This window comes from Hyla sarda, chromosome 3 (assembly GCF_029499605.1).
Source record: "Hyla sarda isolate aHylSar1 chromosome 3, aHylSar1.hap1, whole genome shotgun sequence".
NCBI lineage: Eukaryota > Metazoa > Chordata > Amphibia > Anura > Hylidae > Hyla > Hyla sarda.
This window is the reverse complement of record NC_079191.1, coordinates 187,986,970-188,222,118: the sequence shown is the minus strand read 5'-3', so window position 1 is coordinate 188,222,118 and position 235,149 is coordinate 187,986,970. Positions and strand designations below refer to the sequence as shown.

Below are 235,149 nucleotides of genomic sequence, written 5' to 3'. Positions count from 1 at the left end.
CAACTATTTTCAGTTTCAGATTTCTAGACAACTGCTTAGAAGAACCCATGGTGCTGATTGTTGGGGCAAGGTCAGATGAGTCTGGGCATTTAAAACCTTTGAGATTGACATCACCTGGTCTTCCCAGATGATGAATGAGAACAATCCATAACACTGGCAGGTATCAGCTTTGCAAAGGGGGCACTGCATGCTATAAATTGCCCAAACCTTTGCAGACAATATTTTTTTGTTTTCTGTTATCTTGAAAGTGTAAATGATGGAATATTTACAAAAAGTGGGCAAAATAGGATCCTGGAAACCAGGGCTGGACTGGCCATGGGGCATACTGGGTATTTGCCAGGTGGGCCAGACCATCCAAGGGCCATCCAGTGCAGGGCACATTAAGCTATAAGCGTGTCGAACAGACGGGCCTATAGTTAAATGTGGCACTCAGCTGATTAACAGAGAGTCATCGGCTCTTCGCACTACATCTACCTAATGGGGGCTGCTGCACTACATCCACCTAAAGGCGACTACTGCACTTCATCTACCTAAAGAGGGCTGCCTCTACATCAGTGGTTCTCAACCTTTTTGGCGCCTGTACCTCCAAAGGCTGAAAGTATGTCCGCGCTACCCCTTGCGCGGAATTTACACACAAGGGGTACCCGGACAAAAGGCGTGTGCTTACCTTTATACTAATGCGATACTTAATACCCTTGTGCCATTATTCCCCGCTCCCTCTGATCCCCTTTTGCGATTATTCCCCCCTCCATCTTAATCCCCATGTGCCATTATTATCCAACATGGCAAAAGGGAATCAGAGGGAGGTGGGAATGATAGCAAAAGGGGATTAAGATGGAGGGGGGATAATAGCACAAGGGGATTAAGATGGAGGGGGGGGGGATAATCAATCCCCCCCATATTAATCTCCTTGCGCCATTATTCCCCCCTCCCTCTGATCCCCTTGTGCCATTTTTTCCCCCTCCATCTTAATGCCCTTGTGCCATTATTATCCTATATGGCAAAAGGGGATCAGAGGAAGGGGGGAATGGCACAAGGGGATTAAGATGGAAGGGGGAAATGGCGCACGAGGATCAGAGGGAGGGAGGAATAATGGCACAAGAGATTAAGATGGAGGGGGGAGGGTCACCCCCCTTCATATAATCCCCTTGTGCCAATATTCCCCCCTCCATCTTAATTTCCTTGTGCTATTATTAACTGATATGGCAAGCGTGGATCAGGGGGAGGGGGAAATAATGGCACAAGGGGATTAAGATGGAGATAATCATCACCCCCCATATTGATCCCATTGTGCCATTATCACCCCTCCTTCTGATCCCCTTTTGCCATTAAGCGCTGCAGAATCTGTAGGCACTATATAAATAAATAAAATAATAATAAAATGATCCCTCCCCCCTCCATCTTAATGCCTGGTGCTATTGTTTCTCCCCATCCCCTGTTCCTGATCCCCTTTTCCCTCTCCCCCCTTCATTTTCATGCCTCGTGCTATTATTTCTCCCCCTCTCTCCGATCCCCCTTGGGCTAATTTATATTTACACATACAAAAACCCTCCCTCTGTCCCATGCACTTATTTTTTTTTACTTTACCCAGCCGGTTCGTCCTGTGTGGCCTGTCCGTGTTTGCAGCGGGTCCCATTAGGCGGGCCACACTGACGTGTGACTGCCTTCTGCACTGTGCGGCACCTCTGCGCAACGTCAGGGGAGGTCACACGTCTCCCCGGCAACAACGCAGCTCCCTTACAGTAGCAGCGGCTCCGGCAGCGCTACTGTACAGAGAGCTGTCGCAGCCATTCTCTGCTATGCGCTTACAAATACTGGCCAATGCATGGCTGGCATTTGTCAGCGCATTTGCGTACCCCTGCTCAACCAATGGCATACCCCTAGGGGTACGCGTACCACCGAACCGAATGAAGGCTGCTGCACTACAACTACCTACAGCAGGGTTCCACTACAACTACTTAAAGGGGGCTGCTGGCCTTGGATAGGTTGAGGTGGCCGTTTCTTTTTGCCACCCTTCGGAAATATGGTATTGCTGGTAATTTTCTCACTGCACTGCAGGGTCTCTATTCCTCTCCCACTGCATTTTGAAGCTTCCTCATGCCTCTTCTCTGACTTTCCCTTTTTTTTTTCACCCCCGATCTTTCAACTTTTCATCCCTGATCTTTGCATTGAGCCTCTTTCTGCTATGATCTGGGGGGGATCCAGATATCTCTGGTATTGCCCTTCATGATCGGGAATTTAAGATTTGCTTATTCGCGGACGACGTAGTTCTTTCTCTCCCTAATCTTTAGAGGGCTCTTCATGCTTACGACGTGGTTTCCGGCCAAGGTTAACTTTTCCAAGACGTAAGCCTTTCTGTTAACTCTACCTCCCTATCTATGCTTCTGGGTTCTAACTACTCTTCTAAATGGTCTTCTTCTGCTATTAAATGCCGGGTGTGTCTCTCAGTTCTCGCTATGATTCTCTTTATTCTACAAATTTTCCTCTTTTTCAAGAGCTCCGGGCCCTCCTGGAGAAATGGCTCAATATATTACATTTTTTGGTATTATTATTACAATTGCGGCGGTCAAAATGACAATCCTCCCTAAATTGCTTTCTTTTTTCCGAGACGTTGCCTGCCCGCGTTCCCTTATTTGCCCTCCGCTCTTTCTGATCAGCCATTTTTTGCTTTATTTGGGACGCCAGACGGCATCGTCTTCCGATGTCTGTAATCATGGCGAGTAGGTCCATGGGCGGATTGGGGGTCCCTGATGTGGTTAAAAATTATTGGGCTGCTCATATACATCACTTGGTGGCATGATCTACTTATCATGCCTGCAGTCGATGGATGGAGTTGGAGAAGCTCTGGCTGGCTCTGGTCCATCACGATCGGTGGTTTTATCCCAACCCACGAGTTTTGAACGACTGTGTTGTAGCGGACCTCAGATGAGGGGACTTTTCTCTGATATTTACTCTATCCTTCCTCCTTCTTATGGCCCTGACCCATCGCACCGCTATATGCACTGCTGGAAGCTCTGAGCACTTCCATCTGACTGCCTCAGTGGCGCATAATTTTGGGATCGTGCATCTAAGGCTTCTATTTGTACCACTTATAAGAAGACTCAATTTAAAATGCTGATGGGACGATACCATACCCTGAAGTTATTGAATTAGTTGAACCCTGCCATTAGGCTTCCACACTTTTTGGTCACCTTATTCTGGATTATTGGAAGATGGTGCAACGTTTGCTTATTGGTGTCTTGGCTGTTTCTGTTTCCCTGGATCCCTTACTTATCTACTCCATCTCTCAGTTAGAGCCTTGTCCAAGAAGCCGTTTAACCCCTTAACAACTCAGGACGTAAATGTACATCCTGGTGAGGTGGTACTCAACGCACCAGGATGTACATTTACGATCCTATACATAACCGCGAGCATTGGCGTGATGCTCTGGTCATGTGCGGCAGGTCCTGGCTGCTGATAGCAGCCAGGGACCCTCCAGTAATGGCCGACATCCGCGATTGTGCGGATGTCCGCCATTAACCCCTCAGATGCCGTGATCAATACAGATCATGGCAACTGCTGCAGTGTGGTCACTAAAATAGATGATCGGATCGCCCGCAGCGCTGCTGCGGCGATCCGATCAGCCAGATGGGCAAATGGAGGTCCCCTCTGAGATCGAGCAGACCAGAGAAGAAGACCGATAACACTGATCACTGCTATGCCCTATGCATAGCATTGAACAGTATTAGCAATCGAATGATTGTGATAAATAGTCCCCTATGGGAACTATTAAAATGTAAAAATAAAAGTAATAAAAAAAAAAAGTAAAAAAGATGTGTAAAAAATTAATAAAAATGTAATAAACATTTTTTGGTATCGCCGTGTGCGTAAATATCCGAACTATTAAAATATAATGCTAATGATACCATATGGTGAACGGCATGAACATAAAAAGAAAAAAAAATCTCCAAAAATGGACTGGACAAAATCATTGGCACCCTTTCTTCAGAAAGGTGGGTTTACGTCCGAGATCATGTCTTTCAGCACGACAATGACCCAAAACATACGTCAAAAAGCACCCAAAAATGGATGGCAACAGAACGCTGGAGAGTTCTGAAGTGGCAAGCAAGGAGTCCAGATCTAAATCCCATAGAACACCTGTGGAGATATCTTAAAATTGCTGTTGGGAAAAGGCACCCTTCCAATACGAGAGATCTGGAGCAGTTTGCAAAGGAAGAGTGGTCCAACATTCCGGCTGAGAGGTGTAAGAAGCATATTGATGGTTATAGGAAGCAACTGCTTTTAGTTATTTTTTCCAAAGGGTGTGCAACCAAATATTAAGCTAAAGGTGCCAATAACTTTGTCCAGACCATTTTTGAAGTTTGGTGTGACATTAAGTCAAATTTGCTTTTTTTCCCCACCCTTTTTTAGTTTAGTTCCAATAAACACAAAGGGAATAAACATGTGTATAGCAAAACATGTGTTACTGCAATCCTTTTATGTGAGAAACACTTCATTTTCAGAAGTGCCAACATTTACGGCCATAACTGTATATCATTTGTTTTCATTATGTAGTCTAATTGACATTTGACCCCTCCATTTTGTGGCTCTGCCTTCACCTAGCCACACCCGTGACCAAAATAGGCGGCTTAGTCTAAAATGCCGGGCTTTTATTTGGTCCCAGTCCAGTCTGGACTGTAAGTTTAACATCTGTTGTGGGTAAGATTTTTGAGAGTTTTATGACATGATACTTTGGAGTACCTTAAATGCATTTGCTACTGTGCCACACAAAAGGTTAGTACATAAAATGAGGATGCTGGGACTAGGGGAGGATATATGTAAATAGGTTAGTAACTGGCTCAGTGATAGGAAGCAGAGGAAGGGTATCAATGGAACTTACTTAGGTTGGGTTTAAGTTACTAGTGGGGTACCGAAGGGGCCAGTACTGGGTCAACTTCTTTTCAATATGTTTATTAATGACCTTGTAGAGGGATTACAGATAAAAATTTAAATATTTGCAAATTACACTAAACTGGGTAAGGTGATCACCAGCTGGAGGTTTGGGCAGAGACATGGCAAATGAAGTATAATGTGGATAAATTTAAGGTTATTCACTTGGGCCGTAAAAAAAACAATGTACAATTATGTGCTAAATAATAAAACATTAGGTAAATATTCTAGCAAAAATGACTTGGGGGTAATGGCGGACAGTAAACTCTAGCAAATATGACTTGGGGGTACTGGTGGACAGTAAACAGGCAGCGGATGCCAAGGCTAACAAAGTCATGGGATGTATCAAAAGAGGCATAGAAGCTCATGACAGGAATATAGTATTGTCTCTGTATAAATCACTATTCAGAACATATATTTCGCATTGTGTCTAATTTTGGGCACCTGTATATAAGAAGAACATGACTGAACTGAAGAGGAGGGCAACCAAGGTAATTTATGGTATGGTGACAGATACTGTACATTTGCACGTGTACTTGTGCAAATGTCCCCGATAAGGATAAGGACATATGTCCGAAGGACCCTAGAAAGGAATCCCGGAAAAACTGGAAAAAATAGTCCGGAAAAAAAGATGAATAAATGGGTGGGTGCAGTGTCCCCCAATGAAGGCTACAAGAAAGAGATTTTACGGTGAGTACAAAAAAAAAATCTCCTTTTCTCGGTCGCTCTTCATTGGGGGACATCTAACTGATGGGATGTACCAAAGCAGTCCCCTAGGGTGGGAAAAACAACCACCAGAGAAAAGGAATCTGTCCCGAGACCAAACTCACGTGTCCACAAGGCCTGCGGACGAGCCCCCCAGGCGGAGACACACTAGCACCAGAAATTGAACTCCTGGAAGATCTCCTGTCCAAGGAGATGGAGTAGGACGCCAAGGGAAGGGGCCATCCTCTGTAGAGACCCAAGACACCCGGGTCATATAGAGAGACAAAAAACCACAGGAAAAAAGAAAGATGAAAATCTGCTCTGGAGAGGTCCGGTGCATGACAGCAATGACCTGAACACCCGCAGACCCAAAAAACTCCATCCCAGGGGCCCGCCATGAGCACCCAGAAGGCGAAAATAACCGTACTGGTGTAAAGCAGATAACCTGAACGCCCTCCAATTAGGGATGACATGGACCCAAAAGGAAGAAAGGAGCGGCAAAGACCCTGAAAAGGGGGGCATCTCGGATACCGGAGAGACAGACAAGTAAACTGGAGATGTAGAGTCACCTGGAAGACGAACCCCAGAAGAGTAAGGAAAACAGGAGGTGCGCGAACACTCTCCGGGCGACAAACTTCCATGAAAAAGTGAAGGAGAACAGGAACGGAGGGAGAAACAAATGAGAACCCAGCTGGGATTCTCAGGGTCTGGGCATAGGAAGGATGACTCCAGAAGACTTTAGTGTCAGAGCAGTAGAACTGACAGACAAAAAGGAAGGAAGAATACACCCCTTCCAGGGAGAATGTACAAACTCCTCCAACAGAGGAGAGAGCCAAGGCTGCGTGAGCAGAAGTAGATAACCAAAAAACAGAGAGAGAGCCAGACTGCGATAGTGGAAAGTAAACACACAAGCCAAGACAGTAAAAATCCCTGTGTAATGCTCTCAGCAAAAAAAAAACAGGGGCCCCACCAGATACTCCACCTATATAGTGGGAACAGCGAGATGGCATAATTTTGGCAGCAGAAAAAAAATTCAACAAAATAGTCCCTCCAGAGGAGGGAAAACAAGTGTGGTCGAGATGAAAACTCAAGTACAGACCCATGCCAAGCACCCTGATCCCCATACCCCCTGTGGAAAGGGGAGTGGCAAAACACGCCAGGAGCAGTAGGAGCAGGGAAACGCTGCCCCACAGACACGGGACAAGTACTGGGTGGACGGAGCCCCCAGGTCCCAGCGGCAACCATCGCTGTCTGAAAGAGCCACCTTGTGTCCCAAGAGGAATCGGAATCCTGTACACTGGAGCTGGGCAAAAAATACAAGACATGTTGAGAGCCATTCCAGACAGTACCGAGTAGGTGCCTGAGCCACCCCAGACAGAAACCCCGGAAAAAAACAACACCTGGAGGCATACGGAGGGGCTGTCGCCCCAGCAGGCCCCAAGTAAGAACAGAGGTGCTAAACCGCCGCAGAACTACGGAAACAAAATCACCGGAAGCCCCTAGGCTCACCCCACCGAACAAAAGGAAAGGTGGGCTCTACACCTACATTGCAGTCTTAGCATATGTAGGAACAAAGACGTAGGAACCCCACGCTAGCAGTGGAGTACAAGACTGCAGACACAAAAGAAACCGCAGACATCCAAGGGACCAGCAAGAAGGGAGGTATGCCTCTAGCAGACCAACAGTGCAGCCTAAGAAAGGAGAACAGAGTGATGCTGCTGTTGCTGAGAAAGTACCTGGGACCTGCAGAAAAAAAGCCCACACCCCATCTCCTAATGGTGCCAGACACCAAGGCTGCAGACGCAGACCCCGCCCCCTGGGAGATAGAGGGAGACAGAGGAGCCGTGGAATGCATCCCTGACATCCCGTATAGTGTCCATGGGACAGGCTGGGTCAGTTCTACGTATACCGCGCACAACAGGGGGTACCGGAACTCCAGCCACAAAAACATCAGCTGTGCGACATGTGACAGTCGGCAGAAGAAAACATTTCGACAACTGTCTGGCTTACTGGTATGGCTCCATAGTGGACAGCGAGTTATTCCGTCGGGCATTTAGCACAGGTGTGAGGTATCGGAACTACAGCCGCAGATACAACAGCCCTGAGATGTGTGACAGGCAGTGTAGAAACCCATGCAGACCGCTGTCTGGCTTACGGGTATGGATCCATAGTGGACAGCGAGTCATTCCGTTAGAAATCTAGCACAGTAGTGAGGTACTGGAAGTCCAGTCGCAGATACAACAGCCATGCGATTTGTGACGGGTGATGTGGGAAACCATTCAGACCACTGTCTGGCTGACTGGAATGGGTCCATAGGAGACAACGAGTCATGTCGTCGGCACCCCGCACAGTAGTGAGGCACCAGAACTCCAGCTGCAGATACATCAGCCGTTTGATGAATCACAGGCGGTGTAGGCAACCATGCAGACCACTGTCTGGCTTACTGGTATGGTCCATAGTAGACAACGGGACACTCTGTCGGACACCTCACACAGTAGTAAGGTACCACACTCCAGCCGCAGATACATCAGCCATGTGATGTGTGACAGGCGGTGTAGGAAACCACGCAGACCACTGTCTGGCTTACTGGTATGGGTCCGTAGTAGACAACGAGTCATAGGGTCCGTAGGACACACTGGGTCAGTTCTTCATATACCGCACCTCACAGTGGGTTATCGGAACTCCAGCCACAGATACAACAGCCGAGTGACAGGCAGCAGAGGAAACCATGCAGACCAATGTCTGACTGACTGGTATGGGTCCCTAGTAGACAACGGGGCATTTCTTCGGACACCTCACACCCGCAGTGGGGTTCCGGAGTGCCAGCCGTAGAGGGGTGAGTACATACTTACCTGTAGGCACCATTTTCTTATACTCACCTAAGGCATCTTCAACCAGCTTATGGCCATGCTGCACCATACCAGGCTAAGATAGCAGGGCGAGCAGAGGCAGTGGGGGCCCCAGACCCAGGGTACAACCTCCAGGAGCTGGCCGTTGGTGGGAAGGGGTTAACGGTGCATGCTTTTATGTCCCGTGCCCCTTAGCCGCATATGGGGGAACAGGTAGCGCCATGCTCCTGAACCCCACCTGAAAAAAAGGGAAGCAAAACGGAGTAAGGAATCTGACTAAACAGCCCTTACTAGAAAACAATAAAAAAGACCAGGTCTGGGGATCTCCCAGACCTGTGTCTTGCCTCCTTGCTGACACCAGCTAAAACTGATTACCTCACTGTAGGTGGGTGGGTATATCCTGCCAGGGAGGAGCTGACTTTTTTTCCTGGTGTCAGCGCTTCCTAGTGGCAACAGCATATACCCATCAGTTAGGTGTCCCCCAATGAAGGAAGTTAGGTGTCCCCCCAACGAGAAACCTAATCCGATATTCGCCGGTGGGACCTCCGCCGGCAGGTATCACGGAGATGCCGAACTATGCAGCACATCCAGCAGCTGAGCGCACGTCATAGCCGGGACCTGTGGCTAATGCCAAACATCACCGATTGCGGTGATGTCCAGCAATAACCCTATAGACACCGCCAAAGTGGATGGCGGTGTATAAAAAGTCCTGAAGTTAACTGCCGGTTAGCTCAGGGATACTGATCGGGATCACCGCAGTGAAATCGCGGTGTCCTGATCAGCTGTGAGGACGGCTGGAGGTCCCTTACCGTGCCGTCCAATCGTTGCTCTTTTACTGCAGCCATCCATGACAGGCAGTAGTAAAGGAGCGCTGAAACACGGATCAATGCTATGCTATGGCATAGCAATTATCTCCCCTTCCTTGGAACAACTGCCACCCGCTGATGCTATCCTGAACCCATTGGATTAACCAGAAAATAGTGTACGTCCACCAGACTGCCGCATGGAAGAGGTGAGTGCTCCGTTTTCATTCACTGGTTATTGATGTTTAACATGGACTGATACTATTGAACGTGAGCACCACCCAGCTAATGACAGCACCTGTTGTTGTCATTCAGATAGCAACCTCACCACCATATCATTGGGTAGAAGCACGATAGCTGTGCCAATGCTATTTTCTCCTAGATTTATATACATCCCTATTATATACCTAAGCCGGTAACCATGACTAGGGGGCATCCTCTAAAGGAAAGAAAGTTTCGCCATCATCACAGACAGATTCTTTACTGTAATAGCAGTAAAACTATGGAACTCTCTGTTACATAATGTTGTTATGTCTGTTTCAATAAACAAGTTCAAGGGGGACCTGGATGTTTTTCAGGAAAAATATGGATATTGATATAATATTACAAGTTATGGATCCTAGATTTATGTAGATAGAATGTTGATCCAGGGATGTATTCTGATTGCCATATTTAAGACGGGAAGGAATTTTTTGGGAAATTGGCATCAGCCTCATGGGGGATTTTTGCTTTCCTCTATATTAACACAGTAGCGGTTTTGGTGTAACTTAATGGACTCTTGTCTTTTTTAACCTTACAAACTATGTAACTTCATCCAGTGATTAAAACACTGTGAGCCGAGGGTCACCAGTATTCCCACCGGTACCCTTGTGGTTGTCCAGGTTTATAATATATACATATATAAATATATATATATATATACACACACACACGGAAGAAGAAGCAGCAACACTCTGTATAGTATAGGTGGCATTCGGATGCTGTAGATACAAGGTCTTGGCTTGAGGGCCAGTAGAGATATAGAGCAAAATACGACCATAGCACTCACAGGATGAGGTGAAGGAGTAGCTTTATTCCATCACAGCCGAATGGCCAATAAAGCTACTCCTTCACCTCATCCTGTGAGTGCTATGGTCGTATTTTGCTTCATATATATATATATATATATATATATATATATATATAAGAACCAGAAGGGGATTCCGCATAGATAGGTCACATGTGCGGTGCCAGGTCTCCACCAGCTTGCTATGCTGGTATTAGAACACCCTCTCCCTCCAGGAAACAGCACCCGTCACAAGGTCCAGTTGATTTGCAGGCTAAAAGTCTTTATTGCATACAAGCATTACAGTGCGATGTTTCGCTGAAAAGCCTTTCTCAAGCATGGTATAAATGGGAATACAAATGCCTTAAATAGGTAACACAGATACGTGAAAACACAGGTGTATACTATGACATCATCATTACTAAGCCAGCCTCCTACTTATCATAGGCTGGAAATAAGATCATGTGACACTGAACTGTCAAACAACTATAAACATCTAAATAAAACAGTATAAACAGTGAAAAAAGGAACCAAACAAGTGGAGTGACAGACAGGTGGGGACTCCGTTATCATTTCTTTATAGATCGATGTCCGCTCACTTGCGGGTTTTCATGTAAATGTCCGGGACCCGTATGTCGTGATCTTGTTTGTAAATATTCCTAGTGCGGCTGCGCATCATGTGTTCACATGAGCGCAGCTGCCCGGAGTTCACGTCGTCCTATGACTCACCCTGCGCGTGCGCAACTAACCAGCGCTCCGTGCAGCCGTCCTGAGACAGACAGGGAGATCCTGCTGACATACGGCTAACACCTGTGTCAGAAAAGCCCCTGTTGAGTCTGTCAGGATCTGGAATGGAGACTCCAGGACAAAACCGCATCTTAATGTGAACGTGGACAATGGATATTGTTTCAATCCTCGGAGTCCCCTTTGTCCAGTCTTCTCCAGTTGTTTGGGATAAGTGTCAAAGTGCAATAGCTAAAAAAAGATTAAAAACATAGTTAAAATCAACACCTCACGTCTTTGATGTTATTAATATTAATATCTGAACAGGATACAGTTCCAAAGTACAAAATAATAGAGTAATAGAAAAAAAGCAGAGAATATACACTTAAAAAAGAGAGAAGAAAAAAAAGAGAAAGAAAGCAAGCAAAAGAAAGAGAGAGAGAGAAAGAGAGAGAAAGAGAGTGAGAGAGAGAAAGAAAAGGAAAAAGAAAGAAAAAGAGGAAAAGAAAGAAAAATAAAATTAAAATTAAAATAATAACTAAAAAATAAAAATAAATAAAAATGAAAAATATAAAAATAAAAAATAACTAAAAAATAAATAATACATAAAGTAAAAAAATGAAATATGAAAATAATAATGAAAATAAAATAAAAAAATAAAAGAAGGGGCCGAGAAAAGTACCTAATACAAAAAAGAAAACGAAAGAACTGAATGAGAAAAATGAAAAGCAACAAGAATTAATTTACATATACGGTTTCAGATTGAAATCGATGTTCAAGCCATTTGGTTGTAAAGTGTTCAACTTATGGATCCATCTAAGTTCCTTTTGTCTGAGAATTTTTTTCTCTGTCTACTCCTTGCCTAAGGGGAGTGACATGGTCTATAATCCTGAATCTTAGTTGACTAACATTATGTCCCAACTCTAGGAAATGTTTCGGGATCGGGAATTCCACTTTGCCTGTTCTGATAGACGATTTAGGTCCATTCAATCAAATCAGACACTCGTTTGTGGTTTCCCCCACGTAATACAGTCCACAAGGGCACTGTATTAGGTAGACCACAAACGAGGATCTGCAGGTATACCTTAATCTGGAATTTACGCCCTGTTTGAGGAAGAGAGAAAAAGTCTGCGCAGTGAACACATGATGCGCAGCCGCACTAGGAATATTTACAAACAAGATCACGACATACGGATCCCGGACATTTACATGAAAACCCGCAAGTGAGTGGACATCGATCTATAAAGAAATGATAACGGAGTCCCCACCTGTCTGTCACTCCACTTGTTTGGTTCCTTTTTTCACTGTTTATACTGTTTTATTTAGATGTTTATAGTTGTTTGACAGTTCAGTGTCACGTGATCTTAATTCCAGCCTATGATAAGTAGGAGGCTGGCTTAGTAATGATGATGTCATAGTATACACCTGTGTTTTCACCTATCACGTATCTGTGTTACCTATTTAAGGCATTTGTATTCACATTTATACCATGCTTGAGAAAGGCTTTTCAGCCGAAACGTCGCACTGTAATGCTTGTATGCAATAAAGACTTTTAGCCTGCAAATCAACCGGACCTTGTGACGGGTGCTGTTTCCTGGAGGGAGAAGGTGTTCTTATCCAGCATAGAAAGCTGGTGGAGACCTGGCACCGCACATGTGACCTATCTATGCTGAATCCCCTTCTGGTTCTTGTGATTTGCTCTGATTCTTGCATGGACTTAGTACACCAGTAAGCGGCTATACCATTAAGATGTCTTTACCTACGTTGGGAGGTACTGCGCCTCAAGGCGCTGCTGCTGCTACAAGCACCTTAACATATTCTGAACAGGATGTTACAAGAATTTTTGGTACGGTGCACAGAACAGCCACCTTCCTGAGTGTTCCATCGATTGAATTATTGCAAAAGAAATGGGATGCAGAATCCAGACGCCTAGTGACTCTAGAGCTACATTTGGTGACTATTAGTGAATATTTTCGTGAGCAAAGAATCCCGAGAGAAATGCGCTCTCACCTTAGCCCAAATTTGTTCCCGAATAATGACTCTTTTCACCATAAATTTATCCAGATATCGAATAAATATGCCTTTCGATGTCATGTTACTTAATATGGAATTCCTGCAATTTGAAATTGAAAAAACCCAGACCAAATGTCTCGGAGTGGAGGAACAACTCAAGACTCTCCTTACACCTCAAGATTACCAAGGTTCAAAGGAGAGGCTGGAAGCTAGACTCTTGAAACATCAACAAGAGCTAGAGGAAGCCAAGAGAATCAAATGGTATCGTGACATTGAGGACTACAACAATGGAAAGGTCTACACCTGGCAATCCCAAGTCCACCAACAACAGGACCAGAGAAGAAAGAGACGTCGCCCTAGAGCAGCACAGCCCAACACAGTCCCCCAGAGGTCGGATGGTTTTCTCTCCACTGCCCTGGATAGTGATTCTTTGGATGCATCTGCACAACAGGCTTTTTTTTAGCCAAAGGCCCCCACACAGAAGGAGACGAGGGGGGCGAAAACATCGCAAGAGGGGTGCAGACTCAACAGAAGACTTAACACAAGGCCCCCAGGGGACGAGCGAAGAAAGAACATTAGTGGTAAATATTAGCTCCTTTAAATTGTCTTATATAGAACTGCATGTACTAGAAAAGGGACTCTCATGCTGCCCTACCACTGATATAGACTGGTTGACTTTACAAGTGGACCTAGAAACATTCTTTCGGAGATTACGTCTCAAGAATTTTTTTGCACAACACGAGGTTGTCTAACACTGATGTACCTATGATTAAACAGGCTGACCTCAAACAGGTGAACCTGTTTAATAAAAGTAATTTTCAGCCCTACAGGGATCATAATGGTATTGAGGCCTTTATACAGACTGTCACCACGCAGATAGAACAGTTGAAGGCTACGTATGTAAATGTGGGAAGATGGTGTAATGTTTCTAAATGTGAAATGGATGCTATTAAGGGCTTGGAGAAGAACCGGGCAATTACTATCAAGCCGGCCGACAAGTGGGGGTGCCATCGGTGTGATGGACACCCCCCAATACTTGGCCGAGATTGATAGACAATTGGCCGATGGAATGGTTTACACAAAAATCCCAGTAGATCCTCTACACAACATCCAAGAGATGATTGGGGAGATTCTGTCACAGGCTAGATCAAATGAGATTATAGATGATGACCTATACCGATACTTAATCAAGGAACATCCACGCACACCAGTGTTTTATACACTACCGAAAATCCACAAAAATCTGCAGAGTCCCCCCGGGAGACCAATTGTCTCCGGGAGGGATTCTATATTTTCCCCTATTGCAGTGTATCTCGATAAAGTGTTACGTGACTTTGCTATCAATGCTCAATCCCATGTACAGGATACTACAGGTTTTCTCCACAAGATTAGGTCACTAGAGTATCCTGCGAACACTATACTAGTATCATTTGATTTAGTGAACCTATATACCTCGATCGATCACGATCGAGGTATACAGGCGGTAGCCAAAACTCTGCAAGAGACTGATATGACGGAGGGAGCCTGTTCCTTTGTTCTGGACTTATTGGGAGTCATCCTCAGACAGAATTATTTTCTGTTTGGGGATGACTTCTATGTTCAGAACAGGGGAACGGCCATGGGCTCTAACGTGGCACCTAGCTACGCTAACATCTACATGACCGAGGTGGAAAAGGTACACATCTATCCGTCCCCCCTGTTCAGACATGTGCGGACGTGGCTTCGTTACATCGATGACACGTTCGTGGTCTGGACGGGGTCTGAGACGGAGTTAGATGGGTTCTTTGAGGCCTTAAATAATATCTACCCAAAATTGAGATTCACCATGGTACATTCAGTAAATTCCCTACAATTCCGTGGGAATGGACTAACTACAGATCTATTCACGAAGGAAACAGGCAGGAACAACCTATTGGCCTATGATAGTTTTCATCCTAGGCCAATGATACGTTCCCTACCCTGGAGCCACATGTTGAGGGTGAAGCGTATTGTTTCGCCCTCTGAAAATCTGGAGGGTAGACTTGATGAGATGTGTGACAAATTCCAGAACAGAGGGTATCCACAAAGATTGTTACAACAACATCGGTCTAATTTGGAGGTAAAATCTAGAGAGGAGACATTAAGTGTGAGAGTTAAAACAGAGAATGAGAAAATACCCTTTGTCTCTACATATACCACTTGCAGCACTAAAATAGCCCACATCATCAGACGAAACTGGAGTATAATAGAACGTACCACAGATTTGAAAGATATTACAGTTATGGCTTACCGTAGAGGACGCAACGTTAAAGACATGCTGGTCAAATCAGACATTGGGAGCCAGAAACCGAACCGAAGGGATCCTGATGCATGGCTGAACCCCAGGAGGGGCAATTTTCCTTGCCTGGGGTGCAGCCATTGCAACAGCATAATTAAGGGAGACTTTTTCTCTCATCCTCAAACAGGGCGTAAATTCCAGATTAAGGAGAGGTATACCTGCAGATCATCGTTTGTGGTCTACCTAATACAGTGCCCTTGTGGACTGTATTACGTGGGGGAAACCACAAAGGAGTGTAGGATTCGATTGAATGGACATAAATAGTCTATCAGAACAGGCAAAGTGGAATTCCAGATCCCGAAACATTTCCTAGAGTTGGGACATAATGTTAGTCAACTAAGATTCAGGATTATAGACCATGTCACTCCCCTTAGGCAAGAAGGAGACAGAGAAAAAATTCTCAGACAAAAGGAACTTAGATGGATCCATAAGTTGAACACTTTACAACCACATGGCTTGAACATCGATTTCAATCTGAAACCGTATATGTAAATTTATTCTTTGCAAAAGAAGAGAAAAAACTCAAACAGAGAGCAATTGCTACTGATAAATATGCAAAATTTTATTGTTATATCCAAAATGTTAAAAAGCGTCACACATTTGTGACTAATTTCAATAAGGATAAAATACCATGTGTGTATGTATAAAGCAATACAAAATGAGATGTCTCAGATACAACCGGAAAACACGTAGGTGGATCAGGTACAGTAAAAGTAATAATCACAATGGATGTATATATAGTGAGGTCAGGAAATGATGCAATATGGCTCCTATTCAGTAAGAAGTAACCAGGGGTCCAGAAAGGGCCCCAGTAGTAATAAGAAGCTAACTGCTATATCACATGATTAATATAGAGAATGGGCCCAAAGCATATCAATAATGAATAGTGAAATGAACCTCACTTACCCATAATGGAAGCCTGTAACCACCGTCCCAACGTACGTTTCGTCACCCGACTTTCTCAAGGGACGCTACCCAACTATGTACATGGCTCCCTTTTATACTGTGTTTGTTATGAATATTGCGCGCCGATTTGCGCCGTGCGGCGCATGCGCAGGGTCCCGACCCGGATGGAATCGGCACTCACCGCCGCGTCACAGCCAGTACCCGCAGGTCACGAAAGCATCACTTCCGGACCTGCGCGCACGGTCTATTGACGCCCGGGGAGTCCGTGCCAGGAAAAGGGCCCCGCGCATGCTCACAATCAGAAATCGTCGCCTTGCATTAGAAATTGCACAAAGTCAATAGACAATATGTATATAACCCTATCTGCACCTATCCGGTTGTATCTGAGACATCTCATTTTGTATTTATACATACACACATGCTTTATACATACACACCTGGTATTTTATCCTTATTGAAATTAGTCACAAATGTGTGACGCTTTTTAACATTTTGGATATAACAATAACATTTTGCATATTTATCAGTAGCAATTGCTCTCTGAGTTTTTTCTCTTCTTTTGCATAAAATAGTTTATGGAGCTATACTGATTTACGACTTATAGACCCCTAGCACCTAGTACATATCATGAAAAACAGAGTACAATATATACCTATTTGGTGCAGTTTATTCTTTTTGTGTTTAAGTAAATTTATTCTTGTTGCTTTTCATTTTTCTTTTTCTCATTCAGTTCTTTCATTTTCTTTTTTGTATTAGGCACTTTTCTTGGCCCCTTTTTTTTATTTTATTTTCATTATTATTTTCATATTTAATTTTTTACTTTATGTATTATGAATTTTTTATTTATTTTTCATTTTAATCTTTTTTTTAATATTTTTTCATTTTTATTTATTATTTATTTTAATGTTATTTCTTTTCCTCTCTTTTTCCTTTTCTCTCTCTTTTTCTCTTTCTTTCTTTAGCTTTCTTCTCTCTTTTTCTCTCTCTTTTAGCGTATATTCTCTGCTTTTTTTATATTGCTCTATTATTCTATATTTTGGAACTGTATCCTGTTCAGATATTAATATTAATAACTAGTGTTGCTCGCGAATATTCGCAATTCGAATTTTATTCGCGAATATCGCATATTCGCGAATTCGCGAATATTCGCGAATATAGCGCTATATATTCGTAATTACGAATATTCGTTTTTTTTTTTTGTTTTTTTTTTCACAGTACACATCACAGTGATCATCCCTCTCTGCTTCCAGCTTATGTGGTGTAAGAAGGCTCTAATACTACTGTGTGAGACTGGTGTGCGATTTTTCGCATATGCGAATATTTGCATATGATAGGTTTCGCATATGCGAATTTTAGCTTATGTTAATTTTTGTATATGCAAATTTTCGCATATGTTAATTTTCGCACACGCGAATATTCGCATATGCGAAAATAAAAAGAGAACATTACGAATATGCGAATATTCGCGAATATGACGAATATTCGTCCATATATTCGCGAATATTCGCGAATTCGAATATGGCCTATGCCGCTCAACACTATTAATAACATCAAAGAGGTGAGGTGTTGATTTTAACTATGTTTTTAATTTTTTTTATCTATTGCACTTTGACACTTATCCCAAACAACTGGAGAAGACTAGACCAAGGGGACTCCGAGGATTGAAACAATATCCATTGTCCATGTTCACATTAAGATGCGGTTTTGTCCTGGAGTCTCCATTCCCGATCCTGACAGACTCAACAGGGGCTTTTCTGACACGGGTGTTAGCCGTATGTCAGCAGGATCTCCCAGTCTGTCTCAGGACGGCTGCACGGAGCGCTGGTTAGTTGCGCAGGGCAAGTCATAGGATGACGTGAACTCCGGGCAGCTGCGATCATGTGAACACATGATGCGCAGCCGCACTAGGAATATTTACAAACAAGATTACGACATACGGATCCCGGACATTTACATGAAAACCCGCAAGTGAGTGGACATCGATCTATAAAGAAATGATAACGGAGTCCCCACCTGTCTGTCACTCCACTTGTTTGGTTCCTTTTTTCACTGTTTATACTGTTTTATTTAGATGTTTATAGTTGTTTGACAGTTCAGTGTCACATGATCTTTATTCCAGCCTATGATAAGTAGGAGGCTGGCTTAGTAATGATGATGTCATAGTATACACCTGTGTTTTCACCTATCACGTATCTGTGTTACCTATTTAAGGCATTTGTATTCACATTTATACCATGCTTGAGAAAGGCTTTTCAGCCGAAACGTCGCACTGTAATGCTTGTATGCAATAAAGACTTTTAGCCTGCAAATCAACCCGACCTTGTGACGGGTGCTGTTTCCTGGAGGGAGAGGATAGAGAGATATATATGTGTGTGTATATATATATATATATATATATATATATATATATATATATATATATATATATATATATATATATATATATATACATACATACACACACACACACCCGTATGTACCCAGTATGTGTAATAAGAATTAATGTAGGCTAAATCCTTTCAAAACACATTGTCCCTGTGTTGAATTGAATTTTTTTTTTTTTCTAGCATGGTCCGTTTTCAGTCACCTACAACCCGGCACGCTCAGCAAAACCTTTCTTTCTCAGGTTCCTTCAGGATATTTTCTTCTGTATTATAATCAATATGGCTACCTTTGGAGTAAGGTTCCATACAACACAAAACTTGTATAGGAGTTCTAATTAGAGATGAGCGAACTTACAGTAAATTCGATTCGTCACGGCTCGGGGATTGATGACTTTTCCTGCAGAAATTAGTTCAGCTTTCAGGTGTTCCGATGGGCTGGAAAAGGTGGATACAGTCGTAGGAGACTCTTTCCTAGGAATGTATCCACCTTTTCCAGCCCACCGGAGCACCTGAAGGCTGAACTAATTTACGCAGGATAAGGCATCAACTGCCGAGCCGAGAAGTTCGTGACGAATCGAATTTACTGTAAGTTCGCTCATCTCTAGTTCTAATACAACCATAAACCCTTAGTTATGCACACTACAGCCTCTAGCCATGATTCAGAAGATGCAGATTAGGGTCGCTGGCTATACATGCTGAGGCAGGTGTTAAAAAAAGTTTTGCGTCCTCTTTAGTAAGCTTTGCATTCCTTCTTATTAAAACAGAAAATGTTGGTTTTCAAAGGACAACATTTATTGTAGAACTGACAGTCCAAGCACATTTCAACAGTGAAGGATTTATTTGGTCTGCATAGCAGGCATGCTTGGTTCCCATGCCAAGTGAAAACTTTACGACAAGTCAAGTTCTAAGTTTTTAAACTTTTTAGCAGACCATTCACACAAATTTTTTATTTATTTCCCTTCTCTTCTTAAAACAAATCATTGCAAACAACAAGTGACAGTTACATGTGTACCGGTACAATCATTTTACCTGTTGTAGAATTAGTGAAGGGCCCATAAATGAAATCCTCCCAAAGAAACAAATACACCATTATGCAATGTGGATTTATATTTGATATATGAGATCTTGTTACAATGAGACAATGTATTGACTCACTACATCTATAAAACAATCATCCTATGTATTTAGTAGAATTGTTGCTTATCCATCATATTACATACAGATGTAAGCAGAGATACAATGTATTATGTTGCTCATTCTTTGTGATACTATTTACAGAAGCTAAGTGACCCGGAACAAAAATTAAGGCAGGCCTCAGTGTTCGAGAACAAATGCTATAGGCAATTGATTGAAAGCTCCAGTCCTTCAATGTTACTTGCTTCATCCTAACCAAGGCGTATGCAAATATACAAACAGATGGTACACTAAAATTGCAGAGATATGTGCAGACAAATGTAATAACAGCGCAGCTGGCAACATTGCTAAAGAATTGCAGCTGTGAGCAGTTCACTAACATTTTATTTCCAGTTGCTTCTATAGCTCCAGAGTGCTGTACAGACATTGTGATCAACCACATCCCTCCACAAAGTGATCTCCCCATCTCACACATATACCAGCACCAATTTAAAATGAAGCCAGAACGAATCAGCTCCATGCAGATGTTATCCTTGGATGGCATGAGGCTCCAACCAAAGAGATGAACGAAGATACAACTGAAGTACAAGAAAGATTATTCCTATAAAATGTTTTACATATGCATAAAAAGGTAGCAATTTCCAGTTTTTAGCTTGAATAATGTAAAACAAGATTTTGTTTGTGTAGTTACATGTAAACAATTACCACATATTGGGGTAGATTCTTCAATTCTTGGACAGCATAAACTGGCAATAGACGGTCTAAGAATGCCAGATTTATCACAGTTGGTCAGGCTATTTGATAAATTTGGCTAATCTTCTGACTGTCTAGACCAGGCGTAGGCAGCCTTCGACACTGCAGATGTTTTGAACTACATCTTCCATGATGCTTTGTCAGCATTTTGGCTGTAAGAGCATCATGGGAGATGTAGTCCAAAACATCTGCAGTGTCGAAGGCTGCCTACGCCTGGTCTAGTCTACGTTTACACTACTTATTAGCTGGCTTTATTTGCGCCAGAATTCAAACCTATACCTCCTTTTACCATAGTCTTCTTTTCTTTTTTTAAAGGCCACACTCCTTTGTCAGACACAGGAGTAATAGGGTCTAAAAACTATAAATGTGATACGTAGCATGTGTACCAGTTTTATGGCATAAATGAGCCAGAATTTTCATTAGTAAATCTGCCCCATTGTGTGCATACCTTGCTCATACATTACAGGCTTCTAGGCCTCATTTCATTCATGGTGAACAGCTATCATTACACATATGGAAAAGTAATATAAGCTAACAGTGTAGAGCACTGGTTGCCTTTTATGTATTCAGTATAATTTTCATAACACTAACATGATCTTTTCCTGAGACATACAAGGGACTATAAAAACACTCTCCAACAGTATTTCTAGAAGACTAATAATGAGAGTGGTAGTTGGCTTGGAATTATATATCATAAGTCAAATATCGTACACACTTTAAATTTAAACAAAGCTGTAAAGACAAATGGCTCAGATTCATTAATAGGTCTCAGAAGCCAGTCTAGTTTTGCCTATAGCAACCAGTTACAGCTCAGCTTTTATTTCTCAAATTGCTCTGATAAAAAAAAAGCTGAGCCGTGATTGGTTGCTATTAGGAACACACTCCTTGGGGATAAATCCCCTCAGGAATCAGGGTATGTTCACACTACAGTGTGTGAACGGAATCTCTGCTCGCTGAATTCAGCGAGCGGAGATTCAGACTGGCAGCCGGCGGCGGTAGGACCATGCGGCACTGCGCCATCCCCATTGACGGCTATGCAGTGCTCACGGACTTCCGCGCAAAGAATGAACATGTTCATTCTTAGCGCGGAAAAATTTCAGCGGTGGAATTGTCCGCCGCCGAAATTCCGCAGTGTGAACGGGTCTCGCAGAATTCCATAGTGTGAACATACCCTAATCCTGACTAAAGACCACCTTATAATTATAAAACTTAACCTTTATTTCTATAGTTAAAAAATAGTAGTGACTTTTTGGTATTTATGGTTGCTATTAGAACACCAGACAAGTTTTTTTTCTTAAGACCGGCTGTTAAATCTGGGACATTGGTTTACTGTTCTGGTCCATGCAGACAAGATGGTAACGATCTGGACAAAAAAAAAAGAAAAAAAAAAAAGTAGGAGTCTTTTAAGAGTTCACATATGTGTTAAGTTAGCCATATGTGGATACAGCCATGCCTACATGCCGTGGCCTATGGCTGTATGATTTTGCCAGTAAATACCAGCTAAATAGTATGCCCATTCTTCACCACATGCAGGCGTGATTTCAACTGATTATTGCTGCTGCAATTTCTAAACACATCTAGTATTATGCCATTATGATCCACGCCTGGTTTTAGCTTTAAAAACTGCATTACAAAACCTGAACACAGAAGAACACTCTTTGAATTAGACTCATCTGACTTGTTTCCCCAACAATGGAGAAGCCAAAACAGATGAGCCAATACACGCGTACAGAGAGCTTTAAAGGGGTACTCCGCTGCTCAGTGTTTAGAACAAACTGTTCTGAACGCTGGAGCTGGCAGCTCGTGACGTCATATCCCCGCCCCCTCATTATGTCACACCCCGCCCCCTCAATGCAAGTCTATGGGAGGGGGCGTGACGGCTGTCATTCCCCCTCCCATAGACTTGCATTGAGGGGGTGGGGCGTGACGTTGCGAGGGTGGCGGGGCTATGACGTCACGAGCTGCCGGCGCCGGCTCCAGTGTTCGGAACGGTTTGTTCTTTCCAAACGCTGAGCAGCGGAGTACCCCTTTAAAAAGCTCCATTCACAGTGCCGCTGACTGTGTCATAAAAGACCCCATCAGCATAGCCAACATCGAATACAGCAATATTTTGAGGTTTCAAAAATTAGATTTCTGTGTGGATTTTGGTTTTAGGAACTATACTTGCCATAATATAAGCTCTGTGCAGACAGTGGGCCAAAGACAAAATGTTGTGAGATTTCTCCATGGAAGATGGCAGAACTGTGAATGCAGTTCTGGATTATTATAAAGGCTCTAAGGGTCAGGCCAAGATAAGTGATGCAATGAATTTACGAGTTACTCAAATTCTGATGCGTGAACAACGGTGTTCAAAGATGCACATACCTTTAAGGAAACATGCAATGCCCATATAATGTTTCTCTTTAAAACAAGCAAAGTATGTTTATTTGAAGAATCAACATTGCACATTTTAAAGCAAGATCATCTCTGTACACATCCCCCTATGCTATGCATAGCTGCCCACATAAAAAGAAAGATATGCCTTCAGTAAAAGACACTTTACACTTAACATCAAGATTCTATTCTATTCAAAAATAAAAATATATAAAATCCCATGATTGTTTTGTCCTGTCATTTTTCTAGTGAAATTATAAATATTGCACAAATCTCACATTAACAGTGCTTCTATAAAATGACAGCACTAGATAATGGCCTCCACCATATTTAACATAATTTTTTGTCTTCAAACGTATATTTATCTACAAAAACTTTTTATATTCTTATTTAGAAGTGTGATTTTGTGAGGTGGTAATGTCAATTGATTAGAGGTTCAGCAAAAATCACTAAGCTGGGTGTAGTCAGGGTTCCATCGATGCAGCATTGCTGACAAGATTCCTATAAACTCTGTAGGATAACTGGGGAAGAGGATAAGTATAGAAAAGAAATGAGAGGCAAACAGAGTCAAGTATTCAATTATCTTGTAAAATTACCCATGTTTAAAGTAAAATATCAACCTTACAAACCCAAATGTGCCCTTCATGCCCCAAGAACAAGCTCCCGATTATCTGCAGCAGAACTCCACAAATATATGCTGAGTGATCCATTGCTATGCCTTCATCAGTAGGTACCATGCAAGAAATAAGAAAGACCTTACAGAGGTCTCTCAGATACAGCAGTAAAACTCTTCACACGAGCAAAAGACAGTGGCGTGTACATTTTATCAATGTCAAATGTTGTGACAGCTGTCTCCCCAGAGGACCTGCAAAAGAAGCAATCAAGGACTCAGTAACAGTTTAACGGAAAGGCATTTTAATACTTCAGATTGCATGTGGCCATTTAAATACAGCACATATTCTGCAACTGAAAACTGACAACCAATAAGATGTGCGGGCCTTAGACAAAGGTACATTTCATTAGCCTCTGAAGAAGTTAGCAGCTTCTGACTGTATCCACCGTGCTATGTGGACTATTTACAATGTAGATACCTCAAAACTTTAAAGGGGCAGGGACAGCCATAGAGATACATTGAAGAAGCGTGTTAACCTTGCACAGGGACAGTCTAGTGCAGTACTGGAGATAACTGGGATCAAACACTTATCCCTGTAGTACCACTTTAAATATATTTAAAGCGTACCCGTCAGATCCAACAAAATATATTTTTTTAAATATATCACTCAGTACCTAATCCTGACCACGTACATCTAATTTTTATGTGTCTAGCACCTTTATTAATTTTTTTTATCACACTTAATTTAGCTCACTAGTCTGAATTCCCCTCAAAGGGAGGGGGCGTGGCCTCACTGTGCAGATCTCCGCCCCCTCCCTCAGTATGCTGTCTGCTCACATCTCCCGTAGCATTAGCAAAACTACAACTCCCAGCTTGTCCTCACTGGCAGTAGCGGGACACAAGCTGACAGTGGGAGGATTTTTCCTCCAGCTGTGAGCCCTGCGCTCACAACTGTCAATCAAGGAAGTGGGTCCATGACATAGGTGATGATGCATGGACACAGCAGGACCAGTTGTTTGACTGGCTATTTCAGTATTAAATATGGAAAATTTTCTAATGAAAGCAATTGCAATAGCTATAATTGGCTAAGGCTGCAACTCAGGCTGCAAAAAGATTTTGGACTTCTGCCAGGCTAGCAGGAGTCCAAAGTCTGTGCAAGAGATAGCGGGAAATGTTGTCTGGACAAAAATTTGGTGGTCTGGGCAAAAATTTGTTTTAATGATAGTGCCCATTTAAATATTTTTTTTTCATCAACTTACTTGTAAGTGATATGACAAGAATGATGAATCCAAACCAGCTTGTTGAATTTGTAGCGACCAGATGAGCATAGCTGGAGTCCTAGGTGAAAGCTACGCTCTGTTTCCTGCACTGGGGCTCGACGGAAATAGCGATACTTTTGGAACTCTGCTGATTTCTACATTGAATAGAATATGAAATGTAAGAGCTTAAAAAGGTGCATGCTAAGTTTTTAGAATCCAAACACTTACATCTGAATTACAGCGCTATGTCTGTCAGTTTTTGTGTAAAACTGGGAAAAATGTACTGGTTAGAGATAAGTGAATAAATGGAAGACAAAATTGAGGGAAAAAAAGTTGGATTTGCCTGAATCAAATTTTTTAGTGGTCCATTTTGGGCAGATCAGCGCAGGAATATACACTGTATGCCTTGACTCTCAGCTCACGTTGTACTCAGTCCATTAAAGGGGTATTCCAGGCAAAACCTTTTTTTTATATATCAACTGGCTCCGGAAAGTTAAACATTTGTAAATTACTTCTATGAAAAAATATTAATCCTTCCAATAGTTATTAGCTTCTGGTTTATCAAATCCTGTGCAGAGGAAAAGTGGAGGAGTTGCATATAGGAACCAGATGGCTCTTTTATTTTTAAAGAGGCCTCTGAAAAATGCACCACATTTCCTCTGCATATGTATATGCATAGACTTTGAGCAAACATCTGGCTGTTTTTTTTTTTTTTTTTAACAAAAAATGTGCAGGCAAAAACACCCATAAAATACAACATAAAATGTCAGGTTTCCACAAAACACAGTGGGTTATAGACACCCACTCATGTTATTGGTGGCTTAATGGTTAGCACTGGGGTGCTGGGTTCAAATCCCACCAAGTAAAACATATGAGAAGTCAAGTATCTACTTTACACTTAAATATGTCCTTTGACTCTTCAGCTACACACGAACTTGCTAAAATACTCTTTCCACTGACGTGTATATACATGTTTTGCTACAAATCAATGAACAACAAATGTTACTCACTGTGACAGTGAGAAAGGAGTGGAAAGTTAAGAAACTACAGCACAAGAGGAATTTCCAAAATTTGTCGCAAAACTTCCTAAAAGGTTGACATTTTCACATAATTGTTTTAGTCTTCTTTTTTGATGACATCATTTGAATCTTATAACAATCCTATTTTATAGTCGATAAAAACATATACCTCCTCCTTCTTGTTTGTTATTACTGCAAAAACTTTGGTTTGGTTATCTGTATCCTGTGACAGACGATAATGGCCAAGCAACATTGCATCGGTTCTGTGGAATGAAAAAAAATATATCTAAAGAATATGAAAATTTCTTGCTGATGTACAGGGCTACAAACTTTGAAGATAAGGCAGTATAAACCAACATGGCACTTCATAAAGAAAGCAGTCTCATAGAGAAAACCTTTCTATGAGCCAGGAAAATATTAACGCTCACATTCTGGGGGAACACAAGCCATCTATGTATAATACAGACATACATCTGAATGGCTGCCATTTAAAGGAAAATTCTAGTTCAGAAGTTTTTTGTGCCATTATGTCTGGGCTGCTAGCATCTAAAACAACAAAATGGACTGAACTGCTGGCTCAATGCAAAACACTACCACTCAGCCCATCACTAGCCAAAGCAGTACATCGCTGTAGCCAGCCATTTGCTGATCAGCAGTGTGATGCATTGATCACAGGCAACCAGGAAGAAATCAATAGCAGAGGACTGGAGCAGCAATTATAGGGCACAGAGGGAGCGGCGGCAGGAGACTCCAGTTTGTTGTTTTAGATGCTGGAAGCCTGGTCCTAATTGCGCAAAAAACTTGCTTGCTAAAGGTTTGCTGGGGGCGTTACGAGATAAAAATATACACATATCAACTGCTGATAAAGGGTCGATGGTTCAAGTTACCAGCTTTTCAGCTATTTTGAGCTTATTTCGTGTTGTGGCTCCTACAGAAAAAGTAAAATCAACGTGGTCCCTGAACAAACAACCTCATCCAGTCCGTTATACTGAAATTAATATATCAGATACATTGGTAGTAGAGCTGTTACTTACATAGAACTATGGATCAGCAGACACTGACAGATCCAATTGACTGATATAACTTTAAAGTGTGCCTGTCGTTAACAAAAACTTTTATTTAATGTAGATAATACCATTATTTGTAATATACATTGGTTAAAAGTGTGTATATTTTTGTCCCCACAGCTATTGTCTGTGTGTCTCTGTGAGGAGTCCAAACACAGGAAGTGTGGAAGGGCAAGCGGGGCTCTGCGCGTCTGAGGGCAAGCGGGGCTCTGCGCGTCTGAGGGCAAGCGGGGCTCTGCGCGTCTGAGGGCAAGCGGGGCTCTGCGCGTCTGAGGGCAAGCGGGGCTCTGCGCGTCTGAGGGCAAGCGGGGCTCTGCGCGTCTGAGGGCAAGCGGGGCTCTGCGCGTCTGAGGGCAAGCGGGGCTCTGCGCGTCTGAGGGCAAGCGGGGCTCTGCGCGTCTGAGGGCAAGCAGGGCTCCGTACACTGAGGCTCTATGACACGCTCCTGGCTTACACAGCACAATGATTGACAAACCATGAGCCTGCACAGAGCCCTGCTTGTCCCTTCCACACATTCTGTATTTGGTCTCCTCACAGACACACACAGGCAATAGCTGCATGGACAGAATTTTTTCACCCAAAAATATGTATAACTGTTTTAATTAATTTATATTACAAATCTACATATAACAGTATTATTTACATTATATCAAAAGTTTTTGTTAAAGGGGTTATCCACCATAAGGTGATTTTAGTACTTAACTGGCAGACAGTAATGGACATGCTTAGGAAGGATCTGCGCTTGTCTTGGGGCTAAATGGCTTTGTTGTGAGATTACCAGAACACTGTGGCTAGCTGTTTGTGAACTGGTATTTCCTGTTTGACTTTTCTTTTTTTGACTACAAATCCCACAATTCCATCCTCCTCCCTCCCACACATCAGCCCCCCCCCCCCCCCCCCCCCCACTGAAACATAAATGAGCTGCATTCATTCAAATCAGTGTGGTTTTCAATCAGGGTGCCTACAGCTGTTGCAGATTGATCTCTCCCCCGCCAAGCGATCGCTCCACCCATTGAAGCAGACAGGCTCCCTGTCATCAGCTGACTAGTGAGTCAGGTCTTGGCCGCATTGCAAGCTGGGAAAAATCTGAGACAACAGTCATTTTGTATGCTGGTAAAAATAAATATTGGAGTGAAAATCACAGAAGAATTGTGAGAATTCACACACAGATACTATATTATGAACTACACTAACTTTACAGCCTCTGTAGCATAGTCAAATAAAAAAAAATCCTGGAATACCCCTTAATGGCAGGTAAATTTAAATGTCTGGCATATTTATTTTCTTATATTCCTGGAAATTGAGCTATATTAAATTGCATGAGTTCTAAAAATCTATACATTTGTGTTCCATTGTTTTAATGGGAGAAACAGTAATGTATACAGCACTACTTTTGCCTTCATAAACAAAAGAAATATGCAGCAGAGATTCTAAAACAAATGGGAACAAAGAGTTGTTATAAAATGTGCAATAAAACTTACCGTGAATTATTTGTCCTTAAGCGAGGTACAATTGTTTGGGGCTCCTCTGGGGTGGTAAGCATAATAATGTGGCCATCAGGGAAAAATCTCATATACCTATAGAATATATATTCACAGGTAAATAGATTAAAGGAGGGAGACATTAGGTTAACAACAAATAAAATAAATGAATAATTAAATAAAAATGTCACAGAGAAAAGTACCTGTAATATTCTACTTGATGCCAAGCTCGGTAAAAACCATCCAAAGACTGCTCTCCTTGGCGGATATATGTTGTCTTGCTAATATACACACCTGTAAACAAATATTTCACAAATCAGCAACAGTTTTAAAAATAAATAAAAACTCCAACTAGTTCATCATTTAAATCAGTACTGAAATGATGAGTACTGTGGTGCAGTAAAACTTACTCCCCTATCCAAAAGGACATGCCCCCTCCATGTATCTCTATGGGAGATACCCGAATGCTGTTTCTCTGGCCCTACCAGAGAGATCCATGGAGGTGGCATGTCGGTCACCGAATCGTGCAGGGGTCGGCATGCTCCCTTCTGGTCGGGGTGCAGTGCAGAAGATAGCAGGGGGGGGGGGTCCGACCGCTGGGATCCTTTGGATAGGGCATAAGTTAACCCCTTAGACGCAGCCCATTTTGGCCTTAAGGACACAATTTTATTTTAGCGTTTTTGTTTTTTTCTCCTCGCCTTCAAAAAATCATAACTCTTTTATATTTTCATCCACAGACTAGTATGAGGGCTTGTTTTTTTGCGCGACCAGTTGTCCGTTGTAATGCCATCCCTCACTTTAGCATAAAATGTATGGCACAACCCAAAAAATACTATTTGTGTGGTGAAATTAAAAAGAAAACCGCAATTTTGCTAATTTTGGAAGGTTTCGTTTTCACGCCGTACAATTTACGGTAAAAATGACGTGTGTTCTTTATTCTTTGGGTCAATATGATTAAAATGATACCAATGATAACATACTTTTCTATTACTGTTGCGCTTAAAAAAAATTGCAACTTTTTAACCAAATTAGTACGTTTAAAACCCCCCTTTTTTGAAGATCTATAACTTTTTCATTTTTCCGCATAAGCGGTGGTATGAGGGCTCATTTTTTGCGCCGTGATCTGTACTTTTTATTGATACCATATTTGCTTATATAAAACTTTGAATCCATTTTTTTATTAATTTTTTGGGAATCAAATGTTATAAAAAAAAAAAGCAGCTATTTTGGACTTTTTTTTTTTTTTTTACGTTCACGTACGGTATCATTAACATTTTATTTTAATAGTTCAGATATTTACACATGCGGCGATACAAAATATGTATATAAAATATTTTTTTAACACTTTTTGGGGGTGAAATAGGGAAAATGGGACAATTTATGTTTTATTGGGGGAGGGTTTTTTTCACATTTTATTTTTTTACTTTTATTTTTACACTTTAATAGTCCCCATAGGGGACTATTTATAGCAATCATTCAATTGCTAATACTGTTCAATGCTATGTATAGGACATAGCACTGATCAGTGTTATCGGTCATCTTCTGCTCTGGTGTGCGGGAAGGCAGATCAGAGCAGAAGACGCCGGGAAGGCAGCGGAGCCAGGTGAGGGGACCTCCGTCTGCCGTGCTGGATGATCGGATCACCGCAGCAGCGCTGCGGGCGATCCGATAATCCATTTTAATGACCAGGATGCTGCAGATGCTGTGATATGTATTGATCACGGATTCTGAGGGGTTAAAATTGCTTTAGGTTTTCATTTACTAGCCATAACTACATTTTTTTCAACTACAGAGCCATATGAGGGCTGCTTTTTTACACCATTTACTGTACATTAAAATGTACATGTTATCTTTGTCAGGTCGGTATCATCATAGAGATACCCAATTTGTATAGTTTTCATCATGTTGTACTACTTTTAAAAAAGTTTGAACTTAAAAGAAAAACAAATTACTTTAAATCTCTATATTCTGACCCACTTTTTTTTTAGTGTTCCATTATGGAGCTGTGTAGAGGCTCATTTTTTACACAGCGGTCTGTGCTCATTTTGAACATGTGCAGGATCAACATGTATATACAGTCAGGTCTGTGCTATTTGAAGAAGAAATTCTGAACACTAATGCACACCTATTACCTGTTGCACATTTCTCTATTGGAGCTACTATGTGGTCTTAATACAGAGCAAAGACCTGACATGACTGCAGATAAGCCACACTGTGTAAATATAGTAAATAGATGCGAAACTACATTCTTATTGTAGCTCTGTCCATCAGTATGCTTTACACAGCAGGTCTGCCATTTGTTGGCTGCTTGCATCAACACAAGTCCAGCAAGACATTTTGGAGTGCTGATTTTCCAGAAAAAGGGCCTAGGATTGTTACTAAAAAAGACAACCATCATTGAGAACATTGGGCAGGAATCAATGTATACTTTTATAATATACTGTCTGGTTTTGCCCATAACAACCAATCACAGTTCAGCTTAAAGGAAAATGGTCACCTGTTCACCCACACTAAACACAATACACTGGGTTATAGTCCAGGTGAACAGGAGACCGATGCAGGCTCTCTGAATAATATAGTTACCTGCAGTTCGCGCCCGGTCCCTCTGAAGATTCTCATGTTGCTGCACTGAATTGATCGCTGGAGGTGGGCCCGCCGCCTTGATTTGAGTATTCATGTTCTTTGGTCACATGAGCGCTTGTGCCTACTGAGCACTCACATAACCAGCGACCATGAACACTCAAATCCAGCCGGCGGGCCCACCTCCAGCACACAATTCAACACAGAAAGAAGAGGACCGGGCACCGGACTGCAGGCATGTATATTATTCAGATAGCCCACATCAGTCTCCTGTTCACCAGCACTATAACCCGGTGTATTGTGTTTAGTGTGGGTTAACGGGTGACAGTTTTCCTTTAAAAGCAGTAAGTATTTATTTATCCCCCCCCCCCCCCCCACTAAGCCAGGAAACAGTATTGTATAATACTTTATTTTTCTGGAAAACATGGACTGTCAGAAGTACAAGACAACCACTAATGCTTACTTACTACTGAAATAAATGTAGATACTGGTATAATATCAGTGTGCACGTTTACTGGGGGGGAGGGGGGGGGGAGCTGGACGATAGCTAAATACTGTAGAAGCAGGGGTGTAGCTATCGAGGTAGCAGTCGCACCGGGGCCCTGGTGTCTAAGGGGGCCCCATAGCACATCTTCCCCATAAGACACCAGTATTATATTTGGCATATAGGGGCCCTGTTGCAGATTTTGCATTGGGGCCCAGAAGCTACATGCATAGTAGGCTTGAGCTAACAAGAATGCCACAACATTAAAGGGGTATTCCTGGCAAAAACATGTTATCCCCTATCCAAAGCACAGCTACCACGCCCCCTCCCATAGACATGAATGGAGGGGGCGTAGAGTGACGTCAAGGTTTTCGAAACTGGAGACGCAGCTCCCGCATAGAATACAGGTGCTGCAGGGAGATCGCGCGGGGTCCCAGCGGCGGGCCCCCCGTGATCAGACATCTTATCCCCTATGCTTTGGATAGGGGATAAAATGATTTTGCCCGGAATACCACTTTAACAATATAATATGGTAGATAAAGTTGATCACAAGTGGCTCCATTAAACAAAAGTAAATGAAAACTAATTCAATGTGCACATTTAAAGTTGGCACAACAAATCTAGATTACTAAGCTGAAACCAAACACATACCATCAAACCGGACCCTTGGCCTTTCTAGAAACATCTGCCTCCAAGTAATATATGGTACCAGCTTCACACAGCTTCGACCCCAGACTTTCAAGCATGCCAAACGCCATATCTCTGGATCCCTGCATTATAAAAATAAAATATAGCTGAGTGTTCAGATAGAATAGAAAATAATCATGAAAGGCAATAAAAGTAAAATAATTATAATCACAAGAATATACAATCTGAAACAAGCAAACTTTTGCATTATAAATGAAAGATAAAAAACTTTGTAGGTAATGCTGTATTTTTCTAAAAAAAAAAAATATATATATATATATATATATATATATATATATATATATATATATATATATATATATATATCATAAAAACCAACACCTCTAACCAACAACTACCACCAACAACTCTATATAATCATACTAATCACTCTAAAAATCTATATATTAATCCATTAAAACAATTTGGGCTTAATTATTAATAATAAAAGCCATGACCGATCAACTTTTATAACAGGTCCTAATACATCCAAATGGGTTCCATTGACTCATAATGGACACCGATCAATGGTGGGGACAAAAAATTATTGTTGCTAAAGAAGTTTAAGAATGCATGGGATAGGCATAAGGCTATCCTTCATCTACAGTCATATGCAACAGTTTAGGCATCCCTGACAATTTCCATGATTTTCATTTATAAATAATTGGGTGTTCAGATCAGCAAATTCATTTTGAGCGGTCAAATATCTGAAAGACACAGTAATATTTTAGTAGTGAAAGGAGGTTTACTGGAGAAACAGAAAATGTGCAATCTGTAGACAGGTTAATAAACGTGGGCACCCCAACAGAAACATTACATTAATATTTAGATGAGCCTCATTTAGCAGAAATGATGGCCTCTAAATGCTTCCTATAGCCTGTAAGGAGAGTCTGGATTCTGGATGAAGGGATTTTGGACCTCCTCCTTCCAGCTCCAGTTCAGGTAGATTTAATGGTTGCCAAGCATGGACAGCCCACTTTAAAGGGGTACTCCGGTGGAAAACAAATGTATTCAAATCCACTGGTGTCAAAAAGTTATACAGATTTGTAAATTACTTCTATTTAACAAACCTAATCCTCCCAGTACTTATCAGCTGCTTTATGCTCCAGAGGAAGTTGTGTAGTTTTTTTCCAGTCTGACCAAAGTGCTCTTTGCTGATACATCTGTCCGTGTAAGGAACTGTCCAAAGTAGAAGCAAATCCCCTTAGCAAGTCTGGACAGTTCCTGACACTGACAGCAGAGAGCACTGTGGTCAGACTGGAAAGAACTACAAAACTTTTAACGTAGTATACAGCAGCTGATAAGTACTGGAAGGATTACGATTTTTAATTTACAAATTGTTTAACTTTCTGGCAACAGTTGATTTAAAAAAAAAAAATTTCCACCAGGGTACTCCTTTAAATCACTTCACAGATTTTCAATGATATTCTGGTCTGGGGACTGAGATGGCCATTCCAGAACATTGTACTTGTTCCTCTACATAAATGCCAGAGTAGATTTTGAGCACTGTTTTGGGTTATTGTCTTGTTGAAATATCCAGCCCAACATAATTTCAATTTGTGACTGATTCCTCTACATTATTCTTAAAGGGGTACTCTGGCCCTAATACATCTTATCCCGCCACTGGGGACCCCTGCAATCTGTCATTGCGCACCCACGTTTGTGAGCTCTCCGCAGCGCTGGAGGCTTTGAGTGTGTAGCGTGACGACCACGGGGCCGGAGTATCGTGACTTATAGATCACTCACAGAGGAGTGATCTACTGAAACCCTTAATTTCCCATATATCCCAAAACTTTATTACTTCAAATTTGACACCACAAACAACAGAAAGGGCTAAAAATTATGTGCTAACTTCTCCATGCATGTAACTGTTTATCAGAATATGGATCTACAGACCTCATAGTAGTATAAGTGATGCACCACCGTGGGTATCTGCAGTATACCACAGGCAGGCAGGCAGTAAAGAGAAATCATTATATAACAAACTCTAAATCTCAGCCCCCCTCGACGTGTTTTGCTACTTGCGTAGCTTTGTCAAGAGGACAACTTTGATCGTGGCGTCTAAAGGGTTAATGTCAGGCAGCGGCCCAATCGGCCGTGCCTGGCATCAGCCGTGGGTACTGGCTGCCCATAGCAACCGGGACCCACTGGGTTTAAACCATTCTCCAGGTTTAACCCCTTAAGGGGTTTTTCCGTTTTTGCACTTTTGTTTTTTGCTCCTTGCCTTTAAAAATTCATAACTCTTTCAATTTTGCACCTAAAAATCCATATGATTGCTTATTTTTTGCGCCACCAATTCTACTTCGTAATGACATTAGTCATTTTGCCCAAAAATCTACGGTGAAACGGGAAAAAAAATCATTGTGAGACAAAATTGAAAAAAAAAACCGTTTCTACGTAGTAAATTTTTCGGTAAAAATGACACCTTATCTTTATTTTGTAGGTTCATACGATTAAAATGATACCCTACTAATATAGGTTTGATTTTGTCGTACTTCTGGAAAAAATCATAACTTCATGCATGAAAATTAATATGTTTAAAATAGTCATATTCTGACCCCTATAAAACTTTTTTATTTTTCCGCGTACGGGACAGTATTAGGGCTCATTTTTTGTGCCGTGATCTCAAGTTTTTAACGGTACCATTTTTGCATTGATAGGACTTATTGATCGCTTTTTATTCATTTTTTCATGATATAAAAAGTGACCAAAAATGCACTATTTTGGACTTTGGAATTTTTTTTCGCGCACGCCATTGACCAAGCGGTTTAATTAAAAATATATTTTTATAACTCAGACATTTCCGCACGCGGCGATACCATATATGTAATTTTTATTTACACTTTTTTTTTTTTTTTTTTTATGGGAAAGGGGGGGTGATTCAAACTTTTAATAGGGAAGAGGTTAAATGATCTTTATTCACTTTTTTTTGCAGTGTTATAGCTCCCATAGGGACCTATAACACTGCACACACTGATCTTTTATATTAATCACTGGTTTCTCATAGGAAACCTGTGATCGATGATTCTGCCGCTTGACTGCTCATGCCTGGATCTCAGGCACTGAGCAGTCATTCAGCGATCGGACAGCGAGGAGGCAGGTAGGGACCCTCCGGCTGTCCTGTAAGCTGTTCGGGATGCCGTGATTTCGCCGCAGCTATCCCGAACAGCCCACTGAGCTAACCGGCACTTTTTACTTTCACTTTTAGCCGCGTGGCTCAGCTTTGAGCGCGCGGCTAAAGGGTTAATAGCGCGCAGGACCGCGATCAGTGCCGCGTGCTATTAGCGGCCGGTCCCGGCTTCACTATGACGCTGGGCCCGCCGTGATATGATGCGGGGTCACCGCGGGACCCCGCGTTATATCACGGGAGCGGGACCAAGGACGTACTCATATGTCCTTGGTCTTTAAGAGGTTAAACCCGTTAAACTGGACCAGGGAGTACAGGTATGTCCTGAGTCCTTAAGGATTGGGGATACAGGCGTCCCCAAGAGGTTAAAGCACAACTGTCACAAATTTTCGCTCCCATAAACCAATCCCAGGTTGACAAAGTTGTTAATTACAACTAAGGTATATCTTTTGCTGCTTTCTAGCAGCTTTGATCCAGCTTAAAAATGCTTGATATTATGGTCAGCAACAGTCGGATAGGCGTGGCTATGCCCTGCAGCTGCAACACCTATTATCTGTATATCAGCGCTGGGACCGCTGTGTGATTGACACACAGGTCCCAGCACATAGGCCCCTTATCTGCCATCAGGGAAGCTCTAGTATAGCAGATGAATCTCCGCTAATGCGGTAAAACGGCAGTCATGGTATTTCTGGCATTAATACTTTAGATTAAAAATAAAAAGTATGCCTGCCATTGTAATGACTAATTACACGTTTTCATGCTGACACGTCTGCTTTAACCCCCTCAAGGCCCATTTTCACCTTAAGAAGCCAATTTTATTTTTGCGTTTTTGTTTTTTCCTCCTTGCCTTCTAAAATTCATAATTCTTATATTTCCATTCCCAGACCCATATGAGTGCTTGTTTTTTTGCGTGACCAGCTGTACTTTGTAATGACATCACTCATTTTACCCTAAAATGTATGGTAAACCACCCAAAAAATTTTGTGTAAGGAAATTTAAACCCAAATCATAATTTAGCAAATTTGGGGGGTTTCGTTTTCGCGCTGTACACTTTACGGCAAAAAATACATGTTTTCTTTATTCATTGGGTCAATACGATTAAAATGATACCCATGGTTACATACATTTCTATTACTGTACTGCTTTTAAAAAATCTGAAACTTTTTTTTTTTTTTATTATTTTTTTTTTTTTACAAAATCAGTACGTTTAAAATTGCCCTATTTTGACCACCTCTAACTTTCTTATTTTTCCGTATTCAGGGATGTGTATGGGCTAATTTTTTTGTGCCATGATCGGTAGTTTGTTTTGGTAGCAGATTTGTGTATATGTGACCTTTTGATCCCTTTTTATAAAAATTTTTTTTTTGCAGTTTGATGTGACCAAAAAGCAGAAATTTGTAACTTTAACTTATTTTTTTTTTTACGTTTACGCCGTTCGCCGTAGGGGATCATTAACATAATATTTTTATAGTTCGGACATTTACGCACGCAACGATACCAAATATGTTTATTATTTATCTTTTTTTTACGCTTTTACGTATTATTATGGGGAAAAGGGTGATTTAAAACTTTATTGGGGTAGGGGATTTTTCTAATTTTTTTAAAACTTTTTTTTACATTTATTTTACACTTTTTTAGTCCCCATAGGGGACTATTTATAGCAATCATTAGATTGCTAATATTTTTCAGTGCTATGATTAGGGCATAGCACTGATCAGTATTATCGGTGATCTTCTGCTCTGGTCTGCTGGAAGGAAGATCAGTGCAGAAGACCCCGGGAGACAGACGGAGGCAGGTAAGGGGACCTCCGTCCGCCTTCTTGGCTGATCTGTTCCCCGCGGCAGTGCCGTGGGCGATCAGATCAGCCATTATAAGTGCCGCACTGCCGCAGATGCCGTGATCTGTCTTGATCACGGCACCTGAGGGATTAATGGCAGACATCAGCGCGATCGTTGATGTCCACCATTACCAGTGGGTCCGCAGCTGCTGACAGCCACCGGCAAAGAAGAGAGCGTGGAAATGTACGGCGCTGTGCACTAACAGGTGCTATGCAGCGCTGTACATTTACGGTGCATGTCCTTAAGGGGTTGTCCAAGAATTTAAAAAAAAAAAACAGGCTTTTTTTCTATCAAAGATTTCTCCCTGTCTGTCTCCACTTTGGGTGTGGTTTTACAACTTGGCTCCATTCATTTCAATGGAACTGAGCTGCAGAACCACACCCAACCTGGAGACAGAAAGGGAGAGGTCTTTGAAAGAAAAAAAAGGCCTGTCTTTTTATTATTGGACAACCCCTTTAAGGATCATTCATAAGCCATGTGTTCTAATCCCACAGAAGAGCCATCGTAGCACAAGTTGATGATACAGTTAACACTGACTAATAGAAAGGTGTCAAAACACGTAATGCACTGCAGCTTCCAGCATACCAGACAAAGTAGCCGTCTGCAAAGACATCAACAAAAACATCTAAGCATCAGAACTGTACCATGAAGCAATACAAGAAGGCAGCATGTGTGCTTCTTACCTGGATGTATACACTGTGGGAACAAGGTTAGCTAGTAGAAACAGTTTGATTCTGTGGGCTCTGCTGGGAAATGTTGAGTCCTGGCATTTATGTAGATATTCTGTTGACATGTACCACTGCAAACATTGTTGCAGATCAAGTACATGCCTTCATGGAATGAGTATTTCCTAATGGCAGCAGTCTCTTTCAGCAGGAGAATGCAAAAATTGTTTAGGAATGCTTTGAGGAACATGGCAAAGGGTTCAAGGTGTTGACTTACCCTACACAATATTAGGCAGGAAGTTTTATGGTTACAGTTGATTGATGTGCATTTTTGCCTAGTGCTAACTAGAGCTGGGCGGTATGACCAAATATGTGTATCAGTGTTTTTGTAACTTATGGCAGTTGCACGGTACATAACGGTATTTCTACCCCCACCCTCCCAAATCATGTGACCCTAGCACTAGCACTCTATACTGTACGCTGTTATCCCTATGTCTGGGCTGCAAAAGATAAACAAAATAAACTTTAACGCAACTTCCTACATAGGCGTCACGCTCTTCCTGGGGACGGGAACGTCGGCGAGCTGTCAGCCTATCACCGGCCGCAGCGATGTCCCGCCTCAGCCAGTGATAGGCTGAGCCCACTTTCATGTAAGAAGCCGGTCGGCTTCTTACACGACAGTGCACTCAAACTATCACCGGCCGAGGCGGAACATCGCTGCGGCCGGTGATAGGCTGACGGCTCTCTGATGTTCCCGTCCCCAGGAAGCAGGTCCGGACCGACGGGGGAATGTAGGAAGGTGCGTTAAAGTTTATTTTGTTTATCTTTTGCAGCCTGGGCATAGGGATACAGCGTACAGTATAGAGTTCCAGCGCCGGCGGCCCGCAACAAACAGGAGGACAAGGAGGGCAGTGCTTGCGGGTGACATGTGAGTAATACCCCGATGGGGACAGCACAACGCTGTGCTGCTAATTAATTTGGGGGGCAGAACAGCGCTCGTGGGTCACATATGATTAGTTCCCCTATATGGGGACAGCGCAGCACTGGGTTGATAATTCATTCATTCCCAAGGGGCCCGACCGGTATTGCGGTATGGGAAAAATTGATATCAAGCAGCACAAAAATTTCGGTATATGGTATGAACCGGTATACCGCCCAGTCCTAGTGCTAACCAAAAAAAACAACTATGGCTTACAAGTGAATAATAATTATAAATTATTCTGACAATGGTATCTGTCAAAGTTAAAAAAAAATTACTTTTATTGATACAAATTTTGAAAAGTGGTGAGGAAAGTACACATTGTCCTCAGGGATTGGTTTAAGACTAAACAGAGAGAAAGAAGAAAAGAAAGAAAGGAAATGGTGCAAGCCTTGGTGAAAATCTACTTCTGATTATAGCAAATGCAGGTTTTCTTTCTGACTTTGGACAGTGTAAAATGCGCCAAACTTAAGAGGCACACATCTTTTAAAACATTTGGTATACATCACTATATATTTTCTTAGATTTTGTAGAAAATGCAAGTCATAGTAAATGTGGGCTTTATTTTTTATTGTCAAAGAATGTCTAAAATATTTTGCAACCTTTGCAAGTTGATAACATGTTCTAGAATGGTGTACCTTGCACAAATATAAAAGCCCTTGCAGACCAATGAAAGTTGTTCTAATGATCGGAGATCAAGCTCACTGGAAACCACCCAGCGGAAAATATACATCAGTACCTCCATAGGGAGCTCTAAAACACAAAAAAAGAAGTTATCACTTTCTATGTAAGACTATTTTCTATCCATCAAGCAATCTTAGGCATTAACCAGACCACACTGAACAGTAGACTTAAATGTAAAGAAGAAATTTCCCCTGAAATCAAACAAATGATCCAAAAATATATGCTAGTGTTGTTCTTTTCTCTCAAGTTTTTATAACTTATAAATTTAGTGATTCACTAATTTTAAAGCGGAATTCACATAGTGCAGATCTGTTGAAACATATCTGGGACTGTTTCATACATCTGAAAGGACGTAGCAGACTACTAGTGCTGCAAACACAACCTCATTCAGATAAATGGAACAGATTCTCAGTAGTAAAAATTACTGCACAAATCTGCCACATGTAATTTGACCCGTTTCTACCCATTATTTTAAAGTGTCAACAAGAAATAAGGTATGTTCGAAAATCTAGACAATTTGGACATTTTTCACCAAATTTATGGGACAAATATGCATGGAATACACCCTTTGAGACACAAATCAGGAAATTAAAGGAGATTTTTGTACTTACTGTAAAATCTCTTTCTCATAGCCTTCATTGGGGGACACCTATACTGATGGGGTATATGCTCTTGCCACTAGGAGGCACTAAAACTAGGGAAAAAAGTCAGCTCCTCCCTGGCAGAATATACCCACCCACTGGAAGGGAGGTAATCAGTTTTGTCACAGAAGCCAACAAAGATATATGTCCGAAGGACCCTAGAAAAGAACCCTAGAACTAGAAAAGAGTATCCGGACAAAAAAAATAAAAAAATGAAGAAATGGGTGGGTGCTGTGTCCCCCAATGAAGGCTACGAGAATGAGATTTTACAGAAAGTACAAAAATCTTCTTTTCTCAGTCGCTCTTCATTGTGGGACACCTATACTGATGGGACATAAAGCAGTCCCTTAGGGTGGAAATAATCACCAGAGAAAGGGAATCAGTCCTGAGACCGAACCCACTCAACCATAAGGTCTGGGGACGAGACCCCAGGCCAGAGAAAACCGCGGCCTAGAAACAGAGCTCCCGGAAGATCCCCCGTCCATGGAAGCCAAAAGGAAGGGACAGTCCTTCGCAGAGACTCTAAACCTACGGTCCTCAGAGAGACAAGAAAAAGTTGACTAGGAAACCAGAGGGATCGGAACCATCCCGGAAGGAGGTAGGAATCAACTCTACGGAATAAAGAACCAGGCAAAGGGCTAGCCCAGCTGGGAAACAAAAATGGCACAACAAAAGAACCCCACCTAGAGTCAACCGATAAAAGAGAGCAATGCACGCCTAAGCAGCAGGCGAGCACTGGAGGCGGAGGCCCGAAACTCACCGGAAAAAAAGAGATGGAAACTGGCTCTAGAGAAGCATAGTGCGGAAGATCGAAGATCTGAACATCTGCAGACCCAAAACTCCTATCCAGGAGCCCACCGCGAGCACCTGGGAGGACATAGCTCAACTGGTGTAATCTTGAAGACAAGAACGCCCTACATCTCGAGCGAACATGGATCACAAAAGGAGAAGATTGAAGGGAACAATGGCGGAATGTCCAGAAAAGGGGCATCCTGGAACACCAGAGTGACAGACAGGGGAGCTGGAGATTCCTGAGACGCCTGGAAGACTGACACGGAAGTATAAACATTCAAGAAAGGAGCGGAAGACCCTGAAAAGGAGTATCCCGGAACATTGGAGTGGCCAACATGAGAATTGGAGGTTCCAGAGTCTCCTGAAAGACTTACACTTGAAGGGTAAGAAAACCCAACGTCCACGAAACGCTCCAGGTGACAAACATCCGTGCTGAGACAGAAGAAAACCCGGTACAGAAAGACCACCCCATAAATGGGATCGCGGAGAAGTCTGGTCAGGACCGCTACACATGCCCGAGACCTCAACCGTCACTAAGGTCCAAAGCACCAGGAGGGCCGACCTAGAAAAGAAGGTACTCCACAGGATCCTTGGATAGTGTCCAAGACAAGGAGACCAACCGGTCCTGGGCCCCAGCGGTCCAGAGCACTCCGAAAGCAACAACCTGTCAGGATGGGTGTGGAGGGGGAACAAAAGGGAACCCCGGCTGGGACTCCCAGGCTCTGGGCACAGGAAGGTTAGTCTAGAAGACTGTGGTGTCATTGTAGCGCAACTGACACCGTCAAAGGGAAGGAGGTAAACATCCTACCAGGGAGATTGTACCCAGGGGGGAGGAGAACAATGGCAGTACCCAAACGACAGACGGTGGCTAGACCAGCTGTTGCCAAGCCACACATGATAGCAGAAACCCCTCCAACAGAGGAGAGTGCCAAGGCAGCATGTGCAGCAATAGATAACCAAGAAACAGGAAGAGACCCAGGCTGCAATAGTGGGCAGTAAGCACACAGGCAGAGACAGCGAAAGGTTCTTCTAAATGCTCTCAGCGAAAAACAAGGGCTCAGACAGATATCCCACTTTATAGGTGATTGCTCCATCTCAGTAGTAGAAAGTGACCAGCGAAATAGTCCCCCTAGTGGAGGGGAAAACAAGGGGTGGTCGAGATGAAACTCAGGCCTGACCATGCCAAGCCCCCTGATCCCTGTACCCCTGTGGAAGGGGGATTGTCAAAGTTCCCCAGGCACTGAAGGAGCAGGGACATGCCACCCTGCGGCAATGGACAAAGTACTGGGTGGACATATCCCCCAGGAACTCTGTAAGAACATATCGAGGAGCTAATTTGTGTCCCCAGAGGGATCGGAATCCTGGACACTGGAGCTGGGCAAAGACATGACTACAAACGCAAGGAAGAAGCACACACACAGAGCATCCAACAGCGTTGAGAGGAACACCCCATCGGGGTTAAACCATGGACCAGATGGGCGCCAACGGAGCCAGTCTGGTTGTGTGTAAACCAACCGAGCAAGCGCCTAAGCCACCCTGCACAGGAATCCAAGAAGATACCTGAAGGCATAAAGGGGGGCCCTGAACTGTCTGTGACGCTCCACCAGGCCCCATGCCAGAACAGAGGTGCTCAACTGCCGCAGACCTGTGGAAACAAGACTACAGGAAGGTCCGAGGCACACCCCACCGACAGAAGGGAAGATGGGCTCTACATGCGCCGACACAGACATGGATACCTCACGATAGTAGTGATGAAGCAAGACTGCAGACATAACAGGTTCAATGAACCCACAGAGACACACTTCGTGGTACTTCACATGGAAAGTGAGTGACCAGAATGCTGGCACAGGAGTAGCAGGAAAGGGGGAGGTGATCTGGCGGATCAGAAACCATGCAGACACAGTCTGGCTATATGGCATAGGGGGGCATTGCCACACCGGGTCCCGCATTCAGAACCACACATTGAAAATGGGTTACCAGCCTTCAGCCGTGAGAGCGGCAGGAATGCAGAGAGGGACTTGGTAAAGCAGAAAGCCCTGCGAACCAGTATATGGTGCATTGTATAAAGGCCCATGAAGCAACATGGGATTACCTGCACTTCCGTCCACAGAGTGGGAAGTGTATGGTAGTTGACCCGACGTAGCAGTAAATCAAGCAGACAACCGTCTGGCTGAGCGGATTCCTGAACACACAGGATCACTCCTTCGAACCCTCCCACAGAAAGTGGGGTACTGGTGTGCGGCCGATCCGATGGGCGACCTGGTGGTGCCGGAGACCATGCAGAGGAATGTCTGGCTGACGGGCATCATCCCTGTGCACTTTGCAGGAACCCTCGTCCAGAGTCCACCCAACACAGAAAGGTACCGGGAAAACACTGCCAGCACGTGGCAGCCTAATGGATACAATCCCCGTCACCCTGGGATATCAGGGTAGGCAGGGTGGATTGCATTCCTGTCGTCCTGAAAAGGGTCAATAGGACACATGGGGTCACTTCTTCGGACACCGCACCCTAGCAGTGGGACCGTAACTCCTGAAGGGCGACCTAGAGGTGGGAGAGATCATTAAGATCACTGTCTAGCTTACTGGCACAGGGTCCCATTGTACCTATAGCAACACCCTGCTGGACTCCTCTCATTAGAAGAGGGGTACAGGAACTCCAGCCAAGCACGTGGCAGCCCCATAATGGGAGACTTGTGGTGGCAGAAACCGTGCAGACAACAGTCTGGCTTATCAATAGAGTACTCCCCCAGTCACTGGCCAGTGGTGATAAGGGGACAACAGGCCAGATGAAATAACACTGTGCCCTCTTGTCGCATATGAAGGGACGGGGAGGCCTGGGGCCATGGATAGTATCCCCGGCATCCTGTTAGATCAGAGGAGTCATCGATTGTATCCCCGTCGCCCTGCACAAAATCCATTGTACACGCCGGGCCACTCCTTCGGACACCACTTGTTAGCAGTGGGGAGCCGTACTTCCAGCCGTGGATTCGGCAGACATGTGATGAGTGAATGGTGGCAGAGGAAACCATGCAGACCACTGTCTGTGGTATTGGGTCCAGTCCACGTAGGAACACGTGCTTGAAGACCTTGCACTAGAAGTGGGGGATCCAGCACACTAGCCACATATTCCAAAGACCTATAAAGAACTGTGGGAGAAAATTGATACCACTGAGGTTTCCCAGCACCCTCCAGGAAATAAAGACCACATAGTGGACACTTAATGCCCAAAGACACAAGAGAACGAGACACCTGGGAAAGGCCCTCAGCTAAGGTCAAGGATGCGGATGCATCTGAAGGGGCATCCCACTGGTGTCTCACCCTGGGGAAGGGACTGGAATGCGGCTGTGGGTGTGGCAGACATCTCATGGCAGAAATGCCAAGCACAATATCCCTGAGCTGGCAAAGAGACCTTTGCCTCTTCAAGTAATAAAGCAGGGTGGCGGAAGCAAATAGTATAGCGGCCCCCAAAAATAATATTTAATATATGGTCCCCAGACCGGAAACCCATCAAGATTAAACTGGTAAAAAACAGACATAACAACAGAGGGCTGCAATAACTGTCTGCCACCATAAAGTGAAGCCAAACAAGGGACCAGAAAGTAGGGGCTGCAATCTACTGAATGGCCACAAGAGGGGGGTAAGAACATGGACTGAGAAACAAAAAATTTTTTTTTTTTGTAAATAAAAAGAGCGCAGGAAGCAGTGCGCTGCACAGGAACCAGAGGCCGGAACCTGTCGGACCCCCGGGAGAGAAGGGCCGAGAACTGTGACGGAGCGCCCCCAACCCCTGCAGCATGCCCAGTCACTGGCGAGCAGGAAGCAGCAGAATCATGCGCGCAGTGGGGAGATGCCGGAGCCTATTGGCGGGCCCCGCTGTCCAGGTGCCTGGGAACAAGGTGGGGTAGAGGGGCGGAGCATGAGAGGCGCATAATGGCGCCGATGAAAGGAACGTGAAAGTGCTGGCAGAGAAAAAAAAGGTGGCCAGCAGAGCCGGCTGTCTATATATGTACAGTAGCGCTGTGCGGCAAGAGCTTCAATAAAAAGTGTCAGGGATATCCCCCGACGACAACCCCCAATAATCCTTAGGACTAACCCATGTCAGGGTAAAAGCAGGGGTGGGATAGGTGGGGGTGCATAGTGCTGCTGGTAGCGTGACCGGAGGGCCACGAGGTTGGCCCAGCACAGTCACGTGTAATGGTGGCTGAGGAGCCGGCGTAGGGAAAAGGGAACACAGTATGGAGAGACCCTAGCGGAGTACAGAAGGGGAGGGGGAGGATGTTAGACATACTCACCAACAGACCCCATCTTCTCATACTCACCCAGGTGTCTTCAACCAGCCTATGGCAACGCTGCATCAACTAGGTTAATATAGCGGGGCGAGCAAGGGCAGTGGGGGACCCGGACCCAGGGTACAACCTCCAGGCGCTGGCCGTTGGCGATAAGGAGTTGATGGTCCATACTCTTATGTTCCGTGCCCCTTTGTCGCATATGGGGGAACAGGTAGCGCATTGCTCCTGAACCCTCACCTGAAAAAGGGGAGAAAAAAAAAAAAACTAAAGAGCCCTTACTAGAAAATAATTGCCTCCTACTGACACTAGCTAAAACTGATTACCTTACTTCCAGTGGGCGGGTATGCTGCCAGGGAGGAGACAACTTTTTTTTTCCTAGTGTCTGCGCCTCCTAGTGGCAAGAGCATATACCCAATCAGTATAGGTGTCCCCCAATGAAGAGCAACCGAGAAATATGCAACATGTGAATTACCTTATGTGAATTATTTTTACAGATCATTTACACTGTAGTATACTTTTTTGAATATTTTGAATGTGACTTCTGCCATATGGTCTTTACACTCCAAACACAGTGGCCCCTTTATCCAGTTGGTTGGCGTGTGTGTGTCTGGAGTTAAACTTCCACAACCTACTATTCTGTGCAATAAAATCTTGGCAATGCGACAGCATTTGCTGTATAACAGGTAGTAACACAGCCAAGCCACAGAACGAGAAAGATTTATATATTTAATAATGATTAAAAAAAAACGTGTACACACACCTGAAATATGAGTCTGGCTGACATTGTATTCTGGCTGGCACAATCTAAGTGAGGACTCCTGAAAGGTCAACTGATGCTGGAAGTATGATAATAGGTCAGACATCTTGCTGTCATTGTTGGTGTCATCCATGCTGCAAATAAAAAGAGTACATTTCTTGTGTAATAGCAGCTTATGTGTTGCAGTTACACAAAATGACCCTACTTAAATAGTCAAACAGGATTCAGCCGAAATAAAATTTTACTATGTGTGAATAAAAGGGACACATAATTCACACAATTGTAGCACAAAGTACAAATATAGCTTAATGATCTCTAATGTAATACATAACACTGTTGAAACACTACAGATTTATAGCATCTCAAAACTCTACGAACTATTGCTCAAAATGAGTGTTGCTACAAAGTCTACAGCATTTTCATTTATTTTTTTTACCAAAACCAGAAGTGGATTCAAACCTAATGGGAAATACAATGAAAAGATTTTGTAATGAATTTATCATTGTCTGCACTAGGGGCACACAATTTTTGTGCAAGCCGCCATTTTGAAGAATGTTAAACTTTACACCTTGCTCGCCAAATGGGAAGAGCGCTGTGTAAAGTGGGCGTGGCCTCATACAACTCCCGATTTTTCACAATTTACACTACATAAGTAGCATAAATTGAAGCGTGGATTTCAGAAACATGGCCTGCTTCATTAGGAGACGTACGCCACTTAATAAATCAAGGAAATAGAAAGCAGTGAGCTTTTACATTAAGACCAGCCCTTATACTTTTCCTTATGACTAAATTCACTTCTGGTTTTGGCTTAAAAACCCCATAAAAAATGTCATTGGTTTTCTTGGACTGAAGGCCTATCCTCAGCGTAGGCCATTAATATCTGACTGGTTGAATCTCACCACTCATTCACTGTAGTTGAGAGGCGATAACCCAGCATGGCCACTGCACACTGGACAGAGTCATGCTTTTGGCTCTGTTTACTGTATAATTAGAGGTGCAGCAGCTCTGCCAAACAGGTGATGGATTTGGATTCTGGGTGTCAGCCCCTCACCAAACAAATATTGTTGGCCATCAATAGAGTCACAACAAAGTCCCCTTTAAGGTATAAATATAGTGTTTAAGTCAGGGACTGTATGTAGATACTAGTAGGAAAAAGATACGGATTTGTCTTACTTAATAAAAGAAGGAGTTTGATGTTATGCTTAGTGTGTACATACAAGTTTTTCCCTACTCCATCACCATCTGGGGACAAGTTGTAGTTAATTTTGAACTCAATGTCAGGTACAAGCTGCATAGCTCGGCGGTAAAACTTGATGGCTGCAAAATTAAAGAAAGAAAGAATACAGAATTAGTTTTGGTTAGTATATAGAATTCATTCATACTCCTCTTTTAGCTGGATTGATCATGGCTATAAAGTAATTTTCTCAGATTGGACCACAATATAAAACAAATGTGAAGCAAGACACCTATGATCTGATAACATAACCAGGACCCCCACCAATCACGAGAATAATGGTTCCACAGAGACCCCTGTGTGCACCTGTGGGACTGATTCTTTATTCACAGTATAGAGACTACAGAGTATACTGTAGTACAGTTTGTCATAAAGGATACTGCAAGTTTTACATAGCATGTTGCTGCCATTTAAAGGCAAAAAGTATTCCCTATTTAAGGGACCATTAGGCCAGAAAAAAATATTGGGTTATAAAACCAGTTAACAAAAAATTGGCCCTTTGTTTAAGAAGTGATAAGAAGAAAAGTTATCACCAACAAATGTTAGCAAGATTAACAGGACAAGTGGAAGGTAGTATGACTGCAGTATCAGACTACACAGGGTTTGCTTGCAGTCTGCTACCACTGAGACACCAAGGTCTGCATAGGAGCTGCAGAGAAAGCTTGTTGTAAAGACTTTTAGGAAATCTCAACAATAAAAAAAATCTGGCTGTAAAATGTGAACACAGCCATTTCAGTGATCTATTCAAGTTGTATTTAAGTATACGATAAGAGCAACATACAGAATCATTTTTTTTTATTCGTTTTATTGATATGTGAAAAACCCATCAGTAATAGAAAAATAGGAAAAGGTAGGTAATAAAACAGACATATCAAGAGGTTGCACATCATAAAGTGAATATCACATTGCCAACCAGCATCAATTCACATTGATATAGATAGGTCAGCCAATTAAACAAATAACAAAAGAACATGCACCCATGGGCGCCATGAAAACACAAAAGTAGGTCTACTAGTACATCAGGTCTCATACCTGAACTTCACTCATATAATGGAGGTTGAACAAAAGAAAATAATAATAAAGCACAGTGCCGATGCTGCTGTAAATGTAGAAAAATAGCATATAGTATCTTAAAACATCTGCGGGTCTGTCAAGCCACGGATAGAAGCCATGGAGCATTGGGTAGATGCAGAGGAGCACCAGGGTCCCCACACCTTATCAAATTTAGCTGGGCAGTTCCTACGTCTGTCTATACACCACTTTAGAAAATGGAATAACATAGTTAACCAATTTCTTCCATTTAGAACATGTAGGGTGTCGAGGATCCATCCAATGTAGAGCAATCACCTTTCTGGCCATGAACAAGGACTCCCTGAGAAATGTACGGACATGGTGGGGCCACACCTCCTCATCCAGAATACTGAATAGACAAACAAGGGTGTCAGCCGGGATCGGTGGGGCAACTAGGGAATTTAGCAATTGCACAACTCCCCTAACCCCCCACCCCCCAAAGGATGCCACATAAGAGAAATCCCAAATAAGGTGCCAAAAGTCCGCCCTAGGGGCAGAGCATCTATGGCATGCATCCGAAGACACTCGCCCCATCTGACAAAGACGGAGTGGAGTAATATAACAGTAATGTACAACATACAGTTGGATGAGCTTATTATTGGCAGCTGGAGAAACCAATAGATGGGAGGATTGTATTTCCTCCCAATTCTCAGTAGTCATAGAAGGAATATGAAGCCTCCAGTGCCTTTCAGAAGGGAGAGAAGTTAGCAAAATTCTGGCCTGGATGAGGTGGGTGTATAAGATGGATACCAGGCCCCTGAGAGCGAAGTACCCCAATCAGTGGGTAGGTGGAGATTGGAGAGCCGCTACCTGGGAATTGAGCATTTACAGCATGACTTAACTGGAGAAACTAATAAAACACTTCCCTGGGGACCCCAAATTTAGCTTGAAGCTGTAGAAAGGAGCACATGACATTATCAATAAAGTAACCCCATATCCTCTCCAAAAGTCAGAATCCGGAGAACCCATGAGATGGGAGAGATGGGGATTATGCCAAAGAGGTAGGTCAGAAGGGACATCAGAATATGAGTGAGTAAGCTTGGTGGCCGTCCACACCTAGACAGCTAGTTTATGTAGGGGGAGCAAATCTCCCGCCGTGGGAGCATCTAACAAGGGACGAAGAGAAGGGAGCCATACATATCTAGCCAGCGTGCACTCTGCAGTCGGCATGGGATCAGGGAGCACCCAGTGTCTCAAGTACCTGAGTTGGCCTGCTAAGTAAGAAAGATGGACATCCGGCAGAGCCACCCCTGCCACCAATTAAGGGCGTTGAAGAGTGGACAATTTAACCTTATGTGTCTTTGTGGACCACATATAAAAGGAAGTAAATAGAGAATGCAAGTTATTAAAAAAGGATTTAGGGACAGGTACAGCTGAGTGCTCCAAAATATATAAGCATTTTGGGAGAATAATCAGTTTATTAAGATTAATGCGTCCCGCCACCACCAGGGGAAGAGAGCTCCACAATCTGAACTTATCCTGTATGTAGGGCAATAAGGGCACAACATTAGTGGCGAGATCACACGAGGAGTCCCTATTAATATGAATACCCAGGCAGGGGGTGTGGAAATTTGAAAAAAAAAAAAAAACTTGTCCAAGGGACTAAAACGGAGCAGAATCTATTTGTCCCTCACAACAATCCACTTGTCCTGGTACAAAATACCGTAATTTTAATCCAAATAGTATGTAAATAAGATATTTTATTAATAAAAACTTGATAGGCAGACCAGTGTGTCATCCCATTAGGTGGATAGGTTCCCTGATAAGTAAGTCCACCCCATTAAAGGAATACTTCAGTGCAAAATAACTTACCCTGACCATTGGGAAACCCCTCCCCCATCGATCACTTGTAAGGGGCCCCGGCAGGAATGGGGACTTGTCGGCATAATGCATGCGGCCAACGCGCCCTCCCCCACCCCCCATGTATCCCATAGATACATGGAGGGAGCATTTCAGCAGCCATGTGATGCAGGGACAGAACATTCCCTTCATGCCATCTGCCTGGGCCTCATACAAGAGATGGGGGGGGGGGGGGGGGGGGTTGTCCCAGCGGTCAGACCCTCACGATCTATCACTTATGGGGATAAGTTATTTTGCACTACAATAAGTAGGTAGTCCCCCTTTAGGTAGGTATGTCCCTTTATCAGGTAGGGCCCCCAGCGCCATTATGTTACACCCCCCCCCCCCCCGATGCCCCCTGCACCATTATATCCCCCCCCCCGATGCCCCGTGTGATTATATCCCCCCCCGATGCCCCTTGTCATTATATTACCCCCCTCTGATGCCCCGTGTCATTATATTCCCCCCTCCTGATGCCCCGTGTCATTATATTCCCCCCTCCTGATGCCCCGTGTCATTATATTCCCCCCTCCTGATGCCCCGTGTCATTATATTCCCCCCTCCTGATGCCCCGTGTCATTATATTCCCTCCTCCTGATGCCCCGTGTCATTATATTCCCCCCTCCTGATGCCCCCTGGGTCATTATATTCCCCCCCCCCTCTGATGACCCGTGTCATTATATTACCCCCCCCCTGATCCCCCTTTGTCATTATATCCCCCCCTGATGACCCGAGTCATTATATTCCCCTCCCTGATGCCCCCTGTGTCATTATATCCCCCCCTCTGATGCCCCCTGTGTCATTATATCCCCCCCTCTGATGACCCCTGTGTCATTATATTCCCCTCCCTGATGCCCCTGTGTCATTATATCCCCCCCTCCCTTCTGATGCCCCTCGTGTCATTATATTTCAGCCCAACCCCCCTCTCCTCTCCCACATTATTTACCAAACCTACCCTCCTCTCTGATTCCCTGCTACCTGTCCTCCGGCCCCATGTACGCTCCGGCAGGCTCAGGGGCTTGGCGGTCACTGATGTTGCTGCACCAAATCCTCGGCGCGGACGGAGGGGAGCGCGATGAGTGCCGTCATCGCACGCGCCTACACCGGGATGCTGTCGTCCTGCGCGGATCTCTATAGGCTGCAGCATACAGCTGCAGTCTATAGGAGTTTAGTTATATGTGAATTCTTTAGGTATTTAGCCCTGCTTGCCAGAAGCAGGGCTAAATGCCTGAAGAATTCACCTGCCCGACACCGGGAACTGATTGTCCCAGGCGTCGGGCGATTCAATTCCCACATCCCTGCCAGGTATTTAAATGTAGAGACCACAGGCAGACCGCACAGTACCGAAGCCCGAGGGGAATCCAGAAGGGGCATAAAAGCAGACTTGGACCAATTAATACATAGGCCTGAAAAAAGCAACTAAACCGATCAAGCAATTGTATAGAGTAAGGGAGCATCACCTCAGGGCTAGACATAAATAAGACCATGTCATCAGTGTAAAGACAAATACAGTCCTCCCCATCTCCCAGGGACATACCCGTGTAGAATGTATCTTTTCTGATGAGCAGCGCCCGGGGCTCCACTGCCACCGCAAAAAGAAGCGGAGACAGTGGGCACCTCTGCAGTGTGGCCCGTCCCAGGGCGAAGGACTGCAAACAAATACCAATAACAAGAACCTGAGCCCGAGGCTCCTTAAATAGAATAGATACCCAGCGTCTAAAATTAGTCCCGAATCCAAACCTAGCAAGAACCTCAGAGAGGTACCCCCATTCGACCGAGTCAAAAGCCTTGGCTGCATCAAGTGCCGCAAAGGCCCAGTCTCCATGGTAAGCCACCCCCATCTGGATAGCCACCTGCACTCTTCTAATGTTATCTGAAGTGGATCTGCCGTGCATAAAGCCTGATTGATCTGGGTGTATAATGGATAGGATCACTCTATTCAGGTGATTGGCATGAACTTTAGCTATAAGTTTATAATCTAGGTTCAATAATGAGATTGGGCGATAAGAGCCACAGTCAGTAGGATCCTTTATGGTTTCAAAAGGACTACAACAGTAGCATCGTACAAGGAAGGAGGAAAAGCCCCCTCCCTAAATGCCACCGTATACATATCCAGAAGCACGGGAAGGAGTATTTCAGATTACCGCAGATAAACCGCCAGAGGAATACCATCAGGTCCAGGAGATTTACCTTTGGCCATATCAGAAATAGCATATTGTAGCTCAAGCAAAGTAAGAGGGGAGTCAAGCAGTTCACACTGTTCAACTGAAAGAGTAGCAAAAACTATGGCATCCAGGTAGGTATGCAACTGAGTTGGACTATAATTCACCCTAGACGTATATAGATCAGCATAAAAGGAGGAGAACCAACCAGCAATATCGGAGCAGTCTATCAAAATAGAGCTGTCCAAGGCCGAATCTTGAGAATAGGCGGTGCAGCAGAATGCTGCCGCACCAAGTGAGCTAACAATTTACTAGACTGGTATCCACGTTCAAAGTAAAATTGTTTCATGAAAAACAATTTCCTATTCATTTTCTCGTTTAAATGCATCATATAAAGGCGGCCCATAGAAAGCCACGCATGTTTATTTGTCTCTGAAGGATCTAGAATGCACAGCTCCTCCAACTCTGTACACTTGCCGGCCAGCTTTACCTCCCACCTAGAAGTGTCCCTTTTAATAAAGGAGATTGTAGAACGGAGGCACTGACGTAAGTATGCCTTCAGAGTCTCCCTCTCAGTACTGTCAGTTGGTCCAGTATCCTGTCAGTTTCAACAATAAGGTCTAACCAGACGGGGTGGGTCTTCCACTGCCTAAGGCCTACAAAAGGTGGACACTAGAACAGTCACATCATATGGCTCTAGGCTCATAAGTGACATGTTCCACCTGGGAGTAACATAAAGCATTACAGAAAGCTAGGTCAATGCGCAAGAGGACATTCCTATCAATAGTAAAACAGGAATAGACATGATCCAGAGCAGTGAAGTCAGAAAGAGTCAAGCCACCCCACCTGCTTCAAGAGTGAGGAGAGCGGCGTTAACTGAGGCCCCGAGGCCAAAACCGAGGACTGGGCTCTAGGATTATGTCTATCTAGCAGCGGGTCAGGAACCAGGTTAAAGTCTCCCATACATATTGTGTAAGCAGTAGGGTATCCAGCAGCAAATTTAATCGCTTGGTGCACAATTCTGATGTCTAAGGGAGGGATATACATAAAAAGAAATACATAAAGGAGCATTGTTAACATAGGCATGTATAAAGATATATCGACCATGGGGGTCCTTATGGACAACCCTGGGTCCCCACCTAACAGATCTGTGAACTAGGACCGTCACCCCTCGGGAGAAGGAGGTGTGGAAGGTATGTTGTGACCATTGAACCCAGGGGCGAGACAGCAGGTGGACCCTATGGGGGTTAAGTCTACATATCTGTGAAAAAACTAGCAACTTTTTCCTGGGTGACCTCAGGCCCCACACATTCCATGAAAGTACCTTTAAAGACGCCATACCTCAATACCATCAGATACAAACAATATGGAAACAGCGGCAGCACAAAAATGAGTGAACACTAGCAACAAAAATAAGAAGACAGTTACATATGAGTTAAGTAGCATAATGAGCTTCCAGGTAACAATAAGGAAGGACAAACTAACAAATAATGAATACACAATGAGGAACAGCATACAGAGATACGGTAGGATCTCTGTGATTATGGCTCCATCTAGTGGGGAGAGCCTGCAATGACATGTAGAAGTACAAGGAGAAGGAGGAGGAAAGGGGAATACGGAGGAAATAAAGAGAAAGGAGATCCAGGGGAGACTAACTCGAAGAGGGAGGCCGGAAAGCAGTGGAGTCAGGGGAAGGAATGAAGGAGAATCAGGGAGAAGAATTAGCAGAGAGCAAAAATCAAGGAGCAAAGGTAACAAAGTGAGAGAGTCCAAGTAACTGGGCACATAAGACATCCGCAACATGAATAGAGACTCAGGCCGGAGGGCCAGGAAAGGCACCGGTGCCCTCGGCAATGTCTCAGCAGGTGAAGTAATCCAAGGATAAAGAGGAAGGCACATAGCATCCAGGGCCTGCATGCATATCAGAGTCCGCGGGCACAGACAAAAAGTTCAACAGATGAGGAGAGCAGGGAGCTTCAGTATACACCAGGGAGTCCCATAACAGCTGCCAAATCCAGAATCAATTGACACGGCGCTGGCGTTTGAGCCAGTCATCTACTTCCTGAGGGGTAGAAAGGAACATGGCTCTGTCCCCATCCACTCCCCTCAGTCTGGCAGGGTAAGCCATAGAGTAGGCAATCCCTTTATTGTGAAGGAGGCCTTTGACTGCAGCAAATGTGTCCCTGTGGTGTTGTAAATCAGAGGAGAAATCCGGAAATATGGACACCCGGGTATTATCATGGCGTATCTCAGGTAGTCTCAGTGCAACGCCAAGGACCAAGTCTACAGTTCAGAAGTCTGGCTAGCAGCGGTTGCGGTAGGGCGCCTTCGCTGGGACGCAGTGCGCCCTCTCCACTGCAAAGGCGGGAGAAAAGTCCACATCAGGGAACAAATCCTTTAGCCAACTCTCCACAAACGCGCCTGGGTTTTGCCCCTCTACGCGCTCAGGCATGCCGATGATTCTGAGGTTATTTCGGGGCAGCCTATTCCCTAGATCATCATTCTTTTGTTTTTGCCTGCTCCACTTGGGTGCAAAGGGCAGCAATAGAATCAGGGACGGGACCCAGTGTCCTCGAGTACGGAGACACGCTGCTCAATCTCTGGTCACCCGGTCCCTGAGGTTGCGCATGTCCTGCCGCAGGAGTCCCACGTCCACCCGCACCTCCTTCATCTTGCCCGTGAGGGACAAGCTGCTGGTCTGTATAGTGGTAAGTTGCATTTCCCTATCCTCCCGGAGAGTCAGCTCAGGGGTGTCCGCATCAGACTCCGAGGCCTCCGTCAGCTCAAACTGAGGCCCAAGTGCAGAGTAGGATGGTTGGGCCGCAGCTGCAGGACCGGCGCCATCTTGCGGCTTGGATCTTGCCAAGGGGAATCTCCTTGGCTTTAGAACGGGTCACTGGAGTCTGAGAAGCCAGGATGAGTAATCAGGATAAGGAATCAGCAGGCTCTAAACGGGAGCACTCACTAAGTGCGAACGCTCATACCAAGCGCCAGGCCACGCCTCCATACACAACCATTTTTAGTGGAAGCAGGTTATGCATCATTGCAGATTAAGATTTTGCTACAGATTTATCTTAAAACATACCTGTCAAATCCCACAAAAAGGAAAATATAATATGCAACTTAGTACCTAATTCTCACCTATATTTATTATAAAAAAATACCTCTTTTCATTAGCTCACAGTGTTAGAAATCAGGGAAAGAAGGAGGTCTGTCCAACCCCTGTGGTGGTGGGAGGTGACTGGTGTGTCTGCTTATGCAGCCTTCTCCATGAGTTATCGTTTGTCCATGACTCATGGAAAAGCCTGATGCTGCAAGACTGGTATGGGGACCCCTAGTGGTGAGAATTTCAGGGGCTGTTTTCTTAAACAACCATATTACAAAAGGTCTTTAACTGTCATCAGTAACAACATATAAAACATTTTTGGGTTCTGACAGTGCCCATTTAAGAAAAAATAGTCTCCATAAACAGTTCACCTCACAAACAACAATAATCTACCAACTATTACTGGAGAAAAATTTTATGATGTACCAGTCAATGAGTTACTGACATTTAAAAAAAATTAAAAAAAATAAAACAACAGATCATCTGTGATCGCTAGTTATAAGCTGGAGAAGCATGCAGCATTGCGCTCAACTCCCTGGCCAGCCAGCAGAGATTCAACCTTTTTTTCAGTACAATTCTGCGTAGACTTAAAAGGGGAGATTTATCAAAACCTGTCCAGAGGAATAGTTGCTGAGTTGCCCATAGCAACCAATCAGACTGCTTCTTTCATTTTGCAGAGGCCTTGTCAAAAATGAAAAAAGGAATCTGATTGGTTGCTATGGGCAACTCAGCAACTTTTCTTCTGGACAGGTTTTGATAAATCTCCCCCATAGGGTATGTTCACACAGCGGAATTCCGCACGGACATTTCACTGCACCAGAGTCCCATTGAATTAGAATGGGATTCTACTGCACTGTTCACACGGAAATCCCGATTCCAGCATCTGCAAAAACAATAGACATGTCTATTCGTTTTTAAGATTTTGCTTGGCAATGCATTGCAGTCTATGAGACTGTACATTTCTGAGCAATCCTAGCGCCCGCTGGATTCTTCAAAACTGCGGAATGCTTGCACGTGTTTTCCATGAGAACATTCCGCACAAATTAGGAGTGTGAACATGGCCCTATAGAGAAAAGGTTGTATTTGACTGACAGCCAGGGAGTACGCCACGCGCTTCCCTAGCTTATAACAAAAAATTACAGAAGGTCTCAGGAGTGAGACCCAATGTGATCAAAACCTGACAACTTTTTGGCAACATGTCAAAAGTTTTTTATAATGACAGTAACCATTTAAAGGCAGTATTTGGTATGTGTAAATAGCAGCTTTGCTTTTTGTCAATCGTTGAGTATTCAAAAAAATATATCCTTTTGACGCAAAACAACCGTCAAAAGGTTGATTTCAGAGGCACAACTGGTAATAAAGTTAAAAAAAATCCATCCAAAGGATTTTTAATTTTCCATCAATATTACTGTAATGAAAAAAACACATTTATGAAGCTATTCTGGGGGAACAAAAATAATAGGTACCTTCATAAAGTGCCCCATTTTGTTCTTGTTCTGCAGCTTTAAGAAAAAGTTCTCTTGCCTGTTTGCAAAAAAGGAAATAACATAAAATGTACTTCTGTATACATAGTGCAGATACATCAATTAGTGAAACAGACACAGCTTAGGATCTTTGCACACTGCATCTTGCACTGTTTATTCAAGCTATTTGTCAGGGAATTCCGCAAGGTATAACTATGATGAATGCCACCACAGTACATAAGTGTATTAAAAAAAAAGTATACCTCATGCAAAATGTTTTCACCTGTACAGCAGGCTATGCTATTATTTACAGCAAACTCCAATGCATACCACCCAAATGAAAGCCAAAATGACACTCTTTTGGCCTTTATGGGGTAATAGGTTCTATGAAAACATTTATAGTGCATGCACAAGGCTACTATGACACTTAAATGCACAGTAAATGGACACCGCTAACATAGTGTGAAAAGAGCCTTAGTATATCCGGCAAGGAAAAATACACTACCTTCTCCTCCATTGCCCATTCTTGCTTTGCTTTGGTATCCTGGGCCTTTCCAACAGACCCTCTCGCTGTTCCTTTGTGAGACTGAACCTCTGCATCAAAACTCCCCCCTGGAGTAAGTTCAGACATCCAGCGAGCTCGGAACATCTGTAGCTCTTCCTATACATAAAGTAAAAACAAGATAAGATGGCAAATTTGCTCACTGGCATGCCAACATGGAAAAAGAAGATTTTTTTTGTACTCACTGTAAAATATCTATCTTTCTCATAGCTTTCACTGGGGGACACAGATACTGTTGGGTATATGCTCTTGCCACTAGGAGGCGCTGACACTAGGAAAAAAAAGTCGGCTCCTCCCTGGCAGGATATACCCACACATCTGCAGTGAGTTAATCAGTTTTGCCACAATGCAGTAGGAGAAGCCAACCAAGATATATGTCCGAAGGACCCTAGTAAGGAATCCTGGAAAAAAAAACAGTAACTAGAAAAGAGTATCCGGACAAGACGTGAAGAAATGGGTGGGTGCTGTGTCCCCTAATGAAAGCTACAAGAAAGATTTTACGGTGAGTACAAAAAAATTCTCCTTTTCTCGGTCACTCTTCATTGGGGGACACAGATACCGTCGAGACGTACATAAGCAGTCCCTAGGGTGGGAAAGAATAACCACCAGAGGAAGGGAGTCAGTCCAGAGACTGAACCCACTTGTCAGTAATGCTCACGGACGAGACCCTGGGCCAAGAGGCAAATGAGGCCCGTAAGCTGAGCGTCCGGAAGATCCCACCGCCCATGGAGACGGACAAAGACACCAAAGGAAGGAACCATCCTTTTGTAGAGACTCTGAACCAAAAGGCAACAGAGAGACAAGAAAGGTCGTCTTGGAGGCCCAACAGAGAGCTAGCCCGGATAGTTTAAAAAAATAAAAAAATGTAAAAAAAAAAGGTAACAACTAGAGAAACCCCATCCAGAGAACCAACTGATTCAAGAGAAAATTAGCATATGCAGGTAGACAGAGGCAGTAACCTCAAGTAGAGGGGTACCCAGACCGCCACCCCAAAAACAAAAGAAAACAAAAAACTGCAGACATAGGTGTTACTCCTGTCTGACGGACATTTGCTAACAGGTGTGCCATAACCACAAAACCATGCCCTGAGCAGACCAACCTAACGCCCTTTGAAAGGGTAGCAAAGATAGCTGCCATTTCTGCTGCTATTGAACCTGCAGGAAACACCCACACCCTGCTGTCACAGAAGCAAGATAAGAAGGGTGCAAGTGGAGCAGGAACCATGCAGACACAGCCTGACATACTGGTATAAGGTCCAACGAACCACAGTCACTTTGGGAGCAAGTGGAGCAGGAACCCTGGATATAAAGCCCGACCTACGGGTTTAAGGTCCAACAAACCACAAAGGAAAATTGGGTGCAAATGGAGCAGGAACCATGCAGACAGTCAAACCTACTGGTATAAGGTCCGACTAACCACAAAGGCACTTTGGGTGCAAATGAAGCAGGAACCATGGAGACATAGTCAGACCTACTGGTATGAGGTCAAACGGACCACACAAAAAAAGTGGGTCACCAGACTTCAGCCACAGGAGCGGCAGGTGACCTGGAGGATCATAAAACCAACCAGACAGAGTCTGGCTAAATGGCATAGGAACCATGGGACACACCGGGTCACTGCAGTCAGACTCACACACTGAAAGTGGGTTTCCAGCCTACAGCCTTGAGAGCAGCCATATGCGATGAGGCACCTGGTAGAGTAGGGAACCCTGCTAACCACCATGTGGCGCAATGTATACAGCCCATTGAAAACCTGGGGTCACTCACATGGAACCCCACCTTAGTGGAGGGTTACCTGAACTTCCGTCATGGAACGGGAATGTATGATAGGTGACCCAATGGAGAAGGAAACCACGCAGACAACAGTCTGGCTGACTGGTACGGGATCCATGAACATACAGGGTCACTCCCTCAACAGAAAGTGGGATACCGGAGTGTGGACGACCTAAAGGGCGACCTGGTGGTGCAGCAGACCTGCAGACCACAGTATGGCTGACTGGCATACAGCCTCTGGTACCTGCAGGGACGCTCTCCCTGATGCCGCACACTGGCAGCAAGGTACGGAAAACCCCAGCCATGCACGCTGCAGCCCTGTGATGGGAGACCCGTCAAGACTGTTCAGACAGCCTGGCTAATCAATAGGGTACAGCTCTAGGTGCTGGCCGATGGCAATAAGGGGACATCAGCACAGATAGGTAATCACCGTGCCCCTTTGACGTATGTGGGAGGGCAGGGAGGCCTATGAGCCCTGGATACTATCCGTGCCATCCTGGGATATCGGGGAGAGGCTGAGGAGCCGTGGTTTGTATCCTCGTAGGGTCCACTGGACATGCCAGTCACTTCTGCTAGATACTAGAAGTGGGGCACCGGAACTCAAGCTGCGGATGCAGCAGCCACGTGATGCAACTGGTGGCAGAGGAACCACGCAGACTACTGTCTGACTCACTGGTAATGGGTTAATTGAATAACCTGGGTCACTCCATCGGTCACCTTGCACTAACAGTGGGGTATCGGAACCCCAGCCGCAAGGCACTGGCATGGCAGGGTGGGGTCCCTCAGCCATCACTAAAGTACCAGCTAGGGCACTCCTCGGCGATTTGCCGCTGGGTGAGGTAGTCACAGAATGTATCCCCAGGACCCCATGTGGGAGGTCCGAGTCCTGATTAAGCCCATATGCCGATAAGTAAGGGGAATGGCTCCTGATGTAATCAAAATTAGTCACCCTGCAGGGTGACGGAAGGCAACATAAAATTAACCCCCCAAACCCCATCAAACAACCCCCTGGGTTGGTCGGAGGGCCGAGAGGAGAGGTGACTGCATGGAGATGCAGGTTTAGAAAATTGCCACTAGATGGAGCTCACTGGTATGCCAAAAACCAAGTGCCGGCAATAATAAAAGTCTGGGCCACAGGGGGGCGCTGAGCCTTCGCTAAACTTCAGAGGTAGGGAGTAAAAAAAAAAAAGAATATATATATCTATTTTATTTTTATTTTTTTTTTTACTTATGGGCGCAAAGCAGCGCAGAAGGAAGCCAGAGGACCGTGCAGAAGTTGATAGTCTGAAGGAAGGGCTTCCAGACAGGACCGGCAAGAGCGTGCAAGGTCTGATGACCCCTGCAGGGTGCGACAATGCCGCACAGTTGCCATGTGGAAGGAGGGCAGAGATAAGCGCCGACTTCTCACATTGAAATGTCCGCTGCTCCGGCGAAGTAGCAGGGGAAAATAAAAGAATGTCCCTGGCTGCAAAAGCAGGGGAGGAGAGTGCACCAACTCCCCCCATACAGAGACAACACCCGCCGGCTTACAGTGTAAGCTGCGGTGAAAAGGACAGCAGGGAGGAGGAAGAAATGTCCCCGTCTGCCGAGCGGGGGAGAAGGGGAAGTGCTAAGCCCCGACTCCCCCAGCTCAGAGATAATGGCCGCCGGCTTAAAGCGTAAGCTGCGGCGGCAAGTGTAGCAGGGAAAAAAAAAAAAAGAATGTCCCCAGCTGTCGAAGCAGGGGAGGAGGGCGGAGCGAAGCCCCGACTCCCCCAGCTCAAAGACAGCGGCCGCCGGCTTACAGTGTAAGCTGCGGTGGCGAAAACAGCAGGGAAAAAGAAAGTAATGTCCCCAGCCGCCGGAGTGGGGAAAGAGGGCAGAGCCAAGCCCTGACTCCCCCAGCTTAGAGACAATGACCGCCAGTTTACCTTGTAAGCGGCGGGTGGAAAGAGAAAAAGTAAATCCCCAGCGCTAGTGCCCGCGCTGTAGGAGTGGGGACTGGGGCCGGAGCCATGCTCAGTTTTCCTGCCCGGCCATCATGGCCGCCAGCAAAGTGTAAGCAAGGGAAAGCAGCGCAGGGTGAATTGCAACAACTCCTGCTGCGGAAGGCTTGCGGGCAGCCCACTGCTGAAGCAGTCAGTTTATGCACAGTTGGAAGGAATGTAGGGAGGGTGGGGAGATGAGGGACGGAATACTCACCTACCGGGAAGATATCCCCTCATACTCACCTGATGCAGTGTTCGGACAGCTTAACGCCACACTGCATCATGCCAGGCTGCCATAGCGGGGTGAGAAGGGGCAAGAGGGGACCCGTACCCGAGATACTACCCTGGTGTTGGCGAGAAGGGTTTAACAGTCCATACTCTATGTCCCATGCCGCTTCATCGCAAGTGGGGGATCAGGCAGCACCATGCTCCTGTTTCCCCTACCTACAGAAAATAAAAAAGAGAAAGTCTAAATTCTAGGAAACTAGAAAAAAAGAAAGAAAAATAAGACCAGGTCTGGAGAGCACCAGACCTGTGTCTTGCCTCCTACTGACAGACACTAGCTAAAACTGATTAAAACACCACCTAGTGGCAAGAGCATATACCCAACAGTATCTGTGTCCCCCAATTAAGAGCGACCGAGAAAAATACAAAGTATTTGTAACAGTCAGTAACAGTACAAAGATGCTTCCTAGAAAAAATAAAAAAACACCTCAAAACATTGTGGAATAAAACTTGTTGCGTATTCTATGTCTTTGGTTCGTAAGTAGTTTTTTGTTTTTGTTTTGCTACTATACCTATGTCCATCCAGCCCCATCCTTATCTCTGATAACACCTACAACACTTCATGGCCAAGCAGTCTTTTTTTCCCCACTTTTCCAGCCTCGCATCACAGCCTCATTGGCACCATATTGGGGGTCCACATAAATTATTCATTTGTTTACTGCATATTGACTCTACCATTGTCTTTAGTATACAGGTCAAGCAGTTTTTGAAATGAAAAAATATATATAATGTGTCATGCAGTAAAAAAAAACTAAAAATTTATACTATGGGTTTTGCCATTATACTAAATATGTTTAAAATAAAAATTTTTTATATATTTTGATATTTTTTTTAGGAAGGAGGGGGCGTTTTCATTTAATGATTTTATGGTTAAAGGGGTACTCCGGTGAAAACCTTTTTTCTTTTAAATCAACTGGTGGCAGAAAGTTAAACATAATTGTAAATTACTTCTATTAAAAAATCTTAATCCTTCCTGTACTTATTAACTGCTGAATACTACAGAGGAAATTCTTTTCTTTTTGGAATGCTCTCTGATGACATCACGAGCACACTCTTTATTTATTGTTGTCCTTAGTGGGATTTGAACCCAAGCCCCAGCAAGGCAGCAGTGCTAACCACTGAGCCACCATGCTGCCCTTAGTATACATCTGCTATGCCTGGTTGCTAAAATGGACAGAGATGTCACCAGAGAGCACTGTGCTCGTGATGTCATCAGTGTTCCAAAAAGAAAGGAATTTCCTCTGTAGCATTCAGCAGCTAAGTAGTACTGGAAGGATTAAGATTTTTTAATAGAAGTAATTTTGAAATATGTTTAACTTTCTGCCACCAGTTGATTTAAAAGAAAAAAGGTTTTCACCGGAGTATCCCTTTAATAAACTTTATTGAATATAACTTTGCTTTTTTATATCGCTTCGTTATTTGTATTATGATTGACCTAATAGGCAGAAACTGATGGCACCACTGGTATCAAGTGGTACAGAGTGCCAAAAAGAGGAGCCCCCTCCCTTTGTCAAACAGTCTGGGTGCTGCGAATGCAATGAAGTGGTCAATAAGTAAAGGTGTTATCCAGGGAAATAAATGTATTGCTGCGTTGAAAAAAGACCGGAATCCATTACTTTCAACCTATATGTCTACTGTGTACCTACAGAGAATCAAAACAGTGTGTGTGGGATTACAACTTGGTTAAACTGCAATACCACACACAAACTGAGAACAAGAATGGCACTGTTTCTGGAAGAAATAAGCTTTTAACTCCTTTAGATGGCTGGGGAAAGGATTATCTCCGATTCTGGTGACTGCGACAAGAGCTTGACGGACAGTCAGAATTGGGCGCCCATGGAGATCTTTTAGGCATGGCTTCTTACATGTGAGGCATTCTGTAGTAACTACACCCACAGATTATGTATGTCATTTGCATTAAAGGGAAACTGACAGCCAGTCTATCCACACTAAACACAATAGACAAAATTATGGGGTCCCGCCTCCATTTTGACGATCAACATAATAGTAATGGCAGGTAATAACTGGTCTATCCTTGGAACCAGCCCAGATCTCGTTTTAATGCAGTTCATCCGCACTATAACCCTGTGTATTGGGTTTAGTACGGGTGAACCAGCTGTTAATTTCCTGTTCATGCAAATTACATACATCATCTGTGGTTGTAGTTGCTGCAAAATGCCTGACATGTAAGGAGTGGTGCCTGTCCGTGGGAGCCCAATTGTGACTGACAGTCAGGCTCCGGTCGCAAATACCTGAATTAAAGGAGTTGTCCAGGATTGCACATACATATCTTATTTCTTCCAGAAACAGTGTGTGGTATTGCAGTATTATTTTGTGTGCCCATCATCACCCAATAACTGAGCCATGAAATCTAGGAAATCAACACTCACAGGCAGGGGTAAATAGGTGTTATATAGCTCTGATTTGTTTGGAACAGTGGGCCGTGCAAATTAAAAATTAAATTTTTCATTTTCACTAGCCACTGTTCAAAAAATCTGTCAGACACCTGTGGGGTGTAAATGCTCACTGTACCCCTTATTACATTACGTGAGGGGTGTAGTTTCCAAAATGGGGACATGTGTGTGTGGGGGGGGGGTCCACTGTTCTGGCACCATGGGACTTTGTAAACACACGTGGCCTTAAATTCTGGATACATTCTCTCTCCAAAAGCCCAATGGCGCTCCTTCTCTTTTGAGCATTGTAGTGCGCCCGCAGAGCACTTTACAGCCACATATAGTGTATTTCCATACTCAGAAGAAATGGGGTTACAAAGTTTGGGGGGCTATTTTCCCTTGTGAAAATGTAGGGTAATGCCAGAATTTTAATGAAAAAAAAATTTGTTTTTCATTTTCACATCCAACTTTAACGAAAATTCGTTAAACACCTGTGGGGTGTTGAGGTTCACTATACCCCTTGTCACGTTCCGTGAGGGGTGTAGTTTCCAAAATGGGGTCCAAGAAAGCCCTGTTGTGCATCCGCAGAGCGTTTTACACCCACATAGTGGGCATTTTCGTACTAAGGAGAAATTGCGTTACAAATTCTGGGTTTTTTTTTTTCCCCTTTTACCTCTTGTGAAAATGAAAAGTATGGGGCAACACCTGCATGTTTGTGAAAAAAATATATATATTTTTTTTTAACAATTACCTTTTCATAAGGGGTAAAAGGAAAAAAAAAGCCCCCAAAATTTGTTAGGCAACTTGTTCTCCCAAGTACGGAAATGCCCCATATGTGGCACTATACTGTTGCCTTGAAATACGACAGGGATCCAAAGTGAGGGATTTGCATAGGGACAGACCCGGATGCAAGAATTACACTTGCCTCTGATACCAAAATTACCCTACAGCAGTGTTTCCCAAAAATGGTGCCTCCAGCTGTTGTAAAACTCCCAGCATGCCTGGACAGTCAGTGGCTGTTCGGCAATACTGGAAGTTGCTGTTTTGCAACAGCTGGAGGCTCCATTTTGGAAACATTGCCGTACCAGACGATTTTCATTTTTATTGGGGGGGACTGTGTAGGGGTATATGTAGTGTTATACTTTTTATTTTGTGTAGTGTAGTGTAGTGTTTTTAGGGTACATTAACACGGGCGGGGGTTCACAGCGAGTTTCCCGCTGGGAGTTTGAGCCGCCCGAGTAAATGTACCCAGCTCATCAATATTCCTCCCCTCCCTCCACCTCTCCCTCTTCTCCCTGCTCTGTAATGAAGAGGGAGAGGCGGAGGGAGGGGAGGAATATTGATGAGCTGGGCGGCGCTGCGGACAAAAACGCTGACGTCAGAGTTAGCCCGGCCCGTGCAAGTTAGCACCTAATTAGCATATATATATTGAAAATAGAAGATTACGGCCAAACGGCACGGCGGATCCGGGCACAGTAAGCATCAAACTGATCAGCGTCCCCTGCACTACCAGCCAGTAATGCTGGTTAGTGCGGGGGGAGCAAGCTGACAGTTTTCCTTTAAGTGGTTAAAGGGGTTGTCCAGAGGAATATAATAGGTTTTATTGCCCCCAGACTGCCTTATAAACACTTTAGCCCACCTTATTCTGCTTCCTCATAGCTCCGGTATCAGGGCGCCCCATTCGTGGCTGGTGAGTCTGCTTCCCCCAAACTGCAAAGTGTAGTGTATACAGCCAGGAGAACTGACAGTGAGGCTTGCCAAGCTGCGGCCAGTGATTGACAGAGCATCGTTGTGTTCATTTTGTAACCATTTCCTCTAACTAAGACACCAATTGAAATAAAAAGCCTAAAGAGGGCTGAAAATAAGTTACCTGAAGATTTGTTTCTCCTGGTCTTCCATTTTCATCAGACTTCAGGATTTCAGAACAACAATCCTTATCACCTTCCGCCTGATAAAATACATTTAAATGGAAATAATCATCAAAAATACATGGATAGAAAACTGGCCACATATAATGGATTTTTAATATGTAGTATTTAAAATATATATTTTAAAATGCTCTATTTTCTTATACACACTAAGCTGTAATAGGAAGCTCCACCATTCCAGGACATAGGATGTCTGCCTATTCCCCGATATAAAAGTAACAAAAAGGGTCCCCTTTACAAGAAGGATGGGACTCTTAACACTGAACTAACCCTGTATAGTCTGATTCTTCAGTAATACAGTAGAATCTTCCAATAGCGGACACTCAAGGGAAATAAAAAAAAGTGTTCGCTATTGAGAGATGTCCCTATTGGTAAAAAAAAAGACTAAATTTTTTTTCTAAATGACCGAATACAAAAATTACCCAAAAAAAAAAAAAAAAAAAACATGAAAAAAGCATTATTACAGTAGAACCTCCAAATGCCATTTAATCATCCCTTATTAACCCATGTACCATTTCCTTCCCCCTCTATACCGTGCCACTTTATTCCCCCTGTGCCTTGTGCTATATCAACCACCCCCCCCCCCCCCCACCCTTACCACCTGTGCCACATCATTTCCCCTTGATCCCATCTGAAGATTTGGCACAGGGAGATAAAGGGGGATAATATGGCACAGGTGGGATGAAATGGCACAGGGGGTGGTAGAGGGTGGGTGATGAATTTGCACAAAGGGAAATAAAGGGGGAATGAAATAGCACTGGGAGGGATCAAGGGGAAATGATGTAGCACAGGGGATGTCAAGGGGGGGGGGGAGATGATTTGGCAGAGGGAATAAAGTAGCACGGTGGACGTACAGAAGCAGGAGACCACTGCTTCTGTGCTGGGGATGCTGCAGGTAGGTGCAGAAGAGGCCCGGGCCACCTGGGAGCCTGGGCCCCTTACTGATGTATTGGATGTACCTCCCTGATGGCAGCCCTGTATACAAGGTAGGGCCGGCACTTAAGCCTGGTTGTCCCCTATTGGGTGTGTTTTGTCCCCTATTGGGCGTGTCCACCTCTGCTATTGGGAGTGTCCCCTATTCGGAGGGCGCAAATACATTAAATGGGTACTCAACTGGCTAGTGTTCAGAACATTTAGTTTCGAACGCTGTGCGCGCGCTGCAGGGGGTCGACCACACCCCCTTGTGATGTCACGCCCCCTGACCCCTCAATGCAAGTCTTTGGGAGGGGGTGTAGCGGCCATCACGATGGGGCGTGGCCAACCCCCGCAGTGTGCGCTAAGCGTTCAGAACTAAATGTTCTGAACGCTGGCAAGTGGAGTACCCCTGTAAGTCTTATGGGACTCTGCCAGGTAACTAAAAACTGTCCACTATTGGGAGGTGTCCGCAAAGAGAGATTTCACTGTACTCATTTACATCTGTCAACTACTTCTTGCTTACCTCCCAAATGTAAGGCACACTGTAAGTCTATGTTCACATGGCAGAATTTCCGGATGGAATTCGACAAAGAGATTCTGCTACAATGGGATTCTGCTGTTCTGTTCACATAGAATTTCAAATTCCGATGTCAGCAAAAAGAATAGCCATGTTTATCCTTTCTGCAGACTCAGCACGAAATGCACTGTAGTCTATGCAACGTTGCATTCTCGAGCGATCCTAGCGCCGACATGTTATGCTGGCACACCGCATTTAGGGGCAATGTCATGCGAACACTGCCTAAAAGAGACACCCACACACCCAAAGCAGTGCCGTCAGCAGTGCTCCTTCGGGTAACCTGCAAGATTGCGCTGGTGGGGTATGGTTACTCTATATAACATCAAGACATTTTATCCTATTGTTTTGGATGTAAGACTTACTCTATCCAAGATGCAACTTACAGTGATCACCTATTGTGACAGACTGTCATTTTTTGTCCCTTGGCGGATGGTGGTGATCGAAAATCAAAATTTGAGGGAAGTGTATAAAATATACCTTTTAATTAGATAAATATTCAAATGGATCAAACATATTTGTGAGAAATAGTGAACAGTGCTGATCCACTCAATTACACATACCAATAACTGACTGTTAAATACAGTGCCTGTTAACTATCAAGGTGTGTTAACCACATATCCCAAACAAACCCGACCCGTTTCCATCCCCCTTCTTGCTTCTTGGGGGGGGGGGGGGGGGGGGACTTCCTCAGGGGTTAAAGGAATACACATATGTGTGAGACTGTCTGTCTCCAACACCTGAAAAAACACAGAGCCAGGGGCTGTTGATACTACACAGCCTCTGCTATAAACAGAAATGGCACATTTGTGAGAGCGCCCCACTTTTGTGGGGTAGAAAGAACAGCTGGACTACACACTGCGCACATCCACTTATTTATTTATTTTTTGTCACTGTGTCCACTTTTTGTGTTCGTTTGTTCACAAGGATTTGGTAGGGTGCGGTAGCCCTTCTGGGTGTCCCTCCTGCCGGTCTAGGGGAGGTGTGTGTGGCCATTAGGTTCCTCACCTCCCTGCTATACCCCGTGGCATCCTGTTTCGGCAGGATGCCAAACCGGTTTTACTGGTTCCTTGGTGAAAACCTGGTTAACGCCTAGTTGTTTGCCGGGAACACTTTCGGTCCCTGAGTAGCTTCGGCGAAAGGGGACATCGTACCTGGAACCTCGCAGGTGCCTTTTGGCCCGGAGGCGAAGGGTTTGGTTTGTTGGGGGGCCTCTCTCCTTTCGGAGAAGGGCTTGCGATAGACCGCATCCTTGTGCACGTTTTTTTGTGTGAACACTTGCACATTTTACTTGCACTTGGGTGATTTGAGAGCACATACCTCGGCTTTCAATAAAAAAAAAAGAAAAAAAAAAAAGAAAGAACAGCTGGACAGTCCGAACGGATCCTGTGATCTCTCTGGACAGTTTGCCGTCTCGCTCAAACCTGGTGCGCACCCGCAGTGGTGGGGAGCCGTACAATGTTACCGGCTACTAAGTGCACTCTCTGGTTAGAGAGGGCGTGTTGACCACCGCACGAAGCAGCGGCCGACACGCCCTCTCCATACACTGCTATGGGAGAGCCGGAAATTGCCGAAGGCAGCGCTTCGGCTCTCCCATAGCAGTAAATGGAGGGCGCGTGTCTGACGCCGCCTCGTGCGGTGGTCGACACACGCTCTCTATGCAGAGAGCCTGGGCCCCGTACGGGAGATCGTGGGGGGCCCCAGCGGTCTGAAACTTATCCCCTATCCTTATGATAGGGGATAAAATGTTAAATCCCATAGTTCTCCTTTAAGTATACTGTTAACAGGAGCAGCAGACCCCATTCACTTTTAGGCTAGGTTCACACTACAAAATTTCCACCTGAAATTCTGTTTTGAAATTGCAGGCAGAAATTTTGCTTACTAAAAATGTATAGTATAGTTAATCGGGTTTCCATTCAAAAATTCACACTTTGGAATTTGTGAATGGAAAATCAGCTTTAAAATTTCCACCTGAAGAATGGCGTTGCTCCTTCTTCAGGTGAAAATACGCGCGGAACACATTGCAGTCTAGTGGAGACTGCAGTGTCTGCGCTGTCCTAGCACCAACTGATTCAATCGGTGCTGGCCACACTCGGAATCTCCGGGCGGAAATTTTCTGCCCGGAGATTCCGTAGTCTGAACCTAGCCTTTTTGTCAAACTGTGTCCCCTAGTGACTCAGTTCCGGACGTATCAAATATTTTAAGCAGACTCAAAAACGGGCTGTTGCGCTTTTAAAAGGGGTACTCCGGTGGAAACTTTTTTTAAAAAAATCAACTGGTGCCAGAAAGTTAAACAGATTTGTAAATTACTTCTATTAAAAAAATCTTAATCTTTCCATTACTTATTACTGCTGAATACTACAGAGGAAATGTTTTTCTTTTTGGAACACGGAGCTCTCTGCTAACATCATGACCACAGTGCTCTCTGCTGACATCTCTGTCCATTTTAAGAAATGTCCAGAGTAGAGGAAAATCCCCATAGCAAACATATGCTGCTCTGGACAGTTCCTAAAATGGACAGAGATGTCCTAGAAGGATTAAGATGTTTTAATATAAGTCATTTACAAGTCTGTTTAACTTCCAGGCACCAGTTGATTAACCTCTTAAGGACCCATGACGTATGCATACGTCATGGGTCCCGGTCCTGCGATATAACGCGGGGTCACACGGTGACCCCGCATCATATCGCGGCGGTCCCCGGCGTCATAGTGAAGCCGGGACCCGCCTCTAATAGCGCGCGGCACTGATCGCTGTGCCGCGCGCTATTAACCCTTTAGCCACGCGCTCAAAGCTGAGCCGCGCGGCTAAAAACGAAAGTAAAAGTGCCCGGCTAGCTCAGGGAGCTGTTCGGGATCGCCGCGGTATAATCGCGGCATCCCGAACAGCTGTAGCACAGGAGGAGGTCTTCTTACCTTCTCCTGTGCTGTCCGATCGCCGAATGAATGCTTCAAGCCTGAGATCCAGGCTTGAGCATTCAATCACCGAAAACACTGATTGATCCATTCCTATGGAGATGGATCAATCAGTGTAAAAGATCAGTAAATGCAATGTTATAACCCTCTATAGGAGCTATAATATTGCATAAAAAAAGTGTAAAAAAATCATTAACCCTTTCAATTATCCCTTCCCCTAATAAAAGTTTAAATCACCCGGCATTTCCAAAAATAAAAAAAACATTATGTAAATAATAATAAAAATAAACATATGTGGTATCGCCGCGTGCGGAAATGTCCGATTTATAAAAATATACCGCTTTTTAAACCGCTCGTTCAATGGCGTACGCGCAAAAAAATTCCAAAGTCCAAAATAGCGCATTTTTGATCACTTTTTATACCACAAAAAAGTGAATAAAAAGTGATCAAAAAGTCTCATCAGAACAAAAATGGTACCGCTAAAAAACTTCAGATGACGGCGCAAAAAATGAGTCCTCAAAGCGCCCTGAACACAGAAAAATAAAAAAGTTATAGGGGTCAAAAAATGACCATTTTAAACGTATACATTTTCCTGCATGTATTCATGATTTTTTTCGGAAGTGATACAAATTCAAACCTATACAAGTAGGGTATCATTTTAACCGTATGGACCTACAGAATAAAGATAAGGTATCATTTTTGACAAAAAATGTACTGCGTAAAAATAGAAGCCCCCAAAACTTACAAAATAGTGTTTTTTCATCAATTTTGTCACACATTGATTTTTTTTCCCGTTTCACCGTAGATTTTTGGGTAAAATAACTAATGTCATTACAAAGTAGAATTAGTGACACAAAAATTAAGCCATTATATATAATTTTAGGTGAAAATTTTTAAGAGTTATGATTTTTTAAAGTTAAGGAGGAAAAATTGAAAATGAAAAAACGGAAAAAGCCCGGGTCCTTAAGGGGTTAAAAAAAAAAAAAAAAAAGTTTTCCACCGGAGTACTCTTTTAACCCCTTAAGGACCAAGGGCGTACAGGTACACTTTTGCTCCTTGGTACTTAAGGACCAATGGCGTACCTGGACGCCCGTGGGAATTTCGGTCCCCCCCGCGCGCCGGGCGGGGACCGGACCGGGGTGACTGCTGATATCTATCAGCAGGCACCCCGCGCAAATGCCCAGGAGGGTCACCCCCCCATGTCGGCGATCAGCGCAAATCGCAAGTGTATTCACACTTGCGATTTGCGCGATTCCGGGTCATTCCGGGTCTATGGTGACCCGGAATATAAGGGGGATCGCGGGTGACTAAGACACCCACGATCCCCCTGAAGAGATAGGAGCGAGGTGGTAGAGGTGCCACCCCTCCTATCCCTGCTATTGGTGGTCTAGACGCGACCACCAATAGCAGATCGGGGGCAGGGGGGTTAACTTTCGTTTTCCCCGTTCTGCCCACTCACAATAGGCGGGGCAGAACGGTGAAATGACAGAGGACCGGCGCCGGAGTCCACTTACCGATCTGCGGGTGACTACAAGTCCCAGCATGCCCAGACAGCTGTTTGGGCATGCTGGGAGTTGTAGTTTTGCAACAGCTGGAGGGCTACAGTTTGAGACCACTATATGGTAGTCTCTGAACTATAGCCCTCCATATCTTGCAAAGCTACAACTCCTAGCATGCCCACACAACTGTTTGCTGTCTGGGCATGCTGAGATTTGTAGTTTTGCAGCATCTGGAGGGCCACAGTTTGCAGTGGTCTCTATACTGTAGCTCTCCAGATGTTGCAAAACTGCAAATCCCAGCATGCTGGGAGATGTAGTTGCGATCCCTCCAGCTGTTGCATAACTACATCTCCCAGCATGCCCTTCGGTGATAAGTACATGCTGGGAGTTGTAGTTTTAAACAGCTGGAGGCACACTGGTTGGAAAATATTGAGTTAGATAACGAAACCTAACTGAAGGTTTTCCAACCAGTGTGCCTCCAGCTGTTGCAAAAGTACAACTCCCAGCATGCACGGTCTGTCAATACATGCTGGGAGTTGTAGTTTTGAAACAGCTGGAGGTTTCCCCCCCCCCCCATGTGAACGTACAGGGTACATTCACACGGGCAGGCTTACAGTAAGTTTTCTGCTTCAAGTATGAGCTGCCGCAGCGCAAACTCCTAGCAGGGAACTCACTGTAAACCTCCGCCAGTGTGAATGTACCCTAAAAACACTACACTACACTAACACATAATCCAGGGTAAAACACTACATATACATCCCCTTACACTGTCCCCCCCCCCCCCCCCAATAAAAATTAAAAACATATTTTACAGCAGTGTTTCCAAAACGGAGCCTCCAGTTGTTGCAAAACAACAACTCCCAGCATTTCTGGACAGCCACTGAATGTCCAGGCATGCTGGGAGTTTAGCAACAGCTGGAGGCACCCTGTTTGGGAATCACTGGTGTAGAATAACCCTATGTCCACCCTTATGCAATCCCTAATTTAGTCTTCAAATGCGCATGGCGCTCTCTAACTTCGGAGCCCTGTCGTATTTCAAGGAAACAGTTTAGGGCCACATATGGGGTATCTCCGTACTCTGGAGAAATTACACTACAAATTTTGGGGGGCTTTTTCTCCTTTTACCCCTTATGAAAAGAAAAGTTGGGGTCTACACCAGCCTGTTAGTGTAAAAAAAAAAAAATTTTTTTACACTAACATGCTGGTGTTGCCCTTTACTTTTTATTTTCACAAGAGGTAAAAGGAAAAAAAGACCCCCAAAATTTGTAATTGCAATTTCTCCTGAGTATTGAAATACCCCATAAGTGGGCGTAAAATGCTCTGCGGACGCACAACAAGGCTCAGGAGTGAGAGTGCACTATGTACATTTGAAGCCTAAATTGGTGATTTGCACAGGGGTGGCCGATTTTACAGCGGTTCTGACATAAACGCAAAAAAATAAATACCGACATGTGACCCCATTTTGGAAACTAAACCCCTCACGGAATGTAACAAGGGGTATAGTGAGCCTGAACACCCCACAGGTGTTTGACGAATTTTTGTTAAAGTTGGATGGGAAAATTAAAATAATTATTTTTTTTCACTAAAATGCTGGTGTTACCCAAAATTTTTCATTTTCACAAGGGAAAATAGGAAAAAGGCCCCCCAAAAATTTGTAACCCCATTTCTTCTAAGAAAATACCCCAAATGTGGATGTAAAGTGCTCGGCGGGTGAACTACAATGCTCAGAACAGAAGGAGCGCCATTGGGATTTTGAAGAGAAAATGTGTCCAAAATTGAAGGCCACGTGTGTTTACCAAGCCCCCATAGTGCAAGAACAATGGAACCCCCCCCCCCCACATGTGACCCCATTTTGGAAACTACACCCCTCACGTAATGTAATAAGGGGTACAGTGAGCATTTACACCCCACAGGTGTCTGACAGATTTTTGGAACAGTGGTCCGTGAAAATGAAAAATTTTATTTTTAATTTGCACAGCCCACTGTTCCAAAGATCTGTCAAATGCCAGTGGGGTGTAAATACTCACTGCACCCCTTATTAAATTCTGTGAGGGGTGTAGTTTCCTAAATGGGGTCACATGTGGGGGGGGGGGTCCACTGTTCTGGCACCACAGGGGGCTTTGTAAACGCACATGGCCCCTGACTACCATTCCAAACAAATTCACTCTTCAAAAGCTCAATGGCGCTCCACCTCTTCTGAGCATTGTAGTTCGACCGCAGGGAACTTGATGTCCACACATGGGGTATTTCCATACTCAGAAGAAATGGGGTTACAAATTTTGGGGGGTATTTTCTGCTATTAACCCTTGCAAAAATGTGAAATTTGGGGGGAAACACATTTTAGTGAATTTTTTTTTTTTTTTTTACATATGCAAGAGTCGTGAAACACCTGTGGGGTATTAAGGCTCACTTAATTCCTTGTTACGTTCCTCAAGTGGTCTAGTTTCCAAAATGGTATGCCATGTGTTTTTTTTTTAGCTGTTCTGGCACCATAGGGGCTTCCTAAATGCAACATGGCCCCCAAAAACCATTTCAGAAAAACTTACTCTCCAAAATCCCCTTGTCGCTCCTTTGCTTCTGAGCCCTCTACTGCACCCGCCGAACACTTTACATAGACATATGAGGTATGTGCTTACTCGAGAGAAATTGGGCTACAAACACAAGTATAAATTTTCTCCTTTTACCCCTTTAAAAAATTCGAAAATTGGGTCTTCAAGAACATGCAAGCGTAAAAAATGAAGATTGTGAATTTTCTCCTTCACTTTGCTGCTATTCCTGTGAAACACCTAAAGGGTTAAAACGCTGACAATGTCATTTTGAATACTTTGGGGGGTGCAGTTTTTATAACAGGGTCTTTTGTGGGGTATTTCTAATATGAAGACCCTTAAAATCCACTTCAAACCTGAACTGGTCCCTGAAAAATAGTGAGTTTGAAAATTTTGTGAAAAATTGGAAAATTGCTGCTAAACTTTGAAGCCCTCTGGGGTCTTCCAAAAGTAAAAACACGTCAATTTTATGATGCAAACAAAGTAGACATATTGCATATGGGAATAAAAAAAAAATGTATTTGGAATATTCATTTTCCTTACAAGCAGAGAGCTTCAAAGTTAGAAAAATGCAAAATTTTCTATTTTTTCATCAAATTTTGGAATTTTTCACCAAGAAAGGATGCAAGTTACCACAAAAACTTACCACTATGTTAAAGTAGAATATGTCACGAAAAAACAGTCTCGGAATCAGAATGATAACTAAAAGCATTCCAGAGTTATTAATGTTTAAAGTGACAGTGGTCAGATGGGCAAAAAACGCTCTGGTCCTAAGGTGTAAAATGGCCTGGTCCTTAAGGGGTTAAAGCTGCTGTAAAAACTGCATGGTGTAAGGCTATATTCAGACAGTGGAATGTCCCCACTGAAAATTACCGTATGGACAATCCACCAACAGCGGAGCGCCGGCAGAACATGCCCACGCTAGGAGCGCTCAGAAATGTGCCATCTCATAGATGGCAATGCACTTCCGTGCGTGCGGACTTGGCAAAAAGAACAGACAGGTCATTCAAAACATGACTGTTTCACTGCATAAGTGTGCCTGCCGGTCCGCCAGGAGTGGCGCGTGCTGCTGCGCACATCACAAGTAGAGATGAGTGAACTTACAGTAAATTCGATTTGTCACAAACTTCTCGGCTCGGCAGTTGATGACTTTTCCTGCGTAAATTAGTTCAGCCTTCAGGTGCTCCGGTGGGCTGGAAAAGGTGGATACATTACTAGGAAAGAGTCTCCTAGGACTGTATCCACTCAAGACCAACCAAAATAGCTAAAATTTAACAACTTTTATTATATCCAGTTAAAACCTATATTTACTATAAAATGGATACAGAGTCATCGGTCTACAATACATAAAGACTCAAAACAGGGTAGATTCCCTCCAGGGTCGATCCCCTATTTAACACCCTTGTCAAACCCAAGGGTTTGACAAGGGTGTTAAATAGGGGATCGACCCTGGAGGGAATCTACCCTGTTTTGAGTCTTTATGTATTGTAGACCGATGACTCTGTATCCATTTTATAGTAAATATAGGTTTTAACTGGATATAATAAAAGTTGTTAAATTTTAGCTATTTTGGTTGGTCTTGAGTTAGTAATTAGCTAAATTGGATTCATGTTCCATATATCAGTGATTTGTTGTTAGGACTGTATCCACCTTTTCCAGCCCACCGGAGCACCGGAAAGCTGAACTAATTTATGCAGGAAAAGTCCAACTGCCGAGCCGAGAAGTTCGTGACAAATTAAATTTACTGTAAGTTCGCTCATCTCTAATCACAAGGTTATAACGCACGACTGCAGCAGGTCTCTGGAGTAAGAGTAAATTCAAACGACAGTGGCCCTTTAAGTTTATACCAACTTTTAATTGGAGTACTTAAAAATCCTAGTGCATTTCCAATTGTAGATCTTGGCCCGTGTTCTTTGACCGGTGGCTCTCCAGATCTTGCTTTTAGCACATAATGGGAGTTGTAGTTTTACGACAGCTGGAGAGCTACAGCCAAAGGCTGTCCGAGCATGCTAAGAGTTGTGGTTTTGCAACAGCTGGAGGCACCCTGGTTGGGAAACACTGGTATAGAGACCTCAAGGTAAGAGCAGGGCTGCACTATAAATAGTGTGAACAGTTCTTATAACTTGAATGCTCATGTTCTGCAGACCCTTTACAAGTGCGAGGCCAGTAGTACTCCCCCACCATTCCTTCACAGGTTACCTTAGGCTGAATCAGCGCCACAGCCCCAGCGCCGCGAATGATTGGACAGCTCACATCACGTGACGTTGTGTGTTTGGCATGCCAGCTACACAGAGCGCAACACACCCCTTCACTACACTGACAGCCCATAAAGTCTGATATATCAGGTCCCCCCACACCCCGGGGATTACCATGCTGGGCGGCTGCGGGGGGGTCTTCTCAGCTCAGCACAGTTCTCGGTCGGAGAAACGCAGGACACAGCGGGAGTCTGAGCGGGACCTGCGAGCGGCGGCCATGACTAAGCGTAGACACCCGGGAGCCGAACGTGGCGGCGGCAGCAGCACCGGGAACAAGCACTGTGCACTTCTTACAAGCGAGGAGACACCGGAACCAGCGAGAGGAGAGACTGACGCTGGAGAGCGAAGATCACCGGAACAAAAGAGTCGACGACTAGAGCTGGGACAGAACAGCTGCGGAACCAGAGAGATGACAACAAGGTACAGAGCGGCTTCAGTGCATGGAACTACGTGCGGTGACTGGAGGCGGACGCAGGGGGCGGTGTTGCGCGCTGTTTGTTCTCCTGTCTAACTCCATGGAGGAGAGCGCTGCTGGAGACTAGGAATACTGGCAGGGATGTGGAGCTACCGGAACTAGGGGAAGAGCCTGGAGAGGATGAGGGGCACAAGGAGCTCACATGGGGTAAGTGTATTCCCAGCACTATGCTTACAATCTGTTGAGGGCAGTAAAAATAACAGTCTGTGCTATTTCTATACCACAAGTAAATGCTCCCCCCTAATCTCAGCCCTGACACCAATTTATACTATATGAGTGGTCTCCAAACTGTGAACCTACAATGGCTGTTGTAGTTTTGCAACAGCTGGAGGTCTACTGTCTGGAGACCACCACATTATATGGACCAAATGACTTGTTGCAGTGGGGGCTCCTATTGTAGTAACCCTGGTGAGCTCATTCTTTCACAAATCTTGGTAAAGGCAGACTACAGAGGGGCTGGATTGTTTACCCCTGTGGCAATGGAAAGAAACACCTGAACTCAATGATTAACCTCTTTCTAACCCATGAAAAACTGTTATGTCATGCGCCAGGTGGGAAAGTATGACGCATGCTCAGGAGCAAAGCCCACTCTTTAAATGGCGAATGTTGGCTGCTATCTGCAGCTAACACCCACTGTAAGTGACCAGCATCAAAGGTCAGTCCATGTGCTGGCCAGTTCAGTCAATAGTGACTGCGACATCTAGTCAATTTGTTTGACACGTCCGGCAGGTGTATGGTGGTCAATCGGCACTCCTGCGGTACAATCTCGGGGTAATGAATGGTTGTCATGACGGGCCAAGGTCTTCTCAATGTCTCTGCGAAACCCCGGCCTATCTGGTGTGAATATTTCTAGAACAGTGATGGTGTCAGGACAAGAGTCATCACTGTTCTGGATATTCAAGCACCATGATCACCAATTAAACAAAATACAACCTACTGAAATCATGCAACACCAACCAAGACAACAATAGTGCACACACACAATGGGATTAAAGAAAAAAAAAATCATACTTCATTGAAGAATAAATGATGGCTAAAAAACATGAAATAGGTAGAATAATACAGGCACCAGGACATAAACAAATGAAAAGGCAGGTAAGGGACTGGACACACAATGAAATGTAGCAGAGTACAGCTGGATACTATCTATGACAGGAAAATGTTACCACACAGGTATACAGTAAAGTGCATAGCAAATCATAAAAGCAGCTGCCTGTACCAGAAGGAATGAGAAATATTACAGGGTGCCAGACCTTACCTACCCCAATGATCGTTTCGCTTAACACAATGCTTCCTTAGGGGGCGTGGAACACAATGCTTCCCCCTGAGGAAGCGTTGTGTTAAGTGAAAAGTGCTTTATCAGATGCTGTGATTAATACAGATCACGGCATCTGTGGCAGTGCGGTCACTAAAATGGATAATCGGATCGGCCGCAGCATTGCCACGGCGATCCGATCATCCAGATTTGGTATCGCCAAGTGCGTAAATATCCGAACTATTGAAATATAACATTAATGATACCGTACGGTGAACGACGAGAACGTGTAAAAAAAATATATAAAGTCCAAAATTGCTGCTTTTTTATAACATTTTATTCCAAAAGAATTGATAAAAAAATGTGTTAAAAGTTTTATATACAGTATATGGTGTCTATAAAAAGTACAGATCACAGCACAAAAAATGAGCCCTCATACCGCCGCTTATACGGAAAAATGAAAAAGTTCTAGGTCTTCAAAATAGAGGGATTTTAAAAGTGCTAATTTGGTTAAATAGTAATTTTGTTTTGTTTTGCGCAACAGTAATAGAAAAGTATGTAATCATGGGTATCATTTATTCGTATTGATCCAAAAAATAAAGAACACATGTCACTTTTACCGTAAATTGTACAAAACCTTCCAAAATTAGCAAAATTGCTTAATCCTTAAGGGGTTAAAGGGCTGTTCCAAATAAAAAAAAATATATATTTTTTCACCCTAAATATATCACTTTTATAAAGTTTGGCTGGCTTCACATGTCAGTAGTCCGGCTCAGCCTAAGCTCACCAAAATTGTTTTAGGATTTAGCATTTTATGATTGTGCATGCCGGACAGGGGAACCCAGTCTGGTGCCCATTCGGCGTGTTCCACCTTCAAGATGAATGCCACATGTGAACTGTCCGTATTCTGGGCATATGCTTTATATACAGTAATGTATCTTTATTTAAAAATCATAACTTAACCAATCAAAATAAAAATTATCTACTTGACACTCAAAATGTGTCAAAATATACATGTATTTTTCAGGTGTTTTTAAAGAGTACCTGTCACCAAATAAAACTTTTTAATATAGTGTTCCTTGTGTAATTAGCAGACACTTTCCCATTCCTTTGCTTTTAAAATTATCAACTTAAATATGCTTAAAATGTAATAGAAAAAATGGCCACTAGGTGGCGCTGTTCTGATCCCTGCCCCAATTAATACAGTGAGTTTGGTCTCCTCTCGGCCTGGTAGGAGACCAAACTCAGGAAGTGCTTCTCTGCACTGAGCTTGATTGACAGCTGCAAAGAGCCTCACTGAAACATGCACAGAGCTTGAGATCTTCTATTCATCACAGTGCTGCAGCCATGTGAGGGCGGAAGTGGTCCACTAGAAGCCTTCAGTGATGTCATATGTTTGCCATGGGGATTTTCTCCTATGGACAGAGATGTCAGCAGAGAGCACTGTGGTCATGTAAGCAGAGAGCTCTGTGTTCCAAAAAGAAAACAATTTCCTCTGTAGTATTCGGCAGCTGATAATTACTGGAAGGATTAAGATTTTTTAATAGAAGTAATTTACAAATCTGTTTAACTTTCTGGAGCCAGTTGATAAAAAAAAAAAAGTTTTCCACTGGAGTACCCCTTTAACTTTCGGTTTCCCCATTCTGCCCACCCACAATAGGTGGGGCAGAACAGGGAAACCGACAAGGAGTGGCACCGAAGGTCCACTTACCCATCGGCGGCAGAAGAAGATGGCGATGCGGCTTCCTGGATCCTACGGAAGCTGGTGAGTTGCCTAGCAACATCTGGAGGGCTACAGTTTGAGACCACTATACAGTGGTATAAACTGTAGCCCTCCAGATGTTGCAAAACTACAACTCCCAGCATGCAAGACAGCTGTTTGCTGTTTGGGCATGCTGAGATTTGGAGGGCTGGAGGGCTATAGTTTGGAGATCACTGTGCAGTGGCCCTCTAGATCTTGCAAAACTGCAAATCCCAGCATGTGCTGACAGACCGTGCATGCTGGGAGTTGTACTTTTGCAACAGCTGGAGGCACACTGATTGGAAAACCTTCAGTTAGGTTCTTTTACCTAACTCAGTATTTTCCAACCAGTGTGTCTCCAGCTGCTGCAAAACTACAACTCCCAGCATGTACTGATCACCGAAGGGCATGCTGGGAGATGTAGTTCTGCAACAGCTGGAGGTACGCAACTACAACTCCCAGCATGCCGAGACTGCTGTTTGCAAATCCCAGTATGCCCAAACAGCTGTCTCGGCATGCTGGGAGTTGTAGTTGTGTACCTCCGGCTGTTGCAGAACTACATCTCCCAACATGCTCTTCGGCGATCAGTACATGCTGGGAGTTGTAGTTTTGCAACAGCTGGAGAGACACTGGTTGGAAAATACTGAGTTAGGTAACAGAACCTAACTGAAGGTTTTCCAATCAGTGTGCCTCCAGCTGTTGCAAAAGTACAACTCCCAGCATGCACGGTCTGTCAGTACATGCTGGGAGTTGTAGTTTTTAAACAGCTGAAGGTTTGTTTCCCCCCCCCCCCCCCACTGTGAATGTACAGAGCACATTCACACTGGCGGGTTTACAGTGAGTTTCCTGCTTGAAGTTTGAGCTGTGGCATATTTTTCGCCGCAGAGCGAACTCCTAGCGGGAAACTCGCTGTAAACCTCCGCCAGTGCGAATGTACCCTAAAAACACTACACTAACACATAATAAAGGGTAAAACACTACATATACACCCCCCTTACACTGTCCCCCCAATAAAAATGAAAAAGTATTGTATGGCAGAGTTTCCAAAACGGAGCCTCCAGCTGTGGCAAAACAACTCCCAGCCACTGACTGTCCAGGCATGCTGGGAGTTTAGCAACAGCTGGGGGCATCCTGTTAGGGGTATTCTACACCAGTGATTCCCAATGTCCACCCTTATGCAATCCCTAATTTAGTCCTCAAATGTGCATGGAGCTCTCTCACTTCAGAGCCCTGTCGTATTTCAAGGAAAGAGTTTAGGGCCCCATATGGGGTATTTCCGTACTCGGGAGCAATTGCCCTACAAATTTTGGGGGGCTTTTTCTCCTTTTACCCCTTTAAGAAAAGCAAAAGTTGGGGGCTAAACCAGCCTGTTAGTGTAAAAAAAAAATTACACTAACATGCTGGTGTTGCCCAATACTTATTTTCAGAAGCGGTAAAAGGAAAAAAAGACCCCCAAAATTTGTAACGCAATTTCTCCTGAGTATGGAAATACCCCATATGTGGGCGTAAAATGCTCTGCTGGCACACAACAAGGCTCAGGAGTGAGAGCGCACCATGTACATTTTGAGGCCTAAATTGGTGATTTGCACAGAGGTGGCTGATTTTACAGCGGTTCTGACATAAACACAAAAAAATAAATACCCACATGTGACCCCATTTTGGAAACTACACCCCTCATGTAATGTAATAAGGGGTACAGTGAGCATTTGGGCCCCACAGGTGTCTGACAGGCTCCCACAATATGAGCATGAGGAAAGGTATGATACAGCGCTTTTTAAAGCTCGGACAATTTTTTTCAGGGCAGAAGGGGTGTTAGGAGTAGTTAGGGAATATAATCTGAGTTAGTTGTTTAGGAAATTTGGTTTGATGACTGTTACTCTTTAAATAGAAGCCATGACCCTTTTAGGGTATGCTCACACTGAGGAATCTCCGCTCACGGAATTCCGTTCAGAAGTTCCGTACGGAGAGTCCATTTGGCAACTGCAGAATTCTGGGTCAGTTAAAGACCTATTCACACTAATGTTAAGGTTCACACCGCAGAATTCCCAAGCATAGTTCTGCACATTGAAATACCCTTATGAAGAGGGCCAGTTCTGTCCTGTGCCATAGTAAATGAGAGGCACATGAAGGTACAGCATGGGCCTACACTGCTATACTGCCTTCTGTGTACTCCTATGTAGTGCCAGCCCGATTTACATGTATAGGACGGGGACCTGATAATTCCGAGGAGCCCCTTTTAATCCAGTAAAAAAAAAACGGGCTTTTATGTCGTGATCTCACCTGCATATTTCTGTTCTCCACAGTGTATTATGGATAGGTCACCTTTTTACTATTTAACCACAAAAGAGCTTCCCTTTTCACATTTACAGTAAGGCTTTATTGACTTTGGCCGACATTCACCCCATGCCATTTACTTGACTGTATTGGTTGCTAAGTGATGCAGGACATAATGTGCAATGTTTTCTCGGGAGATTTCTTAGACAAGAAGTCGCTAGCGATGCTTTCTACCTGTGCATACTGCAGTTACTTCATGGCTAATATTTCCTAACATAAGGTAATACTATATTCACACATTGCTTTTATATGCTATAGAGGGTGAATCTAATACGTTTGTGTCCTACTGAAATTGGTGATATCTTGTAGTAATGCAAGCTGTGATGTCTTTGTTTACAGGTTCTACGTTTCAGCTCTTACTCTGGAAAAGTTAAAGGGGTACTCCACCCCTAGACATGTTTTGTATAGGGCAGGGGTTCTCAACCCGTGGTATGCGTACCCCTAGGGGTACGCCACCAGCTGTGCGGGGGTACACAATGTGCTGACAAATACCGGCCATGCATTAGCCAGTACTTGTCAGTGCATTGCAGAGAATGGCAGCGGCAGCTCTCAGTAAAGTATCACGGCTACTTTTATGGTAGCTGCATGGTTGCCGGGGAGACGTGTGACATCCCCTGATGTCACGCGCAAGTGCCGCACAGTGCAGGAGGACATCACCCTTCTGTGCGGCATCGAACGGGACTGTGGGAGCGGTGCCCAAACAAGCCGGGTAATGTAAAAACTAAGTGTATGGGAGGGATGATATATATTAGCCCAGGGGGATCGGTGGGAGGATGGGTGGGGGAAGAGAAATAATGGCACAAGGGCATTAAGATGGAGGGGGAGAGAGGGATAATGGCAAAGGGGATCAGATGGAGGGGGTAATTATGGCACAAGGGGATTAAGATGGAGGGGGGAATAACGGCAAAAGGGGATCAGAGGGAGGGGGAGAGAATAATGGCACAAGGGGATTAAGCAGGGATGTGGAATTCCTATCGCCTGACGCCCAGGACATGCAGTTCTGGGCGCCGGGCAGGTGAATTTTTCCGGCCTTAGCCTGGCTTCTGGCAAGCAGGGCTGGACCTGACAAGCGCGGCAGCGCTTAGCAGTCTGTATGGAGAGGGCTCCGGACTCGTGCCCGCTCCATACTCTGCAGCCCTCGGCTGTTGTCAGTAGCCGGGGGCCGCCGCTAATAACCAGCATGCGGCGATCGCCGTGGCTGGCTGTTAACCCTTTAGATTGCCGCTGTCAAGGCTGACAGCGGTGTCCCAAGGGACATGTGAATGCTCCCTGGTGGGTTGGATCGCCACCTGCAGCGCGATCCACTATAGAGGTAGCCGGAGGACTTACCTCTGTTCCCTGGTGTCTGTGGCTCATTGATAGAGTCTAGTCCAGCCAGGATCTATCAATGGATCACCCCCCTTTTCCTATATAAAACATGTAAACATCATAAAAATAAACATATTTGATATCACTTCGTGTGTAATTGTATGAACTATTAAAATATAACATTATGTATCCCATACAGTAAATGTAAAAAAAATACCAAACCACAGAATTGCACTTTTTATAATATCCCAGAAATAAAGTTAAAAAGTCAGATCAGTACCAAAATGGTACGGACACAAAAAACAGATGAAAAAACATGAGCCCTCATCCAGCCTGGTATGCAAATTATTTATGATTATTATTATTAATTTTTTTTTTTTTTAAAGCTACAGAGGGTCAAAAAAATGGCAATTAAAAAAAATTCTAAAAAGTTCTGAATTTTTTAAAAATTAGTAAAACATGAAGGAAACTATACATATCTGGTATTGCTTTAGTTTGGCCAGCCTAAAGTACCAAAATAACATGTTAGCTCAATTACAAGGTAAATGGCGTAGAAAAGCAAATCATCAAATTTGCTAAATTATCTTTTACTATTTAAATTTTACTTCACTGATTTATTAATTTTTTTTTTAAATATAGAATTGGCCCGGACAAGTGGATTTTGCTCCATTTTAGTCCTGTGGACAAGTAGTTGTTTGTTGAATTTCCACACCCCTGATTAAGTATCACATTAGTATAAAGGTAAGTACACTACTTTTGTCCTCGGGTACCCCTCGCGCACATACTTTTAGCCTTTGGGGGTACAGTAGCCAAAAAAGTTGAGAACCACTGCTATAGGGGGATAAGATGTCTGATGGCGGGGGTCCCGCCGCTGGGAACCCCTGCCATCTCTCCTGCAGCACCCCTGTCATCTGGTGCACGGAGGGAGCTTCGCTCTGTGCCTGATGACTGGCAATGCAGGGGCGGGAGGATTGTGATGTAACGCCCCACCCCCTCAATGCTAGTCTATGGGAGAGGAGTGTAATGGCCGCCACACCCCCTCCCATAGAATTGCATTGAGGGGGCGGGGCGTGATGTCACAAGGGGACAGGGCCATGACGTCACGATCCTACAGGCCCCGGCATTGCCAGTCACCAGATGACAGGGGTGCTGCAGGAGAGATTGCAGGTGATCCCAGTGGCAGGACCCTCGCAATCAGACATCTTATCTCCTATCCTTTTGATAGGGGATAAGATGTCTAGGGGGTGGAGTACCCCTTTTAATCCCTTGTGAGTAAAATTTTATATTGTACTTCCAGGCTTATATTATTCTATTAAACTTTTTTTCTTTTCTTTACAGACAGTGATAATCTAGGACTGGGGTTCATCTTCCTGACTGCTTTCACTGTGAGGCCGCTCAGAAGGTTCAGTGCTTTACAAGTAGCATACTGTGTGTTCCTATTGAGATGTCCCTTCCACCCTGGATCTGTCGCCATGAACCGATATACAACAATCAAACAGCTTGGAGATGGCACATATGGCTCTGTCCTTCTTGCAAGAAGCACCGAGTCAGGGGAGCTGGTTGCCATTAAAAAGTATGTTGACTTTGCTTAAGAGGGGATTTCTGTTTATTCAGATTTCCCTTATTTTAAATTGGTTGTTTAATAGAAGATGTGCAGTGATTTTATTTGAAGCTGCAGATTTCAATGAAAACAAAATGACTAAGTACAGCATAAAATTCTGCGCATTGAATATGTGCAGGATACTGTATGTGGGATTATACCCTGATTCTTCACACGTACAGGATCTGCTGCATATTTTATGCAGCTGATTTTGATACCCATAAACTTCAATGGGTAATACAATCAATCAGCTGCAGAAAATAGGCAGCATATCCTGTACGTGTGACTGTACTGAAGGGGTATCCTCACAATCACAGGTTATCCCCTGTCCAGAGGAAAAGGGTTGTCAAGCAGATCGGTGGGGGTCCCAGCAGGCAGACATCCTACTAATCCACTAGTTATCCTCTGTCCACATTATAAACGATAACTTTTGATGTCGCCTGTTGTCATTTTACCAAGCATAGTCACTAGTAGACTGTTTGCGCCAGTAAAATAAATTAATATGGCTGGGGTATGTTGTGGTAGTCATACTGTTCGGACAATTTTCACACATATACCATAAGTGATAGCTAGTTTTCTAATGTGAATGCCTAATTTTGTAAGGCCATGTTCACACGCCAGAATTTCTGCATGGAATTCCGCATGAAAATTCTGCATGATTTTGTAGCCAATACACTTTAATGGGATTCCGCTGTCCCATTCACACAGCAGAATTTCTGCTGCAGGAATTCCATTGAAGTGAATAAAACTGAAAATCTGTAATATTTGTGAAGTGAAATTGAAAAAAGAAATGCAGTTTAGCAAGTTTGGGGGTTTTCTTTTTTACGCCATTCACCTTGTGGTAAAAGTTACATGTTGGCCTGATTACAGCAATACCAAATTTATTTAGTTTCCATAATGTTTTACTAATTAAAAAAAAAAATTCTTAACTTTTTAGAATGTTTTTTTTTTTTGTTTGTTTTATTGCCATTTTCAGACTACTGAGGGCTCATTTTTTGCGCCATAAACTGCTGTTTGTATTGGTACCATTTTGGTATTTATTTACATTAACACCATTTACCGTATGGGGTATATAATGTTATATTTTAATAGTCCAGACAATTACGAACGCGGCATTACCAAATATAGGGGGTGAAGTGAACTTTTACGATCCGCCCCACTAGCCCACCGGGGATGATTAAAAGACCTTTGGAAGCCGCTGTGACAGCGGCGATTTAAAGGGGTACTCCGGTGTTTAGACATCTTATCCCCTATCCAAAGGATAGAGGATAAGAGGCCTGATCGCGGGAGTCCCGCCGCTGGGGACCCCCATGATCTTGCACCCGGCACCCCGTTTGTAATCAGTCCCTGGAGCGTGTTCACTCCAGGTCTGATTACCGGCGACCACTGGGCCGGCGGCGTGTGACTTCACGCCTCCTCCCCCCCCCCCCCCCCCATGTGACGTCACTCTCCGCCCCTCAATGCAAGCCTATGGGAGGGGCGTGACAGCTATCTCGCCCCCTCCCGTAGGCTTGCATTGAGGGGCGGAGTGTGGTCGCCGGTAATCAGACCCGGAGCAAACACGCTCCGGGGACTGATTACAAACAGGGTGCCGGGTGCAAGATCATGGGGGGTCCCCAGCGGCGGGACTCCCGCTATCAGGCATCTTATCCTCTATCCTTTGGATAGGGGAAAAGATGTCGAAGCACCGGAGTACCCCTTTAAGGGGTTTATAGACAGTCTATTGCTGGCGGCCCCCAGCTACTGAAATCAGCTGGGGGCCACTAGGTATGGAGCTGGCTCAAGTCAGGAGCCTGCTCCATACACCCTGAGGGTGCCGTATTAAAATCAAAGGGGGTTGTTGGTCCGCCTCTGCTTGCCTGGATCAGGGCTAAATGCATGAAAAATACATCAGCATCAGCACTCGTAACTGCATGTCCCAGGCGTTGGGCTGAAGGATTTCCACATTCCTGCTGCCATATTCACATGAATTGAGATAAGTTTCAATACCAAGAAACAGGACAGGTCCAGTATCAGATTTGTTGTTTAGCATATCTATGCAACTTTCATGAGATTTACAGGCAAAAACAAATGTTAAGGGTCTATTTACACCCACAGTACCCTGTGCAAAGTTGATGCCATGTTAAGTCATATATTGTACATTGAAATCTGCAGCATCAAATACGCACAGGATACTGTATGTATGAATAGACTCTGAAAAGATGTGGAGGGAAACAAAAGCTGTATCCCAAGTTAAATAACTCACTATAGCAAGCTACAACATACCCAAAATTATAAAAACTACAGGTCACGGTGCAAAAAATTTACCATTAAACAGCCCGTTTAAACAAAAAAATAAAAAGGTTATAGTGGTCAAAAAATGAAAAGATTTCTAAACGATACAATTTTTTAACATTGGTAAAACAATACCCAATTTGTATAGTTTGCATTAATCGAACTAACCTAAAGTAGCAAGATAACATGCTAGTTTGACCTCACTGTGACTGGTATTAAAAGAAGAAGAGAAAAATCTTTAAAATTATTTCCCTTTTTTTTATTTATTATTTTTTTTTTTCGGAGCATATGTTATGGAAAAATGAACAAAATTTGGTCCACCAAAACATTGAGTTATGGCAAAAATGAAAATTGGCCTTCTCCATTCATGTGCATTTTGGATTTTCAGTGTTCTGCTTTGTCATACAAGCAGGCAATCAAGATTACCCGGCTAAATGCCAGCGAATTGATGGAATCATTGATAATAATGGGGTCCTTTTGGGTTTTTGGCATCTGTTGTTTTGTCTGGGCTTTTTGTCGGAATCTGTGACACAGGCTCCTAAAGGAACCTCCGACACAGACCCCTCCTAACGTAAAAAAAATACACTTGAGTTTGTTTTTTAACACTTTGGGAATAGAAGACTATGTATCTTGTTCCCGTGAGTGATCCTGTTCAAGTGGTACCATTTTAATTTACCGTAGTATTGACTTTCTTAACCTATTCTATAGAAGCACAGTCTTGAATTTGTTCAATTTACCTTACATGAATGGCAGTACCATGCTAGGAGTCTGTATTTTCCATATGACAGCACTTTTATGGCTCCATACAAAGCAGAGCCTTATACAGGCATGCGATGGAACATATTTTTGTGCAGCATTCTAGTTAATATGTTACAGACATGTATGTATGTTGTATTTTAATACTCATTTTATTTTTCATTTTCTGAAATAGAATGAAAAGGAAGTTTTACTCATGGGAGGAGTGCATGAACCTTAGGGAGTTAAAGGTAAGTGTTCAGCCTTGTACTATGCATGTCTATGAAGCCTGAGGACTAAAATATAAATACATTTCTCCATAGTTGATAAAGCTCTTCTTCCAATTTTTGTTCTTGTTGTTTTTCAAAGATGTCATGAAAGTATTGAAAGTAGTTATATTTGAACCTGTGTTAAGCTGGCTATAAACATCAGATTGTTATAAGCAGAACAAGCCAACTATCAAATGTATGGTGGCCTCCCTTCTCTCACCCAGTAAGATTGTCAGGGTAGAGAAGAATTGGTCAGTTTGATTTTAATGAGCCCATTCCATTTGTTCTCAGAGGACACCCCACTTTTCTCTATTGAAAATATGCATGGTCAGTTGTCTAAAACTGACCATACATAGTTGTTCGCCCGACAACTACCTCTCCCAGGCTCCTCCCGTAAGGGAGGAGCCTGGGAGAGGTAGTTGTCGGGCGAACAACTACCTCTCCCCAGAGCATAAGTATGTATTCCTAGTAGGGAGAAGGTTGCTGCTAGCTACATCTGGTGGTGACTTACCGCCATGTGAATAATGTCATCAGACGATAGGGAAGAAAGATTGGGCATGTTACTTCTCAGACACCGGATGTGAAGGAGGGGGGGGGGGGGATGGGGATAAAGTTGAGCAGTCACTTTATACATTAGATGGTTGTCGGCGCCCACTGACACAACCGGTCTGACTGACACATGTTTAATGTGTATTGCCAGCTTTCATTTTAAGAGCAGAGCACTAATGTGTAATGTGTTTTCTAGTCTCTGAGGAAGCTTAACCATGCGAATGTTATTAAACTGAAAGAAGTAATTCGGGAAAATGACACCCTCTACTTTGTATTTGAATACATGAAGGAAAATCTGTACCAGCTGATGAAAGATCGGTATGTGCATGAGAAAATCGCTAAGTTAGTCTTTGTATCTATTTTTTGTAATGAAACTTACCCGACTTACATTCTTAAACGCATGCTTGTTTTACAGCTCGTATTACAGCTGGATCCTAGTCATTTCCCTGATCACAAGAGGTCACTGGATCCTTCTTATGGTTTAGCGCTTCTCTTTTGATCATATATACATCTCCAAAAGGCATAGCTTGACAATCAACCTTTTTGATGACTGGTCTACTTCTTCAGGACTGTTTGTGATCAAGAGATAAGTGCTAAACCATTAGAAGGATCCAGTGACCTCATGTGATCAGGGAAATGACTAGGAACGACATAGTTGCCAACCTTGTCCCACTTCTCTGTTGCTGGCACAAGACACTTTGCACTATTAATAGAATGGTTGAAATACTGCTCACTGAACTGTTTATTTTTAAAGTGGTACGCCTGTGGAAAACAAATGTTTTCAAATTAACTGGTGTCAGAAAGTGAAACAGATTTGTAAATTACTTCTATTTAAGCCTTCCAGTACTTATCAGCTGCTGTATACTGCAGAGAAAGTTGTGTAGTTCGTTCCAGTCTGACCACAGTACTCTCTGCTGACACCTCTGGCCATGTCAGGAACTGACCAGAGCAGAAGAAGTTTGCTATGGGGATTTGCTTCTACTCTGGACAGTTCCTGACACGGAGGTGTCAGCAGAGAGCACTGTGGTCAGACTGGAAAGAACTACACAACTTCCTCTTTAATATACTGCTTGTATTAGAACCTTTTTTAAGGGTATGTTCACACAGTCAGGACCCTGCGCAGATTTGATGTACAGGATTTTTAACTGCAGATTAAAAACTGTGGCAAAAAATCCTGAACATCAAATCTGCGCAGGATCCTGTACGTGTGAACGTACCCTTAAGCAGTATTCCTACATTGCTAGAATTACTTATATAAGGGCATTTCTTATTACTATGCAATGCTTATTGTGCTTGATCTGTGTTTCTAACTCTCCACAGGAACAAAATTTTTCCTGAATCCACCATCCGAAACATTATATACCAGATACTACAAGGGCTTGCTTTCATACACAAATATGGTAAGGACTACAAATGTAAAAGCAGGTTTATTCTTTTTTGATTATTAGTTGAAAATAATTGATAAAGAAGTTATACATCTCAAAAGGCATAGCTTGACAAGAAACCTTTTGATGACTGGTCTACTGTCCGCCAATATCTTCAGGACTGTTTGTGATTGAGATTCGGTGACCTTTTGTGATCAGGGAAATGACTAGCAACAAGAAAGTTGCCAACCTTGTGCCGCTTCTATGATGTCGCTGCCAACACACTTTGCACTATTAATAGAATGATTGAAATACTGCACACTGAAGTTTTTTTTTTTTATTTTTTTTTATTTTTTTTTTTTTTTTAACCCCTTCATGACCCAGGGTTTTTCCATTTTTGCACTTTTGTTTTTTCCTCCTTACCTTTAAAAAACCATAACTCTTTCAATTTTGCACCTAAAAATCCATATAATGGCTTATTTTTTACCCAAAAATCTACAGAGAAATGGGGAAAAAAATTCATTGTGCGACAAAATTGAAGAAAAAACACAATTTTGTAACTTTTGGGGGCTTCCGTTTCTACGCAGTACATTTTTCGGTAAAAATGACACTTTCTCTTTATTCTGTAGGTCCATACGGTTAAAATGATACCCTACTTATATAGGTTTGTTTTTATTGTACTTCTGGAAAAAATCATAACTACATGCAGGAAAATGTATACGTTTAAAATTGTCATCTTCTGACCCCTATAACTTTTTTTATTTTTCTGCATATGGGACGGTATGAGGGCTAATTTTTTGCGTCGTGATCTGAAGTTTTTAGCGGTACCATTTTTGTAATGATGGGACTTTTTGATCGCTTTTTATAAATTTTTTTCATGATATAAAAAGTGACCAAAAATACGCTTTTTTGGACTTTGGAATTTTTTTGCACGTACGCCATTGACCGTACGGTTTAATTAATTATATATTTTTATAATTTGGACATTTACGCACGCGAAGATACCACATATGTTTATTTCTATTTACACAGTTTTTTTTTTTAAATAGGAAAAGGGGGGTGATTCAAACTTTTATTAGGGAAGGGGTTAAATGATCTTTATTCACTTTTTTTTCCCACTTTTTTTTTTGCAGTGTTATAGCTTCCATAGGGACCTATAACACTGCACACAATGATCTTTTACATTGATCACTGGTTTCTCATAGGAAACCAGTGATCAATGATTCTGCCGCTTGACTGCTCATGCCTGGATCTCAGGCACTGAGCAGTCATTCGGCGATCAGACAGCATGGAGGCAGGTAGGGATCCTCCAGCTGTCATGTAAGCTGTTCGGGATGCCGCGATTTTGCCGCGGCAATCCCGAGCAGCTCCCTAAGCTAACCGGCATTAGTTTACTTTCACTTTAGACGCGGCTTTCAACTTTGAACTCCGCGTCTAAAGGGTTAATAGCGCGCGGCACCGCGATCACTGCCGCGCGCTATTAGCCACGGCTCCCGGCCGTTGCTAGGTGCCGGGCCCGACCCGCTATGACGAGGGGCCACGCCGTCGCCCCACGTTATAGAATGGGAGCCGACCCATGACATACATGTATGCCATAGGTCGGGAAGGGGTTAAAGGAGTACTCACGTGGAAAACAAATGGTTTTTAAATCAACTGGTGCAAGAAAGTGAAACAGACTTGTAAATTACTTCTATTTAAAAATCTTTAATCCTTCCACTACTTATCATACCTTGATGTATGCTCCACAGGAAGTTGTGTAGTCCAGTCTGACCACAGTGCTCTCTGCTGACACCTCTGTCCATGTTAGGAACTGTCCAAAGCAGAAGAGGATTTCTTTGTGGATTTGCTTCTACTCTGGACAGTTCCTGACACGAAGGTACTGGAAGGATTAAGATTTTTTAATAGTGATTTACAAACCTGTTAAACTTTCTGACGCCAGTTGATTTGAAAACATGTTTTTTCACTGGTGTACCCCTTTTAAAGGTACTTTGCCCCTAGACATCTTATCCCCAATCCTTTGGATAGGAGAGAAGATGTCTGATCACGGGGGTCCCGCTGCTGGGAACCCCCACAATCTTCCCTGCAGCACCCCTTGTCGTCTGGTGTATGGAGCAAACTTTGCCCCGTGCCTGATGATTGACGATACAGCAGCCGGAGGCTCGTGACATCACGGCCCCACCCTCTTGTGGTTTCACATCCTTCCCCCCTCAATGAAGGTCTATAAGAGGGGGCTTGGCCGTGACATCACAAGCCTCCGGCCCCTGTATCACCAGTCATCAGGCATGGAGCGAAGTTAGCTCCGTGCACCAGATGACAGGGGGGCTGCAGGAGAGATCATTGGGGTTACCAGCTTGGCAAAGCGTTATATAGGGTAAAATCTTTATTTTCGCCATTACCGGGGGACGCTCCTGCCCCCAGGGATGGTGAAGATATGAAGTTATAAACTAGTCACCGGCGCCGCCGTAAGTAGTCACCTGGGCGGGGAGCTCTTCTTACCAACTCCCGTTCTTCGGCCGGGAGCGACGCCCCCTCCGCTTGATTGATGGACCGCATCATCATTCCGCTCACTGAACAGATTGAGCAGAGTGATGACGTGGCCCGTCAATCAAGCGGAGGGGGCGTCGCTATATCTTCATATCTTCACCATCCCTGGGGGCAGGAGCGTCCCCCGGGAATGGTGAAAATAAAGATTTTACACTATATAACGCTTTACCAAGCGTTATATAGGGTAAAATCTGATGATTGGTTCCCTTTTAAAGAAGATCTACAGATTTCAGAAAGATAGATTGATTCTCATATAATAAAAACACCAGCCATCATTTTTGTGTTAGTCCTTTGCACGTTTAACGTATTTCAAATAAATATTTCCTTTTAAAGTGTACTTGTCCCGTAAAAAAGTTTTAATTGGTCAGAGTCTCTGTGCTGATCAGGAAAATGAGCGGTGATAAGCACATGGTACCACGCTTTACTCCGCAGCTCTGGGGGTCTTTCCAACCATTGAAAACTTTTGACATGTCTCTGTGAAATGTCTATAGTTTAAAGGGGTACTCTGCATAAATATTGGAAGGATTAAGATTTTTTTTAAATAGAATAAATTAAAATCTGTTTAACTTTCTGACACCAGTTGATTTAAAAAAAAAAATAATAATAATTTTTAAAATTTAAAAAATTTCACAGAGGTACCCTTTAAGTGACAGATACAAAAAAAAAAAAAACTGATAGTCTGTTACCCCCACTAAACTCAATATACTGGGTGAGGGTATGTTCACACATGCATTGAAAATCCTCAGAAAGAATAGACAGGGCCATTCTTTCTGCGGAGTCCGCACAGAAAGGCATTGCCATCTACGAGACAGCACGTTTCCAAGTAGTTATAGCACTGTCATGTTCTGCTGACGCTTTGCTGAGGGGCAGTGTCCACACGAAAATTTTCTGAGCGGACATTGCCAGTGTGAACATAGCTCTTCATTGGGGGACACATTACTGATGGGTATATGCCCTTGCCACTAGGAGGCGCTGACACTAGGGGAAAAAAAAGTCTGCTCCTCCCTGGCAGGATATACCCGCCCACCTGCAGTGAGGTAAACAGTTTTAGCTAGTGTCAGCAGGAGGTAAGACACAGGTCTGGGAGCTCCCCAGGCCTGGTCTTCTTTTTTTTTTTCCTAGTTTTAGTCTAAAGTTTAGTTTTTTCTTTCCTTTTTGTTGTTTTCTCTAGCGTGGGGCGACTGGAGCATGGTGCTGCCTGATCCCCCACCTGCGAACTAGGGGCGCTGTGCATTGATGGATGGGCGCTGTTCATTGATGGATGGGCCGTTAACCCCTCCCTTCCAATAACCAGCACCTGGCAGTGTACCCTGGGTTTGGGTCCCCCATTTGCCCCTGTTTGCCAGCTGAGCTAACTTAAGGCAGGTGGCCCTAGCTGGTCGAAGTCTAAGCCAGGGTGCTCAGCTGGCGGGAGTTCAGGGGGGATCATGGCGGCACATAGCTCTGCCCCTCTTCTTTCCCTGACTTGCCATGCGAGCCGGAAGGTCAGGCAGCTCCTCCTCTCCAGCTTGCGCGATGCTGGGGGCAGTGTCCAGTGAGGTACGCACCTCACTGCGGCGTCTAACTCTGCCCTCCTTACTCGCTGCGGGGGCCAGCGGAGCTCCGTTGGCAAAGTTCTTTTTGCTCCCGTGGCAGTAGCCCGGCGAGAGCTCATGTTTCCCGTCCCTTTTCTGTCACCTACCTCAAAACTGTGCACGGATTAGCAGGGGCTTCTACAGCACACTGCTATGAGCCGTCGCTGCTCCAGGTGCTTTCTGTCTGCCTACATAAGAGAGGTTCCGCGGGCAGCACTTTGCAGGGCGCCCTGCGTCCCATGCTCTTTTCCAGCCACATTATGGCATAATACTTTTTACACATTTGGTGTGGCTTAGCACCCTCTCATGGCCAATACGTGTATTGGTGTATTGCACTCTGATTTCTATTGCCATATCTATTCTCAGGGTCCTTTCTTAGGGTCTATATTGGGGGCTGCTTTATTTTTGTCACCCTGGAAGGTGACCTACTATACACAAGACATGAACTGCTTTAGGTACTCTGGCATCCCTAATCCTGCATTGTAGCTCACTGTCATAGAGCTTATGCAAACGTGGCGGGTTGTTGCCAGGGAGTCACGTTCCCTTGTAAACTACTGGGGGGGATATATTCAAGCAATCTGTTCTTTGTCATACAATGTGCAAGCTCTTTTGTGATCCCGGCAGACACTCAGGTTTCTTTTCAGATTCCTCATCTGTCAGGTCTGCTGGCCACCCATCCTGGGGGTGTTCTTGGCATGTCATGCTATATGATTCCCTTCTCCACAGGCTACTGCTTCCGCAGCATCCAGCGAAAGGTCTCCATGGGAATGTTCCTGTGTGGGCATGGGTTCGACCCGATATCATTATGCCAGACAGTAGTCTCTCCTGTCACTCATTTCACAGCTGCCGCGTCCACGGCTGGCACTCCGGTACCCCACTGCTGGTGCAAGTTGTCCAAAGTAACATCCCTTGTATACTATGGACCCATACCAGTAAGCCAGGCAGTGCTCTGCATGGTTTCCTCTGCTGCCTGTCTCTCATAACACGGCTGATGTATCTGCAGCTGGAGTTCCGGTACCTCACTACTGTGCGAGGTGTCTGACGGAATGACTCGTCTATTATGGACCCATACCAGTAAGCCAGATAGTCGTCTGCATGGTTTCCACTGCCTGTCACACGGCTTATATATCTGCGTCTGGAGTTCCGGTACCCCACTGCCGTACGCGGTATCCTAGGTACTGACCCAGCGTGTCCGAAGGACCCTATACGGGACGTCACGGATGCATCCCTCGGCTCAGCCTCCCCTATCTCCCAGGGGGGGCGGGGTTTCTATCTATGTCTCCTAGGCCTCCCACCTACGACAAGGGGCATAGTTATCGCCTCAAAAACCTGGAGGTGTTCTTGTTCAGCCAGACTGTAGTCTGCAAGGTTTCCGCTGCCATTGGTCTCTGATCCCAGGGCTTCTGCGGACATAGCCAGGTTTCCCGTACCTCACTGCTGGGTGAGAGATCTGGAGGAGGCTCCCCACAGGTACACGGGATTGATGCCAGTCGGATAGTCCTTCGTCTGTTGGGTCTTCTACACCACCAGGTCGCCCGTTGCATAGGCCGCACTCCAGTACCCTGCTTTCTGTGGGCGATTGAATGGAGTGACCCTGTGCGCTCGGAATCCCATACCATTCGGCCAGATGGTTTTCCGCATGGCTTACTAATACGTCTGGTCAACCTCCATACACTTTCCACACAGTGGGCGGTAATTCAGGTAACCCACTGCCATGTGTAGTTCCGAGCGAGTCACCCCATGTTGCTCCATGGGCCTTATACAATGCACCACATACTGGTTTGCAGGGTTCTCTACTTTACCAGGTCCCTCTCTGCATACTTGCATATCTGTCTGAAGGCTGGTATCTCACTTCACTGTATGTTTCCATTTGCGGGACCCGGCGTGGCTATGGTCCCTATGCCACATAGCCAGGCTGTTTCTGCATGGTCCAAATCCACTGGGTCACCTCCCCTCGTTTCTGCTAATGCCACAGCTGCAGTCCGGTGTCTCTCTTTCCAGGTGACGTTCCGCACAGTTTCTCTGTGGGTTCATGGGACCTTTTTCTATTTGTAAGTCAGACTGTGTCTGCATGTTTCCTGCTCCAGATACATTCTTCATCTCTTGTGTTTTTGCCTGCAGATCTGGTGTGTGGCACCATTCGGAGATGGGGTGTGTGTTTTTTTCTGCAGGTTCCAGCAACTTAGACAGGGGAACAGAGTGCTGTTGCTGACAAAAATTGCAATGTTGGTCTGCTAATGGCATACCTTACTTCCTCCGGTCTGTTGGAGGTCTGCGGTTTCCTTCGTGTCTGCAGCCTTTGTACCAAACTACTACCGTGAGGTACCCATGTCTGTGTCCTTACATATGTCATGGCCACTCTGCACATGTAGAGCCCACCTTCCTTCTGTTCGGTGGGGTGTGCCTCAGGGCTTCCTGTGATTTTTATCTCCACAGGTCTCAGCGGTTGGCATGGGGCCTGATGAGGGGGCCACACAGTCAGTGTAGCCCCTCCCTAGGCCTCCAGGTATCTTTCCGGGTTTCTGTCCAGTGTGGCTCAGGCACCTACTCTGTTGCCTTAGTCATCGTCCGGAATGGTTCTCAAAACATTTGTGTGTGTGTGTGTGTGTGTATGCTTGTTACTTGCATTCATAGTCACGTCTTGTATTTTTTCCCAGCTACAGGGAGCAGGAGGCACGAGGTGATGCCTCCATACCGATATTGGTTGTCGCAGGGGCCCTGGGGGCTACCTCCACCCAGTTCCTGTCCATGGCTGTGGGGCAGCATTTCCCTGCCCCTACAGTGCCTGGTGCACTTTGCCAATCCCCTTTCCACAGGCGCTACAGGGATCAGGGAGCTTGGCATGGTCAGTACCCAAGTTTCATCTTGACCACCTCTTGTTTCTCCTCCACTAGGGGGACTGTTTTGTTGAGCATTTTTCTGCTGCCATGATAGTGTCATCTCTCTGTTCCCACTATATAGGTGGGGTATGAGGCTGGGCCATTGTTTTTTTTTGCTGAGAGCACTCAACAGAGCTTTTTGCTGTCTAGGCTTGTGTGCTTACTGTCCACCATTGCAGCCTGGCTCTCTTTCTGTTTCTTGGTTATCTCCTGCTGCTTACGCAGCCTTGGCTCTCTCCTCTGTTGGAGGAGTTTGTTATCTTGTATGGCTGGGGACAGCTGGTCTAGCCACTCGGTTGTTTGGGTCCTACCATTGCTCTTCTCCTCCCTGGGCGCAATCTCCCTGGAAAGGTGTGTTCTTCATTCCCTTTTGACAGTGTCAGTTTGTGCTGCACTGCCACCATAGTCTTCTGGAGTAACCTTCCTGTGCCCAGCACCTGAGCGTCCCAGCTGGGTTCCCCTTTGTTTCCACTTCCATTAACGTTCTTGCAAGATATTTATTTGGAGTGCTCTGGTCCGCTTGAACCTCTGGGGTCCTAGAACAGTTAGTCTCCTTGGCTTGGACTCAGTCCTAGGATGCTGTAGCGGGCTTTCCTTTTCAGACGGCTCTCCCGGTTCTTTAGGCCTCAGTGATGATTGAGGTCTCGGGCATGTCCAGTGATCTGGCCCAGACTACACCGCATTCCCATTTGGTGGGGCGGTTTTTCTGTACTGGACTTCTTCATGTCTCGACATGGAAGTTTGTCACCTGGTGAGTTTCGCGGACGTCTGTTTTCCTTACTCTTTAGGTGTGAGTCTTCCAGGAGACTCTCTGGATCCTCCAATTTCCACGTCTGCTACTCCGGGGTTCTGGAGGCCTCCTTCTGTTCACTTCTTTTCCGTTTGATTTTGCGGGGTCGTCTTCCAGGTGACTCAGTCACCTCCGGTTTCCATGTCTGTCTCTCAGGTGTCCGAGATGGCCCCTTTTTCAGGGCATTCCGCTCCTTTCTTCCTTCAGGGTCCATGTCCTCCGGAGTTAGAGGGTGTTCCAGTCATCCGAATTACACCAGTCCAGCTCATCGCCTTCCGGGTGCTCACGGGGTCCCCTGGGACAGGGGTTTTTGGGTCTGCAGCTGTCATGCACCAAACCTCTCTATAGCAGATTTCAGTTTTTTTCTTTTTTTTTTCCTGGTCTACACCTCCTGTGCTTGCCTTCTGTTCGGGCTTACTCTGCTCTCCTTGCTGTGTTCCTTGGAGTAATTTCCTATCTGCTTCCGGCATGGTTCTCGCCCATCTGGCTTCCTTGTCGACTTTATCTTTAGTCTCTACAGAGGATGGTCCCTTCTTTTGGCATCCTAGTCCATCTCCTGGGACAGGGGATCTTCCGGGAGTTCAATTTCTGGGCCCAGTTTCTCTGGCCTGGGGGCTTGTCTGCAGGCCTTGTGGACACGTGAGTTCGGTCTCAGGACTGATTCCTTTTCTCTGGTGGTTATTTTTTTTCCCACCCTAGGGGACTGCTTTGGTACGTCCCATCAGTAAGGTGTCCCCCAATGAAGAGTGATTAAGAAAAGTAGATAATATTTTTTTTTTTTTTTTGTACTCGTAGCCTTCATTGGGGGACACCGCACCCACCCTTTCTTCAATTTATTTTCCGGAATTTTTTTTTGGGTTCTTGGGTGGTTCATCCGGCACTCCTTTCTAGGGTTCTTCTGACATCTCTTTGTTGGCTTCTCCTACTGCTTTGTGACAAAACTGATTACCTCACTGCAGGTGGGCAGGTATATCCTGCCAGGGAGGAGCTGACTTTTCCCCCCAACCCCCCCCCCCCCCCTAGTGTCAGCGCCTCCTTGTGGCAAGAGCATATACCCAACAGTATAGGTGTCCCCAATGAAGGCTACGAGAAATTTTACGGTGAGTACAGAAAAATCTCCTAATACTGTGAGTAAAAAGCTTTATGTAGTCCTTGCTATTGCGCTGCTGTGTGCAATGGAGGCAGGGCGCCTGTATGGTGTTTTATTTTTTTTAAAGGTGCTAGAATACTGTAAATACCCTAAAAACTGATATTATTAACGGTCTTAATAATTTTGGTATTTTAGGGTTTTTCCACAGGGACTTAAAGCCAGAAAACCTCCTTTGCATGGGACCAGAGCTTGTGAAAATAGCTGACTTTGGACTAGCTCGGGAAACAAGATCTAGACCACCTTACACAGATTATGTGTCTACTCGATGGTAAAGAGGCATTAAAATCCAAATAAACTATAGTAATGGTAATTTACTGTTTGTGTAATGACTTACTATATCTCAGGGCTGAGAGGGTAATGTTTCTCCTTAGTAATTTAGTATGTCCTGCGGGATAATACAGTGAAACCTTCCAGGAAGACCAGCCTTTTAAGTAGTCCCCCCTCAATTGTAGTCCATGAAAGCTGCTCTTCTAGAAGACTCCCTGCCCCAAACACAACCAAAACTACTTTGTTCAGTGAGCAGCTGAAAGCAAAAGGAGGAGCATCTCCAAGTGTTGGAGAAGAGGACGCAGGTTCTCGGAGACTGGGTGGGTGCAGCCTTAATCATGCTACACAGGAGAGAGAAGTCATCCTAGGGAAGAACTGTGCTGGGGGCTAGGGATCAAATGGGGAAGCTTTGACAGGAATGAGATGGGGAGCCAAACTGTGGACTATGGATGAAATGGAAAGCCATGCTAAGATTGTGTCAGATTGCATGCCATGCCAGGGCCCGGGAATAAGTGAAGTTATACTGAAGATCAGAAATGTTAGAGGGGAGTCATGCTGAGGATCAGGAGTGGAAGCTTGAGCCATGCTGGGGACCAGAAATAACACCATTTTGAGCTTTTTATTATTTGTGTGCTATACGTGTTTGCTGACTCCATTAGACATGTTACCCTGCATGCTGTATACTGTTTTTGTTTTTTTCCTTTTGAGAGGACTCCACAATTAAACATGATTTTTCTAAAAATTTGGGTAGGAGGCCGTAATAAGTCTCACTGTTTTAACCTAGGTTGTTTTTTTTTTTCCCCACAGGTACAGGGCACCAGAGGTTTTACTTAGATCAACAAGCTATAGTTCCCCCATTGACATCTGGGCTGTTGGCTGCATCATGGCTGAAATTTACACTCTAAGGCCTCTTTTTCCAGGCTCCAGTGAAATAGACACCATTTTCAAGATTTGCCAGGTTTTAGGGACCCCAAAGAAGGTACATCTGATACATTATCCTGAGTATTGCAGCACTGTTGCACTATATATCCATATTCTGTCTTTGTGGCATTTTGGTTTTGAATTAAATTCTAGATATCACTTGCTGTATTCCTGTTTACATTTACTAGTTTGTAACTATTACAGTATTTGGAACATTTCATATGAGGTATAGGCACTTTAACCAACATTCGTTAACATGGCACATGTTTGTATATTGATAGAAAGAATCCTGTTGTAAGTGATTATGAATCTCCAAACAGTGATCCTTGTTGCAGTATAGATTAAATGAAGTAATATTTAATAGAACAAATGGTGCATAGCATTGCTCACCAGTCTTTGGTCATCAATTAGATCGTATGGACACTGCTCATAATGTAGTCCATTGCTTCTGCAACAAGCTGTGATGTGGAATGTGCGTGCAGAGGGCTTACTTCCTGGACGCCAGCTCCTCCAAATGTAGCTTCCTGGATTGGGCTGCTTCTGGGTGCAATGTTTCTTCTGCACGCTGTTGTATTTTTATTTTTATTTAATTTTTATATATATAATATAATATATTTTTAAATTTTTTTTTTGTGCAGTTCTCAGCAATTCTAATAATATTTTGCTTTATTTTTCTTGTCTTTCTCCAGAATGATTGGCCTGAAGGTTACCAGCTTGCTAGTGCAATGAATTTTCGCTGGCCACAGTGTGTGCCAATTAATCTAAAAACCTTAGTGCCCAATGCAAGTAGTGATGGAATTCAGATCATGCGAGATATGCTACAGTGGGACCCCAAAAAGAGACCAACAGCAAGCAAGGTATATGCTATGGAAATTAAATAAAGGGGTGTCCTGGGGACTTGGATTTATTTTTTATTTTTTTTTATTTGTAGAAGATAAACATAAAAAATGCTCCCCCTGCCAGGACCAAGAGCAATCAGTACATTGTAATAAGAATGAGTAGAGAACAACAAGGGAACAATAAGCTAAACAATGTTTAGCTTATGTTGTAGTTTTTTTTTTTTTTTTTTTAAACTGTATCTTTTGTGACTTAGGGTGCATTCACACCACGTTTTTGCAATACAGTTCCCGTATCAGGTTTTTGATGAAAAACGGATTCCTCAAAACCTGACTAAACTGTATCAAAACGTGTGTACAAATTTCAACCCGTATACAGTTAAAAACCGTGCACGGTTTGAAAAATTATGTCCGGTTGCATCTGTTTTGTAAGAAAAAAACGTATACGTTTTTAACTTTTCACTCCATTTTTGAATAAAGTTTCACTTGTTTGATTGAAATTCGAAGAAAAAAAAATGTGCAAAGTCAAAAACCGTATGGTGAAAACCGGATGGAACCGTATACACATACGGTTCTGTACGGTTCCCATTGACTCCCATGTTAAAAAAAAAAAAAAAAAAAAAAAAAAACTTACATGGTTGAATACAGTTTTTCACCCGGACCAAAAACCGTGGTAGACTGACAAAACCGTACAGGATGCCAAACTGACACAACCTGATGCATCTTTTGGCATACGGTTTTCAATGGAGAGTCAATGCATAGAGTTTTCAATACGGTTCCGTGCGGTTTTCACATTGAAAATGTATACGGGAACTGTATTGCAAAAACGTGGTGTAAATGCACCCTAACTCCTGCTCCCAACTGACTGACAGATGCAATTGTATCCTTTTTATACAACACTTTGAGAAATAAATGTAGCACAATCTCTCTCTTAGGCTGCTTTCACACTATAAAAATACCTCTGTTCTAAACGTCCGTCATGAAAATCGGCCATTAAACGTCCGTTAGAAAATCCCATTCTAGTCTATGGGATTTTTCTAATAGCCGTTTTAACCCGTTATCGCCTGTTAATAATAACGGCCGTTATTTGGTGATGGGCTATAGTAACAGGAGAAATAGTGCATGCACTATTTCTTCCGTTCATTCGCTCGTCACAAAATAATGGCCGTTATTTACGGGCGATAACTGGTTAAAGCGGTTGTTAGAAAAATCCCATAGACTATAATGGGATTTTTTAATGGCCGATTTTCAAGATTTTTATGACTGACGTTTAGAACGGAGATATTTTTATAGTGTGAAAGCAGCCTTATTCTGAAGGTTTGCTATTTAATCTGTTAATGCTGGACATCCTGCCTCTTTTTTATTTAGGCACAATCAGGTTCTATTATCCTAAGAAACTCTGGACTGCCTTTATTCTCATTGTTATGCTTTCAGAAGGTTGCTTCTAAAGGATGTATTTAGAGATGAGCGAACTTACAGTAAATTCGATTCTTCACGAACTTCTCCTGCATAAATTAGTTCAGCTTTCAGGTGCTCCCGTGGGCTGGAAAAGGTGGATACAGTCCTAGGAGAGAGTCTCCTAGGACTGTGTCCACCTTTTCCAGCCCACGGGAGCATCTGAAAGCTGAACTAATTTATGCAGGAAAAGTCATCAACTGCCGAGCCGAGAAGTTCTTGACGATTCAAATTTACTGTAAGTTCGCTCATCTCTAGATGTATTATTTGACCTAAATACCACTATTTGTTTCAGGCTCTCAGACATCCTTATTTTCATGTGGGTCAAGCTCTTGGTACACCTCAAAGAATTCAAGAGTTAACAAAACCAGTGAAAGACTTTCAAGAAAAGCAACTTCCATTGCACATCAAACCTGTTCCTCCATCTCAGCCACCACCCAAACATCAATCCCGACTTTCATCACGAGCCCTCCAGCAAAGCCAGTCAAATGGGCAACCTTTCAAACTGAGTACATCTATAGCAGATGCTGTGAATAACTCCATTGATGGAGAAGGAGGGCCCATAAAGAACTCTATTCTGCCAGAACTAAGCAGCAGGGCTGCTCCTCTTGTGAGTAGATGCTGCAATGTATACCTGTATTGTATGTTATACCTGTATTGTTATAGTTTTCATTTCTTATTTTCAAACCCCCCCACCCCTTCCCAAACCACTTATACCAGTGCTATGTAGGAGCTATGGATGCCTGGTGTACAATCAGTCAGTTTTGCGCGTGAGTTTTTTTTTGTTTTGTTTTTTAATCTCTCTCCCAATGAATTTCTGACCATCCCCTAAGGTGTTTGTTCCACTCCCGCAACGTGTCCAATCTTGTCCACTCCCGCTAACAGGAATGTAAAGACACTAGGGTGCAATGCTCTACACAAACCCCCAAGTGTATAGCAGTTTACAGACAAGGGTGCAATGCTCCATTCATACCCTCCCCCACATTTATAGGAATGTACAGACACTATAGTATAATGTTCTGCACATACTTCTGTGTACAGGAATGCAGGTGGACATTTACACAGTATAATGATCATAGGAAGTGACTGGAAATGATAATGAAAGTATATGTGAAGCCATTCTATAAATCAGCTGGACTGGTTAGACAGATGGCAACCTTCAGTCACCTGCGACCCATGTATGTGTAAACTGGCTGAGGTGACGACAGGTCCTCCAGGGCAGGTTCCAGAATAGCGGAGCGAACCACCTACAGTCGGCAGGGGTAGGATAGAGCAGCACAAGAGGCTCGGCATTCACATTGCACCAAACATGATGCCAACTGAGCTCAGATGGGACTCTGGAAGGGAGGGTGGAACCTAAGTTATAGAGGCCGGTTCTGCAGTGCGCAGGATTTGCGGCACCTGCAGGTATAGCACCTGACTGCCTGCAACAGCCTCACGATTGCCTGCAAGTTTTGCATTGGGTCCAACGGGTTTCTAATCCCGATGCAGTGCTCTAATCAGTAATACAATATGCCTTAGATAAATCACTTTTAAAAAACTTTCTTGCTATATGCAAATTACTCTCAATGTGTCCACTGGCCATTTCACCTGCAATTAAGGATCTTGTGATGTTGACAACAATGCCTCCATCTAGGCCTGCTGCTTTATCCATTGTGCCCTGCAAAGAGATGGCAATCAAGGCTCAATGGTAGGGATTGCTTGCTGAAGAAATGCCCAGCCAACACCTACTGTAATCTGTATTTAGCAATGGATAAGATATACTGATGACACACATGAATATCTTCACAAATGTCTTTCTAGCCCTTATATAACAGTTTAGGTAGAAAAAAAAATCTATCAAGTAACAGGGCTAGATGGTTAAAACACTCGCCTAGCATAGCTTTCGTACTGTCGAGGTTTGGGGGGGGGGCTTTAAGCTGCATGTGCTTTACGGGTATTAAGTGATCGTGTTGTATGTGTTTATGTTTACAATATCAGAAGTTTGCCTCTAACTTGGAGAATACTACTCTGAACCTGAACACAAAGAACAGAAGACGATGGGGATACATAACAAAAATGGTCAAGAGCTCAGATGAGTGGGATGATTTTCAAGACCTTGATATTGGCTCTTCGAATAGTAGAACGGAAGTAAAGAATGAAAAACCTAGACCAACTGGTGATGGCTCTTCTAGGTAAATTGAGATTTTATTTGCTTCCTCGTTAAAGAGCTACTGTCAAAATGGCCTTTGTCATTGTTCATGGTACAGATCCAACTTGGCAGCTTTTTGTATATACTGACAGCTCATGTGAACATGAGCGATAGATGATGTGAAATGAAGATCCCTGTGGCGCAAAAAAAATTTCAATCTCCAGTCTATAGCCACGCTTACTTTTACAAATTATACTCATTTATGCCTAAATGAAAGGGCACTAAACATAGAAAATACCCCAAAAAATATCCAGGGAATTTTTAATGTTCTACTTTCTTTGATAATGTTTCTCATATTAGATTTAAAATCTTACATGAAGAAAACTGTTGTGTCAAAGAGGACCAATCTCTTTCTTTCTTTTTCTCTTTCTCTCTTTCTCTCTTTCTCTCTTTCTTTCTTTCTCTTCTCTCTCTCTCTCTCTCTCTCTCTCTCTCTCTCTTTTTCTCTCTCTTTTTCTCTCTCTCTCTCTCTCTTTTTTTCTCTCTCTTTTTCTCTCTCTCTCTCTCTCTTTTTTTCTCTCTCTCTCTCTCTTTTTCTTTCTCTTTTTCTCTCTCTCTCTCTCTCTCTCTCTCTTTTTTTCTCTCTCTCTCTCTTTTTCTCTCTCTCTCTCTCTCTCTCTCTCTTTTTCTCTCTCTCTCTCTCTCTCTCTCTCTCTCTCTCTCTCTTTTTCTTTCTCTTTTTCTCTCTCTCTTTTTCTTTCTCTTTCTTTCTCTCTCTCTCTCCCTCTTCTTCTTCTTCCTCTTCCCCCCCCCTAGGGTTTTCTCCTCTAGTTCCTCTCCGGAATCCGGAGCTCGGGACAGGCCCTCTCCTCATAGGTCTCGCTCCTCTTCCCTGGCCCCCCGAAAACGCCCCTGTTCTAAGGGCCGCTCTCCTGGTCGCCATCCTAGGTCTCCAGGTCTGCGTACCGGGTCCGTTTCGTCTTCATCTAAAGCTGCCCCCTCCAGCTCCCACTCTCCTGGGTAGTCAGGTTCTGCCTCTGATCCAGAGGACCCAGCCAGCACGTCCGACACCTTTCATCTAGAGGACCTTGGGACTTCGGACCCAGCTCCAGAAGTTTCCTTTCATCACTCCTGTCGCTCTCTTAAGGTTTTCAGCTCTCATGCTGAATTTTACACCTTACTGGGAACGGCATGGAAGCATCCAGATAAATTTTTTCAAGGAACTAAGAAGGTTCAGGCACAGTTTCCCTTTGCCCAGGACCTCATTGTGAAATGGACATCTCCACTGACTGTGGATCCTCCGGTTTCCCATCTGTCAAAAGCGACTACTCTACCCTTGGTGGATGCAGCATCCTTTAAGGACCCGGCGGACAAGACGATGGAAAATCTGGCCAAATTTGCCTTTGGAACAGCGGCTTCCTGCCTTTGTTTCTGCTTGGTTGTTCCAAAGCCCTTTCTATCTGGGCCAGGGCATTTTGTCCGTGGCCCCTTCTAAAGATTTGCACTTCAACTCTCCAATGCTGGCTTCTATGCAGTCTGCCCGTCGTACAGCTTTTGCCAAAGGTAATCTAATGGCGCTTCGTCGCTCCATGTGACTCAAGGCCTGGGACACCGATTCCGCTTTCAAGAAATCTTTCACTGAGCTTCGTTTTGCTGGATCCCGACTTTTCGGGAAACACCTGGATGAGATTAACTCAGAGGCTACTGGAGGTAAGAGCTCCTTATTACCGCAGAATAAGTCTCTGTACTGATTCCCACAGGAAGTTAACCTCCTTTCGGTCCTTTGGCTTGGGCGACCAGACCAGTGCCCTCAAGGCCTGTCCCTCCTGGAAATCGGATAACTGTTCCGGCCGTTTTGCGGCCAAGTTGGGCACCCGTAAGCTTCCCTCCACCTGAAGGGACGCCCCCATCCGAATGTTCTTCTCGGTGGGAGGTCGTTTGTCCCTTTTCCGGGATGTTTGGTCTGCCCGCGTTCCGGATTTTTGGGTCCGAGATATCGTTTCCAACTGCTATGTGATAGAGTTTGCTTCCTTTCCAAGAGATTGCTTTTTTTGATCCCGCCCTTCTCATTCCCCTTCCTTGGTGGCTGCTTTTCGGGTCGCACTTTGGACCCTTCTCACTCAGGGAGTGATTGTCCCAGTTCCTCCCAATGAGTGTTTTTCCGGTTTCTATTCAAACCTGTTTTTGTCCCCAAGAAAGGGGGTTCTATCCACCCGATCCCGGATCTGAAGCTCCTCAACCGTCGCCTACTCCTATGTCATTTCCGTATGGAGTCTCTCCATTCTGTAGTGGCATCTATGGATCAGAGAGGAGTTTCTTTCCTCGGTGGATATCCGAGACGCCTACCTTCGCATCCCCATTTTTCCAGCACATCAGCACTTTCTCCGCTTCACAGTTTCGGAGAACCATTTTCAGTATGGGCCCTTCCATTTGGCCTGGCCACGGCCCAAAGGGTCTTCATCAAGGTCCTGGCGGCAGTGAACTCCATCCTGCGAGCCCGGGTTGTGTCCGTGATCCCCTACCTGGATGACCTCCTGGTCAAGGCTCCACCCGGGGCCCAGAATCAAGAGAGTCTCGGTCTCACTCTTCAAACCTTGTCCCGTTACAGCTGGGTGGTCAATCAAGTCCAATCTGACTCTCGCCCAGTCAGTGATCTTCCTGGGACTCCAGTTCGACACTGCGACTGAATTTGGCTTCTACCGGACAAGCGCCCTGCTCTGTCATCTGGAGTTCGTATTCTCCAGCGTCCTGTTCCAGTTTCTATTCGGTTCTGCATGGAAGTCCTTGGTCAGGTGGTGGCGGCCATGGAAGCCGTTCACTTTGCCCAGTTTCATTGTCGGCTTCTTCAACTTTCTCCTGTTTCGGTGGGACAAGTCTCCGCTATCCTCTATCGCAGGATCATTCATCCTCCCAGGACTCGCCAGTCCCTTCTGTGGTGGCTTCGGTACCCTCTTTTTCGACAGGGCCGATCCTTTCTGCCCCTCCACTGGCAGGTCATCAGAACTGATGCCAGTCTCAGTGGTATGGGGAGACATTTTTTGTGTTCAGACGGTCCAAGGCCGTTTGTCCTCCCGGGACGCTCTCCTCCCCATCAACATCCTGGAATTTTGGGCAATTTACTTTTTTGACTTCTCCAGGACCGTCTTGTTCATGTCCAATCAGACAACTCCTCTGGTGTGGCATATTTCAATCGCCAGAGCGGCACTTACAGCCCTGCAGCGATGGCCAAGGTCTCCAGGATCCTTCTCCGGGTGGAACTCAGAGTTCCCTCCATCTCGGCGATTCACATCCTGGGAATGGAAATTTGGGAGTTGGACTTCCTCAGTCGCTCCTCCGCTGACCCCGGCAAGTGGTCTCTTCATCCAGAGGTGTTTCCGGAGACCTGCAACCTCTGGGGGACTCCAGAGGGGGACCTCTATGTGACGAAATGAGTAACTTTCTGGTTGTGGCGGGATGCACACAACCTAGCCTTAGATGCCCTAGTGATCTCCTGGTCATACTTCGCCCTTCCCCCCCCCCCCCCACTTCCTCTACTTCCCAGGATCCTTAGAAACCTGAAAGCAGAGGGCATCTGTGCCATTCTCGTGGCCGGACTGGCCCAAGCGAGTGTGGTTCGACTAGTGGTCGACGTGCCACTGCGCCTCCCAATTCGCCCGGTCTGCTCTCTCAGGGTCACCTTTGCCACCCCAATTTACCGTCTCTGCATTTGACGGTGTGGCGGTTTAGACCCAGGTTCTGAGGGCAGGGGGTTCTCTCCCCAAGTGATCCGCACGATGATCAAGGCGTGCAAACCTTCCTCTGCAAAGATTTATCACTGTACTTGGCAGTCCTACTTTCGAAGGTGTGAATCTCATTCCTTCTCTCCAGTTGTGTTCTCCCTCCCACGACTTCTTTCCTTTTTACAGTCTGGGCTGGAACAATGCTTGGCTTTCAGTTCCTTTTAGGGGTCAGGTGTCGGCTCTCTTCATTCTCTTTCAGCGTCCCCTGGCATCCAATCCTCACATCCGGACTTTTCTGCAGGGTGTTGCTCATGCGGCTCTGCCTTGCAGATTCCCTAATCCCCCTTGGGATCTGAATTTGGTTCTCAATGCCTTGCAGGGTACTCTCTTCGAACCTCTCCGGGACGTTTCTCTTTGTATCCTTCCCTGGAAGGTGGCCTTCTTCATTGCGGTCACTTACATTAGGGAGTTTCGGAGCTGACGGTTCTCTCCTGCCATTCTTCCTTCCTGGTTTTACACCAGGACAAAGTTGTTTTCCGTCCGGTCCCGTCCTTTTTGCCTAAGGTGGTCTCCGCCTTTCACCTAAATGAGAATATCGTCCTTTTGTCCAGCTCCATCCCATCCCAGGGAACATTTGCTTTATAGTCTTGCTGTGGTACAGGCCCTTTTGGTTTACCTTTCGGTCACTTCTTCCGTTCGCCAGTGTGACTCTTTCTTTGTGCTCATGGAGGGTCGTCCCAAGGGACTTCCTGCTTATAAGACGACCATTTCATGGTGGATCCATCCTGCCATCTCCAGAAGCTTACCGCTGCAAAGGGAAGACTCCTCCTTTTCACTCGTTCCGTCCGGGCCTCCTGGGCTCTCCGCAACAGGGCTTTGGCCTTGCAAATCTGTAAGGTGGCCACCTGGTCGCTTACACAAGTTTTACAAAATGTTACCAGGTGCATACTCTTGCATCCACTGATGCTGGTTTGGGTCGTAAGGTGTTGCAGGCGGCTGTGGTCCAGCCTTCCACTTGAGGGACTGCTTTGATACGTCCCACGGTCTCTGTGTCCCCCAATGGAGCCTAACGAGAAAAGTAGATTTTTATGCTTACCGTAAAATCTTTCTTGGAGGATCCATAGGGGGACACAGCACCCACCCATTTGTTCTGGTGTCCTTGGTTCGGTTGCCTGTCCAAGGGTTGGTTCGCTTAATTTTTGTCTGTGGTTGCTGTCTTTTCTTTACCTGCCGGTCCTCTCCTACTGCTTTTGGGACTAAACTGATTAGCTCAGTGCCTGTGGGCAGGTGTATCCTGATAGGAGGGGCCGACTTCTTTTGTTGCCTAGTGTCAGCCTCCTAGTGGCAGCAGCATATACCTATGGTCTGTGCCCCCCCCCCCAAATGGTTCCGCTGAGAAAGAGATTTTACGGTAAGCATAAAAATCTACTTTTAAACAAATTCCCTGGAAAAATGAGGGTGCGTGTTATATACCGGTGCATGGTATACCTTGATAAATATGGTAAATGATCTATACAGAAAACATTGCAAGCTCAATTAGAATTTTGTTATTTATGTCTAGATGCATTATTCCTGTGAGTTTAACAATTTTTTTTGTAAGCAATCTTTGACTGATCAGACCCTTAGGGTCTATTCACACAACAGAATTTCCACTTGCGGAATTCCGTGTCAAATTAAAGCCAAAAGACTTCTATGTGATTCCGCACTACCATTCACACTTCTGAATTTCTGCAAGCGGAAATTCAGAAGTGTGAATGGGAGTGCAGAATCCCATAGAAGTCTATGGCTTTAATTTGAGGCAGGATTCCGCAAGCGGAAATTCTGCCGTGTGATTAGACCCTTGGAGGCCTATTGATGCTGGTTAGAAGTATTGTAATATGCATCCACACCCAGACTTTGTAATCATTCCCTTTTTTTGTAATGAACATTGAATTTCTGATCTTCCTTTTTATCACTCGATCTGCTTTTTCTAAAGCAGCTTTGAGAGTATTTTAGATTTGAAGGAAGACAGTGGTACTGCTAGACCTGTGCGCTCCTCGTTCTCTCGCCAAGACACTGCGGCATCCAGGAGAACATCAGCAAAGCAACATTACCTGAAACACGCCAGGTATTTGCCCGGTCAGTACAACTATTACTTCTTTCAGAAAGCAAACACGCATGGATGGTTATTTAACCATAAGGGTCTCCTCACACTGGCGCATTTTCTGCAGCGTGTTTGCTGCCCAAAAAATCTGCAATAGTGGCAGATTTGCCTCTAAACCGTTGACGTCAGTGGTAGCAAAATCTGCTGCAGATTTTTGACAGCAAATGTGCTGCGAAAAATTCAAGGAAATCCGCACGTGTGAACAGACCCCAATACAGTTATGAACACTTTTCTCATAACCTTTTTGGAGAGTCTAGCCTGAATCCTCAAATAACCACAATTAATGTAATTTTCAATCTTTTCTGAGCACTTGTCAGTGTTTGCACCACATTACATCCACCACATTGATAACATTCTTGTCATGATTTTCCTTTTTTTTTTCTTTTTAAGGAATATCTATTAAAAACAGTGCTGGAATTAACCCTCATAAAGATGGAATGAATTCCTTTAACCAATTGCCACATATTGGTATGCCAATGAAACCTGTTTCTGTGCCAGCAGGTAAAACCTACTGTTGTATTAACCTTTACCATACACTGAACTGTACTGTGCCCAGGGTTTTACTTGCTCTTTTTGTTGTGTTACTGTGAAAGGGGATGAACTGTATGCTTTGAACTGTATAATGTCAAGGGGTTGCACAAGATTGTAAACTTGTAGTTACTTGGGGAGAGATTTATCAAAGCCAGTGCAAAGGAGAATTTGCCCATAGCAACCTATCAGCTTGCTTTTTAAATTTTTTGAAAAGGTCTGAAAAATAAAAGAAGCAATCTGGTTGCAATGGGCAACTTGTCAAGTTTTCCTCACCGCAGGTTTTGATAAATCTCCCTCTTTATTCCTGAAACCATGCAACTACACATGTCCTGGGGTATAGCTAGCATTTCAACTCTGCTCGAATAATGGGACTGTGTAAAGTTGCGGTTTTGTTTAGAAAAGACATGAGGGAAGATTTATCAAAACCTGTGCAAAGAAAAAGTTAACTAGTTGCCCATAGCAACCGATCAGATTGCTTTAATTTTTAAAGAGGCCTCTGAAAAATAAAAGCAGTTTGATTTGTATTGGGTGCACATAGTTCCCACATAATTAAAGAAGCTAAGCATATTACACTAGAAGTTGGCATGTTTTTTTTTTTTATTTACTTTAAAGCGTACCTGTCAGATCCCACAAAAAAAGTTACTCCGTACATAATACTGACCATGTATACCTAATTTTTATGCCTCTGTCACCTATATTTCTTATAAAACACCTCTTTTCATGATCTCAGTTATAGAAATCCTCTTGGGAAGGGGGCGTGTCCCTCCTTTGTGGTGATGGCAGTTGATTGGTTCATCTGCTCATGCAGGCTTGTTCATGACTCATGGACAAGCCTGATGCTGCTGCTGGACTTGTTAGTGTCCCAGTAGGTATGAGGGCCCCTAGTGGTGGGATTTTCAGGGGCTGTTTTCTAAAATATTCAAAAAGTTTTCAGCAGCCACATTACAAAAGGTATTTCATTTTCATCAGTAACAACATATAAAAGTTTTTGGATCTGACAGTGCCCATTTAAAATGCTTATTGTTTGGATCCATCTGTGAGCAATGTTTCTATTGTAGAAATCCTTTTTTATTTAAAAAAAAAAAAAATTGCAAGTATGGCAGACACTTTTTTGACAGAAAAGGTGAAACGGCACGGATTTTACATTTTCTGACATTTTCCTGCATTCAGCCTGTAAGAGTCCATGCACTGTATGTTAACTCTTAGGGAGGACTATGGAGTACAGTGCATTATAACTGAAAGGACTTCTAAGTGTTTCAGAGTGAGCTCATTGTATTCACTAGCATTCTGTCACAGCAGAGATAAGTTAGTTTCTTGGTCGCTCTTCATTGGGGGACACCTATACTGATGGGTATATTATCTTGCCACTAGGAGGTGCTGACACTAGGAAAAAAGTCAACTCCTCCCTGGCAGGATATACCCACCCACTGGAAGTGAGGTAGTCAGTTTTAGCTAGTGTCAGTAGGAGGCAAGACACAGGTCTGGCGCTACCTGTTCCCCCCCCCCCCCCCATATTAAAGGGCACGGGGCATAAAAGAATGCACCGTTAACCCCTTCCCGACAACGGCCAGCACCTGCCACATTTCCCCTCACAGGTGCCGGCAGGCATGTTGCTGGACGGGGACTCGGTACATATCTACGTCCGTTGACCCCCCCCCCCCCCCCCAATTACAATAGTAAAGTGGGGTTCTATTCCCTCCCCGGCTGTTCGCTCCCAGTAGGTGGAAAGCAAAATAAAATTAATCTCTACTGCTGGTCTTTAAGACCATTTAGTGGTGGTTGGCATGCCCTCTTGTGGTCTATAATTGTGCCTTCTTTTCCATGCACCCTTGTGACCTCTGGGAACACAAAATTGCAGCCTTAGCCTGTGCAATATCTGTTCTTATCAGTTTAATATCTGATACGTCCCCTATCCGAGTACCATATAGTAAATGGATTTTTCAGTACGTGGGCCGATTTGGAAGCTTACTTCCGTCTCCAAAGCATTGGTATGGTGGTATCTTCGGGTACAGTACACCAAAAGTATCTCCTGGGCTTTCTCTTGAGTCAGTGGAGGTATGCCTCTGGCATTCCTGCTTTTGCCTGGGTTCTTACTCTGTCGGAGACATACGTGACTCGCTGTGGCGGGTCATGCCAGTGATTTCATGATTCCTTGGAAGGTTCCGGGGTTACAGTCAGGGCTGTTTCTCCTCTACCACCGGTTGTCATGACATATTTGCCGTGTACATACATTATTCCCTCCTCCACATACTGCCACATCCGCGGCTTCTGTCCCGGATCCCCACGTCCCGTGCGAGGTCTCCGTGGAAGTGTCCCTGCATGGCCATGGATTGCACCTGCTCTCATTGGGCCAGACAGAAGTCTCACCTGTCGCTCATCTCACAACTGCCGAGGCTGAATTTCGGTGCCCCACTACTAGTGTGCGGTGACCGCTGGAGTGCACTGTTGTCTACATGGACCCATACCAGTAAGCAAGACAGTGGTCTGCACGGTTTTCTCTGCCGCCTGTCATTTCTCCAAGGGCGGAAGTATCTGCAGCTGAAGTTCCGGTTCAACACTGCTAGTGCACGGTGTCCGGTGGAGTGATCTGGCGTGTCTTGCTGGCCGAAGGGGATACAATTCACGGCTACTAAGCCTCCCCTGATCTCCCAGGGTGACAGGGATTCTATTCATGGCTTCACTGCCTTTCCACATGAGTCAAGGGGCCCAGTTATTGCTATCTGACTGTGTCCCCCTTATTACCTGCACCCGGAGGGGCACTCATTACGCCAGACCGTTGTCTGCACAGTTTCTGCTGTGGGCGGCCTCGTGCATAGCTGTGGTGTGAGGACTCTGTCGGAGGGTTCCTGCAGGCACAAGGGTCTGCTGACAGTCAGACAGTCTTAGTCTGCATGGTCTCCTACACCACCGTGTCACCCATAAATTTGACCGCACTCCTGTGCCCCAGTGTCTGTGGGAGGTGTTCCTGTGTGCTCAGGAATCCTCTACCTGTCAGCTGGATGGCTGTCTCCGTAGTTTACTGCTACGCCAGGTCAAATACTGTACACTTCCCACTGTGCGATGGAAGTTCAGGTAACCTTCTGCCTAGGTGTAGTTCCGAGTGGGTCTCCATGTTGCTCTGTGAGCCCTCTGCAATGCACCACATGCTGGTTCGGGGGGTTTCCTAATTTATCAGGTCCCTCTCCACATGCCTTCCGCTCTCATGGCTTAAGGCTGGTAGCCCACTTTTAGTGTGTGGTTCTTGATGCGGGACCTGGTGTGGCCGTGGTCCCTATGCTTCCGTGGTCGCAGTCTGATGACTCCTTCCATGTGAAGTTCCACAATGTGTGCCTATGGGTTCATGGGACCTCTTCTGTGTCTGCATGGTTCTTGCCCCACATGCATCCCTCATCTCTTGTGTCTGCGACAGCAGTCCTGGTGGGTAGCACCATTAGGAGCTAAGGGGGGTGGGGGGAGTGCATCTCCTGCAGGTTCTATGGCTTTTCATGGCTACAGCTGCACTCTCTGTTCCCCTTTTTCTAAGAGTGCCACGTTGGTCTGCTGGGGGCATGGTTGTGACACACCATTGGGTGCCTTCAAATCTGCCGGACTTTGGCATGTCTGCGGTTTCCTTCGCGTGTGCAGTTTGGTTCCCCTCTACTATCATGAGGTAAACATGTCCCGAAGTATGCTAGGTCCTCTGCACAGGTAGAGTCCTCCCTTCTGCTCGGTGTGGTGTTCCTCAGGCCTTCCTGTGGTCTTGTTCTGAAGTCCTGCGACGGTTAAGCGCCTCTGTTCTGGCAGGGGGCCTGTTGAGGTGACAGGTAGTTCAGGCCCCCCTCTGCCTCCCAGGTATTTTCATGTTTCCTGTGCAGAGTGGCTCAGGCATCTGCTCTGTTGCCTTAGACACATCTAGGATGGCTGTTGGCACCTATCTGGTCCAGGGTTTCACCCTGTTGGGGTGTTCCTCTCAACGCTATTGGTTGCTGTGTGTGTGCTTCTTACTCGCATTTGTAGCCATGTCTTGGTTTCCTTGCCCAGCACCGGTTTCCAGGATTCTGATATCCCATATATCTCTGTATGTTGTCGTAGGGTTCCTGGGGGGGTCTACATCCACCCAGTATTTTGTCCCGTTGCAATAGGGCGGCATTTCCCTGCTGTGATGGTGCCTGGCGCACTTGTCAATCCCCCTTCCACAGGGGGTACTGGGATCAAGGAGCTGGCGTGGTTGGTGCCTGGGATTTTTCTCCCGACCACCCCTTCTTTTTCCCCTCCGCTAGGGGGACTATTTTGCTGAGCGTTATCTTCTGCTTATATGGAGCCATCTCTCTCTATTATTTTTTATTTTATTAGTTTTGGTGATCTACTGCTGCTCCTGCTGCCTTGGCATTCTCCTCTGTTGGAGGAGTTTACGCATTCATGTATGGCTCAGCGAATTCCAGTCTAGCCACTGTCTGTTGTTGGATCCTGCCATTGCTCTCCTCATCCCTTGGCATAATCTCCCTGGGATTTACCCTTCCCATGATGGTGTAGGTTGTGCGACACTGACACCACAGTCTTCTAGAGTGACCTCCCTGTGCCCCATACCTGGGAGTCTCTGCTGGGTTCCCTTTTTTGTTTTTTCCCTCTGTTCCCATCCTGTTGGGATGTTGCTTCTGAGTGCTCTGGTGTTCTCTGACTGCTGGGATCTAGCTCTGGTTAGTCTCCTTGGCTTGGACGCTATCCTAGACTGCTGTGGACTGCTTTTTTTATTTATTTATTTTTGGATTGGCCCTCCTGGTTCTTTGGACCTTTCTTATGGTTGAGGTCTTGGGCAGAGGTGGTGATCCTGCCCGGACTTCTCTGTAATTCCATTGTGGGTGGTCTTTCTGTAACGGACTTCTTCTGGTCTCGGCACAGAAGAGCGTGTCGCAGCCATTGGGTTTCCTTTCCCCTGCAGGTGTAAGTCTTCCAGGAGACGTAGAAACCTCCAATTTCCCATGTTGGCCACCCTGGTGTTCTGGGATGCTCCTTTTTAGGGTCTTCATCTCCTTCTTCACAGTTTATACTTCTGTGTACGTCTTCCTTGTGACTCGGGAACCTCCAGTTCCCATGTCTGTCTCCTTCGGCGTCCTTGTACTCCCGGGATGGGGGCGGGGGGGGCGTTTAGGTCATCGGGATTGCACCAGCCGAGCTAATTTAGCCTTCTGGGTGCTCACTGCGAGCCCCTGGGACAGGGGTTTCGGATCATTGCTCTTATGCACCAGACCTCTCTAGAGCCATTTTCCGTCTTTTTTTTTTTTTCCAGTGGTTTTCTGGCCTCCACCTTCAGTGCTCGCCTTCTGCTCATGCGTACGCTGCTCTTCCTGGTGCTTTTTTCCACCATGTTCTCTTAGATCGGTCAACTCTGGACGGGTTCCCTTGTTGTGCCCTTTTTCCATTTTTATTTCCCAGCCGAGCTAGCCCCCTGTCTGGTTCTGTGTTCCTTGGGGTTTATTTCCTACCTCCTTCTGGGATTGTTCTTGCCTGGCTGGCTTCCTATTCTACCTTTTTCTCGTCTCTATGTGGACCGTAGGTTTAGTCTCTGCATAAGACTGTTCCTTTCCTTGGCGTCCTAGTCCATCTCCATTGACGTGGAATCTTCCGGGAGCTCAGTTTCTGGGCTTCGGTTATCTCTGGCCTAGGGTCTTGTCCGCAGGCCTTACGGTCGAGTGGGTTCAGTCTCTGTTTCCCTTTCTCTAGTGGTTGTTATTCCCACCCTAGGGGACTGCTTTGGTACATGCCATAGGTATAGGTGTCCCCCAATGAAGAGCGACCAAGAAAAGATTTTATTTATTTATTTTTTTTAAATATACTCACCGTAAAATCTTTCTCGTAGCCTTCATTTGGGGACACTGCACCCATCCATATCTTCCTTTTTTGTCTGGATGATGTTTTCTGGGTCTCTTTCCGTGATTTTTTTTACAGGGTCCTTTTGGTTTTCTGTCTTTGATGGCTTCTCCTACTGCTTTGTGACAAAACTGACTACCTCACTTCCAGTGGGCGGGTATATCCTGCCAGGGAGGAGCCGTACTTTTTTTTTTCCTAGTGTCAGTGCCTCCTAGTGGAAAGAGCATATGCCCATCAGTATAGGTGTCCCTCAATGAAGGCTACAAGAAAGAGATTTTACGGTGGGTACAAAAAAATATCCTTATTGTTTTACCTATCCAGTCATAACAGCAGTTTTATGGTAGCTAAGCATAATGACAGATTCCCGTTAAGGCCATGTTTATGTGGCCAAAAATGTGTGGAGTGTCTGCGGAAAATAAGGACTGGTATTCTGCACAATTACTTGTTTCACCGGCACAAGCAACAGGTTCAATGTTTTTGCAGATGCTGGAATCAGGATTTCTGAAACATCCATGTGCACAGTGCAGTAGAACTCCATTGAAATTAATGAATCTGCTGCAGCGGAATTTCCGAGCTGAGTATTCCCGTAAAATTCCACCCAGAAACTCTGCCTTGTGAATATAGCCTTACTTTGGCAAAGATAGTTGTGGAACGCATCTGATATTTAATAAAACAGAGAAACTATTGCCCACATGGTCCTTTGATACATAACAGAAGTGCAGTTATCTGTATAGCACTATATCCACACTTTGAATGGTTTGTTGTAATTGATTAGACATTGCATTCTCTTACATATTCTATTTTTTTTTTTTAAAGGACCCACCGGAGGTACTAGTTACATTCCAACTTTTTGGAAACAGGAATTTAATTCTGTTGGGCCAAAGACTCGATTGGCACCTCTTACAGACCCCTCTTCAAGTAAGTTGTTTAACCATTTAACAAGGTTTCTCATCTTTTAAAGGGAATCTGTCAGCAGGGTAGCCAATACTATCATTGTGGTATTTTTTTTTTTTTATTCGTTTTATTGAAAAGTAAATAACTTTAGACCACAGGCCCATTAAAGTGAACACGAAGCATATCTACAGTACATAGAAAAGGGTCATGAGACCATACATCAAAATACAGAATGCAAGCGACAGGATACTCCAGGTTACATCACATGGTATACATCGAAGTCATAAAACACTACCCAACTGAGGTAGGTAAACTGAAAACAAAATAGAAGAAGAAGGCGAACATTCGCCAAAATTAGCAATCGTATACCATCCCGCGAGGAGCAACAATACTATCACTAGTTAGTGGTACCATCAAATAACCCATAATAAATAACCCCGAAAGGCAACCCACGCATCCAAGGAAGAGAAAAAGAATCGACAAACGTACACAGAAAGAGAAACAAAGGTTAGTAGAGACAACAGACAGCAAGCATAGCATCAATGTATCTTACATTGTCCCAGAGGAGGTCACAGAGTACGAGCATTGAGTCAAGGGAGAGGAACACCAACCACCCCACACAGAATAAAATTTACCCGGGCACTTCCTATTTTTGTACACTGTGTGAGAAAGGCAGTGTAGCATTTACCATAGCCTTCCATTGAGTCAGGGTAGGAGAGCCGGGGTCCATCCATTTAAGAGCAATAGCCTTCCTGGCCAAGAACAAAGTTTCCCGCAAAAACGTACGTACGTGATGTGTCCATATCTCTTCATCTAAGATACCAAAAAGGCAGATCAAAGGATCAAGAGATAGGGAAGGTTGAGCCAGAGTAGCTAAAAAAGTGAGCACTGCATGCCAGAAAGCTGCGATATAGGGGCAGGCCCATATCAAATGCCAAAAGTCTGCCCTGGCAGCGCTACAGCGATGACAAGCATCGGAGTCTGAACGACCCATTCTATGGAGCCTTAAAGGAGTGATATAACTATAGTGTATAATGTTCAATTGGATCAATTTATTATTCGCTGCCGGGGACACTAACATGTGGGAGGAAAAAATGTCCTCCCATTCATCCTTAGTCAAATTAGGGATATGGGATTCCCAATGCCGGACCGCCGGTACTGGAGTGCGGGAGTTCTTGGCCTGAATAAGGTGCGTGTACAGGATGGACACCAGCCCCCTGGGACCCTGGGACTTCAGAACCCCAATGAGGGGAAACGCTGATATCAATGGGCTCCCCATTGGGAACTGGGCATTCAGGGCGTGTCGGAGCTGGAGGTATTTAAAAAAACTGTTTCTGGGAAGAGCATGACTGGATTGCAACTGATCAAATGAACAGAGCACATTGTCACGATAAACATGCCCCAAAGTAAGCACCCCCGCGTTCTGCCAGAAGACTGGGTCCAGAGCATCGCTCACTTGAGGAAGTTGAGGATTATGCCATAGAGGGGTATCCTCAGCGATGTCAGTATATCCATATATTCCCTTAACAGCCCGCCATATCTTTATGGCCAACTTATGAAGTTGGAGGTAAGCTCCACCTCCAAGGACAGGGCTATCTAGCAGCATCCTAAGGGTCATTATCGGGACAGACCTAGCTAAGGACTGTTCGGAATCCAGCACCACATCCCCAGAGATCCAGTGCCTGATATACCGAAGTTGACCGGCCAAATAATATAAATAAAAATCAGGGAGTGACATTCCCGCCGCCAACTTGGGGCGTTGTAACGTGGCTAGCCGAATTTTAGGTCTATTGGGCCCCAAATAAATGGTGAAAGAAGGGAGTGAAGAGAATCAAAGAAGTGTCTAGGTACAGGCACTGAGGCATGCTCCAGCGCATAAAGGCACTTAGGTAAGACAATGAGTTTAATAAGATTGATACGGCCAGCAACCGATAATGGGAGCGTGGCCCACACCCGGAACTTCGCTTTAACATAAGGAAGTAGAGTGAGTATGTTGGCGGACAGGTCAAGCAAAGGATCTCTGTGAATGTGAACCCCCAAATACTTAAATGAGGAAACCACCGGGAGGCCATTCATTACCGGGGGCCAATCCCTAGACAGAAGCGGCATCACTGCAGACTTAGTCCAGTTGATGAGTAGACCAGAGAAATACCCAAAACGGTCCATGAGTGCCATGACGTAAGGAAGCATCAATGTAGGGTCAGAGAGGAATAACACCATATCATCGGCATAGAGGCCTATCATTGTGGTATTAGTTAATAGCGTAAGTGACACTGTTCGCTAATCTTTTATGTTTTTTGGTTCACTGCCCTCTAGCTACTGTAACACCTGCTTATAAATAGTCATAAGCATACCCTGCAGAAAAGTAGTTAAAATGAGATTGAAAATCCAGCACTTGAGAAGTATCCTCTCCAGCATGGCGGCGTGTGGATTGTTAATGCAAAATGCAGGATTTCTGCTGTGTCACTGTAGGGGTGAGCTCTCTGAAGCAGGTCTTGTTACAGGAACGACCGGTGTAGCGGTGGACTTAGAGGCTAGTTACCGCCCCCATTGCACCAAAGAACCTCAATTGCGTGTTACTGTTAACACCTTTCTGACCCCTGAACTTAGATTTGTGGCTTACATTTTCTCCTCCTCACCTTCTAAGACTAATAACTTTTTATTTATCCACTGACAAAGTTATACTAGGCCTTATTTTTTGTGAGACAAGTTTAACTCTTCACTGCCACCCTTTATTTTACCATAAAGCCAAAAAATACATATTTGTTTTATTCTATGTCATGGCAGGAATTTAGGACAGATATATTTCTCACAGAGTGCTAGTTGGCCCGGAAGCTGATCCTACAGAAGTGGTGGCAGGAGCCAGCTGTCATACACAGCCGGGCTTCCCCTGCAACTGGCAGGAGTGTAGCTGGACTCCATTATTAGGAGTTAACCCTGTAGATGCAGTGGTCAGTATTAAATTAAAAAGCATGAATGCTAGAAACCCTCATTAAAAATGAAATTGTCCCTTTAAAAAATATAAATACATTTTGGAACTTTTTAATAAAAATTAAAAAACTTGCTTTTTTTGAAATCCTCTAACATCCTAAAAAAGTATATTACAGTATGTTATGAAAAAAAATCTAATAATTTAAACCTCTACACAAAGTGAGACAGGCGTAGTTGTTGTGCCAAAGTATAAAAAAAAAAAAAAAAAAACTATTTACATATGATATTGACATAATGTATAAGGCTTACATGCCATTAAGAGTATGAAATGGAAGGTGTTTTATAAAGTTTGCACAACGTCTATCAGGCATTTATGGCATAAATGTGGATATACCGCAGACATCACAAATGACAATACCCTTTTATACCTGAACAAAAGTTGCTGTTTTCTTTTCTTTTTCTTACCCCCAAATAAAGTTCATAAGGGTTTCAATAGATTATATGTCCAGAATATAGTTTGTAAAAAAAAAAAACATGCCCTCATAGGGCTATGTGAATAGAGAAAAGTCTGTTGGAAAGCTGAAGATGAAGAAACACAAAAACAATTACCATGTTTAGAAGCCAAAACATTTATTGTATCCTTTGGGGAACTGTCAGCCAAACCCAGGCAGGCCTGCCATCAGGAATTTTGGGGCCCCCTACACAGCTAAAGGACAGCCCCCCCCCCCCCCCCCCGCGCGCGCGGTTGCCCGCCCTGACTCCGCCTACTCCGCCCCTCTCAGAGAGGCCTACAACTCATAGGTCCCTCTGGACCACAGGGGCCCAGGCCAGGCCTACCACTATGGAGGACTCTATTACCAGAGTCAGAGAGGCCTTCAACTCATAGGTCCCTCTGGTAATATAGTCCCCCATAGTGGTAGACCTGGCATGGGCCCCTCTCAGGGAGGCACAACCCCCTCCAACCAAACCCCCCCCCCCCCCTGCAGGTCACTTACCCCCCACTGCAGGTCGCAAGCACACTGCCTTTTTCAATTGCCGGGTCCCAGGTGGCAGTGGCGATCTCAGAGTCCCCACAGCAGACAGGCGGCAGCAGAGTGGCTTCCCTCTGCTCCGCCACTGCGCAACTGAAGAGGAATTCGCCGCCGGTATCAATGCGCAGCGGGGCCGTGCGCAAAGTAGTTCCTTCCGCCGGCCCTGGAGGACTGGAGGAGTCTAAAGAAAAAAAGAAAAGAGGGCCGGCGGGCCCCCCTGCAGCTCCGGGCCCCGTACAAGGGTATGGGTTGTACCCCCCTAATTGCGGCCCTGAACCCAGGTGATATGTGCCACCAGAGGTCTCTGGCAATATCCTATCTCTCCCCATCAGAAATGTGCATGCTATGCAGAATACTTGGCAGGAACATCACAGAAAAGATCATTCTTGGTTTAATAAGTAATTTTTCAGAGTTCATGATCTACAAACCTTGAACAGTTTTCTCATGTTGAACTGGCTGCATGCTGAGCTTTATAAAGCTCCAGACATTCATGACTAATAGTTTGTATTATGTTTCATTGGTAGTGCATACTGAATAAGAATGTATAGATCCGTTCCTGTTCTCAGTGTCATTGATTTGCTTTTCCTGTGTAATAGATACAAGCTAGGTCGCAGCTTACAAACTTGTTGTTTGTTTCCAGATCCTAATAAAATGAACACATTCTCCTTTGTTAAGAGACTAATTTTGTGGTAAAAATTATGTATATATTTTACGTCATACAAACACTGATTTTCATAGCTTCTGATTTTCTTAATCTTTTAATTTTAGAGTTTGGATCCATAAAGTCTTATGGACCTTATCTGGGACAGTCTACCATCAACTCTCCATTGAAAAGTTCTCCTACATTGTCTCCCAGGCCACCACCTGCTCTACAGCCAATTCATGCGAGAACAGACTGGATGTCAAAATATGGCGGGCGCAGATAACAAAGCATAGCACTTTATTTGGCATGTATTATGTCAACCTCTATGGCCTACAACTTTGTGTACTATTTTAGGAAATACTCGAGAATAGACAAAAGTACCTGCTCAATGATACGGAGAGCCATATCTTGGTGTAAATACTGACAACCCTCTTATAACCTACTCTTTATTTTAAGCCGTTTCTACTATCTTCTAAGCTCCTCCAGCTTCCAGGCATCACTAGATGATAAATTCAAATGCTTTTTATGTAGAGGTGAGAAGGGTGTGTACCTTTTTACCATGCATGTCTGACTGTTTTCTCCAACATCAGATAATATGGGGCAGTTGGTAACTACTGAAGATGGTAGAAAGCTGCTGATTATAATCTAATTTATACAGCCATAACATTTTAAGATCCTACATGTTTAGAAGAATATTTAGTGTTTAACACTTAAAGGTTTCTTTAAACACACTTCTTGTTTCAGGGCATATATTTTTACTGTTTATGTATTGTTTTTCACAGCAGATACTAAGAGAGAATTTCTAAAACTATGCCAGGTAAAACTTAGTATTTAAGAAATTGCTTCTTTTACCTCTTAAGAAGTTCTTGTCACATTTGCTTTCATTTTACTCATCCACGACTGCTTATGCACTGTCAGTCACCCATTCCAGCAATTTCTATGCAAGACTGTAGCCGAAAGAATACATTTTTCATCACAGGCAGTCAGTTCTGAAGCACGGAGCATCATTTAGGGAATGCAGATATGGTGGCTTTGTTTAGTAGGACTTTGAATGATACTGTAGATGGTTTTTATTCTCTGTAATTCAGACGTATGACAAAGCTGGTAAGTTTACATTAAAGGACAGGAAATTGGTAGCCAGCTGCAAGATATTTACCTATATGTTAAATATATACATCTGTATGTACATGGACAGTCATGGCCGTAAATGTTGGCACCCCTGAAATTTTTCTAGGAAATGAAGTATCTCTAGCATAAAAGGATTGCAGTAATACATGTTTTGCTATACACATGTTTATTCCCTTTTGTATTGTATTGTGTATTGGAACTAAACCAAAAAAGGAGTGGAAAAAAAGCAAATTGGATATAATGTCACACCAAACTCCAAAAATGGGCTGGACAAAATTATTGGCACCCTTTCAAAATTGTGGAAAAATAAGATTGCTTCAAGCATGTGATGCTCCTTTAACCCCTTAAGGACATAGCGTTTTTGCACGTTCGTTTTTTCCTCCTTACATTTTAAAAATCATAACCCTTTCAATTTTGCACCTAAAAATCCATATGATGGCTTATTTTTTTGCGCCACCAATTCTACTTTGTAATGACATCAGTCATTTAACCCAAAAATCTATGACTAAGCGGAAAAACAAATCATTGTGTGACAAAATGGAAGAAAAACGCCATTTTGTAACTTTTTTGGATTTCAGGCTTGGTGCAATCAATCGACGATCGGACGTGCAGGAGGAAGTTAAGGCACCCTCCTGCTGCGTCCTAGCTGATCGGGACATCTCGATTTTACCGCGATGGTCCCGATCAGCCCGACTGAGCAGCCGGGAAGCTTTCACTTTAGACCCGGCGATCAACTTTGTTTGCCGCGTCTAAAGAGTTAATGCCAGACACCTGCCAGAATGACAATGTCCGGCATTAGCCACGGGTCCTGGCTGCTGATAGCAGCCGGGACCGTGCGGCTATGATGCGAGCTCAGCTCCTGAGCTCGCTTCATAACCCTCCCGTGCCGCAGCGCCGTATAAACCCGGCGTTTGCGGCAAGGGGTTAAACTCACCTGGGGCAAGTAACAGGTGAGGGCAATATAAAAATCACACCTGAAAGCAGATAAAAAGGAGAGAAGTTTACTTAGTCTTTGCATTGTGTATCTGTGTGTGCCACACTAAGCATGGACAACAGAAAGAGGGGAAGAGAACTGTCTGAGGACTTGAGAACCAAAATTGTGGAAAAATATCAACAATCTCAAGGTTACAAGTCCATCTCCAGAGATCTAGATTTGCCTTTGTCCACAGTGTGCAACATTATCAAGAAGTTTGCAACCCATGGCACTGTAGCTAATCTCCCTGGATGTGGACAGAAGAGCAAAATGTATGAAAAGGTGTCTATGCAGGATAGTATGGATGGTGGAAAGCAGCCCCAAACAAGTTCCAAAGATATTTAAGCTGTCCTGCAGGCTCAGGGAGCATCAGTGTCAGCGCAAACTATCCGTCAACATTCAAATGAAATGAAACACTACGGCAGGAGACCCAGGAGGTCCCTACTGCTTACACAGACATAAAAAAAGCAAGACTACATTTTGCCAAAATGAACTTGAGTAAGCCAAAATCCTTCTAAGAAAACGTCTTGTGGACAGATGTGACCAAGCTAGAGATTTTTGGTAAAGCACATCATTCTATTGTTTACCGAAAACGGAATGAGGCCTACAAAGAAAAAAAACACAGTACCTACAGTGAAATATGGTGGAGGTTCAATTATGTTTTGGGGTTGTTTTGCTGCCTCTGGCACTGGGTGTCTTGAATGTGTGCATGGTATCATGAAATCTGAGGATTACCAATGGATTTTGGGTCTCACTGTACAGCCCAGTGTCAGAAAGCTGGGTTTGCGTCGGAGATCTTGGGTCTTCCTGCTGGACAATGCCCCCAAACATATGTCAAAAAGCACCCATAAATGCATAGTAACAAAGCGCTGGAGAGTTCTGAAGTGGCCAACAATGAGTCCAGATCTAAATCCCATTGAACACCTGTGCAGAGATCTTAAAATTGTTGTTGGGAAAAGGCGCCTTCCAATAAGAGACCTGGAGCAGTTTGCAAAGGAAGAGTGGTCCAATATTCCGTCTGAGAGGTGTAAGAAGCTGCTTATTGGTTATAGGAAGCGACTGATTTCAGTTATTTTTTCCAAAGGGTGTGCAACCAAATATTAAGTTAAGGGTGCCAATAATTTTGTCCAGCCCATTTTTGGAGTTTGTCCAATTTGCTTTTTTTCCTCCCTTTTTTGGTTTAGTTCCAATACACACAAAGGGAACATACATGTGTATAGCAAAACATGTGTTACTGCAATCCTTTTCTGTGAGGAATACTGCATTTTCTAGAAAGATTTCAGGGGTGCCAACATTTACAGCCATGACCGAGTAACTAATTTCAGATGTGCCATCTAATACAGTAAAGCATTAGCTTTTACTGTGTGGTTTTGTATATTTTTGTAGGATTGAAGACTTTAAACCCTTTTTTGTATGAGCTATATAAATAACTTAATTGGTGAATATTCTTAATTTAAATTTTATGTTTTGTCTGTTTTTTATGTTTTTTTTGCCTTTCCTCCTGGCAGAGCTTTTCTTACTCTACTCCCTGGTGGCTCTGAAAGTGCATCACCCAAATACCCTTAGAAGTGTTTGCTCAGATTTATGCCTGTTTACCCTTTACTTTCTTAATCAGTCCCTTGCTGCCTGCTGGTGATTTGTTGGACATCTTGGAGGGAGAGATCTTCAATGGCATTTAGTTTTGTGGAATTATTCAGGTGTTAAAGGAGATCTGCATTGTAAGTCACTTATGCCCTATCCCCAGTCATCCTGGTTAGGATAAACTGCTCTAGATATATCTGGGAGAAGTTCACAGTAGTACGCTTCACTTCAAGCCAACCCATTGCAGAAGACTGGGTCCATTAGAAGTCTATGGAGCCCAACTCCTGCAATGAGACAGATTGAGATGCTGCCATGCACTTCTCTTGGCTAAATCTGGAGATTGGTGGGGTCTCAGCACTGAGACCTCCCTCCCCCACACACAGATCTAAGCTTTTGATATATCTATGGGACCTGTGAAATGTTTATTTTGTTTTTCAATTACAGTAACGCTTTCTATGTGTTTTTTTTTTGCTGTCCAGAATACAGAGCTATATTACTCTAACAGGAAATTCACTTATAAAATGTACTCCTATCTTAAGAATGCAGCCTGTTTTACAGATGGAATATGCCCATTGAAGTCTATGGAGAGGAATTAAAATGTGTGTATCTGTATTTCATCAGCATTTTCAATCATTTTGCCATCTGTTTTTTGAAATGCAAATACATTTTCTGACTAGAAGACACATCCCGTCACTGTTTACTGTACAATATAAGAATGGAATTCTGATGGTATTTAAAGGGGACCTCTGGTGGGAAACAAATGTTTTCAAATGAGCTGGTGCCTGAAAGTTAAACAGATTCGTAAATTACTTCTATTAAAAAAATCTGAAGACTTCCAGTACTTATTAGCTGCTATATACTACAGAGAAAATTGTGAAGTTCTTTTGTCTGACCACAGTGCTCTCTGCTGACACCTCTGTCCATGTCAGGAACTGTCCAGAGTAGAGGCAAATCCCCATAGAAAACCTTTCCTGCTCTGGACAGTTCCTGACACGGACAGAGGTGTCAGCAGAGAGCACTGTGGTCAGACAGAAAAGAACTACACAATTTTTCTGTATTTTATCTGTAGTATACAGCAGCTGATAAGTACTGGAAGGGTTAAGATTTTCAAATACAAGTCATTTACAAATTTAGATAAGGTTTTAAAATCAACTGGTGCCAAAAAGTTTTTTTTTACACATTTTAAACAATAGGACTCTGCTGCTAGTGGATTTCCACAGTGAAATTATGCCAGCCAAATGTCCGCAGTGTGGATGAGCGCTTAGTCCCCCTAGACCTCTTAGTTCTCCTCCAGATCCCCCCTTTCCCCTTGTTTGGAACCCTTAGTCCAGTGGTGTCCAAACTGTGGCCCTCCAGATGTTGCAAAACTACAATTCCCAGCATGCCCGTTCCATTGGCTGTCCGGGCATGCTGGGAGTTGTAGTTTTGCAACATCTGGAGGGCCACAGTGTGTACACCACTGCCTTAGTCACTCTCAGACCCTCGGTTATCCTCCTTCAGCCACTAAGTCCCCCCCAGATCCCCTTGTCTCCACCACTACACTTTTCTGCCCTCCTCCCCTCCTCTCCACACACACACACACACACACCTCTTTGATGCTTTATTATCTTCTAACCCCCCCCCCCCCCCGTGATTTTCTACACTCCAATTACAGCCCCTCCCTCATTCCATACTGCTCTTTCTCTCCCCCATCCACATTTTCACCCACCTTGTGGGGAGGACAGCTGAAGCAGCTCTGTGGCGGCGGGATGTCCTCCTCCTCCAGCCAGGGTACGGACCGTGACGTTAGGTCCGTGCCTGCGTCGTGTGCTGCGTCCCTGCCTGTTAACTCATCGCTGTTCTAATAAAGAAAACTGTGTCCCTGTAGCAGAATGTGACTCTCCTCCACAGGGACACAGTTTCCTTTATAACACCGGCCCGGAGCGAGGTCCCCTTCAGTGCCGAAGGGGAGGAGAGCGGCGATGTCCACATATGCTTTATTAAAAGAAAAAGTGCAAGGGCAGATGAACGGCCCCTGTAAATATGCCGCTACCGCCTCCTGACATTCGGGGCTCCTTTGCTGACATATGGGGCTCAGGCCCCGGATAATTTGACTTAGTGACGCCCCTGCCGTGGATGGCAGCGTGAGAAAGGTGAGGGAGTGGAGGAGCGGAACAGCTGACAGCTTCCTCTTCACCATGCTGTCAGGCAATTGCTCCGCACGGCAAAACAAGGCGTGCGCACGAATCGCGGGACTTCAGTCCCGGCCTGAAGTTCAGGGCCGGGACTGAAGTCCCGCGATTCATGCGCACGCCTTGTTTTGCGCATTATCGGCAGGTTAGAAGCCGATACCGATAACGGGAAAAAACGTGAATATCGGCCGATAATATCGGCCGTGCCGATAATCGGTCGATCCCTAAAACATACATTTTTAAATGGGTCTGCACAATGTTTTTGTTAAATCAATGTTAAAGGAGTATTCCCATCAGGACCTTTTACCTTCCACTTGCAGGGCAGCCTAGCCTGCACTGCTCCGGATAGGACAGGTCAAGCAAGCGTGGTTTCCAATGAAATCAGTCTGGTGCTTGTGCGCACCCCGAATACTAATCTTAGTTGAGATTAGCATCATGTGTGTGGCTGCAGTGACAGTGATTCTCTTCCCCTGATTTTACAGCATAGAGCCAGTGCGGCAGCATTGGTACCTAGCGTGCTTTGACAGCACCATTATGCTAATAGCGTAGGGCCACTTGGTGATCGCATAGCACGCTATGCTAAAAGCATATCGGGGGCAATAAAGGGATTATATTAGTAACTATATAAGTGTTGACAATGTTGAAGAGCCAGCAGCTCTCGCTGTAGCTGTTGCATTAGTTTATGGAGGTAGTGGATGGACGGGATGGGGAGCTAATGTGCACACGTCATAATGCGTGCTCCAGTCTACCCAGCCAGGAAGAGAAGACAGGGGCACTGCATGATAAATAGATGAAGGAATTTGACCTACACTTCGTAGTAACGTAGGAACATCAATGCCTCCCTTTTTTTATTTTTAACCATTTTATTAGCTATACATTTTTTTTTTTGTGTATTTATATAAAGATTTCAAGCCTTAAAGATATTGTGCCGAAGACTATCCTGTGCCAAAATGTTGTACTATTTTTGCATTGTCACTACACCTTATATATGTGTAGTGGTAGGAGCTAGTAGTCGTAATGCATACTATAAAGTTTTTAGCATACAGTGGTCCCTGAAGTTACAATCTTAATTTGTTCCAGAAAGACCATTCTATGTTGAGTCCATAACTCTATGGAAACCTGGTAATTGGTTCAGAAGCTCTTAAAATGTTGTCCAAAAAAAAAAAGGAAAAAGTGAGGATTAAAAATGACTAATACAGATAAAGTAAATCCTTAAATATAAAAATAAAGCTGCTGGAAGCTGTAAATCACTGTAGAGGCAGGAGCTTTTTCAGGGTCCTGTACAGTACATACAGTGTCCAAAAAAAAAAGTTAAATAGCTGCTACCATAGCTGGTCACCAGGTGAGAGAGCAACTCCAAGCCTGGTACAAGTGAAGAGTAGTAGAGAACATGTAGTACCTCCCTGCACTGTAGAGAGACGCAACCAGACAGCCAGTTAGTGCTTGCACTTGAGTAAGGCTAGGTTTCCACACAAGTTTTTTTCCTAGTGTTTTATTTATTTAAATTTTTTTTATAGAAAAACTGCCATTGCAGTTTTTGAGCTAAAGTCAGAAGTGGATCCAGAAGGACGAAAAAGTAGAAGTTATTTTATATTTCTCATTGCTTTTAAATACACTTCTGTGTTTTGGCTCAAAAACAGCAGTAAGGCTAGGTTCACACTTTTTGAAATTGCCGGCAGAAATTCTGCTTGCTAAAATGTACAAGCTAGTGAATGGGTTCACAAATTCATACTTTGGAATTTGTGAATGTAAAATTTCCGCCTGAAGAATGGTGTTGCTCATTCTTCAGGCAGAAATACTCGCGGAACACATTGCAGTCTATTGGAGACCTCAGTGTCCACGCAGTCTTAGTGCCGACTGTTTCAGTTGGCGCTGGCCGCACCCAGAATCTCTGGGCGGAAATTTTCCGTCTGGAAATTCCGCAGTGTTAACCTAGCCTAACTGTTTAAAAAAAATAAATAAAAAAAAATGCCAGAAAAGTGTGTGGCAACCTAGCCTAATACAGGTGTTTTCACCAGTCAAATTCCAAATCTGATCAGCTCTTCCAGCCATTGATACATTTCGCAGATCTGGTCTGTCTCTAGCATCGTATGTTCAGTATGGTTTCAAGTACAATGGTCCAGAAAAGACCATTGGATGTTGGAAATATTGTAACCTGAAGCCATTCTATGTTGATGGACCACTGTATTACCATTTATGTGCTCTTGTGAAGTTTACAATATCTGGTGACCAATTTATTGTATGTATCATTTTATACAAGTTGTATAATAAAGAATTTTTTATTCTTAAAAAATTGTAATTACCTTTGGAAAGGGCATGCTAGTGTGCGGATTGAATGTCAAAGATATTTTTGCGATAAGGTTGGTGTTGCACATTGCAGTTCTTGAGCCAAAGCCAAAAGTGAGTTTGGCAAGGAGAAGTAGTTCTTTATGTCCCATTCCTTTTTTTATCCACTTATGGCTTTGGCTCAAAAAGCTTAAAGGAATGCCACAAAAATGTATGCGTCTTTACAAAATTGTGTGACCTCCTAGAAATGGTTCTCTCGGAGCAGAAATGCATAGCTTGTCACAAGGATATGCCATCAGTGTTTGGTGGGAGTCAAACATCTGTACCCTCCCAACTGATAGCTAAAACAAAGTTTGAATAGCATTAGGAAAGCCCTGTGCTGCTTGGTCTTCTGTTAGTACCACTCTGCTTTCTTTGGAAGCGAATGATAATCAATTGCCTACAAGACTGTACATAGTGGGGTTGCACAATTAGGATACGTTTGTGAAATTCGCTTTTATCCTGCTATTTGCACAGTGGATTCAGCTGCACTAACAGTTTGTATATTTGATTTCCAGCCATTATGGCTGAAGGTTTAGTGTTTTGTTTAGTTTTTTTAACAGACGTTTCTTAATATATTTTTATGTTTTTCTAACAGATGACTGCCAGCTTTTAACATTGTGTGAACATGGCCTGACACTGTCTTAACCCCTTCAAAATGCATAGTTTTTTCCTTGCCTTCTAATGCCAATAACGCATTAAATTTTTCACCTATAGACCCATATAAAGGCGTGTCTTTTGCAGCACCAATTGTAGTATGTAATGACTCATTTTACCACCAAATCTATGGTAAAACGAAAAAAATATATATAGTTTGGAGTGAAATTAAGAAAAGTACACCATTATGTAACTTTAGGGCGCTTCAATTACTAAGCACTGCAGTTTTCAGTCAAAATGACCTTTTTATGCCCTAGGCCTATACGATGATTATGATACCCAATTTACGTAGGTTTTATTTTTTTACTGTTTAACCCCTTAAGGACCCAGCCATTTTACACCTTAGGACCCGGCCATTTTTTGAACATCTGACCACTGTCAATTTAAACATTAATAACTCTGGAATGCTTTTACTTATCAATCTGATTCCGAGATTGTTTTTTCGTGACATATTCTACTTTAACATAGTGGTAAAATTTTGTGGTAACTTGCATCCTTTCTTGGTGAAAAATCCCAAAATTTTATGAAAAATTAGAAAATTTAGCATTTTTCTAACTTTGAAGCTCTCTGCTTGTAAGGAATATGGATATTCCAAATATTTATTTTATTTTATTCACATATACAATATGTTTGCATCATAAAATTGACGTGTTTTTTACTTTTGGAAGACACCAGAGGGCTTCAAAGTTCAGCAGCAATTTTCCAATTTTTCACAAAATTTTCAAACTCACTATTTTTCAGGGACCAGTTCAGGTTTGAAGTGGATTTGAAGGGTCTTCATATTAGAAATACCCCACAAATGACCCCATTATAAAACCGCACCCCCCAAAGTATTCAAAATGACATTCAGTCAGCGTTTTAACCCTTTAGGTGTTTCCCAGGAATAGCAGCAATGTGAAGGAGAAAATTCACAATCTTAATTTTTTTACACTCGCATTTTCTTGTAGACCCAATTTTTGAATTTTTACAAGGGGTAAAAGGAGAAAATTTATACTTGTATTTGTAGCCCAATTTCTCTCGAGTAAGCACATACCTCATATGTCTATGTAAAATGTTCGGCGGGCACAGTAGAGGGCTCAGAAGCGAAGGAGCGACAACAGGATTTTGGAGAGTACGTTTTTCAGAAATGGTTTTTGGTGGGGCATGTTGCATTTAGGAAGCCCCTATGGTGCCAGAACAGCAAAAAAAAAAAAAAAAAAAAAAAAACACATGCCATACCATTTTGAAAACTAGACCCCTTGAGGAACGTAACAAGGAATTAAGTGAGCCTTAACCCCTTAAGGACTCAGGGTTTTTCCGTTTTTGCACTTTCGTTTTTTCCTCCTTACCTTTTAAAAATCATAACCCTTTCAATTTTCCACCTAAAAATCCATATTATGGCTTATTTTTTGCGTCGCCAATTCTACTTTGCAGTGACATTAGTCATTTTACCCAAAAATGCACAGCGAAACGGAAAAAAAAAATCATTGTGCGACAAAATCGTAAAAAAACGCCATTTTGTAACTTTTGGGGGCTTTCGTTTCTACGCAGTGCATATTTCGGTAAAAATTACACCTTATCATTATTCTGTAGGTCCATACGGTTAAAATGATACCCTACTTATATAGGTTTGATTTTGTCGCACTTCTGGAAAAAATCATAACTACATGCAGGAAAATTTATACGTTTAAAAATGTCATCTTCTGACCCCTATAACTTTTTTATTTTTCCACGTATGCGGTGGTATGAGGACTCATTTTTTGCGCCGTGATCTGAAGTTTTTATCGGTATGATTTTTGTTTTGATCGGACTTTTTGATCACTTTTTATTCATTTTTTAATGATATAAAAAGTGACCAAAATACGCTTTTTTGGACTTTGGAATTTTTTTGCGCATACGCCATTGACCGTACGGCTTAATTAATGATATATTTTTATAGTTCGGACATTTACGCACGCGGCGATACCACATATGTTTATTTTTTATTTTTTTTACACTGTTTTATTTTTTTTATGGGAAAAGGGGGGTGATTCAAACTTTTATTAGGGAAGGGGTTAAATGACCTTTATTAACACTTTTTTTTTTTACATTTTTTTTGCAGTGTTATAGGTCCCATAGGGACCTATAACACTGCACACACTGATCTCTAATGCTGATCACTGGCGTGCATTAACACGCCTGTGATCAGCATTATCGGCGCTTGACTGCTCCTGCCTGGATCTCAGGCACGGAGCAGTCATTCGTCGATCGGACACCGGGGAGGCAGGTAAGAGCCCTCCCGGTGTCCGATCAGCTGTTCGGGACGCCGCGATTTCACCGCGGCGGTCCCGAACAGCCCGACTGAGCAGCCGGGTCACTTTCACTTTCACTTTAGAAGCGGCGGTCAGCTTTGACCGCCGCTTCTAAAGGGTTAATGCCGCACATCGCCGCGATCGGCGATGTGTGGTATTAGCCGCGGGTCCCGGCCGTTGATTAGCGCCGGGACCGACGCGATATGATGCGGGATCGCGGCGCGATCCCGCTTCATATCGCGGGAGCCGGCGCAGGACGTAAATATACGTCCTGCGTTGTTAAGGGGTTAATACCCCACAGGTGTTTCACGACTTTTGCATATGTAAAAAAAAAATAAAAAATTTTCACTAAAATGTGTTTCCCCCCAAATTTCACATTTTTGCAAGGGTTAATAGCAGAAAATACCCCCCAAAATTTGTAACCCCATCTCTTCTGACTATGGAGGTACCCCATAAGTTGACCTGAAGTGCATTACGGGCGAACTACAATGCTCAGAAGAGGAGTCATATTTGGCTTTTTGAGAGCAAATTTTGCTCGGGGGCATGTCTCATTTAGGAAGCCCCTATGGTGCCAGGACAGCAAAATAACCCCCCATGGCATACCATTTTGGAAACTAGACCCCTTGAGGAACTTAACAAGGGGTACAGTGAGCATTTACCCCCCACTGGTGTCTGTCAGATCTTTGGAACAGTGGGCTGTACAAAATTTTTTATTTGCACAGCCCATTGTTCCAAAGATCCGTCAGACACCTGTGGGGTGTAAATTGTCACTGCACCCCTCATTACATTCTGTGAGGGGTGTAGTTTCTGAAATGGGGTCACATGTGGGTTTTTTTTTTTTTTTTGCGTTTGTCAAAACCGCTGTAACAATCAGCCACCCCTGTGCAAATCACCTCAAATGTACATGGTGCACTCTCCCTTCTGGGCCTTGTTGTGCGCCCCCAGAGCACTTTACGCCCACATATGTGGTATCTCCGTAGTCAGGAGAAACTGCATTACAAATTTTGGGGGGCTTTTTTCCCCTTTTACCTCTTGTCAAAATGAAAAGTATAGGGCAGAACCAGCATGTTAGTGTAAACATTTTTTTTTTTTTACACCAACGTGCTGGTGTAGACCCCAACTTCCCCTTTTCATAAGGGGTGAAAGGAGAAAAAGCCCCCCAAAATTTGTTAGGCAATTTCTGCCGAGTACGGCGATACCCCATATGTGACCCTAAACTGTTTCCTTGAAATACGACAGGGCTCCAAAGTGAGAGCGCCATGCGCATTTGAGGCCTGAATAAGGGATTTGCATAGGGGTGGACATAGGGGTATTCTACGCCAGCGATTCCCAAACAGGGTGCCTCCAGCTGTTGCAAAACTCCCAGCATGCTTGGACAGTCAACGGCTGTCCGGCAATACTGGGAGTTGTTGTTTTGCAACAGCTGGAGGCTCCATTTTGGAAACAGTGGCGTACCAGACGCTTTCATTTTTATTGGGGAGGGGAGGGGGGCTGTGTAGGGGTATGTGTATATGTAGTGTTTTTTACTTTGTATTTTATTTTGTGTTAGTGTAGTGTAGTGTTTTTAGGGTACAGTCACACGGGCGGGGGATTACAGCGAGTTTCCCGCTGCGAGTTTGAGCTGCCGTGCAAAATTTGCTGCATCGCAAACTTGCAGCCTGATCCTCACTGTAAGCCCCCTGCCCACAGGGGGGGGGGGGGGGACCTCCAGCTGGTGCAAAACTACAACTCCCAGCATGCACAGTCTATCAGTGCATGCTGGCAGTTATAGTTTTGCAACAGCTGGAGGCACACAGGTTGGGAAACACTGAGTTAGGAAACAGACAATGTTTCCCAACCAGTGTGCCTCCAGTTGTTGCAAAACCACAACTCCCCAGCATGCCCAGGCAGCCGAAGGGCATATTGGGAGTAGTGGTTACGTAACAGCTGGAGGAGAACAGTTTGGGGACCACTGTGTAGTGGTGTCCAAGCTGCAGCCCTCCAGATGTTGCAAAACTACAACTCCCAGTATGCCAAAACTGTACAGGCATGCTGGGAGTTGTAGTTCTGCAACATCTGAAGGGCCAGATGTTACAGAACTACAACTCCCAGCATGCCTGGACAGTAAGGGCATGCTTAGGATGTGTAGTTTTGCAACATCTGGAAGGGCACAGTGGTCTCCAAACTGTGGACCTCCAGATGTTGCAAAACTGCAACTCCCAGCATGCCCAGACGCCAAGGGCTGTCTGGACATGCTGGGAGTTGTAGTTTACAGGGTCCCATTACAGCAATGCATGTCGCTTTACGGCGACGTGCATTGCTGTAAAGGGCCCGACCGCGGCTGAAGATGAACTCACCTGTCGCCGCCGCCGCCATCTACCTCGCCGGGATCCGGGTCTTCAGGGACGAGGTAAGTACCGGGGCCGGTCCCCAGCACTCCCCCGTCCCCCGCCGCGTCCTCCGGTCTTCCTCCCGTCCTCTCCGGACTTCAAGGGGCCGGGCAGGACGGGAGGAAGTAACTGCCCCCCCCGACAGATCGCAGGGAATAGGAGGAGGTGGCAGGCTTGCCACCTTGCTCCTATACATTAGCATGGTCCTTGCTGTCTGTGACAGCCGGGATCATGCAAAATTACCGGGCGGTCGGGTCCCAGAGACCCGATCAGCCCGGTATCGCCCTACATGGCCCCCCTCGGCGTTTGCCCTGGATGCCTGCTGAAGCATTTCAGCAGGCATCCGCTTCCGATCTCTGCCCGGGGCGCGGCAGAGACCGGAGAAACACCAGGACGTACTAGTACGTCCTGGGTCCTTAAAGCCCAGGGTGCCAGGACGTTCTAGTACGTCCTTGGTCCTTAAGGGGTTAAAATTGTCCTCTTCTGACCCCCTCAAATTTTTTTTTTTGCGCCGTGATCTTAATTTTTTGTCTGTACCATTATGTTTTGATGGGACTTTTTGATCACTTTTTTTTCTGTTATATGAAGTAACCAAAAATAGCCAATTCTGGAATGTGGTATTTTTATACGTATAGCATTGACCATGAGGTTAAATGATCATATTTTAATAGTCCGGACATTTACACATGCAACTTTTTTTTAACCTTTTTATTCACTATTTTTAGACCCCATATATTACATGCAATCTTTTGAGTGTATACACTTAATAAGCACAGCATTGATCAGTGTTATCGGCGATCCATTGTTACAGGTTGCTGAGTCTGCCTGCAGGACTGGAGCACTGATCGGAGGGGACAGAGGCAGGTAGGGACTCTCTGCCTATCCTCTCACCTGATCATTTCACTGCTGATATCCTGATCAGCTCCTCTAAGCTATCTGCTGAAGATTTGGGGGATTTTAGCTGCCAAGATCTACTTTGATCCCTGATCAGTGAAGTCCAGCATTAACCATGGGTAACAGCTGTTGAAACCAGTCGAGACCATCCCGCTATGATGCTTCATAGAATGGGAGCGTACATTTACGCCCTGTGTCCCTGAGTGGTTAAAACAAACCTGTCACCAAGGGGGAAAACCCCAAGGATGTTACTCACACTGTAATTAGGATAATGTTCCTGTCACCTATCTGTGTTTAAAGGGGTACTCCGGTGGAAAAATATATATATAAAAAAAATTTTTTTTTTTTTTTTTTTTAAATCAACTGGTGCCATAAAGTTAAACAGACTTCTAAATGACATCTATTAAAAAAAAGTTACCTTTTTGAATTTCTTTTTTGTCTTGTCTACAGTGCTCTCTACTGACACCTCTGTCCGTGTCAAGAACTGTCCAGAGCAGCATATGTTTTGCAATGGGGATTTTCTCCTGCTCTGAACAGTTACTAAAATGGACAGAGGTATCAGCAGAGAGCACTGTGGTCAGACAGAAAGGAAATTCGAAAAGAAAACAACCTCCTGTGGCGCATACAGAAGCTTATAAGAATTTCCTTTTAAGTGGTCTATTTTATAGCAATCTTTTGATTTCTATTACTGATCAGTGCTATGCACTGGTGTAATCTGTGATCTACTTTTAACATCTGCCAAAAGGCTGCCATCTTAACTCATCTGAGTCCACTTATGCTTTAGATGCCATGATCAATATTGATCACGGCATTTTAAAAGGGTTACTCTGCCCCTAGCATCTTATCCCCTATGCATAATGACCGGCGATACAGGGGCCGGAGCATCGTGACGTCATGGCTCCGCTCCTCGTGACGTCTCTGCCCGCTCACTATGCTCCGGACCCTGTATTGCCGGTCATTATGCACAGAGCGAGTTTGGTTTGTGCAGTAATAATAGTGGGACCCCCGCAATCTGACATCTTATCCCCTATCCTTTGGATAAGGGAATAAGATGCTAGGGGCGGAGTACCCCTTTAAGGGTTAATGGCGGGCATCACCGTGATCGCTGATGTCTACCATTAGCGACATGTCCCTGGTCGCTGATAGCAGCCGGTCTATTAAGCGAACACAACTCAGGACATCTAGGCGTGCCAAGTACCAGGCAGCCAGGGCTGATTTACCAGAATGTGTGGTAGAAAAACAGGAGAACTGAACTGTGATTGGTTGTTGTGCCTTAAATGTCTCCAATCTTAACCAACTGTGGTAAAGTGAAAGCTGAGCTGTGATTGGTGCTGGTTTAAAATATTTTCTAGTTGCTCTCTTTTCGGCTATTTTCTCCCTGTAGAGGGATTAAGGCGCCATGGCCCCCAGCAGGAGTGGCATGATCTTGAAGCGTCACTTCCACAAAGACTGGCAGCGATGAGTAGCCACATGGTTTAATCAGGTTGCTAGAAAGATCCGGAGGCGCAAGGCACGTCAAGCCTGGGTCGTAACTCCGATACCCAACGCTGGTCCTGTTAGGCCGTGGCTAATGTCCAACTATCAGGTATCACACACAAGTGCGAATTGGCAGAGACTTCAGCCTTGAGGAACTGAAGGCATCTGGCATCAACAAGAAGGTTGCCCGCACTATTGGCATCTCTGTGGATCATCGTCACCGCAACAAGTCTACAGAATCCCCGCAGACCAATGTGCAAAGGCTTAAGGATTGATTGTCTTCCCACGCAAACCCTCTGCTCCCAAGAAGGGAGATAGCTCTGCTGAAGAGTTGAAGGTTGCAACCCAGCTGAAGGGCACTATCATGCCAGTCCGCAATGTCTACATGAAAGAAAAGCCAAGAGTTATCACAGAGGAAGAGAGGAACTTCAAAGCCTTTGCCAGTCTGCGTATGGCAAGAACGAATGCTCGACTCTTCGGCATCCGTGCCAAGAGAGCCAAGGAGGCTGCAGAACAGGAAGTGGAGAAGAAAAAATAAAACTTCCATTAGAACTGTTAATAAAATGTTCTCTAATTCTTGAAAAAATTAAAAATATAAAATAAAAATGATTTTCTAGTTTTTCCTCTCACGTATTTTGATGAGTCAGGGCATATGTAGTTTGTCAATTTAGCAATAAATAGTGAAACAATATAGTAAGAATCAGTAGGAGTGTGAACACTGTACAGCTAGCTAGGAATCTATGACCGTTTTGTATAACTTTTTGATGTTCGTATGTAATATTTTGCATTTTTTAAAACAAAAAAAAATACTGCTTCTTAGATCCATCCTCATGCACAGTGTCTTACTGCAAGTTGGTTGCCAAGTTTTGCAGGAATTAGCTGGCCTCTAGAAGGCTTTCTATGTCAATGAACACACCTCCTCCCCCTCCCCCCACAAATAACCGTCTAGGAGCTGATACTGGAGGAAGAAGCAGGAGCTGCTGACTTTTCTGCTCTGTAAGTGCATTACTTTTTTATTTATGGAGAGATCCCACTGTAAACTATCCGTCCTACCTCTAATCTGCTACTTATTCACTTTTGTACCGCCTGTTAGTTTGATTGCTATGGAATTGTATGTGTTAAGGGGGAACTGGAGTTGTCCTCTTTTGTTAGTTTGCTCCTAAAGGGGAATTTATGGACATTCGGACTATGTTCATCTCGTTAAACGCGATGTACGCTGGCCACCTTTTTATAGCAAGTAGCCGACGTGTACCCCTAATGTAGGGGGAAATGTGATCTGCAAATAGCTTGAGATCTAATGTTGCAGCTTCAGATGCAGGCAGGTCAGTGAAGAATTGACATGGGAATAGCCCAACAAAAATCTGCAGCTTCAACTTCTTAGGGTGTACTGACGTCTAACAATAGATCTTTTTTGTACACATTGGCCCTGATTTACTAAAATCCGAGTGTTCTTTCTGGAGTGTTTTTAGATTTCACTCCTCTTTCCGGGAGCTGATTTTCTAATGTGTCGCACGTGTCCGTTCATTTTCTGTCGATTGGGGTTTTTCTTGTGTGGCATGGGAAAATGTGTCGCACGTACTCCGGGGTAAAAGTAAAAAACAAAAAAACATGTATATAGAATAGAAATCCTCAATAGCATGTGCCAAACCAAACAAGCAAAATACAAGATTTAATGGGAATTAACCCCTTAAGGACCAGGGGTTTTTCCGTTTTTGCATTTTAGTTTTTTGCTCCTTGCCTTTAAAAAATCATAACTCTTTCAATTTTGCACCTAAAAATCCATATGTGGCTTATTTTTTGCGCCACCAATTCTACTTTGTAATGACGTCAGTCATTTTGCCCAAAAATCTACGGTGAAACGGAAAAAAAAAAACCTTGTGCAACAAAATTGAAAAAAAAACGCTGTTTTGTAACTTTTGGGGGCTTCCGTTTCTACGTAGTACATTTTTCGGTAAAAATGACACCTTATCTTTATTCTGTAGGTCCATACGATTAAAATGATACCCTACTTATATAGGTTTGATTTTGTCGCACTTCTGGAAAAAATCATAACTACATGCAGGAAAATTAATACGTTTAAAATTGTCATTTTCTGACCCCTGTAACTTTATTATTTTTCCGTGTATGGGGCGGTATGAGGACTCATTTTTTGCGCCGTGATCTGAAGTTTTTAACGGTACCATTTTTGCATTGATAGGACTTATTGATCGATTTTTATTCATTTTTAAATGATATAAAAAGTGACCAAAAATGCACTATTTTGGACTTTGGAATTTTTTTGCGCGCACGCCATTGACCGAGCGGTTTAATTAATTATATATTTTTATAACTTGGACATTTCCGCACGCGGTGATTTCATATATGTTTATTTTTATTTACACTGTGTTTTTTTTATTGGAAAAGGGGGGTGATTCAAACTTTTATTAGGGAAGGGGTTAAATGATCTTTATTCACTTTTTTTTTCACTTTTTTTTTGCAGTGTTATAGCTCCCATAGGGACCTATAACACTGCACACACTGATCTTTCACATTGATCACTGGTTTCTCATAAGAAACCAGTGATCGACGATTCTGCCGCATGACTGCTCATGCCTGGATCTCAGCCACTGAGCAGTCATTCGGCGATCGGACAGCGAGGAGGCAGGTAGGGGCCCTCCTGCTGTCCTGTAAGCTGTTCAGGATGCCGCGATTAGCCACGGCTATCCCGAACAGCTCGACTGAGCTAGCCGGCCACTTTCACTTTTAGCCGCGCGGCTCAGCTCTGAGCGCGCGGCTAAAGGGTTAATAGCGCGCTATTAGAGGCGGGTCCCGGTTTCACTATGACGCCAAGCCCGCCGTGATATGACGCGGGGTTACTGTGTAACCCCGCGTTATATCGGGAGAGCAGGACCAAGGACGTACCGGTACGTCCTTGGTCCTTAAGGGGTTAAACAACAAAATAGAATAAAAAATTTTTTATGGACCATCTAATATAGGAGTTTAACCCCCCCCCCCCACAAAAAAAATATATAAACAATTAAAGGCATATTTTGTTTTATAACTGTTTATTTATACATTTTAAAAAGGCATATTTTAAAGTTTAACCCCTTAAGGACCAGGCCATTTTACACCTTAAGAACCAGAGCGTTTTTTGCAAATCTGACCACTGTCACTTTAAACATTAATAACTCTGGAATGCTTTTAGTTATCATTCTGATTCCGAGATTGTTTTTTCGTGACATATTCTACTTTAACTTAGTGGTAAAATTTTATGGTAACTTGCATCCTTTCTTGGCGAAAAATCCCCAAATTTGATGAAAAAAATGAAAATTTTGCATTTTTCTAACTTTGAAGCTCTCTGCTTGTAAGGAAAATGGATATTCAAAATAATTTTTTTTGTTGGGTTCACATATACAATATGTCTACTTTTATGTTTGCATCATAAAATTTATGAGTTTTTACCTTTGGAAGACATCAGAGGGCTTCAAAGTTCAGCAGCAATTTTGAAATTTTTCACAAAACTTTCAAACTCACTATTTTTCAGGGACCAGTTCAGTTTTGAAGTGGATTTGAAGGGTCTTCATATTAGAAATACCCCATAAAAGACCCCATTAGAAAAACTACACCCCCCAAAGTATTCAAGATGACATTCAGTAAGTGTATTAACCCTTTAGGTGTTTCACAGGAATAGCAGCAAAGTGAAGGAGAAAATTCAAAATCTTCGTTTTTTACACTCGCATGTTCTTGTAGACCCAATTTTTTTATTTTTGCAAGGGGTAAAAAGGAGAAAATTTTTACTTGTATTTGAAACCCAATTTCTCTCGAGTAAGCACATACCTCATATGTCTATGTAAAGTGTTCGGCGGGAGCAGTAGAGGGCTCAGAAGGGAAGGAGCAACAAATGGTTTTTGGGGGGCATGTCACCTTTAGGAAGCCCCTGTGGTGCCAGGACAGCAAAAAAAAAAAAAAAACACATGGCATACCATTTTGGAAACTAGACCCCTCAGGGAACGCAACAAGGGGTAAAGTGAACCTTAATACCCCACAGGTGATTCACGACTTTTGCATATGTCAAAAAAATATATATATATTTTTTACCTAAAATGCTTGTTTTCCCAAAAATTTTACATTTTTAAAAAGGGTAATAGCAGAAAATACCCCCCAAAATTTGAAGCCCAATGTCTCCCGATTCAGAAAACACCCCATATGGGGGTGAAAATTGCTCTGCTGGCGCACTACAGGTCTCAGAAGAGAAGGAGTCACATTTGGCTTTTTGAAAGCAAATTTTGCTCTGGGGGCATGCCGCATTTAGGAAGCCCCTATGGTGCCAGGACAGCAAAAAAAAAAAACCACATGGCATACCATTTTGGAAACTAGACCCCTCGGGGAACGTAACAAGGAGTAAAGTGAACCTTAATACCCCACAGGTGTTTCATGACTTTTGTATATGTAAAAAAAATATATATATTTTTTTTACCTAAAATGCTTGTTTTCCCCAAAATGTTACATTTTTAAAAAGGGTAATAGCAGAAAATACCCCCCAAAATTTGTAACACAATTTCTCTCGAGTACGGCGATACCCCATATGTGACCCTAAACTGTTGCCTTGAAATACGACAGGGCTCCAAAGTGAGAGCGCCATGCGCATTTGAGGCCTAAATTAGGGATTGCATAGGGGTGGACATAGGGGTATTCTACGCCAGTGATTCCCAAACAGGGTGCCTCCAGCTGTTGCTAAACTCCCAGCATGCCTGGACAGTCAGTGGCTATCTGGCAATACTGGGAGTAGTTGTTTTGCAACAGCTGGAGGCTCCATTTTGGAAACAGTGGCGTACCAGACATTTTTCATTTTTATTGGAGAGGGGGGCTGTGTAGGGGTATGTGTATATGAAGTGTTTTTTACTTTTTATTTTTTTGTTAGTGTAGTGTTTTTAGGGTACAGTCACACGGGCGGGGGTTCACAGTAGTTTCTCGCTGGCAGTTTGAGCTGCGGCAGAAAATTTACCGCAGCTCAAACTTGCAGCCGGATGCTTACTGTAATCCTCCACCCATGTGAGTGTACCCTGTACGTTCAAATTGGGGGGGGGGGGAACATCCAGCTGTTGCAAAACTACAACTCCCAGCATGTACGGTCTATCAGTGCATGCTGGGAGTTGTAATTTTGCAACCGCTGGAGGCTCCGTTTTGGAAACAGTGGCGTACCAGACGTTTTTCATTTTTATTGGGGAGGGGGGCTGTGTAGGGGTATGTGCATATGTAGTGTTTTTTACTTTTTATTTTGTGTGTTAGTGTAGTGTATTGTAGTGTAGTGTTTTTAGGGTATAGTCACACGGGCGGGGGTTCACAGTAATTTCTCGCTGGCAGTTTGAGCTGCGGCAGAAAATTTGCCGCAGCTCAAACTTGCAGCCGGATACTTACTGTAATCCTCCTCCCATGTGAGTGTACCCTGTACATTCACATTGGGGGGGGGGGGGGGGGGGGACATACAGCTGTTGCAAAACTACAACTCCCAGCATGTACGGTCTATCAGTGCATGCTGGGAGTTGTAGTTTTGCAACAGCTGGAGGCACACTAGTTGTGAAACACTGAGTTTGGTTACAAACTCAGATTTTTGCAACCAGTGCCCCTTCAGCTGTTGCAAAAGCTACAACCCCCAGCATGTACGGACAGTGGAAGGGCATGCTGGGTCTTGTAGTTATGCAACAGCCGGAGGCATACTACTTTGGCTGGGGATGCTGGGGATTGTAGTTATGCAACAGCTGGAGACACACTGGTTTGCTACTTAACTCAATGTGCCTTCAGCTGTTGCAAAACTACAACTCTCAGCAGTCACCGACAGCCAACGGGCATGCTGGGAATTGTAGTTATGCAACCACCAGATGCACCACTACAACTCCCAGCATGCACTTTAGCTGATTGAGCAAGCTGGGAGTTGTAGTCATACAACAGCTGAAGGTACACTTTTCCATAGAAAAATGTGCCTCCAGCTGTTGCAAAACTACAAGTCAAAAACAAAGAGACCCACAATACTAATATTATTTCAAAAAGTATAACAATCTTTATTAGACAATAAAACAGACAATTTAAAAATAATTAAAAGGCAGAGGATGACCTTACGCAGGAGACAACAAGTGCCAGTGGACCTGGTATGGGCAATGTAGGTATTCAGTCAAGAGCATACATAATGTAAGACTGGCACGGCTGCACACTTATAATATCGTAAAAATAGATATAATATCTAACATACATTAGTATAACATAGGGAGCAGCAATGCGATATAACAAACATGAATAGGGACCCAAGATGGGTAATACCTAAAAAGACTACCTGTCATATACCCAAAGGCCAGGAACACCAAGCACCAACACCCCTGTCGGTGCTTGGTGTTCCTGGCCTTTGGGTATATGACAGGTAGTCTCTTTAGGTATTACCCATCTTGGGTCCCTATTCATGTTTGTTATATCGCATTGCTGCTCCCTATGTTATACTAATGTATGTTAGATATTATATCTATTTTTACGATATTATAAGTGTGCAGCCGTGCCAGTCTTACATTATGTATGCTCTTGACTGAATACCTACATTGCCCATACCAGGTCCACTGGCACTTGTTGTCTCCTGCGTAAGGTCATCCTCTGCCTTTTAATTATTTTTAAATTGTCTGTTTTATTGTCTAATAAAGATTGTTATACTTTTTGAAATAATATTAGTATTGTGGGTCTCTTTGTTTTTGACTATATACCGGTACCCCCGGGACCTACATACGGCGCTTATTGTTTGCCGTATTGTTGTTTGGCTAAATTAAAACTACAAGTCCCAGCATGCCCATAAGGGAATGCTGGGAGTTGTGGTGGTCTGCCTCCTGCTGTTGCATAACTACAGCTCCCAGCATGCCCTTTTTCCATGTGTTTCCGTGTTTTGAAAAGTGTAGGTTGTGTGGTGTGAAATTTGGGCACAGAAAGTCGTACGGATGGTGCGACAAAAATTTTGGCGCGTGAACAGGATTTATCCACAACTATGAATCCTAAAGCACATGAACTACCTGCTCAGCCAATCACAGTCTGGTTAATATGCATAGGGACATCACAGTACAAGGTTAATAGGCACAGTGATGTCACAGTACAGGGTTCATAGGCACAGTGATATCACAGTACAGGGTTAATAGGCACAGTGATGTCACACTACAGGGTTAATAGGCTCAGGGATGTCACAGTACAGAGTTAATACGCAGAGTGATGTCACAGTATAGCACTGTGCAAATGGGGGGGGGGGGGGGCATGGCATGGGGTGGTGTACTAAAGCATGACATGGGCCAGGGCATAGTTTTTATACTTTTTAATTGATAACCTTACTTGACAGCCATCCGATAATAATTATCTCCACCGGGGGCCAAGCAGATACAGTGGAGGCCAAAGCGGAGTACCAAAAAAGGCATCAGGAGTGGTGAGAAAGCCAGGGTGACCAGCCAGGGTGACCAGCCAGGGTGGGGTAAGGACATAGTAGATGTGCCTGCGCACAGCACATCTCTCAAAGTGTCAGAGGGGCTGATACCTGCAGTGGAGGGGGCCTTATGAAATTGAGTAATAGAGTGCCTGCCGCTGCTTCACTGAAAAAAAAAAAAAACATCATCCCCAGCTATTAAAGGAAAACTGTTGCCAAGTTCACCCACACTAAACCCAATATCCTGGGTTAGAGTGTGGGGGAACAGGAGTCCATACATAGGTCATTTACTTTTTTTTATGTTCTCTTGTCGCAGAGTTGTCGTCCGCTAAAGTTCCACTGTTTACCCTTCACTTGCGCTCTCAAGGCTGGCAGCCTTGCTTTGGGTCCCAGAGGAAGGGGCCTTAGCCCCCCCACTCCCCCCTGTTCACATATTCATTTTCCCCCATGAGTGCAGCGCATCGCTACACCCAAAAGTCACGAATAGCAAGACTTCAGAAAGAGGTACTTCTGTGTGTAGCGAGGGACTGGCGCATGCGCAGTTACTCTGCACAGAGCGCTCTCCCGATGCGCTGTGCTCAGGGGCAAAATTAATATGCGAACAAGGGGGGTGGTCATCTTTGATACATGAGTTATGGACAAGGCTGCATGAGCAGGTGCACCAATCACCTCCCACCACAAGGGAGGGACACTCCTCCTTTCCCTGAGTGGATTTATAACACTGTGAGCTTATGAAAAGAGAAGTTTTTTAAATATAGTTGATATTGGCATAAAAACAATATGTACACAGTCAGGAGTAGGTATTGAGTAACTTTTTTTTTTTTTGTGGAATCTGGCAGGTATGCTTTAAGAGGTAATTTTGGGATACAGACACATGTAGCATACAGCTGCTAAAAAGTACTTGTAAAAGTAATTCACAAATCTGTTTAACTTTCTGGCACCAGTTTTCCACTGGTGTTCCCCTTTAAGGGGTTAAAGTCCAGTAAGAGGGTTTGTGCTGCTCTATGGCCTCTGCACATCTCAAACAACTATAGGACATTTACATTATTGCAGTCTACTGGTTTTGTAAAAAAAATTGCTGCGTTTTTGCTGTGATTTTACCTTGACTTTGTGCAAATCGCTGCAAATTGCAATAATTTGCCTGTCAATAGTGCATCAGGGGGCAGGCAGGCTCAAGCCTCCCTTTTATGTTAATGTGTGCACATCCCTGAAGAACAGTACTAATGTCAGGTATAAGATTGGCTTCATGTTGGTTTGCAATTCTATAACTGGTCATTCTGTAATGAAGCCTTCATTTCCTATGAATCCTCTCCACTGGCTTTGGGTGTGGTATTTGATCACTGCACTTAGTCACTAAGCTGCTAGTGCCAGATTTTACCCAGGTAAACTGAAACGGAATGGGTTGAGGTCAGGTCACATAATGTGCAGTTTTGGTGAGGTTTTTTTTTTTTTTTATTTTTTTTTTTTTTCAGAGCAAACTTTTTATTGAGGTATTTTATGAAGATTTAAAGGGTAGCTCCCACCATCCATTTTTTTCTGTCCCTGCCTATTGCCCATCTATCCCTAACCACCTCCCTGCCTTTACATTTTTTTTTTTACTATATTAAAGATGGCTTTTTGTCTGCCAGGTAGTGTGCTCACTACCAGGCAGACTTCCCCAGCAGGCACAACGTCCCCTGCTGGGGCCGACACTTCCACCCTTAGTTCACTATACAGGGTGCCTCCAGCAGTTTCACCACTACAACTCCCAGCTTTCCCTGACATATACTGGCTGTCAGGGCATGCTGGCAGTTGTAGTGGTGAAACAACTGGAGGCACCCTGTGCTGAAATCAATAGTTTTGTATGGGCCGCTACCCCGAACCCCGCTACCCCCCCCCCCCCCAGTCATACCCGAGTGCAGAGCAGCAGCAGCGGCGGCATGTAGATGCCGGGAGGCGGGGCCAGCGTGTGAAGCCAGGGAGCCAAGGCTATATGAATTAGGACCGATGCCCGGCCTGTTTTCAACATTAAAATAAACAATTTTTATTGAAATTAGTTTTTATAGATTTATATTAGAGATATGTTGTACATAAGTACTACCACATATCAAAAAAAGGTTTGGTGACAGTGCCCATTTAAAGTCTTTAGGCTATGTTCACACATTGAATTCTTACTGAAATTTTCATACGTTTTTACAGCATTCTAGCTATATTTGATACAAATTTCCAAAATCATGGTAAAAATAAAGTTTTTACTGTGATTTGCACAGTTGTGTTAAACCACTTTTTTGCCATGATGTAGGAAAACTGGAGTAAAATTGCATTGTGTGAGCACAGCCTCAGGGGAGATGTGTGGTTATTATATATTAAATAGCAGCAGTAAACAGACCTGGGAGAGGAGGGGTCTGTGAGTTAGCAGGAAGTCAGCTGACCCAGGACTAACATCCGACGCACATTAAGCACAGTCAGACATGACCAAGTTCTAGTAAGAAGATGGATGCAGCTGGGCATTATATGGGCAAAGAAACCAGAAATGCTTCTACAAGTGGTGCCTCTTGTAAGAGCCATAGGGGAGGTGATAGAGACATGTTATATAGCAATGGATAAAACTTGTTCATGCTTGTTATTGGGTAATACATCAGCAACCTGTCAAAAGGATGCCAAGGCATACCTACAGCAGGCCCATTGAGTTTAATAGGCCAAACACAGTCATCTAGTGAATATGTTCGGTCCATTGCTTGAACATTTCATCTTTAAGAACTGGAAAGCATGATCTCCTGCACTTTTAGGTCTTGCATAATTAATTTATATATTCGAGAAATGGTTAGATTGTAGTCACTTGCTGATAATTTTTGACCCATTAAAACTTAGTGTACCTGTCATTTACAAGAACTTTTTAAATAATGTAAATAATATTATATGTATATTTGTAATATACATTGGTAAAAAAAAAAAAATGTGTATATTTTTGGGTTAAAACATGCTGTTTTGTCCCTGCAGCTATTTCCTGTGTGTTTCTGCGCAGAGACAAAATGCAGGACAAGCAGGGCGCTCTGTGCACGTAGGACAAGCAGGGCGCTCTGAGCACGTAGGACAAGCAGGGCGCTCTGAGCACGTAGGACAAGCAGGGCGCTCTGAGCACGTAGGACAAGCAGGGCGCTCTGTGCACGTAGGACAAGCAGGGCGCTCTGTGCACGTAGGACAAGCAGGGCGCTCTGTGCACGTAGGACAAGCAGGGCGCTCTGTGCACGTAGGACAAGCAGGGCGCTCTGAGCACGTAGGACAAGCAGGGCGCTCTGAGCACGTAGGACAAGCAGGGCGCTCTGAGCACGTAGGACAAGCAGGGCGCTCTGAGCACGTAGGACAAGCAGGGCGCTCTGTGCACGTAGGACAAGCAGGGCTCTTACACATCAGGAAAATTAGGTTGATGCTCCCAATGGGGGACATGTATCAAAGATTTTACCCCTGTTTTGTGTGTATCTTTTTGCGCAAAATTTTGCGCAAGCGCTTTTTTTTCCCATTTTTTTTGCGCACGTTTTGGTAGAGCATGTCGTCCAGATGTGGCCGAATCAGGGTACCTTGGAGTGACATCTATAGTACACATGGATTTATTACCTGCGTTCTTTTCCTTTGCACCAATAATTTTGACGCACGTGCGTCTTTTTCCCCATAAATATAAGCCAACTTTAACTGCACGTAGCGATCCTTTCTATTTCTGAAGGAAAGTTCTACTAAGGAACCACCAGAATGTTATAACTTTCCTATCTCAATTCCTCATTTGGTTTGCTTTATATTGCTTTTTACTCCTTGGTTATTCCAAAGCACTTTTAAAATAATTTGCATATAGAATATTTGTTTACAGTTCAGTTATTCATTAGATCACTTGGATATTGGTATTTTATGATCCAACAATTTAATACATTTACATAGGAAATGTTTGATATCTTACTTATCACTGAACAAGATCCATCACATTAAAATAGCTTTGTAATCCACTTAACACTGTAGATCATTCTCCTTTTATTTTTACAATTTACTGCTTTCCGTTATACTTTTCCCCAGCGCCCGGTAAGATGGTGGCTATCACTGATAGCCAGCCATCTTACCATGTGACCATCTGGGCATGCTGGGAGTTGTAGTTTTGCAACATCTGGAGGGCCACAGTTTGGAGACCACTGTATAATGGTCTCCAATCTGTGCTCTTCCAGATGTTCCAAAATTACAAATCTCAGCATGCGCACTCTGTCGAGGCATGCTGGGAGTTGTAGTTCTATAACATCTGGAAGACCACAGATTGGAGACCATTATACAGTGGTCTACAAACTGTGGACCTCCAGCTGTTGCAAAACTACAACTCCCAGCATGCCCAGACTGCCCAAGCATGCTGGGAGTTGTAGTTCGTCAACATCTGACCCTTCAGATATTGCCGAAATACAACTTCCAGCATGTCTGGCCATGCTGGGAATTATAGTTTTGCAACAGCTGGAGGCACACTAGTTGGGAAACATTGTTGGTTTCCTAACTCTTTTTCCCAACCCGTGTGCCTCCAGCTGTGCCTCCAAACTATAACGCCCAGCATGAACTGACAGACCATGCATGCTGGAAATTGAAGTTGTGCAACAGCTGGAGGCACACTGGTTTGGAAACACTAAGTTAAGTAAAAAACTTTCAAGTGTCTTGCAACCAGTGTGCCTTCAGCTGTTGCATAACTACAACCCTCAGCATGCACGGACTGCCAAAGGGCATGCTGGGAGTTGTAGCAGTATGCCTCCAGCTGTTGCATAACTACAGGTTCCAGCATGTCCTTCTACTGTCACTGCATGCTGAGATTTGAAGTTTTTGCAACAGCTGAAGGCACACTGGTTGTGAAACACTGAGTCTGTTTCCGTGTTTCGCATCTAGCGTGCCTCCAGCTGTTGCTAAACTACAACTCCCAGCATATACGGACAGCCAAAGGGCATACTCGGAGTTGTAGTTTTGCAACAGCTGGATGTTCCCCCCCCCCCCCTTCCTCCAATGTGAATGGACAGGGTACACTCACATGGGCGGAGGTTTACAGGGAGTGCTGCAAGATTGAGATGCAGCAAACTCTCTGTCAACCCCCGCCCGTGTGACTGTACCCTAAAAACACTACACTATACTTAAATAAAATAAGTAAAAAACACTATATATATACATACCGCTACACAGCCCCCCTCCCCTCCCCAATAAATATGAACAACGTCTGGTACGCCACTGTTTCCAAAATGGAGCCTCCAGCTGTTGCAAAACAACAACTCCCAGTATTGCCGAACAGCCATTGACTGTCCAGGCATGTTGGGAGTTTTGCAACAGCTGGAGGCACCCTGTTTGGGAAACACTGGCATAGAATACCCCTATGTTCACCCCTATGCAAAACCCTAATTTAGGCCTCAAATGCGCATGGCGCTCTCACTTTGGAGCCCTGTCATATTTCAAGGCAACATTTTAGGGTCACATATGGGGTATCGCCGTACTCGGGAGAAATTGCCTTACAGATTTTGGGGGGCTTTTTCTCCTTTTACCCATTATGAAAAGGAACAGTTGGAGTCTACACCAGTATGTTAGTGTATAAAAATAAAATTATTTACACTGACATGCAGGTGTTGCCGCATACTCTACATTTTCACAAGAGGTAAATGGGAAAAAAAACAACATTTTTTGGGACACAATTTAGCCAGAGTACGGAGATACCACATATGTGGGCGCAAAGTGCTCTGTGGGCGCACAACAAGGCCCATAAGGTAGAGTGCACCATGTACATTTGAGGTGATTTGCACAGGGGTGTCACAGATGTTAAATGAAGAATAAGGACATTGGTATAATTGATGTGTTATAATTGGGTGCAAAAAGTGGTATTATTGTGAGATTAAAACTCTACATAATGAAGAAAAAAAATTCTAAAACTAATAACGAGGACACACTTACTGTTTAGGTGCAGATACGCTGCAGACAAAGCTCCTACTAAATAGAGCTGCGGTGTAAATTTATGCTCTGAGGAGAATTCTAAATTTAACCGCAATTCAAGAAAGTAGCTGCACAAGAATGATAAATTTAACGCAGCTGCGCCAAATTTAGACAACAGGCAGAGGGGTAAAAAACTTCTATTATACACTGGAAATGATACATGTCCCCCAATAAGTTGTTTCCCTCAATAAGTCTTCTCCAAATGAATTCTAAAAATGTCACTTACCTTCCATTCTGCTCCTGCAATAAGGCTATTCCCTCTTTATCCTCCTCTCTGAGCTCCGTCAACTGCAGCGGCGCAGCTTTTCCTGCAGGCTGTGCACAATAAAATAACTTGGTATGTACAGGCTGCCAGATAGATGATGACATAATGACAGGAGTGGGCATTAGCCCCAGCTCCCTTTTGCTGATACTTATGGGTGTCAGGCACATCTGCCAGTGGCTAGTGAGTGGCTGTGCACATTAGATCCTTAGGTTCAGCCATGTTTCATCGAATGTGTACTTGAAGCTAAAAGCTCAATAAAAAAAAAAATACTTCTGTTCTAAATCTCTACACTATCTCCAAGTAACGTTTTATTCTTATTCAAACAGCTAGAAAGAAAATAAAGATGTCTGGAAAACCCAAACTATACTACTTTAATGGCAGAGGTAAAATGGAGTCCATACGCTGGCTGCTTGCGACAGCTGGGGTTGAGGTTTGTGTATTCAGTTTTTCATGTATTTGTAATATTCAGTACCTTATCAGCTATAGCCAATAAAAATTATTATTCTCACAAATATAATTTCTTCTCTAGTTTGAAGAAGAGTTTTTGGAAACAAGGGAACAATATGAAGCATTGCTGCACGGTATAGTCTTCCTTTGTTGTTGTTTTTTTTTTTTTTTTTAAAAAAGGAGAACTGCGGCGGAAAACTTTTAACATCCCCTATACCCGGGCTACAAAAAAACAAAACAAAAAACACTTTAACTCACCTTCTCACACTCCCCCGTTGTGCCGATATCTGTGTCCCGTTCCTCCGGCACTGCTCGGGTCCCTGCTTCTTAGGTTCGGAACATCATGCTGCAGTCAGCATATCGCCAGCTGCAGCGATGTCCCTCGTTCTGTGATAGGCTTAGCCGCACTCTCATGTAAGGAGCCCGGGTGGCAGGGAGAAGGCAGGGCCCGAGCTTCTTACATGACAGTGCGCTCAGCCTATCACCGGTCAAGGCGGGGCATCGTCGTAGGAACGGGAAGCAGATATCGGCGCAACAGTGGAACGTAGCATAACTTTGTTTTTGCAGCCTGGGCACAAGTTTGCCACCGCATTTCTCCTTTAAGGGTACGTTCACAGGTATGCAGATTTTGATGTGCAGGATTTGATGCGCAGGATTTTCTGCTGCAGATTTCAATGTAAACTAAATGACTGAGCACAGCTTCTAATCTGCAGTTACAAATCCTGCGCATCAAATCTGTGCAGGATCCAGTACATGTGACTGTACCTAAAGGGAATCAGTTACAGTGAAGATGCAGTCCAATCTGCAGGCATCATGTTATAGAGCAGGGGGGAACAGATTCATATAAAGGTATGTGTGAAGTTCCACATTAATGTAAGTCCCTACTCATTCTGGGCTTACTAATCAAGCAGGAGGTCATACTCGGGGGTTAACAGCTCTGTATACATGTACACTTATTTACAGATATCTGTCATCCACTTGACTACTTATATCAACCAGTTCAGCTTCTGTTGCTCTATAACACGATGCCTGCAGATTAAACTGCATTTTCCCTTCAACTTGGCAGTAGGTATCTATTTGTAGCAGTTTTCTGTGGTTTGGTTTGTATTTGAACTAATTAAAATGAATTCAAGACTCTGGATCTGGCAATAATTTATCTGGAATTGCTAAAATTTAGCAAGGGTGGGTTCACACTTCCACTTTTTCTAGTTTGTGACCTTGTGCTAAAATAAGAAAAAAATCCCCTATCAATCTTTACTCAATACCTCATAATAAAAAATGTGAAAACAGGATTAACATTTTTTTCCTAATTTATTAACCACTTAAAGGGAACTAATCATCAGATTTTACCCTATATGTATGGTAAAATCTTTATTCTCACCATCCCTGGGGGACGATCCTGCACCCAGGAATGGTGAAGAAATGAACTTATAAACTATTCCCCACTGGCTCCCCAAGTAGTCCCCTGGGTGGGTAGCTTCTCTTACCAACTCCCGTTACTTCGTCCGGCAGCGACGCCCCCCTCAGCTTGATTGATGGGCCGCGTCATCACTCGGCTCCGTCTGTTCAGTGAGCAGAGCAATGACGCAGCCCGTCAATCAAGCCAAGGGAGTGTCGCTGCCGGCCGAAGTAACGGGAGTAGGTAAGAGGAGCTTCCCGCCCAGGGGACTACTTGCAGGGGACTAGTTTATCTTCACCATCCCTGGGGGCAGGAGCATCAGGCAGGGATGGTGAGGATAAAGATTTTACCCTAACCTCATTTGGCAAGCATTATATAGGGTAAAATCTGATGATTGGTTCCCTTTAAGGAAGCAGGGCGTACAGGTACACCCTCGTCCCCTGAAGCCTTAAGTGTCTTTGAAGTGAGCGCAGTATCCAGACACTCACTGCTTATGCCAGACAGTGGCAATCCTGCCGCTTCCCGTCACAATACTCCGGCCCCGTTATCGGTAGTCATCAGACCCGGAGCGAACATGCTCCAGGGGCTGATGGTAATGGGGTGCTGTGTGAAAGATCCCTGGGGTCTCCAGCGGCGGGACTCCCACAATCAGGCATCTTATCCCCTATCCTTTGGATAGGGGATAAGATGTCTTAGCGCCGGAGTACCCCTTTAAATCGATCAAAAAGTCCTATCAAAACAAAAATGGTACTGATAAAAACTACAGATCACGGCTCAAAAAAATGAGCCCTTATACATCCCTGTGTATGGAAGAATAAAAAAGAAATAAGGGTCAGAAAAGGACAATTATATGCATACCAATTTTGTTAAATAAAGTTTGCTATTTTTTACAATAGAAAAACAATATAAATAGGGTATCTTTTTAATCGCATTTGACGGGATAAAGATAATGGCTTATGTTTACCATAAAGTGCACTACATAAAAACGAAACTCTCCAAAAGTTGCAAAATTGCATTTTTCTTATGCATTTCTGCCCACAGATACTTTTTTGGTTTTGTGGTACATTTTATGTTAAAATTAAAGGTGCCATTTAAAAGTACAAATGGCCGTTCAAAAAGCAAGCCCTCTTATGGGTCTGTAGGTGAACAAAATAAGAGTTATGGATTTTAAAAGTAGAGGAGGAAAAAACTTAAAAAGGAAAATTTCCTGAATTCCTAAGGCCAAAATGGGTTCTTTTAAGGTTTACTGTGGTGGAAAAAAAATGTTTCCCAAATTTACTGGTGCCAGAAAGTTAAACAGATTTGTAAATTACTTCCATTAAAAAATATGAATCCTACAAGTACCTATCAGCTGCTATATACTACAGAGGAAGTTGTATAGTTCTTTTCAGTTTGACCACAGTGCTCTCTGCTGACACCTCTGTCCATGTCAGGAACTGTCTGTAGCAGGAGAGTTTTGCTATGGGGATTTGCTTCTACTCTGGATAGTTCCTGACATGGACAGAGGTGTCAGCAGAGAGCACTGTGGTCAGACAGAAAAGAACTACACAATTTCCTCTGTAGTATACAGTAGCTGATAAGTAATGGAAGGATTAATATTGTTTAGCTACAAAAATGAAGCTGCAATGCAATGGAAGTTCCCAAGAGCACAGTAGCATTCATAATTCTTAAATTAAAGAAGTTTGGAACAACCAGGACCCTTTTTTTTTTTTTTAAAGCTGTCCACCCCACCAAACAAAGTAATCACAGGAGAAGGGCCTTGGGAAGAGAGGTGACCATAAACTCAATGGTCACTATGGCTGAGCTCCAAAGATCCTGTGTGCAGATAGGAGAAACTTCCAGAAGGTGAACCATCACTCCAGCAATCCACCAATCTGACTGTGAGAACCAAGGTAATGAAGGAACCGACGGTTTCTGTCACACCTGACAGAGCTTAAAGGGGTACTCCGCTGCTCAGCCGTCATGCCCCCTCCCATAGACTTGCATTGAGGGGGTGGGGCTATGAGGTCACGAGCTCCTGACGCGGGCTCCAGTGTTAGGAACAGTTTGTTCCTAATGCTAAGCAGTGGAGTACCCCTTTTAAGAGGATCCACAAAAAATCCCCAAATTCAGGTGTAGAAACACTGGAATCGTACCCAAGAAGACTGGATCACTGCCAAAGGTGCTTTCATTAAGTAAAGGGTCTAAATACTTATGTCAATGTAATATTTTCAATTTTCAATAAATTTTATAATGATTTCTAACATTCTGTTTTCACTTTGTCATTACGGGGTATTGAGTACATTATGATGGGGGAAAACCTGCTTTTTTTTTTATTATTTAGCACGAAACTAAAAGTTAGCAAAATGTTAAAAAGAGAAACGGTCTGAAGACTTTTCAAATGCTTTCTACATAAATACTTTGTGTATCAGATTTGTTATATATTTCCTAATCGTCATTTAATCTACACACTTATATTTTCAGATGGAGCCTTGTTGTTCCAACAAGTACCAATGGTGGAAATTGATGGAATGAAACTTGTCCAGACTAAAGCTATTCTCCAATACATTGCTGCAAAGCATAACCTCTATGGGAAGGACCTGACGGAGAGAGCTCTGTAGGATACCTCTCTCTGTCTCTGTCTGTGTCTCTGTCTCTCTGTCTCTCTGTCTCTCTGTCTCTCTGTCTCTCTGTCTCTCTGTCTCTCTGTGTCTCTGTGTCTCTGTGTCTCTCTCCACACGTGGCATCTCATGGAATATTTGCATTATTAGTACAAAACTGGAAAAATTCTGTATAAAATCAGAGGTCTATGGAGATAACGTAAAGGCACACTTCAAAGTGCACCCTTATAAATCTTGTCCAGATGGCAGGTTCAGAATAAGTTGCTACCTAGTATACTTTTTTTTTTTCATAAAGTTTATTTTATTTTTCCAAATATAAATCTTACAACATTTTAATATCATAAATATACAAAACATCCCCCCCCCCCCCCCAACCTTGACTGTATTGACTCCAATTACAGAGTTGAGCAGACTGCTCAATTACAGAGTTGAGCAGACTTTTCAAAAATTCGACTAGGTGGGCTCACCAAATTTTTAGAAAAAGTTTTGTTCAGGGCAAACAGGCAACTGCCTATGAGCTCTAAAGTTACGTATAACACTGCTTGGGTTACCTGGGAATGTATTTAAGTAGTTATAAATGGGCACTGTCAGATTAAAATACTTTTGATATGTTTTTAATGATTAAAATTAGACTTTTTCTAATATGCTTTATTACATTTCTTAATATTTAAGAAAATGGCCCCTGAAAATCCCACCACTAGGGTTACTCATACTTAATGAGACACCAATGAGTCCCCCAGCAGCGTTTGCCCATGGGATGACTCTTCCCTCCCTCCCTCATACCCCCATACCTTCCCCCCATTAATGATAAAAATAATGTAGTGTATGGGCATAGATGTGAGCGGCGCGGACAGAGATGTGAGGAGCTGCGCGCAACTACGACATCAGTTTTTCCCCAGTGCGTTTCGATCATCACTTATAGCATCAGTGATGCTCAAAGCGCACTGGGGGAAAACAGTTGATGTCGGTAGTTGCAAGGCTCCTGGCAGTGCGTGCCGCTTCACACATCTTCCTCTGCCCGAATCTACCCTAACATTAGCATAACTACAACTTCCAGCATTCCCTGACAGTGAGAACATTCTGGGAACTGTAGTTTTGCAAGAGCTGGGGAGCCATAGGTTGCTGTATCCTAATATGTGGCTTCCTAGCATTAGCAAAACTACAATCCCAGCATGTCCTTACTGTTGGGGCATGCTGGAAGTTGTAGTTTTGCTAATGCTAGGGGAGATGTGAGCGGGCAGGGCATGCACAGCGGGTTACAGAACACAAGTATTTTTTGCAAAAATAAAAGGTGTAAGAGAAATAAAATTATATGTACGTGATCAGTATTAGGTACTAAGTAACATAGATTTCCTTTTTTTTTTTGGGGGGGGGGAATCTTACAGGTATGCTTTAAAGGGGTAGTCCAGTGGAAAACTTTTTTTATTTTTTTTATTTAAATCAACTGATGCCAGAAAGTTAAACAGATTTGGAAATTACTTCTATTAAAAAATCTAAATCCTTCCAGTACTTATTAGCTGCTTTATACTACATATACTTCATAGGAAATTCTTTTCTTTTTGGAACACAGAGCTCTCTGCTGACATCATGACCACAGTGCTCTTTGCTGACATCTCTGTCCATTTTAGGAACTGTCCAAAGCAGTATATGTTTACTATGGGGATTTTCTCCTCCTCTGGACAGTTCTAAAAATGGACAGAGATGTCAGCAGAGAGTTCTGTGTTCCAAAAAGAAAATCATTTCTTCTGCAGTATTCAGCAGCTAAGTACTGGAAGGATTGAGATTTTTTAATAGAAGTAATTTACAAGTGTGTTTAACTTTCTGGCACCAGTTAATTAAAAAAATAAAAATAAAAAAAGTTTTCACCTGAAGTACCCCTTTAACCCGTACAGGACCTAGGGCGTATGCATACGTCTTCTGTACCTGGGTCTTAAGGACCCAGGGCGTACAGGTACGCCCGTGGGAATTCCGGTCCCTGCCGCGTGCCGGGCAGGGATCGGACTGGGGTGACTGCTGATATCAATCAGCAGGCACCCCGCGCAAATGCCGAGGGGGGTCATTAGACCACCCCATGTTGGCGATCGGCGCAAATCGCAAGTAAAATCGCACTTGCCATTTGCGCAATTCCGGGTCTTACGGGTCACGTGTGACCCGATGACCCGGAGATACAAGGTGATCGGGGGTGTAGAATACACCCCCTATCACCTACTGTATCTATGGGGAGGTGGCGATTTCGCCACCCCCTCAAGAGAGCTGCTATTGGCTGGACGATCGTCCAGCCAATAGCAGCCGGCAGGGGGGGGTTAAACGGCATCCTCTGCAGCGCTGACCGTTAGCTGGGTTCAGTCAGCGGTCAGAGCTGCAAGAGGAGCCAGGGACCCCCCCTCTGCCCCATCGGATCGCCTCAGGAGACCCGAAGATTCCCTAGATCAGGGACAGAATCAACAGAGGGAAAGGTAGGAAAATACATGTAAATAAAGTTAAAATAAAAAGTTAAAAAAATAACCCCCCCCTCTTGACCCCCCCCCCCTCAAGAGTACGCCTCATCTTTTTTAGCGTGACCCGGGCCCTATTAGGGGTACAGGGCACTGCGATTTGCCCCCCCCCTTTTTTTTTTTGGGCCGCAGCGTTTTTTTTTTTTTTCGCTCTCATAACTGTGTGTGATTACTAATCACACACCGTTATACATAGTTACACCAAGCACTCACTACACACTCCCTCCAGTGTCAGACAGTACTGGAGCGGGGACATCCTGTACCAGACCCCGCTGTACAGTATGGCCATGACACGTAAGCGGTTCGAGGCTATTTGGAAATGCCTTCATTATGCAGATAATGAGGCATGTCCACCCTGAGGTGATCCCGCCCATGACCGGCTTTACAAAGTGAGGCCGGTCATCGATCACTTTGGGGCCAAATTTTTGGAGGCCTACTTTGTGAGAGTACCTCCGGGTACACTCTCAAGTTTAGGGTGTATGAGGGACGAGATTCCCGTATTGAACCCCCAGATTGTTCCCCCACTCTGGGTGTTAGCGGGAAAATCGTTTGGGACCTTATGTACCCATTGCTGGATAAGGGTTACCACGTGTACGTGGACAACTTTTATACCAGCATCCCTCTCTTCACATCCCTTGCCGCCAGATCGACGTCCGCTTGTGGGACCAGAGAGGCCTCCCTCTAAATTTGATCCAGACACCTATTCCCAAGGGTGAGTCCCGTGCCCTTACTTATGAAAACCTGTTGCTGGTCAAGTATAAGGATAAGAGGGATGTCCTTATGCTGACCACTATTCATGGTAACGGCAGCTCACCTGTCCCTGTGTGAGGTACCACAACAACGGTCCTCAAGCCTGATTGTATTCTGGACTACAATCAGTATATGGGGGGAGTTGATCTCTCAGATCAAGTCCTCAAGCCATACATGGCCATGCGGAAAACATGTGTATGGTACAAAAAAGTTGCATTCTACTTGGTGCAGGTTGCCATGTACAACTCTTTTGTACTGTACCGGAACGCTGGCAACACAGGGACATACCTCCAGTTCCAAGAAGAAGTCCTAAAGGTCCTGATCTTTGCTGACCGGGAAAGAGCAGGCCGGACTTCCCAAGGAACTGGAGTAATAGGTGCCAGGATCGTCCCAGGCCAACACTTTCCAGGTGAGGTCCCCCACACTGGAAAGAAGGGAAGATCCCAGAAAAAATACAGAGTGTGTAACAGGAGGGGGATACGGAAGGACACCACCACTCAGTGTGACATTTGCCCCGATCATCCGGGCCTCTGCATTAAGGACTGCTTCAGGGAGTATCACACTTCCATGGGGTATTAAATTTTCCCTCTTCATTAAAATTTTCCATAATTTGACCACAATGTACCAAGTCCAGAGTACATTCCAAATTTTAACCCCATAAAACCACTAAATTGCCCAAAAAAACTATTTCATAAAAAAAATAAAAATAAAACTGATAAGACCTCAGGGGGTATTTTTTCCAAAAATGGGTCATGGGTCACGGAGTCACTATCATCGGGGACTTTTTATGTTGCCTCAAATGCGCAGCGCTCTCTCTCTCTCCACCTGAGCGGGGTGCGCATTTGAGGCAACAGGTTAGGGATGGCCACACACGTCACATTCCCAGAATGATGATTCATAGCATAGGGTTTGGGGTGGGCATATTTTTTTTTAGTTTTGGCTATGCTCTGGGTCATCATTCTGGGAACATATCCTGTTTTATAATTTTATGTCCCACTGTACCCCTTGTTAGTTATTAGTGTACCCCATATAAGGCCCCTTGAGGGGGGGTCCCACTGTTCTGGCTCCATAGGCAGCTGTCTAGAAGCTCCAGGCCCCTGACTGCCCTCCTGTTCCTCCGTGACCAGTGAGCAGAGCCGATCTACGCCCAGATATGAGGTATGTCCTTACTCCAAAGAAATGTATTTACAATTTTTTTTTCTTTTTTGCTGTTCTGGCACTAAATGTGACATGCCCTCCCATTTCAGCAAAATGTGACTCCTTCTCTTCTGAGCATTGTAGTGCGCCAGCAGAGCCCTTGACATCCTTACATGGGGTACTTCCATACTCAGAAGAGATGGGGTTACACATTTTGGGGGACATTTCCTTCTATTACACCTTGTAAAAATGTAAAATTTTTAGAAAAACAGCATTTTTGTAAAAGAAAAAAAAAAATTCATTTACACATCCAAAGTCGTCAAACACCTGTGGGGTGTTAAGGCTCACTGTACCCCTTGTTATGTTCCTTGAGGGGTGTAGTTTCCAAAATAGTATGCAATGTGTTTTTTTTTTCTGTCCTGGCACCATAGGGGCTTCCTAAATGGGACATGCCCCCCCAAAACCATTTCAGCAAAATTTGATTTGCAAAAGCCAAATAGGACTCCTTTTCTTCTGAGCATTGTAGTGCGCCAACAGAGTGCTTGACATCCACATTTGTGGTGTTTCCATACTCAGAAGAGATGGGGTTACAAATTTTGGTGGGCATTTTCTCCTATTACCCCTTGTAAAAATGTTAAATTTGGGGGGAAACTAGCATTTTAGTGAAAAAAATTTTTTAAATAATTTACACATCCAACTTTAACGAAAAGTCGTGAAACACCTGTGGGGTGTTAAGGCTCACTGTACCCCTTGTTACGTTCCTTGAGGGGTGTAGTTTTCAAAATAGTATGCCATGTTGGTTTTTTTTTGCTGTCCTGGCACCATAGGGGCTTCCTAAATGGGACATGCCCCCCCAAAACCATTTCAGCAAAATTTGATTTGCAAAAGCCAAATATGACTCCTTCTCTTCTGAGCATTGTAGTGCGCCCACAGTGCACTTGACCTCCACATATGTGGTGTTTCCATACTCAGAAGAGATGGGGTTACACATTTTGGGGGGCATTTTCTCCTATTAACCCTTTTAAAAATTTAAAATTTGGGGGAAAACTTGAATTTTAGTGGGAAAAATAAGAAAATCATTTACACATCCAACTTTAACGAAAAGTCATGAAACCCCTGTGTGGTGTTAAGGCTCACTGGACCCCTTGTTACGTTCCTTTAGGGGTGTAGTTTCCAAAATAGTATGCCATGTGGTTTTTTTTTTTTGCTGTCCTGACACCATAGGGGCTTCCTAAATGCAACATGCCCCCAAAAAACCATTTCAGAAAAACTCACTCTCCAAAATCCCTCTGTCGCTCCTTCCCTTCTGAGCCCTCTTGACATACACATGAGGTATTTCCTTACTTGAGAGAAATTGGGTTACACATTTTTGAAAGATTTCTCTCCTTTTACCCCTTGTAAAAAAAAAAAAAAAATGGGTCTACAAGAACATGCGAGTGTAAAAAATGAAGATTTTGAATTTTCTCCTTCAATTTGCTGCTATTCCTGTGAAACACCTAAAGGGTTAACAAACCTTTTGAATGTAATTTTGAATACTTTGAGGGGTGCAGTTTTTATAATGGGGTCATTTGTGGGGCATTTCGAATATAAAAGCCCTTCAAATCCACTTCAAAACAGAACTGGTCCCTGAAAAATTTCAATTTTGAAAATTTTGTAAAAAATTGGAAAATTGCTACTATACTTTGAAGCCCTCTGGTGTCTTCCAAAAGTAAAAACATGTCAACTTTATGATGCAATCATAAAGTAGACATGTTGTATATGTGAATCAATATATAATTTATTTGGAATATTCATTTTTCTTATAAGCAGAGAGCTTCAAAGTAAAAAAAAATGCAAAATTTTCAATTTTTTCATAAAATTTTGGAATTTTTCACCAAGAAACGATGCAAGTATCAACAAAATTTTACCACTAACATAGAGTAGAATATGCCACGAAAAAACAATCTCGGAATCAGAATGAAAGGTAAAAGCATCCCAGAGTTATTATTTTTTTTTTTATCTAAAGCCGAGGAACGTGCTTTCGATTCACCCAAAGTGCAAGAAAAAGTGCAAACGTGTTACACTAAAAAAACGTGCACAAAGGATGCGGTCTATCGCAAGCCCCTCTCCGATAGGAGAGAGGCCCCCCAACAAACCTTACCCTTCGCCTCCGGACCAAAAGGTACCTGCGAGGTTCCAGGTTCGATGTCCCTTTTCGCCGAAGCTACTAGGGGACCACAAATGCTCCCGGCATCCCCCTTGGCGTTAGCCAAGGTATCTGCCCGCAGAGCCGATTACGATAGGTACCCTGCCAAAGCAGGAGTACCCGGGGTGTTTGCAGGGAGGTGCGGAACCTAATGGCCACACACACCTCCCCTAGACCGCCAGGAGGGACACCCAGAAGGACTACCGCATCCTGACAAATCCTGTGAACACACAACACGCAAAAAGTGACACAGTGAGACAAAAAAGAAATAAATAAGTGAATGTGTGCAGATATACTGCCCGGACATCCGGCCGGATCTATAAAAATTTCTCTGATCCTAGCCAGAAGGCCGGGAATCAAGAGGTGAGTGCCACAAGGTGAAGAGATTATGGTGCCCGTGCTTCAACTCAGTGAGTCCATCCTCCCAGTGAGTTTCGGCACCTCGGGTCACCACTCCCCGAGGCACAAAAGTACCTCGGCTCTAGACCCTCTCAGCCTCATGGCGAGACCCGGAGGGAACAGGTCACATCGGGGCAGCCGTCGAGCTGATTCCTCAGAACCAGCCCCGGAATGCCCTGGTACACCTGCATCCTCCATGCAGCACCCATTCCCACCAGCATGAAAACTGATAAGAACAGATACTACACTTGATCTTAGCCAAAAGGCCGAGAAGCGATATGAGGTATTTCCTTACTTGAGAGAAATTGGGTTACACATTTTAGGAAGATTTCTCTCCTTTTACCCCTTGTAAAAATAAAAAAATGGGTCTACAAGAACATGCGAGTGTAAAAAATGAAGATTTTGAATTTTCTCCTTCAATTTGCTGCTATTCCTGTGAAACACCTAAAGGGTTAACAAACCTTTTGAATGTAATTTTGAATACTTTGAGGGGTGCAGTTTTTATAATGGGGTCATTTGTGGGGCATTTCGAATATAAAAGCCCTTCAAATCCACTTCAAAACAGAACTGGTCCCTGAAAAATTTCGATTTAGAAAATTTTGTGAAAAATTGGAAAATTGCTACTATACTTTGAAGCCCTCTGGTGTCTTTCAAAAGTAAAAACATGTCAACTTTATGATGCAATCATAAAGTAGACATGTTGTATATGTGAATCAATAGATAATTTATTTGGAATATTCATTTTTCTTATAAGCAGAGAGCTTCAAAGTAAAAAAAATGCAAAATTTTCAATTTTTTCATAAAATTTTGGAATTTTTCACCAAGAAACGATGCAAGTATCAACAAAATTTTACCACTAACATAGAGTAGAATATGTCACGAAAAAACAATCTCGGAATCAGAATGAAAGGTAAAAGCATCCCAGAGTTATTAATGCTTAAAGTGAAAGTGGTCAGATGTTCAAAAAATGGCCGGGTCCTACAGTGAAAATTGGCTGGGTCCTTAAGGAGTTAAGGCTAAGTTATGGTGACATGCGGTAACCAACTGCTTGTTTAAAAACACATTTTGTATGCTTTTTAATATGCTTTTGTATGCCTTGTGGGTGCATAAAGTATCCCTGGTTGTTGGCAGAAGCCTGCCAGTGTTAAAATGCACACTGAGGTATTGGAAGATTCAATGGCTTTTTCCAAGCATTCCGAGAATTATTTATTTTTTAAGCAGCAGCAGGTTTTAAATCTGGCAAGTGAAGATCCATTGGCTTTTCCCAAACTTCCTTTTTGGGAGTAGCAAGAGGTTTGGAGTCTGGCAAATAAAGAAGCAATGGATTATTCCAAGCTTTCCAAAAATTCATCTTTTTGGGAATTTCAACAGGATATGTATCCCAAGATAGTGAAGAAATAGCTTTTGTAGGAAAAGCCAAAAATGTTTCCCTTTTTAGTAATCTTGGGTTGTGTATGCCTGAGTGGTGGTGGCGGGTTAGCAGTGGCCGTAGGGGTGATGCCGCCTGCAGCACTGAACACTCTCTCTGATGCTATACTGGAGGGTATACAAGGCAGAACACCCATGGAAGAGAGAGGGCACAGCACATGCATCAACATGATTGTTTAGGTGGTTGTGTTCTTTTGGTGACGGTTCATGTCAGAATGAAATACCAGATGTAAAAACTTCATCATCATGTACTCCTACGTGAGGATGGTGCTGCTCCTGCCTCTTGCAGGGGATGTCCTGGCAGAAGGAGTACTCCAAGTTTACTGTGGCACGCACTGTGCTTCACACTGACCACTGCATGGAGTGCCCCAACCTCTCCAACACATGATCATGCAAAGCGGGGACAGCTTTTTGGAAAAATAATTGCAACTAGGTATGCCTCACCTGCTCTGGGCACATTCTATTAGTTGCCTGAAGGCTCTGGAGTAAACAATATGGTACAAGAGTGCATGCATCACAAGCAACCTGGCTAGGGGAAAATGAAGGCGCACGACAACAGTGTGACTGGATGAATACTATTGTCTGTATGACATAGATTCCTCAATAAATAAATGACGGGATAGAGGAAGACACATCAGAAATGAGGACAAGAGAGGGACTGTGCTGCCTGTAGACAAGCCCTGGCTGCTAGACATATTAGAGGGATCTGGAGGAGCAGCAGCGGGGGAAAGGTTTTCTTCACATTTTGGGGTGTCTCGACTATCCCAAGCAGCCTTGAGTTGCCGTTCAATGTGCCTACCAAGATATCTAGTACTTATACCCATACCCTGGGCACAGCTTTCTTTATGTTTGCAGAGGCAGCACAGTACCAGGTTTTCTGCATCTTTGTAAGAGAGAAAAGAATTTCCACGTGGCAGAATACTGTACAGTTATACCACCACCTGACTCTGCCCCTCTGCTGGAATGTTTTTTTTATATCGAGTCTACAGATGTAGTAGCCTCACAGTCACCTAAGCTGATCAAACCAGCAGTCCTATGTCTGGTGTGTTTGACAGATGTTCTTGCCCTACCACACTCTTCTTTGCTGATAGTACCACTACCCTCCTATTCTGAAGACACCTGGTTCCTATGTCCTGTCCAACATTACTTTGTCATTATCAAACTCCTCCTCATTGTCCCTACCATTCCTCTCAGCATGAACTTCTGATATCTGATCATGGGATTCTTGCTCTCCCTCAGCATATCCACCATGATGCCTTACAGTTTCACCACCACATTTACCACCCCAGTCCCACTAGTGCTAATCTCAATCACTGCTTCCACCTCCATCACCTCTGCAACACACTCCAAAGGCTGACTGTTCTCACACAACTCCTCCTCATGGCTAATGCTATTCTTCTGCTTACCACTTGGGGAAGGGAGGAGCAAAGATAGAGATGATGGAACAGACAGTCTAGGAAGTACGTTTACCCTGCGCCATGTTACTGCAGACAATGTGAAATCACCTGGCTCAATGTCATATCATCAGACTCTTCCTCCTCTTGATGAACAAGAATGATCAAGCCAGTCTACAATGGCTGTATTATCCTCCAAAACAACACTACCACTGGAAGACATAGACAACTTCTCATTGCTGATACTGCTGCTACTACTACCACCAGGCATCTGGCTGCTACTGCTACCTGTACTGGGCCTGGAAATATGGGTGATGTCCACAGAGTTAGTACTGCCACCAAAATGCTTACTGGCAAAGGACATGGAAGGTGTTCTCTTTCCTCGTCCTCGGCCAACCATTCCTTTTTTAATTTTTTTTTTTTTTCAATTGAAAAATAATTGTAGGTTGTGTTTTGGAGGTTGTTTGTCACTCTATTAGTCAAGTGGTGGACAAACTGCTTGTCAGCTTTCAACGCTTTTAATGTGTACTTATGTTAACTCTATGTTGATTAAATCCCGAAAATACAGGCAACTTGGCCTAAAATGCGTATTAAACATTTACTATAAATGCTTTTAAATGCAGATTTATATTAAACCTTTAAGGACACAGGACTTGCATGTACATCCTGCGCCCGCTTCCTTTCTATGCCGCGTGCTCAGGAGCTGAGCGCGCATCGTAATGGGATGGTCCCGGCTGCTATCAGCTGCTGGGACCCGTGGCTAATGCCGGACATCACCAATCAAGGGGATGCCTGGCATTAACTCTTTAGAAGCCACGAACAAACTTGATTGTGGCATCTAAAATGTAAAAAAAAACTAATCCCAGCTAGTCAGTCGGGCTGATCGCGTGGTAAAATTGTGGGGTCCAGATCCGCTGAAAGGATGTCAGGAGGGCTCTTACCTGCCTCCTCGCTGCCTGATTGGCACTCCACTGCTCCAGGAAACCTTAGCAGCCTGAAGCAATGGAGCACCGATAACGCTGATCAATTCTGTTCTATGGAGCAGCATTGGTCAGTGTATGCTATCTGAAGATTAAAAGTAATTAATTAATTTGAGGACTAATAAATAGTAAAAATAAAATGTTAATAAATGTTAAGTAACCCCTTCCCTAATAAAAGTTTGAATCACCCCCCTTTTCCCATTTAAAAAATAACTTATTTTTGGTTACTTTGTATTCCATAAAAGAAATGTATAAAAAGCGATGAAAATGTCCCATCATGGGTCTATAGGTAGAAGATGTAAAGCATTTGGATTTTTAGAAGGCGAGGAGGAAAAAAAACAAAAGTGCAAAAATGAAAATTCCCTTAAGGGGTTTAACTTATGTAGAAATACTATGTTTCATTAAACCCAGAAAATGCATGTAACTTGGCTATAAATGCTTATTACGCATTTACTCACAATGCTTTTAATGTGCCCTTGTTAAAATACAGGTCAGCCTACTGCTTTGCTTAGCTTGCTTTGTATTGTAATGTGATAGCTTTTATGGGCTGGTTCTGTTGTGACACTGCTAGTATCTGTTGTGCAGCAACTGTACACAGTAATGCAGTGACAGGAGGTCACTGTCTGCCGTCAGTCCACTGCTTGATGCTTTTCTCAGCTTTCTTTCTATTGGATTTGTAAAGGCTTTCTGGGATCAGTAGTTCTTCTGTGCACTGCGCTCTCAGATTACTCTCCAAGATGGCAGCTGTAATGCAGTGCATACGATCTCCTGATTGGCCTGGGATCTGTACGTCACATAATGCAAGCAATAATTGGCTAACCTGGGGTCATGTGATCTTGCTGCTAGTTGCAAAGTATGCTGGGCTACCCTGATGTCATCTCAATGTTCTTAGTACCTCCTCATACATTCAGGTGCCAAAACGCCATGTGTTCCTCATCCCTTGTGCTAATAGTGCAGCTGCCAGGCTGAGATGTGCTGAACCTAGCAACGGTTAAAAAGTTTTGCGAGTCCCTTTTACCGAAAACTTGAGCGAGACAGGGTTCGCCACCCTCGGCTCGCTCATCCCTAATTACAAATATCTGTTTCAGTAGGAATAGGTTACTAATGATCTCTGAATACTTACTCTTTTTAACAATTCCGTAATTATTCTTTCTCTACAAAAAAAAAAACTATAAAAAAAAAACTCAACCCCTTCATAAAGTTACATTCACACCCTTTACCATCTTCATTCTCTCTTATTTATCTGTTTCCTCATTTTACTATTATGAAATATCTCATGAGATTCACATGTATTACTTTGTGACGGCAAATACCAGTACTGTACAGCTTAACATCTTTTATTTTCATGTCCTTAGAATTGATATGTATGTGGAAGGCACCACTGATCTAATGGAGATTATCATATGGTATCCATTCATTGAGCCAGAGCTGAAAGAGGGACACCTCAATAAAATTCAGGAAAAGGCAAAAAACAGATACTTTCCAGTTTATGAAAAGGTAAAATCTGTTTTGCTAGTAGAACCTAAAATAGTCAAATTAATGAGAACAGTAAACAGACTGTAGTATTATGTGCAGCCAAACTTTCTAATAAATTCTGGAGTCTCAGAAACCACTTATCGTTAAAATATTTATTGTAGTTTATTTACGTGTAGATTAGAGTTTTTAACAAAAGTGGATCCCCTTTTAACATCACAAAACAAACCCTAATCACAATGCCCAACAATTTTTTCTATGATCAAATACTAGACAGAACCAGGTAGCTGCCTGATCAGATTCAAATATTCTAGGGTATATGGTATGTTATCAAATTCTCTTAGGTATATTATATATCAAAGCTAATCTTAGGGCACCATAAAATATACTATATATTGTAACAACTTAATCAATGTACGCTTAAAATAAATGAATTTGAATGACAGTTAAATAGACATTTTTAAATTATTAGAGCCGACTAGTGGACCCTAAAATGGGATTTTATCATTGTCTATGCTGGATGCAGACTGAAAATATGTGCACAAACCTTAATTTTGTGCAAAATTATTGTTGGCATCTCTAAAGTTTGACTTGCTTGTAGTAAGGTGGGCATGGAAGACAGAGTTGGATTTCAATTTATGCTACAAGGGTAGTGTAAATTTTGGCTAAAATATATATGCTAGCTTTGATCTAGCATAGATTCTAGAAACACTGCACACAGGCTGCTTCACTGCCTAATTTACCAAGAGGCCTCTTAATCAGGCCTGGTGCAAGGGTTTTTGCCACCCTAGGCGAAAGCTAATTTTGTCGCCCATTGACCCTGCCCATTGGCTCCTCCCTTTCACAAGCGCTACCTTACTACTGGGGTGGCACACTGTAACAAACCTCCTCCTCTTGTAATCCCCTTACTACTTGGGTGGCGGGGTTTAGCTGGATGGGCGGTTGTTTTTGATGTTGGCTACCTTTTATTGCTGCAGACAGGGTGGTGCCCCCATCAAGAGTGCGTTCTAGGTGGTTGCCTATTTTGCCTATAGGCAAAACCGATCCTGCTCTTAATAAATCAGGGAAGCAGAAACCAGTGCACTTCCACATTAAGATCATGTCTGATAGATTCAAATGGGACATCTGAGACAATGTGTAAACATGTTTTTTTGATGCAGAATTTTCTGATTTTGATTTAAAATCCATGTCAAGAATTGACATGCCAATTCTTAAAATAAAATCTGGATGGATTCTTTCTTTTGAAGAATGTCGTACATAATCCTTCCAAATCTGTTTCTAAAATCCCTATTTCTCAAAGAAATTCTGTGTTGAAAAATACAACATTAAAGTCTGCACTTTATGCCAGTTTCAATGGTGAAAACGTTATTAAATATCTCACAATGGATGATAAATTTGTACAGTTATTTAAAGCACTTTTTGACCTGTGGTTTGTACTACCACTATTGAGTGGAATGGAGGCGCCCAAAGATTTTGAGATTGTTTTAAAGGGAATCGGTCAGCTCTGCTTGCTGCTAAGAGTTAAAGAAGTACTCCGGTGGAAAAAAAATGTTTTCCAATCAACTGGTGCCAGAAAGTTAAACATATTTGTAAATTACTTCTATATAAAAATCTTAATCCTTTCAGTACTTATCAGCTGCTGTATGCTCCAGAGGAAATGGTATAGTTCTTTTCTGTCTGACCTCAGTGCTCTCTGCTGCCACCTCTGTCCATGTCAGGAACTATCCAGAGCAGGAGAGGTTTGCTATGTGGATTTGTTCCTGCTCTGGACAGTTTCTGACATGGACAGAGATGACAGCAAAGAGCACTGTGGTCAGACAGAAAAAAACAACTCAACTTCCTCTGGAGCATACAGCAGCTGATAAGTACTGAAGGGATTAAGATTTTTAAATAGAAGTAATTTACAAATCTGAAATTGGAGGTGGGGGGCTCACACTAAATAGGTGATGAATGAGTATCGAGGTGCTGTATGATACACGTTAACCCTGCGTGTCTAGGTATAATATAGAAAAATATATGGAGATACAGACCTCTAGATACTCATATGCTAATGATATGCTAATAATCTATGTGGGATGTACTGATGGGATATATAGTGATTGCTGGTCTGGTGTCGGGATGTGGTGATAGTGTGTTGATAATTGTATAATACTGACTAACCCAGTCAGTATTATCTAACCCAGTCAGTATTATACAATTATCAACACACTATCACCACATCCCGACACCAGACCAGCAATCACTATATATCCCATCAGTACATCCCACATAGATTATTAGCATATCATTAGCATATGAGTATCTAGAGGTCTGTATCTCCATATATTTTTCTAATTTACAAATCTCTTTAACTTTTTGGCACCAGTGGTGAAAAAACAAAACAAAAAAAATGCATAAAATAGCCTATATCAATATACACTATTTTGGGGGAAAACAAAGCAGAAATGCATTTTTCCTGTTTACTATTTGATTTGGATGAACTAAGCCCCAATATTTATATGGCAGATCCTGAGAGATCATGGTGAGAAGTATCTTGTTGGAAATCGTCTTTCCTGGGCTGATGTGCACCTGCTGGAGGCTATCCTAATGGTGGAAGAAAAGTGTGCTGATATACTGACTCATTTTCCTCTCCTCAAGGTAAGTTTTATGTGGGTTACAGATTAAATGTAATATACTGTATTTTCTTATGATCAATGAGCAGGTTATAGTTTGTACCCACCTTACTAAAGTGTTTATCTACATTTAGTATTACTGTATCATTACTAATCATTTAAGACTATGTTTATACCTGCATTGTTTATTTGTTTATATGTGAATGGCTACAGTACAGCCAGCTTTATCGAATGATGAATACCGATGGTGCCCATTATATTAACTATTTATGGAGTACCTGGCATTGCTTGGTCTCCCTACCGAAACCCTGTGGGAGAGAAAAAGTAACAACAATGTTCTTGTCCTTATAACATGTCTTCATCTCCCGTCCCGTATCTCGTCCTCATTCCCTGACCTCATAGTCTATTCCTTGCACTAACTATGCTCTGCACTTGCCTGCTGGACAATGCACCCTTTATGGATTCAAGACACCCTGTGCCAGATGGAGCAAAGGAGCCCCAAAACATAACTAAGCCTTCTCCATGCTTCACAGTAGGTACGGTGTTCTTTTATTTGTATGTTTTTTTTTTTTTTTTTTTTGCGTACATAGAGCTGATGTGAATTGCCAAAAAGGTCATTCTCCTTAAAGCTTTGTGGCTTCTCCAGTTTTCTTTCATATGTCCAAAGGATCTTTTAGGCAAGTCACTTCTCAAAAATGAAGCATACAGAGAAAAGAGCACTGTACCTATTGTGAAGCATAGAGGAGGCTCTGTTATGTTTTGGGGGCAGATTGCTGTATCTGGCACAGGATGCTACAGTGTACAAGGAAATCTCAAGACTATCAAGACATTCTAAAGGGAAATGTGTTGCCCAATTTTAGGAAGCTTGGCCATAGGTCCTCCAAAACGATAGTGACCCGTAACACCGCTTAAAACACTCAGCAATTGAAGTGGCCGTGTATGATCCCTGATCTGAATCCTATTGAACATCTGTGGAAGGCGCTGAAAGATGTAGTCTAGAGAAGGCACCCTCCAAACCTGAGACAGCTGGAGCAGTATCTTATGAGGAGTGGGCCAAGATACCAGTAGACAAGTGCAGAAGTCTCCTTGAGAGTTACAGAAATCGCTTGTTTGCAGTGACTGCCTTTAAAAGGTTGTGCAGCAAAATATTAAGTTCAGGTACCATCATTTCTGTCCAGTACAGTTTCATCATTTTGATTTTCAAAAAGATTCTGTTGAGCCACAATTCATAGGCAATGTCTGATTTTTACCAGTTCATTTTCAATAAATTGTTCTTCATTTTTACTTTTGTCAGTTTCAGGTTTTTCCAGGGAGCATTGTGAGTTTCTCTGCCTTTAATAGAAGGGTACCAGCAATTTTGTCAATTTTAGTATAGATAATGGAGTCTTAGTAATAAAAATAAAAATAAAAATTACGCAATGAAGATAGGGAAATCTACAAGATTAGGCAGAATGAGGCCAAACAAGTTATAAGAACTTCTAAAGGGCAGGCAGAAGACAGCTCAGTCTGTGAAAAAAGATAAGATATATAAATGAAAAAAAGAAATTAAAACAAGGAATAACTAAATAAAAAACAAAGGAAGGAAGGTATGTAGAAGAGAATAAAGGGCTAGCCGACTGACTTAATGAATACTTCTGTTCAGTTTTTACAGATGAAAAAGAAGGAAAAGGACCTCCATTAGGGAGGAAGACTAATGAATCATTTGATGCATGAGTCTTTACAGAGGAAGAGGTTCTACGTTTGCTGTCTATAGTGAAGACAAATAAGTCACAAGGGCCTAATGAGATACACCCAAAATTATTGAAAGAGCTTAGTGGTGAGCTAGCAAAACCGTTTACAAATTTATTTAACCAATCACTGGTAACAGGAGTCGTCCCGGAAGATTGGAAATTAGCAAATGTCGTGCCCATTCACAAGAAAGGCAGTAGGGAGGAATCAAGTAACTGTAAGTCTGACATCAATAGTGGGGAAATTAATGGAAATCCTACTAAAGGATAGGATTGTGGAACATCTAAAATCCCATGGATTACAGCATGGGTTTACTTCAGGGAGATCATGTCAAACAAATGTTATTGATTTTTTTTGACTGGGTGACTAAAATAATAGATGGCGGAGGGGCAGTAGACATCACATATCTAGATTTTAGTAAGGCTTTTGACAATGTCCCACATAGAAGACTTATCAATAAACTACAGTCATTGAGCTTGGACTCCCATATTGTTGAGTGGATTAGACAGTGGCTGAATGACAGACAACACAGGGTTGTAGTCAATGGACTATATTCATGCAAGGTCTTTTTACCAGTGGGGACCTCAGGGATCTGTACTGGGACCAATTTTGTTTAATATCTTCATTGCAAATGGTTTCAATGGTAAGGTGTGTATTTTTGCTGATGACACAAAGATATGTAACAGGGTTGATGTTCCTAGAGGGATCCGCCAAATGGAAAAGAATTTAGGGAAACTAGAAGAATGGTTAGAACTCTGGCAACTGAAATTGAATGTGGATAAGTGCAAGATAATGCACTTGGGGAGTAAAAACCCTCGGGCAGAATATAGAATATTTGACACAGTCCTGACCTCAATATCTGAGGAAAGAGATTTAGGAGTAATTATTTCAGAAGACTTAAAGGTAGGTAGACAATGTAATAGAGCAGCAGGAAATGCTAGCAGAATGCTTGGGTGTATAGGGAGAGGTATAAGCAGTAGAAAGAGAGAAGTGCTCATGCCGCTGTACAGAACACTGGTGAGAGCTCACTTGGAGTATATTGTATAACTGGAGGCTATATCTCCAGAAGGATATAGATACTCTAGAGAGAGTTCAGAGAAGCGATACTAAACTAGTACATGGATTGTAGGATAAAACTTACCAGGAAAGGTTAAAGGGGTTATCCTGGAAAAAACTTTTTTTTATATATCAACTGGCTCCAGAAAGTTAAACAGATTTGTAAATTACTTCTATTAAAAAATCTTAATCCTTTCAGTACTTATGAGCTTCTGAAGTTAAGGTTGTTCTTATCTGTCTAAGTGCTCTATGATGACACGTGTCTCAGGAACTGCCCAGTTTAGAAGCAAATCCCCCATAGCAAACCTCTTCTAAACTGGGCGGTTCCCGAAACGTGTCATCAGAGATTTTTTTTAATAGAAGTAATTTACAAATCTGTTTAACTTTCTGGAGCCAGTTGATATATAAAAAAAAGTTTTTTCCTGGATAACCCCTTTAAAGGACCTTAACATGTATAGCTATGAAGAAATAAGACAGAGGGGATATGATAGAGTTTTAAATACATAAAACGGAATCAACACGGTAAAGGAGGAGGGCATATTTAAAAGAAGAAAAACGACCACAAGAGGACATTGTTTTAAATTAGAGGGGCAAAGGTGAAAAAGTAATATCAATAAGTATTACTTTACTAAGAGAGTAGTGGATGCATGGAATAGCCTTCCTGCAGAAGTGGTCGCTGCAAATACAGTGGAATTTAACCCCTTTTCAGTTTTTGCATTTTCGTTTTTTCTCCTTTTACCTTTTAAAAATCTTAACCCTTAAAATTTTCCACCTAAAAATTCATTTTATGGTTTATTTTTTTGCATCATCAATTCTACTTTGCAGTGACATTAGTCATTTTACCCAAAAATCCACGATGAAACGAAAAAAAATAATAATTGTGTGACAAAATTGACGAAAAAACGCCATTTTGTAACTTGCGAGCTTCTGTTTCTATGCAGTTTTTGGTAAAAATGACACCTTCTCTTTATTCTGTAGGTCCATATGGTTAAAATGATACCCTACTTATATAGGTTTGATTTTGTCGTACTTCTAGAAAAAATCATAACTACATGCAGAAAATGTTATACGTTTAAAAATGTCATCTTCTGACCCCTATAACTTTTGTATTTTTCTGCGGGGATGTATGAGGGCTCACTTATTGCGCCGTGATCTGAAGTTTTTATCGGTACCATTTTGTGTTTTGATCAGACTTTTTGATTGCTTTTTATTCATTTTTTTATGGTATAAAAAAAGTGACCAAAAATACGCTATTTTGGACTTTGGAATTTTTTTTACTTGTACGCCATTGACCGTGCGGTTTAATTAACAATATATTTTTTATAGTTTGGACATTACCACATGTGTTTATATATTTTTTATTTTATTTAATGGGAAAAGGGGGGTGATTCTGACTTTTATTAGGGAAGGGGTTAAATCCCATTTATTAAAGGGGTACTCTGCCCCTAGACATCTTATCCCCTATCCAAAGGATAGGGGATAAGATGTCAGATCGCCGGGGTCCCGCTGCTCGGTACCCCGGGGATCGCTGCTGCAGCACCCCGCTGTCATTACTGCACAGAGCGAGTTCGCTGTGCACGTAATGACGGGCAATACAGGGGCCGGAGCATTGTTACGTCACGGCTCCGCCCCTCGTGACATCACGGCCCACCCCCCTCAATACAAGTCACGAGGGGCGGAGCCATGACATCACGCTGCTCCGTCCCCTGTATCGCCCGTCATTACGCACAGAGCGAACTCGCTCTGTGCAGCAATGATTGCGCAGTGCCACTGCGGCGATCCCGGGGGTCCCCAACAGCGGGACCGCGGCGATCTGCCATCTTATCCCCTTTCCTTTGGATAGGGGATAAAATGTCTAGGGGCGAAGTACCCCTTTAACACTTTATTTTTTTTTTTTTTTAATGTTATAGCCCCGATAGGGACACGCAGGAGGCAGGTAGGGATCCTCCTCGTGTCCTGCAAGTTGTTCGGGACGCCGTGATTTCACTGCGGCAGTCCCGAACAGCCCGAATGAGCTGCTGGGATGGTTTCGGTTTCACTTCAGACACGGCGGTCAAGTTTGACTGCCGCGTCTGAAGGGTTAATTCCGGACATGTCAAAAGTTGTGTTTTTTAATTTAATTAATTATTATTATTATTTTTTTTTTTAAATGTCAGGGACACTTTAAATGTGGTTGAATCTTTATCCAGATTTGTAGCTCAATCTTTGGGCATGGTGTTGATTCTTAAACTGGTTATCCACCATAAGGTGATTTTAGTACGTACCTGGCAGACAGTAATGGACATGCTTAGGAAGGATCTGCTCTTGTCTTGGGGCTAAATGGCTATGTTGTGAGATTACCAGAACACTGTGGCTAGCTTTTTGTGAACTGGTATTTCCTGTTTGACTTTTCTTTTTTTGCCTACAAATCCCATAATTCCATTTTCCTCCCTCCCACACATCAGCCACCCCACCCATTGAGACATAAATGAGCTTCATCCATTCAAAAGACCTTTGGTTTTCAATCAGGGTGCCTACAGCTGTTGCATTAGTTGCAGATTGATCCCTCCACCCATTGAAGCAGACAGGCTCCCTGTCTTCAGCTGACTAGGGAGTCGGGTCTCTGCCGCTTTGCAATCTAGGAAAAATCTGAGACAACAGAAATTTTGTATGCTGTTAAAAATAAATAATGGGGTGAAAATCACATAAGAATTGTGAGAAAACAGTCACACACAGGTACAGACACTATATTATGAACTACACTAACTTTACAGCCCCTGTAGCTTAGTCAAATAAAAAAATTCCTGGAATACCCCTTTAAGTCATGCTTTCGTTTGCTAAAGCCACAACCCCTTTTACTCAAAGCCAGGGCTCTTTCTAAGGTATGATGGATAAGGTATGGTGGCTGTCAAAACTCCTCCCATAGACTTGCATTGAGGGGGCGTGCCATGATATCATGAGGGGGCATGGCCATGACGTCACAATCCCCGCCACCTACTCCAAGCGTTCAGAACAAAATAAAATGTTCCGACCGCTGTAGCTGCGGAGTTCACCTTTAAACAGAGACTTATTTCCAGAGACTGATAATATATAGACCAAATATCTCACAGCTAAAATTTTTTTTACAATGGGGGAGAGTTATCAAAATTTGACCAGCTGCCCATAGCAAACAATCAGATGCTTTTATTTTTCAGATGTCTTTTAATGTCTTCTTGCAAATGAAAGAAGTGATCTGATTGGTTGCTATGGGCAATTGGTCAACTTTTCTCTGAACATGTATCCGATCTAGGCGAGTTAACAGTTAGCATTTCTTTCCTGTCCAGTTTTCTACAGTGTATTGATTCATAAAACCTGTAATAATACAGAAATTAGGCTTTATTTACACATATATGACCCAAAGTTATCAATCTGTCTGAGATAAAACTGTCTAAAATGTCTGGTTTTCCCATAGCAACCAATCACAGCTCAACTTTCATTTTACCAGATCTCGTTAAGATATGAAAGCTGAGCTGTGATTGGTTGCTGTGATCAAATCAGACAGTTTTTGCCTATCGGTTAATATAAGCAGGTTAATAGTTTTAATGTAAAATAGTAGGGTATGGCAGAAGATGGAAGGAAGAGATATCAAGATTATCTTTGTTGCCCATAGCAACCAATCAAGGCTCAACTTTCAACAAAAAACCAAGAGGATAAAGAAAAAAGCAAAATGCTGAAACGGCTTATGCTTTTTTTTTTTTTTTTTTTCCCTTTTAACCTTTAGTTTTTTGTCCATTAACCCTATATTTGAATGCATACCTATTAAATCATCATGTTTTATTATCACTAGTATTTCTTCCTGCTGGGTGAGCCATAGGCACCATCCTTCCTTTCTACGAGTCTATATGAACTTTTCCTGACTGTTACCATAAACTCAGATCACTAACACCATCTTATACATAGAGAAGGAAAATATATATATATATATATTGGACCCTTACTAATGAATTATTGTATTAATGCCCATTCTATTTCAATTTCCTAGGTCTTCAAGACAAGAATAAGTGAAATTCCTACAATCAAGGCTTTTCTGCAGCCTGGGAGCCAGCGAAAACCAGTGCCCGATAAGATATATGTGGAGACAGTGAGGACAGTTCTGCAGCTTTACCGCACCGCGCCATCTACTTAATGTGGGGCAACTTCTGAAATATTCTAATCACCATTGATAAACATTTTCTTATGACTTTACAAGCTTACTCTACAATACATATTGTATGAACTCAGCCTTGAATAGTATTATAAAGTGATAACATTAAACAATCTATTACTGTGGTTTTTCCATACTGATCTATTGTTTTGCAGGCAGTGAGCATGTAACATATATAACTGAAATGGATTGGAGTTGGGGGGATAGATTGCAGTGGGGTGGCAGGGGCATGTAGGGCCTAGGGCAGCACTTCAGTGGGTAAAAAAAAAAAAAAAAAAAAATACTTTCGATGTGGCTCCTGGTGCCATGCTGATGCTGTGGCACTGAGAAAAGAAAATTTACCCCCCATCTTTCCCGCATCCACATGGTTCAAAGCTTCTGCAAAAATCTGCCTGAAGATTTACAGCTTCTCATTATGTGATGGATTGGTGATTTAAGTTTATTACATTTTCTTAGTAGAATTTTTTTTAGGGAACTCTTCTTTCTTAGGACATGTTCACACATCAGATTTTCCGTGTTGATTTCCGCATTGGAATTTGGCACAGAGATTCCACTGCAGCAGTGTCCCGATGAATTCAATGGGATTCTGTTGCACTGTGCACACAGCGGAATTTCCGTGCCAGATGTTTCCAGCATGGAAATTCCAATTTCCGTGTCCGCAGAAAGAATGAACACGTTCATTCAATCTGCAGACTCTGCACTGAATGCATAGACGTCTATGATATGGTGCATTCCTGGGCACGCCTAGTGCCGGCAGACTCCTCAATGTCCGCACAGAGAATCTCAGTGCCATACTAAGTGTTGAATTTTCTTGTACCAGGTCACACTGCTCACCATTTCCTTAAAAGGAAACTGACAGCAGTGTCACCCGCACTTACCTGCGGGCACTGCCTGATGGGAGAGACGCTGATCACAAGGGTGTTTGCATGAGATTACTGATTACTGCTACTGAGATTTAGTAATTTTTTAGTAATTTAGTAAAAATAGTAATATGAAAATTGGGTCCTTTGGTGCATCCCTAGCCCATTCTTAGGGTGCATTTACATCATGTGTTTTTTTTACATACTGTAAAAATGTCAAGTTTTCAATGTCAAGACCGTATGCATCCATATTAAAAAAAATGTATTCATTGACATCCCACTCAGAACCATACACAACTAGATGTATCCAGTTGTGTACGGTTTTGTTCTTGTACTTTTTTTTTTTTCCAGTGCCCAAAACCGTGGTTTACAACGGTTTTGGTACTCGAATATGTGAAGAAAGAAACAGACAAAAAGCGCACTAATGTGCCATGATTCTGCTTGAGCAGTGGTGAAACGATGGAAAAGAAAGGTATTGTGCTCACCTGAGCGTGTTGTGTCCGAGGCACAACACCGTAATCATCTTTGGTCCCAGGTCTCTGGGGACACGTGATCTCGAAAGGGCTGCTGGCACCTCACCGTCCCGGGAACCGGTCCTGGGCGTCTGGTCAGTAGAAGCAGGGAGTGAGAATCGAAGATCCTCGGAAAAACGTGGTGCTCCAAAAGCGCTCCTTTACAAGGTAATAATAACCATGGGTCTGGTGTTCGATAAAGCAATAAGTTCTTTATTCAGGCACAAAGATGCAGGCATAACGCGTTTCGAGGGGTGGAGACCCCCTCTTCGTCAGATCCAATACTGGGCTGGGATTGGCTCCCTCGCTTATTTATCAATAGAAAAACCCGCGAAACATTTGCGGCGGGTGACGTACCGGACAAACCAAGATGATTGCTTGTCGGTGGTCACAGCTGATGGGGTTTCAGCTACGGAACCTGTCAATCTCAGTTTGTGGTCTATCTGATTGATTGTTGCTGCGGGATGCAGTATGTTGGCCGAACTTCACAAAAGTTGCATCCGAGATGATTGCTTGTCGGTGGTCACAGCGCCCACAGCTGATGGGGTTTCAGCTACGGAACCTGTCAATCTCAGTTTGTGGTCTATCTGATTGATTGTTGCTGCGGGATGCAGTATGTTGGCCGAACTTCACAAAAGTTGCATCTGCTTCTCCCCCTACACTGGGTTCTCATTATGTAGCGAAACCCGCGAAATGCATTTCTCACTCCCTGCTTTTACAACGGTTTTGGGCACGATCTGTTCAGTTTTGGGATCTTTCATGATGTTCTAAAAACCATATACGGTTTTTATAACGTACTCAATGCAAAACTCATGGAGTATTAAAATATATATGATGGTGTCAGTTATTTGTTTCCCATTTTGGGAAACAAAAAACTGATACGGCAACCATATGTAAGAAATGCGATGTGAATGTAGCCTTACACTCTTGGCTGGTCCCTATACAATGGCTCCTTTAGAAATGTTTATAACTCACCCCCCCCCCTCCCCTTTTCACAACAGCACATTGCTGTTCCGAGCTGAGATCCTGCAAAGCATACGCACCTTTCTCACTACACCTGGGCAAAGCCAGCAGGTTAGTGCGGGTGATCCTGTTGTCAGTTTCCCTCAGCAATGGGTGACATGATACCAGGAGAATAACATATGACTGCTAAGGCCACCGTTTGTCTGTAGCAATCATAAATCAGCCATTTCTCAAAAGACACCAGCTGCTGACCAAAGTCTGGAGGAGGAGGACAGAGGTCCGCTATCCACCTGGACATTGGGGCCCTCTTACAATTGAGACTGCTGCGACCCCTATACTTATGCCATTAGTTTAAATTAACTGGCTCACTAACAGTATAAAACATGAAATGCTTAAAGGAAATCTGTCATCAGTGTCACCTGCACTAACCTCGGTACCGACAGATAGTGCAGGTGACACTGATGACAATGGTACTCACCTTGTCCCGGTCTGTGGCAGGGATCTCCTGTAATCCCCTCCATTATCTCTAGCTCCGTGCACCGGCTTGGGGCATGGATGGAGCTTAGTGACATCACCGCTGCTGTTCCCAGGACCCGGGACCCAGCAGAAAGCAGCGGCGGCTTGGGGCATGGGCGGAGCTTAGTGATGTCACCGATGCTGCTCTCTGCTGGGTCCCACTGCTAGAGAACAGCAGCGATGACGTCATTAAGCTCCGCCCATGCCCCAAGCTGGAGCTAATGGAGGAGATTACAGGAGATCCCCGCCATGGAACGGGACACGGTGAGTATCGTCATCAGTGTCACCTGCACTATCTGTCGGTACTGACAGGTTAGTGCAGGTGGCACTGGTGACAGATTTCCTTTAAATGTAATGGATAAGTAACTTTGTCATGTTTGAAACTGTGTTAGTTGGACTGTGTATCCATGTCAATGATTTTTAGTAGAGATGAGCGAACTTAAAGTAAATTCGATTCGTCACAAACTTCTCAGCTTGGCAGTTGATGACTTGATCCTGCATAAATTAGTTCAGCTTTCTGGTGCTCCGGTGGGCTGGAAAAGGTGGATACAGTCATAGGAAAGTGTCTCCTAGGACTGTATCCACCTTTTCCAGCCCACGGGAGCACCTGAAAGCTGAACTTATTAATGCAGGATAAGTCATCAACTGCCGAGCCGAGAAGTTCGTGACGAATCGAATTTACTGTAAATTCGCTCATCTCTAATTATTAGTAACATACCGTACTTGTTTGTGTTTATGTAAAACTTGTCATACTGTCTGCTAAACCAGTGTATCCAAGTCAGTCATGTTTGATACAGTTCTGAAGTGTATTTAATCTCATAATAATTGATAGTGTGCTGCTGTGTCTGTGTATCTAATCTCATAGAATTTTTGATAGGTTTAGATACAGTATAATACATAAATAGCGGTGTCATAATTATAAGTATTCATTATGACTTTTTTGAGATTCGATATACAGACACAGTCCAACTGTACCACACTTTATAGGCTTAGATACACTTAAATTTAAATACACTTAATAGAATCCCAAAGCAGAAAGTATCGCACATGACGGGCATAGATGCAAAGAGCACATTTTTATGGGCTTACTAACATACTATCAAACATTATATGCCTTGCTATAATGTATAAGTACAGTATCAGAATAATTATAGGTAGAGATGAGCGAACTTACAGTAAATTCGATTCATCACGAACTTCTCGGCTCGGCAGTTGATGACTTTTCCTGCATAAATTAGTTCAGCTTTTAGGTGCTCCGGTGGGCTGGAAAAGGTGGATACAGTCCTAGGAGACTCTTTCCTAGGAATGTATCCACCTTTTCCAGCCCACCGGAGCACCTGAAGGCTGAACTAATTTATTCAGGATAAGTCATCAACTGCCGAGCCGAGAAGTTTGTGACGAATCGAATTTACTGTAAGTTCGCTCATCTCTAATTATAGGATTAGATACATACACAGGCTTTATATCACAGCACTGATTACTATTACATCAGACACACTAGCACACAGGAGCTCTCAAACCATAGATACACTGGCCCAATAGACAGCATCAAATATTCTAGGCTTAGATACACCTGTTTGGCCAACAGTATCACAAAATAGTCCTTGTGTGGTTGCATTTCTTCACATTTTGGGGGGTTAAACTTTGTGGAGTTGATGGAACTTTATTAAAAGTTTGCACGGTGTGGTAGATTTTGCATGCTAAAGTATACTAAAGAAGGCTGTGAGATTAAAATTGTGGTGCCTTGGTGGGGTGTAGGGTAGTTGGGGTGTTGCTATTCGGGATAATAAAGGGCGCTGTTAACCCTTGTCACTCGTGACGCCAGGTTGAGGGTTAAATACTGTAATGTTGCTAGGGCCTATCGTCATCCTTCCCAAGAGCAATAGGTGAGTGCGAAATAAATGGATTGTCCACAACCACTGTTTAACGGAAAACTTGCAGGAACTTTTACTGAAGATTTTCTGAAGCCGGCAATATCAATAACAGTCCAGATAACAGTCTATTTCTAGTTGATCAGCGATTGACAGTTGGTTGGGATCAGATAAGCTCAATTTAGCTTTTAGAAGATTCCGTAGCATAGATCCGCTGGATTAAGGGGTGCATTTAGGTCCAGTGATCTTGTGGAGAGTAGCGGGTAATTATTGAAGTATAACCACTTTGGTATAGGCCGAGGCCGCAAGGCTTTGGCCTAGTAAACGTACTGGAAAGTTGCTAAGGTCCTACCTCGTTCAGTGACAGCAAGCCAAGAGAGTGAATAATGGCCGCAGCTCCCTTATATGGGCAGGGGCTGAGCCATTTTGGATTGGTCCATAACAACTGTCACTCACCGTTACACGGCATTGTGGGTGAACACGTGACACAAGAACCACCTAAGGTCCTTCAACATACCATAGAGTTCTAAGTAACGGGTCACATGACCTAAGGTCCTGCGATGCCAAACAAGTGAGTAATGCAATATACATATTTACAATAATAATGGTTATAAATATTAACTTACTAGGGGCTAACTAGGGAAGCAGACCCCGACAGTCCTAGGGACTCTGACTTTGTGGACCCCCCTACCAAGGCACAGTATGAAATACGGTGCCAGGACACCACAAAAATGTTTAGGAAAGCATTTTTTCTAGAGCTCTGCATGGGGTTGTGTAGATTTTCGAATTTTCTGTGCTTTTGCATAGTATTTTTGCGGAATTCACACTTAATAAATTTATTCACATGTAAGTAAATAGAGGAAAATGCACTAGGAACTGCTAGCCTAGTTAGTAAAGAAAAATGCACTGTTGCGGTGTGGGGAGCTATTCACTGACGGCTAACATCGTAGAACAGTCCATAAGAAGTAGATAATGAATGCACTCACCACACCAAGATGGTAGCTTGTCAAAACAGCACGGCTCTTTATTCAAAGGCTTGTAATGCTTCGGTATTGGCAAGCTGTATTTCACAAACAGGATAGCGGGTGCTCGTGCAGGGGAGGGGTACAGACAACAGACCTATTTATTTGTATCCCTCCCCTGCACGAGCATCCACAACCAGTGAAAAACTTCTACCAAGTCAGTTTTGCAAAAATCAATTGAGATACAGAGATGTTTAAAATTTGCTACATTTTTGCTCAAAACGGCACATGTAAACAAATATGCAAGACATATACACCGAAATGAAGATAAAAGACAATAATACATTCCCCATTGACCCTGCTGTTGATAAGAGGCTGTGACTGTGGTGCACACAAACATGGAATCCTTGGGATAGTGACCCCCCCACCACCCTAACACCAATACCCAAATAAAGACAAACAACCTTTTGGATGAAAAGGCCACGGCCGTTTATTGAGGGGATTTAATAAAATAAATAAATAATTTATTAAATAATTAACCATACAAAACCATAAATATAAATATCAACTTAAAACTCCATAACCTGAATATCAATTTCCCATTTTCTCAAATAACCACCAACTGTCCGCCCAGAGCATTCTGGGTGACCCCCAAAAGCACGCCTGATTACAGGCGTGCACCAAACCCCCCCCCCCCCCCCAAGTCTATCATGTTTTGCAAACCAACATTAAAAATATCCACCCCAATTTCAGACAAATGAACATTATCATAACGAAAAAGCCCTGGCTCGAAGCCCTCCAATTCCATGTGCCTATATGAGAAACCCTTAACAGATCCCATAAATTTCTCCATCCCTCTGTTCAGTCTTTTCCGTATGCGATCCAGGAACCAAGTGTTCTTAAATGACCAGGATCTTCTTGGAATAATCTCCGAGAATACCAGCAAGCAAGAGGGAAAAGTGTCATGTAAAGCAAATATCACTTGTTTAAAATTTTGAAACAACAACAATGATGTGCAGACCTTGCCAATATCGTTCCCCCCCCCCCCCCCACGTGCAGGATCATTACATCGGGGGAGGGCCAGATACCGGCTTTGGTAAGACATAGGTCGAATGCACTGTCCCTTCTCAAGCCTCTCTCACCTGCCCAGAAAACACAGACCTTTTCAATAGGAAAGCCCAGATTTAAGCCATATGACCTGTCAGTTGCCCGACTCTCTGCCCAGTGAATGCAGGAGTGTCCAATGATCCAAACTATCTTCACTGGCTCATCTGTAATAAGGAAATTAATTAATTAACAAGTCAGGACGTACATAGATCTTATATCTGTCTGACTTCCATCTGCCAACAGCCTTTATCTTGTCTGCAGGCAAACCTGCCAGCGATGCCTCGGTTGCTGCACCAATCCTGAATGAGCGTGCACATATTTTAAAGTTACCCAAACCCAAATGTACACAACACCTCTTTAATATGTATCTGAACTGGAAGCTAGTGAGGGCAGAACTATCCTTGTGTACCAGAAAAGGTGTGCACTCTTGAGGGCGGGCATTACTGTAGGTATTTAAGAAATTAACGGGGCAAAGCCAGTTACCTGGCAAACTAGCAATGTGTAACTGTCTACCTCGACCTAAGGAGTCAGTCTTAGACTTTCTTATATTTATAATCATGTTAGTATGAGAAATGCAAACATCTGTAATGGCAACCGGTGAAGCCGCCCATTTGTTTCTAGCTGTAAGCTCACCAATTCTCATAGCACCAAAGAATGCTAAAACGAATCCAGACTGGAACAGTAGAGTTTCATATTCATCCGTACACACTTTAACACATGTATTCACAACTCTCTGTAACAGCCCATAATCAATAGGTCTCCTTTGGTCTTTCCTAGGAACGGACAGACGGTATCCTTTAAGAACTTGTTTGACTTGGTAGAATGAATTGATGGGGCGTACTCCCAACCACTTTTGAAAGAAAGCTATGCCTGCGAAAACACTTGACAGGTGACTATAAGACTATTTCTTTGCTAGTAAAACTGCTAAGAACTGTAAAGAACAGTTGACATCACATTGGGATACAGAAAAACCATTCGAAACGCAAAAAGAGCACCAGTTAGACCATGACTTACTATAATCAGTATAAGTTTTCTTAGAGATAGATCTCATAGCGAAGTGTTGTATCAATCCCATACTAGGCTCCATAAGTGAGGTGGGCATGGGATACCTTCCATATCCGCTTCCGGCCAAAGCTTGTGAAATCTGCAAAACTGACCCCGTGACAGTGCATCACCTACAATGTTGGTCTCTCCTTTAATATAGTTAGCTTTTACCCATATGTTCAATCTAAGGCATAACAATACTAAGTGCCGCAATAATTTGATTACCGGGTCAGATTTTGATGCCAGGCAATTGATAGCAAAAGCGACCCCTTTTTTGTCAGTATTTACCAAAATCCGTCTATCCCTAAACTCTGAACCACAAATGACCAAACCTACCACCACAGGAAACAGTTCTAGTAACACAATATTACTTGTTAACCCTGCTGTAGACCAACTAGATGGCCAAGATTCCGCACACCAGTGCCCTCTGAAGTAAGCCCCAAAACCCAATGAGCCAGCAGCATCCGTGTAGACCCCTAACTGGGATAATTCTTTAAAATCAGCCTGCCAAACTGAAGAGCCATTGAATTCAGACAAAAACTCCGCCCATAAAGATAAATCGTCCTTTAAAGGGAACCAATCATCAGATTTTACCCTATATAACGCTTGGCAAAGCATTATATAGGGTAAAATCTTTATTTTCACCATTCCCGGGGGACGCTCCTGCCCCCAGGGATGGTGAAGATATGAAGTTATAAACTAGTCACCACCGCCGCCGTAAATCGATTGATGGGCAGCGTCATCACTCTGCTCCGTCTGTTCAGTGAGCGGAACAATGACGCGGCCGAAGAACGGGAGTAGGTGAGAAGAGCTCCCCGTCCAGGTGACTACTTACGGCGGCGGCGGTGACTAGTTTATAACTTCATATCTTCACCATCCATGGGGGCAGGAGCGTCCCCCGGGGATGGTGAGGACAACAATTTTACCCTATATAACGCTTTGCCAAGCATTATATAGGGTAAAATCTGATGATTGGTTCCCTTTAAGGATCGATCTAAGCGGATATGACATTTGGGATGTTTAACTCCCCTGGTTGCCAAATATAACCTCTTTGAGAATACTCTCCCCATAGGGATTACTCTGGATGCAAAAACAAACATTCCCAATAGTTGCTGGAGTTCTTTCAGTGTAACTTTTTCCTAACCATTAACCTATTAATACCCGACAACAGAACTTGAACCTTTTCTTGCGGCAGACTAAAACACATATGCATGCTATCTATATTAATACCTAAAAACACAAGCTCCTTGACTGGTAACACCGTCTTCTCTTGTGCTAAGGGGATACCAAACAGACTGCAAATCTCAATAAAAGTATCAAATAACCTAAAAACATCACTATTTGCACCAGAACCTAAAAACAAAAAATCATCTAAGTAATGAACTATGTACCCTACCGGACATTCCTGTTTTACTACCCATTCCACAAAAGAAGTGAATGCCTCAAAATAAAAACATGACAAGGAGAATCCCATGGGTAGGGCCTTGTCAAAATAAAATGTATTATCGAATTGAAAACCAAGAGAATTATAACCTGATTCTCTTACTGGGAGTAACCTGAACGCAGATTTGATATCTGCCTTGGTCAGCCATGCTCCATGTCCTGCTTCCCTTAACCCCTTAAGGACCGGGGGTTTTTCCGTTTTTGCATTTTCGTTTTTTGCTCCTTGCCTTTAAAAAATTGTAACTCTTTCAATTTTGCACCTAAAAATCCAAATGATGGCTTATTTTTTGCGCCACCAATTCTACTTTGTAATGACATCAGTCATTTTGCCCAAAAATCGACTGTGAAACGGAAAAAAAAATCATTGTGCGACAAAATTGAGAAAAAAAACGCAGTTTTGTAACTTTTGGGGGCTTCCGTTTCTATGTAGTACATTTTTCGGTAAAAATGACACCTTATCTTTATTCTGTAGGTCCATACGATTAAAATGATACCCTACTTATATAGGTTTGATTTTGTCGGACTTCTGGAAAAAATCATAACTACATGCAGGAAAATTAATACGTTTAAAATTGTCATCTTCTGACCCCTATAACTTTTTTATTTTTCCGTGTATGGGGCGGTATGAGGGCTCATTTTTTGCGCCGTGATCTGAAGTTTTGCATTGATATGACTTATTGATCGCTTTTTATTCATTTTTAAATGATCTAAAAAGTGACCAAAAATGCACTATTTTGGACTTTGGAATTTTTTTGCGCGCACGCCATTGACCGAGGGGTTTAATTAATGATATATTTTTATAATTCGGACATTTCCACACGCGGTGATACCATATATGTTTATTTTTATTTACACTGTGTTTTTTTTTTATTGGAAAAGGGGGGTGATTCAAACTTTTAATAGGGGAGGAGTTAAATGATATTCATTCACTTTTTTTTTTTCACTTTTTTTTTTGCAGTGTTATAGGTCCCATAGGGACCTATAACACTGCACACACTGATCTTTATCCTTGATCACTGGTTTCTCATAAGAAACCAGTGATCAACGATTCTGCCGCATGACTGCTCATGCCTGGATCTCAGGCACTGAGCAGTCATTCGGCGATCGGACAGCGAGGAGGCAGGTAGGGGCCCTCCCGCTGGTCTGTCAGCTGTTCGGGATGCCGCGATTAGCCGCGGCTATCCCGAACAGCCCGACTGAGCTAGCCGGCAACTTTCACTTTTAGTCGCGCGGCTCAGCTCTGAGCGCGCGGCTAAAGGGTTAATAGTGCGCGGCGCTGCACGCTATTAGAGGCGGGTCCCGGCTTCACTATGATGCCGGGCCCGCCGTGATATGACGCGGGGTTACTGTGTAACCCCGCGTTATATCAGGAGAGCAGGACCAAGGACGTACCGGTACGTCCTTGGTCCTTAAGGGGTTAATAGGGCCAAGGCAGAGTCAAATGACGCATACTCCACAGCAAACTTCTTAGAATTCACTTCATCATTCAAGGCATTTTTAAGCGGGTATGATAAATGATGTATTAGCCTAAAAGAGCCTGGGTCTTTTTTAGGTACCAAACCTTATGGGGATAACCTGAAATTACTGAAGGGGGGGGGGGAATCAAAAGGGCCTTCCACCCTCCCTTCTGAACTTCCTTATAGATTTTTCCCCTGACCACGTCCATATTCTGCGAGACTGATTTCAAATTGTCCACAGCCGGGTCCAGAAAATTCAGGGACAAAAAAACCTTTAGAAAAACCTTCAATTAATAGATTAGCTATCTGCGTGTTTGGGAACCTATTTAGATAGGGCAGCATGTTTGTTAGCTTTACTGGCGTGCAAGCTGCGGGAAAGCGTCTCCCTACTGGACGGCATGTGTTGGGTGGACAAATTGATCTTTTTGAAACACTTATTGTCTGAGTGATTCCCTGCACAGTGGGCACATTCATGTTTATACTTACAGCTTGCCTGCCACCGGCACTGCCCGTCATTGAATGCAAAGCATACCCCTATGCGAAAATTGCTCTGACTGGTGACGGGCAAGCTGCGAGACCTCTGGTTTGGTAACATGAGGTTGATCCAAAGCCCCACGTCCTTTTGTCCCCACTTCATATGCGGGTGTACTGACAATTTTTGTCTGAACATTTCATCATATAAAATCCAAGCAGACCCGCCAAATTTCCTGTAGGCTTCCAACACAATATCAAGGTGATGGAATAGAGCAGTGCACAGGTGGGAGTGCTTCTCTCCCATCACTGCTGCAAAAATGCAGAATGCTTGGATCCAATTTTGAAATGTCTTAACTGTACGTTTTCTATCCCCCTCACCCTTTTTGTTATCAATACTGTTAGTAGTGTGTTCTTTAGAGGATGGTAAACGGGAAAACATATCTATGTATTCCCCTTTCCATATCTTCTCCTTAATTGTTGATGAAAAATGAAACCCCAGTTGAGACACCTCACATGTAAGGGCCTCCTTCATACATATACCTGGCACCAGGGTGGGAGAAACAACCGCTCCACCACTGGTATCAGATGTATTTTCAGATCTATTGCTGACCAACTGAGGAGCAGGAACAACATCCCGCTCCCCAGGTGTACCCGATCTCTGACCAATGGGATCATTATTAACTCTGTTAGATGAGGGCTGATTAGCCCATGCTAAACTAGGAGCTGCGGGGTGGTTAATAATGTTATCCCCTCTGGGCATGGCGGCGATAAAATAAAAAAATGCCGCCAGCCCAGAGAAAATATCCTGCCCGGGTGTAGATAGGGCCCCCCGGCTGCTGTATTTTGGCCTAGTGGGTATAGTGAAGACACATACTCACCACCTGCTGTACTCTGCGATGTGGCTGAGCTTCGATTCTCCAGCCTCTACGGTGATGCTGCAACCGGAAGCTGGGCGAGTGGGATGGGAGTCCTCTTCGCCGCTGCCCTGCTGGAACTTGCCTCCGCCGGCGAATATCCTTTTCTTTTGGACCTGCTGCTGTTCCGGGATGAGCGTATGGGGAGATGGCTGGCTCCGGCTTCAGACGTCACTTCCGTCGTGACTCCGTGACGTAGCTCCGCTTCCACCTCCACTTCCGGTCGGAGACCGGCTGCACCACAGGAGTCGAAGGCAGGCGGACCCGCTGCAGGTGGGGGTATCTCCTCCAATATGGGTGCCGATTGTTCCTCCAGACAGCGGATGAGCCATTCTTCGCCCCCAGCCCCGGCCGCGCGCTCCAGCAGACTTACATATAGCTCTTTTACTGCGCCGCTGATAGCGCTGGCCGGGGCTGACTCTTCTGGCTGCTGCATCCTTGGCCACGGCACAGGAACCGATGTGATCTTCTCCTTCTTCTTCACAGGACTGAGCCCACTATCAAGCTCCCCGTTATTTATCCCTTACCAGATTACCGCCGAAGCTGAATCCACCAATCAGGAAACACTCCAATCTGCCCAGCAACAGTCGGCCCCTGCCAGAGAACTCAGCACCACCGTCAGTCATATTCATAGGCGTGCGCAGCCTATTGCATTAGGGTGTGCACCCTAAAGCACAAACTCACGCTGCGCGCGTGCATATATATATATATATATATATATATATATATGTATATATATACGCACACATACACACAGTTAGTATAGTTCCCCCACATTAGGTGCAGTATAGTTCCCCCACATTAGGTGCAGTATAAGTCCCCCCACATTAGGTGCAGTATAGTTCCCCCACATTAGGTGCAGTATAAGTCCCGCCACATTAGGTGCAGTATAGTTCCCCCACATTAGGTGCAGTATAAGTCCCACCACATTAGGTTGGCAGTATAAGTCCCCGCACATTAGGTTGGCAGTACAGTTCCCCCACATTAGGTTTGCAGTACAGTTCCCCCACATTAGGTTGGCAGTACAGTTCCCCCACATTAGGTTGGCAGTACAGTTCCCCCATGTCACGATGCCGGCTGGCAGGTAGTGGATCCTCTGTGCCAGAGAGGGATAGCGAGGACCGCGCTAGTGGACCGGTTCTAAGCCACTACAGGTTTTTGCCAGAGCCCGCCGCAAAGCGGGATGGTCTTGCTGCGGCGGTAGTGACCAGGTCGTATCCACTAGCAACGGCTCACCTCTCTGACTGCTGAAGATAGGCGAGGTACAAGGGAGTAGGCAGAAGCAAAGTCGGACGTAGCAGAAGGTCGGGGGCAGGCGGCAAGGTTCGTAGTCAGGGGAGATAGCAGAAGTTCTGGTACACAGGCTTTAAACACACAAAACGCTTTCACTAGGCACAAGGGCAACAAGATCCGGCAAGGAAGTGCATGGGAGGAGGTTAGATATAGTCAGGGACCAGGTGGAAGCCAATTAAGCTAATTGGGCCAGGCACCAATCATTGGTGCACTGGCCCTTTAAGTCTCAGGGAGCTGGCGCGCGCGCGCCCTAGAGAGCGGAGCCGCGCGCGCCAGCACATGACAGCAGGGGACGGGAACGGGTAAGTGACCTGGGATGCGATTCGCGAGCGGGCGCGTCCCGCTGTGCGAATCGCATCCCCAACGGCCATGACAGAGCAGCGCTCCCGGTCAGCGGGACTGACCGGGGAGCTGCAGGGAGAAAGACGCCGTGAGCGCTCCGGGGAGGAGCGGGGGCCCGGAGCGCTAGGCGTAACAGTACCCCCCCCCCTTAGGTCTCCCCTTCTCTTTGTCCGGTAACTGCCTCCCCTGGGATGAGGACACCGGGAAAGGATGGAGGGATTCCTCAACGGCAGGCAGAACAGCAGGAGTAGGAATGGGGAGAGAGGGCAGAGGGCGAGACCTGGCACGGGGCAGTGTGACACCAGGACGAGGGCCATGAGGGGACACAGAGGCTTGCCTGATGGGACTGGGAGGGGGGGAGAGGCATTTCCTGTGGCAGGCAGAGTCCTTAATGACCTTAGGGGGACCGGATACAGGAGGAACCACAGGGTCACGGCAGGGAGTACTGGGAACCGGTTGAAGGCAGTCCTTGGAACAAGAGGGACCCCAACTCTTGATCTCCCCAGTGGACCAATCCAGGGTTGGGGAATGGTGTTGAAGCCAGGGTAGTCCAAGGAGAACTTCAGAAGTGCAATTAGGAAGGACAAAAAATACAATTTCCTCGTGATGAGGTCCGATGCACATTAGGAGGGGCTCCGTGCGGTAACGCACGGAGCAATCCAACCTGGCTCCGTTGACCGCGGAAATGTGGAGTGGCTTGACAAGACGGGTCACCGGAATGCGGAATTTATTCACTAAGGACTCCCGAATAAAATTCCCAGAAGCTCCAGAGTCCAGGCAGGCCACGGCTGAGAGGGGAGAGCTGGCTGAAGTAGAAATCCGAACAGGCACCGTGAGACGTGGAGAAGCCGACTTAGCATCAAGAGACGCCACACCCACAAGAGCTGGGTGCGAGCGTGCGTTTCCCAGACGTGGAGGACGGATTGGGCAATCCACCAAAAAATGTTCAGTACTGGCACAGTACAGACAAAGATTCTCTTCCTTACGGCGATTCCTCTCTTCCAGGGTCAGGCGAGACCGATCCACTTGCATGGCCTCCTCGGCGGGAGGCCTAGGCGCAGATTGCAGTGGAGACTGTGGGAGAGGTGTCCAGAGATCTAAGTCTTTTTCCTGGCGGAGCTCTTGATGCCTCTCAGAAAAACGCATGTCAATGCGAGTGGCTAGATGAATGAGTTCATGCAGGTTAGCAGGAGTCTCTCGTGCGGCCAGAACATCTTTAATGTTGCTGGATAGGCCTTTTTTAAAGGTCGCGCAGAGAGCCTCATTATTCCAGGATAGTTCAGAAGCAAGAGTACGGAATTGTATGGCGTACTCGCCAACGGAGGAATTACCCTGGACCAGGTTCAGCAGGGCAGTCTCAGCAGAAGAGGCTCGGGCAGGTTCCTCAAAGACACTTCGAATTTCCGAGAAGAAGGAGTGTACAGAGGCAGTGACGGGGTCATTGCGGTCCCAGAGCGGTGTGGCCCATGACAGGGCTTTTCCAGACAGAAGGCTGACTACGAAAGCCACCTTAGACCTTTCAGTAGGAAACTGGTCCGACATCATCTCCAAGTGCAGGGAACATTGCGAAAGAAAGCCACGGCAAAACTTAGAGTCCCCATTAAATTTGTCCGGCAAGGACAGGCGGAGGCTAGGAGTGGCCACTCGCTGCGGAAGGGGTGCAGGAGCTGGCGGAGGAGATGGTTGTTGCTGCTGTAGCTGTGACTGTACTTGCTGTAGTTGTGACTGGAGTTGCTGTGTCATGGTGGTCAAGTACGACAGCTGGTGATCTTGTTGGGCGATCTGACGAGCTTGCTGGGCAACCAGCGTAGGGAGGTCAGCGACAACTGGCAGAGGAACTTCAGCGGGATCCATGGCCGGATCTACTGTCACGATGCCGGCTGGCAGGTAGTGGATCCTCTGTGCCAGAGAGGGATAGCGAGGACCGCGCTAGTGGACCGGTTCTAAGCCACTACAGGTTTTCGCCAGAGCCCGCCGCAAAGCGGGATGGTCTTGCTGCGGCGGTAGTGACCAGGTCGTATCCACTAGCAACGGCTCACCTCTCTGACTGCTGAAGATAGGCGAGGTACAAGGGAGTAGGCAGAAGCAAAGTCGGACGTAGCAGAAGGTCGGGGGCAGGCGGCAAGGTTCGTAGTCAGGGGAGATAGCAGAAGTTCTGGTACACAGGCTTTAAACACACAAAACGTTTTCACTAGGCACAAGGGCAACAAGATCCGGCAAGGAAGTGCATGGGAGGAGGTTAGATATAGTCAGGGACCAGGTGGAAGCCAATTAAGCTAATTGGGCCAGGCACCAATCATTGGTGCACTGGCCCTTTAAGTCTCAGGGAGCTGGCGCGCGCGCGCCCTAGAGAGCGGAGCCGCGCGCGCCAGCACATGACAGCAGGGGACGGGAACGGGTAAGTGACCTGGGATGCGATTCGCGAGCGGGCGCGTCCCGCTGTGCGAATCGCATCCCCAACGGCCATGACAGAGCAGCGCTCCCGGTCAGCGGGACTGACCGGGGAGCTGCAGGGAGAAAGACGCCGTGAGCGCTCCGGGGAGGAGCGGGGGCCCGGAGCGCTAGGCGTAACACCCCACATTAGGTGCAGTTCAGTTCCCCCACATTAGGTACCACCTAATGTGGGGGAACTGTACTGCACCTAATGAAGGGGAACTGTACTGCACCTAATGAGGGGGAACTGTACTGCACCTAATGTGGGGGAACTGTACTGCACCTAATGTGGGGGAACTGTACTGCACCAGTACAGTTCCCCTACATTAAGTGCAGTACAGTTCCCCCACATTAGGTGTAGCATAGTTCCCCACATTATGTGCAGTACAGTTCCCCTACATTAGGTGCAGTACAGTTCCCCTTCATTAGGTACAGTACAGTTCCCCCACATTAGGTGCAGTACAGTTCCCCCACATTAGGTGCAGTATAGTTCCCCCACGTTAGGTGCAGTATAGTTGCCCCACATTAGGTGCAGTATATCTCCCCACATTACGTACAGTATAGTTCCCCACATTAGGTGCAGTATAGTTTCCCCACATTAGGTGCAGCACAGTCCCCCCACATTAGGTGAAGTATAGTTCCCCCACATTAGGTGCAGTACAGTCCCCCACATTAGGTGCAGTATAGTCCCCCACATTAGGTGCAGTATAGCTCCCCACATTAGGTGCAGTATAGTTTTCTCCACATTAGGTGCAGTATATCTTTCCACATTAGGTGCAGTACAGTTCCCCCACATTAGGTGCAGTATAGTTCCCCACATTAGGTGCAGTACAGTTTCCCCACAGACATACAGCCTTCAGCCATATACAGTGTATGGCTGGAGGCTGTATATCTGTGTACTGCCCCACTTCAGTGTTCCGACCACCGGTCCTCCGGTCCGGGGTCACGATCTACTGCTATGGCCTATAGACCATAGCAGTAGGTCCCGGGACTGGAGGACCGGTGGTCGGAACACTGAAGACGACGTTCTGCTAGCTCGTGTTGCTCACTTACCATTCCGGCTGGCGCGGGCATCCTCTTCCTTGAATCTCTGCTCCTCCGTTGCTATGGGCGCACGCACGGGACGTCAATGACGTCCCTGCGTGCGCTACTTCCCGGCGGCCCCTGTGTTTTTAAAGTTAACACGGGGGCTGCTGTAGAAAGGTAACCGGGACATCCTTGTGTCCCGAAAAGATCTTTCGGGACACAGGGATGTCCCGAATGTGACGGGGGGTCCTCTGCGGGCTGCTCAGTGGTGGCCTCGGATGCCCCCCTGGGCTTGATTAAGGTGTGCCTGGGCACACCCGGCAGACCCCGTGCGCACGCCTATGGTCATATTATAAATTAACCCCTTAATAAAATGTATTGTGACAACGATTAACCTGGGGAAAAGAAGGGCGGGGGCACATCCCAAGAGGCCCATGCGTTACCCTTCTGGGCCCTTTACATCAGCATACATGTTTGATATCTGGGGATGTGTCCTATGTGTACAGCTGCCAGCCTCAAGATGGCCGCTCTCATGAGCTGTTTCCATGGTTATTTTCTTATAACATAACAACAGAAAATACAGCTCTAATGTTAATGGTCCAGGCCTGCAGCCTTACCTAAGGGCCACAAGGGAGTCGCCTCCTTATGCCAAAATGTTGTATTTGGGTTTTTGAATTTTTATTATTTCTTTTATTCTTACTAGTTTAGCAAGGGTTAATATATGTAATGTATAAGGCACCTAATCTATTTGTGAAATTAGGATAGTTAGGAGGTTACCCTACCAGATTTTTCTATCCAGGCAGCTTAGAGGAATAGAGGAAGACTATGATTGGCTGTTGTGTCCAGCGGCGGCAAGAGGAGCTGGATATAAATAGCCATCACTAATTTCATGTTAGCTTTTGCAAGTTTTATGAATTTCCATATGAATGGGCCCTTAGAGGCAGAATCTGTGTGGAAATCTGCCTCAAATTCCTTACTAAGTTTACATCTGTGTTGAAGTTCAGTCACAGAGTCTATTTTATATATATATATATATATATATATATATATATATATATACACATATATAAATATTCTGTTTATTTGCAGGATTTGAGTGGAAAAACCCAAACTGTTTGCAGAGTTTTTCTGCACTCATGTCCCACATTATGAACGGATTCTGAAAAAAAGCTCCAGCGCAGATGTGAATTTATCCTTAGTGTGTACATACCTCTGGGTTATTTTATCATGGAGAAAATTGATTTAAAGGGGTTGTGCGCTGCCCTGACTTTCGGAGCTCCGCTCACAGCGTCCGGAAGTTCATTACTCCCAACGCTGTGTGCGGACTTCCGTGTTCGCGGCCCCTCGCCCGCCCCCTCGCGACGTCTCGCCCGCCCCCTTGTGACGTCTCGCCCGCCCCCTCAACGAAAGTCTATGGGAAGGGGGCGCGACCGCTGTCACGCCCCCTTCCCATAGACTTTGGTAGAAGGGGCGGGCGAGACGTCACAAGGGGGCGGGCGAGACGTCGCGAGGGGGCGGGCGAGGGGCCGCGAACACGGAAGCCCGCACACAGCGTTCGGAGTAATGAACTTTCGGATGCTGTGAGTGGAGCTCCGACAATTAGGGCAGCGCACAACCCCTTTAAAGGGCTTTAAAGGGGTACTACCGTGGAAAACTTTTTTTTTTTAATCAACTGGTGCCAGTAAGTTAAACAGATTTGTAAAATACTTCTATTAAAAAAATCTTAATCCTTCCAGTACTTTTTAGGGGCTGTATACTACAGAGGAAATGTTTTATCTGTTTGGATTTCTCTTATCTCACGACCACAGTGCTCTCTGCTGACCTCTGCTGTTCATTTTAGGAACTTTCCAAAGCAGGAGAAAATCCCCATAGCAAACATATGCTGCTCTGGACAGTTCCTAAAATGGAGGTCAGCAGAGAGCACTGTGGTCGTGACATAAGAGAAATCCAAAAAGATAAACATTGCCTCTGTTGTATACAGCCCCTAAAAAGTACTGGAAGGATTACAAAATTTTAATAGAAGTTATTTACAAATCTGTTTAACTTTCTGGCACAAGTTGATTAAAAAAATAAATAAATAAGGTTTCCACGATAGTACACCTTTAACTTAGGAAATGTTCGTCGGTACATATCTCCACATACTTATTAAAGGTCATTGTTCAGTAATATCGATCACTCATAAAATCTAACAAAAGAAGGAGATGTTTCCCCCGTGTGGGAGCCATCAGGGCCATATAGCTAGTCCTGCTGTTAGGGGCCCGACACAAATAGAAAGAGGTCCCACACTTCTTCTTATATGTATTACTGTGCAGTGCTTAGTAATAAAGCACAGCTGAGCCCCAACCCATTTGTTCTCTGAGCATGGCCCCCCTCCCCTTCTTCTTACAGCAGTGTAATAAGTGTACTTTGTCTCAGGACCTTCAGTGCGGGAAGGCCATGGACACAAGACGTGATAAGGTAAGGTATAGGGTAGTCCCTGAAGAAAGTGAATATAACCGGTGTTCTTGTGAGACCTTTCCCCTGGAGAAAGCACTCACAGAACACAGTGTGAAGAGAGTCTAAGGGGGAGATTTATCATTGCTTTTAGAGCATTTTTTTTGTCTATGTTTTGGCGCAGTTCAGGCGCAAGCAGCATATTTAGCAACTTTTATGCATCTTTTCATATAGACAGTTTCACTCTTTTTGCCTACCCGTAGAACTTTTTCTTTCTGACCATGCAGTGGGCACGTATTTATAATTTGCGACTTTTGTCAAAAGTCGCTATTTTGTGCGCAAAGGTACTTTTTTTTAGGCGCAAGGTACACCACCTACCATTAGGCGTGAGAATCACTTCTACCTTCCGCAATTCAACCTTTAACATCTTGCGGATGACAGCGTCCCACTCCCCTTCTATGACACGGGCTCAGGAGCTGAGTGTAGGTCATAGCTTGGTGGTCCTGGTGGCTATCTGCCACCAGGACCCATCTCTAATGCCAGACATCACTGATCACAGTGATGCCCGGCTGTAACCCCTTAGACATCGCAATCAAATTTGATTGTAGCGTCTAAAATGCAAGTAAAAATGTCCCGGCAGCTCTGTGAAAGTAAGTAAAAACACTTAACCTGCCAAATTCAGGACCCGGGAAAGTGTCTACTTCCCTTCCTCACAAGTGTCTAGAAAAAGTATGTGGTAGAACTTTTCCCACCACAGCAGAGCTGCGCAAAATTCATCATCATGCTGCATCTTCTTGATAAATAAGATGCACTCTAGTCAAACCCACAACCCAAATAAACGTGGGAAAATAGCTCTACCGTAGACATTCTTTGATAAATCTGGGCCTAAATCTTTAGAAAATATTCAACGGTCTCCCCTCACCACAGAGGATTTCTAGAGAGCAGCAGTGATGCCTACCCCCTCTTATTTTCTGTAGCCACTGCATGCTCACAGACTCAGCACTGTGATGAGATATGCCCAGATATCTCATAAACCATGGGGATGTCTGTTCTGTGCTGCCCCTGCCCCCTGTCTCTAAGGGTGATGTACACAGGGTCGGTTTCAGGCTTAGCGTGGCCCTGGGCAAAAGTGGGGCCCCAAAAGTCATAATAGTGCAATAACCAGATTTTCACATTTTTGGTCACTTCAAATACCATAAAAAAATATCTAAAAAGCAATTGTAGAGTTCCATCAAAACAAAAATGGTACCGATAAAAACTACATATCACAGCACAAAAAATGACCCTCATACATCCCCATAAACAGAAAAATAAAAACATTATAAGGATCAGAATAGTACAATTTTATATTTTTGTATAGTTCCCCCACATTAGGTTGGCAGTATGTTCCCCGGCATTAGGTTGTAGTTACCCCACATTAGGTTGTAGTTCTCCCACATTAGGTTGGCAGTATAGTTCCCCCACATTAGGTTGTAGTTCCCCCACATTAGGTAGGCAGTATAGTTCCCCTACATTAGGTTGGCAGTATTGTTCCCCCACATTAGGTTGTCGTTCCCCCACATTAGGCAGGCAGTATAGTTCCCCCACATTAGGTTGTCAGCATAGTTCCCCCACATTAGGTTGTCAGCATAGTTCCCCACATTAGGTAGGCAGTATAGGTCCCCCATATTAGGTTGGCAGTATAGTTCCCCCAAATTAGGTTGTAGTTCCTTCACATTAGGTTGGCAGTATAGTTCCTCTACATTAGATTGTAGTTCCCCCACATTAGGTTGGCAGTATAGTTCCCCCACATTAGGTAGTAGTTCCTTCAAATTAGGTTGGCAGTATAGTTTCCCCACATTAGGTTGTAGTTCCCCCACATTAGGCTGGCAGTATAGTTCACAACTGCACTTGGGGTTGAGTTTCCTGCTATAACCACGTTCATGCAAATATAAGCCGACATGTCTTTGCTTAAGGCTTATACTAATGCACCCTTTTATCTTGCTGGGTAGCATTAGGGTTTCACCTGTGAAGCCTGCTATAAATGAACCTGTAGTGGATTAACTCATCGTTCTTGTACAGAATGTATATACCGAAGCATAGAGAAATAAATCAGACAGCGCCATTGTGCTTTAGCGTTCCCTGTGTGCTGTCCACTGGGCTTTATTTCAAATTGATCAAGCTTATATCACCTTTGTCATTAACATAAGTTCCCAGCCCCTGCTAGGGGATGTTCTAGCATTTAGGGAGTGTGCCTCATCCTCATGGCTGATTTCCATCATCTTAACTCATCTGCCCCAATGTGTTTTCTCGAACGTTTCACTGTACTTTAGACGACCCATGGCTTATCCATGGACCCCCTTAGCCTCAGACTTTACACATATGGAGTCAGATGCTGTCCCTATGGGTCACTGGTGTTATAGATGGCATTGAAGCTCTGTAATGGGGTATAGGCTTTATCTGTAATCTCAAAGTCCACATTTGTCATCACTGGCGTGGCATTCTTGTCGGTCGTCTCACACTTCTTTAGGCAAGGCAAAACACAACACACAACAAAGCAAGATTATTAGAATTATGAGTATGGTTATTTTACTGGTCCTACACTGGCTGAGATATACGCACAACAAATCTCCCAAACATCTTGTATACCCCCCTTTTTCCTTTTACACCATACATCATATCTAATGCCATACCATTTTGGCATATTATAGCGGATGTGACTCTTAGTTGTTCGGCCTGACCTTGAAGAGCATTTACAAAGAAATGTATTAATCTTAGTTGGTTATAATAGATATAAATAATTTTACTCATGGAAATCTGGGATATTATTGACTCAACTCCGTCTTTTTATTTGACCTCTAGCTATAAAACTCATCTGGGACCCCCCTTGGGACTCCTTTAATATACACAAAACTCCCAGCAGGGGCTGCACGTTTTCCTCTAAAGTGTGGTTTAGATTTCTTTGTAGGTTTGATAATGGAAGTGTGTATGAGCAGACGTGTCTTGACTAATGTGTGTTCCCCAGTTTAATTCCTTTCTAATTTAACTCTAAACTTCATATCCCCAAGTATCCCATACTTTACGATAGTTACCGTTTACTCATCCCGCTAGCTAGGTCTATCCTTTCTATAATCTTACATCAAGTATTCCTTTCCTTTATAACATTATTACTCACTGAAATACTTGTTGCACCCCACTATTTGTACATGTTCACCTACTGATTCTCCTCATACAACGTCACATCCTAACAATCCGTTGTGATTATCTTTCCCTTGAGAAAAACCATGGTTATGCACATTCATAGATTTAACAGTTATCAGAGATACATCTATACGGGATCATCATATGCAATCTTCTCTTTCGTCACTTATTTCCTGCATAGGTTTTGAAGAAATGGGTGACAATTACAGAATCTGAACTAGGTACAGTTTCACAAAAGGTTCTTAATTGTATACTTTACTGTATCTATGGTTAGGGATCAGTACAATTAGACAAGGAGACACTGATATTGACCTACCCCAGGCAGTTAGATGAAGTCTACTCATATTCTCTGAAACAGGTAAGATGTTGATGGAGCGTGTTGGTCAGGTACCTTTATTGTTTTTACCTAGGTCGTATGTCAGATGTAAATTATGATGTCTGTACAGACCTTCTTTCTGCATTGTTGAATCCTGAGGCGACCCAATGTACTGACATTACTATGCACATAGCTCCCCTCTGCTTAGTGTATGGGGTCATATATGTTACCATGGGGTACAAGACTGCTGGCACATACATTTTCTTACCAACTCTTTCCGCATGCCGTCTTTGCCCTGTACCTCTTTCTTCTGTTGGTCTCTCTCAGCATGCATAGCTGGTTCCTGCAAGAGACCTAACCAGAAAATTCCACATTGCCCATCCACCTGTACACTTTGTACCATCATTGTGCGGGAACAGGAGCACTGCAGTCTTGGCAGCCTCCTTCACCATTCAGTCCCCTTGGCTTCTTGTCACGAGGCCGGCTGGCAGGTAGTGGACCCTCTGTGCCAGAGAGGGATTGGCGTGGACCGTGCTAGTGGACCGGTTCTAAGCCACTACTGGTTTTCACCAGAGCCCGCCGCAAAGCGGGATGGTCTTGCTGCGGCGGTAGTGACCAGGTCGTATCCACTAGCAACGGCTCACCTCTCTGGCTGCTGAAGATAGGCGCGGTACAAGGGAGTAGGCAGAAGCAAGGTCGGACGTAGCAGAAGGTCGGGGCAGGCAGCAAGGATCGTAGTCAGGGGCAACGGCAGAAGGTCTGGAAACACAGGCAAGGAACACACAAGGAACGCTTTCACTGGCACTAAGGCAACAAGATCCGGCCAGGGAGTGCAAGGGAAGTGAGGTAATATAGGGAAGTGCACAGGTGAAAACCCTAATTGGAACCACTGCGCCAATCAGCGGCGCAGTGGCCCTTTAAATCGCAGAGACCCGGCGCGCGCGCGCCCTAGGGAGCGGGGCCGCGCGCGCCGGGACAGAACAGACGGGGAGCGGGTCAGGTAGGGGAGCCGGGGTGCGCATCGCGAGCGGGCGCTACCCGCATCGCGAATCGCATCCCGGCTGGCAGCAGGATCGCAGCGCCCCGGGTCAGAGGACGTGACCGGAGCGCTGCAGGGAAGGGAGTGAAGCGAGCGCTCCGGGGAGGAGCGGGGACCCGGAGCGCTCGGCGTAACAGTACCCCCCCCCTTGGGTCTCCCCCTCTTCTTGGAGCCTGAGAACCTGAGGAGCAGACTTTTGTCAAGGATGTTGTCCTCAGGTTCCCAGGATCTCTCTTCAGGACCACAACCCTCCCAGTCTACTAAAAAAAAATTTTTTCCTCTGACCTTTTTGGCAGCCAAAATTTCCTTGACCGAGAAGACGTCCGAGGAGCCGGAAACAGGAGTGAGAGGAACAGATTTGGGAGAAAAACGGTTGAGGATGAGTGGTTTGAGAAGAGAGACGTGAAAGGCATTAGGGATACGAAGAGAAGGAGGAAGAAGAAGTTTATAAGAGACAGGATTAATTTGACACAAAACTTTGAAAGGACCAAGATAGCGTGGTCCCAACTTGTAGCTAGGGACACGGAAGCGGACATATTTAGCGGAGAGCCATACCTTGTCTCCAGGGGAAAAAACGGGGGGAGCTCTTCTTTTCTTATCCGCGAACCTCTTCATGCGTGAAGAAGCCTGTAAGAGAGAATTTTGGGTCTCTCTCCATATAATGGAAAGGTCACGAGAAATTTCATCCACAGCGGGCAGACCAGAGGGCAAGGGGGTAGGGAGGGGGGGAAGAGGGTGACGGCCGTACACCACGAAAAATGGGGATTTGGAGGAAGATTCAGAGACCCTGAAGTTATACGAAAATTCGGCCCATGGAAGGAGATCTGCCCAGTCATCCTGGCGGGAGGAAACAAAATGTCGCAAATAATCACCCAGGATCTGGTTAATTCTTTCTACTTGTCCATTGGACTGGGGATGATATGCAGAGGAAAAATTTAATTTAATCTTGAGTTGTTTACAGAGAGCCCTCCAGAATTTAGACACGAATTGGACCCCTCTATCCGAGACAATCTGCGTAGGCAACCCGTGAAGACGAAAAATGTGTAGAAAAAATTGTTTAGCCAACTGAGGCGCAGAAGGAAGACCAGGAAGAGGGATGAAATGTGCCATTTTGGAGAATCGATCAACGACCACCCAAATAACGGTGTTGCCACGGGAAGGGGGTAAATCAGTAATAAAATCCATACCAATCAGAGACCAAGGCTGTTCGGGGACAGGCAGAGGATGAAGAAAACCAGCGGGCTTCTGGCGAGGAGTCTTATCCCGGGCACAGATAGTGCAGGCTCGCACAAAGTCCCCAACATCCGTCTCCAGAGTCGGCCACCAATAGAAGCGGGAGATGAGTTGCACAGATTTCTTGATGCCCGCATGACCTGCGAGATGGGAGGAGTGACCCCATTTGAGGATTCCGAGGCGTTGGCGTGGAGAAACAAAGGTCTTTCCTGGAGGAGTCTGCCTGATGGAGGCAGGAGAAGTGGAGATCAGGCAGTCAGGTGGAATGATGTGTTGTGGGGGGAGATCAACTTCTGAGGCATCCGAGGAACGAGAGAGAGCATCGGCCCTAATGTTTTTATCGGCAGGACGAAAGTGAATCTCAAAATTAAATCGGGCAAAGAACAGAGACCACCGGGCCTGGCGAGGATTCAGCCGTTGGGCCGACTGGAGGTAGGAGAGGTTCTTGTGGTCGGTGTAGATAATAACAGGAAATCTTGATCCCTCCAGCAGATGCCTCCATTCCTCAAGTGCTAATTTAATGGCTAGAAGCTCTCGATCCCCGATGGAGTAGTTCCTCTCCGCTGGAGAGAAGGTCCTAGAGAAAAAACCACAAGTGACAGCATGCCCGGAAGGATTTTTTTGTAGAAGAACAGCTCCAGCTCCTACTGAGGAGGCATCAACCTCCAATAGGAAGGGTTTGGAAGGGTCAGGTCTGGAGAGCACGGGAGCCGAAGAAAAGGCAGACTTGAGTCGTTTAAAGGAGTCTTCTGCTTGAGGAGGCCAGGACTTGGGATCAGCATTTTTCTTGGTTAAAGCCACGATAGGAGCCACAATGGTAGAAAAATGTGGAATAAATTGCCTGTAATAATTGGCGAACCCCAAAAAGCGTTGGATAGCACGGAGTCCGGAGGGGCGTGGCCAATTTAAGACGGCAGAGAGTTTGTCTGGATCCATCTGTAGTCCCTGGCCAGAGACCAAATATCCTAGAAAAGGAAGAGATTGGCATTCAAACAGACATTTCTCAATTTTGGCATAGAGTTGGTTGTCACGAAGTCTCTGAAGAACCATACGGACATGCTGGCGGTGTTCTTCTAGATTGGCAGAAAAAATTAGGATATCGTCCAGATATACCACAACACAGGAGTATAATAGATCACGAAAAATTTCATTGACAAAGTCTTGGAAGACGGCAGGGGCATTGCACAGTCCAAAGGGCATGACCAGATACTCAAAGTGTCCATCTCTGGTGTTAAATGCCGTTTTCCACTCGTCCCCCTCTCTGATGCGGATGAGGTTATAGGCGCCTCTTAAGTCCAATTTAGTGAAGATGTGGGCACCTTGGAGGCGATCAAAGAGTTCAGAGATGAGGGGTAAGGGGTAGCGGTTCTTAACCGTGATTTTATTAAGACCGCGGTAGTCAATGCAAGGACGAAGGGAGCCATCTTTTTTGGACACAAAGAAAAATCCGGCTCCGGCAGGAGAGGAGGATTTACGGATAAAGCCCTTTTTTAGATTCTCCTGGACGTATTCGGACATGGCAAGAGTCTCTGGGGCAGAGAGAGGATAAATTCTGCCCCGGGGTGGAGTAGTACCCGGGAGGAGGTCGATAGGGCAATCATAAGGCCTGTGAGGAGGTAGAGTCTCAGCTTGTTTTTTGCAGAAAACATCCGCGAAGTCCATATAGGCCTTAGGGAGACCGGTTACTGGAGGAACCACAGAGTTACGGCAAGGGTTACTGGGAACCGGTTTTAGACAGTTCTTGGAACAAGAGGACCCCCAACTCTTGATCTCCCCAGTGGACCAATCCAGGGTTGGGGAATGAAGTTGAAGCCAGGGAAGTCCAAGGAGAATCTCCGAGGTGCAATTGGGGAGGACCAAAAGTTCAATCCTCTCATGATGAGATCCGATGCTCATAAGAAGGGGCTCCGTGCGGAAACGTATGGTACAGTCCAATCTTTCATTATTTACACAATTGATGTAGAGGGGTCTGGCGAGACTGGTCACTGGGATGTTGAACCTGTTGACGAGAGAGGCCAAAATAAAATTTCCTGCAGAACCAGAGTCCAAGAAGGCCACTGTAGAGAAGGAGAAGGCAGAGGCAGACATCCGCACAGGCACAGTAAGACGTGGAGAAGCAGAGTAGACATCAAGGACTGTCTCACCTTTGTGCGGAGTCAGCGTACGTCTTTCCAGGCGGGGAGGACGGATAGGACAATCCCTCAGGAAGTGTTCGGTACTAGCACAGTACAGGCAGAGGTTCTCCATACGGCGTCGTGTCCTCTCTTGAGGTGTCAGGCGAGACCGGTCGACCTGCATAGCCTCCACGGCGGGAGGCACAGGAACAGATTGCAGGGGACCAGAGGAGAGAGGAGCCGAGGAGACGAAACGCCTCGTGCGAACAGAGTCCATATCTTGGCGGAGTTCCTGACGCCTTTCAGAAAAACGCATGTCAATGCGAGTGGCTAGGTGAATAAGTTCATGTAGATTAGCAGGAATTTCTCGTGCGGCCAGAACATCTTTAATGTTGCTGGATAGGCCTTTTTTGAAGGTCGCGCAGAGGGCCTCATTATTCCAGGACAATTCTGAAGCAAGTGTACGGAATTGTACGGCATACTCGCCAACGGAAGAATTACCCTGGACCAGGTTCAACAGGGCAGTCTCAGCAGAAGAGGCTCGGGCAGGTTCCTCAAAGACACTTCGGATTTCCGAGAAGAAGGAGTGTACAGAGGCAGTGACGGGGTCATTGCGGTCCCAGAGCGGTGTGGCCCATGACAGGGCTTTTCCGGACAGAAGACTGACTACGAAAGCCACCTTAGACCTTTCAGTGGGAAACAGGTCCGACATCATCTCCAGATGCAGGGAACATTGGGAAAGGAAGCCACGGCAAAACTTAGGGTCCCCATCAAATTTATCCGGCAAGGATAAGCGTATCCCAGGAGCGGCCACTCGCTGCGGAGGAGGTGCAGGAGCTGGCGGAGGAGATGACTGCTGAAGCTGTGGTAGCAACTGTTGTAGCATAACGGTCAGTTGAGACAGCTGTTGGCCTTGTTGCGCAATCTGTTGTGACTGCTGGGCGACCACCGTGGTGAGGTCAGCGACAACTGGCAGAGGAACTTCAGCGGGATCCATGGCCGGATCTACTGTCACGAGGCCGGCTGGCAGGTAGTGGACCCTCTGTGCCAGAGAGGGATTGGCGTGGACCGTGCTAGTGGACCGGTTCTAAGCCACTACTGGTTTTCACCAGAGCCCGCCGCAAAGCGGGATGGTCTTGCTGCGGCGGTAGTGACCAGGTCGTATCCACTAGCAACGGCTCACCTCTCTGGCTGCTGAAGATAGGCGCGGTACAAGGGAGTAGGCAGAAGCAAGGTCGGACGTAGCAGAAGGTCGGGGCAGGCAGCAAGGATCGTAGTCAGGGGCAACGGCAGAAGGTCTGGAAACACAGGCAAGGAACACACAAGGAACGCTTTCACTGGCACTAAGGCAACAAGATCCGGCCAGGGAGTGCAAGGGAAGTGAGGTAATATAGGGAAGTGCACAGGTGAAAACCCTAATTGGAACCACTGCGCCAATCAGCGGCGCAGTGGCCCTTTAAATCGCAGAGACCCGGCGCGCGCGCGCCCTAGGGAGCGGGGCCGCGCGCGCCGGGACAGAACAGACGGGGAGCGGGTCAGGTAGGGGAGCCGGGGTGCGCATCGCGAGCGGGCGCTACCCGCATCGCGAATCGCATCCCGGCTGGCAGCAGGATCGCAGCGCCCCGGGTCAGAGGACGTGACCGGAGCGCTGCAGGGAAGGGAGTGAAGCGAGCGCTCCGGGGAGGAGCGGGGACCCGGAGCGCTCGGCGTAACACTTCTGGGGCTTTTTCCTTCATGTGTCTCTGATCTTTACGATGGCCACTTTATCTGGCAGCTCTCGGACTTTGAATACTTGAATTACAAATTACAGATTGGTTCGCTCAAGGATTCAACAACATTCTTATGTCAATAGGCCCATACTTGTGGGCGGTAATTAAAGTGTACCCATACTCATTGTGTCATACCTTCAGATATCTCACACATCTCAGTGAATACCTTCAACTCTACTTCTCTGAACCACCAGCTCAGATCGAGTGGTTTATTACAGTAGAACTTCATTCTGCGTGTGGTCACCATATATCCTGTCTTATGTATTACATCTTTACATTACTTAGAACAAACTTACATTTATGACTCATCATTAACCATGGATTCTCCGATATCCTATCATGGCTCTTGAAATTATTTTTATTATTTTTATATATATAAGTTTAAGACAATCAGCATCTTCGTATTACACTAAATATCATTATAAAGTTATCCACTTAAAATTGATGTTATTTGAATAAATACAATGTAGAATGTATAGGTATATCACGTTGTGTATGCAGGCACTAGAACACATTCAAGTTTAAACAGTAGATTTGTAGTTCCTTCAATTTAATGTGACTTTGTTTCATTAGACCAAGGCTGTTCTGTCAATCTTCCTATAAGCCCCGCCTTTCTCCTCCCACTCCACTATGTCACTGGTCACCACCCCTTTGAGTCTGGCTTTTTGTCTTTCTTTAGTTTGTTCATTCCTCAAAAATTCTTGAGCAATCAGTGCCTACATGGAGACATACCATACACATGTAACATGTAACAATACCAACATTTACAAATACTCAACATATAACACACACAGACAGGGCCCACATTCTCACCAAAAATAAAATGTAAAAGAATAAAAATATATATACAGACCTCTTTCAAAAATTGGGAAAAAAATAATCTTCAATGTGCATTATTTATAATCAATAAACCTTTAGCTGATTTTAAATGCTTAAAGTAATATTCATTAATTAAACAGTGATCACTTTTTCATTTATTTGATGTTTTATTTTATTCTCCTTGGCCAAACTTCTCTCGTTACTCCTATAATATAATCAGATATTTAATTGCGTTTCCTTATAAATTTCCCTTTTTTTTTTTTTATCCATCTTGCACTCCTGCGAAAACAAACTTATTAAGAGATTAATAAAATATCATCAAGTAGTTTCAATATGACATAATCATGTACATACACAGTTTCCCCTAAATCCATTCACTGGTCATATTTCGTGTATTTCTAATTTATCATACAGTGGTCCCTCAACATACGATGGTAATTCGTTCCAAACGAGCCATCGTTTGTCGAATTCATCGTATTTTGAGGGATTCGTGCGATATAAGTATAGGAAGCTGTACTCACCTGTCCCTGCCGCTTGAGATGGTTTTTCCTGGGCTCTCCGCTGGGCTCTCCGCTGTCTTCTCCGGTCCTCTGCTGTCTTCTCCGGTCCTCTGCTGTCTTCTCCGGTCCTCTGCTTTCTTCCGCAAGGCCTTACTGGGCATGCGTAGAGACGTCATTACGCCGCTGCGTACGCCATTCCTATTGGTTGACGTGCGCAGCAGCGTATTGACGTCATCGGAGAGGGCCGAGAAAACACTGGAAGACCAGCGCTGGACCCGGAGGGCACCACGGAGCATCGTGGAGGGGTAAGTAATACTTACCGCACCACACAGGGAACATTAAGCTGCTCTCCGGCAGCAGCTTAAGCATTTGGCGCTGCCGGATAGCACTTAATGCGATGGCCCCGACATAAAAAAGCATCATATGTCGATGCTGACATCGACATGCGATGGCCTCTGAGAGGCCATCATATGTTGATTTCATCATATGTCGGGGCCATCGTAGGTCGGGGAGGTCACTGTATATGTTTCAATTGACTAGGTATGTTAAAAATGGCTGCTGGGGAGTGGAGGTGAGAACTAATTGTATGAACTAAAATGGCTGCTGGGGGAGGAACTTCACTTTATTTTTTTTTTTTTTTGAAGTGTAACATGGCTGCCCCCCCCCCATAGGAGAGTGAACACGTGGCAGAGGCTAGCAGCCTCATGGAAAGAGAGAGAGGAAAAGGAAGAAAAATAAAGAAACATGGAAAATCTGAGTTATGATCTTAAAGGGGTATTCCAGGCAAAAACTTTCTTTTATTTATCTACTGGCTCCGGAAAGTTAAACAGATTTGTAAATTACTTCTATTAAAAAATCTTAATCCTTCCAATAGTTATTAGCTTCTGAAGTTTTCTGTCTAACTGCTTAACCCCTTAAGGACTCAGCCCATTTTGGCCTTAAGGACTCAGACAATTTAATTTTTACGTTTTCATTTTTTCCTTCTTGCCTTCTAAAAATCATAACTCTTTTATATTTTCATCCACAGACTAGTATGAGGGCTTGTTTAATGCGCGACCAGTTGTCCTTTGTAATGACATCACTCATTATATCATAAAATGTATGGCGCAACCAAAAAACACTATTTTTGTGGGGAAATTAAAACGAAAAACGCAATTTTGCTAATTTTGGAAGGTTTTGTTTTCACGCCGTACAATTTATGGTAAAAATGACATGTGTTCTTTATTCTGAGGGTCAATACAATTAAAATGATACCCATTATTATACACTTTTATATTATTGTTGCGCTTAAAAAAAATCACAAACTTTTTAACCAAATTAGTACGTTTATAATCCCTTTATTTTGATGACCTCTAACTTTTTTATTTTTCCGTATAAGTGGCGGTATGGGGGCTCATTTTTTGCGCCATGATCTGTACTTTTTTTTATACCACATTTGCATATAAAAAACGTTTAATAAATTTTTTATAATTTTTTTTAAATAAAATGTATTAAAAAAGTAGGAATTTTTGACTTTTTTTTATTTTTTTTCGTTCACGCCGTTCACCGTACGGGATCATTAACATTTTATTTTAATAGTTCGGACACTTACGCACGCGGCGATACCAAATATGTCTATAAAAAATTTTTTTTACGCTTTTTGGGGGTAAAATAGAAAAAACGGACGTTTTACTTTTTTATTGGGGGAGGGGATTTTTCACTTTTTTTTTACTTTTACTTTTACATTTTGTTACATTTTTTTTTACACTTGAATAGTCCCCATAGGGGACTATTCATAGCAATACCATGATTGCTAATACTGATCTGTTCTATGTATAGGACATAGAACAGATCAGTATTATCGGTCATCTTCTGCTCTGGTCTGCTCGATCACAGACCAGAGCAGGAGACGCCGGGAGCCGCACGGAGGAAGGTGAGGGGACCTCCGTGCGGCGTTATGAATGATCGGATCCCCGCAGCAGCGCTGCGGGTGATCCGATCGTTCATTTAAATCGCAAACTGCCGCAGATGCCGGGATCTGTATTGATCCCGGCACCTGAGGGGTTAATGGCGGACGCCCACGAGATCGCGGGCGTCGGCCATTGCCAGCGGGTCCCTGGCTGCGATTAGCAGCCGGGATCAGCCGCGCATGACACGGGCATCGCTCCGATGCCCGCGGTTATGCTTAGGACGTAAATGTACGTCCTGGTGCGTTAAGTACCACCTCACCAGGACGTACATTTACGTCCTGGGTCCTTAAGGGGTTAATGATGATGTCACGTCCCGGGAGCTGTGCATGATGGGAGAATATCCCCATAGGAACTGCACACCCGGGACGTGACATCATCATTGAGTAGTTAGACAGAAAGCAACAACTCAACTTCAGAAGCTAATAACTATTGGAAGGATTAAGATTTTTTAATAGAAGTAATTTATAAATCTAAAAATTGGAATAGAGATACGTAGCTCTACAGCATAAAAATGTACGAGGTTAACTGGATACCTCTCACCCAAAAGAGGAGAAAAAGGAATAAATAAAAAAAGGAAAAATTGTTCCAGTCCTCAGTACATTAACTCACCAAAAAGTTATATGGTATCTGTCTGGTATCACCAAGAAAGGAAATAAATATAATAATCCAATAGATGTATTATATAAAAAATTCAATATATAGGAATTAGCAATAAAATACATTTAAGTAAAAAAATGATGATAATAGTGTGCCTTACGTGGGGCCCCACATAGGCACCAATATAATAGTTAAAACGGATGCCACAAATACACAAGTAAATACAAAAATCAATATGACTCCATATAGCCCCTATTCTACATAGAAATTGGATGAATCACCATATATCTTATGTCACTTATAATGAAGTGACAACCTGCAATAAAGAAACAACCTGTAACAAAGAAACAGCCTAAAACAAAAAGTCTGCAAATGAAAAACGCAATATTGTTGATTTCAGATGGCTGTGGTATCCAATAGTAACCATAAGTTCTATTCTGTAAATAAAGATGAGAAGATCACGATCTTGATATGTGATCTTATATAGAGTTGTGGCCACACTCATATGTTGTCACTCTGAATGAATTAGAATAGTCTTAGATTGCCGTTCTGCCAATTATATCCACTTTAGAAGGGGTGTTAATCTGCCATACTCCGAAACGCGTCTGGTGTTATGCTTGGATGTCGGATCCCACTGAACTCAATTCACATTAAGCACCTTATTTTGGTGCGTTTTTTCCTTTTTCTACATATAGCGCTTCAAGAAGACAACCATTGCCATATATCCACTTAAATCATTGACCGCCTGCTGACTAACTCTATTCAAACAAAAGGACTTTAACTATTCTAAAGAATGAGCATTTCCAACTAAACAGCACTTACCACTAAACAGTCAGCTGACCTGCAATAAGCTGACTGCTGACCACTGACGTCAGACGCCACTGGGAACCACGCTGACTGGCCGAGAACTGCTATCTCCGAAACTTGCTGGAAGAGACACGGCCGCACATCGCCGCCCCAGCTGGAGCGTGACACAGCTAGTCAGGTCCCAGGAGTGGTGAGTGGCACAAAAGTGCCGATAACTTCATAACAGTCATTGTGCTGCAACAATACAGCAATCACAGAGTGTGCAGCATACGGGACAGATATATTAACACTGATATAGTGTATATGCAATACTATTATAAAGTGGATATAATTGGCAGAACGGCAATCTAAGACTATTCTAATTCATTCAGAGTGACAACATATGAGTGTGGCCACAACTCTATATAAGATCACATATCAAGATCGTGATCTTCTCATCTTTATTTACAGAATAGAACTTATGGTTACTTTTGGATACCACAGCCATCTGAAATCAACAATATTGCATTTTTCATTTGCAGACTTTTTGTTTTAGGCTGTTTCTTTGTTACAGGTTGTTTCTTTATTGCAGGTTGTCACTTCATTATAAGTGACATCAGATATATGGTGATTCATCCAATTTCTATGTAGAATAGGGGCTATATGGAGTCATATTGATTTTTGTATTTACTTGTGTATTTGTGGCATCCGTTTTGACTATTATATTGGTGCCTACGTGGGGCCCCACGTAAGGCACACTATTATCATCATAAAAAGGCACACTATTATCATCATAAAAAGTGTATTTTATTGCTAATTCCTATATATTGAATTTTTTATATAATGAATCTATTGGATTATTACATTTATTTCCTTTCTTGGTGATACCAGACAGATACCATATAACTTTTTGGTGAGTTAATGTACTGAGGACTGGAACAATTTTTCCTTTTTTAATTTATAAATCTGTTTAACTTTCCGGAGCCAGTTGATATATAAAAAAAGTTTTGGCCTGGAATACCCCTTTAAGGTGTCACTCCATATGGGATTCTTAGCTCCATAATAATAGTATTATATAGACTAATTTTCACAGTCCCTCCCCCCTGCTTAATACAAAGACTCTCTTAATTGAAAATATGATAATTCTCACCATCATGTCACCAGTTTATAAACAAATGTATGTCTGTACATCTGTGTTAACTTCAATACCTAAATATTTGCATCATACTTTCAGCCAACACCTTATGCCTATCTATTCATCTCACATTCTTTTGCCTATCTATATCCATTCAGAGAACTACAACATAACTAAGTCAGATCACAATTGTTCTCAAGAATCACACTGTTATATATAACTGTATATTACACTGCTATATATATACACCTTCTTATGCCATCAACCATCAATATATTTCAAACTTGCAACTGTTTTAATATCTTCAATTTATCAATTCCATTTTGAACTCACCAGATGCTTTCAATCAAAACTCAATTTTCTTTCTTTACAATTCTGTGTAATTCCCTTACCCCACTTCCTCTGAATATGCAATTCTATCAATGGGATCAGATTACTTCTGCCCATTCCAAAGCCCCCCCTGCAGCCATAGTCCCCTCTGTCTCCTCCAAAAAGCACACAAACCCTAGGGTGCCTCCAGCTGTTGCATCTAAAACCCTCTCAAAAACCTCTTACTTTTTAGGAGATGTTCTTAAAATACTAATACATTAGATCTAGTATTAGAAGGGAAGTTATTTCCCCCTCTTCGTCTGAATTAGCTAATTTAACAATACACATTAAGACAAGACAAGACACATATCACATATTCAATCAGTTATAATGGGACAAGTTCCAGAAGTCTGCTATTGCCGGGAAAATCCCTTGTACCCCCAGTCCTAGACAAGCTCTAATTATGATGTTATACCAGGCGACCAGCACCATATCCGTCCTAGATCACTTATCTATTTATGACTCTGTCCTAAACATTCTAATCATGCCTTAACATCCCAATGCTTATTTATGACAACGTACTCCGCAACTCAACTCCCCAATGAAGAGTCCCAATTCCACTTATTCACTCACACACCCTTCATACACACTCGGGCAGTAAGATAGATACATTATGATATCTTATACATGGGTAATTGGCTGGACGAGAATTTATCTGTCTTTCTCTGTTAGGTCACATGCAAGTCAGCTAGATCAGCATGACAAAACAAAGGGGAGACATGGGTGCTTTTGGCTAGCTACAAGTATGTCCTACCGTACGCCTGGAGTTGATCAAATCCCATCTGCGTCCGTCTTTGTTCCATCGTCTGGTCTGACTTCGACCTGCACATGAGGCCTATAATCCAGGCCCCACGCTAATTGGGCTCCATCTGTAGTGGATTAACTCATTGTTCTTGTACAGAATGTATATACCGAAGCATAGAGAAATAAATCAGACAGAGCCATTGTGCTTTAGCGTTCCCTGTGTGCTGTCCACTGGGCTTTATTTCAAATCGTTCAAGCTTATATCACCTTTGTCATTAACATAAGTTCCCACCCCCTGCTAGGGGATGTTCTAGCATTTAGGGAGTGTGCAAATATTATGAGGAATGTGCCTCATCCTCATGGCATTCCACTTCCTGTAACTTTCCCGGGCTCCCTTTATTCAAAGTCTTCACACGATGGGAGGGGCCCAGAGCAGATCCCGGAAGGAGCAGAGGGGGAAAACAGATGGGGAAGGGGGGGCTCCTAAATGAATCATTTTTTACATAGATAAATCTATTACAAACCAACCAGGGTGGGGCTTGTAGCTTGTCTCCTCCCTCCCATTGTATGTGTTCCTAGTCCACACTGGAGGTAACTGAGGAGCAATCTGCAAGTCGGACCTATGGATGCCCTAGTTTGGTTCCTTGTTTTATTTATCTGGCCAGGTAGGTTAGCTGATAGGTCCCGCACCATTTGAGAAACCTTGGCGTGGTGTGCGGGCTCAAGTGTGTCCTTCATATAAGGATATACTGGCTAATGTCTCAATTTACATCAGTTTTGAGGGTTAGCTAATGTCATTGTTTACATTAACCACAGCAGTGAAACCACATTGTGATCCATAGGTGCAGGTCCTCCACTCCAACATAGGTGCACAACTGCACTTGGGGTTGAGCACCTTGTATCACCTTAGAACACGTCAATGTAATTGTTGGCAGTATAGTTCCCCCGGCAGCCCCGTCCTCCCTGTGACCCCCCTGCCTGAAACCTGCTGTGTGAATAAAGACTTCATGCATGGTGAGTGTCACCTCTTTTGTTTCCCTGCACCTTCACCCGCATTAGGTTGGTAGTATAGTTCCCCCCACATTAGGTTGGCAGTTTGTTCCCCCACATTAGGTTGTAGTTACCCCACATTAGGTTGTAGTTCTCCCACATTAGGTTGGCGGTATAGTTCCCCCCACATTAGGTTGTAGTTCCCTCACATTAGGTAGGCAGTATAGTTCCTCTACATTAGGTTGGCAGTATAGTTCCCCCACATTAGGTTGTAGTTCCCTCCACATTAGGTTGGCAGTATAGTTCCCCCACATTAGGTTGGCAGTATTGTTCCCCCACATTAGGTTGTCGTTCCCCCACATTAGGCAGGCAGTATAGTTCCCCCACATTAGGTTGTCAGCATAGTTCCCCCACATTAGGTTGGCAGTATAGTTCTCCACATTAAGTAGGCAGTATAGGTCCCCCATATTAGGTTGTAGTTCCCCCACATTAGGTTGGCAGTATAGTTCCCCCAAATTAGGTTGTAGTTCCTCCACATTAGGTTGGCGGTATAGTTCCCCCACATTAGGCTGGTAGTATAGTTCCCCCGGCAGCCACATCCTCCCTGTGACTCCCCCGCCTGAAACCTGCTTCCTGTCACAAATTTGTGAATAAAGACTTCATGCATGGTGAGTGTCGCCTCTTTTGTTTCTCTACACCACTTTCCCCGCATTAGGTTGGCAGTATAGTTCCCCCCACATTAGGTTTGCAATATAGTTCCCCCACATTAGGTAGGAAGTATAGTTCCCCCACATTAGCTTGTAGTTTCCCCCACATTAGATTGGCAGTATAGTTCCCTCACATTAGGTTATAGTTCCCCCACATTAGGTTGGCAGTATAATTCCCCCACATTAGGTTGTAGTTCCCCCCACAGTAGGTTGGCAGAATAGTTCCTCCACATTAGGCTGGCAGTATACGTCCCCCCACCTTAGGTTGGCAGTATAGTTCCTCTGACATTAGGTTGGCAGTATAGTTCCCCCACAGACATACAGCCTTCAGCCACATACAGTGTGTGGCTGGAGGCTGTATGTCTGTGTACTGCCCCACTTCAGTGCTCCGTCCACCGCTCCTCCGGTCAGGGGTCACGATCTACTGCTATGGCCGGGACTGGAGGAGCACCTAAGCTGACGTGAAGCGCGTCTCCTCCTCCTCGATGCCCTGCTCCTCCGTTCCTATGGGAGCACGCACGGGACGTCAGTGAGGTCCCTGCGTGCGCTACCTCCCGGCGGCCCCCTAACACGGGGCCGCAGGGAGGTAACGGGACATCCTTGTGTCCCGAAAAAATCTTTCGGGACACAGGGATGTCCCGAATGTGACAGGGGTCCCCTGCGGGCTGCTCAGTGGTGGATCCAGGGGGGGGGGGCAACTGGGTAATTCCCTGGTTTGCCCCGCCTTAACGCCGGCCCTGAATGTACACACTAAGGAATATCTGTGCAGAGTAATTCATGGTGGATGTTCGTGTACAGCAGGCATTGCCGCTATAAATTGGCCCTAGGACCGCCCGGACATGTGCCATTCCCTTGACGGCAATGCAGTCCAGGTGGTATTCTGCCGAAAGAATGAATGTTCTCAATCTTTTGGTCGGTTCAGAATCCCGAATTTCCATGTCAGAAATCCCCAGTGTGCACAGTGCTGCAGAATTCTGATGCAAGGGGAATTCCACTCGAATGAGGCTAGGTTCACACTACGGAATTTCAGCCTGCAATTCCGCATAGAAATTGCAGACAGAAATTCTGCTTTCTAAAATGTGCATGCAAGTCTAGGGGTTTTCCGTGCACCCATTCACACTTTGGAATTTTTGAAGTGGTATTTGAGAGCTGAATTTTTGCTTTCAAATTTCCATCTGAACAATGGTGGTGCTCTTTTTTCATGCGAATTTCCACCGAAGAATCCCATTGATCTCAAACTTTTGCAAGCAGACAGGTGGAATTTCAGTAATGTGAACCTAGCCTTGGGCTAGGTTCAGACTGCAGAATCCTCAGACGGAAAATTTCCATCTAGAGATTCCGAGTGCGGCCAACACCGACTGAACGGACATTGCAGTCCCAAATAGACTGCAATGTGTTCCGCGAATATATCTGCCATTCTTCTGGTGGATAATTTAAAGTAGGTTTTTTGTTCACAAATTCCGCTTCACAAAAATTCCAAAGTGTGAATTGGTGAACGAAAAACCCATTCACTAGCATAATACATTTTAGTACGCAGAATTTCTGCCTGCAATTTCAAAGCGGAATTGCAGCCAGAAATTCCATAGTCTGAAACTAGCCTAAGGGTCCATTCACATGGCAGAATTTTTGCTTGCGAAATTCTGCCTCAAATTAAAGCTCTTAGGCTAGGTTCAGACTACGGAATATCTGCCTGCAGTTCTGCTTTGAAATTGCAGGCAGAAATTCTGCTTACTAAGGCTAGGTTCAGACTATGGAATCTCCAGATGGAAAATTTCCGTCTAGAGATTCTGAGTGCGGCCAGCGCCGACTGAATCTGTCGACGCTAGGACCGCGAGGACATTGCATCCCCAACAGACAGCAATGTCTTCTGCGAGTACATCCGCCTGAAGAATGAGCACCACCATTCTTCAAGCGGAAATTTGAAAGCATATTTTCTGTTCACAAATTCTGCTTCAAAAAGTGTGAATTGGTGGATGGAAAACCCATTGACTCGCATATTCATCTTAGTAGAAAGTAAAATTTCAAAGCGGAATTGCTGGAATAAATTTTGTAGTGTGAACCTAGCCTAAATGTGAGCGAATATTCATCAGTGTGCACAAACCCTGAGGCTACATTCACACTACAGAATTTCCAAGCAGAAATTCCATTGTATGAATATAACATTAGTGTGAAGGAGTTTTACATTGATACATCCACACTGCGGAACTGTTCATTCTTAGGGGATAAGATGTCAGATCGCCGCGGTCCCACTGCTGGGGATCCCCGGGATCCCCGCTGCGGCACTGCGCTATCATCACAGCACAGAGCGAGTTCGCTCTGTGCGTAATGACGGGCGATACAGGGGACGGAGCAGCGCGACCCCTCATGACATCACGGCCCGTCCCCTTAATGCAAGTCTATGGCAGGGGGCGTGATGACTGCCACGCCCCCTCCAATAGACTTGTATTGAAAGGGGCGGGCCGTGACGTAACGATGCTCCGGCCCCTGTATTGCCCGTCATTACGTGCAGAGCGGACTCGCTCTGTGCTGTAATGATAGCGCAGTGCCGCAGCAGGGATCCCGGGGCTCCCCTGCAGCGGGACAGCGGCGATCTGACATCTTATCCCCTTTAACATAAAGTACCCCTTTAACATAAAGACAAACTCCCCCCACCTTTCCATTTTGTCCTATCCTTCCTTTTTTTTTTTTTTTAAGTATTTATTTAGTTTTGCATGTTAAAAAACAAACAATCAACAAGGTATAAAGTCCAGTACAAACAAACACTCATCCACGCACATATGCACACCTCCCGTTAAGCCCAACCCCCTCCCCCGCCTAAAGAAAAACGGTAACACACTATTCGAGATTCACTAGATCAATCAAGTCGAAGAGTCATCTGAGATGTCCAGTAGTAGCCAGGGGGTCCACATCTTGTCAAACTTCCCAGGGCACCTGCGACTTATGTACAAAGCCTGATACAATGGAACATATCTGTTCACCAGAGACAGCCACCTAGATATGGGGGGAGGAGTGGTATCTTTCCAGGACATTACTACTACCTTATGGGCACAGAATAACAGAAAGTATATTAACAAGCATCTATGAGAACCAGAAACAACTTCATTAACTTCTAACAGGCAAACTGTAGGGGTAAATAGGAAAGGGAAATTCAAATTATCTTCCTAAAACCCCATGACCTCCCTCCAAAATGAGGCAATGACAGGACAATCCCAGACAGCATGGAGAAAGGTACCAACCTCCAGAGAGCATCGGAAGCACACATCAGACTGAGAAACACCAATATGTTTCAGTCTAGCAGGTGTATAATACAGCCGCAAGACGTATCGAGATTAGATCAACATGTCTCTGCTACTAACAACTGTAGAGTAATAAGTACCCTCCACCTCCCTCCAATGGCAGTCCGATAAATCCGGGATAACCTCCACCCATGTAGGTAAAGCCCATAGAAAGGCTAGGCCCCAGTGACTGAAGGAGAGCATAGGACTGAGTAAGTGGTTTAGAAAGGTCCGTAGTGCCCAGGAGAAGCTCCACTTCAGAAAAAGCCGGAGTAAACGCCAGGGAGCCAAACTGTGCATGAACCGCATACCGTAGCTGAAGATACCTATAAAAGGCTCTTCCAGGGATGCCATATTGTTCATTCATGGCTGCAAAGGCTAGAAAAACTTGATCCTCAGCAAACAGATGGATCACAAATTTGACTCCATGAGAACCCCAGAAACCGGCCCCCTGTAACCCATGTAGGTGAAGTAAATGTACATTCCCCCACAAGGGTGCTCTAGGAGAGACCTGAGGCTGCAGGAATCTACTCGACACCACGGACCAGACTTTAGCAATAGTCAGAAGGGGAAGAAAAAAATAAGAACATGAGTGGTACCTGTATAGTGAGTTAGTGAGAGCTTCATACGAACCCATAAGTACGCCAGCCAGGGCGGTAGCCGAGTTCGACAGATCCAGGTCAATCCACCACGCTGCAGAGACCAGTTGGGAGGCAAGAAAATAGTTATACACATCAGGGGCGGCTAAGCCACCATGTTTCTTCGGAGCCAGGAGAAGAGCCTGACCGAGTCTAGGAGGCTTCCCCTGCCAATAGAAGGACCCCAGAGCACCACAAAGCACACTAAAGTATTTCTTAGGGGGAATAACAGGGGCTAAATGGAAAAGGTATAGGAATTTAGGGAGGTAAATCATTTTGAATATATTAATCCTGCCAGCTAGGGAGAGAGGGAGTGAGGACCAGACATTCAACCGCTCAATGGTGGAGCATAATACTGGATCTAAATTCAGGGAGATATAGTCTGTCAGGGAAGCAGTAACCTCCACCCCAAATATCTGAATTGAGAGACCAACTGTACCCCAGCCGGTAGAGAGCGAGGGAGGGAGAAAAATCATAGGTTAAAGCACCATTAATGAGGACTTAGCCCAGTTAACCCGTAAGCCCGAGATCGACCCAAACCGGTCCAGTAGGTCTATTAAGGACAGGAGAGAACCCACCGCATCCGCCAAATACACTAACATATCCTCTGCATACAGGGAAACCTTCTCTACAATTGACCCCTGGGGGATGCCACAAATAGTGGGGTCAATACGAATGGCCGCAGCCAAAGGCTCCACCAACAATGCAAAAAGAAATGGGGAGAGCGGGCACCCCTGCCTTGTCCCATGACCCAGGATAAAGGGGGCTGAAACATCCATGTTAGTGCGGACCTGGGCCCTAGGACTGTCATACAACAACCGAACCCAGGCACAGAAACGGGGACCAAACCCAAATGCTCCCAGGACCTCCCATAAAAAGGGCAACCCCACCGAGTCAAAGGCCTTATAGACATCCAAACTAACTATCACACCTGAAGGAAAAACCCTTCCCTGCAGCCGCGATATTAAGTTGAAGGTGCTTTACATTCACATCAGTTGCCCTACCTGGCATAAAACCTGTTTGGTCAGGATGAATGATGGAGGAGACCATACCATGTTAGGTGAGTAGCCAATATCCGAGCCAGGATTTTTATATCCACATTTAAAAGAGAAATCGACCTATAAGATTGGGCAACAGAGGGTCTTTACCCGGCTTGGGAAGGACAACTATCAGCGACTCCCTCATAGAGTCTGGGAGAGACTCCTCCACAGCAATGGAGTGGAACAATTTAAGTAGTATAGGGGTAAAACACTCCTCAATCATCTTGTACCAGTCTCCAACTATCCCGTCTAGACCCGGGGTTTTCCCATGGGGAATATCACGAATAGCCTGTCCTACTTCCTCAGTACTAAAAGGGGCATCCAGCGCCTCTACCTGAGAGCAGCTAAGCTGTGGGAGAGAGAGATCCCGCAGGAAGCACACAATTTCCCCCTAAAGGAGGAGTAAAAGTCCATAAAGAACCGCATTAATCAATTGGGGGTCAGACACTATCGACCCATCCCCACTCCGGCTAGGGCCTAGATTGAGAATTACTCCTACCGCAGTGTGGTCTGAGATCCCCCTAGTTGTGTAGGACACTTCTCTTACCGCCTGGAGCGGATCAACAGATGCCAGGGCCAGATCAATGCGGAAGAAGGAACAAAAGGATGGATGAGTAAAAGGAAGTTGCATCCGGGTACTTCAATCTCCAGATGTGAGTTAGACCCAACCCCAGGTGCCAGATGTTAAAGGAAGATGAGCCAGGGTCAGCAGCAGTGGTGCGGTCGAGCCCAGGATCAGGAACCACATTAAAGGGGTACTCCGGTGCTTAGACATCTTATCCCCTATCGAAAGGATAGGGGATAAGATGCCTGATCGCAGGAGTCCCGCCGCTGGGGAACCCCGGGATCATGCACGAGGCACCCTGTTTGTAATCAGTCCCCGGAGCTTGATAGCTGTCACGCCCCCTCCCATAGACTTGCATTGAGGGGCGGAGCGTGACATCACACGGGGCGGAGGCGTGACGTCCCACGCCGCCCGCCCTGTAGTCGCCGGCAATCAGACCCGGAGCGAACACGCTCCGGGGACTGATTACAAACGGGGTGCCGCGTGCATGATCCCGGGTGTCCCCAGCAGCGGGACTCCCGCGATCAGGCATCTTATCCCCTATCCTTTGGAGGTAAAGGCAGCCAGGAGCTTCGAGAACCGATGATCCAGAGCTGTAGCATCGTAGACAGGCCGTTCAGGGGACTGGTGTTGCGGGGGAGTCGGAGACCCTTCAAACAGTGACAGAGGCGGATCAAGAGAATCACCCCAGGGACGGTCCTGAGATCTGGAGAACTGGCCCAGCATCTTTGTCGCTTGCACTGACACTATGGCGGCAAAAGGGGTCTGAGCACCAGGATCCCACAGAGAGGGATCACAGGAACGGGAGGACCCCTCATCCGAAGAAGTGTTGTCATCCGAGGCCGGCCGCAAGGTCTCAGCATATTGTTTGGGCTTCTTATGTGTTTGGCTACCTCGGGGGCCCCCCATGCTGAACAGGGCCACACAAAGAGCAGGTAGAAAAGCACCAGAACACAGTCCAGAGCATGCAGGGATCTCCGTAGAGCACGCAGGCCTGGGGCACCACCCGCTCAGCAGCACAGGGCAACACAGAGAGCAGGTAGAGGGGGGGATACCCCAGGAGATGAGGCAGTCCACAGAAGACAGCAGAGGCACCACAAGTCCCAACCTGCCCAGGTGATACAGGGAGCAGGTAGAGAGTCAATAGATGTATGTGGCAGGTAGCAGGGGCCAGCTCAGAGGGTCAGACAGTCCAGCAGCAGCCAGGGCAGCACCACAAGCCCCACCAATCCTCCCAGCAAGGAGCAGGTAGAAAGTCACCAGAGCAGATGGAGGGTGAGATATAGCAGGCAGTAGGGCCCCTCAGTGGACAGGCACAGTAGAGAAGGAGAGCACCCCAATATCCAGGAGGGCCAGCCAGGTAACAGAGGTACTTAATCAGGCACCCCAGCAACACAACAGAAGTCAGCAGCAAGGAGCACGATTCAGCAGAGGGCTCCGGCCCAGCTTTACTAGGCGACGTCAGCACCCTCTCACTCTGGCAGGGGCAGCTCACACCCATGAAAGTAGAAGATGGCGCCTGTCCTTTCAGGGTGCCCGAGGGAGCCGGAGCAGAGAAGAGCCAGGGAGACCACGCAGCAGTCCACCGCCTTGCAGTCCGGCCTCAGGGAACCCCCGCCAGCAGCCCACTTCACCTCCGCACGCCACCGCCCAACTCCACCAGCCGCAACCACCGGAAATCCTCCACGCCACACAGAAGAATCAGAGTGGTACCGCAGCCTCTCCCCTCGACTCCGGACTCCAGCTGGGACCGAAGCAGAAGAGGACCGACCAAAAAGGATTAATTTCAGGGTAAGGAAGAGCAGGGTAGCGGGAGCTCTCAACCCATGCGACTGCTCACGCCGGCATCCAGGCCACGCCCCTCGTCCGATCCTTCCTGAATAGACTATAACCCTGTATGTTGACCGCCCAGTCACAGCCCATCATTCAACCAAGTCTCTGTTATACCCACTATGTCACAATCCTCCTCAGAAATTTTCAACTCCAGTTCTTCAGTTTTATTGGACAGACTTCTGGCATTAGTCAACAAGCAAATCATTTTTCCTATGATGCCTATTCCTATTAAATATTCTAATCCCTCCCTCCGCTCCACCCCCAGGTACATTATTAAGTCCCCCCCCCCTCTACCTACACTATCTTCCCACTCTATGTTGTAGGTTCCCTACCCCCAGTCCCTAGTTTAAACACTCCTCCACCCTTCTAGCCATCTTCTCCCCAAGCACAGCTGCACCCTCCCCATTGAGGTGCAGCCCATTCCTACGGTATAGCCGGTATCCAACAGCGAAGTCAGCCCAGTTCTCCATGAACCCAAACCCTTCCTTCCTAGACCAGCTTCTGAGCCACTTGTTTACCTCCCTAATCTCCCGCTGCCTCTCTTGTGTAGCTCGTGGTACAGGTAATATTTCAGAAAATACTACCTTGGAGGTCCTTGCCTTAAGCTTGCGGCCTAAGTCCCTGAAATAATTTTTAAGGACACTCCACCTACCTCTTACTTTGTCATTGGTGCCAATATGTACCATGACTGCTGGGTCCTCTCCAGCCCCACCCAGCAACCTGTCAACCCGATCCGCCATGTGCCAAACTCGAACGCCATGAAGATAACACACTGTTCGACGATCCCAGTCTTTGTGACAGATCGCCCTGTCTGTCCCCCTAATAATTGAGTCCCCCACTACCAATACCTGTCTGGCCTGCCCTGCACTCCTCCCTCCCTCCTTACTGGAGCAGACCCCCCCTGGCGGTCAGAGGCAGAGTCCTGCTGCAGTACCGCTAGCTCTTAAAAGTGGATCACCGAGTGAACTGATCAATCACGGCTGCTGGGTTGCTGGTCGCAACACGACTGCTAGCTGACACAGGGAGCTCAGACCTCTCACTGCGACTCCGGCTGCCACACACCCCTACTCTGCTGCGACCTCTGCCTGTGCCTGATGAATGTGCCACTCCTCTCTGCACGTGCTGGCACTACTCTGCCTGACATATTTATTGCGTATATGAGGGGAGTACAATACGCTTCACTACGCTTAAAACAGTATTTGTCTAGAACAGCAGCAGGTGTGTACTATTGGCTGTCCTTTCACAGTATCTAGGCCCTTGACAAATTAACAAGTACAAAATAGTACACTACTTAGATGTATGTGGTATGCACTTATGAGGGCAGAAAAATGCACTCTAGTACGCCTAAAAACTCCAGTGTTTTTGTAAAACACCAGCAGTGATTACTTTTGTCTGTCCTTTCACAGTATGTAGACCCTTTACAGATTAACAGGTACAAAATAGTACACTACTTAGATGTACGTATGCGGTATGCACTTATGAGGGCCGAAAAATGCACTACAGTACCCTTAAAAATAACTTATTTTTGTAAAATACCCACAGTACACAACAGTGCTGCAGCCAAAAAAAAAGCTGTGTACTAAACACAAAATTGCACTCTGTCACAGACTATTAGGAAAGGGCTGCTGGGTATTATACCGTCTATAGACTAGTATAACCAGTAGATGATTTTTTGTGGAATAAGGACACTGAATTGCGCAGAAAAATTATTCCTGCCTCCTCTGCTAAGGTTTATTAAGTTGAGGCAGCTTGTTTAAATGTATGAGGCAACACACAGCTATGTGCCCCTCTCTATAATACTATGCCGAAGAAAGTGACTGGGAGGTTAATGCCTGCAGCTGCAGTAAAAATGCTCTCCGTCCACAAGAACGCTGATGTGACTAGGAGGATGTTAAATGCTGCTTGAATGCGCTTTTCTCTGCTGTAACACACACAAACACACACAGGCTCTGCATCCTATGATCCTTCTGCAGTGTACTGTGAAGAAGTGAGGAGCCAGAATTATGGCTGCCGATTATATAGGGCTGTGACATCACAGGGGTGACTGGCTGATTCAGGGTCATCCCGCTTACTTCCCTTTCCGCCTTGCCTTCCCGCTTTCCCAGCGTCCATTGCCCCATGTACTGACATGTGGATCTGCCATTTTAAATGGAGTTTAATGAAGTGATTTGCGCGATAGAATTGCGGCGATATTCCCATTCGTTGCTAATCAAATATTTCCTGAAATTCATAATGAATTCGGGTTCGTCAGCTTCGATTCGCTCATCTCTAGTCTTCTTTGGTCTGAGATTGAGCAGACCAGAGTAGAAGATCGCCGATAATATTGATCAGTGCTATGCATATGCATAGCACTATTCAGTATCTGCAATCTAATGATTGCTATAAATAGTCCCCTATGGGGACTATAAAAGTGTAAAAAAAAAGTTAAAGAAAGTTATTTTTTTTTTTTTAAGTACCTCCTCCAATAAAAATTTTAATGGCCCCTATTTCCCATTTAATCCCCAAAAACATTAAAAAAACAATGAATAAACATATATGGTATTTCCGCACATGTAAATGTCTAAACTATCAAAATATAATGTTAATGATCCTGTACGCTGAACGGCGTAAACGTTAAAAAAAAAAGTCCAAAATTGCTGCGCTTTTTGTGACATCATATTCCCAAAATTTTTTATAAAAGGCAATTGTGGTACTGATGAAAAGTACAGATCACGGCACAAAAATGAGACCTCATACTGCTCGTGTACGGAAAAATGAGAAAGTTATAGGTGGTTAAATAGAGTGATTTTAAACATACTAATTTTGTTTAAAGAGTTTGAGATTTTTTTAAAGCTGCACGATTATAGAAAAGCATATAATATGGGTATCATTTTAATCATATTGACCCACAGAATAAAGAACACATGTCATTTTTACCATAAAGTGTACAGCGTGAAAACAAAACCTTCCAAACTTTGCAAACTTGTGGTTTTCTTTTCCAGTTCCCCACATAAATAATATTTTTTTGGTTGCACCATACATTTCATGGTAAAATGAATGATGTCATTACAAAGGACAACTGGTCACACAAAAAACAAGCCCTCATATGGGTCTGTGGATTAAAATATAAAAGAGTTATGATTTTTAGAAGACGAGGAAGAAAAACGAAAATGCAAAAATAAAATTGGCTGTGTCCTTAAAGGAGAACTGCGGTGCAACACTTTTAACTGACCCTGTGCCTTGGCTGCAAAAAAATAAAATAAAAAAAAACTTTAACTCACCTTCCTACATTCCCCCATTGTGCCGATATCTGCGTCCCATTACTCTGGTGCTGTTCTGCTTCCTGGGCTCGGATCGTCACACTGCAGTCAGCGTATTGCTGGCCGCAGCGTGATGATCACTGATTGCAGTGTGACGATCCGAGCCCAAGAAGCAGAGCAGCACCAGAGTAGTGGGATGCACATATCAGCACAATGTGGAAACGTAGAAAGGGGAGTCAAAGTTTTTTTTTTCAGTTTTTGCAGCCCCGCACAGGGTAAGTTAAAAGTGTTGCGCCGCAGTTCTCCTTTCAGGCCAAAATGGTCTGTGTCCTTAAAATACTGCTGCACACTGTGCCCCTAATATAATACTGCCACACACTGTACCTCTGAGTATAATACAGCCATACACTGTGCCCCTGGTATAATACTGCCATACACTGTACCTCAGTATAATACAGCCATACACTGTGCCCCTGCTATAATACTGCCACACACCGTACCCTTGAGTATCATACTGCCACATGTTGTGCCCCTAAATATAATATTGCCAAATACTGTGCCGTAAACTAAATAATCATACCTCTGTAATTTTAAAACAATGAATGAGGTGTTTGTGCCTCCTCAATGAATTATGTCTGTGCCACTATGCCTCCTATGAACCATGCCACGATGCCTCCCATTTGAAGTGTACTACTACTATGCCCCCCCATATAAAATGTACCACTATGCCCCTTCATATGAAATGTGTCACCATGCCCCCCTATGAATTGTGCCACTATGACCCCCAAATGGACTGTACCAATATGCTCCTCCCTATGAACTGTGCCACTATGCCCCTATATGAACTGTGCCACTATGCCCCCACTTGAACTGTGCTACTAAGCTCCCCGTGAACTGTGTCTCTATAACCCCTCATGTAACTCCTCATGATATTAAAGGGGTTATTCACCATAAGATGATTTAAGTACGTACCTGGCAGACAGTAATGGACATGCTTAGGAAGGATCTTGTCTTGGGGCTAAATGGCTATGTAATGAGATTACCATAACACTGTGGCTAGCTTTTTGTGAACTTGTATTTCCTGTTTACCTTTTCTTTTTTTTATATACAAATCCCACAATTCCATTTTCCTCCCTCCCACACATCAGTCACCCAACCCATTGAAAAATATATTGTCACGATGCCGGCTGGCAGGAGGTGGATCCTCTGTGCCAGAGAGGGATAGCGAGGACCGTGCTAGTGGACCGGTTCTAAGACACTACTGGTTTTCACCAGAGCCCGCCGCAAAGCGGGATGGACTTGCTGCGGCGGTAGTGACCAGGTCGTATCCACTAGCAACGGCTCACCTCTCTGGCTGCTGAAGATAGGCGAGGTACAAGGGAGTAGGCAGAAGCAAAGTCGGACGTAGCAGAAGGTCGGGGGCAGGCGGCAAGGTTCGTAGTCAGGGGAGATAGCAGAAGTTCTGGTACACAGGCTTTAAACACACAAAACGCTTTCACTAGGCACAAGGGCAACAAGATCCGGCAAGGAAGTGCATGGGAGGAGGATAGATATAGTCAGGGACCAGGTGGAAGCCAATTAAGCTAATTGGGCCAGGCACCAATCATTGGTGCACTGGCCCTTTAAGTCTCAGGGAGCTGGCGCGCGCGCGCCCTAGAGAGCGGAGCCGCGCGCGCCAGCACATGACAGCAGGGGACGGGAACGGGTAAGTGACCTGGGATGCGATTCGCGAGCGGGCGCGTCCCGCTGTGCGAATCGCATCCCCAACGGCCATGACAGAGCAGCGCTCCCGGTCAGCGGGACTGACCGGGGAGCTGCAGGGAGAAAGACGCCGTGAGCGCTCCGGGGAGGAGCGGGGACCCGGAGCGCTAGGCGTAACAGTACCCCCCCCCTTAGGTCTCCCCTTCTCTTTATCCGGTAACTGCCTCCCCTGGGATGAGGACACCGGGAAAGGATGGAGGGATTCCTCAACGGCAGGCAGAACAGCAGGAGTAGGAATGGGGAGAGAGGGCAGAGGGCGAGACCTGGCACGGGGCAGTGTGACACCAGGACGAGGGCCATGCGGGGACACAGGGGCTTGCCTGATGGGACTGGGAGGGGGGGAGAGGCATTTCCTGTGGCAGGCAGAGTCCTTAATGACCTTAGGGGGACCGGATACAGGAGGAACCACAGGGTCACGGCCGGATCTACTGTCACGATGCCGGCTGGCAGGAGGTGGATCCTCTGTGCCAGAGAGGGATAGCGAGGACCGTGCTAGTGGACCGGTTCTAAGACACTACTGGTTTTCACCAGAGCCCGCCGCAAAGCGGGATGGACTTGCTGCGGCGGTAGTGACCAGGTCGTATCCACTAGCAACGGCTCACCTCTCTGGCTGCTGAAGATAGGCGAGGTACAAGGGAGTAGGCAGAAGCAAAGTCGGACGTAGCAGAAGGTCGGGGGCAGGCGGCAAGGTTCGTAGTCAGGGGAGATAGCAGAAGTTCTGGTACACAGGCTTTAAACACACAAAACGCTTTCACTAGGCACAAGGGCAACAAGATCCGGCAAGGAAGTGCATGGGAGGAGGATAGATATAGTCAGGGACCAGGTGGAAGCCAATTAAGCTAATTGGGCCAGGCACCAATCATTGGTGCACTGGCCCTTTAAGTCTCAGGGAGCTGGCGCGCGCGCGCCCTAGAGAGCGGAGCCGCGCGCGCCAGCACATGACAGCAGGGGACGGGAACGGGTAAGTGACCTGGGATGCGATTCGCGAGCGGGCGCGTCCCGCTGTGCGAATCGCATCCCCAACGGCCATGACAGAGCAGCGCTCCCGGTCAGCGGGACTGACCGGGGAGCTGCAGGGAGAAAGACGCCGTGAGCGCTCCGGGGAGGAGCGGGGACCCGGAGCGCTAGGCGTAACATATATGAGCTGCATCCATTCAAAAGACCTGTGGTTTTCAATCAGGGTGCCTACAGCTGTTGTATTAGTTGCAGATTGATCTCTCTCCTACCAAGCACTTGCTCCACCCATTGAAGCAGACAGGCTCCCTGTCATCAGCTGACTAGTGAGTCAGGTCTTGGCCGCATTGCAAGCTGGGAAAAATCTGAGACAACAGTCATTTTGTATGCTGGTAAAAATAAATATTGGGGTGAAAATCACAGAAGAATTGTGAGAAAACAGTCACACACAGGTACAGACACTATATTATCAACTACACTAACTTTACAGCCCCTGTAGCATAGTCAAATAAAAAAAATCCTGGAATACCTCTTTAACTGTGCCACTATGTCCCCTCATGTAACTGTACCACTATGTTACCCCATAAACTGTGCCACTAGGTCCCCTAATATAGCTGTGCCACTATGCCCCCCCCCATGAACTGTGCCACTATGACCCCTCAAATAACTGTGCAACAATGACCTAACATGAACTGTGGCACTATACCTCCCTAAACTGTGCCACTATCACTTCTCATCTAACTGCACCCATAACCCTCATATAACTGTACCACTATGCCTCCCCATATGAACTGTACCATGACCCCTATATGAACTGTGCCACTATGCCCCCATATGAACTGTGCCAATATGACTCCTCATATAACTGTGCAACAATGAACTGTGCCAATATGCCCTATTATGAAATGTGTACACAGACCGAAGGTCATGATGGAAACTCTAGTTCTGCAACAACTGGATGAGGATATACAGTCATGGCCGTAAATGTTGGCACCCCTGAAATTTTTCTAGAAAATTAAGTATTTCTCACAGAAAAGGATTGCAGTAACACATGTTTTGCTATACACATGTTTATTCCCTTTGTGTATATTGGAACTAAACCAAAAAAGGGAGGAAAAAAAGCAAATTGGACATAATGTCACACCAAACTCCAAAAACTGGCGGTACAATATGATTGTTTCAAGCATGTGATGCTCCTTTAAACTCACCTGGGGCTAGTAACAGGTGTGGGCAATATAAAAATCACACCTGAAAGCAGATAAAAAGGAGAGAAGTTCACTTAGTCTTTGCATTGTGTGTGTCTGTGTGCAACACTAAGCATGGACAACAGAAAGAGGAGAAGAGAACTGTCTGAGGACTTGAGAACCAAAACTGTGGAAAAATACCAATAATCTCAAGGTTACAAGTCCATCTCCAGAGAACTAGATTTGCCTTTGACCACAGTGCTCAACATTATCAAGAAGTTTGCAATCCATGACACTGTAGCTAATCTCCCTGGTCATGGACGGAAGTGAAAGTTCTATGAAAGGTGTCAATGCAGGATAGTCCGGATGGTGGATAAGCAGCTCCAAACAAGTTCCAAAGAAAATCAAGCTATCTTGCAGGCTCAGGGAGCATCAGTGTCAGTGTGAACTATCCGTCGACATTTAAATGAAATGAAACGCTATGGCAAGAGACCCAGGAGGACCCCAGTGCTGACAGAGACATAAAAAAGCAAGGATAAATTTTTTGGTTTTTTTTTCTCCCTTTTTTTGTTTTAGTTCCAATACACACATAGGGAATAAACAAGTGTATAGCAAAATATGTGTTACTGCAATCCTTTTCTGTGAGAAATACTTCATTTTCTAGAAAAATGTCTGGGGTGCCAACATTTACGCCATGACTGTTTTTCCTCAGGGAATCAGCTGGAGGTCCTGATAATAGGTGGTAGCAGTCTGGATCTGGACCGTGTTCCGCCAGCAGAGTACCGGTGTTGTATATGATCCGATGCCCTATACAGTGGTCCCTCAACATACGATGGTAATTCGTTCCAAACGACCCATCGTTTGTCGAATCCATCGTATGTTGAGGGATCCGTGCAATGTAAAGTATAGGAAGTTATACTCACCTGTCCCCGCCGCTCCGGACCAGGTCCTCACCTCTCCCGATGCTGTTCCAGGGGCTCCCGATGCTGTCCCGCTGCTTCGGTGTCTTCTTCGCGATCCTCCGGTGTCTTGCGCATCTTCTGCAGGGTCCGGGCCTCGCTTTCAGGTGACGTTATTACGCTGCTGCGCCGGCGCGGCGTGCGTAGTGACGTAATAACGACGCCGGAAAGCAAGGCCCGGACCATGGAGAAGATGCACAAGACACCGGAGGATCGCAAAGTGGACCCGGAGCATCGGGAATAGGTAAGTGAACCTGCTGGGGCACATTACACTGCTATCCGACAGCAGCTTAAGCATTTTGCGCTGTCGGATAGCAGTTAATGCGATGGCCCCGACATGCATCGTATGCATCGTATGTCGATGCTGACATCGACATGCGATGGCCTCTGAGAGGCCATCCTATGTCGATTTTATCATATGTCTGGGCCATCGTAGGTCGGGGGGTCACTGTGTATATATATGGAGCCTCTATGACCAGATAGAGACCCTGACTGTAGTGGTATATGACCAATTTAAGATTTCTGCTCCTGCTACACCCACTAAATGCCTACACCCTCTAGTCAGTGTTTCCCAACCAGTGTGCCTCCAGCTGTTGCAACGCTACAACTCTCAGCATGTTCAGATGGTGGCATGCTGGGACTTGCAGTTTTGTAACAGGAGGCACATTGGTTGGGAAACACTGCACTAGATAATCTAAGGCTGGGTTCACACCACGTTTTGTTAAATATGGCTCCCGTATACGGCTGGGAAGAGGGGGCGGGGCTTAATCGCGGCGCCCGCACTCAGCCGTATTCGGGAACCGTATTTAATGTATGTCTATGAGCCGACCGGAGAGAACCGCAGCCTCCGGTCGGCTTCGTTTTCGGCCGTATGCGGTTTCCCGACCGCAGGCAAAAACGTGGTCAACCACGTTTTTGCCTGCGGTCGGGAAACCGCATACGGCCGAAAACGAAGCCGACCGGAGGCTGCGGTTCACTCCGGTCGGCTCATAGACATACATTAAATACGGTTCCCGAATACGGCTGAGTGCGGGCGCCACGATTAAGCCCCGCCCCCCTCCTCCCAACCGTATACGGGAGCCGTATTTAACAAAACGTGGTGTGAACCCAGCCTAATCTGGAGGCAGCTTGTTTTCTTGCGCAGTCTTTGCCTCAGATGATGTCCATTTTACAAATAATTCTGAACTTTCTATGTGTTTTCCAAATGCTGTGTCCTGTGTGAACAAGGGCCATTGTGTGATCATGTGACATCTATTCAGTGTTTTCTTATGATATCTGATGGATGTGTTTGTTAGATGACAGATTCTGTATATTCCCACCAGGGTCCAGACAGAGGTTATAATCTATATATCGTTTCTCTACATGTATGTAGTATCTCTATATGTATTATATATATTTTTCTTTTCAAGAAAAGATCTATTTGATTGTCTTCCTACTTCAGTTTTTACAAGATCAAATAAAAGCTCTTTCCTTGAATAATCCTTACTATATAATTTATTTTTTCATTTATATTCTAAAAGAAGGGCATACTGCCACGTGCAGCGCCGTACTTGGATGTGCCTGAAGACTTGGTGGAGCTTGACTACCCTACGTTTCTCCTACAATGGGACCTTGAGAGCTTGTTTGGAGGTTCTAGCAGGGGAGCGCAGCTACTCGTATACCCTTGACCGAAGATCGGTGCTTCATCTACCGGGGAGAGCCATCCTCTTCGACCGAGCGCGCAGCTTCGGGAGGGACGCACATGGAGCGGTGAGGGAGGAAGGGGACACCCGCCTAGCCAGCCAGATCAGCCGAATCAACCCTAGCGATCAATGGGGTGACAGATGTCGCAGCCAGATCGCCCTCACATCCAGAACTGAAGTGTGCACATCTGCTATTTATGTACCGAGTCTGGTGGAGACTTTAAACTCAGGGAGATGTCATGTTTCTGATTTCTTGCTGCTTTTAACATGATTCTTTCTGCCCACTCTATATATTCAGCTGCTGCAATCTTTATAACTATTACTATATTTATTGTACAATATTCTCTTAGAATCGTATTCTAGAATTCCAGGGGCATTATGGGACATATGTAAATCTAACTCCCACTCACCAATGGTCCTCGCTTTTTACATTCCAGGGGCGTTATGGGACATATGTAAATCTAACTCCACCCACCAATGGTCCTCGCTTTGGTCTTAGCATTCTTATTTACCAGCGCTTTCACGCAACCCTATTGTGTCACTAAACCCTTCCCCTCACGTCTGCAGAGGAGCGCGCGATTCTTCATTTAACCAATAGAGGGCGCTGTGATTGGCGTGTGATGAAGATGTCTGTGGAGCGTGCGGGTCTCTGTTAAACCAAGAGAGGGCGCTGTGATGGGTGTGAGATGAAGATGCTATGGAGCGCGCTGCTCTCTGTTAAACCAAGAGAGGGCGCTGTGATCAGCGTGTGATTGAATATCTATGATTACTGAGACAAGTACAGCCTCGAATGGTACGGATCACTCCTGTAACATAGCGGTTGCCAGGCGACCTATTCCCTGGTGAACTATAACCTTTGGTGCGCTCTGTGACCACCCGAGTCTTCCCATTCATACAGAGGCAGCGCTCTTGGCGGCTCATACAGTATTAGCCTTCTATAGGTAGCGCTTTATGACGTCACAGGACAGTGTTTGTGATGGTTCAACAATAGAAGAATAAAGCTGCGTTCACACTTGCGTTTTTCCATTCTGGGAGGTTCACACTTGCGTTTTTCCATTCTGGGAGGTTCACAGGTTCTGTTTATCTAGCAGGATCTTTTTTTTTTCAAGTGTGAACTGAGTCTAGTGATGTTATGAAGCTGTCTATGGGAGTGTCCTGTTCACCAAGATATATCAGTTGTGCAGCCAGGGACTTTACAGGGTTACTACCATCTAATCCACAGGATATGCTATTATGTCCAGTAGGTGCAGATCCTTTCTCTAGGACAGGTTTTCCCAACGAGGGTGCCTCCAGCTGTTGCAAAACTACAACTCCCAGCATGCTCGGACAGCTCGGTTGTCCGGGCATGCTGGGAGTTGTAGTTTTGCAACAGCTGGAGGCACCCTCATTGGGAAAAACTGCTCTAGGACCTGCACCTATCTGGAGATGGAGGGCCCCCGGGCTCCCTTCTGCTCATTATGTTTCATGGTGCACTACACTACCAGCTTAACCCTTTAAGGACTCAGGGTTTTTCCGTTTTTGCACTTTCGTTTTTTCCTCCTTACCTTTTAAAAATCATAACCCTTTCAATTTTCCACCTAAAAATCCATATTATGGCTTATTTTTTGCGCCACCAATTCTACTTTGCAGTGACTTCAGTCATTTTACCCAAAAATTCACAACGAAACGGGAAAAAAAATCATTGTGCGACAAAATCAAAGAAAAAAACCCATTTTGTAACTTTTGGGGGCTTCCGTTTCTACGCAGTGCATATTTCGGTAAAAATTACACCTTATCATTATTCTGTAGGTCCATATGGTTAAAATGATACCCTAC

At 44.4% G+C, this 235,149-nt stretch overlaps 3 protein-coding genes and 3 pseudogenes across 6 annotated transcripts; 4 read left to right on the top strand and 2 right to left on the bottom strand.

Annotated features, from left to right (window-relative positions):
- Positions 1-22,956: 22,956 nt before the first annotated feature.
- Positions 22,957-76,719, bottom strand: FBXO9 (F-box protein 9). The gene is made up of 13 exons (XM_056565730.1): positions 76,494-76,719; positions 65,621-65,698; positions 57,277-57,432; positions 56,775-56,832; positions 47,114-47,213; positions 45,900-46,030; positions 39,372-39,486; positions 32,089-32,207; positions 28,577-28,667; positions 28,374-28,469; positions 25,995-26,088; positions 24,807-24,961; positions 22,957-23,799 (listed from the first exon to the last, which is right to left on the bottom strand). The coding sequence occupies exons 1-13, from the start codon at positions 76,494-76,496 to the stop codon at positions 23,691-23,693; spliced, it is 1,305 nt and encodes a 434-aa protein (XP_056421705.1). The 5' UTR covers positions 76,497-76,719; the 3' UTR covers positions 22,957-23,690.
- A 153-nt stretch (positions 76,720-76,872) lies between these two features.
- Positions 76,873-123,819, top strand: CILK1 (ciliogenesis associated kinase 1). 4 transcript variants are annotated; one of them, XM_056565729.1, is made up of 14 exons: positions 76,873-77,001; positions 84,831-85,065; positions 88,298-88,352; positions 89,116-89,237; positions 90,240-90,319; positions 99,356-99,488; positions 100,295-100,466; positions 101,098-101,265; positions 102,995-103,309; positions 104,680-104,873; positions 110,528-110,667; positions 111,083-111,193; positions 117,887-117,988; positions 122,695-123,819. In XM_056565729.1, the coding sequence occupies exons 2-14, from the start codon at positions 84,965-84,967 to the stop codon at positions 122,850-122,852; spliced, it is 1,851 nt and encodes a 616-aa protein (XP_056421704.1). In that variant the 5' UTR covers positions 76,873-77,001; positions 84,831-84,964; the 3' UTR covers positions 122,853-123,819. The 4 variants fall into 4 exon arrangements, 3 of the variants coding, with proteins under 3 accessions (XP_056421704.1, XP_056421702.1, XP_056421703.1); XM_056565727.1 differs by having other exon boundaries at positions 110,525-110,667; XM_056565728.1 differs by lacking the exon at positions 76,873-77,001 and adding an exon at positions 84,147-84,233 and having other exon boundaries at positions 110,525-110,667.
- On the top strand, positions 113,075-113,245 carry LOC130363300 (U2 spliceosomal RNA; annotated as a pseudogene).
- A 14,517-nt stretch (positions 123,820-138,336) lies between the features above and the next one.
- On the top strand, positions 138,337-139,000 carry LOC130360687 (60S ribosomal protein L13-like; annotated as a pseudogene).
- A 337-nt stretch (positions 139,001-139,337) lies between these two features.
- LOC130361965 (glutathione S-transferase alpha-4-like) lies at positions 139,338-178,432 on the top strand. Its single transcript, XM_056565726.1, has 7 exons — positions 139,338-139,409; positions 152,389-152,492; positions 152,592-152,643; positions 156,372-156,504; positions 168,632-168,773; positions 171,255-171,386; positions 178,146-178,432. Exons 2-7 carry the CDS (start codon positions 152,406-152,408, stop codon positions 178,287-178,289), a joined length of 690 nt encoding a protein of 229 aa, XP_056421701.1. The 5' UTR covers positions 139,338-139,409; positions 152,389-152,405; the 3' UTR covers positions 178,290-178,432.
- On the bottom strand, positions 163,593-163,752 carry LOC130363493 (U2 spliceosomal RNA; annotated as a pseudogene).
- Positions 178,433-235,149: the final 56,717 nt, after the last annotated feature.

Excerpts from the sequence above, each read along its gene's own strand:
- FBXO9 (XM_056565730.1), bottom strand. Across the intron at positions 39,487-45,899 it reads CAGCCAGACTCATATTTCAG|AGCTCCCTATGGAGGTACTG; the intron begins GTGTGTGTACAC and ends TTTGTGTTTTAG. Across the intron at positions 26,089-28,373 it reads TTAAGGACAAATAATTCACG|AACCGATGCAATGTTGCTTG; the intron begins GTAAGTTTTATT and ends TTCATTCCACAG.
- CILK1 (XM_056565727.1), top strand. The coding sequence starts at position 84,965 with ATGAACCGATATACAACAATCAAACAGCTTGGAGATGGCACATATGGC. Across the intron at positions 88,353-89,115 it reads TGAACCTTAGGGAGTTAAAG|TCTCTGAGGAAGCTTAACCA; the intron begins GTAAGTGTTCAG and ends TGTGTTTTCTAG. Across the intron at positions 111,194-117,886 it reads ACCTGTTTCTGTGCCAGCAG|GACCCACCGGAGGTACTAGT; the intron begins GTAAAACCTACT and ends TTTTTTTTAAAG.
- LOC130361965 (XM_056565726.1), top strand. The coding sequence starts at position 152,406 with ATGTCTGGAAAACCCAAACTATACTACTTTAATGGCAGAGGTAAAATG. Across the intron at positions 156,505-168,631 it reads GACCTGACGGAGAGAGCTCT|AATTGATATGTATGTGGAAG; the intron begins GTAGGATACCTC and ends TCATGTCCTTAG. Across the intron at positions 171,387-178,145 it reads CTCATTTTCCTCTCCTCAAG|GTCTTCAAGACAAGAATAAG; the intron begins GTAAGTTTTATG and ends TCAATTTCCTAG.